The sequence below is a fragment of the Lynx rufus genome, unplaced genomic scaffold, assembly GCF_022079265.1.
Source record: "Lynx rufus isolate CCGP_SWC_20201006 ecotype Redwood Valley unplaced genomic scaffold, mLynRuf1.p SCAF_8, whole genome shotgun sequence".
Classification (NCBI taxonomy): domain Eukaryota; kingdom Metazoa; phylum Chordata; class Mammalia; order Carnivora; family Felidae; genus Lynx; species Lynx rufus.
The window spans coordinates 86,464,092-86,726,566 of NW_025814896.1; the positions used below are offsets into that span (position 1 = coordinate 86,464,092).

The following is a 262,475-nucleotide window of genomic DNA, read 5'->3' on the forward strand; positions in this document are numbered from 1 at the left end:
CCTTATAGCATTCAAACATTCAAACATTCAAACATTCACAAGTTACCACTTATCCCACTCTATACTTGAAAGAGAAGTTCCCCGTCCTAATAACCCAGAACAGTTCAACATCCAAAAGCACTACATCATTGGAATCTCCTTGGTGACACAATGACACGTTTCACATCATTGGGTTTTTCTTGGGGCTTATGCCCTTGACTTACACAACATGCGACACTCTTGACTGCTTCTTCCTCCAGGAAACTTTCCCTTGCCTTAGTTTCCAGGTTACCATTCAAATGCTTCCATGTACATGATTAGTTTGCCCTTGCACTTCTCCAACTCCATAACCTCAGCATCACAATCTATACCGTTCTTCCACTGACTTGACTTTGAGGGGCAGAGGAGTTACTTCTAAACCTTATCTACTACTTCAGATTCCATGTCTCCCCCTCTCTCTACCCCTCCCCTGCTCACGCTCTGTGTCTCTCTGCCTCTCAATAATAAATAAACGTTAAAAAAAATTTAAAAAGTGGGGGGGGCACCTAGGTGGCTCAGTTGGTTGAGCAACCAACTTCAGCTCAGGTCATGATCTCACAGTTTGTGAATTCGAGCCCCACGTCAGGGTCTGTGCTGACAGCTCAGAGCCTGGAGCCTAATTCAGATTCTGTGTCTCCCCCTCTCTCTGCCCCTCCCCTGCTCATGCTCTGTGTCTGTCTCTCAATAATAAATAAACGTTAAAAAAAAATTAAACCTTATCTATCTATCTCTGTGGACCTTGGGAAAGTCAGTCAATCTCCTCCAGAACACTGGGATCTTTGCAAGAGATTAGGAACTCAGACGCCCTCAGTCCAATCATAGCATTGAGAATCCCCTCAAGCAAATGATAACATTTGCATTAGGGCATTTGATACTTGGATGTCTCTTAGCTGTGACACTAATCTGGGAAATGCTAGCAGGAAGCCAAAGAAGATTCTCCTTCCTAGGTCCTCTTCCACCCCATTTCCCGACATGCTTTAATTATAAGGCTGCTATACCCCAACAACCAAAGGAAAATGTTGCCAGTTCAAAGAAGCTGATGTCTCCCCCTGCAGACTTGTTGAGCCATCATATTGCTAGTATACCAGGAGCTTCATTCACCCCTGTTATTGACTCTGGATATCTTTATTCTACTTTAAAGATATGGAGGAGCAAGAGTTGTGCAGTTTAGAGTATTTTAATCTTCTTCCAATTATTTTTTCCTGAGAGCAGTGATTCCCAAAGTGTAGGTGTCAATAGGTGTTATTTGAAAAGAACAGTTTCAGGATTGAGCAAGTCTAGGAAATACAGTTAAAGTTTAAAAAAATTTATCAAAGCTTTAATGTATAGGTATTTACTAGTTATCTATTATTGCATAACAAATTAACCCCCAAATTAGAGGCTTAAAACACTAATAAACCATAATTATCTCAAAATTTCTGTGGGTCAGGACTCTGAGATTGGCTTAGTTGGGTGGTTGTGACTTGGGGTCTGTCATAAGACTGCAGTCAAGATGCTGACCAGGGCTGCAGTCATCTCTCAGCCTGACTAGGGCCGGAGGGTCCACTTTCAAGATGAGTCACTCACATGGCTGGCAAATTGTTGCTGGCTATCAGCAGGGCATCTCAGCTCCTTGCCACAGGGATGCCTCCATACAGCTGCTTGAGGGACCTTTTGACATGGCAACGGGCTCCTCAGAGCAAGTTATCTAAGAGAGCTAGAAGGAAACCACAATATCTTCTGTGACGTAGCCTCAGAAGTCACACATCATTTCTGCAATACCTTATCAACTACACACAAGTCAGTCTTATTCAGTGCGAGGAGGGGAGGGTGTGTTTGAATACCAGGGAAGGAAGGACATTGAGGATCATTTCGGAGGCAGGGTAGTGCAATGCTTTATGAATCCCCGAAACTTACCTGACAACAAAATTATTGTTTAATGAAGCATTCCGAGACACTAGGATTCCATGGTACACTGGTGGGGGGAAACCACCATGGATGGTAAGTGTCTTAGAGGATCACAAATGGAGGGGAGAAATCATGCTGGAAAATGGAGTGTTAAGTGTGCACTGAGGACTCTCCAGGGGGCATCTATGAAGCTAAAACTGAGTTCCTGCCTTGATCGGCTCTTCCCTGCCAGTCCCAAACTATTCGGAAGGTCTATACTCTTGTGAGCTGTTTACTCTCTCTGCCCTAATAGGGTGAAAAAGTCAAAGTTCACAGGCTGAAAAGAAGAACTTCTCACAGAGTCTCCAAAATCTGGAGATGGAGACAATCTAGAATGCCCGGCTGTTCCACGCTGGGAGCAGCCTTTTCTTTGGGACTGTTTTTGCTATTCCCAGCCACGTCACTGGACCCCTACAGTCTCTTTTATGATCTGCACTAATAGTGCAGTAAGGTCACTGGAATGAATCAGATCACAAAGGCACCGTTCATCTCTACTTCATTTGCACAATGGCTCCTTTGCAAAGGTCCCAGCCCCAGGGTCGGAGCCAAGGTGCTTGGAGGAAGTAATTTCTCATCAAATGTTTACAGTGACCTTATCAACAGACGCAGCGTAAGAAAGCAGAGGACAGGGATAAAAAGGCTAGAGAGTGAGCAAGAAGTAGGAGTGGGGAAGAAATAACGGAGAATGAAAGGGAAGGTGCATGAGAAGAAGGAAAGAATGAGAAAACACGCACAACCACACTCACGCGAAAGCCAAAGGGCGCTTTCGCCATCTTCGGCCACAAGGTGGCACCCTTTGAACTTTCTTTCCGCCCCCCCAAAAAGGAGAAAGGGAGGAGAGAGGGGGGCAAGAGGAGGGAGAAAAGGCAAGGCAGTCTCCCAACCAAGAACAATCTGAAAACCCACCCCATAATATTTAAAAGCTGGGACAAAGAAGCGTCAGGACGAAGCTGCTTCCATTGCAAAACGTCAGCGCAGCCTCCCGAGCGGTCCGCCGCCAGAGTCTGGAGCAGCCCCTTTAAAAAAGCGGAGTGCAGTATTGGGATTTTTGAAAACTGAAACCTAGAAACAGAATCGAAGCGGAAACCAGAAGGAAAGCCTTGAACTCCTCCAGACAATTGCTTCCGGGGAGTTCCAGGAGCGCGAGGGGGAATAAAGGGCCCGCGAGCAGGGCCCCTCGGATGGCGCGTCCCTGAGGGTCCAGACGAATTCGAGGCGCGTGGGAAGCAGAGGTCCCTACCCTCTCCCTGGGCTGCAGGTCATGGCCACCGTGGAGCAGAAAGCCCTCGGCATTGGCTTCAAGTGTCTCTCCTTGGCCACTTTTGTGCTCATCTGCGCCGGGCAAGGGGGACGCAGGGAGGAAGGGGGTCCAGCCTGCTACGGGGGATTTGACCTGTACTTCATTTTGGACAAGTAAGTGCCATGAGTTGTTGCACCCTGGGCTCGGCTGATGATGCTCGCTGCCGGGCTGGGCTTGTTGGCAGCGAGGCTTTGAGACAGGCACGCGTCTCCAGGGACCCAGAGGGACCGCGGGGGTGGCCGAGGCCCCGCGCTGCGCCTCTGTCGGGGAGCGCGCCTCCCCATCCTTCTTCGCTGCAGCGGGAGCCCGCAGGGGCGTCGCTGCTGGTTCGAGGGGAAAACCTACTTTCCGCCTAGCTTTCTGTGAATGAGGAGCCTGCAAAGGAGTGTGAGGATGTGTTGACCTAATACGTTTCTGTGAATCTTTTCCATTTGCTTTAGAAACCTGGTGAGAAGGGCGTGCTTTGGAGAGGCAGAACTTCCAGGCAAGGCTGGAGTGGGCTTTTGAAAGTCAGTCCTGTCTTTGAAAACAAACAAACGACAACAAAAAAAAACCCCACATTCTGTCCTGCATAATGCATTGCCTTTGTTCCTAATAATACAGTGCACGCTGACTGGGCAATTAGTGAAAATATAAGGCGGATTTCTCAACTTAGACACTATTGGGTTTTAGGCTGGGGAATTCTTTGTTGGGCACCCTTGGCCTCTCCCAGTAACCCCATACTTCCCCGCTCCATGCTCCCTCTCTTCTGCCCCCTTTCCCCCCTGTCCCGCATTGGTAACAACCAAAATTGTTGCCAGACATTGCCAAAAGTCCCCTGTGTGTAAATTCCCACCTGCCCTACCTTGGCTTGGGACCTCGGATACAGACTGAGTCAAGTTCTTGGTAATTCCACTGGTGGGCTACCTGGGAGGTGCAGGAGCCCTGGTTTCCTTAACAAAAAGGATAAGAGTTAGACTTCAGGTCTGCTCAAAGGAGAGCTGAACTCTCACCAATTAAACATTTCCCAAATCCCCTTAGATTTGCCAAGCCCACAGTCATTCCAGGAAGCTTTATGCTATCTACTAAAATCCAGCTTCAACAATAAAAAGCCCCTCAGAGAAGATCCATGCTCATTAAAACTATGTGAGCTCTCCGGTGCCAGGAGAGGAGCTTGCTGTTAACAGTGGTGGGGAGATGAATTTCACAGACTGGAAAGTATTTGGGAGTTGGAAAAAGAGTCCCGCAAAATAAGCTGGCCAGCTAGACACCAAATGTGCTTTGCAGTTGCCCCTGGAGTTTGATTTTTCCGTAAGGGCTGTTTTGAACTCCAGATTCTTTGGATGAAAAATGAAATCTCTTTCTTAGAGATTTATGAGAAGGTGGATACTGAGAATATACTCTAATACTAAGAAATGGAATTTCTTTTGTTACTTCTAGTGGCTGGGGGCAGAAGCTCACAAATTCAGAGACTGTCTGAAAGCAGTCAGAGGTGCCCATCATGGTGCTTCCCCCCCCACCCCAAAAAGGCAGTTCAGAAGGACAAACAGGAAGACTTGAAAAAATGGACAGAACCACCATGCCCCTGAATGGATTGACTCCACACGGGAGAGATAATCAGTTCTCCCCCAAATTAATTTGAAGTGAATTAAACATTTAAATCAAAGTTCTGTAGGAATTTATTTTGGTGGTGAGAGGAATTTAATAAAATGACTCCGCGTTTATCTTAGAGAACAAAAAAACTGGTGAAAAAGAGGTAAAACATTTTTAGAGAAAGATAATGAAGAAGTACTTATACCTTCAAATATTAAAATGTATTACAAGGCAAATGATTACAAACAGGATGGTAAAGGCCAAAGAATAGGTAGACAGAATAGAAAATCTAGAAGGAAATCCAAGAACATGTGAGCATTTAGTGGAAGTTCAAGTCAGTGGAGAATTAATTTGTTACTTTAAAAAATGATTCTTGGACAAATGGTTGGTAACATGGGGGGGGGAAGGTGACATTTTTGTTTTACACCACAAACCAAAGTAAATTCCAGAAGGACTGAAAATTTAAATGTTTGCAATGAAAGGATGAAACAACCGGAAGAAAATTTAAACAAATATTACTGTAACCTTAGGTTTAGAGCTTTTAAAACAGGAGGACAGAAACAACAAAGAAAACGATGAAAATATTTAAATATGTTCAAATTTTCCATTTCTATAAGCGAAAATATGTCAGAAATAAAAGATAATAAGAAGCTACAAAAACTTTGACAGCATAAATTATTGCTTAAAGATTGACCTTAATATATAAAAAGCAGTTTTAAACAGATGATTCCAGGAGAAAATAGGCTTAGTACATAAATAATTCACAAAAAAACATATGAAAATCAGTAAATAAACAAAAAATTTCAACGTCACTAGTAATCAAAGAAGTGAAAAAAGCAACCAAGATGTAATTTTTATTAAGTTAGTGGAGATTTTTTTTAAATTATAATATTCAATATCGGCCAACTTGTGGGAGGAAAGCACTGTCATATCTTACTAAGGAAAATACAAATTTGCATGGTCTTTCTAGACTGGTGATGTCCAATAGAACTCTCTGTGATGATGGAAGTGTTCTATACCTGCTCTGGCCAGTATGGTGTCTACTAGCCATATGTAGCTATTGAGCCCTTGAAATGTGGCTAGTGTGAACAAGGAAGTGAACTTCTTATTTTACTTATTTTTAATCAATTTAAGTTTAAATAGCATGTGGCCACTGTATTGGATAGTGCAGGCAAAGAGGTAATTTGGCAACATGTATCAAATGCTTTTTTAAAAAATGGGGTTCTACTTTTCCATCTAACAATTCTATGTCCTAAAGGAAAAGTCAAATATACTCTCCAGCGAGTGACTAGATGTATGTTCATGGCAGTGCTGTTTATAATAATAAAGCTGAAAATTACCTAAATGTCTAACAACAGTGGATTTCTTAAGTTAGGCATGATATTAGCAAAGCATTGAATATGCAAACTGTGCATGCTTGTAAGATATTTTAGGAGAAGTATCTAATGCTCATGATGTACTCTTAGGTGAATATTATATTATTATGTACTCTTAGGTGTATTAATGTACCAATATTATGTACATTAAGATTCTATCTTTGTAAAAAAAAAAAAAGGTAAACACACACATGTGTATTTCTTGATTTACCTAATATGTAATAGTATTCCTGTCTGGAGGATAAGATTTTTAAATTCTTTTCTTGTGTTTTTCTGAACTCTCAAAATTTTCTACAATGGGCATATGTTACTTCTATATTCAACAAAAATAAGTTACTTTGACTTAAAAAAATTATTTCAGGTGTGAGGAGGTCTCTAACCAGCGTGCTGAGCCCCAAGCATATGATAATTATAGAGGCTGCTGCTTCTTTTGTATTTAAACCTGGAGAAAATTTCTAAATGCATCATGGGATGCTCTGCAGTGCATTGGGGACCCAAAAATGCTCTATGAAAGAAATAATGGGGGCCCCTTTGGAGGCACCTACCTTTATATTGAGGTGGACTCCTCTGACTTCTTTTAGTTGTCCAGTGGCTTGAAAAGAGAGGGTATTTTTGTGCTGAATGAAAAAATTGCTAGCACTTGATGGTGTGCACACTTCAGCTTGTGCTCTTGACCCAGGCCAATTTATATGATTGTTGAACATAGGTGGGGGATGAGCCCAAAGGCAGTGATTGCAAGAGGCCCCTGGTGGTCTCTAAGACATGGTCCTCTGTCCTAGAAAGAACAGTGCTGTCCAGCACCCAACCACAGCAGAGCGGAAGGGAAAAGAATGCTGACTCACTTTTTCCTTGGGCATCTAAGATACTTTGGCTGGCTACACACTGTCTACAGGCTGAAACTAAGGAATCCCAGGGCACCGAATTCACCTTTCTTCTCCCCACCCCTCAACTCCCTTTTCCCTGGTGAATGGTCCTCTTTTTTTCCATGACATTAAAACTCAGCCCATTCCACCTTTAAGCAGGATGCATCTCTGGCCTGGAGAGAACCCAGATTATACATTTAATGGAACGTCGTGTTTTCCCAACCAGGAGCAAGACTTCATAATGATAACCTAGACTACCACAGTAACACAATAGGGCATTATTAGCGGCTTTGGCGATGGGGCTGGTGGACTGGGCTTCACAAGGCTTTATACTGATGGAATTTCATCTTCATTTAAACATGCTTTTCTGGTTACAGTCAGGAAAAGTAGATTGCTGGGAATTCAATCAGGGATTTGAGGAGTCAGATTTGGAAGGCTTTATGCAGAGAAAAACAAGGAGAAGCTAGCTTCCTTTCACTTTTCCAGGGGTCCTCTAAGATTCATGCATCCTGTTGAGTGGTCCATGGACATAAATGTACCTTTCCTCTCTCCCAGGGCTCCCCTGCTATGATACTATACATTTATGTATCATACATTGGTCAGTTTTATAGGGAATGGTTAGTTACTTAAATGGAAAAAGTGGATTTTCCATCATGAGTCTTGGGGAAGTGCTGGCTATATTCATGAGTGCCCTAAAGACTTCAAATAGGGGCAACTGGGTGGCTCAATCTGTTAAACATCTGACCAGCTCAGGTCACGATCTCACAGTTCATGAGTTTGACCCCCATGTCGGGCTCTGTGCTGTCAGCTCAGAGCCTGGAGCCTGCTTCTGATTCTATGTCTCTCTCTCTGCCCCTCCCCCCACACATGCGCGCGCTCTCTCTCTCTCTCTCTCTCTCACTGTCTCTCAAAAAAAAAAAAAAAAAAACACCACATTTTTTAAAATAAAAAAAAAGGACTTCAAATATAGGATGATGTCGGTAGCAGGAGGCGTGGAGGAGACAGGGGGCTGGAGGGGACAGTAAGCACCAAATAACTTTATTGATAGGACTTTCCAAAACCACAGCCAATAATATATCCTTACATTTGTAAAGGCTCTCCACAGGCTCAGCATGTCTTCTTTTACCACTAGAGCCCTCTGCTATTTCCTTCCTGTTTGGTAGGAAGGAATTTTCTCTTTCTCTTCTCCCCATACAAGGAGACCCCATTGCCACTCGCCCAGAGTTCTACCCTCAGCACCACAATTGGATGATTCCATAGTGGTGATGATCTGTAGGACCATTACCATGTGTTATACTCCAGGGACATGGCCGTTAAATAGATTCTTGTAGCATTAGACTGGGAACTTCACCACTGGGTATGGTATTGTTTTCCTGAGAAAATACTTCTGGGTTCCCAACTACCAACTTACAAAAGAAGTCTTTAGAGTCAGAACTGAAGTCTCCTGATACTTACACATTCTCACAAGTGCCCCAAAGACAACTTTTCTTGGTAGCTAAGGCAAGCACTAGTGTCCTTAGTTTACTGATGAGCAAACCGTTAAACCTTTGTTCAACCCACTGGATTAAGTGACCTGCCCGAGGACCTAGGATTAGCTCATGACAGAGCTGGGCTGATGTCTGATCCTGACTCCGAGCCCCGCTTTCTCCACTCATCGCTGCCCTGTGTACTTGGGTTATAATGAGAAGCACATGGCAGTCCAACTAGAGGAACTGGGTGGGTTCCAGGAATGAAAAATCCCTGCATCAGAGTTTCAGTAAATGATGGTACATAAGGCAACCAACATTACTTAATTGAGGAACTACTGCTTTGCTAAATCAGCTATAGTTGATTGAAAGTTTCAAGGACTCCAGCCCCCTGCAGCCCACAGAGATGAGAGCTGATGGCTAGGACTCTAAGGTGCATTCAGGATATCTGATTAGGATGCAGTTAACGGTCCAATAAATTGTTAATTTGTTCAGATTGAATCTGATGGAAAAAGGAAATTCAACTCTTGTAGACGTGTTGAATGTTTTCAGATGTAGCTTGTTTTCAGGAATACCTTGAAAGAGGGCTTTGAGTAATAAAAATGCAAAATTAGCTCTGAATAAGGAAAACAAAAAGTCCATTATAAGATATCTTGAAAATGCTACAATAATAGTTATGAGAGGCCTCATTTAAAGAAAAAAAAAAATTTCCTCAGGGGCCAGGAATCAATCAATCTCTCCCTTTCTCTTCTCTTTCTTCCCTTCTTTTCTCTCCTTTTTTCCCTCCTTCCTCCTCCCTCCCTCCCTTCCTTCCCAACTCTTTCTTTCTTTCTTTCTTTCTTTCTTTCTTTCTTTCCTTTTTGTATTGAAATGGATTTTATGGTTGGTTTTAAATGTTTCTCCAGTTAGGCTCCAGGTTTGAAAAGGATGTATTAGACTAGTTAATAGTTGGTAGAACTGCCTACAATTTGGAGATTGGCATATGGGTCAAAAATAAAAATAAATAAGGCATAGGTGTTTTGTTTTGTATTTCTGTCTGGATTAGCCAAGTAATTGCTTCTAGTTTCCTTAGCTATGGAGACCTGGTAAAACCCAGTGTCAAGTTGAGAATAGAATCCAAGAGTGTTGGAGGAAGGCGCCTGTCCTAAGATAACCTGTAATTATCTTCAAGTGCTAAAGGACTCCCAGAGGTCCAGAAACAAACTCTGGCATCCCTTAGCAAGGTTTGGCTGTCACATAAATGCAAACGGGATTTTCTCTCTGCTAATTTGGAATGTATGTCTATTTTTGATTTGTGGCCAAGAGACTGGATTTTGCCTTTCCCAGCGATCACTCAGCAACAAAAGACAAAATAAGTATTTGGACATCTCCTGACATGTTTCCCAGACATGCCAGTTTCATACTGAAAAAAGTAATCAGGTTTCTTCATTTTGGCTGATTCTTTCATTCATTTGGCATAAATACTTTCTCAGTTCCAATCACAAGTGTGTACTCAATTAAAGATATAGGTAACACAGTGTCTATTGCAAGCATGTCCCGTTCTGGGAGCTGCAAGGAATGGAAAAGAAGCAGGAAGCAGTTCCAGACTATTTGCTTTTTAGGCTGAAGGATATTAGAAGGATTCTAGGCAGCCAAAGCTAAAGGCTCCTGAGGATTTGGGGCAGGGGGCAAGTAAAGTCAATTTTAGATCAACAATAAAAAAAATAGTAAGTAACATTTACTGAGCCCTTGCTACCTGCCAGACACTGTGGTAAGTGCTTTACTTGTATTACCCCATTTAGTTTTTACAACCACGTAAGGTTAGTACAGTCATGATCACCATTTGACACATGAGAAAATTGAGGTTTAGAAAGGTTAGCCAAGGTCACTCTAAGTGGTGAAACTCAGCCTCAAACCCAAGCCACTCTGACTCACGATCTACGCACAAAGCTGAAAAAGATCTAAACATGCAAATGAACGTTGAATCAATCAGGATAGGTTAAGTTATGCTGTAATAACAAACAATTCCCAAAATCTCAGTGACTGAAAGCAACAAAGGTATAAACTTTTGTTTATAATCTCTGCCTACTCCACATGTTGGATGGGAGTCAGCAAGGGCTCTCTGCTCAGGGTAGTTGTTCTGGGAGCCAAGCTGGTGGAGACGCCATCTTAACACCAGCTTCCACCATGACAGCTACAAGAGAAGAAAATGCTGGAGGGTCTCTCACTGGCAATGAAATGCTCCAGCAGAAACCGATACACATCCTTCCACTCACAACACATTGGTCAGAACTAGCTACTTGGCCTCAGCCTATGGAAAGAGGGTGAAAAAGGTCATCTTCCCATGTCTAAAAGGAGAGGAAAGCCAGATATGGGTGGGCATTAAAAGCCTCTACTGCAAACCTATAATTATACACAGGTTTGGCCTGAGTAAGCAAGAAAGGAGTAGTCACTGAGAGAGGGCAGAGATACGTAAGACAGATGGGAAAGGGTTGGTTTTGAGCTAGATCTTGTATTTATTCATCAACCTGGGATTCCTGTCAGACATGATAGTTCAATCTGCCCATGAGGCAGTGATGGCTCCTGCTCTTTTCCCCTCTTCCCCATTCTTCCCACATCTTAGTGGGTAAGGAGTTAAATTAGATTAAATGGAAAGCAGAAATGGAGATTAGACAAGCTTTCCTGCCACCTTTGTATTACATGAACGTCTGAAAACTAAGAATCTCTTTTTCCATAGTTTATAGGATATGAGGGAACTTGGGAGGCTGGCAAGGGAGAGCAGCCCCCGGACACTGCAGCAGCTGAGCCCAGAGGATGCCCATGTATTGAAGAAACTTATTCAAAGCTTAAATCAAACACCAAATGTGTTTCTCAGTGAGGGTGCTGTTGACAATGTTAGTAGGACATTTTTTCAATGTGGGGATCTGTAGGATGCTTAACATTACTGATCCTTGCTTTGTAAATGCCAGTAGCCATCTTGATCATTGTGATAACCAGTAAATAAATGCTCCTACATTTATTTCTGAATGCCTTCTTATGAGATAGTACTGCCCAGGTCGAGAACCCCTGACTGAAAGACGGTCAGGTAGAGCAAGGCATGGCAATGATGTTGATTCCTAGCATCCCTGGACTGCAGCTGAGCAGGACGAGCATTTTGTCTGGAAGAAATGGGAAGGTTTCATTGATAAGGACAAGTGGAAATTGTAGACCTTGGAAATGAATGTGTTCAACCAGTAGTTCTTTTTTTTTAATGTTTATTTATTTTTGAGAGAGACAGAGTGTGAGCGGGGAGGGGCAGAGAGAAAGGGAGACAGTCTGAAGCGGGCTCCAGGCTCTGAGCAAGGTGTCAGCACAGAACCTGACACGGGGCTCGAACTCACAAACTGTGAGATCATGACCTGAGCCAAAGTCAGACGCTTAACCGACTGAGCCACCCAGGGGCCCCTCAACCAGTAGTTCTTAACCAAGGGCCAGATCAGAACTTGAGAAGGCCAAGGCAAGCATGTATATTTTGGAAAAAATGCCCAGGTGATTCTGATGTGGGTCTCTCCCTCCCACAATAAGTGGTAAGAGTGAACAGGAAGACAAGGAAATCTGCCCCATAATGATGTCCTTTCTCCTCTATGGTGAGATGTCACTGAGGCAGCAGGCACCTCAGAACTGGAGACCAAGCAGAGTTCTTACTTTAGGCAGTGGTAGAAAAGTCCAACCTGATGAGGAGAAGGAAGAGCAGAGATCAGACAGACTATGCACTGCCCTTTAGTGTTACCAGGCCCTATCATGTGTGCATATATATCTAGGCCGTGTATTTGCCAGTACAGTCCTTTGTTCCCTTTCTATTGAGATGTCACACATGAAATGTGGCTCCAGTGCCTCAGGAGAATGAACCAAGGCTCAGACATAAGCGTTAAGAAAGCCAGCTTTGGAATCAGACATCTCTGGCTTTAAACACCAGCTCAGCCTTTTCACCAAGCTTTGTGACGTTGTTGAAAATTACTTAGCCTCTCTGAACCTCAGTCTTCTTACCAATCAAATAGGCCTTAAACTTCTGCCTCACAGAAGTGTTATAGAATAACATTAGATTAAAACCTGTAATGAAGCATTTGGTATGCGAGTACCCAAATGACAGATGGTAATGGTGATGGTGATGCTGCTGCTGGTGGTAATTACCCCTGGAGAAAGAGGATGTGGGTCTCTAACAAAAGACACCTCCCTAGATTCCAGGCAGGACTACCTGGCTAGGAGAAGGGATACACCAATTTAATGCAGAATTTTCAAACCATGCTAAACTTCTGGAGGTCTCTGGTTCTCAAGGATTTCACATTTTAGTAGAAGAGACAAAGGGCTAGGGAAACAGAGTTGGTAAAATAATTTTGGGTGAGATGTGAGAGGCCTAGGAGGCTTCATAGAGGAGGTAACTTTGGAGCTGGAACTTGAACACTGAGCGGGATCTTGCCAGGTAACCAAGTAAAGAAGAAGACATTGTTCGCAAAGGGGTAACATACAGGATAGCAAAGTGACCCACCTCCCTTGTGGTGTAAACATGACAGGGAGAGTGACAGGAAAGAATCTAGGAAGAGTGGATTTTTTAATGTCAGCAATAGGTTATGGGATTAAAGTTTTCTAGAGACAAAAGTGGCAAGCTTCTATCTATATCCCACCTATTCTTGTAGTAGGAATGAGGAAGAGAATAGATGAAATTGAGAGCTCTTTTGTAGTGAGGAGCAACAGGACCTGATGAACATGGGATGTGGAAGAGGAAAGAGTCTTGAGAGAGTAAGGAGGAGGTTTCAGAAGGAAAGAAGGCTTGGTGTGGATGTGTTGAGTCTGAACACGTAGGGCATTTGGGTGGAGATGCTGAGCAGGCAGTTGGATTTATACCCTGAGACTGAGAATAAAGATTTGAGTGTTGTTAGCCCAAGGGTAGTAGTCGAAAATGTGGATATGAATAATAAATAATACCGAGATGATACCAAGATAATCTCAGGATTTTTAAAATGTCAAGAAGAGGTGGAGTTTATTGACAGAGATGGCCAGGGTCCAACCTTAGAGGAATTGCCAACAGGAATATCTGTGCCAAAGAAGAAACTCCACTAACTGAGAAGAAGTTTCCAGAACAGTCAGAAGAGAACCAGAGAAGAATTGTACTACCGAGGCAAGGGGAGAGAGAATTCCAGTGGAAGAATAATCCACTGTTTACCCCTTTATGTCATCTTTTCCTCTATTTCTAGTCTTGGTGAATGACATCACCACAAACCCCAGCCACTTACACCAAAGATCTGGGAGTATCTTTCTCATACTGCAAGGCTGGACAACACCTGCCCTGACATCTGTCCTGTGATCATCCCACATGACCCATTCTCTGCCTCCTCGGTGCCTTAGCTCAGGCCTTTCCCTTTTCTCAACCAGTTCACTGAAATAGTCTCTAAATTGGTCTCCTTACCTACTTTCTTCGCCCTTCCCCCACCCCATGTATTCTTGACAGTGGCACCAAATTAATCTTTTTAGAACACACATCTAATCTTGATATCATCTGACCCATCCTTTGACCTTTAAACACTTACCCAGAACTCTTTTAGAGTAAAATATGAACTCTTTAGCAAGGCATTCAAGAGCCTTATTGCTCAGGCCACTATTTCCCTAGTTTCATCCCTTACCACAACCTACACCCTTTTAATTTCCAACAAAACTGTACCATGTGGTTCCCCGAACTAACTCATGCACTTTCTTGCCTTTAGCTAATGCCCTTTATCACCACTCCCATCTTTACATAGGTGATGCCCTCTCACCCTTATGAGATGATCATTAGTACTTGGCCCCCTCCTATCACTAGTTGTGGGCTCCCTGTAGTACAAAAAAAAAAAAAAAAGAACAATCACCTCTCTACATCACATCTTCATTCAAAATCCCTTCCCTATTCAGAATGTCTCAACTCCATAACAACTCACATTGCATGATAAGCAGCAGGATGGTTGATTATCAAGAGATGGAAAGGAATAACCCTTAGTGTTCGTCCTCTGGGATCTCATTCAGTGGCCTTATCTTCTTTGCCTCAAATCCTGATGCTCAACCATGTACAGCTCCAGTTAATAAAAACCTGTAGGAACCACCTGGAACAGAGCTTTCCCAAGATCTTAGTGGCAAAGGATTATGATCAGAATCATAGTCATTCTGACATCATTTCTCACATACAAGGTAATGCAAATACCAAATTTATGGAAATCACATAGAAAATTTAAAAAGTGAAGTATTAAAAATAATAAAAGGAAATTCAAGATGCCATTGGACAGCCATAATCTAACCACTAATCAATAAATCATGGCCCAGGACATTACTGGTTTATGCTTCTTGTCCCAGCACAATTATTAATGGTTTCTTATTTTACTTTTGAAAATGTCTGTTTGGATTTTAACGTATATGGCCATCCGGATTGTTAATTGTCATAAAAGACAATATCAAAGAAACAAAAGGGGAGATGATTAAAGGCCAAACTGGTGAAGCTCCTTGTATGCATTACTCCATTAAAATGGTCAACCAATACAGCACTCCTGGTTTTCCCCAAGTGCTCCAATTTTAAGCCTAAGTTAGTTAATTAAAAGAGATGAGTACTTAGGTATGTCCTTGTGATCATTTTTAATTTCAAAGACAAAAGAAAAATTTTATGAGCGGTAAAGTGGGTATACCCACTCCTACATTCCCATAAGAATTTGTGGAGATTTTCTAGTACTTCTCAGTATTAATAACTAGCATTATAAATTGTAATTGTGCATTTCCTGACCCCTCCATGGGGAGGCAGTGTTGCATAGGTGTTAAAAGCCCAGGTTTAAACACCAGAAAGGAGACTGAACAGTGTTTAGACTAAGAGTGTGGACTCTAGAGCCAGACCACCTGAGTTCAGATTCCAACTCTACCATTTAACTAGTTGTGTGTCCTTGAGCAAGCTACTTAACCTCTTTGTGAACTCCGTTTCCTCATTTGTAAAAAGGGAGATAATATTATCACATGGGGTGGTTGTGCCTAGAACAGAACCCTATGAGCATGTAGAAAGTTCTCATGAAGTGTTAGCTACTATTACTAAGTGGTAATGTGGGTAAAGTGCTCACCACAATACCTGCTGCTTAGTAAGTACTTAATAAATATCAAGGGTTGGAATTATTAACCTTTATAGGTTCGAAAGGACCTAGTCGCATTCAAAAATCCATTTGTTGAAACAATAAATAGAGTGTGTTGTATTTATGCATATTATAAATACGTCCAGCAAGATGAGAACTGAGAAAGGCCATATATTTTAGCAGAAATAAAGCATTGGCGACTTTTGGAAGTGCACTTTCAGGGTATCATAAATGCTGGAACTAAAATTTAATGAGCTGATGGTCTTAGTAGGAGATAAGAAAGTTTGTTTAGGATTTCTGAAAAGAAAGATGAACATACACAACTTCTCCTTCACCACCTCCCCCACTATCATCTACAACTGCCCCAATCCCCTAAAAGAGAAAGTCTTAAGGAGGCATGTGGGGGCAGCCTGCATCAGGTCCAAAGACTAAAGATAGTGACATTGACATGCAGCACGCTTGTAAGAAATTCCACTAGAAACAAAACAGATGGACTGAGTTTGAAGGATGTTAGCCAGGCTCTACTTTCAACTCTGTTGCCAAGTTGTAGAAAACACGGAGAGTAAGATTTGGGAGAAGCTACAAAAACAATCCCAAATCTAGAAGTGAGTTTGAAGTAAAGAGTGGGAAGTAAAGAGTGATGAGAACCATCTCCCTGGAGCCCTTCTGCATTGTACAGAAGCCGCTACACTGGATAAGGAAGGGGCAATTAAGCCACAAAAGAGAGATCCCATGAGCCCCAGTCATCTTCATGACCCTGGTTCTGTCCAGCTTCACTGAGTCCTCCCCATAGATCCTGGACCTTCATAGATCCTGGACCTCCAGGGAAATGGCAGAGTTCTGTCTTTGATTCTGTGGATACAGTAAGGGCCAGGAAAGATGTCTGGTACAACAAAATATGAACCTGAAGTGAATACCAGGCCAAAAACCCCTACCAATGACAAGCCGGAATGGATGTAACCATGTCCAAATAAAAACATGCAAACCTTGTGAGGATGAAATTCATCTGTGGCAAATGATAAGAGTCTATTCCATTCCCTATTCTTCTCTAAGTGATGGAACAATAACCTAAGCTTATTTTAGCCATCAAAAGCAACTCCCTTCTTCCGGATTAAGTTCTTAGAGAAGTTTATGAGTGCGAAATGAGGCAAAACAAAAACAAAAACAAAACACCACAAGAAACTATGTCGGAAGCAAATACCAGATCCAGCAACACCTTCCCACATTCAAGGATAACAATAGGGCCTATAAAATTTCAGCAACTTTAAAAGGGGATTAAACAAAATTCCCAAGGTGAAAGAAGAACATGTTTATACACAAAGAATTTTCAAAGCAAAAGAGGACAGTTTTGGCACCATATGTTTTGTAAATTAAATGATGTTAAATAAAATAAGAAATCTGTGAAATAGATAAAATATGAAACAAGGAGACAAGGAACCTAGAGCAGTTAACAGAATATGAAATAATAGGGAAAAATGTAAACTCACCTTAGAAGCAGTAAAGAGCCAAACCAACAATGGAGAAAATGAAATGAATTGATGAAGCCTTGTTTGAGAAATTCTCCAAATTTGAATAGGAAAATGGGTTAGATAAAGTGATAAGAGAGAAGGTAAGAAATACTGAATGATGAAAATAGATATCCAATTATCCAACATACCGGATAATTTCAGTTGCTAAAGAATAGTCTAGAATAAACACTCAAAGATTGAATAGAACTTTCCTGATTTAAGAAAAACTTGAAAATGAAGATTGAATAGGCTTATCAAGAGGCAATAAAAGTTAATTAGTTAATTAAAAGAGATGAGTACTTAGGTATGTCCTTGTGATCCTTTTTAATTTCAAAGACAAAAGAAGAATTTTATGAGTGGTAAATACACAGGTTACCTACAAAGGTTCTGACACATTAAATGGTGGAGAATTTTGATGGATAAATTTATGACCTACAATGTTATATTCAGCAAAGATGTCACATGTGAAGAAAATAGGAAAACATTTTCAAATACATATGGATTCTTCTAAAAAAAAGGGAGTAGGGATAATTTTCAGGAAATTACCAAAAAGTGAATCAAGATTAAAGAAAACTTTAAATATAATAGTTATTATATAAAAGAAGTGGCAATGACCATTGAAGCCATTTAAGCAAATATATGTCCAGTTAGTATTATCAGTAAATTTTAGATAATAATACACCAACAAACAAGAGCAGCCTGTCAGGAAGAAGGAACATGCTGAAAATAAGAAGATTTTGGAAAGTATATTTCTGACTATTCAAATCCATTGGAAACAATGACCACCATATTGCAGAAAGTAAATTCAGTTCATCAGAAGACAGTTTAAGAAGTTTTTCCCAGAACTCAAGCAGAAAGAATATAGAGTTGAAAATGATGAGACAGGAGATAGGTGCTAGGAACAGGATATATAAACACACACACACACACACACACACACACACACACACATATATACACAATAAAAAATATATCTATATAAACTATATACAATATATTTACTATAAAAATTCTAGGAAGAGAAAAGAGAACATTTAGAGGACCTACCAAATACTCAAACTAATTAATTCTTAAAAGGATCCACAACATACACAACCTTATAGATAAATTCTTAAAATATAAGATTAAATAGAAATGTCTACATTCCTCCAAAAAAGAAAAAAATTAGATTTCCCTTCCCCCCACAAAAAAAGCAAGACTCAGACTAATGTTAAATTTTTTTTTCTTTTTGGCCTACAACATTAAATGCTCAAAAAAAAAAAAAAAACCTCAGTAATTATAGAGTTCTGAGTGAAATGTGATATTTAAATTTCATAACTAGGCTTTCAAAATTCAAAATGTATGCCATCCACATACCCTTACTGAGAAAAATTGCTAGAAAATATTGACATCAAAATGTAGAGTATATTGGAAATAAAGAGCAAGAAAAAGATGTAGCATAAAAGAAACAGAGGTAATTGGCCCCAGAGAAATTAATATAAGGTTATACAGACACGTAAAACTTAACGGATAGATTCTCAAAAGAGGAAGTGAAAAATAGAAATTTTTTACTCAGGCTATAAAAAAATTACTTCCACTACATTCATATACAAACAAAACAAAACAACAACAACAACAACAAACCAAAATGTAGTCTACTTTTAGCTCCCCAAACCCCTTCTTCCTCCCAGGTCCACCTACTGAGTAGTAAGAGTTATGGAAATCCCTAAATTTTGAACCAAAGTGATAATAAGAGTCCAATGTTGCGATTTTAGAAAATTCAGTTAGGCAAAATGCTCGATCTTTCCAACTTTGCCTCCCCCAATCCCTCCCAGTAGAATGTGGACATTTGAGAGGGACTAGTTTGCCTTTGTGAGTAGGTCCTTTGGTTTTGGACCAGTGAGGTTTCATGGAAAGTTCTAGAAAAGTTCGTCTTCAAGGAACAGAAAATTTCAGTATCACACTTTTCCAGAAAACAGAAAAAGATGGAGTCTCCCAGTTTATTTTAGGAAGCTTGTATATATTTGATATCAATATCTACTAAAGATAACATGTTCATATGCAAAACTGCTGACCAAACTGAATAAAAACTTTAAATCCAAAATCAGATATCATCAAAAGAATACTAACAGTGTAGTAGAAGAAGAATATACCAAGACCAAGTAAAGTTTATCCTAGAAATGCAAGGGTGCTTCAATATTTAGGGAATGTATTAAGATAACTCTCATCTATTCTTGACCGCCAAAGATGAAAAACAAATCATTTTCTCAGTGGAATCTGAAAAGACATCTCTCTGAATACTTAAGTGTTCAAAGGACATAGAGGGTATGAATAATGAGGCTGTTTTAATACATATATTTTGAACCATATACCCCACAGAGAATAAACTTTCTTTTCAAATATCCATGAAATATTTATTAAGTTGCAAAGAATGCCTCCGTATATATCCCAAGGCACAATTTTTCTAGTCCACATTCTCAGCAATAAATAACAGGAAATAAGTAGCAAAAGTTTAGCTACCAGGAAAAATACACTAAAGTTTAGCTACACTCAAACTTTAGCTACCAGGAAAAATACATCGATTTTTGTGATGAGAAAAACTGAAAGTCACTGTCTAGGACAGAGGTTGGCAAACTATGGCCTGCAGACTGTTTTTGTAAATACAATTGTAGCATCACCACACTTTTTAAATTTATGTATTATCAGTGGCTGCTTTCAATGGTTGCTTTTGTGCTACAACAGCAGATTTGAGCAGTTGCCATGGGGACCATACTCTGCAAACCTGAAGTATTTACTGTCTGGCCCTCTACAGAGAGTTTGCTGACCCCTGGGCTAAGAAAGCATTTGCACCCCAGTAGAAAATGGGCAAAGGCTGGGGCGCCTGGGTGGCGCAGTCGGTTAAGCGTCCGACTTCAGCCAGGTCACGATCTCGCGGTCCGTGAGTTCGAGCCCCGCGTCAGGCTCTGGGCTGATGGCTCAGAGCCTGGAGCCTGTTTCCGATTCTGTGTCTCCCTCTCTCTCTGCCCCTCCCCCGTTCATGCTCTGTCTCTCTCTGTCCCAAAAATAAATAAAAACGTTGAAGAAAAAAAAAAAAAAAAGAAAATGGGCAAAGGATATTGATGGCAGGGTCAGCCTCACGGGCACATGGGACCTCTGCAGTCACCCAGGAGCCTGCACTTACAAAGGTCTGGCACTTGGTTTAATGCTCTGTTGTCACCATCTTGAAATTTTTAGTAATTTTTGAACAAGAGGCTTTCCTTTTCATTTTGCACTGATTTCTGCAAATTATGTCGTTGGTACTAATTGATATTCAAGGGATACCTGGGTGGCTCAGTCGGTTAAGTGTCGGACTTTGGCTGAGGTCATGCTGAGGTCATGATCTCACAGCTTGTTGGTTCAAGCCCCATGTCAGGCTCTGTGCTGACAGCTCAGAGCCTGGAGCCTGCTTTGGATTCTGTATCTCTCTGTCTCTGTGCCCCTCCCCCGCTCACACTCTGTTTCTCTCTCTCTCTCTCTCTCAAAAATAAACATTAAAAAAAGAAAAGAATGCTTATTGATACTCAGTGTTTTTAAAACAGAAAGTGCACAATAAATATGAAAAAAATCTGTGGCTTATAATTAAGTCCATCCAAATAAAAATTGCAGTGAAGATCCATTTTCATCTATAAAACTTAGAGATATTTCAGAAAGAGGTAATCCCAGGTGTCAGTGATGGATAAGAAACGAGCACTTCAGATCTTACCCCTGGGACTTTAATAATCATGATGGCAGGAAGGGAGGTAGAGCGGCCACTGTCCTGTGTGCTCACTGTGTTTCAGGCAGGATACTTGGCACCTTGGGATCATTAGATTTAATCCTTAAAACAATCCTTATGAGATAGATACTATTTTCCCCATTGTATAAAGGAGGAAGCTGAAGTGTAAGAAAGCAAAACATCTTGTTCAAATGCCATACTAGTAAGTGGAAGAACAGGAAGGAGTCTGAACTCAAATCAGGAGTTTAAACTCACATGGGCATTCACCAAGTCGGTGTTCATAACTGCTGGTCTGAACAGCCTCAAGAGTAAATTTCTGTATAAAGAAATGCAGTAATTACAAATATATGTATCCCAGGGTAGGAAAAAAAAACCCATTTTTACTGTACTTGGATATATAGAAAATAGTTTAGAGCTGCTTTCTTAATCCAAGAAAGACCCTCCTGCTGGGTGCAGGTGTGGTGAGCAGAAGATACCACTTTTTTCCAAACTGGAAATCTTAGCCCAGTGCAAGAATTTAAACAGTCAGTATATCAAATTTGAGGTTTTGTCCCTCCCCGGCCTCCACTTCTCTCACTCACATGGCTTATTGTGTCCTCCTGGCATATGCATGTGAAAGGGGCCTCTGACTTCCCTGGCAGCCATGTTACTGTCCTTGTCTGGTCATGGTCACCTAGTGGTCATCCACATATCATGTTGGTGGCTTTGGCTGGTAACCTGGGGGGGGGGGAGGGGTCTCACCTATCACATCTTAGTGTTCATTTTAATGAGGGGAAATACCTTTGGACAAGTAACCAATTTCTGTTTTCCAAACAACTATAGTTTTGTGTTAAATTTGCACCAAACGTACGAATAGTTGGTATCAGATAATATTTTAGGTTTTTCCTGGTGTGTGTGTGTGTGTGTGTGTGTGTGTGTGTGTGTGCTGGAAAAGTCAAATTAATAGAGATGAAAGGAGTACTTATTTTGCTATAATATCCTTTTGCTCTGATTTGCAAGAGAAAATACAGTTTACATCTATCTATCTATCTATCTATCTATCATATTACTTACATATAATTGACAAAAAGTTCCACACAGAATTACTTTCTGTTACAGCATGCAATAGATCCTAATATTTCTGTTCCATTCTGCTTCATTTTGTTTTTAATGTTGGCAATATCCTACCAAAATGATTTCCCAAATCACTAATAGGTTGCATTCTGCAGCTTGAAAGTCATTGTTTTTACAGCCATCAGTCAGATTGACTAAAGGAAAAATTCCTCATAAGTCAGTAGGGTGGGGCTGGGTGTCCTGGGCTGGGGTCTCCACAACATAGAGAGGAGCCCCCAAGCTCAAAGTGGAGTGCTCAATGGTTTGGTTTGGGTCTGGACTGGTATCTGAAGAAGTTGGAATAGAGGCAAGAGTCAAGGTCAAGCTTTTTAAGCATGAGGAAGGCTTGGCCATGAACCCTGTCAGTAATAGGAGGATAAGGCGTGGGCTGGGTTTCGGGCTCCAGCCAATTTGAGTGCAATGTGAGGTTAGGAGGAATGAGGGAGGCCATGGAAGAAGCTGGGGAGCAGAGGGAGGGGGCCAATGAATGCTGGGCCTTTGACGGACTAACTAATTGCTTGTCCCACTTAGTGGCGCCTGAGCCTGCGCACTCTTCCAGGATTAGCTGGGGACCTGAGTGGGTCACTTAGGACATCAGTGACTTCAGTTGGGTGGGGCTAAGGAAGAGTGGGACTGACAGTTTTATAATTTCCATCGTTAGAGCAACTCTCTCTTCCAGGATTAAAAGACTTGTGGGTGATGGTTTCAAAAATAAGCTCTGTTTTCCCTTTCGTCTTATTCTAACCCATGTGCAAAAGAAGGGGAGACAATTTAAACTCAGTTTGGCCCACTTGATTCTTTCTGACTCTGGTTGTGTGTGTGGCTAATGGAAAGAGCCTGTGTTTTCTAAGGAGCTTAACCACAGGGAGGTTTGGAAACTCACATAAGCACAAAAGAATGTATTTCAGAAAACAAATCAGAATGAGATTTAGAGTTCTTATTTTGCTCCTACTCTTTGCATATTAGACCTTTGGAAGTAATTGAGCAGAAATCTGAGGGTAATGCCAGGTTACATGTGAAATCCCTTGCTGGGAACTCATAATGAATGCAATGACACAAAAGTTTGTTGGTTTCTTACTATGTTCCAAACATTGGAGAGGGCATAGAAAAACAAAAATAAGTAAGAAACTTTGGAGCTGCCCCCAGCACTTACTTCTTGTGGAGCTAGTAGTAAGGACTGGTGGCTTTGCCATCCCATGATCTGGGAAACCCTTCTCAAAGTCAAGTCAAAAAAATGGTGTGAAAAGGCATTGACTCTGATTTTTAGTGGACCCATGTATATTGAATGGATCTTCAAGCACGGAACTCTGTAGGACTGTATTCAAGCAGAATTCCTGGAGGCCCCTTGAATTCCAAATTTTGCTGAGACTTATACTGAACCAAGGCACAAAATCCCAATAAGGAGCCTGAATCCTCCACATTGTCCTGATACCCAGCTGAATTATGGAAATCTTCAGGGACTAGAATTGTATTTGAATTAAGATTTAATTAAATCAAATATCAGGGACATTTCACATCTGCTGATTTTCTACAACATGGACATTTCAGCTCTCCATGACTATAGTTTGCCACCGACTTTGTCTTAAAAGCAGTTTTTTTAAACCCATAACAGAGTCCAGTGAAACATTTGCAAGCTCCTACATAATCTGGGCTAAGAAGCAGTTTTTATTTCTACCTTGGAGCTTTGGTAACAATGGCTGGGTGAGCCATTACTGCCTGAAGAGAACATCAGGACTCCATAGCTGGGATTTTAAGATCATTAACTATTAAATAGGTTGATATGATTAATGGTATGTTTTATATGTTGTAGGGTGGATAGAAGCTGGAATTTAATCCACTCTCTACCATTTCCCCATCTAACACCCTATTTCTGGCTATGACCAGGAGGAATCCACTTAAGTCCTCAGGGTTGAGAGGAAGCCAATGATCCAAATATGGACACACCACCCTGGGTTGTACCTACTAGGTACAACTAGGTACTGGGAGTACCTACTAGGGCATATTCCAAGCCAGAAAACCAATTTATAAGGCAAAGTACAAGTGACACATGCATCTTTTAACACAAAGTCCAAATTCAGTCAAAGACCTATATCTATCCTAACATATCTATCCATGTGGCAGAATGACAGAAGTCTGGATGAGGTCACAGTGGATGGTTTCCAGAGGCCCCATGAATGATGTATTTAGAGTTCAGGGTTAGGAAGTCTAGCTATGACCACTAGGTGGTGATGAGGCAGGGAGCAGGACTATGGCACCAGGCAGGTAAGCCTTTTGCTCCTGCAGATTTGGGTTAAAGAAATACGAGCAGTACCCCCAACAAGCTCACCTCCATGGCTAAAACCACAAGCAACTGACATGGGGTTCTTTCCCTTCCCAGGGGGTAATATAACCTTGGGGTGAGACAGAGTGTGATTTTGCCAGTTAAGAAGACTCAGTAATAAGGACTAGAAGGATTCCAAGGCAGCGATATAGATAACCCTATATTCCTCTGCTCCTTGAGTAGGTTAGACCCCTTGGGGTCCCATGGTAACCCAGAGAAGACAAAACCAGTTTGGTTCCCAGAATATGAGGTTATATTTACCCACACTTGAGGTAACAGACTAGGTACATTTCAAGTGTGTCCCCAAAACGGTATATTTTGGTCAAGGCTTATATAAATTGCATAAAGAATGATGATGTTTAAGTATGAAACAACAAACTTCAACAGTCTCCGGGCAATTATTAGCAGAGTTGGGATAGGAGAAGCAAGCCTATCAAATATCTCCTTGCCTCCAGTTTTGTCTTAGGGGTCTCATTTTATTTTCTTCTTGAGAAAATACAGTCCCTGCCCATTAGCAAGAAGGTTTTCAGATAGATACAGACTTTTCTTTAACACCCGAGGTGATTTCTCAGATCTTGCCCTATTTGTGGCATCAACAAATCACATGAATACCAAATTGTGTACATTTTACATGTCAGTCAGATAGAAGAATCATGAAAAAGGAATGTTTTAAGACAGTGTGAAAGTGTGAGTTATTATTGAATGACCTATTTAAGTAAAGGGATGCAAATAGATTTGTAGCTGTTAAACAAAGACCATCCTTGAGAACAAAGAAATGGTAACCTGAGAATTTACTCCAAACCTCTCCTCCTTAGGCAAACAACCAAGAATGGTGCCTCAATTCTGATTCAAGTCCCTATTTCACCAACACTTTGCCTCCTCCTCTCCCTCCTATAGAATTCCCATGCTGTAGGACTTCTCTACTAATGAGAAAATCAAACTTGGGATGAAGGAAGTAGGGGATTCCTCTCTAATCACTAGGCATCTTACACTACCCCTCAGATAGACCTTGTCCTGGTCACCTGGACCAACATACAACACTACATTTCAGAAGAGGTCACAGATGACCAGTGTTCAAGGAAATCTCTTGGTTCCAGTGAAAAGGATTTGTAAATTTCTAGATCGGACTATGGCTTATCATCAGTCATGTGTTGCCTCTTCTGAGGCACTTATATAGCATTAACCCCAGAACCAGACCATTTACCCCATGGCTGAAGGAAAGCAGCTAGGACCAGTCTTTGAGATTTGAAGTATACAATTGAATCTTGTCCAGGATGATGTCCTGGATTCTAATGAAAGAGGATTTCCAAAGTTTTAAAAGCCCAGGGCTAGGATATGCAGTTCTGGTGAGCTCTTGGGAGACTTCCAGCTGCCAGTAGGTTCTTCTGTTGATGATTAGGTAGGTCCATTGACCAAGGAGCTGTGCTCTAGAGTCACTGGCCCATATGGGAAGGCTTCTTGGGTTCACACAGGGTCACAGGAATTGGCTGGAGAGCTGGTGTCCAGCTGGCAAAAGATCAAGAGGCTTCCTTGAGCAATCAAGGCTTCTTCTTTTCATGCTCTTCTTTCTTCCGCTGTACAAACAGGTTGATGCTGGTGAGGCAAATATCCCTAAATCCCTCACAGAGAGAGCAGATAGTAATGACTGAGAGATGTACATGGTGCCCCGAGAGCATGGAGCAGGGGTGATGGGCCCCATCTATGTCAGTCAAAGGCAAGAGGCACAGACTGAGTTGACTCTTAAAGAATCAGTAGGAGCAGTGTGGACCTGGAGTGTCCCAAGCAGCTGGAATATGTATGAAGGCTAAGAGGCCAGAATGGAAAAGGTTTATTTTTGAGAGGAGGGGTCCCCACCCCTCTCCTTGCCAGATTCCTTTCGCCATCTGTCCATCTCCTCACCCCCAACTCTGCAGGGCTCTATGCTGCCACCAGAGGAAATTTCTTGTTTTTTCCCAAACAATTGTTTAAATATGTATTTCTGTATTACCTAGAAGAGTTAAATGTTGTTCAAATGCTGATTTACTATCCTTTAGGGGATTGTGTGTTCTGATCCTTTGTCTATTTTTCTATTGTTTGCTTTTTAATATTTACTTGTACCAATTATTTACATATCCTGGACACAAATTTTGTCTTTTTTATTTGCTGCAGACATCATTCTTTTCTTTTCTTTGAACCTGTTTATGGTACCAATTTGTCATTCAGAATTGTAGATGGTTCAGGTAGTCAAAATTATCCTTTTCATAAAAAATAATTCCTACTTTCTGTACCTGGCTGGAGAAACCCTTCACTAACCTGAGGACATAAAAGTCTCCTTCTATAATTCACTCAATGGTTTAAAGTTTTGTTTTTCCCATTAGGTTTTAATACATCTAGGGTTACATTTGGTATGAGACAGTGATCTAACTGGGTTTTTTTCCCAATTAGAAATCCACTGTCATAACATCATTATTAGGGGGTTAGTTCTCTGTCCTCAGTCTGAGTCACCTTTTTCACTATATATATAGCAAGACTTCATGTAGGTTGAGGTTTGGATTCTCTCTTCTACTCCATTGGCTCTACAGTTATTTCACGTGTCATGCATATGGAGTCATTATATCGGATAGGGCAAGCTTTCCAGCTTTATTATTATTTGTCACAATTGCTTTAATTATTTTTAGACATTTAATCTTCATTTCATTTTTAAAGTCAGTTTTTGAGTTTTACAAAACATCCTTTCAGAATACTTCCTAGAATTGAAGTTACAGATTAAGTTGGGAAAAATGAGATAGCCTTATGATACGGAGTCTTTCGCTGTATGACCATAACATATTGTGCCCCTTTCTTCAGGTCAGATAAACACATCATTTTTGGATGTGGGGCAGAGACAAATAAATTCTCCTTATAGAGATGGAATATACTCAATCAGAATGAGAATTCTTGGGTTGTTGTGCCATGAAAATGAAAGCACAAAATCTATTGCACAGATCCATCTTAAATTTCCATAGGCTAGGGATGCCTAGGTAGCTCAGTCAGCTGAACGTCTGACTCTTGATTTCAGCTCAGGTCATGATCTCAGTCGTGGAATGGAGCCCCACAGTGGGCTTTGCATTGAGCATGGAGTTGCATGAGTCTCTCTCTCTCTCTCTCTCTCTCTCACTCACTCTCTTTGCCTCTCTCTCTCTTTCTCTCTCTCTCCCTCCCTCCCTCTCCCTCTCCCTTTGCACCTCCCCTGTGTGCATCCTCTCTCTAAAAAAAAATAAAATAAAAACATTAAAAAATTTATAAAATAGCCCGAAACAAAGGAAAAATAGCAACGAATAACTCTTTAGAAGTTAAAATTAAGGTAAATGAGTGAATAAAGTAATCTGAAACAAATGGAAACTCTTTGTACAAAATGTCAGGGTAGAATGAATAAACTCTTAACCTCAACAATTATTAGAATGACAGGCAGAAATGCAGTGCTCAGCTGAAACATATCCTCAAGTGAAAGGAAGTGGCATCGTAGCTACACAAAGAATGAGTTAGAACAGAAAAACCTACTATAAAGTCACTGCAACAGATTGAGAATATTGGCATTGTGGAAAATACAAGCTGAACTGAAGCAGTTAATAAATGATATCAGTAAAACAGAAGTCAATCTTGGGAAGTAAAGAAGCCCCCTTCCAAATCTAAAATTCTATAATTCCATATGTCCTAGAGAAAGTTTCCCTCTGCTTTAGGAAGAAGATTCCTTTTGAATATAATGAAAGGCTGTATAGTTTTTCTTCGTTTTTTATTAGTATGAATAGTTACATTAAATGTTCTTAAACGTTGAACCATCCATGCATTCCTGAAATAAACTCCACTGGTTAATTAATTATTATTCTTTTGGATTCCTGCTGGATTTGTTTTGCTATCATCTTATTTAGAGATTTTGCATCTGTATTTGCAAATGAAACCTGACTCTTTGAGGAGGGAGATTTGTTTGTCTTTGTCTTTGGGCATCTAGTTTGTGCTAATTTCTTTAAATAAACTGGAATTGTTTTTCTTCCCTAATCAATGAATAAATTGCACAGAAACAATGGTTTCTTAAAGATTTGAAACCGACCTGTGAATCTGGGTATGTCCAGGTATTGTTTTAGTGCATTAGTGTGTGGAGTAGGGGTGGAAGGGATGGAAGGGGGAGGGAAGGGAGATTCTTTAACAAAATTTTCAAGAACGCTAACATTGAGTCTAAACACCTTTCCAAATGATTGCCAAAGTTGTAGAAGCTTCTGATAATGAGCCCAATTAATGTAAGATAATAGAACATAAAGAGAAATGATACAAGGTAAGGATGAATGAACACTTGATTAAGTGCCATCTGCTTTTGTTTTCCCAGATCAGGAAGTGTGCTGCACCACTGGAATGAAATCTATTACTTTGTGGAACAGTTGGCTCATAAATTCATCAGGTGAGAAACACAATGTATATATATAGTGCTCTGCCATGAGTAAAACTAGCCTACGTTTGCTATTCTGCTAACTACTAACCACTTTGGGCATGCTTTTTGACAAAGGTAGACTCTCAGATCTTTGACCAAAGACTTGACTTTGTTTTAATCTTTGCCGTGTTAGAATAACTTTTGGCTTTGTGTTTTCAGAAGGACCCTGATTTGGTTATAAGACCAAAATTTACCGCTGTCTCTCTTATTGAACAATATATTCTTTCAGAAGGATCATTAACATTTTCTTCCACAGTGCACCACACTGGGCCACTTGGCTTATTCTAGCTGGACTCAGGTGTAAAAGGTGTAGGGTGAAAGGTGACCAATTCATTCCAGTGTGCCCAGAACTTTCCCTATGATAGCGCTGAAAATCTCACATTTTGAGAGCTCTCTCAGTCCCAAGGAAACCACCATGTTGGTCAGCCTGGCTGTGTGTCCTAACAGGTAGAATTCTCCGAGCATTCTTTATAACACTTTCCAAGGGAGGACAATGCAGTTTTGAACTGCACTATAAACGTTGCAGAGCCTGGGAGGTCCTACTTTCCAGTAAGTATCAATGTCCACTGGTAAAGAAAAGGAGGTCATTTTACCCTCCTTGGGTACAGTCTCCAAGGGAAGACACAACTGTGATAGCTTTCATGGATGTGCTTGAAGCCAGTTGTCAAGGTCTTTGGTAAAATTGTTCTGATCATCGTGAACTCTAAAGCAGCCCCAATCCTGTGTCATGGCATCGGTAAAGTCTTCCAGCCCATGTGAGTAACCATAAACTTCTTCTTTGAATAAGATTCTTTATCTCAGAAGATGCCTGAGACCAATATAATGACAAACACATTCCCTCCAAATTCAGTTGACCTCTTACCTGCTTGCCTGATTGGAGGGGAAGGGTTAGGAGGTATCCTCTCTGTGATGTCAAAAATTAGAAGCTGCAGCAGGCAGCATCTAAACCCAGATTGTTGGAAAAAGCAGATGCCAAGAGGAGAGAGAGGGAGGGGAAAGAAACAAATACATGAGCGGTATTAAAATCAAAGTATTTGGGAGAATTGTGGAAGCCTACAATTGAAAACAATGACTTCCCAAACTATCCTAAGAGACATTTGCTACCCTTAACTTGAATAGCGTTGGTGAGAAACTGCTACCTTTGGAGGCAAACAGCTCAATAGTTGGACAATTCCAGTTTCCAGAAAAGTCTTTTTGTCGTTGAATCAACATGTCCTTCCTATACTCCCTTCCATTATATCCATTATATCCTTTGAAGTGATATAAAACAAATCTGCCTCGAGACACTTGACAGTATCTGCTCTGTTTCTATTTGCCCTTCTGGTCTTCTGTTCTTTCTGAAGCAGAGGAGTCTACTGGAAAAGGATTTGAAGTTAGGCAGATGTGGACTTGAATCCAAGCTCCATTGTGCAACCATAGCAATTGACTTACCTTGGTTGAACCCTGGTTTGCATGTGAAAATTAGAAGAGAAAACATGTGCAAACCAAGTAGCCCAGCACCTGGCTTAGAGTGGCCACTCAGCACTTCTCTCTCGCTGTTCCTTCAGCAATTCCAGATGCCTCACTGTCTTAGAATCAAAGACACTGAGAGGTAGGGGTGGAGGAACTAAGAAACCACTTAACCCAATCCTTTCATTTTATTGATAAAGAAACTGAGGAGGAGAAAAGTTGACATGGCTTAATCCAGACCACAAGACACTTTCCTCTGGTTGTCTCCTCTGGCCTTTCTTGTCCATGGACCCCCTCAGAGTGTAGCACCAAGATATCACTGTCACTGTCATGCAAATTCCAAGATTCAGGTACTGTATTTTGACTGCTGCAGCCCAAGTGCCTGTAATAGTATCTGACACATAGTACATGCTCAATCAATATTTTTGAATAAATGGATAGATTTTGAAAAGGAATGAATGATTTTTGTTTATTCACTCTTCTCTGTTTCCTTCAAGACCTCAACCCACACTTCTCACCCATCACTCTCAGCAAAGAACTTCACCTCCCGGTTTCACCAAGAGCCCTGTGAATAACAGAAAAGTGATTTCCTAAAGTTCCAGTCCTACTCTTAAAAGATGCATGCATGTCCTTCCCCTTATCTCTGAGATTCAAGTATTCCCCCTTTGAAGGTGACCCCTCCATTTTAGTCCATTTTGTCCCATTGTCTCCAATCTTTTCCAGATCTTTGTTTTCCTCTTGTATTTTTCTCTACCATTTCTACGTCAATAGATGTAAAGAAATCTCACCTGCCCCACATCTGAAAAAAAAAAAAAAAAAAACACAGAAAACAACAAATCTCCAGACTATGTTCCTCTATAGACACTATAGATACCTATTTCTTTGCTGGTTTCTCACTCAAATATCTTTAAAGACTCAGTATCACCATATCCTTACTTCCTATTCGTTCCTTAACCCACTGCCATCTGGCTTCCATCTCCCCCTCCACCTGCTTGCTCTCACCAAAGTCCCTAACTAATACCCTAAGAGGACAAAGACAGAGAGTGTCTTGCAGTGCTTATTCTGCTGGATGCAGGAGCTTCGTTTGATTGAGAGTTCCTCTCTTCGAAATTCTTTCCTCCACCTTCTGGTTCTCCTTTCATCTCACTGACTAGAGCTGGGCCTTTAAATGTTAGTGTTGGTTCTAGATTTGGGTCACTTCCCTTCTCACTGCTGACACTGTCTTCGAACAATTCCACTCACATTAGTATGCTGAAAACTCCCAAATTATGTCTCTAGCCAAGACTCATATATCAAATATACTAGTTGCCTCTTGGAGCTGTACATTACCCACATTTCAAATTCAATTTTTCTAGAGCTGAACTCTGTATAATTGTTTAGGAGCCCAAGTTCTAGAACCAGGAGCTTGGTTTTAAGTCCTGGGTCCACTACTTTCCCACTGTGTGACCTTGGGAACATTACTTTGTCCTTTAGAGTCTCAATTTCATTTTCTGGAAAACAGGAACAATAATAGTACTGATCTCATAAAGTTGTTACTGGTTTAATGAGCTAATATGTGCGCATCACTTAATGATAGTGCCTGATACATAGTGAGCACTTGATAAGGTTGACTGTTATTATAGTATTATGATAATTATGGTGTTTTGCTGATTAGCTGCAGTGAGGTGGTAATAGGAAGAATTGTCTCATGGACAGAGAACCGAGGTCTGTTTCAAGATACTGGCATTCAATTCATACTCCTTAGGCTCCTACCAAGTATTAAACACCATGATAAGGGTTTCCAAAGATGCATCAGATGTATGGTATTGAATGTAGACTTTATCCTAGAGGCAGTAGGAGCCATTGGAGATTTTTATAGCAGATGGATGACAGGTCTGACTTATATTTTAGGAAAATAGCTCGGGAAGCAGTGTGGAGAATGAATTGGAACAAAGACTGTTGACAGGCAAGGTCACCGGCCAGGAAATAACTGCAGTGGTCACATAGTTGAGGGCAAAGTCCTAAGCTAAGAAATGGAAAAGGAGGGAGGGTTTAGGAAATGTTGGAGGAGGTGGGAACTATAAGATATGGAGGCCAGATCAGGGGTGGGAGGGTACTGCATGGTGAAGAAACAGGTTGACATTGTGACAGATGAACCAGTTGGCCACCCAGAGACAGTGCCTGACAGACAGCACTCTATTGGTGAATCCACTACAGTCTGATAGTCCATCTTTTCTTTTTTTTTTAATGTTTATTTTTGATAGAGAGAGAAAGAGAAAGCATAAGCAGGGGAGGGGGACAGAGTACCTGAAGTGGGCTCTACACTGACAGCAGTGAGCCCAATGCGGGGCTCGAACTCATGAACCATGAGATCATGACCTGAACCAAAGTCGGACGCTTAAGCAACTGAGCTCCCCAAGTGCCCCATCTTTTCTTTTCTTTTTTTTAAAATGTCTGTTTTGCTTTTGTTATTTCTGGACAGTCCATCTTGCAGACAGAGAAACACATTTGGTCCTCAACTGAGAGTTGTTCTGCCTCTAAGAGTGTGGATTTTACCCAGGACAAAGCTCCTGAGCACTGCCATAAACAAGCCATGCCACCGTGTTCATTAATAATGAGAAGTATAAAACTACCAAGTGGAATAGATATTCTTATGGCCCATCAGCACCTTCTCTCCTTCTGGGATCACCTCCTTGGGAAACCGAGCAGAAATTAAAAGTTGATGGTGATCCTGCCTTCAGAGCAAAGGTGTTTATAGTACGATCTTAGCGGCTGATGGCACCAAGCTGCAACAGGTTTAGCCACTCCCCTCGTTAGAGGATACACTGGACTGCCGTGGAGACACTATCAAATTTCACCAATCAGGCTCCCCTTTTTATAAACACCATGCAGACCAGTCGTCTTCTAGAGTTACACTTCTTCAGACAGAGCATGGGGCAGTGATGAATGTTAGCTTTCCTATTTGTCACCCGCTGTCACTGAGCGGTGGTGTCAAATCAGAAGCAGCGCCCCCGCCCCCGGAAGACACCGCAGGTCTTCCCACTGGTCCACAGTTTCAAGTGGGCTACTGGCTAAATACTTGCGACACCAGCTGCGGGGTCTCTCTTAGGGTTGTAGGTCCTCAGCTCTGGCAGCCAGATAGGAGAGGAAAAACAGGGAAGATGACTGGAAGAAAATGGCATTCTATAGTCTTTCTATCTGCCCTAATAGAATTTCTTTTCCTTTCCAGCCCACAGCTAAGAATGTCTTTTATTGTCTTCTCTACTCGAGGAACAACCCTAATGAAGCTAACAGAAGACAGGTAAGGATGCTTCCCTTCCCTGTTGCTAAAAAGCCCACCTTTTCCTGAGTAGTTCTTGTATATGTGCCCTAGTGCCAGCCTTGACTGTCAGTCATTTTAAATTTAATTTTTTTTAAATGTTTATTTATTTTTGAGAGAGAGAGAGCACAAGCAGGGGAGGGGCAGAGAGAAAGAGGGAGACTCAGAATCCTAGCAGACTCCAGGCTCTGAGCTATCAGCACAGATAGCTCCAACTCAAGAACTGAGAGATCATGACCTTAACCGAAGTCAGATGCTTAACTGATTGAGCCACCCAGGCGCCCCATCAGTCATTTTAATCATATAGTTCTTTCTTTCCACTGAAGCCTTGAACTTTGTACATTGACCCATCTGCTAGTTTACTCTGTGATGACTGATAGAATTTCCTGATGTTGGTGAAATTCTGTAAATGACTAAATCGCATTAAGGTAAATCTTACATTTGATTGGCAACTCAGTCTCCTAACTTCAAGCAAAATGTTAGCAAGCCAAATCCTTGGAGGAAGTTTCTTATAGTTTATTTTATTTAAATTAGATTTATTTTGTGGGTTAAGGTTTCAGAGATATAATAAGCATACTGTGAGCGAAGTAAGAACGTGAAATATTATTAAACATAATTGCCAAGACAGGGAATAGAAAGGGAGGGTTTATGGTACCATGAAAAAAGGAAATTTGAATCAGGTGTGGCAAAATGTTGTTGACATACAAGGATTACTTAGATGTAGCTTAACAAAGATATTATTTGGGGTTTTACCACTTACCCATGAAAACTAGCAAAAATAGAGACATACCATTTGTTCATAATTAGGATGGTATGTTGGAAGTGGAGATAACAGTTTTCTTGAGTTAATAACACTTTTGTCCACTTTTTAAAAAATCCAATAGTGACATGAGAGAAACACCATGGGGTGGGGGAGACACATGTGGGACTACTGACAGACTGTGTATGGACATGTAGGGAAAAGGAAAGGAGGAAGGGCAAGCACAGAGGACAGGGAGACTTTATAACATTCTTCTTCCAGAAATCAGACTAGGACTAACAGGATGGAGTAAGGTTTTCTGGATTTTGCACTAACACAGCAAATCTGAGTTAGTCCTCATTTTTCTCCATGTCTTTGTTTCCCATGTGTAACAAAAAGAATTCTCTGTGCCATGTAAAAGTTTTCAAGTCCTATTTCTTTTTTTTAAATTTTTTTTAACATTCATTTATTATTGAGAGACAGAGAGATACAGAGCATAAGCAGGGGAGGGGTAGACACTCCCCTCACTCTCACTCACTCCAGGGGTAGAGAGGGGGAGACACAGAATCTGAAGTAGGCTCCAGGCTCTGAGCTGTCAGCACAGAGCCCAATGTGGGGCTCGAACTCATGAACTATGAGATCATGACCTGAGCCGAAGTCAGTCGCCTAACCAACTGAGCCACCCAGGCACCCCTCAAGTCCTATTTCTCCTTCAGCAGTATCTATTATTCATGCATGCCATTTGAAACCCCATTTTAAAAACAGGGGTTTCTTATTTCCTATTAACAGAAGAAGAAACTGAGGCCATATCGTATTCCTAAGGATACCAAGCAGAATGCACCCTAGATGCAGGCTCCACATTCCTTCCACTCTCCCTTGCTGCCTTCTGTTAAACAGAGAATCCTAAAGCTCAAGAAACTTGAGAGATTTTTCCATCACTATTGGCCAAGGATTTTAAGAAGCTCTGAGAAAGTGTCTCTAGCCTATGAAAGACTCCTGCTTTCTCTCAGTCTTTACATGATGACATCCTTTATGCAGAGATGGCTTTGTTCAGAGAAGACTCCCCTCTCACCCATTCTTCACATCCTCCTACAACCCAGGCCGCCCGGTGCTGCTTCGTGCTGACGCCACTCACTCCATGCTTGAGTTTGGCCCAGAGACCTAGATCTCACACTTCTTGGTATTTTGTGTGCTACTGCTCACAGCCTCTGGGAAGTGGGGAGGGCAGCCGAGGGGGTTACAGATTTATAAACGTTGTTAAAATGCTTGGGCTTTCAGACTCGTTTTGGTTATGCTAGCTCAAATTAGTCAACTGAATCCAATGTTTTTCACTTGAATCTAATGTTTTATGCCTTAACTTCACTACTCCTAGTTTCCTGTACCAAGGAGAAGACAGAGGTTATGATCTCCACTTTGCTAGAAACAGCATTTAATATTTAAGGGCTGAATATGCATCAAACAGCCAAAAAATGCCTTGCTAAAAAGGATGTTTTGGTTTCATGCGGTGACTGCTTGGCCTAACCTATGGGTCAGCTGGCAAAGCATGAATGGATTACTGACACATCCCCAACATTATCAGCCTAGGGAGAAATGTGGACAAGCCTTCTCTCTCCAAAATACTTTTTCATGAGATTGGCTAAAAGAACTAGGCTTTCAGAGCTTCCAAACTGGTACTGTTTCTGAAAGATATGACTTCCAGTGTTTTAGTTGGTCACAGGAATGTTTATGTTTTTCTCTATATCTCATCAGATTTTCACAATATCCCTATAAGACAGTAATAGATGCATTATTGTACCGATGTAATGACTGAGGAACCATGTAAGTTAAAAAAACTTGCTCAAAAACAGGACGTGAATTCAGAGACTCTCATTTCCACAAGAGCAAGAGATTGTGGGTAAACCACAAGAAATAATATCAAAGACATATTTGCATCCAGTTCTTGGGATCAAATCCATATAAAGGAAACCACAGGAAGGCTGAAGAAATATAATAGAAAATAAATATGGTGTGTTGAGAGGTAGTAAAGGAATTACAATTCGAATAACAATACTTACCATTTGTGTCTTTTATCTGCTGAACATTTTACATATCGTTTCTCACTTAACCTCATATAACCATTCAATCTCTAATGGGGTCTCCTTATTTTATATGGAATATACTATTTATCACTAACTGCTTTCAGCATTTTTTTCTTTAGCTCTCAGCAGGTTGATGTGATCTATCTAGGCATGGTTTTCTTGGAGTTTTTCCTATTTTGGATTTGCTGAGGTTCTTGAATGTATAATTTGTCTTTCACCAAATTTGAGAAATTTGCAACCCTATTTTTCAACTATTTTTTCTGCACCACTTTCTCCTCTCCTTCTGGGACACCAGCGACAGAGATGTTAGACCATTTGATATGATTCCACATGTGCCTGAAGGTCAGTTCAATTCTTTTCCAATCTTTCTTCTTGCTATTTTTCAGATTAGATCATTCCTACTGATGTATCTTCATGTTCACAGACTCCTTCCTCTGTCATCTCCATCCTGCTGCTGAGCTCATCGATTGAATTGTTTATCATAGACATTGTGATTTTTCAGTCCCAAAATATCTATTTTGTTCCTTTTAAAAATTTTATTCCTCTGCTGAGATCATCTATCTTTCCATTTATTTCAAACGTATTTACCTTTACCTCATGGGAGCATAATTATAAAATAAATATATAAATACATAAATATATAATATATAAAAACATATAAGATATAACATATAATGAAATATATCATATATAATTAGATATACAATGAGATTACGTATGAGGTAAATATTTATGAGATCAACTATATGTAATATAATTAAATGTAATATATAAAAACTATAAAGTAAACATATAAACCTTATATGCTTTAAATTCTTTGTCTGACAATTTCATAAGCTCAAGATTGGCATCTTAATTGTTTCTTTCCTGAGAATTGGTGCATTTTCTAGGTGCTTTGTATGTCGAGTAATTTTAGATCATATCCTAGAAACTTTTAATATTAGGTTGTTCAGACTCTTGAGTCATTTTCAAATCCTCTGGAGAATATTAATTTGTTTTCTCTGCACGAGGTTCAGACAACATGTTCTCTCTCTTCTTCTGTGGTTGGTGGTTTTTTTTTCAGTTCAGTTTTCAAAGCCTTTGCTAAGCAGCTTCAAGCCTGTCCTACGCATGTGCAGCTCAGAGATAAGCCCAGGACTTATACAGCTTCATACACAGAAGTATTGGGACCCCCTTCTCCAGCTCTCCCTTCTGCAGGATTCCCCACACACTGGTTCCCACTGAGGCCGCCCTTTCCAAGTCCTCTAGTAAGAAAAGTGGGGTTTATCTTGGAGTTTGGCCTCCACATTGTCTCGTGTAGTTCTCTACTGAAGTCACCCATGGGGCAAAGGCAGAAGTAATCAAAGAGAAATGAAAGTTGGGATTCTCTCCACATTCTTTGAGTCACAGGGGGTCCCTTCCCCAGGGGCCTGATATATGGTGACCTCCCAGGCCACTACCATGTGACTGAGACCCACCCTCAGGTTAAAGCCATGAAAGAAAAGAGCAGGGGGAATGTGGAATTCATTCTTGTCTGGGTTATTTGTCCAGGTTTTAACTACTCTTCCCAATCCATCTGCTTTGTTTACTTTTCATAGTCCTTATTTGTTTGCATTTTTATTTTGTCCAGAGGTTTTGGCAATAATTGCCAGGAGAGATGAGATAGCCAGTAGCAAGTTTACTCCATCTTGCCTGCTATTACTTCAATTTTGTAGATAAGGGGCACCGAGAATCTGATTTTAGATAACTTGCTATGGCCAAATAACAAAAATGGCAGAATTAGTAGTATGATTCTGGATTCTGGAATCAGTCCGACTCATATGTTTTGCATCATATCATGTTGCTCTTCCAAGATTTCATAGCTTCATCAGTTTGCAAAATGATTGATAAACTGTAACACATTTTTCAGGTTTCTTCAACAGCATAATAAAGGATCTAATGTTAATTTAAGTACTATTGGAATACATTATTTTAGTGTTAAATACTACATACGATTCCCTATGTACTCCCTGGACAGTCTTTTTCCTGATCTTGATTTAAATATTTTAGATGTCTCATCATTTGGAATGAGATCATGTCAAGGAAGTCCAACTCTTCCTTTAAAAGAAATCAGGAATAGATATTCAATTTAATCAAATGCATTTTTGGCATATATTAAGATGATCCTATTTTTTTCTTTGACCTACTAACACAGTGAAATGCATTTAAAATATTTTTTTTAATATTGGATCATTCTTGCATTTCTGGTTACACTTGGTTGTCATATATTATTATTTTAACGTAGAGTTGAACTCTGTTTTCTGCATTTTATTTAGAAATTTAACATCAGTGTTCATAATTGTGATTGGGTTGCTATTGTCCTTGTATGACTACTTTTACTTACAGTATTTTTTATACTGTTTTTTACATGTGGATCATTACTTCTAGAAATTCATCTGATGTAAGGTATAAGGCCAAGATCCATCCGTTTTCTCCGAGTGCTTAGCCAGTTTTTCCAACATCATTTGCTGAATAATCATTTACTACCAATTTGAAAAATTAAACTCTTTTGTAGACGTGGATCTACTGCTGTGTTTTCTATTCTGATACACTGCATTTCTGTTCCTAGCTAGGGCCACACCATTTTTATTAGTTTCAGCATCTGGAAGACCAGTCCTTCTTCATTTCTAATCATGAGTGAAAATCTCCCTGGTCTTTTGTAGTTTGTTTTTTTGTTTGCTTGTTTTACCATGGGAATTTACATAATTTGCTTAATGTACCAAAATATTCTTGGGGTTTTCACTTGAATTGTATAGAAAGTACAGAATCACCTTAGCAAAATGGCATTGCAATTTTATTGTATATATTTTCTTATTTAAAGATATATCCCTTCACTTATGTCTCTTACTAAGGTTTTATTGTTTTTTATTCAAATCCGTCTCATACAGTGTTAAGTGTTTTCCAAAGGCATTTTTAAGTTTTCCTTCCATTGTGAATGAGTTTCTTTTTTGTTTGTTTTATTTTCTAAAATACTGGTTTATGTAATTTCTACTTTTAAAATTTATTAATTTTTGTTGGTTGATTAGTAAGTGATTAAATTTTACTTATCATCCATGGATGTTAGACCATATGTATACCTAATGGATAAAAAATTTTATATAAGAAATGTATTGATTAAATTCATCAAATAGCTTATATTTTTGTTTACTTGATCTGTGAGGACAGAGAGGTATTTTTAAACTTTCCACCATAACTTTTATTTGAATCTCCAACACATTGCTTTATAATTTATGCCATATTGTTTAGTTCACATGGGTTTTCATTATGGACTATATGTCTAATCAACATAGAATACCTTTCTGTTACCTTTCATGCTTTTTAAGTCCTTTGTCAAAAAAATTTTTATAAACTTAAATTTTTAAAAACATTTTTCTGCTATATCTGTGTCCACTCATTTATCTTTTACCCTTCTTTGATTTTTTTTAATTTTGCACCAGAAATTTGAAAAGAATTTGTAGAAGTATAATTTCATTTTTATTCTAGCAACAGTTCCCAATGAATTTTGCTTGTCTTTACAGTGGCAAGAATTAAGTAATCTCATTTATTCTCCTCACTGAATTTCTTTTTTTTTAAGTTTATTTATTTATTTTGAGAGAGAGAGAGAGAGACAGAGAGACAGAGAGCACGTGCATGCAAGCAGGGAAAGGGCAGAGAGAGAGGAAGAGAGAGAATCCTAAGCAGGCTCAGTGCTGTCAGCATGGAACCCGACATGGGGCCCAATCCCAAGAACCATGAAATCAAGACCTGAGCCAAAACCAATAGTCAGAGGATTAACCAATTGAGCCACCCAGGCACCCCTCCTTGCTGAATTTCTTAAGAACTATTTGCATTATGTCTCATAAATACATACACATGCACACATACACATACATAGTTCCTTTCCAGTACTTGAAATTTTTACCTGATTTATTTTCTAATTTTTTAGTTGGCTGAGTCTTTTTTCAGGTAAAATCTTCCTGAAAGGTATGTCAATATTAAGCTTTCCAAGTCCCAACTTATTTGAGAATTATTGTTATTCACCTCCATATAAACATTTTAATTGAATATGAAGTTCTTATACTCTATCTTTTCCCCTAAATTTATTGACAATGAGACTATGCCAACTTGCGTATATCCTATTCTACATTGCATACAGAAAAATGCCAATTTAGTACATTTCTCCTTGTGAATAGTCTTTTTCTGCTTTTCCTTAACTAAATTAAAATTAATTTCCTTAATTAAAAAAAATCAAGACAAAATATCTAGGTGTATGTTCTTTCATTAATTTTGTATAATACTTTGTATAGGATTTGAACCTTTTCATCTGATAACAAATATCTTGAGCTTAAGAAATATTTTTCTGTAATTTTTTATTATTACTTTTCTTTTGTCCTTTGGATTTTTAAATGTATTCTAAACTTGTTTGTGTTCTAGGTATAATTTTTTAATCTTTATCATTTTTCTTTGAGTTCTTAGAGAATTTTTCACTCTTGTCCTGTAATTCACCAATTTTTAACTTTGTTTGTATTCAACTTATTGTTTGCAGCTTCCACTGAAATATTTCTATCATAGTAAAATATACATGTCATAAAACTTACTATTTTAACCATTTTAAGAATACAATTCAGTGGCTTTACGTTGTGCCACCATCACACTACTATCCATCTCCAAAACTTCTTCATTATCCCAAACTGAAACTGTTCCCAGCTCCTGGTAACCTCCATTCTACTTTCTGTCTCTATGGATTTGTTTACTCTAGTTACCTCTTATAAGTGGATTCATATAATATTTTTTCTTTTCAATCTGGCTTATTTCACTTAGCATGTTTTTAAGGTCCATCTATGTTGTAGCATATTTCAGAATCTCATTCCTTTTTGAGGCAGAATAATATTCCATTGTGTGTATGTTCCACATTTTGTTTATCCATTCATCTGTCAATGGACATTTGGCTTATTTCCATCTTTTGTCTGATGTGCATAATGCTGCTATGGACATTGGCATGTAAATGTCTGTTGAAGTCTCTGCTTTCAATTCTTTTGGGCATGTACCTAGAGGTAGAATTGCTAGATTATAGGGTAATTCTATATTTAAGTTTTTGAGGAACTACCAGACTGTTTTCCGCAGTGGCTGCACTGTTTTACATTGCTACCAGTAATGTACAAAGATTCCAATTTCTCCACATCCTTGCTGACACTTGTTACTATGCTTCTTGTTTTTGTTTTTTAAATAACAGTCATTCTAATGGATGTGAAATGGTATCTCGTTGTGGTTTCAATTTATATTTCCCTAATGTTTAGTGATATTGAGCATCTTTTCATGTGCTCATTGGCATATTTGTGTATCTTTAGAGAAATGTCTGTTGAAGTCCTCTGTCCATATTTTATTTGAGTTTTTTATTGTTGTTAACTTCTAAGAGTTCTTTATATATTCTGGATATTAATCCCTTAGTAGATATATGATATGCAAATATTTTTCTCCCATTCTGTGGGTTACTTTTTCACTCTGTTAATGGTGCCCTTTGACACACAAAAGTTTTAATTTTGATGAGTCTAGTTTCGCCAGTTCGTTACTTGTTGCCCATGCTTTTGGTGTCATCTCCCAAGAAACTGCCAAATCCAACATCATGAAGCTTTTTCCCAATGGTTTTTCTAAGGGTTTTCTAGTTTCAACTCTTACATCTAGGTCCCTGATCCACTTGGAATTAATTTTTGTATATGCTTTAAATAGTGTCCAACTTCATTTTATTGCAAATGGACATCCAGTTTTCCCAGACCATCTGTTGAAAAGATTGTCTTATCCCCATTGACTGGTTAGCACCCTTCTTGAAAGCTACTCGACTATATATGCAAAGTTTTCTTTTTGGGCCTTCTATACATCTGTTCTTATTCCAGTACCACACTATTTTGATTACTGTGGCTTTGTAGTAAGTTTGAAATCAGAAAGTGTGAGTCTTCCAACTTTTGTCCTTCTTAGACAATTTTTTGGCTATTTGGGGTCCCTTGAGATTCCATATAAATATTAGGATAAGTTTTTCTATTTCTGAAGAAAGATGTCATTAGAATTTTGATAGGGATTGAATTGAATCTGTATATCACTTCGGGTAGTATTATCACCTAAACAATTTTAAGTCTTCTGAACCATGAACACAGGCTGTCTACTTATTTATTTATGCTTGCTTTAATTTCTTTCATCTTTCATTTACTGTTTTCAGTGCCATTGCATTTTTTACCTGACAGATAATCTCTTTCAACCCTATGAATATTTTTCTGATCCTAAATTTTTCCTTTTGTGTATGTGTGTGGCACCCTGCTATTGTGTTGGAGATGGAATATCTTCATCAAGAATATGAATTAGAATTGCTTTATGTGCTCCCCTGTTTTTCAAATGAGTTTCTTTCAAAGGGGAAATTTTCTTAAATTCCTCAAATTGGTCCTCTTCTTCCCAACTCCTGAGACTTTCCTTAGCATAGTGACTCAAAAGAGGAGCAACTAGGTTTTTCAGCACTGGCATTTGGGGTGAGTTCTGTCAGGGGTCATGAAAAAATCTTTGTTGAAAATGTGAAGATCCCAGGCGAAAGACAATGGGCTAACTTAGATGTGGTATAATTTTTGCTTGGAAAGAGTAGAGACCCAGTAGTGTGTCCAAGGTAAGGGGGAAGCTGGAGCCAAAAGAAGAATGTCAGGTGTAGGTTTTGGATCACTGTGGTAAGAAATGAACCCATCACCAACCGCGGGCTTTTCATGTCCTAGAATTCCAGGCTGCTAGGCCCTTCCTCAACTTGATCTCAGCAACTCTCCTTCTTGCAGGAATTATCCCAGGTACCTGGCATGTGTGTGGCACTCTTACCTATTTTCCACCATGGAAAAAACATTTCCCTGTATTAAACTAGTTTAGCTGTTTCTATAGCCTTTTGGAGGGAAAAAGGGGGGAAGTTAAATGTGTAGACCCAGAGCCACAGTTTTTACCTGGAAATCTCACCTTCCTTCTAAACTTTGCAAGATTAAAAAACAAAGCATAAGCAAACAACCATGAGTCAAAGAGTTATTACATCTTATCCAACTCTCTCACTGGCCTCATTTCACTGCTCAGGAAAATTATTCTCAGAGAGATTGAATTATTTGCCCAAATTCATACAAGTCGTCAGTAGTGGTAGGATTTTTTTTTTAACCAACAAAATTAAAAATTTTTAATCTAGTGATTTTTTCTATTACATTATTATATAATCCACCCAATTTACTGTGCTGCTATCTTTGGTTTCTTGTTTGTGAAATAGTTAAACAGAACCAGCCACTATGTATATGTGCAAATGCATAAGTAAACTTACTTTTGTGTCTATATACAATCTTTTATTAATGAATTATAATGTACCAATAACCTAGAATACTTTTCTCAACTATAGTAAGAGAAAATTGATAATACCTACCCTGTTAGGTTGTTATGAGAATCATTTATTACATGTATTATGTAGATGGAGATAGTAAGTCAATGAATGCACAAGACCACTCTGCTGTAAAAGTGTAGGAACTTGGATTTGAATCCAGGCATGCTGTCCCCAATGTCCACATTCTTAATCACTATACTATAGAGTTTCCCACAATTTTACAATTACATACAGTTTTAAGTTAAAAACAATTCCTAGCATAGACAATTCACCACCCAAACCCTCAGACTCCTTCCAGAAAACACGTCTCTGAAAACACATGCCCTCTACACATTTTATCTTCAGGATTTTGTAACAACTTGAGCTTGGAAATACTCCTCACAAAGAGGTAAAGAGGTAGTATCAGCATTTCACAGATGGGGTTAAGAGGTTAAGCATTTTGCCTATTGCTTAAGGAGTTGGAGTGAAAGCCAAGAACTCTTGGCTCAAACTGCTGAGTGGAAACCAAGAGACCACACTTCTCCATCCCTCTCAGTCATCCTTTGGTTTGGTTGAGAGTGTGGTTTTGCCATTAGTGTCACAGGGGAAAATGACATATTCTGAACACATCGCTTAATTCCTGGAGCAGAATGATTACAGGCTGTCATTACCAAGAGACATAGTTCTAAAAGCCTTTTCTAAATTTAAAAATAACAAGAGAGAAAAAGAATCTCCAGATACTTTGCACTTGAAAGAACCTGGATTTGTTCCATTTTTAGGTACTCTTTATTTAGGTACAAGAAGTTTGGATGGCAAAATTAAGAGAAATAGAGGGAAGCATGTGTTTATTCTCTTGTCCTGTTGACTGAGAGAGAATATCCCAGGAGCTGGGTCCATGGGAAAGTTCCTTACCTCTCTGTGCCTGTTTCTTCGTCTGTAAAATGAATAGAATGATAGTCTCTACTGCATAGAACTGTTAGAAGGATTAACAGTGCCAGGCACACAATAAGTATTGTTACTGTTGTGGTTGGGGTTTTGACAAACAGCTAAGGAATCACCCCAAATCCTCCTGGACACACCCTACTCAAATCATCATAGTAAACCCAACAGCAATCCAGAGAGCAAGCTCCCAGTTCTCCGTGGCTCACATCCTTCTCCGAAGTTTCTAACATTTGGCCAGTCTATCCCAATATAGTGGGATATAGGTAGAAAATACTGCTTCAGCATGAGGCTAGAGAAAAGTTTTTTTTTTCCTTTGTATAATGGTTCTAGCGAGACTTCTTCCAGACAGGAACTCACAGGCAATATCTCTAGAGGAAGTTTGTCTAAGGCCTCCTTATACTGAATCTCAGTGACGGTAAAAAGAACCCACCTTGAAGCAATTCAGCTGTTCTGGGAGCAGACTGATTTGTGAGAGTAGTGAGGTCCTGTACTTCTCACACTCTTCCTCTGGGGGTACCCCTATTAGGAGAAGAAAGTAAAGTATACCCCTGGGGCCCTAGCATATAGTTTGAATTGGCTTATCAAAAGCAAACTTTTTCTTCAATACCCTTTCATCTTTAAAATGCATGTACATTTGTATCCTATTTAATAATATACCAATGTTTAGATTTTATATAAAAATCATGTTGAGGTCTTTCCCAAATTATAGAGTACAACTTACACTCTGAAAAAAATACATATACATTGTGTGTGTGTGTGTGTGTGTGTGTGTGTGTGTATCCTGTGTCTTTGTGTACAGTAAGCTGTCCTAGTCCAAGTATGGACACCCCAGATGCAGTAGAGACAATACAGACTTTGTACCCAGATCAGTTTGGGTTCCAGTCTGGGCTCCCGCAGCACAGCATGTTACTGCACTTCCCTGAATCTCTTTTCTCAAACGTACGATGAAGATAATGACGCCCACCTTGTGGTGTTGCTGTGAGGCTTTTGTAAATTACTGTATGGAAAGTGCCTGGCAGATACCCTGGCACAGCCCAGATGCTCAGGAAATATCACCTCCCTTCCTCACCTGCTGTCCCGCGTGTGGCAGGCACACAGAAATAATAAAATCTGACAGAGCAGCTTGCAGAAACATTCTTGTCAGGATGAAGCCAGCAGGACAGACGACCCAAGTGGGCAGTGGAACCAGAGAACGGTAGGGTGCTCAGATCTGAATGAAGCAAGACAGCCAAAACCAACTGGTTCTTGGTGGCCTGGCAACGGCAAACCGCTATTGGCCGACATAGGCTAGCGCCACAGCACCGCCTGCCCATCACCTCATAGCCCTTGGCCTCTAGGGCTAAGCCTAAGATGTCCTGCTGCCCTTGAGCAACTCTGACTGCCTCCTCATGAACTGCGGGCTCAGCCACTGCTACTCACCCTCCACAATTTTTTTAAATTATTAAATATTTCAAATGTAACAAAAGTATACCAAAAAAGCATAGTAGACCCATTATCCACCACCAAGCTTATGAAACAAAATATTACAGGGGTTGACACCTCTGTGTACATTCCCCTTTCTTTTTCCTCACTAGAGGTAATCACCATCCTGAATTTGGGGCTTATCATTCTAACGGATGCTGAATATTTTTGTATACCTGTGAGCAATACGTTATATTTTTCAGATGAAACTCTATAATAAATGGTCATATTGTATGCATTTTTCTTGAACATGCTTTTACACTTAACATCATGTTTTTAAGACTTTTTCTGTGAAGATACACATAGCTGTGCTTGGTTCATCTTAACTAATATATACTTTTCTCTTGCATCATACTGTATGGCTATGAGGTACCATCAGGTACTTATCTGTTTTCTTCATGGACAGTTAGTTTATTTCTAACTCTTTGTTGTCATAAACAAACTTGCAATCAACATTCTTATACCTGTCTCCTTGGGGGTCAAAAGCAAGAATTTCTCTCTGATATACAACTAGGGATTGAATTGCTAGGTCTTGTGGTATGTGAATGTATAGCTTCACTAGGCATGATTTCATTGTTCTCCAAAGGGGCTGCACCAATTTTCATTCCCATTAGTGATTTATAAGAGTTCTCATTGCCTCTCGACATTTGTTTTACCCTCCAACTATTCTTTTCAAACAGATTGTGCCCACCTATGACTTGTGGGTTGGATTATCTGGTGTGAACACAACTTCTACCTCCTCCTGCCACCAGCCCAACATTGCTCCAAAGTGTGACAGGGAAGTCTTATCTTTGGAAGAAACTGTAACTTCCACCAGCCTATACTTAAAGAAATGTGGTCTGACCAAAACAAGATGCTTGCCTATCATCTCCCCTGGGGCACTTTCAGCTTCCATCCAAGAAGGCGAATCTGGGCTCCACAGTCTCTGTTGCACAGGACTTGGCAGAGTGCCATTCCATCTTATGCCTCTGCAAACACTTGTTGTGGTCAGTGGTCCTGGGCTCAAGTACCTCAACCTGACCATTTTAGTTACTACCAGCACCCAAAGAGACCTAGTCCTTATTGAACTAAGAGGAACATGGAACAGAAGGTTCTCACAGGAGAAAGCTATGTATTTGTGAAACCCTGAATACAGAACCCACTTTCCACCACTCCCACCTGCAGAATTTGGCTCAATAGGGGAAAAGGGATTTAGTGATGGGAAAGTTACAGAGATTCATTTTGAAAGTGAAGTGGTACCATAGGGATCTGCATGGTGAAAACCACTGCATGAATGAATAACCAACCAAAACAGAGTTGTGTAAGGAGGAGTTTGTTTGGACAAATTCATCATGTTGCCCTGTGATTAAACCATCACTCCTATTCTTTATGCCGGCTTAGGCTTAAACCTTTGGAAATTCCCTGATGGGCTCCTCTTAGTGAACTTCAGTTACAGGTTTGCACTTGACCCTGTGCCACCCTGTGGACTACTCCTATCTGCCGAGTATAGCCTTTCCGGTTCCCAGCAGATGCCCAGGCTCTTTAGTCCCTGCATAAAATCAGATACAGTATTCTGAGCTGGAAGGGAGCCACTATATCTTACAGTTCCACACCTTCATTTTTACATTTGAGAAATCTAAAGTTGACATCCCTAGGAAGCGGCAGAAGTAAGATTGAATCTCAAGTCTATCTTCTTCCGCAGGGCATGCTCCCTTGATTAGTACCAAAGTCTTGGGAAGAATGAAATTAACTACCTTGTAAAACAGTGTAGGTGTTGGGAATGGGGGAAGTCTGAGGGGAGTTCTGGGTCACTCAATCTTCAGAGTTCTAGAGGAGAAGGAAACCCTACAAGTGAAATATGAGAAAGAACAACTGATGAGGGAGATAAAGAGTGCACACCATAATGGAAATCAAGAAAAGAAAGCATTTTAGCTTGAAGGAGAGGATAACTGTGTCTGATGTTATAAGAGGTTGAGTAAGAAGAAGCCAGGGAGGTGACTATTGGGTTGGCAACGTGGAGATGTTTGGGGACCAGCAGAGACGTGGAGATAAAAGTCAGAGAAGAATGGGTTAGAAGGGAAGATCTTCCATTTTCGAATGGGGATAAAGACATTTTTACCCTTTCTGTCATGAAAAGCACCCCAAAACCAGGAGAATGTGAAACAAAACCACAAAGCCCATCTTTGAGGACTCTAAGAAATAGTAAGCCATAAGAACACTATACATATGAGGGCAGAAAGAGGACAGAGGAGTGACAAAAGAAGCAAGCAGTGTGGAGAAAAGTCAAATATAATCCTGCAGAATGAGATGCTGAAGAGAAACAAGTCTGAAGCCTAGCAGAACCCTAGAAAGATCAAAACCTGGAACTGTCAGATACTGCAGAAAGCAAGGAAGGGCTAACAAGGTGAAAACTGGACTATTGTTTCAGAGTTTATATAAGGAGCTGTTCAACCTTCAGAACCACCACCTCCACTACCTGTGAAAATTACCTCTTCTCTAGCTGCACCAAAGAAGAGAGGTTTATTCTCTGGCAAAATTAGACAAGGATGGTTTCACCATCAGACACCAGGCCAGGGAAAGTTATGAAAACATCTGCATAACAAATGTGATTGCTTCCAGCCCTCCCCCTTGTCAATTCCAGACTAATAAGTAAGGAAAGAGTTTGAAAACTACTTTTATGTAGAAATAAATATCTCGGGGTGGGGGGGGTGGGGGGTGGAGGAATTTTTATACACTGATGTTTGAGGGTCCCCAACCAAGAAGCCTGTTGAGAAAAGCTGGCCATCCACCAGTTGGCATGCCCCACCATGCACGCAAAGCTTTCAGCAAGTTTTTCTGTCTTGCTCATGTGCTATGAACAGACAGAACAACAGTAATCTCTGGATCACTCTACATTTGAAGAAAGTCTGCACCAAGAAAGACAGGGAAGTGGGGAAGCAAGTACTACTTCAGGAAGTGCTGTGAAGAGAAATGCAAACAAATTGGTCAATAGCTAGAAGGAGATGTGGGGTCACAGATGATTTTTTTTTAAGATGAGAGATACTAGAGTATATTTATATGCTGGTAGTCAGCCTCTAGTTTTTTTTCTTCCTGACTTGAAACAAATGTGTAGTCACAAATATTTAGAAAAAGCCTTCACAATATTTCTGCTTCTGGTTAAGATGTAGAGGAATGTGGAGAACCTTCATTTCCATGGTCAACCAGAAAAGTCCCGATGAAATAAAATTCATATGTTTCTATGGGGCTAGCAGACACACAGGAAGCACTGATGAACAAGCCCTTTATAGCTGAGCAGAAATCTACAGAAGCTTCCATACTTGGTAATGGATGTGGTCTGGGTATGGGCAATTGGAAAAGTAGTTTAGCCATGGACAGAGACTTCTCAGAGATGAGGAAAAGTCAGCTGAACTGACATTGTTAATCAACAATGTGTGCCAGAGGGATGGATTATCTGAAGGAGCCCCAAATGAAAAAAAAAAATCTGTCTGATAATTCTCCAGCTCACCTGCACCTCTGCATTTTTTCCAAGAAAGTAGCAGTGGAACTGCTTTTTTACTTTTTTTGCTGAAAAAGAAAGAGAAATTGCATGATCCTATGGATCCTTGCAGTGCTTGAATTCTGGAGTTCTATCAGGGTTGAATCCAAAAGCCAAGCAAAAAAATAACTGAAGCTGCACCCAGCTCACTCCCAACTCAAATACTGAAAAGACCACAAAGGCAGGGCAGGGCAGAAGTCTGAGAATTAGGCTAATAACAGGGAACATACTCTAATTAAAGCTGTGACCCAACCCAAGCTCAACTTAACTCAAGGAGGAATCTAAATAATCAGCTCTCCCAGCCCCCACCACCCTAGCTCACAAAGATAAAAGAGTCTGCAGTGAGTGAACAAAACAAATCAATGTTGTACCTAAGTTTCCACTGTTTTGTTTTGGTTTTTTTTTTACTCACAATGTTTGAAACACAAATTAAAAGATTATGAGGCATGGGAAAAGAGCAGGAAAATGTGACCCATAATCAAGAAAAAACACAGTAATGGAAGCAAACCACAGATCATTCAATGGTTGGAATTATCAGACAGGGATTTAAAGCAACTATTATAAACATGTTAAAGAATTTACAGGGAAAGGTGAATATAATGGAGACACAGGATATCAGAAAGAAAAAAAAAAGAAAATTCTGAAGAACCAAGTGAAAACTATGGAATTGAAAAACACAACATCTGCAGAAAAGTGATTGATAAACTTAAAAACAGGTTAATAGAAATTATCGAAACTGAAAGAGACACGGAACACCTTGATGGCAGTCAGTTAAGTGTCTGACTCTTGATCTCAGCTCAGGTCATGATCTCACAGTGAGTTCAAGCCCCACATCAGGCTCTGTGCTGATGTTGTGAAGCCTATTTGGGATTCTGTCTCTCTTTCTCTCTGCCCCTCTCCCCCCCCCCCCCACCCTCGTGCTCTCTCTCTCTCTCTCAAAATAAATACACTTAAAAAAATTTTTTTAACTGAAAGAGACAGAAAAATGATCAGGAGGCAGAGTGTGGAGATGAACCAGCTCCTATGATTTGTGGGATAATATCAAGTGGTCTAATATATGTGTAATTGGAGTACTGAACATGGTATTCTGCACAAAGATTCAAAAATCTCAAAGAACCCCAAGCAGGACAAATACAAAAAATAAGAACAAATAAATAAATAAATACCATCACCTAAGTCAAAATAGTTGAATTTCTGAAAACCAGAATAAAGAGATAATCTTACAACATAGGGAGAAGGGAAAAGATATATTACAAAGAGAGAAGCAACAATGAAAATCACTTACTTTTCATCAGAAAAAAAAAAAAAAAGACATGCAACCCAGAAGACAACAAATTGATGTCTTTAAAAAGATGAAATGAGGGGCGCCTGGGTGGCGCAGTCGGTTAAGCGTCCGACTTCAGCCAGGTCACGATCTTGCGGTCCGTGAGTTCGAGCCCCGCGTCAGGCTCTGGGCTGATGGCTCAGAGCCTGGAGCCTGTTTCCGATTCTGTGTCTCCCTCTCTCTCTGCCCCTCCCCCGTTCATGCTCTGTCTCTCTCTGTCCCAAAAATAAATAAACGTTGAAAAAAAAAATTAAAAAAAAAAAGATGAAATGAAATAAAGACAACTTAGAATTCTATATCTAGTGAATAACCTTAAAATTACAGAAAAAATTAAGACATTAAAAGGAAAAAAAGCCTGAAAAAGTCATCACCAGCAAACCTGCACCAAAAAAAAAAAAAAAAAAAAGACTGCTAAAGGAATTCTTCAGGCTAAAGGAAAATGATACCAGATGTAAACTAGATCTACAAAAAAAGGAAGGAGGAATAACAGAAATGATAAACATTTTCTTAGTTTCATAAAATGATGATTGTTTAAGATAGATATAATGACTGTATTTTTGAGCTTATTTCATATACAAAAGTAGAATATATGACAATAGTAGCATAAGGGGTGAGAGGTGATATATGGAAGAATATTAGAGGGTTCTTTAATTATATGAGAAGTGGCATAATATTAACTTATGGTAGCCTGTTATATAAAGTAAGGATGGAAATTGTAATCCATAGAGCATGCTACAGAGAAGATGTTACTACAGATCCTACAGATGTTAAAAGGTATTGAAGGAATATTATGACAACTTTACAGAAAGAAGTCCAGCAATTATAAAGGAAATGAATAAATATCTGTATGGATTACTGTATATAAATTATAGCTCACTAAAAATATATATACAGAGACAGAAAAGGATCTTTGGTTCAGCACGCATCATGAAATTATTAATCATGTTGGCCTCTCCTTAGGTAAAAGTCCCAAAGAGGCTATGATTTATATACATTATAAACAAATGATTAGAGTTGACTGTAAAACATTATGACTCCAAAAGTAGCAAGAAAATGTCTTTAATTAATCTATGATCTCTTGTTCTGTTCACTCTGTTCTGCTCACTCAGCAACTGGAGGCACAAGTCCATCTGGAAATGTTGTAAAGGCAGCATTAGTGGTAATAAATAGTGATGTGTGCTTACAATATAAGTTGAGGCTCCGAAGCCAATAACTGCCGGACAGTTGAGAAAAGTCCAATTCCACAGAAGCTCTTTTACTAAGAGGCAAGAAGTCGACAATGCAGAACTGATGTTGGGTTATTTTGGGGTGGCAGTGGAGATTGTTTTATAGACTGAAAATGTGGTAGACATTGCATAAGCCCAAGGAGGATTTTGCAGTAGGAACATCACTAGGACACTTAGGAGAAAAGCTTGTTGAATGAAATGCTTCTTGACGTGCTTAAGTGTGTCGATCCTTTAATGTTTTCGTCGGAAAATAATATCTAAATGTCACATCACAACCAGAATCTCGGAAAGTAATCTTCATTAAGTATGGGAAAATTCACTGTTCCCAAGGCAACAGAAAGTACAGCAGATACTGTGACTGTTCCTCCCACCTCCTACCCCTACCAACCAGTGTGGTGACGGGTGCATGGTGCATGCTCAGCAAATAGTTGGGGAAATGAAAGAATGGATGCATGGATGCATCTAAGCTGGAACCATTCATTCGACAACAGATCATCTACTCTGTGCCCATCATTAAGTGTTGCAGGGATTGTACAAGAAACGCAAGACATGTGGCCTGAAAACCCTTCACTTATATGTAGGAACACTGGCAGACATGAAACCGCTAAGGAAAACAGGAGACTCTTTAATAGCAGCCTCTCTGTAGGATTCCCTGCCTCTCTCATTTCCCAGGAAGATAACATTTCATTTGGTAATAACCAAATCCTCAGAGAGGTTCTTATCAACCCCTTTCAAAGATCTTTCTCCCAGTTTGCTTCCGTTTCTAAGACAGCATTTAAAAAAATAGGCCCTTATTAATAGTTCTATTGTCCCACAATTAAAACCAACCCACCATTCCCATGAAACCGTCTGTTTTGTTTGCTTAGATGTTGTAGGTGCTTAGAGAAGACGAAGGGAGTAGGGAGGTGGGGGCCATAAGTCATTTGATCTTCTAACGAGGAAGGGTATTTTATGGAGAGACTGTGATCACTGCCTGGGCCTCGTGAGCTCCTATCTTGCCAGGCACCAAGTGTCAAGGAGAAGGACATTTTCCAAAACAGCTTTCGCTTGTTCTGGTACCAAAAAAATGGAAAGCTCAAGAAAATACTTGTAAAGTAAAGGAAATAGGCTTAGAGAAAACACCCCGGTTCCCAGACTTTATTTGGCAAAGAAAAAATACAATGAAGCCAAGGAACCTTTTCCACACCCCCAGGATGCCTTTTTTAACCCTCTTTTTTTAAGCTTCAGCCTTAACGTAATATTCCAATTTTAGTGTTGCCAAAATGTCCCAAACTTCACAAAGATAAGACCACATTTGCTTTTCTTTTTCACATTTACTTTTAATTCCCAATCTTTCTCACCTAATTATCATATTAGCCCCTCCTCCTTAGTGCTCCCAACTATTCTGAGGGGCTCCATGTGCCACCTCTGTGTGCTCGGGAACAAACCCCCATTTTCCTATCCCAACCTCACCTTCATATCCCAGTCTCACCCTCTTGCCACACTGCCATTGTCATTACCCTCACGAAACTGCTGACTGGCAGGGCAATACTGCCTCCTGCCGAGTGACTGATAATGCCACCCTCTTCCCACCCAATGGTGGCAGCAGTGAGGGGCACGGCTTTCATCTTTATCTCCCCTTCTAATGCACAGATATATGCCCTTTCCTATCACCAAATAACAGCGTTGAATTCGAGTCTAGAACTGGTAAGGGGAGGGTGGTAGCTAAACAAATTATGACATAATCAAATGTTATTGGTTATAAAATGCCCTAAATGCTATAAACGAAAATTGTCGGGTGCCATGAGAAAGCCTAATTGAGGGAGTAAATCTGAATGGGGGAAGTCAAATAAAGAAAGCTACTTTGAGCAACTGGCATTTAGGTTGGGACTGAAGTCTGGGTAACAATTAGCCCAGTGAAGAGCTAGACAAATGGTATCTTCGGTCCACAGGCAGCAGTGATTGCAGGCGTCAAGGGCCTGTTGAAGAAAGTTGCTAGGGAAGACTTGGGTGGGGGGCAGGGGCTCAAGTGAGGAGACTGGGGGCAAAGTCATACAGATAAGGCTGAACAGGGATGCAGAGAAGTCATCCCATATAGACCCTGGAAGCCATGGCAAGGATTTCAGATTTTATACCAAGTGTAATCAAGTGCTATTGAAGGATTTTGAGGAGGAGAGTGAATGGCATGTTTTGATCTGTATTTTAAGAATATTATGACAGCTATGTGGAGAATGAATGGAAGAAGGGCAAGAGGGCAGTCAAAAGATAGCAAGTGTCTTAATGGTCTAGGAAAGAGATGCTGATGGCTCAGACCATGGCATTGGCAGAAGAGATAGAGAAGTAGAGAAGTAGTCTAGAGTAGCACTGATGGACTTGATGGCAGATTATGTAAGGGAGAGGAAGGAGAGAGGAGAGTGAAGGTGGACGATCCAGGAAGGCTTCTGGTTTCTGACTTGGGCAACTGGGCATATGGTCTGATATCTGGGCACTGATAAGAAAAGTAGACAGGAGCACCTGGGTGGCTCAGCCAGTTAAGCATCCGACTCTTGATTTGAGCTCAGGTCATGATCTCATGGTGGTGAGATGGAGCCCCACCTTGGGCTCCCTGTTGACAACTTGGAGCCTGCCCCACTTGGGTTTTCTCTCTCCCTCTGCCCCTCTCCCCTGCTCATGCTCTCTCTCTCCACAAAAAAAAAAAAAAAAAAAAGGAAGGAGGGAGGGAGGGAAGAAGGAAGGAAGGAAGGAAGGAAGGAAGGAATAAATTACACTTTCTTGCCCTTTGAGCATGGTATGGAGCTATTTAAAAGACAGGAACATGGATATAGAATCTTAAATCCCAGAGAGAATGGTCCACAAAGATTCATTTTGGCCCCCAGACCATCCACATTTCCCACTACCAGTTGGATGTTTTCCCAGTGCCATAACCACTTCCCCTTTCTACCCTCCCCCACCACCTTGAGCAACCAGAGTAAGAAAACACAGGGACCAGCCCACAGAAAACACTCTTGGCTGTCCTGGAAAGCGTAGATTGCCTGGACTTTTATTTTCAAAGCTGACTACATGTTTTCCTTTGGCACATCCGTGCGGGTGGCAGAGTTTGCTCCGGACGCCTGCCACTCCCACCCGCAGTCCCTGTGGCAGCCTTGCCCTGAGCTCTTGGTGTTCCCCTCTTTCCAACTCACATGAGCCATTTGCATCTTGATATAAAGTTGCCTGAGTTGTCGTGTGTCCCCTCAGGAGCAGTTGCATTTTAGGATTCATCTCCAATGTAGAATGAAAACTTTGTCCTGTTAAGGACTGAAAACTCTTCTGAGCAGGTGGATATTCCTGCAAAAGGCTCCTTTCTCTCAATCCTTGAGATTTCACTTACCCCGCACTACGGCTGACCCTGAATGGATAACGTACTATAAAGACTTTTTCTCCGACATGCTTTTGGGGGACCGTTAGGATAATATGGCAGTACCCACAGAGATAAGATAAAGGTTAATGCATCTGTCTATCCACAGGAAAGCATAAGAGGCTCTAAGAAGACTAACAGGGTGTCTTTGGATTTCAGGGAACAGATCCGTCAGGGCCTAGAAGAACTCCAGAAGGTCCTGCCGGGAGGAGACACTTACATGCATGAAGGATTTGAAAGGGTAATTTTAAAACCGTTTTCCACTCTAAATATAAAGTGTGACAGGGAAACATTAACATAAGGTTGGCTGATGAGATAAGACACATGTACCAGAACAACACCCAATGGCAAGAAGGTAAACAAATTTTTCCCGCAAGCTTGTACACTGTTAACCCTATCCAAAAGAAGTGAGTTTCCTTGATTCTTCCCTGATCCTGGTAAAGGACTTGTTAGCTAATGCTTGGCTGACACTTACCAATCATGCCACACACAAGTCCCCGGCATTCCCGGGGTAAACTTTTCCATATGGTGCATCAGTGGTTGAGACAGAATGTCAATGACTTCAGTCTTAAGGAAGACAGGTCCAAGTGACAGGTGACAAGTAAGACATGGATCCACGTTCACAGGTATATGGGTTAAGTGTCAGGGTAACTTCAGATGAATGCCGTCGATTGGTATTTGAGCGAAGCCTGGGTGCATCGCATAAAGAATCAAGACCGAGCCAGCCTATATATCGAGCACCAGAGCCCGCTGCCCACTATGGCGCTCGGAATGGCAAACAGAGGCTGTGTGTCTAATGTCTCTTCTGTGTGTTTTTCAGGCCAGTGAGCAGATTTATTATGAAAACAGTCAAGGTGAGACAATAATATGAATTATCAAACTTTTTTTTCTGTGTTTGCTTCTGATAAAGTGTTTCAGTAATTTCATGTTACAACAGGTTTATATGACATTGCCCATAACCCTACACAGATCATCACATAGAAGGAAATGTATAGCAAGGTGACGCACACCAGGTCAAATTCTGTCTTGTTGATGCCAAAAAAAGTTATATAAAAATAATGAAAAAATTATGGGTCACAGTCTATAATGCCCATGAACAGCTTGCATGTTGAATTCATTAAACTAATAAATACTTGGAAAGGTTAGTAAAGTCTTGGATTCTTATGTCAAATTTAATTTTTTTTGTCCATTCCCAAGCTCCAAGCCTCTTCACTACTGTGATTGGATATGATATTAAGATGAAGATACCAGTGTGATTTACATGAAAAAAAAATGCATACGATGTACTTAACAGAGTATTTAACATACAGAAAAAATACTTGTTATAATTTTAGCTGTTATTACTATTACTGCAGTGTCCTTCATGGATAGTATTTCTTTATCTGAGGCAAATCTTTTGAAAGAGATCCAATATTACAGTGGGGACTTTTCTCCCAAGCCTGTAGAGGTATCTACTTCCTATTTCCCTCTCAACTACAACAAATAGAACAGACCCAGTATCGACACAAACACTTGTTAGTATAAACCAATCATCAGCAATGTTACTAGAAGTCTAAAAATCACTGAAAGAATTCTAGTAGGTTTTGCCAACTGCTATGATAACTTCCATTCATCTTGTAAGTCATGATGGCTATAACTCCTTGCCCACTTCTTCAAGGGGTGATGTATAAGGTCAACTACAGCATGTGAGAAAGACTCCTGAACAGCCCAGGTGGTAGAGTTTCCTCCCAGGCCTTGACCTCAGTCACATGGACTGTTAATAGAAAATAATAGAAATTTGATTCACCGAAGCTACTCCCAGATATCAGTCCAGGGACCATTTCAGCAGGTTTGGCCATTTTTTGAGATAAGACTGAGAGATCCACAAACAAAACCTACTCCCCCAAGAGTGGTCCCCACACGAAGATGCATGCTTCTCCATGCTGAACTTGCTTCTAGTCCTGAAAAAAAAGTTGCTGGTTCTCACGATATTGACCTCAGGTGACTGAGCTTATAAGAGATCAACCCCAGGGCTGAGGGGGTTTCCCTGCGTGCGGCGGGATGGACTGAGTGGGTCTGTGTTGTGTTGAGCAGGATACAGGACGGCCAGCGTCATCATTGCTTTGACCGATGGGGAACTCCATGAAGACCTCTTTTTCTATTCAGAGAGGGAGGTAAGCAATGGCCTGGGCTGTATCTAACACAGACATGGAAACAAGGCTTCTTCCTCCTCAAATGGACTGCAATCTTTCTACTCAGACAACATGATCGGTGTCTTTGTAAAATCCCTGGGTAAAATAGGTGTCATTTGTAAAAATAATAATAATAATAGTAGTAATAATTCATTTTTAAAAAGTGAACCCTTGTATCTTACACATGATAGATATTTTTCCCCTTTCAAAATATTCGCCTATTACTCTGTGTTTGGAGGGATAAAAGTTGTCTACTATGACTTTATTGAAAGCATTATATTTATCCGGCAGTTTTGAAATACTATATATCACTTTTAAACAAAAACATTGGTACCATTTTCTCTCCATTTCTCCTAAAAACAGGAGGAGGGAAAAGAAGTATTGACATATGTAAGAGCCAGTCTTGTTAGAACATATTAATCATGGAGATTCTCACTCTGAGAAGCAAAGTCGAACATTAATTGGTACAAAGGACATTGTGATTGCTCCTGCGGTGTTTCTTCTTCCTTTTCTTTATGTTCTCAAAAAGTACTCTTCAAAGCAAGTGAAAGAAAAAAGTACTGTTTAAAGCAAGTGAAAGATTCTACATGAAGCCTTCGGTTTGAATAAAGAGTTTCAGGAAACTCTTTTATATTTATGTATTTATTCAGGAATTGAAAAGTAATGCTTATATTTAGGAAATCCTTTCCTTTTTAGTCTTAGATTTGAACTACGTGTATAATTGGCCCAAGAAGCTAGTTCACCATTACCGACAAGGTGACAAAGGTTCATTCGGACCAAGTTAGAAAGAAATACAATAAGGAAAAAGGCAGTGAGGAAGGACATGCTGGCCTCTGGGGGAGCAGTTAATTAGAGCATTACACTTACCTCAAGTTCTTGACCATTGTTTGATTTAAATTCAGCTCTCTTGGCAAATAAGTATACATTCATTCATTCGTTTGTTTGTTCATTCATTCATTCATTCATTCATTCATTCATTTATTCAGTGTTAACTGAGAGCTCAGCATGTGTTGGGCACTTTGCCTGATACTAGGGAAATAGGTGAAGTTGCTGCCCATTACTTACCATGTAATGATGTTTGGTTTTTGGAAGCCTCTTCTAGGAAAGGGCATGAGGAAAGGGCAAAGGTAAACACGTTACTTCCCCCCCTACCCATAACTAGTACAAAAGATCTTTCACAATGGGGAAACACACAAGTAAATGTGACAGACCCTGCCTGAGCATTTGAAAAGTAATATATTTCTATATTCTGAAGTTGAAACTAACTATACAATGGGAATGCAGAATGCTTATTTTGGGTGCTAAACTATCATCAAAATAAAGTAAAAACCCTAATAAGGAAGTAACTGAATATAAAATAAATGATGGATGTCAGAGGCTTAAAATAGGGGTTAGTAGAAAAGAATTTTAGGTATGGCGCATACAAATTTGGAAAAATATTTGGAGTGCCAGTGCCAAGAGAAGGAGGCTTTCTGAAAAAGAAAGATAAAGCCCAAGATATATAAAGAAATAAATCATCCCATTTTTGATAATCCTATATAAAATCCAACTAGAGGGGAAAAGTCACAGAAGTTATTACAGATAAGTCTGAAGCTAGACTGTGTCTAAACGTTTGTTTTATCCTTAAAGCAACAAGGCATATTTGGAACATGAAGAAAAAAAAAAAAAATATATATATATATATATGAATACCAAGTAGGTCTGAATACTAAAGTGAGGGATGGGAGAGGAGCACAATTCAAATCAGTATGCATACATTGAGCACCTACTACATGTTTACTACCAATGATTTATTAAGCACCTACTATGTATTCCAATGATTTCCAATTTTTATTTTCTATTCTGAAACACAGAAGAACCTGGAAATAAGATATCAGAGCCTTTACTAAAGGAAATATTAAAATCAAGCCAAAATATGGATGTTAATTCATTATGTTGTCCTCGCAATACTTAATTGTAAATAAGGTCATGGGTTCACCTATTCAAATATAGACCGTAATTCCCATACCATTAAGCCAGTGTATTTTATGGTAACGAAAAAGGCCTTATTCACAAAGGGTGCTGACATTTATAAGTATCTGTGTTGTTCTAGGCCTTGTATAGGGAGTTCTACATATGTTATCTTGTTGAATCTTCAAACACTTTGCAGAGCAAAGCCAAACCTAGGTATATCGAGTTCCAAAGATCATATCCTTTCTATTAATACCATGCTGCTATTACAAAGGAAGAAAAATATGTCAATAAAAATTCTTCAGAGGAAAAGAATAATGATTTCCCCAGAATATTTTACAAGACTTACCTTAGCCTACAGTCCCTTTTCCTACCCTCCCCCTCCCCCCCCACCCCCCAGTCTTTCAAATCTTTTCATCAAGACTCTACTTCCATGGCTCTTTCCTAGTGCTTCCTGTTAGACTAATCACTCCCCTCATGTCCATCACACATTACATTAGGTTGTGATGTTTACTGGAGAATGAGCTCCTTGGGAACAGGGATTGCCCTCCCCACGATGGTATCTGGCACATAGGGAGTGCTTAATAAAAGCTGATCATTGGGGCACCTGGGTGGCTCAGTTGGCTGAGCGTCTGACTTCAGCTCAGGTCACAATCTCACAGTTCATGAGTTCAAGCCCCACATTGGGCTTTGTGCTGACAGCATGGAGCCTGGAGCCTGCTTCAGGTACTCTGTCCCTCCTCCACTCGTGCTCTGTCTCTCTGTCTCCAAAATAAGTAAACATTAAAAAAAGTTTTTTTAAATAAATAAATAAATACCTGATCATGGAAGTTAGTCTGGTTAACCCAAAAGGAGTATGTTTGCCACTTCTCTTTCTAATGGCTTTTCTTCATTGACCCAGGCTAACAGATCCCGAGATCTTGGTGCAATTGTTTACTGTGTCGGTGTGAAGGATTTCAATGAAACACAGGTATGTGCATGGATTTCCTCAGGTTGGGGAGTATACTAAGCTTGTGAAGATAGAGAACATGTATTCATGCAGAGGGTATATCAGCAGCATAAACACTCCTTAGATAGGTTATTTTTCCACAAATCTTGAGTAGGTGAGAATTATTGGATGTGTAAGGGACATGAAGCCACACCAATGCACTTGGGGCCTTTGCACACAGACTATCCAGGCAGCATCTTCCTTGGTTGACTTTCTTGGTAGATATTAAATTGCCAAGGTGTCAAAACAGAGCTGAATAAAATTAGAAAACTTGTTGGTTGGGTTTTTTTTTTTCATTTAATTTAATGAATCTAATTTTGTTTAAATGTCAAACATCTCTTTTCTCCCATTAGAAATTCAGTGCATTTTCAATACGAGAAAATAAACATATGGTTGGGTCTTGAACAATGCAGGGGTTGGGGTACCAACCTCATGGCAAGTCAAAAATCCATGGACAGCTTTTGACTCTCCCAAAACTGAACTACTAACAGCCTACTATTGACTGGAAATAATATATAAACAGTTGATTAGTGCATATTCTGTATGTTATATGCATTATATACTGTATTCTCATAACACAGAAGCTAGACAAAAGAAAATGTTGTTGAGAAAACCATAAGGAAAATGCATTTGTAGTATTGTGCTGTATCGATTTTTAAAAAATCACATGTTAAGTGGACCCACTCAGTTCAAACCCGTTGTTCAAGGGTCAGTTGTAATTGGCAAGTGGACAAAAAGTATGTACTAGTATATATATGCAAAATGTGAAATTTTGCTAACAACTTATATAAATGTTCCTTGTAGTTCATCATTTCTTTTTGCTTTAATGACATAGAAGAATGCTTATAATAAGTTATTAGGTCAATAAAATAGGGTTACAAAATACTGGGAACAGTATGAGTACACTTTTAAAATAAATGTGTACCTTTGGGTAGGGGAAGTATGAGAGACTACATAGTGTATCAAATTAACAGTAATAGAAAAATGATGGATGGATGTTAGATAGATGATAGGTAGGTAGGTAGGTAGGTAGATAGAAACTTTTTTCCTTTATAACACTCCTGGGTTTTCTGAAACTTCCCATTGATTATGTGTTACTTTTGCAATCACTGAAAGTCCTGGAACTGACTATGACTTAGCAGTGACAGAACTATAGAGATTTGGAGTAGAAAAGTCCACAGATCAGATTTTCCTTTCTCCTGTCCTCTGCTCCATAAAGCAGGAGAGCCAAACCAACTGCAAGGGTCCTTTCCTCAATGAGCAATTTGGGCAAAAGGTAAGGGTCTCCATTCATTGACCTCACCCAACACCAAAGCTTGAATTTATTTTTAAAGTTGCTCTGAAAGGAAATTTGAGTCTATTTGATTCAAGCACAGTTGCCAACAGAAATTTGAGTGAATGGGAGAAAAATGAGCCAATGGCCTGTCCCCAAATCCATAAATACATCAACCCAGGCCAAATGTTCATCTAGCTGAGCAATCTTACCTCTTGTCCCAAGGAGAAAAGTATTAAAACAAATGTAAAAGCTGGAGCCAATCCTCTTGTCCTGCTCCAGAGAGGCTGCTGGTAATCTCATTATTACTAAGGGCTTTTCAGTGAGGCCCAAGGCCTCAAGTTCCTCCGGGTTCTAAAAGTAGATGGAGCCCCCTAGACTAAATTCTCTGTGGCCAAGCCTGACATATCTCCATGTGTATTTGTACGTTTGCTGTGTTCTCAGCTGGCCCGGATTGCGGACAGTAAGGACCATGTGTTTCCTGTAAATGACGGCTTTCAGGCTCTGCAAGGCATCATCCACTCGGTGAGTAGAGCACTTCCTCTAAAACTGGACATTGGGCACATTCTGACCCTTGATCCACTGAAAATTCCCCAATCTCCTCCCTGGTGTTCTCTGCTTGAGACAGCACTCCTCTGAACATCTTTGTTATCTGTTATGTCTCACTTCTCCCTCCTGTCTTTCACGCATGTCTCTCTTCTCATTTTCCTGTGCCAATTCTACCCTACAAGGTAAATTAAAAATTGAAGGAAACTGTGCTGTGGCAAGCCAAACTTCAGGTGCCTCCAGTTCTCATACTAGAAACATTGGTTGATGGTGTGCACTTGACCTCAGCTTTCCCAACCATGACTGAATGCAAACTGCCTTCAGAGCATTTGCAGGCTCAATCTATATCTTTTGATCACCAGAGGTACTTTTGACCAGTGGTTCTTTACCTTGGCTGCCTACTGAGGTCATCTGGAGCAGGATTTTTAAGATCTTCTCAGGTGATGTTCCTGGAACCACAGCTTTAGACCTATCGTCCCCACACATGAGGGCTTCATTGTTCTCCAGGTTTCACAGTCACCATTCCTTCTTTCCACCCCAACCTAGGTTGGATGGAACAATCCCTCACACACAAAAGTGGTTTTTTAGCACCCCTTTCCTGTCAGTGAACTAGACACTGGCTTCCATGGTCTCTCTTTTCTACTGCCATATGTAAGCCAGGCCCTTGGTTCAGCTGGACTATTGGATGATGCTGGTCTTGAAAGCCACAGCCAGAAGGCTCGTTTGTGTGCTGGACCTGTAATGAAGTCTAGAAGCACTGTTTCCTCCACTTTTAGGTTTTGTGATTGGGCAGATGGCCAGCAGTTTCTCTAGTGGAAGCCCACCAGACTCTAGACTCAGGGTCCAGGATGCAAATTCAGAGCTCAGAGGATCACCATCTCCTTCAGATGTCAAGGGGGTCTTAATCCAGAGGTTACTAGACAGTACCAGGATCTGTCCAGCTCCCCCAGACTGACCTAGGAAACCTCCGACGTGGCTGTACCATCAGGCCCCCTCTCTCTCCCTCCAAGGTTTGCAAAGAACTCCTGCAGGGTGAGAAATAAAACCTTTGGAGCTGGTCATCTGAGTTTAAATACTAGCCCAATGGCTTAACCATTTGTAGATCCTTGGATGGGTTATCTCACTTGTTTCCTTATTTTAAAAAAAGGGATTGGTGGTAAGTCCTGTTTGAGGATCAAAAGGGATAACACTGGTAAAATTGCCTAATATTTTTCCAGGCACATAATAGGTACTCAAGACATATGAATCATTTCCTCTTCCACTTCCCTTCCCCATCATAAAATGGACGTTAATGTCAACTTCCCCCAAACCTCTAGATTTTCTTGAACATACATAAAAATCACCTGGGAACCTTGTTCACAATACCAATTTTCAGGCCCTACCCCAAAAGATTCTATTGCAGACAGTATGAGATGGTGCTCAGGAATCTGCATTTTTTGAATGTTTTTTTGTTAATAAATCCCCCAGGTGCACTTTCAGAACATTGATACATGTGACCTTAAATTTTCAGAATTGTGGAAAATAATCTCATCTCAGGTTGGGAACTCCTACCTTAAATATGTACAGATGACAGTCATCTTATTCAAGGTGTGTTTATTTATAAGGAACAGAAATCAACTCGAACTACTTTCACCAGAAAGTGGCAATTATTGAGAGATAGAGAATTATCAGTCCCAATAATGGATCCCCAGGTGAGGGAACCTTGCTCCGAATAATTTCTGGGATCAGTGTGGCATACTTGGTAATGTAAGCAACAAGAACTGCAATAAACATATAAAACAATACCCACATGGTGCAAAACATGATTAATAGCAGGTTTGGGGCTGATCATGAAGCTTAGAAGTGGATTATTGTGGGCTTGAGCCATCATGAGAAGGTGGGGCAGACCTGAATCCATAAAAGACCAAGGAGGAATGATGGGTAGCACCAGGGAAGAGATGACATGACCTCAGCCCAAAGTCTGGGAAAAGGAAAGGTATACTCTGAGAATAATAATAATAATAATAATAATACCTGTGTGTCTGGGGGTAGAGTTTGGGTAAAGGATCAGGAGTAATAAGAAATAAGCCTAGACATTGGTTTGGAACCAGACTGATAAAAGCTTTGAAGGAGTTTTGATTCCAACTTAGTAGGTGTGATCACTGAAACATTTGGAACATCTAACAAGTGATATTTAAGAAGAGAATCTGATGGCGGTGTCCATGTGTATAGGAAGAAGAATGGGAGGGGGTGGGGGGGGACATTTAGAGGTAAGAGCCCCCTGCAGCTACTGCACAGTCCTGCCTTCAGATGGCCGGATTCTGAACAGGGACAACTCTCACCTCTTCAAAGGTTCCTATGAACCATGTGCCCACATCATTCAAGAGTCAGTTCCTACCCAAAGGATTAGAATTGTTTCTATCTGCACAAATTGATGTTGTCCTTGAATATTTCAACCTTAGCAACTCACCCAAGCTCAATGTGAGCCCGGATGTTTGGAAAGCTCTTCCCACCCCCAAAAGGAAATAACTCCAAAGTTGTTTAAGGAATTTCCACAAAATGGTCTCCCAAAAACAGGGGGGAAAATAATAACTTGAGACTCCAGTCTCCAAACTTGAGCTGAATGATAACATTCTTATGAGCTTTTATCTGGGAGTTATGCTTGTGGTTTCCTTCCTTCCAACACTTGAAACCCATGTTTATGGCAGTTGTTAATTCATTTGCTTGGACAGAGAAAAGGGGACAAGTATGGCAGGGCTCATCTTTCTCAAGCCAGACAGAAATAATTAAGGCCTACAGTTGGCTATTTTTAAGACGTGGGTTCATTTCTCCTCTGGATACTAAAAAGAAAGCTCTTGTTTTCTCCCACCCCCCAATCGGAAGCATCTACTCCAGATTGTTCCCATGGATGTTGTTTTGTGGCTGGTTATTTTCTCATAATAAAATAGGGCTGGGCTTAATTATCCAAAACAGGAGTACAGAGCAGCTCTCAGCAAGCTCAGATGGTTCATACGGTTTCCAGCCCGTAATGACCTTACGTTTAAATCCCAAATCAAGATGCAGAAGCTAATATTTACTCTTTTATCCAGTACTCGCTGAAAACCTTCTAGAGTACACTCTTGCCATTCAGCTACAAGTAAAGTAGATGGAGCCCTTGGCCTGGTGGAGGGTACCAGCTAGTGGGAGGGATGCATAGGAACAAGTAACTAAACAAATATGTATAGTTAACATTGTGATAAAAGGCATAACAGCAGTAACAAACTACCAAGATGGAGAGTAAAGGGGTTGCCAAAGAGCCCAGGCCCCTTTGAAGAGATGACCTAAAAAAAGCAGTAGCACCATCCCCCGGAAGAGCATGGGCATGTTCATTCCTGGCCGAGCACAGCCCTATGATGGAGCACAGCAGAATCAAAGGAGAGCAGTGCTGAAGCAGAGAATGGCAGGACCGGAAGTGAGAAGGCAAAGGCTCCATCCCACACAGCCTAGAGGGCCATGCTATTTTACTCTAAGGACGGTGGGAACCTGTAGCCTGTAGCCAATACAAAGTCTGACAATAGAACAGCGATGCCTGAAATGAAGACTCTCAGGGAATCTAGAATCGTGGCAGTTTATCCATATCTCCTCTAAATAATGAATAAACACACACTCAGTATCAATAGTGACGTTAGCCTGTGAAGAAAGGAAAATCGCAATGCCTTATAGAGCATCTTCTGTCCACCGGCATTTCTGCTACACGCTTCCACAGCCACTCTCTGAAGAAGGTTTTATCCCAGTTGTACAGGCGAGGAATCTGAGGTGCAGGAAGGTCGGAGAAATTGCCCCAAGTCTGCCTGCCTATAATGGTTGAGAGGGGGAATTTGAACCCCGGCCTGGTTCCAGAGATCCTGCTCTTTCCATAATACTTAGCCGCGAATGTCAGGAAGTGGAAAATTACCACTGGATTACCAAGAGCTGATTATCCAGGGCCTGGATTCAGCAAATCCCAGGATTCTCTGCTTCCACAAACTGGTTCCTATGTTTTGGTCTCTCACCGTTCCCCAGTCCTTTCTACTCTAAGGGAGATGTACTTACCTACTAGATTTGTATAATGTGTTATTTTCACGTTCTCACTTGTTTCCCGTTTTAGTCTTTCTTCATTAGGACACAGGGAAAAGGCAGAGAGAAATCGACAGCTGCAGATAACGTATTTGGGACCAGACGTTGTTCATTTATCCCATTTCATATGGTCCCATTTTAGCATCATAACAACACTGTGAAGAAAATGTTCTTATTCCTATTCCACAGATGAAGAAACTGAACCTCAGATAACTTTCCCAAGAACACATAGCTGTTAGAGGTCTGGGTTTGTCCTGCCTCTATTGCCTTAGGAGAGTAAACATGACAGTGAGTTCTGAGGTTCTAGACACTGTGCAGATCATTTTACATAGGCATCTCATCAGATTCCCACGACCACCATTTAGCGTGGATTCCATTATCTCTTCTACAAAAGTAGATGCCATAAGGACAGAGATTAGCTAGCTTATCCAAGGCCACATGGCAGTGAGCAGTGATCCGGAATACACTCACCTCCATCTCTAATGCCCACAATGTGAATGGCCAAAGGGCTCTACTCAATAGTGTGGGTAGGCCAGGAAGTAGCTCCATTTCAGAGAAGGGGACACTGAGGACCAAAAGTGTGAAATGAATGATGTGATGCAGTGCACATAGGCACAGCAGAGGCAAGGCCAAACCCCACGTGGTCTGACCAGAGTGCACAGTGGGTGGGCAGGGGAGCTCCTCACCTTTTACTATTAGATGGGGGAGCACTTTGGAAAATATCGATTTCTGCTCAATAGATGAAGTTCTACCACCACGAGAAGCTGGCAGCTCAACACAGGCTGAAAAGAACGTCTTTCCTTCCACACATGCTCAGGACTCTACCTCTGAGGACAGAATTTCTACTTGCTTTTGCAGAATATGGTTGATAAATTTTAAGACAAACTTTGGGTGGTTGAAAGATTGTAGCCTTTAAAGCCAGTAAAACTGTAAAGGAAGAAACTATTCCTTTGCCTTCCCTTATTGTGGCTTCTTCGGGGAATTTCCACTGACCACAACTGGTAAGTGTAGCGCCAGCCCTCAAGCAAAAATATGAAGCAAAGGTCCAGCAAGTCTCCTGGGTCTTTGTTTGCCTTTGCAAAAGTGCTGCAGGCAGTGAAACGGGAACCTGCATGAAAGCTGGGTTCAGACACCACTGAAATAGGTCTTCAACTTTGAATCCCAACACTTGGCCTGGTTACCATGATGTCAGCTCTTCCCCCAAGCTGTGCCCACTTTGTGTGCAGTCTATGAGAAGGAGAACCCAATGGCCGGCAGCAAGCCATGCCCATCTAGGAGTATTTCCCTGGAATAAATATTTCAGCCTGTCTTGGGCTTCCTATTAAGCGAGGGTAAATCAGTGCATAGAACATTCTGCATGTTTGATCAACAATAAACAAGTATTGAGCAAACACAACTATATTTGCAAGGATTTCTCACAAGTTTTGGCACAAACATTCCAGTTATCAAGGAAGCTGTAACATCAGTGAAACTGAAGAATAAATCTATTCCGTGATGCATATGAAATAATTTTATTTATGAAAACCAGATTCTGTGCTGATTTCTCCCTTTCACTCATGGGAACTAGAAGACCTGTACCCCCTAGTCTGGCCCAGGTCCTAACAAAGCTATGACAAAAGGCAAAGCCCATCTTCCAAGACCTTTTCAGGAATTGCTAAGGGTTTTCCTCCAATCAAAATCTACATCAGATTCCCACAGTCCTGGAAAGTACCTTACTTTACTGAACAAACCCTTTTTCTAGAGCTAGCAGAGGGTGAGGCCCAATTCAACAACAGCAGCCGTCCTCTTAAGTCAGGCTTGTTTGTGATCGGAGGAAATCCCCTTCTTTTCCTTTGCCCCATCTGAATCCTGTCCCAAAGCCTGTCTGGACCTCAAGGCCCTACTGAGTCCTGTCTTCTCCAAGGAGCCTGCCCTGGGCTCTCCTCTACTTTGAACTCTCCCTGCCTTGAACCCCAGTGGCACTAACTGCTGGCATCATTGGCTTGGCACTTAGACCTTTTTCATGCTATCTGCCGTTCATCCTGGTCAGATGCTAAACAGTGCAATCACAGAGACTGACCCATTTGTTATGTTTTTCATGGTGTCCAAAGCTATGCTTTGCATATTTATTCATTAGAAAGCAGCCCAGAGGGCTGCACGGCATTTGTGACCTACACTTCATGACAAGTGGGCAGCTTTGTGGCTGTTTCTTGCAAAATCCTCTCGGTCCTCCCCCACCCTCTCTTCCAAGATTGCATCTATAAAACGATGGCATTTGGGGCTCCGTTCACATTAGCAGGCCTGGATACAAAACATAAATTAAGAATCAACTGTAGTTTCTGTAGTGAGCAGAAAATCTTTCTAAAAAACATTTGCCTCAGCAGTTACTAATTAGACTCAGGCATTGCAGACATTCAGGCCATTTCAACTAAGCTATTATTTCTATTTGGCTTATTGAAGAATCCAAATGTAATAAAAATTCCCATAGCTTGACGCAGCTCCCAAGGTTGCAGAGGGGATGTTCGGTTACTCCTCAGGTCACCCCCACTCCTCCAGCGGTTCCTCCTCATATCTAGGAATCTGTTAAGACCCATTGTAAAAGCAACACCAGAATTCAGAACAAAAACCAGTGAAATGCTGCAGGGCTCAGCTCTCAAGGAGGGCCACTGACTTCCCCAATATTCAGGAGGTCAGCAAGCTCATCTTCCTAAATAAACCACATTTTGGAGTTCACAGCTATCTGAGCTTTCCTCCTGCAAACAGGAGAGGAAAGTAGTTTAGTGGGGGTGGGGGGTGGGGGAGGGAATGAATTTCCTCGGTTTCATAATCTTGTTTGTGCTATGCTCCTTCACACCAGACCCTCACTGAATGTGAAGCTAATGGAGAGAAGAGTCGTATTTATTTAAGTGAGCTGGGTCCTCTCCCCTCAGACAAAAACTTGTGCATATTTTGAGGATAAGCCTTACTGTCTAAAATTCAGTAATCCATTTAAATTGTGTTTCTTGTGTCTTAGAGTATTTATTCGGCGTAATGTCTGAGTATACGTAAAATCATATGTGAATCCCAGAAGGATGAGGGTATAATAGTAGGTTTTTATTTTAAATGCAGATTCTATACAACGGACAAGGATGTAGGATAATATCCATAGTTAACAATAGCTCTGATTATTGGTTTAAAGTATGGAGTGGAATTTAATTAGGAAAGGTGACTATCTTTTTTAAAAGACACTTTGTTAGAGATCAAATAAAGTGCAAATTCATGGAGGCAACATTGCAAATCCTGAAGGCATGAATGACACAGTTGTATGTCCTAAGCGTTTTCTAAAAGCAGTGGTCCCCAGGCTTAGCCAATGTGCATTCTACCATCAGCTATATAGTGTATGTGGCCCTCTGTGAGAGCCTGAGTCTCATCTCCCAAGCCCAGAGCTCTCCATTTTTCTCAAGCAAAGGGGTCAAGGCCTTTTACAAAATGGGCCAGTTTAGATCTTAGACATGGGGACACGATAGACCTATAGCATTACTGTTTGAGAAGATAAGCCATTAAAAAAAATAGAGTTATTGAAATAGGTCATCTGGGAAAGCAGTGCCCAACAGTGGTGGTGCTTAATAAGAAAAGCGATGTGTGGGGGGCCTGGGTGGCTCAGTCAGTTAAGTAATCGACTCTTGATTTCAAGCTCAGGTCACGATCTCACGGTTTGTGAGATCAAGCCCTGCGTCAGGCTCTGTACTGACAGTGCAGAGCCTTCTTGGAATTTTCTCTCTCCTTCTCTCTTTGCCCCTCCCTAGCTCATTCTCTCTCTCTCTCTCTCTAAATAAGCATTTTTTAAAGATTAAAAATAAAAGAAGAGGGAGGTGTTACAAGTATAGAATATGGCCCTGTTATTTAAAAGACCCTAAAATTGCATTTATAGAGAAAAAGGAAAACCAATACCTAATATGCTAGAATGCCAGTTTATGAAGCCATGTAGATACAGCATTTATTCATTTATTCAATAAATATTTATTTAGTGCCTCCTATGTTCCAGGTAGGCATTGTGATTGTAGTGATGGCTAAAACAAATGCAGTCCTCACCTCTAGAGTTCATAGTCTAAGGAGAAAGATAGACAATGACCAAACAATCAAAAAAATATATATATAATTATAAACTACAATAAGTCCTCTGAAGGATGGCAATCTATACAAAAATGTGGATGGATGCAGAAATATTTTATTGGTAAAATCACTAGGGCATAGGTGGGGTGGCAAAATCTATATTCAGTTTGAAGGGTGATGGTGAGGTTAAGGACAGCTGCTAAGTTTTTTCTTGGAGAACTACATAGACATAATCAGTCAATAGGTGGTTTAACCACACTTGGACCAGCCTACTTCATGCTCCAGACACATTAAAACCAGAATGTGCCTTTCATGACAATTAAGGCACCAAGGAACGTGCTCTGAAAGACTTTCTGACAGATGCATGGAAGCAAAAGGCCCTATACTCTGAATGGGTGAAAGAGGCTGGTCTTTATTACAGGCACAAAAAAATCTTTTTTAAAAAATGTTTATTTTTGAGAGACAGAGAGAGAGAGATAATAAGCAGGGGACAGGCAGAGAGAGAAGGGAACAGAGGATCCAAAGCAGGCTCTGTGCTGACAGCTGAGAGCTCAACGCAGGGCTCAAACTGACAAACCTGAGCTGAAGTCAGACACCTAACTGACTGAGCCACCCAGGTGCCCCAACAAAAAAATATTTCAACAGGAAATGACCAAGTAGATAAAAATCGGTTGTTTATTGGGGAAGGAGGCAGAGCAATTGGGGGAAAAAAATTAGGTGTGTGTATGGTAAGGGAGGGATTCCTGATAACTCTATGTGAATATCCACAATTATTTAAGGATTCTTGAGAAATCTCTGCAGAAACTGCAAACTTTATAAAAAAAAGGACACTACAGTTTTAGGAACCAAAAAAAAAAAATAATAAACCTTTATATACAACCTGGACTGGTCCACAATAGATTTCACTTTAAATATATTAAGTAGCTCTTATTACTTGGCAAAGTTCTTTTATATCTGTTGTTCCTCTTACTCCCCCAACAATCTAATGAAGTGAGCAAAAGTAACCATATCACATTGCATTTATATAGTTGTTTGTGGATTTCAAACGTGCCTCCCCATATCTCTTCTTTTTGAAATCGGTCCAAAAGGTGGCAGGAAGATACCATTAGCCATCTTTTGCGTTTCTTTTTCAGCAGATATGATTAAGCAGGAGCCAGGGATGGGTGATGGGATAGAAGCATAGAATGAGCTACTGACTGTCTTTGCCCAAGAGAAGTAGAAATAATAGTAGTATTAACAAAAGTAATAATAACAGCTACCATTGTTTGATGGTATATATGTCAGACATTCTCCTAAGTGCTTTACTATTAAGATTGTTCTGATCACATTTCTTGGTACCTTATTTTCATGAAGGACACTTGTTGGCTGGTGGCCCAAGAGTCATTAAATGACTATCTACTGACCCTTTACATCTGTCTAGATCTGTCTGTAAGACCAAAACCCTTGCCAGTTTTCCTTGAACTCACTCCCTTCCTGACTCTCCAATCTGATATGAATTTGACCACCAAAGTCCAGTTGAATTTACAAACTAAATGTCTCTGCATTTATGTCAGTCATTCATTTTACCATCATACAGCCCTTTGAGGTCAGTGTATTTCTTAATCCCCCTTTTACGGAAAAGGAAACTGAGCTTTAATAACTTGCCCAAGTCCACACGGCCAGTAAGTGGTAGCTCAGATTTGAACATAAATCTTTTCAGAGCCCAAATCTATCTCATCTGTCTCCAGGGCCCAAGTTCTTCAGAGTAATAGTTACCATTAGTTGAGAACTTTTGGGATTCCAGGTACTGTGCTATGGGCACTGCTGGTATTCTCATTTAACCTTCCCAACTCAACAACCTTATGCAGTAGGTACTGTTTATAAATGAGGAAACAGAGACTCAGAGAGGTTATGGAACTTGCCCAAGGTCACACTGCTCATGAGGGAGTTAACCCAAGCCATTTGATTCCAGATTCCAAGCTATCCTCAGTATGTTAAACTGCTCTCCAAAATTGGAGATGATAGTTCAGGGCTTACAATCAGGCCCACTCCTCACGTTGAATTATACTTGAGACATATAGTGGTCTTAGCCCAGTCTCCATAAGAAGCCAGTTATACTGTCACCTCTAACACCACCCTGACCCTGTATGAGTCCATTCCACTCCCTCAAGCAATTTCCCAATGTTCTATGCAAATCCTCCATGGCTACCACTGTTCAAGGTGGGGACAGATCCCCTGCCCCTACCACTCCTATCCAGTCTCCAGACCCTAAACTAATCTATTGTCTACTGCAGCTCAGACAGACTGATTATAGTCTGGGCTGCTAATAACCAAGGGAACCCCCCAAATCCACCTACTGCCATTGTGACTTCCTACCTTTTGAAACCAGACATTTCAAACTAATATAAGCTGCAGTCCCAGACAAATCCTGCCCATCCCCCTCACTGATAAATTTTGCTCTATTGGCTGCAGTGTATCCCTTCCAGATGTTTTAAGTTAAGATTGGGAAAGCTGTGTTTTTACTGGATTGAATCATAGAGCTTGGCTGACATTTTTTGGCCCTTCATACACTCCTTAGATTTATCAACTAATTGCAGACGCTTTGAGAGAATAATACAGCATGTGTTTATTATGACAAAACCTGCTAGTGTGTCTTTGTGGTCAGAGATTCACGGGTGTTTCCTCTACCGACCCCTGATTCAGTATTAAAGTTGGTTCAAAAATGTTGGTTCCAAGTCAGGAACGTACATGGGTGAAAATTTCATTTGTGTGTTTTGATGGAGATTGGGAATGGGGACAGGATAGATCCAATAGCTCAATTTTTATTCTTGGGCTATTTTGAAATCTTTAGTTGTGGATGATAAAACGATTTATTAAGAGATGCCATGTGCCTGAGGAATTTTATTTAAAACATAAAAAAAAAATAGCTTTGTGTTGTTCTGATGCCACTGTTTACTAAGTTTCTCCATATGGATTAATTCTGTTTCTTCCAATGTGGCCTGTTTGGAGGTTTGTGCCTCAGGACATGTGGAAAGGGGTGGCTACCTCCCTCAGTCAAGGCATCCACCAGCTGAAAGCAGGAAGAGCCCACTGGCAGCAAATGTGGTTGGGAGTAGACAGTCATCATGATTCAAGTAGGACAATTGTCTTCTGGGATATGAGCCCCTGCACACCAGCATTCTAGCAAGCCCCAGCCCTAGAATGTTGCTACCTACATAAGAGACCTAAAGGTCTGGATAAACCATGGAATGGGAAAGGTGGAGAAGGCAGAAGGGAAATACAGATGCCACACATACATCCTCGGGGGCCCTGATCTCAAGTCAAAGTGACAATGAAGGGGACTCAGGAGCTCAGTGGTGATACCAGGTACCCAGAGCCAGGTGTGTGAGGACCACTCACCCTACCCAAGATGGACATAGACGTGGGAATTTCGTTCTGCTGTCGGAACAGTCCCCGGCACTGGTGGGGATCTGAGGCTCTACCTGTGTTTGAGGTGGGCAGGAATGGCTGGGTAAAGCAGAAGCCAGAGAAACAAGGCAAATGCTGACAAAAAGGAACAAATTGCTTCCTACTGTGGTATCCTGTAGAAGCTGAAAACAAATAGAGAAATCAATGTACGACAATGCCTTTAAATTGTACAAGAGCGGGAAGGAATAAAAGTAGCTGGAAATCTGAATTCTAGAATTGTCAAAAAAAAAAAGATATTACTTCTTAGGACTTTTGGGTCTATAGAATTACTTAAAACACATGATTGTGAGAAAGCCTGTTTCAATGACTAAATTTTAGTGTGTTGTCATCTGCACGTGAGATAAAGATTTTCTGAAGTATGGTCTTCATTTTATTCATTTCCTTTCACAATGCTTCTCTATGAGGATGCCCAGATTTCTCTCTGGAATGGGTAAATATTATCTCTTCTGAGAAACTGATTTGTTTTTTATTCCGGTGATTGAGAATCTCATAAAAATTGCCTGTCCTTCTCATTTGCTACTGGAAAGCTTAGAACTAAATCCATGAGCCATTCCTAGCAAGGACATAAGTTCTTCACAGCATATATTTTTTATGCTCTTCTCATTCCTTACTTCATCTTCCCCTTATTTTTTTTCTTTAACCCATTTTCTCCCCTTTTGTAATTTATTGTATCTTATGGTGTCTGTATCACTTAAGCTGGAACAAAGAAGCATATATAAATACATCAATGCAAACAAATGGGTGTTTCCTAAAGCCAAAAGAAGCTTTTTTCCTTTTACAGACTTTAAAAAGACTCTTTTTACAGAGTCCATTTTCATTTAAGGGAGGCTATCAGGGTCCAAAGAGTGAGGCACAACAAGCAGCCTTAAGTGTCGTCTCTGGAAACTTCTTTCCAGACTTTTCTAACAAAAAGGGAATTCTGAATGATCTGAAAATGATTCTCCGTCTTACCTCTCCAGCTTTATCTATTATCACTCTTTTATTTTTACTTTTCAAGCTCCTTGAAAGAGGTTCAGCTAAAGAGGTTTATATATTTCCACTTCCTTGCCTTTGCTTAGGCTATTCCATGCCTGGATCCCAACCTTCCCCTAAACTCACTCCTCTCCACCTGACAGAGTCCTACCCTCAGCACCCACCTCTTCCATAAAGTCCTTCCCAATTACTAGCCCTCCCTCAGTGATTTTTCCCCCATGAACTCCACAGCTCCTAGTATCTGCCCTTTGACCCTGCACCTACCACAATGACAAGGCATTGTTATTTATCTTTTCAAGTGTAAGTCCCATTTCCCCAACTAGATGTTAAACCTTTCATAACCAAGATTGGCATATCTTAGACTCCCTAAGTATCTGCTGAAAGAACAAATGAATGAATAATTCTCATGGCATTTGGGACACCCAGAGGCATCTATCATAATGTTGGCTCATTAAATGTTTGATGTTAATATTAGTAAAGATGTTACCACCTACCCACTACAACATAATATCCTTGAACCTTCCTATCATGGTAACTAAAAGCAAAACTCTGCTTCTAATAAAATAAGTTGTGCTTTGACTTTTTGATTTCCTCTCTTTCTAGATTTTAAAGAAGTCCTGCATTGAAATTTTAGCAGCTGAACCATCCACCATATGTGCTGGAGGTAAATTGAAATTAAGTGTTAATTGGTCTCATACAAATGATGGTATTTTGAGTTCAAATCACATGTTTATTTCATTGGTGGGGAGAAGAGGACGGTGGAAAGAGGAATAGAAATTGCTAAATAAATTTGCTCCTAGGGAAAAAAGAAAAGAAAGAAGCAATATGTCAGTTGTTTGACAAAGTCTGTCCAAATTCTCTTCTTTCACGGGAACTAATTACGAGAGTATCGCAGAAATACTGCATTCCCACACATCACCACCAACATCCTGCTCTGACTAGAAGTGGAACTGATCCAGAAGAACCTGTTAAGAAAAAGAATTGAAAAATCTTACCTTCTCAAATTTGACAAAAGCGTATGACCACATGTACCCAGTGCCAGGGCCTTCTAAGAGGTCTGTGCAGTGAGGAGCCTCAATTAGGGGTAATAGCTCAAGGTAAATCCACCTTCCCAATTTTTATACGTCCTTCATTTTAAAATAATTAGAAAATAGGGAGGTTCCTTAATTACGCAATTACCGCATTCATGAAGAAAACCCAGACTTGCAGTTTAGCAATGTGCAAACTAGGTGTGTTGCAACCTTTTAGTGAATCAGAAAGTCTAAAGACAATTAAAATAATTCCTGTTAATTCATAACATAATCAATTCCCCTTCTGTAGGATTCTTGCAGACAGAGAAAGAATCTTATCTGCCTAACAGAGTACCTGGCACTTAATAGATGGTCAGTCACTTAATGTGGGCTGAGTATCTTGATTCATTATTTCTCCAACAAACAATGCACTGATTTTTTGCCTATTTGACCCTTACTAACTCCTTTCACTTAACCACAAGAAATTAACCTAGTACCTTTGAACCAATTAAAAATGAAGCAAAATCAGAAACTAATAGTCAAAGAGAGAACAAGGCCAAAGCAAGCAAACAACAAAAATCCCAACTACTTGGGCAACAGATAATAATTCTTGAATCACAGAGTAGTCAACCAACCTCTCCTTTATATATCATTGAGATTTGAGACACTGAAAATACCACATATATAAACTTGATGAAGATGGCACAGAAATATCAGAGTCTGATCCCAGCAAATTCACATATTTCAATGTTTCTTATGAAATGGAAAAGAAAAATAAGGAATTAAGAATGAAGTAAAAGATTTTTTTTAAACTAAGGAACTACAAGAAAAAAAAATTAAAATGCATTAATAAATTTAAACAGATGAGACCAATTCAACTACAAATCATTGCAAGAGCTATTTCTTTGGTAGAACCCATAAAATAGACAAATCTCTGGTCAATCCAATCCAAGGGAGCTTTCTTTTGACATTTTTTAAATCTTTGGCATATCTGCAATACTGCATATTTTATAAACAAACAGTAATTTCCTGTATTAAACTACCCAATTCGGTTTTCTTTTATTTTTTATAAAGAAAAAAAGATAAGACACAATAATGGAAGCTAGCCCTTGCTGTTGAAAAAGGCAAGCTCCCATCTCTCTTAAATGAGAACCATAAGGATTGAAACATGCTAATTAGAGAATAACGTTACTAAGGAGAAGAGGAAACTTCTGAAAGAAAGATACCCTTACACCAAAAGTTCTTCCATGGATTTTCCTGAAGGGCTACTGCTGATCATTCTCTAGAGTAAGTTTGGCTTTCCTGAAGCACTGGCACCCTTTTTATTGTCCACGGCAGTGAGCACCTGTCAGGTAGACCTGAGCATACCCACTGTGTGATTTTCATTAGGCTACTGCAAAGACCCAGGGATTTACATCAAAGTGCTTTGAAAAACATAAACTGTTGTACAGAGCAAGGTGACATTATTATCATCAACATCATTGTAATGAGGATTGAAGGTCAATGCAAGAATCGTGATGTTGATAACATACTTAGATGAGAAAAACATGCCCATATGTTTTCTTTACTTTATTTCTTTTCTTTACTTTATTTCTTTCTTTACTGAAAGAAAATTGGGGAGAACATCAATAAAGCTCAGAGTACCTGCAAAAGGATGAACCCAATATGTGTGGGAGGTAAAAAGAAACAAGAAGTAACTGATTGTTCACATTTCTAAAGTAGAATGGTGGGACTGAGCCCTAGAAAAATTTGTGAAAAAAAGTAAAATTCACTTTCACCAGAAATCTTTCTTCTCAGCCCCCTCCCCTCTCTATGAATTGCGTCCCTTCCCTGGTCCCCAGAGCAGCCCCTGCTTCGGAGCTCCACCCAGGCCTGTCCTGGTCAAGGCACTCTATGCTGACAGTCTTGTTCCCCCAAGACAATGATCTCAGCTGGCTCTCACCGACAACTCAGCAACAGCCATAGTTCTGACAGCAAACTGAGCTCTGAGAGAGGCAGAGAGATAATGCACTGGGCAGACAACAAAACTGAGATCCAGCACAGATCTTTATATGTCAGGCTGCAAATAACAGGGTGAAATTTAATGGGGCAGATACAAAGTGTGGAATTTGGGTTCAAATGCCAATTTAGGGAAACCTGACTTAGTAGCAGTTCATGCAAGGAAAAAGAAAAAACAAGGACAGATAGCTATCTTTATAGCCAACAAGAATACCTCTGAGGGAAAAAAAAAAAAAGCTGACAAGATCTTTGGGTAAGTGTCCAGGGTAAGAGAGCTAATTTCATGTCTTCCAATTCCATGTTTTTTTTTAATATGAAATTTATCGTCAAATTGGTTTCCATACAATTTGTTTTCCAGTGCTCATCCCAAAAGGTGCCCTCCTGGATACCCATCACCCACCCTTGCCTCCCTCCCACCCCCCATCAACCCTCAGTTTGTTCTCAGTTTTTAAGACTCTCTTATGCTTTGGCTCTCTCTCCCACTCTAACCTCTTTTTTTTTCTTCCCCTCCCCCATAGACTTCTTCCCCTCCCCCATAGACTCCCCCATAGACTTAAGTTTCTCAGGATCCACATAAGAGTGAAAACATATGGTATCTGTCTTTCTCTGTATGACTTATTTCACTTAACATAACACTGTCCATATTTAGACCATGGCCCAAGTCACACATTTTAAAAATGGCATTGACAAAGGCATGCCCATAGAAAAGGTGGTGGTGGATCTGGAAACAATACTAAAAATTCATTCACAGATTCTTTCCTTCCTTCCTCCCTCCCTCCTTTCCTTTTTTCCTCATCCTTCTTTCCTCCCTCCCTCCCTCTTTCTTTTCCTTGCTTGCTTTTCTTTTCCTTTCTTTCTTTCCTTTCCTTCTTCTTTTCTTCCTAGCTTTCTTTCCTCTTTCTTTCCATCGATTCTTAGTGTCTACCATGTACCAACCAACATGAAAAGACATGAGTACACAAATGCATAGAGCTTGCTCCCAACCACCCACGAAATTCACAGTCTACTCTGGCAGATAGTCTTATGTTCAGATACAGTAGAAAACCACACATGAAGCTCTGCCGTGGAGATCTGCTCAAAGAGCAGTGGAACAATAATGAGATGCTGGTGGAATGAGGAAGGTCTGAAGTAACCATGGAGATTCACACACAGGATTGAGACCCTTGCAAGAGCATCTTCAGAAACTCACAGAATTCCCATGTGGAAAGGAATTATTATGCTTACTATGTGTAGCTTCTGGAGACCACCATGGAGAAGTTGGGGAGGATATCAGGGAGGCGAATTTGGGCTTAACATTTACAAGGGAACATTTACAACTAAAGCTTTCTAGCAATGGAATGGATGGTCTAAATTTTCCACCCTTAGAATTATGTGAGCAGTGGCCATCTGTAACTAGATACTATCCCCCTTTGGGTGTCCTTTATAATTTTAAGTTTCTAAAGTCTTAATTCAATTTCAGCTAAGGCATAATTTCAGCTAATGGCTGATTTTTTTTAATGGCAAAGAATCCAGTATACCTGGAACTATTTTGCATTTTAACACAAAGTCTTAATGGGGAAAGGGAGTGAGAAGAATATTAATCTGCTCTGATCAGAAAGAATTTCATTCAGGGGCACCTGGGTGGCTCAGTTGGTTAAAGGTCCGACTCTCAATTTTGGCTCAGGTCGTGATCTCATGTTCATGAGTTCAAGCCCTGAAGAGGGCTCTACACTGACAGCACGGAGCCTGCTTAAGATTCTTGTTTCCCTCTCTCTCTTCCCCTCCCCCACTCACTCTGTCTCTTTCTCAAAATAAATAAACTTAAAAAAAAAAAAAAAGAATTTCCTTCAATGTCATGGGTTTAACTACTTGGAGAGAGAACCTTCCCCGAGGTTACAAATGGGCAGCCTATAAGCCCTCTCTCGTCTCCACACAGGTTCTTTTTGATACACACTACATTTTAAAAAAAATCATAAATTTATTACCAACATTTAAGAATCTGATTTTGCCTAAAAATTCAGATTTCTATCATGTCTTAAAAAATCACATCTAGTAACACTGGGCTTGTATTTATTGCAAGATAAAGATTATTGGAGACTGAATAACTTCCCTTTAAAAGAAGCATGTATTCTTTCCAGTTCACCATACTCCCCACCATTCCCCACTGTCACCCCGAGACACGGGCCAAGCATATGGTTACTATTTAGCACATGCATATGTCACTGTATTTATAGTTCGTGTTCTAAAACATGTAGGAATTCATCTGCTCAAGCACCCTTGACATTACCTGCATTTAAATAATTCTGTTTCCCTTCCAACATAGACTCTTTTAAAAAGTTCCTAATTAATATTTTTACAGATTAGCCTCTGTAATTAGGAGAGTTGACCCCTTGTTAGAGTGGCCCTGCCTAATTTAGCTCCTCCTCAGGAAATGCATGCTTTTGCCTAAGTACAATTTTCCTCTGGTCCCACTCAGTTGGCCTCAAACTTGAATAGCTCACAGTGTTCGATATAAGCAAGTTCTCCAGGAAGGAACTAATTGGAATCAAGTGTGCAAACTGCCAACTGTTCTACATTTGATGTTGTTGTACTCCAGAAACAGAAGATCATATTTAACTCCTCACATTGTCCTCACCATTCCTACTGTGCTGTTTCCCACCGTTGGTAGTAAAACTGCGTGGGTTTGCACAGAAAGAAGGTAGTTTTAGGCTTCATGTTTATCATTTGGAATTGGATGCTTAAAAGAGACACATTTAAGCAACATCAAACAGTGGTTTCATTTCTTTGACGTTTCATTGTTTTTCAAAGAGCTCGTGCCTGGCCCTTAGGCACCTCTTGGGAATGGCTTACTTAATTCTCTGCTTGGCCCTTTCTTCTCATTTAAAGATGTTTCTGTTTGGAGGAGGGACTCTCACACACTATTAGTGGAAATGTAAAATGACACAATCACTTTGGAAAATAGTTCTGACCATTTTCTTTAAAAATGAAACATACACCTATCATACGACCTGGCTGTTCTACTCCCAGGTATTTATCCAAGAGAAAAGGAAGTCTGTGTCCAGACGGAGACTTGGACACAGATGTTAATAACTGCTTCATTTTTAATAGTCAAGAACTGTGAAGAACTCAAATGTTCATCAACAGGCAATGGACAAACAAATTGCGGTTTATCCATATAGTGAATGATAGTCAGCAATAAAAAGGAATAGACTATGCATAAATCTCAAAATAATTATGGGTGAATTTTTAAATAATTATGCTGGGTAAGAGAAGCCAGACAAAAAATGTATTTACTGTATGATGCCATCTACATAAAATTCTAGAAACTGCAAGCTAATCTACAACAACAGAGAGGGGATCAGTGGTTGCATGGTCATGGGGAGGGGCAGGAGGGAGATCTTACGAAGAAGCACTTGAAAACTTTTGAGAGTGATGGATGTGTTCAGTGTCTTGATTGTTGTATCGTCCCATGATTATATACATATGTCAAAATTTGCCAAGTAATATACTTTATATGCAAGTTACTTATGTCAATTATACCACACTAAAGCTTTTATAATTAAATAGCTATAAAATCAGAAAGTTCTAGAATAATTAAGACATCAGAAGGTACTTCATACACACCAGTCTCTATTATATTTATGTTTCATGTCACATTAAGCATCTAATAGGAAAGAAAGACTAACTCACAAGGTGAAATATCAGTAACAATAATTTTGCACAAGTCTTAGGCAACCAGAGCAAATGGAGAATGTAAAGATGTCTCATTTTCAATACAGTGAATAATAAGTGATCTTTACTGAGATCATCGCAAAACTATGTGTTCCACATTTCAAAAAGAAAGAAAAGAAAAGAAAGGGAAGGGAAGGGAAGGGAAGGGAAGGGAAGGGAAGGGAAGGGAAGGGAAGGGAAGGGAAGGAAAGGAAAGGAAAGGAAAGGAAAGGAAAGGAAAGGAAAGGAAAGGAAAAGAAACAAAGGGAGGGAACAGAATAAATTAAGTTTATCCAACTATTCATGGACTTTATTTTTTATTTTTTTAATTGAGCTATAATTCACATACTATAAAATTCACCCTTTCAAAAAGTGCAATCCAGTGGTTTTTGTTATATACACGAAGTTGTACAACCATAACCACCATCTAATTCCAGAATATTTTCATCACCCCAAAAAGAAACCCTATACCCATTAAGCAGTCACTCCCCATTTCCCTTCCCTCCAGCCCTGGCATCTGCCAGTTGAGTTTCTGTCTCTATGGATTTGCTGAACTTTTCATATGGAAATGAAATGGAATGGAATCATGCATTATGTGGACTTTCACGTCTGGCTTCTTTCATTTGGCATAATGTTTTCAAGATTCATCCATGTCATGGCATGTGTCAGAACTTCATTCCTTTTATGGGTGTATAATATTCCATTGTATGAATACCATCTGCATCAGTTGATGAACATTTGAATTGTTTCTGCTTTTTTGCTATTATGAATAATGCCATTATGCACATACACGTACAAGTTTTTGTGTAGACATGCACTTTCAGTTCTCTTGAGTACATACCTAGGAGTGAAATTTCTAGGTCATAAGATAATTCTATGTTTACCTTTTTGAGGAGCCACCACACTATTTCACAGAGCAGGTGCCCCATTTCGCATTCCCAACAGCAAGGTAGAAGCGTTCTAATTCACTCACCAATGCTTGTTTTTGTCCATCCTTCTTATCACAGCCACTGTAGTGAGTATGGAGTGATATCTCATTGTGACTTTGATCTGCATTTCCCTAATGACTAATAGTGTCAAGCATCTCTTCATTCATTGACCTTATTAAGCCTCAGAAAACAAACAGGATTAGATCTGACTGTACATGGATAAATGACCATCTTTTCCCTCCTATTTATTCCCTTCCTGTACCAAGATGTGTCATTTATTTATTCTTTCAATACTGAGACTGGCTCAGCCCTGGATTAGGCACAGTCAAAAATTTTAAAGAACTAGGAATGATGGCCTCTACTCTCAGGAAGTTTAAATTATAATTGAGAATGAAGTGAAGAAAGAATCATAATAAACATATATCTTAAGAATATATATCTTAAAAGATGAGATTAAAGATCATTTCCAAGTAGAAATTCCTCCCTAAAGCCCTACAATCCCTAGGCACTTCTTATAGGAGCAGTTACCCAACAGGCAAATTGCCTAAAAACACTTGGCTGTACATATTGTGAAAGGTGGGTTCGGGGCTCTCTGGATAAATGAACTTAAATCATCTGTCCCGGTTCTCACTTACTGGCAGATTCGCGAGACAGAGTTTTGTTACATAACTTGCATGTGTGAAGAGCTGACATTCCAGTCAGGCTGCAGGGGCAGATGTTTGGGCCCTTCTGGAAACCAAATGTGCGCACGAACACAGAAACCATACCCGGCAGGGTGGGAGCATGCCTCTGCTCTGGTGTGGTTCCCAGAGCATCATTTCCTCCATCTTCTCCCCGGGCCGAGGGGGTTAAGTTGTTCGCTTTCCACCATCGCCACGTCATGGATCGTGGCTGTCTTTCTTTCTAAACACCCTGAGGTCAGGCCAAGCAGACATGTGGGCAGCCTTTTTTATAGAGGACTCAGCAGCTGAACTGGTAATGCTAGAACATGGTGTTAGAGAAGAGAGCTTGGCATGTGGCCTGCATTTCCAGAGTCTTGTCTCCCACTGATGTTTGAGGAAACAAGAGAAGTAGCACAGCAGTGAGGCCGAAAACATTTTGCATCAGCAAAAGTGTCCAACTGAGGATTCCTGGATGTCTAACGTTCAAAATAAAAAATAGGAATAGGTTTCTATAGGCTTAAATGAGTAAAGGAGATACAATAAGATTCTTCCACAATGTTTGACACTTAATAGAATGCTCGTTGAAGTAACTGCGTCATCAGTCACATGCCCGGCAGACATCTAGAGAAAATCAAGTCCATCCTTCTAAACTTAGCAATTGCATAAAGATGCATATGTAAATTCTTAGTATTCATAGGACTTGTGGTCCTGAAAAACCATTTGACCTGAAAAAGCCCATGACCTTAATTACCATAGTTCAATACTAAAGCAGTGAACACTTGGATAGAGTTCCAGTTTTGCTGCTTACAAATCACATGACCTTGGGCAAGTCATTTAAAATGTCAGAATCTCAATTTTCTTATCATTAAGGTCCTTTTTACTTCTACAAAGCATTCTGTTCTAACTTGTACTCTGTGGCCATGTGGTGCCTCTCTGGGTTCTCTTGCTTGGGTTTTAATTTCTTGCCTCCCTATCCAGGCCAGCCCCACTTTTCTGCAAAACAGCAAACCCGTCTAAAACGAAAATAAAACAAACTTTTTAAAAATCACAACTTCAGTCTCGAAGCTGATCATAGGTCACAAGACAATGAAGATCCTTTTCAGCCTAATGGCTGAGTCCTAGGGGGATGGCATTTGATGCCTGCCTGACACACTGGGATTCCGGCTCACCTCTGACAGCTGCTAGCCTGTGATGTGGGACCAACTACTTAACCTCACTAAGATCAGTTTTCTCATTTGTACCTCTCTGGACTGTGGTGAGGATGAAATGACATTGGACATATACAAGTCTTATCACAGGGCTTGGCACACAGTGAGGGTGCGATGAGCATCCAGTATTATTATCTTGGCAAACACGATCTTTAAATTCGCTTCCTGGGAATGAAGGGGACTTTCACTCATGACATTTATTAAGTCTGGGAGTGATCCCTATGCTAGTTCTCTAACCCCCTTCTTCCTCCAACAAAAATGTCCATTTTGTATAGCAATTTACCATTCAAGATCCACTTTCACAAATATTGCGTTTTCCTCTGACTTTTAGTCTATTTCTTTTTCATATATCACATATTTTTAAAGTTTATTTATTTTGAGAGACAGACAGAAAGCGAGCAGGGGAGGGACAGAGAGAGAATCACAAGGAGGCTCTGTGCTGTCAGCTCAGAGCCCAATGCGGGGCTTGAACCCACAAACCTGTGAGATCGTGACCTGAGCCGAAACCAAGAATCGTATGCTTAACTGACTGAGCCACCCAGGCACCCCCTAAGCCCCAATTTTTATACACAAAAGAATGAGAAAGAAAGAAAGAAAGAAAGAAAGAAAGAAAGAAAGGAAGAAAGAGAAAAAAAGAAAGAAAGAAAGAAGAGCATGGACTATTAGTTACTAACAAACTTACGCAAATATTTCTAAATATTTAGTTAACAAATTAGCTGTTTTTTTCTTTTTGTAAGACTATCATAAAGGATCATGATTTTTACTTCATAAGAATTTTCTCAACCTACATGAGTTCTACATGCATTATGCCAATGTGGAATTGATAGGCAGGGCCAGAGACCTGCAAAATATATTCTTTCTATATAGAGAAAAGCAAGCACTACATTGAAGGGCCAAAGTCAGTTCAAGCAGATAAGGCTGGACAATGACCACTAGATAAGCAAGATTCTAATTTGTCGCTAAGTATAACTATTCCTACATAATCCTAGGTGTGCCCAGTAGAGACAGGAGGACCTGAAGCAGCATCAAGTAATTCCTGACCTAATGTACCATTTTGCTAGTTGTGGAAGAAAAGACACCACCTGACAGTTACATAATCACCTGCCACATCGTTCAGGACAGACCGTGAATGCCATAAGGCAGTGATTTTCAAAAAATTTGAGGCACCTTGGGCTCTAAAGAAAGGCTTTCAAGGGAACCCAGTATGTAAAACAGACACAAGAAATGCTGAGTTGATTGGAGGAGAGGTGGAGAGCCCCCTCCTCTGTGCCCCCACCCCAGCTGCAGAGATCACGGTTTCTTAAGCTGCCAGGACTTGAGAGATAGGTAAGATTTGAAGGGACAGAGAAGCGGGGAGGAGGGCATTCCAGTAGGAGGAAGAAGGCAAAGGCAAGAAGGCAGGAATTTAAAGCAAGAAATCATACACCTTCCCCATGTGCACCTGGTGAGACAGATGTGGTAAGCAAGTGGTAAAAAGGCACCCTCGTGGCTGCTTTAGGTTTCCAACCTGAACCAACTTCCTAATATTTTAAGCCTGGTGAAACAGTTAACAAATGCCCTGCATCAGGGCAGACGGCAAACTTAAGGTTAGCGGTCTGCAGTCAGATGACATGGCTTGTCCTTCCTCCTTTCAGAATCATTCCAAGTGGTCGTGAGAGGAAACGGCTTCCGGCATGCCCGAAACGTGGACAGGGTCCTCTGCAGCTTCAAGATCAACGAGTCAGTCACGCTCAGTAAGTTCTTGCAGACTTGTGGGTTTCTTCAGCCGGCTTCGGGGAAGGGTTTCCCAGCTCTCCATCTGCCACCATGGCCTCCCACAGGGGACCGCACAGAGAAGGGCCTTCCCCTCCAGAGAGGCGTCCCGCAAAGGCATAGGTAGCCCCTAAGGTGTCCCATCAGGAAAGGCAGCAGGGCTCTTGTTTCTCAGTCCACTGACGTCTATGCTAAGCTACTCCCTCTTTGGTGGCCATGCCGGTGCTGCTTGGTTAGAGCTTGGGAAGCTTGATGTTCCTGAACAAAGTACTAGGTGCCGTCAAGAGTGAAAAATAGATGGTCTGAATTCATTAATTCTGAATAAACCAAAAAGCCCAACTGTTAGGCTTGCATGTGTAGATTCTGGAAGTCTTTCCAATCTGGATGATTCTTGCCTGGAGTAGCCAGGAAACTCTCATCATGGTGAATACCTGACATGAAATACAGGAATACGGAAGTAAAACTAAGGGCATTTCATGCGAACAATGAATTATTATAACACTGGCACTGTTACAAGACATTTGTAGCAGGCAAGTTCTTAATTTAAAGACATGTGTGATTCATGTAGCTGTCCAGGAGAAGTGGGGAAGTCTGGTTATGGAGGGGACAGATGGCCAGGAGCCCTGGTTATTATTCACATCTGGCATCCATCACACAGATAATTATTGATTCAGTATCTACAGTGATAAATGGTAATAATACACTGCATTTTGTGTAATGCTATGTCCTTTTAAATGCTTCACATCTTTTTGCCACAATAGCACTAAGAGGTAGAAAGATCAAGGAGTATGGACAGACACATGTTTACTGACTCAGCAGTGGCTCTAGTGTCGACCTGATAGCCTTATAGCACAGGTGCTATTCTGCTTTTAAAAAGGAAGAATTGGGGGTGCCTGGATGGCTCAGTCCACCTCTTGATTTTGGCTTGACCTTGAGCATCCACCTCTTGATTTTGGCTCAGGTCATGATCCCAGGGTGGTGAGATCAAGCCCCACGTCAGGTTCCACAGTGAGCCTGGAGCCTGCTTAAGATTCTCTCTCTCTCTCTCTCTCTCTCTCTCTCTCTCTCTCTCTCTCGGGGCGCCTGGGTGGCTCAGTCCATTAAGCGGTCGACTTCGGCTCAGGTCATGATCTCACGGTCCGTGAGTTCGAGCCCTGTGTCGGGGTCTGTGCTGACAGCTCAGAGCCTGGAGCCTGTTTCAGATTCTGTGTTTCCCTCTCTCTGACCCTCCCCCATTCATGCTCTGTCTCTCTCTGTCTCAAAAATAAATAAACGTTAAAAAAAAAAAGATTCTCTCTCTCTCTCTCTCTCTCTCTCTCTCTCCTCCCCCCCTTTGCCCTTCTCCTCTGGTCATGCTCTCTCTATAAAATAAAAAATAATAATAATCAAAATAAAAGGGAAGAATTGAGGGATATGTTTTTTTTTTTCCTCCTTAACATCTTAAAACCCACTTAAATATTTAAACAGAGATAGGCAATGGCTTCCTTACAAACATCTGGAATTCCTGGCCTTGGAATAGTTCCAAACATTTGAAACATTCAGTTAGTTTTCTTGATACTTGCCTTGAAATGCTCTCACATATCTAAAAAGTACATGCTATTTGAAAACATTTTGAAAAGTCCTTGAATAGCCATAGTGTGAAAGTTAAATGTGTGCTCTCTACTGAGTTCTTCCTTTTTCTCCCCTTTCAACTGTGATGTTGCTCAAGTACACATTCCCTCTCTTCTTAGCCAAAATCTCAAATCTAAGATCAGAAACTCTTGAGGGTTTAAGCTCCAAGACATCAAGCCTTCAAAGAAGGTTTCACACACAAGTGAGCCTTCAGACCCAGCCCTTCTCTAAAGATGGGTGGAAATGGGGTGTAGTGTTGCTGTTGCCTGAAAGGTTAGACAGAGATGCTATGTTAGCATAACATGAAATGCAAATTTACTTTGGATTTGTAGAGTGACATTCTGAAGGCCTGTTTTTCCAGCTTGTCCAGGAAATTTTCTTTCTTGGGAAACCCAGCTCATTCTCTTTCCCCTTCTTCCCTTCCTTTTCTAATATATCCTTGTAAACACCTGCACAGGCTTTCCATCTCATTCATATTCAAAACAAATAAAGGCCATAGCAGTAGGGATTTGGCTGAGGCCACAAGCCTAATTGTGCTTGCTGCACAGTGCTACCAGTTTGGAGCAGAGGAGGGCAGTGACTCAACCATATTTCATCCCACAAGCAACATTCCCAAACTCAAACATATGATTATTAGAAACATTCCAAGGGGGAGGGGGCGCCTGGATGGTTCAGTCAGTTGAGCGTCTGACTTTGGCTCAGGTCATGATCTCACAGCTTGTGGGTTGAAGCCCCGCATCAGGCTCTATGCTGACAGCTCAGAGCCTGGAGCCTGTTTCAGATTCTGTGTCTCCCTCTCTCTCTCTGCCCCTCCCCCACTCATGTTCTATCTCTGTCTCTCTTTCTCTCTCTCAAAAATAAATAAACATAAAAAAATTTTTAAAAAGCATTCCAAGGGGAAAATGTTAGAATTTGAAAAAAAAAAAAATGTCCTTCATATATTAGTTCACCTGCTCATGTCCATTCAGTAAAGAATATGAACAAGAAACTACGGTGGACAGAAAAGATAAATAAATTTTAAAATACAACATAGTCAAATCTACATTCTTCTCTCAACCTTATGAATGTAACAGTCTCTATTGAGTCACCTCTGTGAAATAAAACAAATTTAGACCCCTTCACTTTTCCCATTCTCCTTTCCTATCTCTATATCCCAAGTTTTAAAATGTTACCCATTTTCATTTTTACAGTATGCATTTCCTCTTTCAAGATTTTTTCCTAAATGCTGCATTACCTTTTGTAACAGAAAGAGGACACAATGCCATTATTGATCAGAAAAAGATTAATTGATGGCTCAGTAATGAAGCTAGGGATGTTGTGACTCCAGCCAATTCAAACATGATTCAGGCCCTGGAGTCCTCCACAAATAACACAAGAGCAGATTATATGAAGCCAAACTGTTAAACAGAAAAGAACAAACTGAAAAATTATATTTATAGTGGGAGATGCTAACATGACTTTCCAAGTCTTTGAATGAATAATAAAAAATTAAAGATAGAGAGAAGATATATAGATATGTTTTTAAATGGCTATGAATATCCTTAAACATTTATGGCACTGACACAAATAAAATGCCAACATAGTAATGCCAAAAAGTAGAAGTTATTTAAATATGGTCTTTGATGATAAACATAACCAGAAAATAAAAATCATAGGTTAATAGCTACTTCTCTCCCACTTTCCTTGCTTTCGCTTAAAAATAAAATCAACAAATCAACCACTTAGAAATCGAAAACAATTTCTGGACTTGCATTCAATATAATAGATCCAGGGGCGCCTGGGTGGCTCAGTCGGTTAAGCTTCCAACTTCAGCTCAGGTCATGATCTCGCGGTTCATGGGTTTGAGACCCATGTCAGGTTCTGTGCTGACAGCTCAGAGCCTGGAGCCTGCTTCGGATTCTGTGTCTCCCTCTCTCTCTGCCCCTCCCTACTCACGCTCTGTTTCTCTCTGTCTCAAAAATAAACATTAAATTTTTTTAATATAATAGATCCAGAAATTCTGGATGAAATATGATTTTAAAAATCGTAATGTATGGCCCTGCTCAAAAGAAGGAAACCCTCAGGTATAGGAAACAAAAAGAAGGGAATGCAAAATCTAAGCAGGAAGCAAAGCCATGGAAGGTCCAGTCCTAGTGGTCTGAAGGCTGTGATCCCAATGCTGATGCAGACATAGAACATCAGCCTGTGCAAGGCAGTGGGCAAGAGCAGAGCCCTTGCCCTGCAGAAATCCAGCTCTAAGGGGCTGTACTGTACGTTAACTAAGACTGGAAAAGTTTCTCAGTGACTCAAATAACCAGAGGAATAAAGGTAAGATATTATACTACTCACATGATACGGAAACACCAAGTCAGGGCACAAACCCCAAAATGTGTCCATGATCATTCTGATCCCTGTGTCCCTGGCCGTGGCAATGCACAGCTAGTCCAACCTCCAGCACTCCTACAGACAACAACCCCCTCTGAGGTAGGGCTCACAGCACCAAATGCAAACATATGAAGTTGGATGGAAGAAACAAGAGAACAGGCAAGAAAAAGGGACTGGAGAACAATTTGAAAGAGAATATAAATAAACACATTTGAAGTATGTAAAGCGATTGCTTAGACCAAAGGGGAAGAATGTTCAACAAAGGCAGAACTGCAAAGAACCTAGTATAAATTTTAGAGCTGAAAAAATGTATTCACTGTAATACAACTTAATGTATGAATTTAGCAGTGTGATTAGACACAGGTGAAGATGAAATGCATGAACTGGAAGAGAGAGACAAGAAAATCCAGCCAAAGCACTGAAGCCAGATTTGTTTTACCCAAGTTCTACAAGACTTTAAGGGACAGACGACCCATATCTAAAACATACAAAAAATAGAGAAAAAGCATCTTAACTCATTTTATAATAATTATATAATCTTCATTTTTTAAAAATTGGACAAAGACACTAGAGGTAGAGAATATTTGAGGATCAAGCTCGTTAATGACAAACATCTAATAAAATACTGACAAAATCCAATGATGTATCTAAAAAGAACCAGAATCGGTAAGACAATTTTGAAGGATGAGTGGGAATTTGTCTCTCACAGAGAAAAACTTTTTCATGCCAAGAAGATATGAAAATTCATTATCCATTCCAAAATTTAAAAATATGTGGTTTTACAAAACTAGGAATAGGGTCAAACTTCTTCAGCATAATAAAAAAATATATCTAGATATTTGAATTCAAAACTCAACATCATTTCATAGTAAATCACTATGTAGAGGTATTTATAGTTGGGAAGAAAAAAGCAGGACAACCCGTTTCACCATTATTATTTAATGTGGATGTGAAAGTTCTAGCAGCTGTCCAGTAGAACTTTCTGTGATGATGTAAATGTTCTAAAATGGTAGCTAAATGGTCGCCACAGGCCACATGTGGCCACTGGGGACTTGAAATGTGGCTAATACGATGGAGGAACTCAAGTTTTAATTTCATTTAACTTCAATGAAATTTAAACTTGTGTCAGTAGTCACGTGGCTAGTGACTGTTATCACTAACCAGTAGTCACTGGGCAATGCCATAGGTATCACGAGAACACAAGAAAACTAGCAACAGGTGTCAGTACAGGAAAGAGGTCCAAACATCCTTACTTTAAAATGATGGTTGTATTCTTCTGAAAAACTAAAGAAAATCAATAAACCACTAGACTAGTTTAATAACTGGATGATTTCAAAATAAATACCTTCCTTATAGTAATCAATAGCTTTTCCAGAGTTCAGTAATAATCAGTTAGAATGCATCCCAGGAGAAATAGAGCCACAACATAAAAAATTTAGTAGCAACTAATATAACCAAACTTGTGAAGATATAGAGGAAGAAAATCACAAAAGTTGGTGAGGGGTAGGAAGAAAGTGTAAATAAATGGAGAAACAGTACAGATTCATGCACAGGCACTGGAACCAAACCACCCAGGAAAAGAATCCTGGCCTAAGCCAATGTGACCATGGCGAGGTATTTAACATCTCCATGCCTCAGTCTCTCTCTCTGTAAAATGAGGATAGCAGTAACCGCACCTCTCATGGATTGCTTTGAGGTTTAAATGTGGGAAATAGGGCTTAGAACAGGGCCTTGCACACAGAAAGCAGTCGGTCAATGTTGGCTGCTGGTATTAATTAATAATTATGATTATCACTTTTATTATTAAATTCTTATTTAATCATTAAATAGGGCAGCAAATGAGTATTGTGAAGACATCGATTGTCTTCAAATTAATATTTACTTTTAAAACAATCTCAATGAAAATTCCAATGGGACTTTTTAAGTTAACAAAATAATTCTAAAGTTTATATGGAAGAATAAACATTTAAGAAGGGCCAAGAAAAATGTGGAAACCTGCCCTTGTTGATTTTAAGATGTATAAAAGAACTGCGGTAATTGAAATGATGTATAAACTGGTGCCACAAAAGGCAAACTGAGCATTGGAGCAGGAAACAAAGTCCATAAACAGAGCCAAACACTTATGTGAATTTAGTATAAAATAAAGTGACCTTTACAATCAGCAGGAAAGAAATGGATTATTCCCCCAAAATGGTGTTGAGGCAACTGGCTAACCACTTGGAAAAACAATTCAGTTAGATTTTTATCTCACACCTTACATCTAAACAAATTCCAGATGAAAAATTTTAATGTGAACATGAAACTATAAAAGTTTTAGAAGGAAAAGAAAATAAATATTTACATAATTTTCTAGTAGGGAGAGGCTTTTTAAGCCTTGGAGGGGAGATAGAATAAAGGGAAATTTTAATAGTTTGAGTACATATCTTTTGTTTTTTATGCTTCTGTTCCCTCCCCCTCAAAATCTAAAGGAAAAAAGAAAACTACCAAAGTCTCTGTAGGGCATATAACACACAAAGAGTCAATAACCTTAATATATAGACTGCTTTTAAAATTAATAAAAAAACAAAAAACAAAAAAGTAAGCACACCTCTGGGTAAAAGATATGAAAAGGAAATTTACAAGAACCATAGTGGTCAGGAAGCATATGGAAAACGCTTATCATAACCAAAAGAAATAACCAAATTGAAATAATCTATCAACCTGGCAAAGATTAACAAAAATACAATGCCTGGGTATTAGCAAAAATATAGAGGAACAGGTGTTTTCACTCATCATTGGTGAGACACCACTAAATCTTTTAGAAGGCAACTCTTAAAATGAAGCAACTCCTTTTATACATTTTTGACCCAGAATTTCCCTTTCAACTTCATCAAGAAGAAATGATTGGGAATGTTTACAAGGACTTGGGTACAAGATGTTCGTCCTGATACTACTTATGATAGCAAAAGGAAAAAGAGAAAAAGAGAGAGAGAGAGAAGAAGGCGGAGGCAGCAGAGAAGGATAAGAAGAAGAAAGAGGAAGAGGAGGAGGGAGAGAAGAAAAAAGGGAGGGAGGGAGGGAAGGAAGGGAGGGAGGGAGAAAGGAAGAACTGGAAGGAAGGCTGACCTGGGAAAATGTTAATAATATAGTTACAAAAGTTACAGAACAATACCTCCATGTTATTTCTGTTTTACGCACATACATTTATATACAGAAAGAGACTTGAAAACACATCAAAATGTTAACAGTAATTACCTCTGAATGACAACACTGTTAATTTTTTCTGTTTTCTAAGTTTTCTACAATGTGTCTCTTATGTAACAAGAAAAAAATCCACAACAGTTGTTTAAAATTTAATTTTCAAATTCTTCTTAATTATTTAGGCCTAGCACACATCTTTAGCTCTCCAATCACCAGGCTGAACTCACTCCTGTCCAAGAAACTATCTTGGAAATCTTCACACAAACTTTATTTATTCTGGCTGCACTTTTTCCTACTCCAAGATTCAGCATATTGTGCCAAGAAAAGATCCACTTTCAACTGGAAATCCATTTGCAGAGAGATCAGAATGCTAAAAAGGAGACACTGGGATATGAGCTGAGAAATGATCCACTTTAATAAACAGTAAATTAAAAATGGGGTTTTTATTGATGCAATAATGAAAAACAACCTAGACCATCCCGGTGCTGTGTGGTAAGGTAGGAAGTAGGACTATAAACAAAGAGACTGATTTTTAACAAACTCACTAAAATTCAACTTCTAGGCCATGTGAGAAATCAGTTTCCTGGTTTTGTAGGCACACTTACTTTTTGATACAAAATATTATTTCCCAGCTTGATCTCCAATCTTATTCACTACGCATGGCTCTGATTTACCTTTTGTTCACACTCAAAGGATAAAACTTTTCCTCCTTTGAAGATATTTTTTTCAAACTGAACATTGGTCATGGAGACAGTTCTAAGAGTTCCAAAGAGGGGCTCAGCTTCCCAAAGGGACGAGAGACAACACTCACTCAAATGCAGAAGTTCCAGTGTGTTTGTTTTTTAAAATCTGTCTGATTATCCAGAAGCTATACTTCATCTTAGAAAACATCTGGGCCGTAGGGCTGCAGTGGGCACCCTAAGGAGATCATTGATGTGCACCTATGGTGGCAGATGGGGAGGGAAGACAGAGGGAAAGAGAATATTAACTTCCCAAAGTTTCCCTTCTCACTGGTTAGAGTATTGCATCTGTTGGTCAAAGGTACTTAGTGCAAGGTGGATGCGTCCCTGGGGGGTTGATGTCATATGAGGATGGTGGAATGTCACTTTGTGTAACATAAAGGAGGATCGCCTCTCGTGATGCCAAATCAGGCTGCACATCAGACTCTCCAGAGACCTTCATCTAAGTGACAGCAGCAATTGATTGCTGGGCCCTGTGCATTCACTGTACTATCTCATTCCATCCTCACAGCCCCCCAGTGAGGGATGAGTTATGTGTATTGCTTTTTGCTAAGTAGGACATGAAAACTCAGAAGTGCCCAAGGTCAACCAGATGGCCAGAGGTAGAAGCAGTTTGGACCCTTGGGTGATCCAGAGGCTTTTGGCTACTTCTTTACTTTGCTTCCAAAACGAGGATCCCCACAGATCCTTGGGTCCCCTGATCCCAAATGCCCACATAACTCTGATGTATACCTGATTGGGAGGTGCTGATTCCCATGACTCCCCCACATTTTGTAGACAGGAAACCTCAGCTCAGAGAGATTTAGCTACTTGGCCAAGGTCACAGAGCACATTAGTAGGGAGCCAAGATTCGAACCCAGGTTCAAGAAAAAAAGCCCTGGACCAGGGAAGGAAGAACCCAGGCTTCAGCATGTCAGTGTGTGCAGCTGACTGTATGTTCACAGGTAAAGCACATCTTCCGATTCCCTGACTGGCCTCTCTTTCTTGAACGTCAGGAGTTTTGTGTTATCTGGCAGTGTTTCCCTCTTGCTCCCACTTTCAGAATGACTGGCTTTGCCAGTCATTTTGAAGTGGCTCCTGCCAAGACTGTATTAGTGGGTGTTCCCATCTTTAAGGTCCAAATAAAAATGTAGATAAGTGGAAATTTACTGGAGTTTTGCTTGGTCAGACAAAAGCCCCGGTAATCTGGGATGGAGTAGAAATAAAGGAGGAATTGCTACCGGAGGGTAACTAGGTGGTAAAGATTTTCATTCTGGGGCAAAAGACCTTCTTGCAGGGGTGAGTTGACACAGCCCAAAGTTAGCTACAGCAGCGCCTGATAGACTCACCCTTGACAGTGCCCCTGCTCTACCACGTGGGCAGTTGCCTCCGAGCGAAAATTGTAAGCTACACATGGACTTAGCGTGCAGTGCACTTCTTTTGAGGCATGCCTAGAGGAGAGAATTGCTTGTGAACTTCCTGAGACAGTCATTGCCCCAGCCCTGCCTATCCTGCTGGGGAAAGTTGGCGCCCTCGACTTCTGCACCAGATGGCTGGACTTTCATGAACGCTGCTTGTTCTCACAGAACACTGCTCCTCTGACACTTCAACACAACGGGGGAAGAGAAGGTGGCAAACACAGAGCTGGGCCAGACTTGTGAGAACCCCAGGCAGGCTAACAATCCATGCCACCTTCCAAATGACATTCTTTAAATATTTGCCCAACGCCCATCTAGAGGAAAAGTTGGGGGCAGCTAAGGGAAAGGAAGAAAAGGAATGTTCTCTGTGGACCTCTTCCCCATGCCATTCAGCTCTTGCCTCCAGCATGCACACTGCAGCAGCTTGCTGGCACCCACTATTATTCATATGTGTGCCTGGGGTCTCCTTCCCACCTCTTCTTTGAGTTTCTATATAGGTTTGTGTTCTTTAAAAGCAGTCCACATTTGCCATAATTAATAGTCATGACTGCATGGAGGGCTCTAGCCATTTTGGTAGACTTGCCCCTCAATACCAATTCCAAAGGTAAAACCCTCCCGAACCTAATTGGGCACAGCTGCAAGAGTTTGTGTGTCTGGAGACACATACCTTGTGCATGAAGCCTGAACTGTCTCCAACCAAGCGAAAACAAAGCTTTCAAAAATACATTTACTCTTAGTAAATTATAGCTGTCCTGAGTGCACCACTTGCTCTGACCTCAATTTTTAAAGGTTGGTGCTTCGCTTAGAAGATAATTTGTAAATTTTATAAACGCCAACCAGTCAAGAACTTTTTTGGTGTAGATTTATTGAGAGGACAAAATATTTTGCAAGAGTCCTGGGCCCCGTTACTTTCATTTAGTTTTCTTGCAATAACCCAGACCGCCCCTTTTAACTTCAGATGAAGATGAGTGCCAGATACCACATTATGGGTACTATGATCCCAATTACGCAAGAAATGATACGCATAGAAAGCAATTCTGGAATAGTATATCCCAAAGCATTAACAGTGTTTGTCACTGGAAGTTAGGATTACCAAAGGTTTTCATTTCTTTTTTGTAAACTTCTCTGTATATCTCAGACTTCTCACTTCTCACTTCTCTCACTCTTCTTCTGAGTCTTCTATCACTAAACATGTATTACTTTTATAATTAATACAAATAACAGAAAAATATGAGCAGGAAATAATTTACATCCCGAGAAATCAAACTAATTGTGCCAACAACCAGTTCCAAAAGCTGATGAGCCTAGGACCACAGAGGTCATAAGCATGTGTGGGACTGGGGAATGTATAAGCCCAAAAAAGGCAATCTGGAGGCCAGCAAGGCTGCTGGATCCCATCCCCGCACTCCTCTGGGAATGGACTCATGGTCCCTTGCTATTTACTTTCTCTCTTTCTGGGGCCATGATGTAATCTTGATCCTCATGTACACAGTGACCAGGATGACACTTCATTTTCTTCTAAGACTGCACTCAGCTCTGAGTCCTATATTGCTATTTATAGATAAGGTGTTCTGACTCTACAGCCTTCCCACTCACAGCAGCTTAGAACCTTGGGCAGCAATCTAAGCCCCGCTTCTGAAGTGCCCCCATTTCAATTATAAAGCCCCACCAAGCAGAGTGGCTCAGGTGCTATCCCACCTACCTACCACCAGGAAAATCTGGACCTATGAAAGCCTGCATGGAGGCACTGGTCCTTACCCCAACCAAGTGTCTTGCTACTCCCTCCTCTGTCCATCACTTTATGACACCTCTGAACTTGTCTGGACATTCTAACAGTACCCTGGGGGCTGTGAACCATCCAGTAATACATAAAGGACCCTCTACAATGGGCAAAATAGGTATATAAAGCCATGATAGACATTATACCAGGATTTCTGACCTTGGTACTATGGGGCCAGATAATTCTCTGTGGAGGGAAAGAAGGATGCCCTGTGAAGTATAGGATATTTAGCACCATCTCTGGTCTCTACTCACTAAATGCCAATATCACTTCTCCCCCAGTTTGGCAACCAGAACTGTCTCAGACATTGCCAGTTGTCTCCTGAGGTACAAAATCACCCCATCAGAGAACCACTGCATTATATACATGTCCACACATCCTATTTGGATAGATGACTTTCCTCTCGTCACGCCTTTACCATATAGCCCTGACACAAGCTGGTAGATAAGTTATAAGACATAGTTTGCGCACGCATTCACATCTTGTGTTGTACAGGTGCCTCAGAGAAGGAGCCTAGTGGTACCTCACTTTAGTAATAATAGTTGACATGCAAGTGCTTATTAAGTGTTGAGCATTTAATCATATCATTTCATTCAAATTTACAACAACTTATGAAATGAGTATGATTCCCATCTGATAGGCGAGAACTCTGGGTTGCAGATAGGGTGACCTAGGCAGTGGGTGGCAAAGCGGTGATGGAACTGAGCCTTGGCTCTTCATGTGCTCATTATTTCTCCATCCTAGTGCAACCTGCCCCAGAGAACAGGGAGGGAAACTAAAAGACATATCCTGGATACCCATAACCTACAGGAACTGGTAAAATAGTTACATGTAGGTGCACGGGACTTATCTGGGACCTGTGGGCCAAGCTCTTTGCCTGAGCCCATAGTAGTAGCCACTGAGGGCTTCCAAGGAAACCTTGCAACAATTCCAGGCTAGGGAAGGGGTGGGTAGATGTGGGTCATGCCTGAGGCAAAAGATGGTGGCCAACTCAGTTCTGCAACATTCAAGGTACTCCTCTGGCTTCAGCCGGGCATGAGAGGACATGCCAGTGGATGTGCTATGTTCTGAGGATTATTCCCAACTTAGTCCCACCCACCTGCGCTTCACTACCATCTCTTCCCATTCTGTTTTGACTCTTGTTTCTCATTGCTCTGACCTCAGAACCCCTGGTCAGCCTCTCCAAGTAGAAGCCACTCTTCCACTTTCAAAATCTCTGCTCTGGCCCCTAATGTAGTTTACTGTTTAATGTCTTTCACAAAAAAATCCATAGGCTTGGGGCGCCTGGGTGGCGCAGTCGGTTAAGCGTCCGACTTCAGCCAGGTCACGATCTCGCGGTCCGTGAGTTCGAGCCCCGCGTCAGGCTCTGGGCTGATGGCTCAGAGCCTGGAGCCTGTTTCCGATTCTGTGTCTCCCTCTCTCTCTGCCCCTCCCCCGTTCATGCTCTGTCTCTCTCTGTCCCAAAAATAAATAAACGTTGAAAAAAAAATTAAAAAAAAATCCATAGGCTTGTTATCTCACCCGTTTATGAAAACCTCCCCACCCAGGGCCTGACACGTAGTACATGCCCCAAAAATATTAATCTCCTTCCACTCTAAGCAGTGGGTTCCATTAAGCTTGGCAGTAAGATCCCCGTGTTTGTGAATTATCATCGCAGGAGCCCCAAGAGGGCAATCAACCACCTCCTTTCTGGCTGGGGCTCCAGAAAGCTCAACCCAGATGCTTTGAATTGCACCAACTTGGAGTCCTGCTGAATATCAGTTTATTTCAGGTTTTTGCACAGTATTTTAAAAACTTAACTTTTTAAAAAGCTGGTTACTTGAGAATTCAGTGAGAAGGTAGAAACATCCAGCCTAACTCCAGCCTGTCTATTCTCCATTCGGACACATTCCCAAACCAGCTGATAATTTGGTGCTGAACAGTTATGCTTGGCTCGAGGATGCCATGAAATGCTCTCTAGACCCAGTGGAGATTGGGAGAAAGAGCAGAGTGAGCTCATTTAGTCCCCTAACTTTCATTATTTTGTAACAGTAGGAATGTAAACTCTACTTTGGAACTTACATCAGCTTTTGGAGGGTTTCAACAAGCTCTCCCTGATAAGGCTAAAGGTTTTTCTTGTGCTGTTGGCCAGAAATAAATATTTATATCAAGAAAAGATTGCCAAGGCTTGAAAAGCATTTGAATTATTTAATCAGCCTGTAAAAGGATTCACTGTGATTGGTGTTTGAATTAACTAATGAATTTTAATCCTGGTTTTATCTCAAATCCATTAGATAGTCACCAATGGCAGGGAAGAATTCTGGGAATTCCTTCAATCGTCTGAAAAGAATTACATTGATCCAAGGTCAAAACCTGGGAGTGTACATATTTGAGTGTATGATTCTGGAACATGGGTTCATTACAGTAGATCACTGTCTCTCAAAAGGTACCTGAACCTTACCACAGAGCTTTTCAATTCCTGTTCCCCTCTCATAGAAGACATGCCTCCTACTATTATCCAGCCTCACCCATGGAGCATCTTGACCATTTGCCTCCAAAGTGGTCAGGTATAAAAAGACTTAGCTCCTAGTATACTTCGGGCTAGCTGTATCACAAAATTAGCTGTGACATTATGACAATGTAAGATGGCTAACTAGTTTAAATTACATCTGTAAAAAAACTAGCTGGGTTGACCTTGGGTAAATCATTTCAACAAAACCTGGGTTTGAATTTCAGCCCTGACATGTACTACATGTACTAGTGGTGCAACACTGATTCAATTAACTAACCTCTCTGAGCCAGTTTCCCAAATTGTAAATAATGAATAATAATAATGTCAAATGAGGCCATGAGTATCGTGTCAGACAGAATCAGAATAAATATATAGATATGGATTTAGATGTAGTGGATATACACATTTGTGAGAATATAGACTGCGTGTGTGTGTGTGTGTGTGTGTGTACTCTGCCCCCCTCTGTGCCCTCTGTACTCATCTTCAGGGATGCCCAGCTCTCAAGCCTTGGGTGTTTGGCAATTTGGTATAATGATACTCATTGATACCCCAAACCTGGGTTTAAATCAATCTTCTGTTCTATTATTAGACTCTTATAAGCAAGTGTTTTAGATTAACCTATGTCGAGTGTATGCACTGAATTCTGAAATATCTTTGGTAAAAGGCAAGGAAATTTATATTTACAGATCATCTAAAAATTCCCTTAACTTCTGGTTTCAAACTCCCACCCCTCCCTAATTCTCTCCCCCTGTTGCCAACAAGCCAAGCGCTGGTCTCCTAGGTCCTGGTCTCCACTCCCCTGCCCACTCAATGCTAACGAACAGTGAAATGGCTGCCCACTGGACAGAGGAGCTGGGACTCAGTCGTCCTTGGGGTGGATTATGGCCCCATAAACACCACTGGCTTTGGAAGAGGTGGCGGCAAGGTTGGCAGGGTCCCTGAGCCAAACGTGGCTCAGCCGAGGGGGAAGGCTTTGTGCCCTGCTTCCCAAGAGGATGTTCCAGGAAGAAGTCAGATGATCTGCGTTATGGAAACCAAATGGCCCTTCTTTGTTTAGAAAGAGAGAGAGAAAGAGAGAAAAAAAAGTCACTCATTTTTGTGGTAAAGTGAAAACAGGCTCCAAATCAAACAATCCCTCTCAGAGCAGAAGATGCCAGCTCCCCAGAGCAGGCCCACAGGCACAGAGGCTGATAAACTGACAGAAGGCAGTGTTAAGGCTGCACCACAGCCTCAGCAAAGTGTCCTCAGTCCTCCCAGTGAGGTTTTCCTCTGCTTCGCTCCAGAAATATTTGGTCTCCTAAGCAGGAAAGGAAAATGAAGGGGGGGGGAAAGAATCAACTGATTGACCTAGGCCAGTCTTGTCCTCTCACCCCCTTCCAGTGGGATGGAGGGCAGGGAAGGAGCTGTTCAGAGAAAGCTCTAGAAGTGGCTTGGGCACTAATAGCCACATGGGCATACTGGGCCCGGAGCCTCCCTTGTGTCTCTGACTTGGATGCCCATTCTGGGTGACCAGCTCTTCCCACAGAATGCAGCCAAGAGTCACGAGGCCTCCTGTGGCCACTCTGTGGCTACCCCGTGGCTCCATGGGCAGGGATCTGCACTCCCAGGTATTACTAGTGCATGTGAAGCAGGATAAGCCATGGCCAAGAGAAAATAAATACAGTTTCTAGTCAGCCATGCCTGTCCTGAGTTTGGTTTATTGTCTAATACAAGCCTTTCCTGGAATGGAGAGGCTCTTGGCAAGGGAAGAATAATGGAGAATTCACATCTAGTCCCGGCTTTGCCTCCGACTTGCTGTGCAACCATGGGTCACTGTTGCCTCTCTGAGCCTCCATTTTGCATCTGGGAAATGCGCCCAATGCCCTTGCCTTGTCTCAGTTCACAAGGTCTTGTAGAAGGTGATAACGCATGGCTCTTATCAAGAGGTGGTAGCCAGACTGCCTAGGTGTGGATCCAAGCTCCCCTGGGTAATGTTGGGCAAGTTTCTTCACCTCTCTACGTCTGTTCCTCACCTTTAAAATGAAGGGAAGTGTGGCGCCTGAGTGGCTTAGTCGGTTGAGTGTCCGACTTCGGCTGAGGTCATGACCTCACAGGTTGTGGGTTCGAGCCCTGCGTGGGGCTCTGTGCAGACAGCTCAGAGCCTGTGTCTCCCTCTCTCTCTCTGTCCTACCCCACTTACTCTCTCTCTCTCTCTGTCTCTCTGCCTCAAAAATAAACATTTTTTAATTAAAAAAATCAATAAAATAAATAAAATAAAATAAAATAAAGGGAAGAATATTCTTTCCTGGGAGCACAGCTAGCAGGTTATAAATTCGATTATGTAGCATGCTCAAAGTGCACGGAGAGCACCGACACACAGGATGCCCTGGGAGAGTCTCACTGCCATTATTGTCACCAGATACTGGGAAACACCTTGAAAATAAAAATGCTCAGTTCAGGATTGTGTGATCCACCACTGTCACCATAAAGCTTCATTAATTCCATTCAACATGCCTCCATTGCCCCAGCAACATTCCGTAATCTGCGAATGCTAGTTCTAAATATGAGGAGGGACCTCCACTACCTTCCCGTCGCCACACCATGGCCCACAAGGCCTTGATCATCTGGCCCTGCTGCCTTTTCTAGCCTCATTTTGAATCACTGTCTCACTCAACTTCAGCAGCCTTGTTGACCTCCTTTTAGCATTCAAAGCTAAAAGGCTCCTTCCTGCCCCAGGACCTTTGCAGGGCTTCCTGCCTCACTCCATGTCCTCTTCACCTGACAATGGGTGTTAGCTTATATGGCTTCTCCTCTGGGAAGCATTTCCTGACCTTCTTTCTCTTTCTTTGCGCTCACCACAATTATAATGAAATAGTAACTTGTGTAGTTACTAGCATGTCAGCTCCTTAAGCGAGGTGCTTTCATCTGTTTTGTTCATTGCAAGGCCCTGACATGTGGAAGACATTCAAAAGAATATATTTTTCAATAAAAATGAAAGTACTCAATAACTGTCCCCCCCTGCAGCTCCTATAAAATCCATTAAATCAGAGACCATGTTTCTCTTCTCGAAGCCTATGTCTCTAGCTCAAAGTAGGTCTTTAATAAATATTTGTTGAACGAATGAATGAACAAAAGAATGAATGAATGAATGCATGCATGAATAAATTAATGAATGGTTTGGAATAACCGAACTTTTCACCACTTGAAAATTTGCTTAGACATCAGAGGAGACTGTAACGGACCATCCTCTTCTTCCTGCTTCCATGGAGACACAGTGCTTAGCACTCAGACGTGTCCTCTAACTCCCACCCCCGGTGGCTCTGCTCCTTCAACTCAGGCATGGAGGGCATGAGGCTTCCTAATCCCCACTCAGGCAAGCATTTCGTGTCTGCCACAGTCCAATGTCATTAGACACATCAGTTTCATAACATGCCAATAGCAGAATACTGTTCTTCAATTATACATGTATTCCTTTCTGTCTTCTAGTGCAGGCATTCATATTCACAGCTGATTAAAGGGACTCATTTTATTCATCTCCATCTCACCCACAGGTCCTACCACAATTCTTGGCACAGAGCATGCACTCTTAAATGTTGCATCATGAAGGAACAAGTGCTATATACTGACTATAGTCAGTAACTTCTCAGCCCTGCTTCTGGCCCCAGAACCTGGGACACAATGACAGTTTTAAGGAGCTCAAGATGAAACCTGCTTAAGATTTCCCCAGTCAACCCATAGAATAAGAGCAAGAACTTCCCACCTCTAGTGTCCCCCCACTTTCATCCATCTTTCACAGCTGCATCTGCTGAAACTTCCAAAATCATCACTTCAAGTTTTTCTCCCAAAGTCTCCAAAGATCTCTTCATGGCTAATAGACTTATGTCCAAATTCCTCAGTCTCACTCAAACTTCTTCCTATACTGATCTTTTCAAATCCTACTTCCCTCCTACCTTGGCATATGTCTTCTTTGTGCTCTGCCTTTACTCATGCAATTCCTCTTGCCATTCTCTTCACCAAAGTACATCTCAGATTTTGTGTTTCCTGTCGCCTCACCACATCACCCACCTAAAGGGAGCTTTCTGTCTTCTGAAGTCAAATGATATTTTGGCTTAGCCACTTCTAAATATGTCAGCAAACTTTTTCTTTTTTAAAAAATTGAGATACAATTGATAAATAGGTTTATGTTAGTTTCAGATATACAACATAGTGATTCAATATTTGTGTAGAAGGCGAAATGATCACCACAATAAATCTAGTTAACATCCATCACCATACATAGCTACAAGTTTTTTCTTGTGATGAGAACTTTTAAGATTTGCTATCTTAGCAACGTTCAAATACGCAGTACAGTATTGTTAACTATAGTCACCATGCTGTATATTACATCCTCATGATTTATTTGATAACTGGAAGTTTGTACCTGCTGACCACCTTCTCCCATTTCGCCCATCCCCCACCCCCACCCCCACCCTGGCAACAACCAATCTGTTCTCTGAATCTATGAGTTCATTTTTTTTCTTTTTTAGATTCAACAAAAAAAAGTGAGATCATATGATATTTGTCTTTCTTCATCTGACATATTTCACTTAGCATAATGCCCTCCAGGTCCATCCATGTTGTTACAAATGGCAAGATTTACTTTATTTATGAATGAATGATATATGTTTTGTGTGTGTGCACACACACACAAGATATATCATTGTGTGTGTATATATATATATATATATATATATACTATATATACTATATATATATGCCACATTTTCTTTAGCCATTCATCCATGGATGGACAGTTAAGTTGTTTGCTTCCATGTCTTGGCTATTGTAAACAATGCTGCATCAGCAAACCTTCTCCATGAATATGACTTCTCTCTCAAACTAGACTCAGACCTGAAGCTCCCCTAGGGACCAGTCTTGTATCTTCTGGTTTCCCCTTGGTTATGCTTGGTCTATGGTAAGATCTCAGTTTCTATTTGTTCCCTGATTGACTCATCTGGATGTATGAAGTCAGAGACTAGTGTTCTGGCAGGAGACTGTAAATGCGTTCACTTGTGTGGATTTTATGGCTCAAGGATAGTTTCTATTTCAAATAGTTACTGCTTTTCTAGTGTCTCCCAGGAGTCGGTCTGTAGGAGTCACTGAATATGAAATTATAAAGTCACTTCACTCCTCTTAATCCAGTGACTTCCTTTTTACAGATGAGAAGCCCTTCACTGTGGAAGATACTTATTTGCTGTGTCCAGCACCTATCTTAAAAGAAGTTGGCATGTAAGTTTCCACCAGCAACTGAACCTCACAGCCAGGGAGGAGAGAGAAGGTAGAGGGGACAGAGGGAGAAGAAAACGTCTCTCTTCATTGTCATAATGCAGTCTTTGTCTAGACCTTTCCAGGTAATGATGATGGTGCCCATGTTTACAGTGAGCAGGGCACCAGGACAAACGTTTCACAAAGGGGATCTCACTTTATCCTCCCAAGTTCCCAAAGTACCAGGTACTCATGTCATCCCAGTTTTACAGATGTGCAATATATGGCTGAGAGAATTTAAGTAGAATTTAAGTAGAATTTAAGTAGTTTGCCCAAGGTCACACTGCAGTAGTGGGACTGTCTAGATTTGAATAAAGGTGTGTCTCACACAACTACATTTCTAGAAAGCTCTCACACTTCCCTCTCACAAACTTTACCTTGCCCCGTCATCGTAATTTCCCTGCTAGATGATTATCTCCTCCTTAGAGATATGGAAGCTCGGAAAGGAAGCTCAAAGGGGCTAAGTGGGTCCAGAGCTGGTTGAAGACCCCAGGTTCAGACCTTCTGAGGCCAAGCTCAGTGCTCCTTCCTCTGAGCCTCTGCAGGACATTGGGTGTTCACCCAGACTGCACAAGGTTCTGTGAACTAATTTATGGGGGGAGATTCCATGGCGGTGCTATTATAATAGGTGGTGGTGAAGTGTGATGAAAATATTCAACAGAAGGAAGACAATTAGTACCCTAAGCAAGAAAAGAACTATGTGGGGAAGCAGAGAATCTGTGTTTGTCAGAGAACACAAACTCATTTCTCTGTAAACATGTCTACAACAGGCTGAAGGTAGAATGGTGGTCTTGAGGAAACAATACTAAACATTTTCATCTAAATTCTGCTTTTGATCATTTGTTCTAATGGTAAAGCCTCCAACTCTGGTTGCCTAACACTGGTCTCCAAGTCCACTGATTCCACCAACTAACCCTGTGTCCATACGGCCAAGTACAAGCAAAATGCAAGCTCAGGTTTCAGTGAGTCTCACAGAGATGGAAGGTGGGTGGAAGGTAACTCATCCACTGCTGTACCTCCGTGAGTTTGCCAGGATGGTCACAAACACCCTCGTCAGAATCAGTTACTGATAGCCCCAATAATAACAACAGAACATTAAGTTTACAGCGTGACAAGTTTATCCCCATAGACTCGAGCCATGTTTGGGGAACACTTCTTCCTATGACAATGTGACAGGTAAATTAAATGGCAGCAAGCTTTTCCCATTCAATGCAATTTGCTGCAATGTAAGAAGGGCTGAATGCAATGCCTTGATACACTAGCCAAGGGTATCCTGACATCTCTAAAAGTTTACAGTGGATGGGCCCTAGAGACCTCCTCTACATTTTACAGGCCCCAGGGGAAGAGACCACAGTCTTTCCCCTGGGTAGTGAGGAGCAGGGCTTACAGGGGACCTCGGTGTCAGCTCATGGGCCCCTGCTCTTTGCACACCTTGCTGAGCATCTCTGGCTCCTTTGTCATTGCAGGAAAGCAGCGCTTCAGGTCAGCATGAACGATGGTCTCTCTTTCATCTCCAGTTCTGTCATCATCACCACCACACGCTGCGTAAGTCACTTTTCCTTTCCTGAAGGCTTTATTGTCATTCTCATTTCCCTGGGAAGTTTCCAGTTCTGCATTCTTTTCACTGAGCTTTGATCCCAACTCCGCAGGGCCAGCTGTAGGCTGGACCCCAGAGGGTATCGGGAATGCCTGTGCTGGGCTTCTCCAGGTTCCTCATCTCTGAGCAAGGGTGAGAGCTGAACACACCTGCATGTCTGGATGGTAAGATAGGGCCATTGTCTGTGCAGTAGTGACGGGAGATATCTGGGTAGACTGTGTCTAGGAGGAATTGTGCAGAAAGAAATTGGATGGCACACACAGAAAGCACATCTTAGGGAGTTTTTCTCTAAAAGGAAGCAGGGCAATAGGGCAGTAACTAAAGGGCAATGTGGAGTATAAGGAGAGTCTTGTTTAGAATGGGAGAAATTGCAGCTTGTTATTATGATGGTGGAAATAATCCTGGAGAAAATGGAAAATTGATGAAGCAGGGTGGGGCTATGCCAAGGGGATTGTGAGGCACGAGTGGGATTGTATTCTACCAACTCTTCAGACACTCCTTCTCTGGATCCTTAATGGCAGGTGTTTTGTTTTGTTTTTTTTTTTTTTTTTCTGGTTACATATAAAATCACCTGGAAGACTTAAAAAAAAAATTATGATGCCCCCAGACTCATGCCAGAACAATTGAAGCCAAGTCTGGAGTGGGCCCTAGCTTTGGTGGTTGCAAGGCCTCCTGGGAAGGTTCTTGTGTGTGACCATGGGTGGGAACCCTTGCGTCAGTGCAGCTGCTCCCTCCCGCTGTCAGTATGTCAGAGCTCAGCCCATCAGAGGACTGTCAGGGCTAAGGGAGCTTTTATACAGTCCTCAACCCCTAGCATGAGTAGTTCCAAAATAACCTTTGTCTGAATATTCAGTTGTTGTCACCAAGTGCATTTCTTCCACTGAATCATTCTGAAGGGTAATGTGTTTGACCTGATGGTCAGCGTGGGCAGATACTATGGTCACATTCTGCCTGGGCACTGGAGGACATGTCATTAGAGCCCCCCACTAACTGGGGCTTGTATCCCTCATACTGTCACAGGTGGACAAGAACTAGCAGGCATGCACTGAAGCCAGACAAAATAAAAATGAGTCATCTCATAAATGAGCAGGAGATCTGGCCTCAGGATGGACAGTCTTCCCTCCCAACTTGCCCCTCTGCCCGCCTCCCACAACACACATTTCCATCCTGTGTTAGGAGCAAACCAGTTTTCTTAAAAGCAGGCTAAGCCAGTGCAATGGGTATGGAAAATGGAAAGATTTTACTTTTCTTTTTTAATGTTTTATTTACTTTTGAGAGAACACAAGTGAGGGAGGGACAGAGAGAGAGGGGCAGAGGATCTGAAGTGGGTTCTGTGCTGACAGCCCCAAGCCTGATGTGGGGCTTAAACTCATGAACTATGAGACCATGACCTGAGCTGAAGTCAAACACTCAACCAGCTGAGCCACCCAGGTGCCCCAATGGAAAAGTTTTATTGGACCAAAGTAAGAAATTAGGGTTGTCACAGAAAAGTGTCACCACTGAGAAATGTCTGAGTCTCAGACACCCCTCAGTGGAACATCAAATCTGGAAACCAAATATGAAAACTTTCTGGAGAAGCAGTGAAATTTCAAGTGTACCCGCCTGCTTCTTTTAAAAATTGACCCTTCTGGAACTTGCCAACCTGCAGGAAATGATTAAAATACCCCAAACCTAACAACTCCATTCCAGATTCCTCCCTGCTTTGGAGTGATCCAGCAGTTTGGGCCTGCATTTCTCATTATGTCTGACCATACCACAGAGAAACAGCCATGCCCTTAAGGCCACAAGGGCATGAGGAGGCGGAAGGGAAACATCTCAGGACCAAACTTGTGGTATGGCAGATATAGGACTATGACTGATGGCTTAAGTCCTGGTCCTGTAAGCCAAGAAGAAAGGGTGTCCTCTAATGTACTGAAAAATGAAAAGAGCTCAGAGCCAAGTCCCCTCTACCTTCCCATCCCACTCCAGCCTTCATTTACATCTTATATCTCCCTTACCTGAGTGCTCATCGCTCAGTTTTCTGCTCAGTTGACCCTTGATAAACACCACCCCATCACATCTTATGTGCTATTGCCCTTCTCACCTGAAAATGTTATATGTCTACAACAAAATTATGAACACCCTAAGATTTGAGATCCAGGACTATTCATTCATTTATTTAACAAATATTCATTGATCATGTATAACATGCCAGGCACTGTCCTGGGTATCTAAGTTGACTTACACTGTCAATTAGTTGTGTGGCCTTGACCAAGTGATTTAGCCCCTTTGTGCATCAATTCCCTAATCTGTAAAACTGGAATACTACTACTTTATCACTCTTAGCAGCATCATGAATATTAAATGAAATGAAAAAGTTCTTGGCAGAAGGCCTGGCTCGTAGTAAGTGCTTAATAAATGTTAGCTGCTGTTCTAGTGGAAGCTGAGTTAAAATTATTGAACTCTTTTGGAAATTCTCTCCAGAGAGTTGGCTCCCACTTCAGAGTCCCATAATAATAAAGGAACTCTTCTTCGATAAGATGGACCCCTAGGGGTATATGTTTGTTACTCAGCCAAGTCCAGGTGATTGAAAGGAGGTAGGCGAGATGGTCAAAATCATCCAGAGAAAGAAATGGACCTATATTCAAACATAAAACCCCCATCCCCAGCAGGACCCTACACAGAAGCTCCAATTAAAAAGACTGAAGCCACCTCTGGGCAAAACAGAGATGCAGGTGGAACGTGTGGTCATCCAGAATATGAAGTAAGGTCCTGGACTTGACGTTTGTTTCTTCAGCAGCTGGTTTGGAGGACAAGGTTTTTAGATCAGAAGTGATCCCCTGAGTCTGAGTAAAGGGTTAGTCCTGTCTGTGCCAGTCACAGCCTGCCCAGCCCATCACCTGGAACCAAAAATAATTCTAAAATATGTAGTTGAGTCTTTTCTTTTCTCGCTTTATTTGGTGCCCATTTGGATAACCATGCCACAGTTTTCAAGATCCACAATGAATAACTGTCGCCCCTGCCAGGAGCAGAAATTCCATGAAGTTTTACAGGAAAGAGTTTTTTCCATCCAAGAGCTAAAAGATTCCTATACAAATGGTAAACTTTACTGAGCTCCAGGACTCTAGAAAACGGTTTAACATCCAAAGTCCTCTTTCACCAGCATATGTGAATACATCCCCTTTCTTCCCCAACCTCTAGCATTTGGGAGGGGGAAGATCACTACTATGGTGCTGCTTTAGGGGAAATAGTTAAAAGAAGTTTGTCCTTTTTAGAGCAGAGCAAGCAAATGTTAGCCCCTTAAAGAAGTGTTGATGAAAGATTGTCCTCATTTAGATAAATGCCTTCAAATTTGATGATTTCCCAACCAAAGTGTATAAAAATCAGAATCATTCAACAAGTATTTCTTGACTTCCTACTGTGTCATCAGTGTTCCATTTACTTTTACAACATTGCTACCCTTAAGGAGCTTAAAATCCAGTTGGAGAAAGGAGCCCAACAAACACGTAAAAGAATATGTGAATAAAGAACACAATTGTGTGAGCCAGGTGTAAATGCAATAGAATTTCAGAGCGGGGAACAAGGAGTGGATTCAGGAAGAGACACAAGGGCTTCACGGAGGAGACAACCCAAGTGGGGACTTGAAAATGCTAATTTCAGTCGTGAAGGTGGGAAGAGGCCATCCACTAAACAGAATCCAATCTGAGCAAGGCCTAGATATGTCTATGAGCACAGTTTGTTTGTGGTCCCTCTAGGGACCATTAACTCTTTTTCTCTTTTTCTCTCATTTTGTATCAGTTTCTGGTGCCTTCTGATTTGGGGCAGTTTCTCAGGTTGGCAACCATTTTCCTGGGATGCCCTAGTTCACACAGTATGTACAATGAGACCCAGCTGATGCTCCTCCCTCTTAACTATGATCAGGCTTTGATTTGTGTTGGATTCCAGTGTATTAGAGCATCACCATCTTTGAAGAAAGGAAAGAGACAGAACATAAAGTTCTAAAATCAACACTAAATCAGCCGAGAATCCTGCCTTTTCCCCACCAACTTATATGGAAAACAGCCTGGCTTCAAGGGGCAGCAAGGTTGAGCAAATTTGAGAGGACCCATGTCAAGTCACAGTTCAGAGAAATTCTTTTCGAATGAAAATTAAAATGCCACCTACTCAGCCTTGAGAGATCACAACCAGAACAACTGCTTTGTAATTGTAGCACAATGGAGGAATAAAGAATACAGGATATTGAGTCAAAGTCCTAATTTCGAATCCCAGCCCCTCCACCTTGTAGGGTGATCTTGGGCACATTTGCCTGAGCTTGTCTCTGAGCCTGTCTGGCATGGTTGTTGCAAAGATTAAAGGCAAAGTGTATAAGGGGCTTAAGGTACCTGGTAATAAGTCAAAGAATGACAGTTGTTTACTAGTTTCTTGAGATTGTCTTTCTTTGCCAAGTAAAAGTCTAATGGCCTGTCTCATTAAAACATTTGCTGCTCATGCCCTGCAGAATATAAACAGGCAATGTTTCCCTGATGAAAAGTTATGATTCCTTTTGGGTCTGTGATAAGCCTGTAATCTAGGAAGAGGCTAGGGAAAACTTTGAAGATGTTGCCTGCAGGCTAACTAGGGGAAACACCAGTAAATTAGATCTGGTGGTAAGTCAAATAGGATTAGGTTGCAGTCTCTTCACCATTTTTGAAAAAAGATTTTCTCAGTAAATGAATCATGTAAATAGTAACATAAGGGGAATGTTTAGACCATTTCAAAGAATGAATTGAAACAACTATTTACTAAGGTTTATGCATTACTACCAAGTAAAAACTATTATCATTTAAAATGTTCTATCACGCCGAGCATGTTGGGGGGCATTTTATCAGAGGAGGTAACATTTCATGCAGAAGAGAAACACAGCTTCAGAAGGCATTTCACAACAGACTGAATCTTCCAGTGTTCCCCAAAATAGCCCCAACTCACCATGGTTTGGGAGTATGGTTTGGTTTCTATGAGGATGAACAGGATATTAACTTATTTCCCAAGGATTTTTTGAACCATTTTATCCTTCATATTTTCATGAATTCACACTGTTCTTTCTGAAGCTAGTAGTATTTTTCTACTTATATTTGTTTGAAAGAGAGAGACATCAACAATGCACAGGAGGGCCCCCACCCATGACAAAAAATTATCTTGTCCAAAATGTCAATCTAAAGAATCAGAATTTCTTGGAGGGAGCCCAGGATTCTGCATTCTTTTTTTTTTTTTTAAGTTTATTTATTTATTTTGTGAGAGAGGGAGCAAGAGAGAGCATGAGCAGGGGAGGGACAGAGGGAGAGGGAGAGAGGATTCCAAGCAGGCCCTGCACTGCTAACGCAGAGCCCAACGCAGGGCTTGATCTCACAAACTGTGAGATCATGACTTAAGCCAAAATCAAGAGTCAAACACTTAAGCAACTGAGCCACCCAGGCGCCCCCAGGATTCTGCATTCTAATAAGCTTGCCAGGTAAATCTTGAACACACAGGACTCTTACATTATACTTACCTGACACGAATTGTCCTCCAAAGTTTAAAAAAATCATTAAAATCTATTTAAGAAAAATGATTTATTCTCTTGATTCATTCCCAATCCCATTCATTTAAGAATCCCAAGATTTTAAAATCAGACCCTCTGTTTTATGTTGCTTCTTTTGGACAATATTTTCTGGTATAAAAATAGGATATTTTTATAACAAATAGGTATTTGCTGAATAGGATAATTTTAGCTCAATGTGACCAGTCTAGGATCTTCTCCCTTTTGGGTTGCCAGGCACAGACTGTAAAACTGTCTCCAAATGCCCCTTTCCCATGTTCCAAGTCTTCTCTTTGTTTCCACCTCTCACACTAAGGCTTAGGGAGCCACAGACTTGGCTTCTTGTTTCAGGAAGAGAGAACCCAGTTAGCCTCAGTATTGTTTTTAACACTGAATGGCTCCCAATGTCTCACGAGAAAGTGGGCCTCCAACTGCCAAACAGAGATAGATTATAAGTTTGGAAACAAGTGAAGACTTGAAGTAAAACAAACAAAACAAACAAGCAAAAAACTCACAGACATTGGAAAGAATAATTGTCTCCCATGCACAGCATAGCACATGTGCTTCTTGAGGAAAAAAAGCAAAGATTGTGTCTTGTTCGCCATTGCAACCCAGCACCTGGCACAATGCCTGCACATAGTATTCAGCAGATAGTTGATGGTTGAATGAATGAATGGACTCAATCAAGGGTCATACTGAGATCATGATGGTACCTGATGGTAGGAGAGAAAGGGAGCCAGAACACAGCAGGATTAGAACAGGGAGCACTGAGTTGGTTGAAAGATAGTTCAACAAAGAGGATGGCCAGCCAAAGAGCATGGTGCAAGATGCACATCCAAGGAGCATGGGGAGCTTGAGCATGATTTAAGAGGGACAAATCTATCAGCTGAGAAACTACAACCAGTGATTCTAGACAGGCCAATAGTCAAAGACCTCCTCAGAACAGCACCAGCTCCACTAGGAGCAGACTCTTGTCAGGGGGTACAGACCTGGAGAAGGGGTCTAGAAATAGCCTTTTTAACTGGATCAAGATTCAGGCAGGCACCCAATGCATGAAGGTGTATAGCACCAGGCTGGAAGCAAGGCAGAAACATAGAGACTGATACAGAACCTAGGTAGCTACATTTTTTTAATTATTATTTTATTTTTTATTTTTTAAAATTTACATCCAAATTAGTTAGCATATAGTGAAACAATGATTTCAGAACTACATTCCTTAATGCCCCTTACCCATTTAGCCCATCCCCCCACCCACAACCCCTCCAATAACCAACTGTTTGTTCTCCATATTTATGAGACTCTTCTGTTTTGTCCACCTCCCTGTTTTTCTATTATTTTTGTTTCCCTTCTCTTATGTTCATCTGTTTTGTCTCTTAAAGTCCTCATATGAGTGAAGTCATATGATTTTTGTCTTTCTCTGACTGACTGATTTCACTTAGCATAATACCCTCCAGTTCCATCCATGTAGTTGCAAATGGCAAGATTTCATTCTTTTTGATTGCCCAGTAATACTCCATTGTATATATATACCACATCTTCTTTATCCATTCATCCATCGATGGACATTTGGGCTCTTTCCATACTTTGGCTATTGTTGATAGTGCTGCTATAGACATGGGGGTGCATGTGTCCCTTCGAAACAGCACACCTATATCCTGTGGATAAATACCTAGTAGTGAAATTGCTGGGTCATAGGGTAGTTCTATTTTTAGTTTTTTGAGGAACATCCATACTGTCTTCCAGAGTGGCTGCACCAGCTTGCATTCCCACCAACAATGCAAAAGAGATCCTCTTTCTCTTCATCCTCGCCAACATCTGTTGTTGCCTGAGTTGTTAATGTTAGCCATTCTGACAGGTGTAAGGTGGTATCTCATTGTGGTTTTGATTTGTATTTCCCTGATGATGAGTGAAGTTGAGCATTTTTTCATGTGTCGGTTGGCCATCTGGATGTCTTCCTTGGAGAAGTGTCTATTCATGTCTTTTGCCCATTTCTTCACTGGATTTGTTTTTTTGGGTGTTGAGTTTGATAAGTTCTTTATAGATTTTGGATACTAATCCTTTATCTGATATGTCATTTGCAAATATCTTCTCCCATTCTGTCGATTGCCTTTTAGTTTTGCTGATTGTTTCCTTCACTGTGCAGAAGCTTTTTATTTTGATGAGGTCCCAGTATAGGTAACTACATTTGTTAAGTCCAAGGAACACAAAGATATGAAACATGGGAAATAGACAAGTCTGGAAGAAATCGCAATTTAATGTGATAAGTTCTCTAATAGACAATTTAGCAATGAAGTAGAGTGTCTAGGAAATCCACAAACAGAAGAGATAATAAGTGAACTCAGTCAGGAGAGAGTAGGCATGGGCAAAGGCATGCTTTGCGCCACCATGGCTGTGATTGGTTGGGATGGGGTATTAGAAGAACAGGTCAGAGATGAAACAACTGGGCCCAGTTGGAAAGGCCTTCCTTATCTGCCATAGTTTGGAGTTTCTTTAATATTTAATTTAAACATTATATGTGATGCAGTTTTCATGTTAACTTCCAGTCTTTCCTAATTCAAGAAATAAAAACCTCTTATCTTCAGAAAAAAAAAAAAATCTAAGTAACTGCAGAAAAGCTGTGACTTGGAGAGCATTGGCATGGCCCAAGCTCACAATGGAATACCAGAAACTTAGGCTGTGGCAGTTTACCCAGTCTGGATGCTGCCGGCAACAGCTGAGGGGTGCACAGATTGCCCTGGTTGGGGCTGGCCCTGAAGGGGGTGTGCTGGAGCTCACAGGTAGAGGCTGCAGTGGCTTACCTAAGACAGGCTGCAGAGAGGGGGTAAGGACCATTCCCCAGAACTGTCTTAAGAGTTCTGTCCTAGGCACCTTCCCAGGTTCACTTTGTAAATCAGTTCAATTCTGTTACCAATTGCTTTGAAATAATTTGGGAAAATACAAATCCAGCCTGGTTTTGTAGTCATATGGCTATCTAGGTAAACAGACAGTTGGCATGGCTGTCCTTGCCAAAATTTCTTGAATTTCACCAGCCTGTTAGGGAATGAGTCCAGCAGCCTGTGCTGAGTGGCAATCTAGCCTTCCAACATAATAAAATATTATTGCATACTCCTCAGAAAAAAGTAGAAATCATAGAAGACTTTTTTCTTCTATTTCTTTTCCAAGGTCAGCAAAACAGTCCATCAATCAAAATAGGTAGCTATCTTTGGGATAGATACTTCATACCAATAGCTATGTAGGTCTCTTTAGTAAGGAAGGATGGGAAGGAAGGAGGTTGCTGGTGGCAAATGGAGCCAATGATCAGGATCAATGGGTATTAAAACAGTACTATAGGCAAAATGTTAAGGACTCAAAGAAGAATAGCCAGTCAATACCCTCCAGAACCCTACAACATAGGTGCCAAGGCAAGATATACACTCCAAGAGGTAAATATTTTACACTTTGGGGTACAAAAGGCAAATATCACACAGGAATCAGAAATTCCTCCATCTGTTCCAAAGACTCAGGAGGCTCCTCACAGGCCTTTGGAAAACTCACTTGATACACGCACTACACACTTTGAGGAGTGTCTACTTACTGGACCTAGTGCATTACATCACAGTTACCCAAGAATGTGTTCCCCCCATTCTTGCAAGAGAGAGCTGGACAAATGATTCCAGAAATTCAGGGAGAACAAGTAAGAAGCTCATGATTTTCTCAGCCCAAAACCTTTACCCCATGAGTGTCCTTTCCCCAGTAAGACCCTCCCCAAACTGTTCCCAATTCTAGGAAATGGCCCCTGGAGAAGACAAGTCCTTTCCAAACACCCAATCAAGGAGGACAGGACTAGGGCCCACACTCTGACTTTCCCCTATAGGTTTCTTCATCCTAACATTATTCTGGTTCCTGTGCAACTCACTCCCACACCCACCTCTCCTTGTTCATTGAGCTGCTGCCTATTCACACGGCCTGGAAGGGTAAGGGGAGACTGGATTGGAGGGGAAATAAGAGACTGACCTTGAAGAGGGTTTGACTGACAAACAGAAGGTGGAGTTTGGACAATGGGAAGTCATTCAAAAGAAGCAAAAAGCAATATTTTAGGAAGATCAGTCCCTCATTTGTATGTTCCAAGTATATTAACAAAATAGCATTAATTTGGATTAATTGATTTATAAATGTGTTCATTTGGAAAGGGAATAGGCTCTAGTTTACTTTTACATTATCTGAAGGGAACTTTGTAACAAAAATGGCCAACCCACAGCCCCAGGGCTACAGGTGACTCATTAACGTTTCATACTCAGCCCTGAAAAAGGATGGCCTTTACTTCATTGTTGTTGTAATTATAGGTAATATGTCCTTTGAAAGATGTGGCTTAACAAAATGTAGGGAACAGACTAGTTGGAGAAGTAAAGTGGGAACAAACTTGGGATCAGATCAATGTGGTGGCTGAAATCCTGGCCCTTAAACAGCTGGCCTGGTACACAGTAGATACCCAGAGTTAGCTTCCTTACCCTGATGTTGTAAGCTCTGTGAGAATCAACACAGTGATGTGGTTTCCAAAGAGGCTCTGGCTTCTGAATTAACAGAAGTATCATATCCATGACTAAAAAAGTGACAGAACCTCTCAACTTGGTAGAGGTAAAATCTCATTTGCGTATTGTATGAAATACCAAGACGCTTCAAGGGAGATCCTAGAGAAACTGAATATGTGAAAAGTATTACCAAGTATGGTAGGTTATGTAGAATATTCTATGGAAATAGAATTCTATTCCATAGAATTCTATGGAATATTCTATGGAAAAAAAAAATAATAATAATAATAAAGAATATTCTATGGAATTGGGACTCTTTGATCTCAAGACAAGGAAAGACTTTGGCTATTTTTAGCATTTGCAGGGCTGTCCTGAGACAGGAGTGTCTGCTTTTATTGTATAGATCCAAGGACTAGAATAGGCTGATAGACAGTTTGTGGCTCAGTTTTTAAAACGGTCTTTATAACTGGCTGCTTCAGGGGGAGTGAGCTCCCTGTTATAGCTGTAGTCAAGCACAGGTGAGTTGACAAGCTGGCAGAATTATGTAAACACCATTCATGTATCAGACAGGCAATTGGATAGGAAAAGCTCTCAGACTCCTTCCAACACTGAGAGTCTATAATTCTAAACCTAAAAATCAGCTGGTGAAGGAGTAAGGTGAACATTATCAGTCCTATATAGTATAACAACTGAGTTTGGCTTTTGTATTCTGAAAATAAATATGAGATCCTTTTGTTGGCAATGCTAGAGACAGTGGGTCTTAGTGCAATTCAAATTGGCCAACCTCCACCTAATACAAAAAGAGATTATACTTCAGACCAAAGTGTGGTCCTTCTGAGCTCCTTCTGAGAACATCTTGTTTTCAAATAACCTCAAAACACACTTTCTAATTAACAAACATTGATATCCTAGTCATAAATCATTCTCATCTCTTTATTAGTCTCAGTAAAGCCATACGTAATGCAAGGTCTTTTTCACAATATCTAGTATTTTTTATTATTTTTTTTTAACAAAATGACCTGTGGTTTCTTGTACTGTCATTAGAAAGGGCAAAAGACCACAGGAGTATCAGAAGGCAGAACTCAGATATCGAATGTTGTTTATGAACTGAAATAAAAATAGTTTGCCAACATCTTTATTTTGATAACCCTTGTATGCGTAAAAAATATCTTTTCAAATATGTTTTGGAGGATCCGAGCCAATTTCTTTTTCTTGGATGTTTGAGCAATTGACTTTCAATATTTTTATCTCAAAGTATTTTAAAGAATATGTTTTCCCTAAGTTTGAAATTTCCTTGTGTTGAGAATAAATGAGGGGAAAAAATTTTCTGAATCTATGCTCTTAAGAAACTCTGAGATAAGCACATATAAGATAGTAAAATTTATTTTTAGAAATAAGAGTTAAATCCAAATAATCCATAACCAACATAAATATAAAGGACCAAACTCAACAGTTAAAACACAGATTGAAAAGTTGTGTTTAAAAAATACGCCACTGTACACTGTTTACAATAAAAAAATACATTCAATAAAATATAAGGGCACAGAAAGGTTGAAAATAAAAATATTAGAAAATTTATATCAGGAAAATACCAATGGAAAGCTAGTGTGGCTATATTAATATGAGATAAAACAGACAAACTTTATAGTAAAAAAAAAGTTATTGGTATAAAGAGAACCATTACGTAATGTTAAAAGGAACACTTAACTTAGAGGGTATAATTCTGATCTGAGCTTAATGCTATATCCTCAGCATATATAAAACAAATATTGACAGAACTACAAAGAGAAATTGATAAATCTGCCACCACAAGAGATTTAAACACAACTCAGTAATTTATAAATTAAGCAATCCAAAGAAATGTAATAAAATATAAATGTTTGAATAATGCAGTTAAACATGATCTAGTAGGCACACAATGAGGCTACAGTAAAATGTTCTAAGAAGGGTCCAAAATTTTTTGGTTGCATAAAATAGGGCCTATGCAATTACAAGATTAATGGGAAAAAACACTTATACATTCTGAGACCCACTTTTTGCACATTTTAACATCTCTAAAATTAGGATGTTTCAGATAATCAATAACGTATCATGATTTAATTGGCCGTGTTTTTCCCTAATGGCTAATAATCGGTTATCCCACAAGGATGCATTTTAAATTCAGTGAAATATTTCCCGTCGGTCTATACTGTGCCAAAAGTAAAACAAAACTTGAACAAACGCTGAACAAAACTGATCAGTCACGTCCTCTCCACCATCCACCCCATCCTCCATGGAAAGAGAGAACTCTAGCCACTCTATTTTGGAGAGTGAGAGATAGACAGAGGGCAGGAGCTGATCACCTACCACATTACAGCCAACTTCATGAGATAGCCGGTTAGCACTATTGCAGGGCTTACCATACTTAGGAAAAGCTCACGTTTTTTGAAATACCAAACAGACATCTAACTTTGTTATAAGTCAAAGCAAAGTCATAATGGAAATTAGGAAATACTTAAAATTAGTCAATTATGAAGATGCCACATCACAAACCTTGTGCATGCAAGGTGGTTCTTAGAGGGAAATCTATAGTCTTAAATGTTTATATTAGAAAAGAAGGAAGTTGTAAGTCAATTAGCCAAGCACTGAACTCAAGACATTAGATAACAACAGAGTAAACCCCTCTAAAAAATAGATAAAAGTATGAAAGTAAGAACAGATTAGAAAACAAGATAACTGGAGAAGGGGGCACCTGGCTGGACACAGTCAGTGGAGCGTGTGACTCTTGATTTCAGGGTTGTGAGTTCGAGCCCCACACTGGGTGTAGAGATTGCTTAAAAATAAAATCTTTTTTTTAAAAAAAGATACATAGAGAAGTACATAGAGTAGTACATAGAGAAGTAATAGGAAATATTATTTATTATATGTATGTAATAGGAAACTATTAGTTGGGGGCAAGGTAGATAAAAAAGAAAAATAGACAGTGTGTCTGATAACACACTGGTCAGTTCTGGACGGGGGACAGGTCACACTCACTGCTGTTACAGGTTGGATCAGTGCTGGAGGGAGATCATTAACCAAGGGAACCAAGAAAACACATGCTGATTGAGTTTATCTTTCACCTATGTCTGGGTCTATGGAAGCCTTTGTACACAAAATGGATGTTATAAAATACTGTACGATGTTTACATGTTACTCTCCACCATTCTTATCATGAGCTATAATTTGCCAGGTTACTACAAAACCCCCGATTTCTGAGGCCGCTTGCCCTTCCAATCACTATGGTTTTTGAAGTTTATGGTTCTGTTTTTTCCAGCCTCTCATCTCTCAGTATTATACATGTGTCTTCTATTCTAGATGTCCTCTTTCTAATTTGACAGTTTAAGATATCAGATATAAGACAAGCTTCTATAATTTGTACATAAAGTGAGAAGTCCTAGTCTCTAACTAAGAAAGAACTTGAGACAAAGTGTATGCCCTAAGTATACAACCTTTAGTGTATGATCGGTGTGTCCATTCGTGCCTGCTCCTGGGTTATTGAGGCTATTACGAATGCTTGAGTCTTTTGGGTTGAGTGTTCTAGATTAATGAATCCAGTTGTGACAGACACAATTGTAGGAAGAAGTGCACAATTTAAAGAGGATCCAAAAAGTGTGTATGAGTGGAAAGGAGGAGAAGGAGAGGGGGAATGACAGGGAGTGGGAGAGAGAAAGAGAGAGAGAAGAAGGAGGTGGTGGAGGAGGAGGAAGAGAATAGAGGTGTTGTAAGGAGAAGGAAGGAAGTGGAGGAAGAGGAGGAGGAAAAAGGAGGCGGAGAGGAAGGAGGAGGCAGGAAGAGGTGGAGGAGGAAGGAAGAGGTGGAGGAGGAGGAGTGGAAAGGAGGAGCAAAGGAAGGACTGATTACCAGTTTGGGAAATGGGCCAAAAAGAAGAGAGAGCCTGAAAGGATCTCCTTTCTGCCAACACTGAAGTAATTGCCAGCTCCTTAAATGGTCCAAAATTGGCAAAATCCATGGACTAGGCTATCACAGAACAGGAGGAGACAGCAGCCAAACCCAGACCATATCATCCTGGTTGGCAATTTATGGTCACATTGCACCAAATCACAAGCTGCGCCACGTTCCTCACATGTCTTCGGATCTGGACATTGTTTGGGACTGATATGACTTACATCGTTTGCAAGCTCTTCCTTCTGCTTCCTACAGAATGATAAAGTCTCACAAGAGTATATAAACACCTTTCCTTTTGCAAAGCAACCAGCTCTCACCTATTCAGTAGGAAATTCAAAGGTCAGTGATTTAATTTATATTTCCCCAAAACAAGAGTCAGTCTGTGCCACAGGCAATACATAACTAGCATTCCTTTGCCATTACTGTGGTTGCTAGAACAGATGTTAGTGTAGTGCCCAAAGCAGTGGGCTTAATGTTTTGTTTCTTTAAAAAAAAATTAAAAAGTATTTGAATAAGTGACAACTAAAATATTCCTGGGTTTCTTTTACACACAACCCAGTGTCAGGAGAACTACTTCATTTGCAGGCCAAGGAAATATGAAAGGTAACTTATTCTGAATTTATTAAATTGCTAAGGCAATTTATTTTACCTTCATTGCCCAAATTCATAGAATTGGAAAAAGATATCTAAAAGCTCAAGGTTTTGAGCTTGTGTATAAAAGGTACAAACTCAACCTAAATGAATATATAACAAATGTGGCTGATAGAGTCCAATCTGGCAACCTCAGGTGGCCTTTACCTGCTAGGCTTAAAATTTGTGAATGCACTGACTCCTAATAGATAAAGATGTTTGAGGATGATCAAAAACTTATATTCCATACTTCCTCACTCTAAGTGATGTCTGTCCCTCCTTCGGTGCCTTTGATCACATTTCACTTTCCTTCTGGAATGCCCTCTCCTTTTCTCCACCTACCCACATTTCACTGTGGCTTCAAGGCCTGCCAAGTACTGCCTGGACCTGCCCCAGGATGCCTCACTGACCTTGGCAAGCCTCCTGAACGCTCTCTGCTCTGAGCTCAAGCATTGTGGTTTGTAGCATCATTTCAAGTTTAAGCACACATACCCCATACTGCTCCTTGAGCGAGCCCTGTGAATCAGTCCTGAATAACTAACTGGACACTGATGACATCTTCCAAGAGCGGAGACTGACTGTGTTCATCTTTCTGTGTCTCCTGCTGCTGACCATGTGTTAGAAACTCAACAGAAAATGATTAGTTGGTTTCCAGATACTCTGTAATTCAGTTTAGAGACATAGTTTTGAGGAATCAATCATCATGGTCACCAATGGTAAAGCATCTATCTCCGTGAGGCACCATCCAAATCATAGGCCTGGCTTCTACCTTTCCAAGTTTATAATCTAAGGCTAACAGTATATAGTAGGTATGCTTACTTGCTGATAATAGGTAATAATGATACTAATATGGGAGGGATGGCCAAGAAGGCCAGTTGAGCACATACATTAAATAAAGAGCTACATTAAAGGCAAGTAGACCAGTCCCTGTAATGGAACAAAAAAAGAAAACGAGAAATTAGCCTTTCTTTTCCAGTGTCATCATATTTGAATATTACCAAGTAACTTTCTCTCTAATCCTATTTCAACAGCCCACTCACAGGAACTAAGGCATTTTGAGTACTAACGAGCCACATCTTGTCTGCATTATTCTCTAAAAACTGGTTTTGATTAACGAGCTATATGCATTTTAGGGAGAGAAAAGAAAGTGCTGAATGAATCCAAGATATACTTATTATCACCCTTCCCATCATAAGTGAGATGAAGTGTCTCTACTAGGTCAGGGTGACAAGAAGACCAAGATGATACTGGAAAACCTTGATATGGAGGGTCCTTCCATGACAAAGGACCTCAGAGCTTGAGTTTGAAGGAATACAGCATCAATCTTTCCCTTAATTGCATACTGACGATGGCTTATCTAGTGCTTCTGGTATTATTCATATAAGGCATAAAGCCATAAGATTTATAGCAAACTACAATTTGCATGTCCAAATGATTGCTGCTCCTTCAAAATATTTACCTTGGAAAGCCATATACTTTGTCCAACAACGCTGTCACAATGCCAACTATGTTCTGCACTCCTGCTCTGAAATGACCATAACTTCAAAGTCACATAACTTTGAATATCCTCAATAGGGGAATAGGGAAACATCATCATCTGATATGAAAACCACCTCTAATAGTTGTGGGAACTGGGTCTAGTGAATGGTAGTTTATCAAGCTGGGAACCTCCTTGGTGAAAAGAAAAGCATGACTAAGAAGGTATAAGATTTTCTTTTCGTGGCCTACAAATTGGTTTCAGAAACAGTTCCAAGGGAGGTGTTTCAGAATGGCTTTGAGCAATGGCTATGTCACTGGAGAGTCTCCAGCATCCAAAGCCACTAGTTTAGAGGGAATTAGATTCACTTGGATGTGGGGGGTTTGCTATGGCACTATAACAACAACCTCATTACTTTACAGCCACACTTTTTAAGAAGAGTTCCACTAGGGTTTAGGTAATTCTCACCTCATATTTTCTCTATACTGCTTACTCTGTGGGTTAAGGAATCCAATGTCTTCAATACCTATCAATTTGATTGCCATTTCTAGCCCAGGTAGATTACCTCTCAGGTGGCAGGAATGAAGCATAATGTTTGCTTATGTTTTACCAACATTAATTTTGATCACCTTTAATGAGAGCTATTAAATTTACCATCGGGAAACCGACTTGGCTTCCCTTTCCTTGACACTGGTATGGATATCTGAGGGCATGTGGTTTCCCAAATACCTAACCTGCAACCACCTAGTGACACCATAGCTCCAGCCACAGTTAGCAAGAGATTGTTTACAGGAATCAAATTCATTTGCCTAGGCCAAGCCTGGGCACATCACCAGGAACATGACGTGGTGTTGTGTGAAGCAAGGGGTGAAGCAAGGGGTGAACAGAAAGGGAAATCAGATCTATTGAAGGATGGCCATGTGCCAGGAGCTTCACATCTCTTACCTCATTAAGGATCAAATCAATCCTGGGAAGTAGGAATTATCTCAATTTCATATATATAGGGAAAAGGAAGTTTAAGAGAAGTTAAGTAACTTATCTAAAGTCTGCATATTAATAAGTGGAAGAATGAGGATTTAAATGATCTTTTACTGGGGTACCTGGGCAGCTCAGTCAGTTGAGCATGTAACTTCTGATTTCAGCTCAGGTCATGATCCCAGGGTCATGGGATCAAGCCCTGCGTCAAGCTCCACACTCAGCGTGGAGCCTGCTTGGGATTCTCTCTCTCTCTCTCTCTCTCTCTCTCTCTGTCTCCCTCCTTCCCTCCTTCCCTCTGCCCCTCTTTCCCACTTACGCTCTCTCTCTCTTTAAAAAATAAATCAAATAAATAAATAAATAAATAATCTTTTCCTGATTCCAAAACCCAAGCTCTTTGCACTGAAGTTAGTGAAGTTAGTTTCCAGGGACGGGGCCATGGTGGGAGAGGTGAGCAGCCTCAGGCGACATCGGCTCCAGTGCCACTTCTGCCACCCACTAGCTATGGAAGGTGTCAGCCTGCTAAATTCTAATTTTCCTCCGTCGAATAAATACTTGAGTGACTAGCCCTTTAATGTTTGAAACACTATGCTATGTCTCAAAATTACAAAGATGAGTAAAGTCAGACTTGAGTCATCTAGGGGCTCAGTGAGAGAGACAAATACGTAATGATATCATTTCTATAATACACAGTAGATGCTAAAGTAGACATATAAAATGAGAGCACAGACTCAGAGTTCATTGGTAGTATTTACTTGTCTGTGTTCCCCACTCAACTACAAGGTCTGCGATTGCAAAGACCATGTCCATCTTTTATGCCAGTGCCTGTAGAGGGCCTCACACAGTAGATGTTTAGTAAGTAGGCAAGGGAGGAATTAAAGGAGTGTTGCCTGAGCTAAGACTCGAAAGATGAGAAACAGCTACCCAAACAATACAAGGAATAAAGGGTGTTTCAGGGAGAAGAACGTGAGAGAACAGTACAGTAAGGTGTGCCTAGGTTTACTTTTGTCAAAGCACAAAGTATAAGGAGGGAAGTGAAGAGGAGAGGAGGTTGGAGGAATAAGAGAGGCCAGGTGGTGTAGGGCCTTCAGGTAAGGACCCATAATGAATTCTGGGGATTTGATGGACACCCTGAAACTGTCATCAAAATTTGTGAGCTTGTGCGTAAACGTGAATGTGTACTTTTCTGGGCAAAGGGGTGTATCACTTTCATCAAATTCTCAAATGATACAAACCTGTGCAGACAATGAGGAGCTGTTAGGGCTATCAGAACAACATTCTAGACAGATGACTCTAGATGCAGCTGTAGAGGATGGAATTTGGGATAGCAAGATGGTGGTAGAGAAACCAGTGGAGAGCTGCCACTGTCCAGGAAAGAAATAGTAAGGTTCTAACCCTGATCCGGAGTGTTGAGGGGGAGTAGACAGGGGCAGATCCAAGAAGAGGTTAGGTTGGTAAGTAGTGCCATTGAATGAGGAGAGGAGAACAAGCAGGCTTGAAGGGGAGAACAATGAGCTCAGTTTGTTGACTCTGAGGCATCAGTAAGACCTGCCAGATACTTGAATGACCCCGATCGTAACACTGAAGCATAAAGAGAGATCTGGGCTAGAGATACAGATGCGAGTCCTCAGTATTGAGATGAGAGTTTAAACTCTGAAGGGAAATGAGACAGCCCGCGGAAAGTGTCACACAGAAAAAAACCAGCACAGATCAAGAGTGCATCCATGGGTTGCACAACACTGTAGATGTACTGAACGCTCCTGAATTGTACACTTGGAAACGGTTAAAATGGCAAATTTTACGTGTATATTTTTCACCATAATTTTTCAAAGCGAATTTAAAAAGCAGACTCACTTCAAGCAAAATAAAAAGTATATACCTTTCTAAAAACAAAAAATGGATCCATAGTGCATGCAAATATTTAAGGGACTGCGTACAAGGAGGAGCCCGTGAGGAAGGTGGGTAAGGGATAATCAGATAGGAGGAATGAAGTTCAGGACAGTCCAGTAACTGTCACAGATGCCAGAGGAATAGGACTCCAATAAAAGTGCAGGGCGGTTTGGGTGGAGATGTTAGATAATCGCTAAGGTTGCTTCCAGAAATAACAGTCAGAATATATAAGCTATGAGAGAGAGAATCTTGGTCTCTGGGGCTTGCCTATCCGGAACGTCTCAGCAGCAATAAAATGACTTAAATTTCATCTTACAAAATAAAACCTGCCCGTGCTCCGCCAGTTTTGTCTGGGCAGGAAACAGAGCTCAGAGCAGCTGCTGAGAATGGTTCTATATTCCACTTCAGAGCACTGGAATGTGACACCTCCCAAGCGCCAGCCTGTGCCCTGGGAGGGAGGAAAGGAGCCTGGAGCCAAGGGGGCTGCAACAGGGAATGTAGGACCCCACCCCCCCCCACAGCCTCCGTGGGGTCTCTCATCTGGAGAGGACAAGTCTCTTTGACTCTGCACATTTCCCTCTCGCCACGATGGCCTCTTCGGTATTTAGAACAAGCAGATTGCCATGAGATCACAAGGTCATAGACCAGAACTGCCCCTGAAGAAAGGGTCATTTTCCCCTGAGGGCTTTCCAACAGTGCTTCAAACTCACCCTCACTCAGTACCAGAGAAAGAGGGTCAGGGGCTGGGGCGGGGGCGGGGGGAGAAGATGAAGAGGGGCCACTGGGTAGCCTCATGCAGTAGCAAACCCACCTCCCGCGTCCTGGACTGCCCTGTGGCATCATCGGTTACCAACTGAATCCAGGGGAATAGCATTGCCAGCTTTTAAGAAGCTTGAATGGATCATCAGCTATTTTCTTGTCATATTTTTGGCAGGGTTTGGCTGAGAGCCCTTCAATGTGGCAGAATAAACCTGCTAATTCATTCTTTCGTGTTAAATGTTTAAAAGATAGCCTAGTCTAACCACGTGGAAGGATCTGATATCTTCAGTAATTCAGTGTTAATACTCAGGATCTGTTAGACCTGGCATAGATCATTTAGAGCGACCGCAAACCCACCACCGTCACTGAGGCTCTCATAACCACTTGGTTAATAATCCATGTGAGCTGTTGTCAAACATAATAGTTACCATTGCCAGGGCCCATCCTGGGAGAAGTTAAAATAAGATATTAGAGGGGACATTGTAGTGGGGGCAATAAAGCATGTGAACAAACAGAAATGAGACACCCCCCCTCCAAAATGATATGTGAACTTCAGTATTGCCTTTATTATGGTAGGCTAAAGACTGGCTGAGTGTGGCAGCAAATGGGCTGGAAACTGAAGCCCAGGATTAAATAGGTTTACCAGCCTCATCATGGGCAGGGGGCCTGTCCAGGGAAGACTTCAAGCCAGCAGCAGAGTTACTGGACAGCCGAGGTTTGAGCTGCAAGGTTGCTTATTTGAACGGGTCCCTCCTAGTTCTCCTACAGCTCTGGGAGGGGCCCTCATAATTGTGCAATTATACTTTTATGTTCTTTCTCTTAAAGAGGCACCCCCCTCAAAAAAATTGTATAAGCATCAGACCTCCTGGCAAAACCAGCTTGATATTGCAGAAGAGGAGAGAAGGCCCTGTCTCAGATAGCTAGCTCACAAGTTCAGTGGGAGCCAGCCTCCCTGGGGGCTGCTCCCTGGGGGCAGCATGTTCTAGGAGTGACAGGGGGAACAGATCACATCGTGCTTGGTTCACTCTGGCCTTCTTTACCTAATGAGTAAAGTGGAAGAGAAGGTCTGCACACACAGGGAGCCCTCAACATGGAAAGACGCACAGCAGTGGGGAAGAACGTTCCCTCCTTACCTAAGACACCTCACTGGCCACATAATAACCCATGCCGGGCAGCGGGCAGGATCCCAGTCCAAACCCAACTGTGAGATGGGGAATAGCACAAAGTTTCTTTAATTTGAGTCTCCCCCAGTCTCCCAATGATTCTTCTCAATGTTATCCTCCTCTCTTTACCATGGCAACCCACAAGACAGAACCAAAAGGAGCAGCAATGCTTGGTGCTCTGTTGTCCAGAGGCCTGCTTCTCTCTCATCACAGCACAAACAGGCCCAGGCCAAATCCCTCACGCTCATGCCCTGCATCAGAAATCCAAAATTACCTACAACCTACCAAGTAAGAGATGCTTCCATTATTCAGGTTTCCAAATCTATATCCTTGAAGACAGTGCTTCCTTGTCTTAAAAGAGATGCCCTTATTTGGTGAGCTGGCAACAGAAGGAACTAAAGAAATCTATGATGCAGGGATTTGGACTGTCAAGCCAGGCAGCCCTCCGGGATGGTTACCCTAGCAATGAGGACCTGGCTGGAGGGAAGGAGCAGGGCTGAGCACCGCGCCTTCATATTTAAGAAGGCATGAAATTATTCACCGAAGGAAATGGATGATTACCCTCCCCCCGAACTGGAAGAAGCACCACCGTAGGCTGCCTGCGTTCCCACCTGCCTTTCAGCTCTATTCACATACCCCAGAACCCCCCCACCTGTAATTATTGTTTAATTAAAGGGCCCTGTTGGTGTTTTACAACTTTTCATTTTTTAAATAAAACAAGAATTTAACTTGTGTTGAGATTTAGGCTGTCAGAAAAATCACAGTGGTAGGAATCAATCTTTGCTATTTATCTGCTTCTTTTTTTTTCTCTGAAATCTTTTGAAGGTTTCTGGAAAATTACACACAAGAGCTGCCCAGCAAGGGCAGGCATCATAGTCTAAGAGTTTGCTAAGCAAGTCAGCTCCTGCTCTCTTGGTGTCATAAAATCAGGTCCCTTCCCCTCCCCAGTGAGGGCTCTCAGAGAGCTTGGAGTATGTGTCTATGTCACCCTGGAGGCTGGTACCTGTTGAAATTACGAGGTCTCAGAAGCCACTTTGCTCTCTGTCAGCTGGCCATCCACAACAGGGCCTGTACAGACAAAATTCCGTAACAGGGCCACTGACCTAAATGGCCCCACTCAGTCCTGTGGTGCGACCGTGTGGGCCTGGGGGCGAGAGGGTCTCTTCAGTCTTGACCATCTTTGCCCTGGTGAAGGGGGAGAGCAGAGGCTAAGCCCACACACCTGTCCTAAGTCAGGATGAGAGAACAGACAGCCCGCGACCCTCCTGGAATTATCCAGCAATAAGCTTTGGGGAGCAGGCCCACGGGGCATGCCAGCAGACCGTGAGCTGGGACACAGGAGGGCAGGCCAGTGGCTAGAGCCCAAGGAGTCAAGGCAATTGGTACCAGAGCAAAAGAATGGAGCCGGGCTCCATTGTGGGGGCTCTGAAACATTCCACATGCCTTCCAGCCAATGGCAGAGCCTGCTCCTTAGCACCCAAGAGGGTTCTTCATTTTGGGACTTGGTAAAGATGCAAAAGAACTGGTTTAGAATAAGCGACTGATTTTGTGAATGAAGCAAATACCATTTACTAAACAGTGCAGATGTGTACGTGTTTGTATACTATATACTGATACATATTCAACAGGTTCTGTAGGGCCATCCTCACGTATGTTGTCAGTCCCTCCTCAACAAGGTTACGGAGTGAAACTGCAAGCCAAGACTATAAGGGGAAGGCGGGCCCTGCTGTGGTCCATTCCAGTTTTGCAACATTAAAATTGTGGGCATATAAATGTCTGTAAGTGGTTTGTATGTGGGAGGTCCCAGCTAAGGTCTTCGCTGAGTTTCCATTTTCCTTACCTGCAAAAAGGGAGTAACAATTCCTACAAGACTGCTTTCACAAGGCGCATTTAATTAAATGAGATAATACATACATACGCTTTACATAGCACCAGCAACACAGGCAGCACACAATAACGGTCAGCCATTGTTAGTAAAATCAGGGCCAAACTTGTCCATGAAAATGTAAACGTTTCCGAAGGGTGACCCTGTAAAGTGTCATCCTGAAAGAACCGGACAGCATTGCGGCAGGCCTCCACCTGGGCCTTTGACCCCCAATCTCTCCCTCCTTGAGGCCATACTCTAGAATGTCAAAAGCACTTGCTTCCCAAGAAACAAATCCAATAACGGTGCACCGGAGTCCCCTTGGCTCCGAATAGAAGCCATGCTCCTCTGCTCAGCTTGCACAGCCTCTCACAGTGACGTCCCCACTTCCCTTCCACTCCTACCCAATGCCTTTCTCTGCAGGAATGCCAGCTTCTCCTCCACCCTTGCAGGCCCAGAGCTCAGTGCCACCTCCCAAGCACTCGGTTCTTAGCACTTGCTGAAAGCAATAGACTGCTGGTTACACCTGTGAAGTGTGGAACCAAACATCCCAGATTCAATTCCGCTCTCTTCCTGTGACGTAGCGAAGTTTCTTTACCTGTCCTTGCCTTAGTATTTCTATCTATAAGATGTGAGAAATAATATTATTAAATTCATTTGGTTGTTAATGAGAATTAAGTGAGGTAACATACAGAAAGCATGTTAGTATATACAGTTAGTCCCTGACACATGGTAAGTACTCGGTAAATATTACCTGCGCTTATAGTAATTATCATCATCATCATCATTCGACAAGAATGTAAATTCTTTTTTTTTAATGGTTATTTATTTATTTTGAGGGAGAGAGAGAGAGCAGGGGAGGGTCATAGAAAGGGAGAGAGAGAATCCCAAGCAGGCTCCACACTATGGGCACAGAGCAGATGAACCGTAAGATCATGACCTGAGCCAAAATCAAGAGTTGGATGCTTAATCAACTGAACCACCCAGGTGTCCCCAAAATGTAAATTCTATAAGAATAGAGACTGTCTATATCATTCACTGCCTGACACATGAAAGGTGCTCAGTGTACAGCTGTTGAATAACACCCATGAATAACACCCAGCCCCCGGCATGTGGTTCACTGTTTCTACAACTCCCTCAGCAGACTATGAGCGCCTTGGTTCTGTCTAATCAATCCTGCATCTCTGAGGTCTGTTCAGTGGGCACAGAACAGATCCTCAATAAACGTTTGCTGAATGAGTATGCGAAGGAACTCTGAGGTTACATGTGCATGCTATATCCCAGGAAAACATTGCCTCCAGGTCGAGGTTTATCAAAAATTCATACCCTAAGTTTGATGGTGACCCTTTTGCACTCGGTATATATGTAATGGTTGGGGGAAGATCTTGAAAAGCAGGCAGTGCATTTGGGGGCTGCTTCTGGGCCTGTCTCCAGAGCAGGACAAAGTGCCTCCAGGAGCTCCTGGCCCTGTGCATGCTCACTCCCCCTCCCCCTGCACCTTGCCCCCTCCTGAGCGCCACAGCTGTGCTCCTCCACAGCCGGGGAGAGCTGTGCCTGGTAAGGGGCAGACCAAGCCTGGCTGGAGGGAAGCCAAACATAGGTGGCTTCCTGGTCTCAATCCAGGAAGTCTTCCCCCAGTATGGAAGCCTCCTCTCTTTCCTGGTGGGCCGGGTCTTTCTCCCTCCCTGCTTCACAGGAAACCTTCTCCTTCTTCCAGAAGGAAGTAAAAACATTTCCCCACAGTATCTGAGCTTTTCTGCTTCGGTTCTTCTATGTAAAATGAAAAGAAAATCAGGAGGGTGGAGAGATTGAGTATAATGTGAATAAATGCAGTCTTTGCTAAATTATAACTCAATACCAAAAGACTGCTGTTTTCTGAGCCTTTCAGTAACCAAAACTATTTATTATTCTAAGTGCAAGCAGATTTATGATCTGAAACGCCCACCATGTTTGCTGTTCTGAGGAACTGGAGGGAGGGCGAGGTACAGTGCAGTGTTTGACATGATAGCCTTCATGCCAGCTGTGCGGCTGTGTCTACCGGCCCCTGAGGTAGCTCATCTGTCTTCCCGTCAGTGCAGTGGGGCAGCTGAGGGTTAGTATCTCCATTTATGGGTGTGGAACATAGAGACTGAGAGGTTACGAGAGTTGTTCTTGACTAACAGTAAGTTTGGGAAACACACATGCGTCTCGCCAAGAGCATCCCTCTTTACCACAGCTCATGCATAAGTGTTGTGGGTCCAGCAGCATCCTCCCTACCATGGCCATGTCCCTCCTCCGGCCCCTGTGCTCTCTCCCCACCCACTGCCCAGCCCTACACCTGCACCTGCGAGGGTGCACCTCCCTCAGGGGCCATCTGGCATTCCCAAGCCTTGGCTGGGCGGGGCCAGGGTGTTTAGTTCCCTGGCTTTTTGGTCAAAGACATTCCAGGGAGTAAGAGCTACCTTTAAAGGGCTTCCAGTAGCCCCCGCCAAGCGCTCAGAGTGGGAGTGAGTCAAGTCCCAACTCTGCCATTAACCTGCTGTGCTGCCCTGAATAGGCCACCCAACCTCGCTCCTCATAAACGGACTAGGGGGTGGGGGGCAGCTTGGAGAATCTGGTCATGCTGTGAGCAGTCTCCCCCTGAAAACACAGGCCCTGAAGATCATGAGTGTAATTTCGAGAGGGTCACAAGCTTCCATCCCCTTGAGCCCCTCTGTGTACCCCATAGGTCCACTGACCCTGGGTAAGAACCTCTGGGCCAGTGAGCTTGGGCACCAAAACATCCACCTGGAGCCCCAAGTACAGATTTTTAAAGAACAACTTCAGTAGTTTATCTTCTTACTACAAGTTGTTTAAAAAAAAGAAAACGAGGGGCGCCTGGGTGGCTCAGTCGGTTAAGCGTCCGACTTCAGCTCAGGTCATGATCTCGCAGTCCGTGAGTTCAAGCCCCATGTTGGGCTCTGTGCTGACAGCTCAGCGCCTGGAGCCTGTTTCGAATTCTGTGTCTCCCTCTCTCTCTGACCCTCCCCTGTTCATGCTCTGTCTCTCTCTGTCTCAAAAATAAATAAACGTTAAAAAAATTTTTAAAAAAAAAAGAAAAAGAAAACGATTGGGACACCTGGAAGGCTCAGTCGGTTAAGCATCCGACTTCAGCTCAGGTCATGATCTCACAGTTCGGGAGTTCGAGCTCCAAGTCAGGCTCTGCTGATGGCTCAGAGCCTGGAACTGGCTTCAGATTCTGTGTTTCCCTCTCTCTCTCTGCCCTTCCATCCCCCTCAAAAATAATGAACATAAAAAAAAATATTTTTTTTAAAAAGAAAACGATTTTTTAAAAAAGAAAATTATCATAAACCCACTGCCTGCAAAACTACTATTAATAATATCCCTCAGTCTTTCTCTCTCACTAATTTATACATAAATCCACTTATGTCAGAAATGGTTTCACATGTCATTTAACTATTATTTGAAAACAGAAAACAATGTCTATACAGTAATTGGTTGCATGGGAGTTCTGTAATGTATTGTTAGCCATTCCCTAATTCAAAACAACATTTAGGTTGTTTTCCATGGTGATGCTTATGATCAGTTGTCATCATCTGTGCAAACATACCTGATTATTTTGGGGAACTAAACGTGGAATTTCCAGCTTTACTCAGAAAGGGTACCATGACAACTAATACCTATGACAATTTGCTCCTCAGCTTGCCCTCCCCCACCCTCACCCTCAAAAGTTGTGCCATTTTCACTCCCGCCAGCTGGAGGTGAGGGCGGGTGGAGGGGGCTTAAATCTGCTTCCCTGAACCAGCAGCCCTAGAATACTGACACCGAGTGGGATCTCTGCTAAAAGGTAACAACCATCTCAGACACAACTGTGTCTATTTGCAGTAACAACCGTGTCAGTAACAACCGTGTCTATTTGCAGGACCGGCCTAGGCACGTTTTGAAGTGGGTGAAATTTGTCTTTGGTGCCTGCCTTGCCCCCTGGCCGGAACTTGACAGCCACTTGATCTGACAGCAGCCTTGACTCAGCCACCACTCCCCTTGCCTCCCGGGTTCTCTTTCAGCCGCTCCACCCCCCGTGCCTGGAACCCATCTGGCCTTTATTTCGTCCTATCAGCTGGCTCTAGACTTCGCCTCCCGGATCAGTTCTGGGCATCCCTGGGAACGGGATGGGGGGAGCAGGCTGAATCCTGAACAGAACTGTCCACAGTGTAAGGCAGGTGGTAGCAGGAACAGCAGACCCAGGGAGTAGGAGGATGTCACCAGGCAGAGGGTGATGGGCCAGAGGCAAAGGCAGTTGTCGGTCACCTCCATGCCTGGTTATGTGGGCAACCGCCCGCCCTGGCTTTTGCAGGGTTGGTCCTTCAGAATGCTGTTCCTAGAGGGGGCGCCTGAGTGGCTCAGTCAGTTGAGCGTCAGAGCCTCCGACTCTTGATTTCGGCTCGGGTCGTGATCTCACCATTGGTGGGATCGAGCCCCGTGTCGGGCTCTGTGCTGACAGTGCGTACCCTGCTTGGGATCTTCTCTCTCCCTCTCTCTGCCCCTCCCCTCTCACTCTCTCTGTCTCTCTCAAAATAAACAAACTTTATATTATAGATGTAGACATAGATATAGATATATAGATATATAGATATATAGATATATAGATACAGATATAGATATATAGATATATTTTGATATATATATATCAAAATAAACAAACATATATATAATATATATATATGTGTGTGTTCAGAGACGAGCAGGGCCTTCTGAAAAGACAAATGAAGGGCCATTTCTCGAGAGAATTGGCTATGTGGAGTGTGTTGTCCAGAATGTTCGGCAGAGTTTCAACCTTCTGTGGGTTTTTGGGGTTTTTTTGGGGTTTTTTTTGGCAAACTGTGCTCTTCTCTGGGCCTTAAGTCTGCATATCAGTGATGGGAATGCGGGGAGGGAGAGGCTACAGGTGTCTCTGGCTGCCCACATGGCCGACCCGCTGCTGACCACCCTCTTTCTTGGTCCCACAGTCAGATGGCTCCATCCTGGCAATTGCCCTGCTGATCCTGTTCCTGCTCCTGGCCCTGGCTCTCCTCTGGTGGTTCTGGCCCCTCTGCTGCACCGTGGTAAGTGCCCCAAGCTCCTCTTCCTCACCTCAGGCCTCAAGCAAAAGGTGACACAAGGTTAACAGGACCATCAGTAGGAGACGGTGACAAAAAACTACGTAAAGATTAAGGACAAATTTTGCATTGTTTATGTAATTTGTACAAAGTTGGCACAAACTAACATAGCTTGATGGAACCGCAAGTCATTGGGAATCAGTACGGGTAGGGAGTGAGACTGCTAGCCTTTAGGTAGGGCCGCCCAGGTGCCCGCTCTGGTTCTAGTGCTCAGGAAGGACCCCCAGAATGTTGTAAATGGCGAGTGTTATTTGACATGAATCTCACACACGCGCGCATGCACGCGCGCACACACACGTTGAGTTGCACCCGCTAATACTCTTTCAAGACGACGCTGGCCTTGGCAGCCAGTCTGCCCATCTGAGGGAGTGCCGTTGACCTCTTTATTTTTAATAATAATGAGTGGCACCTGCCTTCATTTCATTACTTGTAGCTAACATTTATAGGACACATCTACCCCGTGCCCAGACTAGTCTAACCACTTAGGCTACGAGATGGATAAAAATCTGTCCCCTCCCCATCATGCTCGTCAGGAGCCACCACATGGCCCTGGCTAGTGTCTCCCCAAATAGCTTCAGGCCTGGCATAACCTGCCATCACCTGCTACACCCAAAGGAGGAAATGTGCCAGTTTATCAATTTTTATTCCCTGGCCCCTAGACTAGGAGAAGCCCAAACAAAATCATATCCAAATGAAGGAAAACACCGTTTGCTTTCACATGCCTACTCCCAGCCCACACTCAGCCTTTATGTAGACTCAGAGGGTGCACTGTAAGCCCAGGCGGGTTTGAAGTGAGCGCTGCTGGACTGCCCGCCATCTGCCATTCCCTGTCTCTTAGTTCTTCCCCAGAGGGTCCCTCAGGGGAGGCACTGAGCCTCTCCAGGCAAGAACTTGTCCTCATTTTCTCTCTGAGCATTCAGTCCACAGCGCGAGGAAACTCACATCTGCGTGTGGAACTGAGCTCAGCAAGGGCCCCAAACTCACAGAGCGCTGCGCTCAAAAAGGCAGGGAGAGGGCTTCGAATGACATTTGAAAGAGGTGGTGAAAGAAGGAGATGAGAAGCTTGACCGGGATGTGGATACATGTGGCAGGGACTTCTGGAAAGAAAGAGGCTCTTGCACCAGCAGAGGCCCTGGGTGTTGAGGGAAAGAGATGACTTTCAGTAGATCGGAACGCGTGTGCAGGCGGGACCCAGGACAGACTCAAGTCTCTGGTCAGCTGGTGCAAGCCAGACCGGACTGACTGGACTGACTCACCGCGACTGTGCACACATTCTTCCAGCAGCAGCCCCAAAAGTAAAATGGTGTTTTCAATACTTAAGGCTACACAACTGTTTTATTTTGAGGATAAAAACAAAACAAAACAAAACAAAACAAAACAAAACAAAACAAAACGCCATGAGTCAGCCAGAGTGCTTTCTATGGTGATTCAAAAACAATTTTCAAGTCTGAAGTTCTAAGGAGGGAAAACCCCCCTCAGTGGGGTTCTTAAAGAAGAGGGTGGCCAGGGCCAGTGGCAGTGATGGTGGCCGGCAGTGAGCACCAGACCTTCTCCTGGAGGCATCACCCTGTTCACCCAGTCCCTTGCATTCTTAAAAAGTTAGTCCTGGGTGGGGACAGCTGGGAACAATAGAACAGCTAGCAGTGCTCCATCACATATTAGCTGTGTGATCTGGGGCAAGTTACCCAACCTCTCTGAACTTGTTTCCTCATTGTATAATGAAGAGGATAAGAGCATCTCCTCCTCATAAGGAGATGGTAAAGATTAAAGGAGTCATATATACAATGCTTAGAACAGTACCTTTGCACATAGTAAATGCTGTGTATTATTATCACTATTAAAAAATATTTACTATAATAGGAATATACTACTGTACGTCATGGCATTCCATTCATATTGGTGCAAAATGTCTCTTTCTGACATAGAACATTGCATAAGTTTGGGGCGCCTGGGTGGCTTGGTCGGTTGAGCGTCCGACTTCGGCTCAGGTCATGATCTCACGGTCCGTGAGTTCGAGCCCCACATCGGGCTGTGTGCTGACAGCTCAGAGCCTGGAGCCTGTTTCGGATTCTGAGTCTCCCTCTCTCTCTGACCCTCCCCTGTTCATGTTCTGTCTCTCTCTGTCTCAAAAATAAATAAACGTTAAAAAAAAATAACATTGCATAAGTTTAAGGTATCCAACATAATGATTTGATACATGCATATATTGCAAAATGTTTACTATAATAAGTCTGATCAACATCCATCACCTCACAGTGTCACAAAGTTTTTTCCTTGTGATGAGAACTTTAAGATTTACTCCCTTAGCAGTTCTTAGCAGCTGTCAAATATACCATACAGTATTGTTAACTACGGTCACCATACTGTACCTTACATCCCCAGATTTTATTTATCTTAAACATGGAGGTTTGTACCTTTTGACCCCCTTCTCCCAATTCCCCCACCACCCACCCCTCCAACCCCACCTCTGGCAACCACAAATCTGATCTGTTTCTATGAGTTGGGGTTTTTTTTTTAGATTCCACATATAAGTGACATCACACAGTATTTGTCTTTCTTCATTTGACTTACTTCACTTAGCATAATGCTCTCAAGTTATGTCCAGGTTATGGCAAATAGCAGGAGTTCCTTCCTTTTTATGGCTGAATAATATTCCATTATATGTGTGTACTACATTTTCTTTACCCATTCATCTATCGATGGACACTTGGGTTGTTTCCATGTCTTGGCTATTGCAAATAATGCTGCAGTGAACATGGGGGTTCAAGAAGAAGATACTTCTTCAGGATAATGATTTTATTTCCTTTGGAGATATACCCAGAAGCGGGATGGCTAGATCATATGGTAGTTCTATTTTTTATTTTTTAAGGAACCTCCATATCCAATTTACATTCTCACCAGCAGTGCACAAGGGTTCCCTTTTCTCCACATCCTCACCAGTGTTTGTTATCTTTTGTCTTGTTGATGACAGCTGGCCATTCTAATTGTCGTGAGGTGATATCTCATTGTGGTTTTAATTTCCAGGGAAAGGTCTCTGAAATAATGTCTTTTATTACTGGAAGCAGTGTCACCCAAGGCCAGATTGTTTTGCAATATTCAAAATATTTTTCAATGAATTTATCTGGTTAAGTGCATGTTGCTTTGGAAAGCAGCCAAAATGTCTTAATGTGATCTGCTTTTGTAAGTCCCAAAGGATCTCTTTACAAGGGAAGATCTTGGAGATTCATTTTCCTGTTTATGATGTGTATAAAAACTGCCCTCACCCCTATTTCTGAAAGCTGGCCAGGGCTCTGATGCTTGGTGTGCCCCCAGAAACTACTTGTTGACCAGTGGCTTTCTTGAAGAGTGATGAGATCCGAGGCGACAAGATAAAGTCATGTGTTTTCTAAAGGGAGTACACAGGAAGAGGGCAAACATCACCTCCCACCCCATTCCAGGATCCTGGTTCAGAAGATGCAGGAAGTTTCTCTCCCTTGAAGGATAGCACCTCTAGCCACAGCTCTGGGACTAGCAGAGAGCATCCTTGTAAATGACAGTCCTGAAAGCTTCCTCTGTCATTCTCCCTGCCTTGTCCCAAGGAAATGCAGGAAATGCCCCCTGACCAGGTACTAAAGCAGCATTGTGATGATGGGAAACAGCCAGGGAGCAGAAGGGTCTTGCGAAATGTGGGGTACAAGAGGTTTGTCTCTGTTGCAAAGTTTTCTCCAGGAGTGATATGCAAAACATTTAACAACCTGCAAGGCTCTCCACCCCAACTGAGCCAAATATCAACCCTTTAGTGGCTGGATATGGGGCAGGGGTGGGGGGCAGTCCCCAAAATCCTGGAGGGTTGCTGGGGGTAGAAGGGCAGGCATTCAGATTGCTATTTACTGATCATAAGGAGCATTTTAAAATGTAATGACCAGTATGAGCAGACCAGACACAATGGTTACTATCAGTCCTGCCCTCTGCCTCAGCATCCTTGCTTCTTGCTGGCCTTGTCTGGCAGAAGAAATTTGAAGGGTGACCTGTGCTGCCTACTGCATTTTGTCTTTCTTAAAGGACACCATTCCCTCTGGGCTCTTACCCTCCAGCTGAATGGAACCTGTGGTGACTTACTGCCCACATAGCATAGTATTGTCTATCCATCACGACTGATGGGAAGAGACAGGTAATTGGCCAGATAGATCCTGAATCAAAACTTTTTATGTGTTTCCCGAATCGGCCCTCAGGATCCCCAGGTAAACCTTTGGCTTCTAAGATTTCTACGTTGATTCACTGGCACAAAAACACCCACACTGAAAGGGAAAGAGGTATTGGACTATATCACCCTGGACTTATTTGCATTTTCAAAAAGGGAATTCAAGGGTCAATATTTTACCAGAAAGAAATAAAGCTCTGCCTCAGTTCCACAAGGGGCATTGCAGAATGCCCCTTTAAATCATGTGGTGGCCACTCCATCTACTCATAAGTTTGGTCCAATATTACTGAAATCTCTAAGTTGAAGAAGATTAAGAAACCTAAATGAGAAGAGAATCATGGAAAAAAAGAGCTGAAATATATTAGAAAAGTAAATGTTTTGAATGACTTGAATGTGTAGAGAAAAAAGGTCAACAATGAATCAGTGATATGAGAGCGCTACTATTCTAGAAAATGCAGGCAGTCCTGCATTTCATAAATTACATGGATGTTGCAAAGTAATGTTTTATATGTATCAAATTACATAACAAAAGACATTTATGGCAGTTTCTTAAATAAAATCGTAGAAATGTGCCCACTTTCTTGGGAGGTTAATGGTATATCAGGAATCCCAAGTAAAAAGATCTTACTGTATTTTGCCCGATAAAAAATTCTGGTGAGGCAGCTGGCTGATTCAGTCGGTAGAAGATGTGACTCTTGATCTCAGGGTTGTTAGTCTGAGCCTCCTGTTGGGTGTAGACATTACTTAAAAATAAAAATCTTAAAGGGGCACCTAGGTGGCTCAGTCGGTTGAGCATCTGACTTTTGATTTCAGCTCAGGTCATGATCTCACAGTTCATGGAATCGGGCCCCTTGTCAGGCTCTGTGCTGACAGCGTGGAGCCTGCTTGGGATTCTCTCTCTCCCTCTCTCTCTCTCTCTCTCTGCCCTCCCCCACTCGTGCTCACTCTCACACTCTCTCAAAATAAATAATAGACATTTTTTAAAAAATAAAATAAAAAAATAAAATCTTAGGGGTGCCTGAGTGGCTAGTCGGTTGAGCATCCAACTCTTGATTTTGACTCCGGTCATGATCTTGCCGTTCGTGAGATCAAGCCTCACTTCAGGCTCCGCACTGACAGTGCAGGGCCTGCTTGGGATTCTCTCCCTCTCTCTCTCTGCCCTCCCCCCATTTATGCACGCTCTCTCTCTTTCTCAAAATAAATAAACTTTAAAAAAATAATAAAATCTTTTTTAAAAATTCTGGAGATTGGTTGCATAATGTGAATATACTTAACACTACTGAACTGTACTCTTAAAAATGGTTAAGAGGGGCGCCTGGGTGGCTCAGTCAGTTAAGCGGCCGACTTCGGCTCAGGTCATGATCTCGCAGTCCGTGAGTTCAAGCCCCGCGTCGGTCTCTGTGCTGACAGCTCAGAGCCTGGAGCCTGTTTCAGATTCTGTGTCTCCCTCTCTCTGACCCTCCCCAGTTCATGCTCTGTCTCTCTCTGTCTCAAAAATAAATAAACATTAAAAAAATTTAAAAAAAAGAAAAAAATGGTTAAGATGATAAGTTTTAGGTTATGTGTTTTTTATCATAATTAGAAAGAAAAAAAAAGAGACCCTGCTATAAAGTTACAGTTCTTCTGATCTTCTGAAATCCAACTATTTAAATGATGCTCTTTAGGTGAAATCAAATCATTATATTTCTGTTCATATAAAGGCAAATATTTTTTTTCAGTTTGTTGAGATAGGAAAGTGTGCATGCATCCAGAGTTTTTCCCTATATAAGCAAAATTCTGCTCTGTTTTGTTTTGTTTGTAATGGCTTTGTAGGTATCTTATGAACAGTTTTTAAGGCACCGTAAAAAAGATCATGTCTCATTCACTTTATTAAATTTCAAGAACAGTTTAACAAATTAAGTCCCTTCGACATCCCCAATGACAACTTGCAAGGGACAAAAATTAATCAAGAACTTGATATGCCTTATTGAAATAAAGTCTTCAAATAATGCTTTCCACACCTTAAAGCATAATATTTAATTTGTAGGGCCAGGCAGCCAAGCTTAACATCAGCAAAGGGATTTACTGATAGTCTGTTTAATAGAAACCTGACTGGTGCAAACAGCTCCTTAGCCAAGCATCTTGAGCCTAGACTCATCCTGCTCTTTAGGTCCCTTTCCAGCCTCCACCCATTTCCATCTGGACCCTCCTCACTCTGCAGCTTACAAGATTATTTCTCACTAGCATACAGAACTCTGCCATGGCCTGTCCTCACCCCTGCAGCTCTACACCACACACCGCATACACCCAGTCTGTTCTCAACTCTACCTTGCTTTGTGGCTTCCCTCATCCCTGCCAGGCTGGCCTTGTGACTTGCCTTATAACCCAGCCACTGCCATCCTCATGCTTGCTGGGTGAATGAAAAGAGGTGAGCTGTCATTAAAGACAACTGGGTTCCAGTAGATATCTTCCTCTTTACTCACAGGATTGGGCAAATCCTTCCACCTTAACTTCCCCACTTGGAAAATTTAAAAACTGGAACCATATCGTCTCCAAAGTTGGTTCTTTATATTCTTACCTCCTATAAGTAAATCTATTCCTCCCTTTCGAGATTCCCTGGCCTGTGGTTCTCAAAACTGGGTACACATCAAAATGACCAGAGGATCATATGATGTAAGTAATCAGGGACAGCATGTCCAAACTATGTCCATGGAACAATAGTACCTACAAGATGTGAACAGGTATGCTTCAGAACAGGAGTATTTAGACAATGAGTTTGAAAGACACTATTAAACTAAATTGAATAACTGACTTCACTGCAGGACTTCTCAGAATGTTTCATAAGATAATTTGAGCTGTGAATCCCCAAACTTATTTTGACGCTGGAACCCTTCCTTAGCCTATCCCTATCCCCCCACCCTTCCAAATACCTATTAACATACAGACACCTGGAAGGGCACTAGTATTCTACCAAACACTGTTTGGGTAACATAGTCCTAGAGAATGCTCAAACAGTGGAAAGAGCAGATTCCTGAGTTCTGAGGGGCTGCCTCCTTCCTGGCCTGCTCAGAGGCTGCATCGAAGCCAACAAGCTTGACATGCTACGAACATCATTATGCCTTCCTGTTCCCTGTGTGCCCTGCTCAGATCCTATAGGCACTACTCATGGCTGGAATCACCTTGCACGTAACCCAGGCAGACCAGACACTCCTTCTCCAAGCCTCAGGGAATCTGAATTCATGGATTTCTTTGAACTGTTTCACTTAATAGAGTTTTGTGGTGATGGGGACATATTATCTAATGGGGAATATACACAGTTATTCTTTTAAGTTACCATGTAAGCCACATAGGCCTGATTGACTAATGTAAAATGCCTGCCACTCACTACTCTCATTTTAATTATCAAGACATTTGCCCTTTTAAGGCAAATTAGGCAAATAAGACCAGATGAGTCTTAAGAGAGATGAGTTGGGGGTGCCTGGGTGGCTCAGTTGGTTAAGCATCTGACTTCATCTCAGGTCATGATCTCATGGCTGGTGAGTTCAAGCCCCGCATGGGACTCTGTGCTGACAGCTCAGAGCCCAGAGCCTGCTTCGGATTCTGTATCTCCCTTTCTCTCTGTCTCTGCCCCTCCCCTGCTTGCTCTCTCTCTCTCTCTCTCTCTCAAAAATAAATAAACATTAAGAAAAAAAAATTTTTTTAAGGCAGATGAGTTGGGAGGCCAAAAACATTTGAAGTTTGGGTTCCAAATGCAAAAAAAGAAAAAAGTTGACCTCATTTCTTTGAAAATTTCTTGTACTACATTCTAGATCAACACCCTTGGCATTAGCCTTTGCTAAACAACAGGGTAAAATTACTGGGTCCAGGTAGTACTTGGACAGCACTAACCCACTCCAGTCAGCTGTGAGGTTTCTATTACATTTAGGTTGTTCGTATAGTAGAAAGATTGACTTCTCTGCCATTAGCTGGAATATCCTACTTCCTCGATGTTTTCCACATCAAGTTGCCCATTTTCCCTTGTTTTTTTTAGTTTTAATTAGAAGAATAGTTATTATAAAGTTTGGGTATCAGAATGGAAGTCTAGAATTTAAAGCATGAGAGCAAGCATCCCCTTCCAACTGTGAAATTGAAGCCCTTGTTAGATGGCTTTCAGAGCTCGACTGGCATTTCTTGTTTACACAGCTCTGTTCTGATAGCTTCTCCTCACACAGAACCTATGAGGCCATGAGCCAGCAGAAGAGTTAGTGCTAAGAGATCAAGCCAGAAGTCTCAAGATAAGCAGTGTTTTAGATCTAAGGACCCAAAAATCTTTAGCCATCTCCATACAGTATTTATTTGAGCTAACCCCTCTAAGCATGCAAGAAGTAATCATTTGTGAAAAATAAATTACTCTCAATGGTGATATAGTGAGGACTACATAGCAAAACAAAGAAAAAAATTCCTAGAAAAAAATATAATAAAAGTTGTTTCAAATATATATCCAGGCTCATCAGAAAACAGAAGACATTTCCAGGGCCAAAATAAAGAAGGATCTGGAAATCAGATGGTTGCTGACCCTATAGCAGTGGCAGTCCTAGAGGGGGAAGATTTTCTGATCTCAATAACCTAGACATTTGGTTTAATAGTATACATAAAAGTTTGGGAGTTGGAATGGAGTCTTCTGCCTAAAGCTGGGAACTTGCATATAAGGCTAGGCCATGGGCTTGGTGCATGTGTACATGTATGTCCCTAAGAACTAAAAACCATAATCTCTCAGTTTTAGAGTTCAAATGTGTCTTACCTGTGGTTCTGTAAATTGCAAACCGAGAAAAGTTGTCAGTTTGGAAGTACTTAGGAATCTGCAGAAGGAAATTCGAATCCTCTGTGGCATGTTGGTCCCTCAATGCAATCCTCATAGGATTCCCATAGGTAAATGCAAATTACCCACGAGCTCACAATCCCAAATTACCAAATACCCAAGGAATATTATTACTCAGATTCCTTGAGGTTTTATAATACACATGGAAAGCACAAAGACCAGAATTTAGATAAGGAAGTCAGGCCCAGTGAGTGGTTCCTTTGTCCTCTCCAGAGTTAACAATGGTTAAGTAGCAGGTACATCAAAAGTTCTCTAAACACCATCATCTCTCCTATAACATGTGTCCCTAAAAATACCACTGCATTATGGAATTTGGGCTGCATGAAAATAACAGGACTAATGGGGGAAATGAGTTCAGAGGAGAGCATTCAAACCTGTGTAGTCTAATAAAACAATACACTTCAAAAAAATGAATAATAAACCCAATAAAATAAAACTCTGCCATTTTAAGCATCTTAGATTCTTAATTTAAATTATGCTACAGTAAATACATCACTTTGCCTCGATTTGTAAAAATAAACTCCTGAAGTTTCCCGGGGCATGTGAGTATGATGTAGCACTGTGGCTTTGAGTTACAGAGGCAGAACGGAAGGAAGGACATTCTTAGGACGAAGTGTCACGACACCAGAGGTGGACGGCTGTGACTCACTGTCTTGTTATTCCTTCTGCGCCAGCTTAAAATAGGAGTCCAGCTTTTGTTGTTTTGCCAGGTTCTTCTTTTCATAACAAAAAAAAAGACAATTTCTGTGGTTTCCAGTCAGACCTCATGCCACGAAAGTGCTGTTCTGCTGCTCACAGTGCGATAACCTTTTCTCCAATCCATGGCACGTGCCTCAATCCTCTTTAAGGCCAATGATGGCTCCCATTGAGCTCCAGTCTCCTTTCTTTTGGTTCTTCAGTGTGGCCTCTGACAAAGCTCAGTGTGGGCACTTTTACTCGTGTTGGTCATAGGATACCCCATCTTCTCTCGTGTTACAAGCTTCTCCTCCACACGCTTAAGCCTCTCCTCCTTCATTCAATCCCTGGATTCTTATGAGCAGGACACACACTGGTTTTGAGGATGTATATTCAATGCTTTCATGAGGAAAAGCACATAAGCTCAGGAGCAAATATGACTTGCATTGAACAAGGGTAAACGGAAGTGACAAAGCAGCCACGGTGTGTGGGGGTTTGTGTGTGCCTCCCAGGCCACTGCTGGTAGCTGGACAGCACCTTCACATTCACCCGATGCTATTCAGTGGCACCAAATATAATTCCCTCACACTTTAATATGTTTAATGTTATGTTATGTGATTTTTACCACACAAAAAAACTAATATAGGGGGGCCTGGGTGGCTCAGTCAGTTGGGCGTCCAACTTTGACTCAGGTCATTATCTCATGGTTTGTGGGTTCAAGCCCCATGTCAGGCTCTGTGCTGACAGCTCAGAGCCTGGAGCCTGCTTCGGATTCTGTATCTCCCTCTCTCTCCCCTCCCCTGCTTGTGTTCTATCTCTCAAAAATAAATAAACATTTAAAAAGCTAATATATATATTATATATAATAAAACTATAAAACTAATAAAACTATAAAAACTAATATATATCATATATATAATATATATATCATATATATCATATATATAATATATATCATATATATAATATATATATCATATATATCATATATATCATATATATCATATATATAATATTATATATATATCATAATATCTTATATATCATAATATATATTACATAATACATACAATATTACATATATATCATATATTATCATATATATGTAATATATATATAGTATATATACAATGTATATATATTATATATAATATATATGATACATATATGTATATATATAATATATATGTATATATATTATATATAATATATAAAGTATTATATAATATTATATATAATATATATTAATTATTAATAATTATTATATATTTATATATTTTATATATTATATAAAATTATATATATAAATATAAATTTATATAATATATAATATAATAATTATTATTAATAATAATAAATATTATATATATTAATATATTATATATGTATATACATATAATATATATGTAATATATATTATATATATATATAAAATCTTCTCTTTTGCCTCATGAAAAATCAAATTTTGAGGTACACTGATCTCACAGTTTACTGATTTTATGCCAAGTTTACCTACCACATATGAACAGATTCACATATTACATACCTGTATTGTAATAAAAGAGACTGCAATTGTCACCTTCAAATTTTCAGGAAGCCTTAATAGAAATTTAGTTTGGGACACTATGCTTGGAAAGTGGACTCTTGAACTACAGGCAAGTGAGTTTACTTGGAGGCTGGGGCTAGGGAATAGAATGGGGTATAGATGTATCCAATGAAGTACTATAATTAATATAAATCCAACCTATGACCCTAATGAGATCCTCGTGATGCATCTAAGTGTCACAACCGACTCTCAGCAGTTGGCACTGTTAGCATATTAACTGCTAAAGAAGCATTTATATGGACAGTTGAGAGACCAGTCCTGAATCTTGAATCATTCAAGTGCTTATCTGAGAGGCAAGGAAGTTTAGAATAATAAGGAATGCTTTCTTTATTTACCTTTACCTCCGTGGGAATGCAAACCCATTCTTCCCAGAAATAGTGACTGAGTAACAAGCATTGAGTCACATGCCAGAGATAAAAGATGGCCAAGAACACACATGTCTTCTAGGGGCTGAGAGTCCAGTGCAGAAGAAAGATGCAAAGATGCAGACATGAACAGTTCACTGAGTTCACTGCTGACAGTGCAGACCGTGAAAGCTAAGATCCGTGTCCTAAGTCCCAGGGAACTATCTGGCTAGGATTGCTCCAGAGCCAGGTCCAAGAATCCAGGCCCTGCCAGCTCTGCAGGCAGATGAGCACAAATGCTCACTAGAGAAAGCAAGAGAGTGCCTGCAGGCAGAGCTGAGAGATTCCTCCAGAAACAGTTCTATGTCTTCCCCAGTGCGCTGACAAACGGGCAATCGAGATCCCATAGTTCCTGACAATAGAACAGGGACACCATAATTTTTAGACTGAAACATTTTCGAAACCAGTGTTTTTAATCAGCCATAAGCAACTCTCAACAGGAATGTCTGACCTGAAGCAACAACATACCCCTGAATACCTAACTGAAGCTAGCATTGTTAGAAATAAGCTAATTCATAATTCTCAAAGTGTGGTCCATGGACCAGGAACATAAGCGTCATTTGAGAATTCGTTAGAAATACAAGGACCTCGCTCCAGACCAACTAATGAGAAACTACAGAATGCAGCCCAGAAATCTGTGTTTTAAGAAGCCCTCCAGGTACCTCTGACACTCAGTGAAGTTTAAAATTGAGTTCAAATTAGAGGACATGTTCCTAATTTTGTTAACAGAGTAGTATTTTTTAAGCGGTTCTCTTGAACTTGGTCTGGACAACACAACTGGTTGTGCATCAAGGAAGTGTCTCCTTTGCAACAAGAGAACCACACCTTCAGTGTAGAGGGGGTTGCGGGAGATGCTTCTCATCCAGGTTGTGTAAGGATACTGAACCCCTAAATACAGTTTATGGAGAAAGGGAACCCAAAAAGAAGTCCTCTGTTTTGTCCCACTTCTCAAGCCATAAGATGAACATCTGTCTAAAATGAGCTCATACAGCTTAGCCTACAGCCAACTGCTGCCACAGAGAGGAGTCAGAAAAGATAAAGAGGAGAGATGTGAAATGGTGGTGTGGACATAGCAGGGGACCACGTGGGAATAGCCCGGCCTGGCATCCTCCTGCTTCTCATGAGCATGTTGACCTGACTCACGGCTTTAAATGGAATGTCTGGTGAGCCAGTGTGGTTCTCATCTGGTAGAAGAGAGGTGCCTGTGTGAAAAACTGCGTAGATTACATTCTGCATTCCACTACACAGGACGGTAGCAGTAAAGTTAGCAAGAGCAAACCAAGTGGCAATGATCAAAATATACAAATTAGGAGCAAAACTTGAATACTTCTAGAGGAAAAAAAAATAAGCAAAATAAACTCACCAGGTGCTATATTTCGCCTTAACATTTTATAAAATTAATTTTCAAAGAGAGCATTACAGAGACCTAAACGGTTGAACTTGACTCATAAGACCAGAGTAAGGTTCCTAGGTATCAAACAGGACCTAGGTATATATGATCTTCCTACTGTGTTCATACCATGCCGGCTCTACCTCCACACCTTCATCATTACCATTTCCAGTAGCCAGACTCAGGGGTGTACGCAAAACTTTCATTTGTTTTGACTCAATGAGAAGCTGTCAGTAAGATTTCAGTTTAATAAGTTTCTACCTGGTCTTTTCTTTCCTTTATCCATACAACAGCCTCTGTCAAATCCTATCTCATGTCTACCTACGCAAACACGGCTAAAACTGATAAGAGGGGAGAGGGGGAATTTCTCCCAAGTCACAGCAGAGATAGTTTCAAGAAATTCTCAGATAGCAAAGAAACACTAATAGAATTCAGAAGTCCATATTCCATCTCATTTTTCTTATCCCCTTTACCTCAAGACAGAATTTACATCAACGCAGAAGGATTTCCAGGGCAGTTCTCCCAAGGAAGCAAATGGTCACCTTCTGCCCATTCAAAATACCCAAGCTAAAGACGGTAGTAGGTGGAGAAGTGCTGCCGGCCTCTGGAGGAAAAGCATGTCCCCAGATTTACCCCCCATTCAGTTCTACCATGTTATTCCATAAATATGTTTATTGAATGTTCTCCTTTGAAACATTAATTAAGGAGCTCTTCAACCTACCATCTTCTATGTGTCCCCCTAATGGGGAAGGATCTGATGAGCCCACTCACAACCAAGAGGAATCTCCCGGAACCTTCTAAGAAGGGCAGTGGGCCAAATCAAGCCTTCTCTTGGCAGTGCTTAGCCCTGGTTCTAACTTGCGTTCTAGTTAGAAATAAACACTTTCTAGTCACACTAGTTGGAAGCAAAGAAGTGTTGAATTAATCTGTTAATTAAAAGTGCTACAAAAGACACTGGGCTATGTGAGATCCCATAGAGGAGAGCTTGAGGGATAGCAAGCATTTAGGCTACAAGTGAGAAGCAATGGGGTGCATGGAAGAAGCAGAAAGGTGACCAAGACGCTGAAGCTCAAAAAGTGAAGGGAAGAGCGAAGAGGGATGAAGTGGAGAGGTGGGGCCACATCACACAGGCCTTGTGGAGATGCAGTTTGAGTTTAATCCGGTGGGCCCTGGGCCACTGCGCAGCAAGGCTGTGGTGGTACCGCAGGCTCAAGAGCGACACGGTATGTTGCCCAGCTTCTCTTCTAGGCATGAGCTCTGGTCTTCCGCAGGGGTGAGGTGGAGAGGGCCGACGTGCAGAGCACTCCTTTGGGGGCCCATGTGCTGGTCTTGGCACGGGGCTTTGGCTCATTCACAGACAGCCCGTCCAGCTTCGCAGCTTGGAATAATCATGTCATGACTTCAACTTTGCCTGTCTGGATCAAGCTTTGAAACGCTCTCCTGTTGTCCTATGGCAAGCTGCTCCCTGTCCCAGGGGAGGAGGCTGGGTGGTGGTGGAGCTTGAAGCACCAGGAAGACTTCTTCCTCATTCCTGCTCAATGCAGCCAGACACCCAACCAGTAAGGCCAGATTGGAGGTGCCTAATCCTGTTTACCTGAACATGGTGGCATTTTTCCAGAAGCTCAGGTGCCCATTTACAGTGCGTAAGCATGGAATCTGGATTACAGATTAATACTTAATAAATTTTGTATCTTGGCATTGTCTTGTAGGTCCCCCTTCGGACATTCAATAGTGGATGTAGATGTAGAATTCAATAAATTCTCAGTAAGTGACACTGAACGGCAACCGCAGTTGGGTTGGTCTGAGTGATAGGCCACGTGGTGCTGCACTTCCTGGCTGATGTCATGTGCCTACACATATGTGCTGAAACATACTGATGCTCACCACCCTGAAGTCCCTGGTCACTCTCAAGCCCCCTGACCACTTTCTGAACACCAGCCTCCTGTCTTACTCATTTTATGAAGCTCTGGCTTGGAAACCACCATACATAGTCATTTAGTATACGCAGGGAGTCAAGTGAAACCTTCCTTAAAGGGGTAATAAAGGAGAGACAGAGAAAGGAGAAAGGAAAGAAAGGAAAAGGAGAATAATAATGCACACACCATTTACTGAACACCCACTCTATACCAGATGTTTGACAAACATTATTGTTCATCATGACGCTACAAGGTCACATTATTCCCATTTAACAGATTAGGAGAGTAGAGCTCAGGGAGGTTCAAGGATTTGTCAAATCTTCACAATCAGAAAAAGGCCGGTCTGGGGTTCGCATTGGACAACGATGCTACACTTCCATGTGGTGAGGGAGGAAGCTGGTAGCACTGTGAAGACAGAAGCCCAGCTGTTCTGCATGGAACCTCTCTGTATGCCCAGCATACTTGCCATGCACACTGCCCACAGCACTCTTGTCAACATCTGTCTGGGTTTCCCAAATATCCTGCTCTCCCTCTCACTCCCCTCCCAACCCTGCCCTAAGAAAAGAGATGCATTCCAGATTGCCATCCCCAGCTCCTCACTCCTCCCTCCAATTTCTGGACATTTCCTGTTTTCAAATCATCACATTTCCTGTTTTAAAATCAGTAATGGCCCTCCTCAGAGATTTCCCTTAAGGAATTCAGAGCCAGTGTTGAGTGGGTGAGCAAAATCATGGCTTTGTGCTTTCCAAAGACCTTCAGAAGGCTTCCCACAGTGGCCAGGAAGTGGAGGCAGATGAAATGGCAGCTTGAAACCCCTGGAGCCCTTAATCTCTGCCTCTTAATTAATTGAGTACCATCCTTTTAGATGGCTGGAGTCTTCGTTCCCTGACTGGTGTTAATACAACGTCAAGTCAGTAGCCTGTCTCAATATACAGAGATGACATTACAGATAATGGTAGTGTGGGTGAGAGCAATGGGGATCAGAGCCCAAATGAGGCCCCAAATAATCATCAAATCAAAGGAGACATGTGCTCGTGAGGGAAAGGTGAGGAAGACCTTGATGCCCAATAGGCAGCCAGGTCAGCAACCGGGAGAGCTCTCCAACTAAAAGATTAAGGATCTGGTTCGTCCTGTGGGCAGTGCCTGAGTATCCGGGCACAAACAGCCCTGACACTAGGACATCAAGAGATATATAATAAGTCTGTATTTACCAGAATTGTCTAAGGAAAAGACTACACGTAGGGGACTCAAAATTCTAATAAGCATGGGGGGAGAGGAGGGAGCCCCCAGGGGACATGGCCAAGCCGCTTTGTAAAAGACTCTAATATAATTAACTACAGGGGCTTTCCTTTTATGCATGGGGTGAGCAAACTGGGGACAAGCAAGAGGAGAAGCTGCTCACTGTCACCAAACCATCCTCCTCCCATGTGTCGATCATCCTCTTATTGATTAGAAGGGGTTCCAGATCGCTTTCCCTGCCTAGACTGTCCACATATCTCTCTTCAGCCCTGATGATGGGGAAGTTGCAGCATACAATCTTATAGCATTGTAATGTAAATCTCTGTACCCCTTAAATGTCAGGGTCCTGAAAGAAATCCCTGGTTATCCCTCCTTTGCTGCCCTCTGTCGGGAATTGGTCTGACCATCACACTCTCCCTCCTGGGGCAGGTACCATTTGGGGCCGGCGACAGTTAACAAGACTGCCAGTAGTTTGAGTGTGGTCCATACCTGACCCATTTCTGCAGCATCATCTTAACTTATATTGGGTGTAGCTCTTTGTTAAATGTGTAGCAGTTTGGATTGGTAGATAGAGGATTTGATGCATGAATGACTGGATGCATAAGTGAGTGAATACATTTGCAAGATAGCAACCCGGGATAAGAGATGAAACTTACTTGTGGAATATTTTTTCTCTGTATAAAACAGACACAATTGAAAATGGAACCCTCAGTCTGGATCATGCTCTAACTAACTGAGCTATTCTGCCCAGAAAGACACATCATGGCATTGATTAAGCCTTTCTTGCTTGGGCCCATTGTGGTGGTAATTATGGCCATACTACCAAGGCATTTCTTGAGGACAGGCCTGTTGGAGGGCAGGTGGCCAAATATTTCCACTGACTTGTTCTCTTTTTTTTTCCCCCTTTTCAGATTATCAAGGAGGTCCCTCCACCCCCTGCAGAGGAGAGTGAGGTAAGTGACAAGAGCAGGGTGCAGCGGGATGGACAGAGTGGTAAAGTGGAGCAGAGAGTGGGCTGGGCTGGCCCAGGACTCAGGCCCCTGCAACACAGAGCTGAGTCAGGCCCAGGCTCCCATTGTATCTGAGGTAGCAGGGAGGGAAGTTTTTGGTCCTTTCCGAACCAAGGTTGAACAAACTGGACTGACCAAGGTTAACAGAAACTGAACTGAACTGCAGCCACGGACAGAATAGTTTGGGAGCATTTTCCACCTGCAGAGATAAAATCTGAGATGCAAATATAAATATTTTTATCAATACAATTTTTCCCTTTAAAACGGACATTTTAGATTTCTCTTTTCCCTGCAGAGACTATGCTTCATGTATGTAGATCAGGGCAAATTTGATACATTCTCCAAACAATTAGTGATTCTAGGAACAGCCTGATGCTGAAGTATTCCATTTTTCTTTAATTTAACACAATGCCTAAAGATTAGCCAGGCAGTAATAATAATGTATGGGAGGGCGGGGGAGGTGGTGGTGGGAGAAGATATGCTAATATCCTGGCCTTGCTCCCAAATCTTCATCATTTGAAGGGAGGAAAAACATCTTAGACTCCACCATAAATGGGCCAGTAAGCAGTTCTGGTGCAAGCGTGGCCTAGAGTAGAATATGGTGGAGGCATTAAAGGCTAATGGTGAGAAGGAGAATCCCTGGGCCGGAGTACCCGGCTGGTGGCTTTTCTGATCCTCTGATCACTCTCAGAGCAACAGGCCTCCTTTGGATGCATCACTCACCAATTTAGAAGCCAGGGTACAGGTCTGAAAACAGTGGGATCAAAAGACACAGGGGTGAGGATTCAAGTTCACAGTCCTCAATCCCTAAGGTCTATTGTATGCAAACTGAGCACTGCCTCCTGGCCATTCCTCTAACCAATGCCTTCATCAAGTTTCCTGCATACAGAAAGAATAATGATTGAATTTAACATTCCACCAGTCTGTTATATCCTGAACCATATGCATGTAAGCCAAGGGATTTAATAGCTGCACTCAATTAAAGCACATATTGTTGGAATGCTAACTTTTTGCCCAGAAATCAAGGGAGGAAATTACATTGCTGTGCAAAGAGGGAGGATAAAACCCTCTTTACATCCACAAAAGCCTTTCTTAATCCTTCAAGAGAAAGCACCGTGGCTAGTTCCACGGGTTCCAATTTGGCTGTGTTTCTGTTATGTGCAGCTGTCTCTTATATTCCCAAAGGAAAATAGGGCAAGAGGCTTTTGCTTGATGAAGTTGCTCTGTTTGCCCCGAGGTGAAGAATGTTCCCTCCCCTTATTATGTTCAGTTAAAGGAGCTGTTGCCCTTTTTTCTGGTGCTGACTCTGCATTTGCCTTTGGAAGCAGCCACTGTGGTCGAAACACACCAGGGGACTTAGGTACAAGACCGTGGGGTGTGGTTTACCCAAAACCACCTAGTTTCATCTAATATTTCTATAGAAGTCCTACTTTTACCTGAAGAAGGCAGACCTGGCTTCTGAAACAGAAGGACAACCCTAGGATGCTTGAGATCTAAAGGGTTGTGTTAGACCTCAAGGAGCTTCTGGGCTGGCTGGGGCAGACTGCAGGCTGTGCTGATCACTCAACATGTTTGTTGGCCTTGAAAGTTCCTTGGCCTTGTGAGTTAAGCAGCCCTAATCTCCTTCCTAATATGTTTCAGCAGAAAAAAAGAAAGAAAGAAAGAAAGAAATCCCACAGGAACAGATAACATAATCTATACCTACATAGTATCTTACACAGTGCCCTGAAAATCATAGTCTGAATCTAGACTTCTAGAACCCTCTCCATTCCAGCTCCCTGCATTTAAATCCTGTCAATCCTTCAGGTACAGCTCATGTGCTATTATCTCCACAAAACGCTCTATAATTCCTTCCATCAGGACTAATTTCTCATTTCCCCCTTCTCTGCATTCCCAGGGTATTTTATTGATCTTTTCTTCTGCATCAAAGGTTAAGTTCATTAGCTACTTGAAGGTCAGGATCTATATCTCATTAATCACGGATTTATCCCCGAAGAGCTTAACACAGTGTCTAACACTCAATAGCTCTCTGAAGTCAAACGCTCTGCCATATATGTGAACAAGTTCGGTATTATTTATCCAAGCTTTTATCAGTTCTATAAGCTTCATATCCTAAGGGAGACACATGTACTATTTAAATAGCTAAACTTAGAATGAACACAACTTTATAACAAGCTCTCAGTGGTCCTCTTTAATAAGGAATTATCAAAATGCATAATATAAAAAAGCATGACTTTTCAAGATTCCATGCAACCAACAGTGATACCTCTATATAAAGAGAGGACAAAGAAAAATTTTGAGACCTCAACAAAAGCAAGAAGGCTCAATTTTAACAACTAAGATGGGTATTTCTTGGGTTGAGAATCCTCTCTAATTGGCAGCAGAGTGAGGATTCCTCATGAAGCCTCTAGCTACTCCAAAATACTGGCAGCTTAAGGGGGAACCCAATAATGGAGTACTTCATCTGATGATTCAGTTCTAAATCACCTTCAATGGTTTTTCTGTTGGGGAGGGAGAGGGATGCATATTGAAGGCATTGACGGTGGGCATGCAATTAACCATAAGCACCTGGCCTTGAATAATGAACTTATTTTTAGGTTCATTATCATGCTCACTCGTCCTAACAATTTCTCTGTGGCAAGAATTTTTAGATGCGAAAACCGAGCTATGGAAAAATTATACAACTTGTCTAGGAACAGACAAGTTGAACCCCTTCACAGCTATGTCTACACAGACAGCCAGAGTAGATCCCCACTCTGAAAGGCAGAAGGCCAAGCTACTGCCAGGCATCTTCTTTCCAGTGGTCATCAAGTACACACTCTCATGCGCACACACACACAGACACACACACACACACGTACGCCCCAAACAGAAGTCCTAGAACAGTTTCAGAATTCAATATTCTGTATGTCAATAGTTTGAAAAAGGAACATCATTATTAAAAAAGTAAATACACTATCCTTCACTGAAGAATACAGGACAATCACAGTGCTGTCCTTAATCATTGCGTGTATTTGAAGAGATAGGATATGGGGTCATGACATGTTAAATGCAACTCAGAAGGGGGAAATCTCAAGTCAGTTGGGATTTTTTGTATTTACATAGAGAAGTGTTGTTGGACTTTTCTGACTTGCCAATTCACTCCTAGGAATTCATCTCCAAGACTGCCATTGAGGGTGACTTCTCTGGCTTCTCCCCAAAGACTTCAGATGAGACAGGATAGCTAGTTCTACCTCGGGTTCTGCCCCCCAGAGCCTCGTGGGCCTGGGAGTTTCAGTGGCCTTGGTCCTTTACTCATGTCATCACCCTCACCAAACATGTTCCTCTATAAACGTGGACAATCTTGTTGACAGTTGTATTCCTTCCGTTGTCTTTATTTTTCTCAAAATATAGCCCTGTGCTGGCAAGTAGTGGGGGGCTCAACTCCAGTTGCTTGAGTGAGTAAATGAAGGAATAGACAAATAAGGGGCTGTTGTCGGTGGCCATATAGGGCTTATCATAAGGGTTTAAAATGTGTTACAGGTCAATGAAATGTTAAATGAAACCATTTCCTTGGGCTCAATTCTCTTTCAGGTCCATTCTCTTTTCCATAGATCATTCCCACTGGTACATGCAGTGCAGTGAATTGAGGGTTGAGAGTTTGTTTGGCCCATGATAGAGCACTGAATCAAAGACTTCTTCACAGAATAGGTTACATGCCAGCGATATTCTAAATGATAAGTAGACGTAGAGGAAGGATGTTCCGAGCATATGGAGCCATGAATGCTGAAGCATGTGCTTGTACCTAAGCCTGGTATGACTGGAAAGATGGCAAAATTCAGTGTCCAAGGGCAGCACAGGACAAATCCAATTATGGGCTAACCAAATGCGTGTGTCAGATTCCATGTTCTAGAGCTATTTCTTCCGGGAGCAGGGCTGCCTGAGGACAAGCAGTTCAGAAGGGGCCTCTACCATCTGAGTAATGGTGCAGCCACTTTTACCCAAACAGCAGCCAACATGTCTGGGGCCACCACATCCGTTAAGATTTATAGATAACTTCCCCTGATGGGAAACCAGCATCCCTCCCTAATCTCTGCGGTTTCTTCCGGCACCACTGACTCCTACCTCTTGCTTAGGCCTTATCTCATCTTCTTCATTTGCCAAACACCATCTTGCAAACCTGATTCCCACACTCCCCCCAAGGCATCCCTGGCACAAGACCGTCTGCAGAAGGGCCTTAAAAAAAGTACAAGGGTGAGTTGCAACACAGTTCACCAGGAGGCTCTTGGGGCCCTCTTCTCAGGTGGACCCTGGCAGTTTCCTGGCATCTCAGCTCCACTCTCTTGTGCCCATTTCTGCTGGCTGCCCGCAAACCCTCCACCCCTACTACTTTGCTCACCCAAAGCAATGTGGCTTAGCCTGTCTGTCCTCCAGTGATCACAGAGGATTTGTGTACCAGAAGTTCTTTCTCACCCTGCTAATGTTCTTGAAGGGCAGTGTGAGAGGGCCTCTGCAAGAGAGACTTTATACTTCATTCAAGGTAGAGATTCACTTCAGGTGCTGCCAATTTTCTTTGTGGCATTGCTGGGGACTGTGATTTTACTCCATCAGTTTTTGGCCAAATGAAAAGACACATCAAAGATTCCCTTCTCTTCTGAAGATTGCAAAACCCTCCCGTCTCTAGAATGTGTAAACAGAGCCATGGTAACTGCAGGGAAATTCTGACTCTCCCGTTGGTCAAACCCTGGGCCTTTGTGTTGTCTTTGCTGTTGTTGTTTGAGTTTGGCAGGCGAGCTCGGGTCAGGGGATTACACGGCAGGCTTGGTGGAGCAGATTGAAGTCCCGGCATTTCCTGTTGTGGAAAGGCCAGCCCCTGCTGCACATGCTCAGGAGAGCGCAGACCAGAGGCTGCAGCAAGTCCGTGGTGGGAGGGAGGATGTAAGGAAGAGCAGCTCTGGGTGCAAATAGGGGGGAGATCCAGGCATCAGGGAACAGGACCAGAACTTCAACTCCACTGGTCCCTTCATTTCTCTGGATCTGACTGTCCTCTCCTGTGCAATGAAAAGGCCCTAATAAATGGTCTCCAATGTTTGTACTCCTGTTCTTTAAAAAAATTAGGAGACTCATGAGACCATTTCAGTTCCCTGCTGAATAAGTCAGCTTTATTCTTGGAGTTTCTTACATGCTTGGTGCTGTTATGTTCAGTTTTGGGTGATATCATTTCATTTATCTCCTTTGGGAAAGAAACTGCACTAGACCAGGAGTGAAGCCACATTTCCTATATGACACACAGACACATACACCCGCCTCCAGGGATACTTGAACCGTGTGTGTAAGATACGTAAGGGTCTTGGTTTAACATCCTAAACTTTCTGAGGTTCTATCATAAAGTAAAATAGTGTGAATGTGTTATTTGGGGCTCTTTGGTGTTATTTTACTATTTTATCATGTGCTATAGTCATAAATCTTCAAGATTAGCAGATACAAGGGGGAAGAAGTAGAAAAGTAGCATTTATTTGGTACCACCAAATGACTGGAAAAGCAAAACCAAAGGACAAAACCCAGAACTTTGCCAACACTGAAAAACAAATGGGAGTGAGGCTACCTGGACTCGAAAGCAGTTCTGTCACCTATAAACTGGGTGACCTGAGACCCTTAACCTCTATATTCCTCCTCCCTAAAATGAACATAATAGCACCACCTACCATGCCGCCTGCTGTGAGATTAAAAGGTTAATGTCAAGCACTTGGAAGAGTGACTGGCACATACATGGTAAAGACTTCCTAAATTCAACTAGTTATCATGAATTCGGTATCTGGTTATTGATCACCTCCTGTGAACCAGCTCCATACAAGACCTAGAATACAAGGGTCAACAAAATACACTCTGTGTTCAGGACCCACAGTCCCTGGGGAAGAAAGATCTGTTTTAAAGAGACAGAAAGACCAGCCCAGTGTCAGCTGCCAAGATGTTGCAAATCCTCTGGTCTGCTGTGATCGTGTCTTTTAAGATATAGAAATTTTTGGGGGGCGCCTGGGTGGCGCAGTCAGTTAAGCGTCCGACTTCAGCCAGGTCACGATCTCGCGGTCCGTGAGTTCGAGCCCCGCGTCGGGCTCTGGGCTGATGGCTCAGAGCCTGGAGCCTGTTTCCGATTCTGTGTCTCCTTCTCTCGCTGCCCCTCCCCCGTTCATGCTCTGTCTCTCTCTGTCCCAAAAATAAATAAACGTTGAAAAAAAAATAAAGAAAGAAAGAAATAATTAAAAAAATAAATAAATAAAAATAAAAAGATATAGACATTTTTTTGATTTTCTAAAAAGAAGCCTGCCCGTCCCAAGCACAGTAAGTCACCCAGAGAGTCTCCATGTGTTACTGTGGTGCTTTGTCATCTCTGGGTCTCTGTATTGCTGACCACTTGTCCTTGCTTTGTTCCTTGCCTCCTGCATGGGATCCCCTTTCCACCCACTGATAGAATTGGCCCTACCTAGGACTCCAGTCTGAGTCCTTGACTCTCCAGTACCACCAACACAGGCTGTGGGAAGCAGGCCTGTTCTGAGGATTTTCAGCCTCTTTGGCTTGTTCTTCTGTTTTGCAGACTCCTTTTTTGCAGCTTCCTTTCTTTACCCAGGAGGGAAATCATGCTACTCCTCTGTCACCCACCTGTGACTGTAGATGGTGGAGATTTTTCTCCCCTCAACAGGAATAATTACGGTGCCAAGATAAGGAGCAGTTTTGCTAATTAGCCTTCTCTTTTCCATCCATAAAGTTACAAGTTCCTCTTGTTTTCTCCCTTCATCTTAAAAAATACAGTAAGCGCTAGCTTCTTGTCACTGAACTAAGTGGCAGACACTGAGTTAACTGCTTTATTTGAATCACTTCATTTAATTTGTTTGTAAATTCAACAGATAACTCTTGGGCACCTCCCACATTCTAGGTGCCATTCTAAAAGCTGAAAATGCAATGGTAAACATGACGAGTAAACAGAGGCTTCCATGGAACTTACACTCCAGCCAATAGTAAATAAATATCAAGGCATGAAAGGGTCCATAACTGAAACTGAAACAGACTGATGGGATGAGGAGACTGGGGCTGCTTTAGACGGATGTCCAGGGAAGTCCTCTCAAAGAGTGATAGGAAGGATCCGGCCATGAGAAGAGCAAGGCAAGAGCATTCTTGGGTCAGGGGACAGCTTGTGCACAGGCCTCGAGACAGGAATGTGCTCTTTGAGGGACAGAGGGAGGGCAAGCAGGTTGGAGTACAGGGAGGTGGAGTGTGGTAAGGAAGAAGGCTGGAGAGGTGAGCCAAGGCCAGAGCTCACAGGGCAGAGCTGGGTTTGGATTTTCCTCTGCTGCTTTGTGGAAAACGGATTGTAGGCGAGGAACACAGCAGGGAAGCCAGTCAGTGGCTACTGCAGTATCCTACAGAAAGCGGAGGGGGCTTGGGACCAGTGTGGTGGGGTGGGGATGGAGGTGGAGGTGGAGAAGTCATAGCTGTGGGGTCTTTTAGAAGTAAGGTCAACAGAATCTGCTGGCAAGTTGAGATGAGGTGGGGGGAGGGGGGATTCAAGGGTGACTCCAGGCAGTGGGGAATACTGCAGGACGAGCAAGTTTAAGATGAGGAGACGATGGGGAGACTCCTCTTTGACGTGGTACTACTGAGATGGCTATTAGTCCCCTGAAGGGAGATGTCAATGTCGAGTCAGCAGTTGGGTTCAGAGGAATCGGGGATAAAGATAGAAACACAAGTCATCAGCATGTAGATGGGATTAGGTGAACCGCCCTACGAAAGAGTAGAGATGCAGCAGAGAATGGGTTCCTGGATTGTGCTACAACCTAAGGAGGCAGGAGCGCTTTTACCCCCGCTTTACTGATAAGGAAGATAAACTCAGATAGCTTAAGTGACTTGCCCCACGGACGGCCTAGGAAGCTCTGAGGTTTAACCCAGGCAGTCGATTCCCATTCACTTTGCCAAAGTGGACACGTACATACAGCAGTGGTGCTTTGCTTCCTTCACATATGACAATCTCTCTGCAGGAAGAAGATGACGATGGTCTGCCCAAAAAAAAGTGGCCTACTGTAGATGCCTCTTACTATGGTGGGCGAGGCGTTGGAGGCATTAAAAGGATGGAGGTAAGATACAGCTTCAAGTACTCACATCTCTGTGCCGACGACTCCGTGATGGAAAACCAGATAAAAGTGGTGAAAGCTCATACTTGAGGTCTGGTGGGAATTTGGATTATAAGGCGTCAGATGGAGAGATGGCAGGTACACCCCTTTAACTGTGCACCCCCATATCTTGCCCACCACTTACAGTAATTTGTTTATCTGCTCAAACACCTCAGTGGTTTCCTCTCCCACTGGAATACAGTCCAAAGTTCTTTCCTGGGCCTGCAGGGCCGTTGTACATGCTGTCCCCAGACTGGACAATTCCTCCCCTAAACATCCATCTGTGTGATTTGCTCTCCCTGCCCCTTCAAACCTCTCTCTTTCCCTTTTTCCACACCCTCCTTCCTCTTCCCTGGCCCTAAAAACCCAAAGGAATTGGGGAGTGGGTAGCACTCACATTGCACATCACACATGTATGTATGATGCCCATCTCCAGAGGCATTTTACTGTATTTTGTCATTTTGTTTTATTCTATGTTATTTATTGTAGGTTCGCTGGGGAGAAAAGGGTTCCACAGAAGAAGGTGCTAAGTTGGAAAAAGCAAAGAATGCGAGAGTCAAGATGCCAGAGCAGGAGTACGAATTCCCCGAACCTCGAAATCTCAACAACAACATGCGTCGGCCCTCTTCCCCCCGGAAGTGGTACTCGCCAATCAAGGTGTGTCCCTTTCTACTCAGAAACCCATCATCTCTCCTGATAAAATGCTCACATAGCAAGACTCAGATTCTTTTGACATGATAAAATATCAAACCAAATCCCAGGTATCACAAAGGAACAAATTTCTAAAATCATGGACTTAAAAGTACACGTACTTATTTTCTCTATTTCCACATTATCAAAGTTGAAACTAGGCTTTTTAAAATCACCACAGCTGGGGTGCCTCATGGTTCAGTTAAGCGTCTGACTCTGAGTTTGGGCTCAGGTCACGATCTCACGGTTGGTGGGATCGAGTCCGGTATCAGGCTTTGCACCGACAGCATGGAGCCTGCTTGGGATTCTCTATCTCTCTTTCTCTCTCTCTCTCTCTCTCTCTGCTGCTCCCCCACTCATGCTCACTCTCTCTCTCTCAAAATAAATAAACATTTTTTAAAAATCACCATGGCAAACTAGCAGAATCCAAGTGGACTATATGAGTCAAGAGACTGGAGTAGTAACCCCAGAAGATCACATAAATTCCTGTAACATCTCTCAGCTTCATTGGTAGACAGTTCCACTATCTAACAAAAATGGCAGCATTCCCCTTGATGCCTTATCTCTCTTCCTCTTGCCATAACACAAGCCAATTCCCCTTTCTCCAAGCTTCCCGCCAGTGCGTCATGTGTTGGCCATGGATTTAGGACTCACTTGTCCTGTCTGTGAGCAAAACCACCCCCCCCCTTTTCTTTTCTCCACTATCTCTCTTCCCCTGTATATCTCCAGAGCTTAAATCTCTTCGGCTTATTAGGGAATTTCAGCTATAGAAGGTAGCTAGTGCTTCCTGAAGACTTCTTTTCTCTTCCTCTTGTTCTTCCTCTATTTCTATACTGCAAACAGAAACTGGGCCAATTCCAAGGCCTCAAGTCAGAAGGACCCAGTTTAAGAGCCAGCTCGCATCATGCACATATACACATGCACCCACACAGTCTCACCCTTCTTCCAGTAAGAGCAAAAATACTACTCATCATCATTCACTGAGTTATTTGCTAATTTAAAAAAAATTTTTTTAATGTTTTATTTATTCTTGAGAGAAAGAGAGACAGAGCATGAGTGAGGGAGGGGCAGAGAGAGAGAGGGACACAGAATCCGAAGCAGACTCCAGGCTCCGAGCTGTCAACACAGAGCCCGACATGGGGCTCGAACTCACGAGCCGAGCAGTGAGATCATGACCTGAGGCGAAGTCAGATGCTCAACAGACTGAGCCACCCAGGCACCCCAGTTATTTGCTAATTTTAGAGCAGCACTTCTCCTATGAAATCAAAAGAAATACATTTTTTAAAAATTTTCTTTATTGCTTATTTATTTTTGAGAGAGAGAGAGAAAGAGACAGTATGAACAGGGGAGAGGCAGAGAGAGAGGGAGACACAGAATCTGAAGCAGGCTCCAGGCTCTGAGCTGTCAGCACAGAGCCCGACGCAGGGTCGAACTGACAAACCGCAAGATCATGACCTGAGCCAAAGTTGGACGCTTAACTGCCTGAGCCACGCAGGCGCCGCAAAAGAAATAACCATTTTAAACAATGGAGTGACATTTCATTGGTAATTGTCTCTTCTCAGCCAAGCTGGCTCATGCTCACACTAATTGGCAGTGTATTTTCGTTTTGGTTTGCTGTGTTTAAAGCAAGGAGATTCTTTTTTAAGATAAGTGCGCTCACCCCCTCCCACCCCACCCCACCTCACCCCACCCCAGCCAATGGCTTGAACTCTGGAAAGATGTGGGCGAGATGTAGCTTGCTTGACTAACAGCTGGTTGCTTCTAATTATTTTCTAATGCAGAACATGCAATGGCGTGCATGCATGTGCAGACAGGAAGGAGCCAAATAGAACCTCAGAGATGAAGAAGAAAGGGAATTTTCTATTAGGTCGTTTTTAGGCATCTATACCTTGTGACTAACATGACATATTTGGTTATCGCCAGGTTTTCATTTCTGTAATCCTGGACTTTGAAAGAACATTAATTCTGCTTGAAGAATCCAATTTCTGCTTGAGAGAATGTTATTCCTCCATCACCAGTGGTTTAGGACTGAGTTTTATGAAGTAAATAGGGATACAAACAACTGGATGCATACGTCTAAAAACATTCCCAACACCCACTTGGAGTTAGCATCAACGAGCGTTTGTTGTGTACCTAGTATGTGCTGGGTACTGCCAATACTAAGTATACAGAGGTTCTCAACCCTGGCTGAGTATCAGAATCACCCTGAGAGCTTTAAAAATACAGATTCCCAGGCCTAATGACTTACTCTCACAAAAGGCTTTCATAGGCACACAGGCTGTCTGTCACAACTTGCTTTGCTTTTTCTCGGTGAAACTCCTTTTCCCCCCAGTGCCTCCCTTTCTAACATCAAAACTCCCTAAGCCACACCCCTCTGTGGCCCCCAATTATCGTTACCTCCACAGCCTCTGCTCATGAGCCTCCTCCTTAGTCATTGTGTCCCACTGCTGGTTCTCACAGTGTGGTCCCTGGACCACCAACATCAACATCCCCCAGGAACTTGTTGGAAATGCACATTCTCAGGCCCAACCCAGATGTACTGAATCAACAACTTCAGGGGTGGGGCCCAGCCATCTGGGATTGAACAAGCCCACTTAAGAAATTGTCACTGAAGGGGCGCCTGGGTGGCTCAGTCAGTTGAGCGTCCGACTTCGGCTCAGGGCATGATCTCACGGTCTGTGGGTTCGAGCCCCGCATCGGGCTCTGTGCTAACAGCTCAGAGCCTGCAGCCTGCTTCCGATCCTGTGTCTCCCTCTCTCGCTGCCCTCTCCCCCACTCTCACTTTGTCTCATTCTGTCTCTCAAAAATAAATAAATGTAAAAAAAATTTAAAAAAAAATTGTCACCTAAGGTTCCAGCCACACTGCCGTATAGAAGGTTCCCTGAGGGCAGGAACCTTGGCACCTGGCCAAAAGATCATGACCACACCTCAGCAATTTGTCAGAAGTCTCTGCAAGGAGGCCCACGTTAGATTTCATAGCCTATTTCTACCACAGACGCAACGGCGGGATTAATGTTAAATGGTTGAGAATCTGAGTGTCAAGGAAGCCCCGGACAGCCAGATGGGAAAGATGTGTGATGTCGGTGGACGGGCACAGCCCCTCAGCAGTACTGTCATACTCTGACATGGGAACGGTCACTTTGCCTTCCTGCTGGTGGAGCAGCTCAAGCCAAGGCCTGCTCAGCTCCCTCTATACAATAGTCCGCTAGTGTGATTGCTCATATGTGAGTCTTCTCTCCACCAGATTTGACCCCCTGGGGGCACCACTTCTGCTTAACTCATCTTTGAACCTGCAGGAAACAGCACTGTACCTGGCATAGCACAGGGACTCCGCCATCTCTTTTTAAAGAGCTGACACATAAGTTTAATTACAAAACCACTCCCAGAGTGTCCTGCTGGTGAGACTATCTCCTGTGATGTGCACAGATCGCTTTGGTACCATCAGTTCAAAGAAGGTGACATTCTTCTTGCCATCACTTTGAGGGGAGGAGAGAAAAAGAGGTCACCTTATGTGTTGAGGGAAGGGTGAGAACAAGGAGGTTTCAGAATAGAAGCACAGAAAGGAATTCAAAAGTAAAATTGTATACTGTCTCTCAAGAAGAAGGGCAGACTTGCTCCCAGAACGTCAGCATTCATATTGTTTAACAAGTTTCATGCTCCGTGATGAGCCCCATCTTAGCCATGGTGCCTGCGGATGTCACTGGGCCTTAGAAAAACATTTAGCCTCACATAGTGCTGTAAACTCTGCTTCCCTTTCATGAACCCTCTCGCTGGATTTGTCACAGTCTGGGCAGGAAATAGAAGCACACTCAAGAGGGTTGAACTTTTGGTGAGGGCAGGGTTAAGAGAACCCACAGAGATGGCCAGGGATTCAGGGACTGGCAACCAGTGAGAGCTGTTACCCCCCTAGGCCTGAAGGATAAGGACGGGAGATGGTATCATTTGAGCCAGTGACCAGAAGAGGCCACCCAGTGGGAGCTGTGGCCATAGCAAGGGAATCAGCAATCTAAATCTGCCCTACCGCCTGTTTTTTATATGACCCACAAACTAAGAGTGGTTTTTATTATTTTTAAATGGTTTTGTAAGTTCCTATATAATACCCTAGAGTTTGCCTCAAGCTACAAAGCTTAAAATATTTACTCTATGCCCTTTACAGAAAATGTTTACAGATCCCTCTCCTAAAAGAATGCAGCCACCGAGGAAGGCAGGGGGTCAGGGAGGGAACAGAAGGAATAAATGCCCCGACCTCTCCCTCATCTTGCCCTCATCTTGCCCTCATCTCCTTCTGGTACACCTATCGGCCAAACCAAAGGGCAACCAGGTGGTGTTTTCTGTAGAGGTCAGGCCTCTGGGGCATAGAGCTAGGAGGACAGAGAAAGGCAGAGAGTGGATGGGGGCATGCAGCTCATGCAGAATGACCAGTCCATTCTCTGCCCCCGCTATAAATAGGGAGAACACTCCCACCCAATGTAAAACTTTCAAGAGACACTGGAAAGACTTAGCTCCCCAGGGAAAGTGGTCAGAATCATACACATCTTTAAATGGATTGCATTCGACTCACTTTTTTCATGCATGTTATAAAATCGATATGAGAAGCAGAGAGGCAGGTGAGCGCATCTGCTAAGCAAACCCAGGAGGAACTCATCAAGAGACGAAGTCCACATCGGGCTTCTCTCCCCCATTCCCCAGTCTGATTTAGGGCACTGACCACAGCAACCACACTTCACCCTTTCCTCATTCCAGGCTCATGACCAGGAAATTTTCCGATATTCGGCCTTAATTTTCCTTTGCTCCGTTTTCACCCCCTGGATTTACAGTACCCCATGCTTCTCATTAAATTGGGACTGACCATTTCAGACAAGTGAAGTAATGCCCAGATATATGGCCTCCAGATAGATTAAAACCAGGACTGTTTTCAGGTTTGCTGGAAAGCTTGCAGCCTTTAGAGAAACCATTTTCTCCCTTTCCAGTAGCTCCTCCACAGGACCGAAAATGGCAGAAGTGACAGCTGAAGGACAAAAGCCAGACCCTGGATGGCCAGGAAGACTGGCTGTTCTTTGCACGAGAGCCAGACCATGAAGGGGCAGGGTTAGGTCATACTCATTGTGAGGCCTGGGGAGGAGCGGCGGTGGGGGGGGGGGGGGGTCTTCTGTTCTCTTCATTTTCTGTCAGGCCAACCTTCATCCCTGGCCTACAGCACCTTGACCTTATAATCAAGCAGCATTCAGTCATGAAACCATGCTGGATGGAGCCCTATGTAGCCCAGTAAGACATACCAAAGCCTTAAGTATTGTCAGATGGGCTGTTGATGTTAAACAGACGTTTTTTATCCCTTTCTGGCTACTTTTTATAATGGCTCCAAACTTTTTTTAAACAAAGACCAAAACTAAAAAAGAACAAAACAAAAATCACCCTGTGTGAGTGTGTGCTAGTGTGTGTGTGTGTGTGTGTGTGTGTGTGTGTGTGTGTGTCTCTAACGTTATGCATTAATTCATTTCATCTGAGGAGAAGCATGGGCTGCAATATTTACCATAGATTTTAAGGTGTAAAAATTCAGATGTTAGTCTCTAATAGCTCTATCGTTGACCTACCCTCAAAATTCTCCATCTCTGACTAACTTACAAGCAGCTCAGGCAGACAACCTAGAAGAGAAGACACAGCTGCTGCTTGGCCAAATTTTTTAAAAAGGAGAGAAAAAGAAGCTCAGCCCCAAACCCCAGGCACCACGATGCTTTGAATGACGGCTGCGTAAACATTCCCCACCCTGCCTTATTGTTTAGGAAGAAACAAAATGGAGAGTTGACCTAGAACTCCCAGTTTGCCTGCCTTTGTGGATTGGAAGGTAGTCTGAGCATGAGGTACAGTGTGGAAGCCTGAAATTGGTAAATTTCTCATTTTATAGTGAAAATGTATCAATTTCCTATGAAAGAAAGCTATATTTAAATTCCAGCTAATATATTCTGACAGAGAGTCCCAGGGTTAATAGGGAAATCTTTATTTCCAGCTTCACAGAAGCAGTTGGGCATTTCTCCTGGGGAGGGACCATGTCTTGAATTGGGTCCTATGGAGAGGCCTGTGCATCATGGTCACTCAAATCTGAGATAAATAGGGAGTCAACTCAAAGTCTCCTTCCCCCCACCCCCAGACTTCGGGTAAATCCCAGGAACCGGTTGGAAAAATCCCCTGAGGCTCTTCACACCCCGAAGGGATATTATTAAAAACCTCATTAGCTGCTGTCTTGAAATGACAGCTTTCTGCCTCCATTCAGAAAAATAAAGGCACCAGCAGCTTTTGTTATGCACTTCTCTTTGACCTTAGGGGGTAATTTTGTATCCTCTTCTTGGTTAGAAACCCACTTTTCTAAAACTTCCTTCAGCTCTTGCATTAAAAGCTATAAAAAGCTGACGAGGGAGCAGGAGAGGTTGGGTGTGTGGATTACCCAGGTGGTGTCCTATGCCACAGAGGTGGGACTTTGGGCTCATTGGTGGCACCGCCAGAACTCAGAACACTGAGAATAAAACTGGAACTAACTAACTGGTCTCACCTTGGCCAGAGGAACCCAAGGACAGCAGCTCACCTGGGTGAAATGCATACTGCAGGCCGGGCACAATTCCAGGGGCTTCCCACACACCACACTCTTGCTCCTTTATTTTACAACCCTCAAAAGTAGAAACTACTACTACTCCCATTTACAAATGGAAAAACAAAGGCACAGAGAGTTTAGGTGACTTGACTAAATTCATACTGCTAGTAAGATGTTTCCTGGTTTATTTTATTAACTGCAAAGCATCCATTAGAGCTAGCAATGAAATCCATCATTAATCAAACAGGAGAGAGGACTGGGGGGGTGGGGGTGGGGGGGGTGCCTGGAGGTAAAGGACCAATCAGGAAACTGTTGGCAGGATGAGTGACAGATGATGAGGGTCTGGGCCAGGCAGTAGCCATGGAGACAGTGGGGCAGGATGGACAGGAAGCAGTGACAGGAGAGCTGTGACAGAGAGAAAGTCCACAAGACATGGTTGGAGTTGAATATGAGGAGGTGGCAGAGGGCAAGGAGGTGACAGTGAGTCTCTGGTGTCCAGCTTGCCCGTGTGGATGTCGGCAGTGCCAGGAACCAAGCAGGGTATGCAAAAGGAGGAACTGGTTGGGGGAAGATAGCTAGTTCCGTTTTTAATACCTGTGATAACTTCTGCATGACAACTAAGATTTGGTAGGTGACTGGATTGGGAGCTCAGGAGAGGACTAAGCTGAAGGTAGAATTTGTGAGCCATCAGCAGAGAGATGGAAGTTGACCCCAGAGACTAGGTGAGAGCCTCCCAGGTGGATCACTCAGCCTGAGGGAGAGGCTTGAAGAGGGCTGAAGGGAGGACCAGGTAGAAGCTGAAAAGGCCTATCTGGGGAGGAAGGAAGGAGCAGGCAGAGGCTGATGGCACTGAGGCCAAGGGAAAGTGTAAAGAAAGGAGAAGCCCAGTGCATCAGATCTAAGAATCAAGTAAAATGCTGGGGCACCTGGGTGGCTCAGTCGGTTGAGCCTCCGACTTCGGCTTAGGTGATGGTCTCATAGTTTGTGGGTTCGAGCCCCGCATCAGGCTCTGTGCTGCCGCTTGCTCAGAGCCTGGACCCTGTTTTAGATTCTGTGTCTCCTTCTCTCTCTGCCCCTCCCCCGCTCACATTTCGTCTCACTCTGTTTCTCAAAAATAAATAAATGTAAAAAAAAAAATTAAAAAAGAAAAATGAGACCCAACGGTGGCCAAGGCACTTGGCAGTTGGGATCCATTGGTGGCCTTAGCAAGTGCAGCTTGGTGAAGCACTGTGGCCAAACGCTGCAAGAGAGGCCAGCCCACAGCATGCTGGAGGGGAGTGAGAAGTGTGGCCTGAAGGAAGTGGGCAGGGGTTGGCCGAGCACAGAATGGAGGATGGATGGATACACGCTTGTCAAGTTCACATTATTGATTTCTTACACTCTATATTGCATTCTTTTCCATCTTTCTTCAGAGCCTCCCAAGTGATCATTTTCATGACTTTTCCATGATCATAGGTAACATTTAACGAATACTTTCTTTGAGCTAAGTATCTAACTTCAATATCTAATTGGGTAGTTACCTGATAGGGTAGATAGTACCATTGTGTCCATTTTAAAGATGAGAAAAGTGAGGCTTAGGGAGATGAAACAGCTCATCCACAGCTGCAGAACGGGGAGGGCCAGACCCCAAATACCAACTCAGGCAGTGTGAATTGTCACTTTTGGCTTAAACGTCACACAATGACCTGTTGCCACAAGAAAACCTAACTTACTACCGATTCTCATGGTGTTATGCATCCAGGTGGTCTCTGCTCTTTTGCTCTGCCCATAGCTTCAGATTTAAGTTTCTGCAAATACTCTTCCCATCCCCATCTTACTGCTCCTCATTTGTCAAGCAGTTGAGTGATTAGCACACAGAACGCTGTGGGTGGGCTGATTTACAAGGATGAATACTGGGAGTCCCCCCAAAATAGGGAAAGAAAAAGAGGCATTCATCCAGGAAATCCACCTGGTTCCATCCTGAAATATAAATGCTTACCCCAAGGAACCTTCAAGGAAAACACTTAACTGATGATTGAAATGGTTTAATGCAGAAAACCATGCTGAACCCAGCAGCAGTCCCCTCCAGCTTTCTAAAGTCATTTCAAAATATTTTTAGAGGCTTTTGTAAATACTTTGCCAAAAGAGATGAAAAACATAACACTTAGCAAGACAAAGTTTAACCCACAGAACTTGAGCAACAGTTGATAGAAGTTCAAGAGCACATTTTATTTGAATCTAACCCACCAGAAGAGAATGCCAGAACATGAAGTCTTCGAGATGACATTCTTAAATTGATGCTTCCTCTACAAAAGCTTTGTATCAAGGAACTTGAAGTCTTTGGACTTCCCCAGCCTCTCAGCACCATCCTTCAGAGTCCTCTTCCAGATCAGTATCTTCAAACATGCCTCACTGAGACCCAGTAGGAAATACAGTCTGGCTCAGTACATAAGTATGTGTGCGTTGAATGTGCGCTAAAACACTCACCAATATACACACACCCATGCACATTTAACTGATACAAATTTGTCACAAAATAACAGTTATCTTCGTCGTGTGCAAGTGACTCAAATATTCTCTTTCCTATTCTATTTTATTTCTTAAGAATTCTGGTCCTAATACCCAAAACTGTCTCATGAGGGATTGAAGAGTTGCAACCTACCATTTAGAAACCCTATTCTAAAGGATCTAAGTCCAAGTACTCGAGCCAGAAGATCTGCACAAGGAATATAATAGAAAGTATATGAGCTCTGGAATTACACGGCCATAGGGTCCAATCACACCTCCCAATTTACCAGCTCTGTGCTTTAGGCAAGTTAGTTGTTAGTCTGACCTTCCATTTCCTCTCCATAATCCTTTGGGAGTTTGGGAGAGGACGCATGTGGAAGCACCTAGCCCAGCACTTATTTAGTAGCACTGAATGCATGCATTCATCCAACCAAAATTTACTGAGCACTAGGGCTGGGGGTCCAGCAACTAACAACCCAGTGACACCTCTGCTTGCATGGAATTGACATTCCAGGTGGCAGAGACAGACAATAGGCAAATAAACATAGAGTACGTCAGGGATTAATAAAGCCTGTATTTGTTTCCTATTGCTGCTGTAACAAACTACCACTAACTCAGTGACTTCAAACAACACAATTTTGTTATTTTACAGTTCGGGAGGTCAGAAGCTCAAAATAGGTCTCACTGGGCTCAAATCAAGGCGAGGCCAGGGTTGCGTCTCTTTTGGAGGCTTTAGGAGAGAATCTGAATCTTTGTCTTTTCCAGAGACTAGAAGCTGCCCACACTCACTGGTTTATGGCCCCCTCCCTTCCCCAAAGCCAACAACCGTGGGTTGAATCTCGCTCACGTGGAATCCCTCTGACTCTGTGTCTGTCGGCACAACTTCTCTGACTCTGACCCCCCCCCCCGCCTCCCTCTATCAAGGACCCACATGCTTAGGGTCCACCTGCATAACCCAGGATAATCTTCCCATCTCAAGATCCTGTACTTAATCACATCTGCAAAGTCTTTTGCTATGGCAGGTAACATATTAAGGGTTAATACTAAGAGCAAAATTCAATAAATGTCATTGTTGCATTTTAGTATTTGAGACAGGGGAAATGGGCCTCCATTCAGCACGTCTAGGGGACAAGAATGGCCAGAGGCATTAGGCTCCCTTCATCATATGTTGTGAAAACTTCACTCACAGACTCACCCTTCTCACATTCAGCCAATTACCTACAACTCCAAAGGGGTTGTGATTTTGGGTATTCTGAGATTTTTGGTAATCTGTCCCTTGAGCCTGGGATTCCTGAGCAAGTCATAGGTGCTGAGTGAGCCCAGGGATCTGCATCCCAGGGGCCTTCAATTGGTCTGGCCCCATCAATAGTTCTGTTTAGTAGTTTTCCTGAATTTGTCATCATTGTTTCATTCGTGAACTCTGGGCATTAAGTGGGAAGAAAAAACTTCAGTGGAAGTTGAAAAGATTGACTTTGGCGTGAGGATATGCCCAGAAACGCAATGAGAGCAAAAGCTGAGAGCCTGAATGCACTTCTCTGCGTTAGCAAATTTGGGACAGCACCGAAGTCTCATGCATGTATCCTGCATGCACATCAGGGTCTTGTTACATGTCTCTCCTGCAGCCCCCATTTTGAACTTAGGGCCTGGAGAGTCACTTATCCCGTTACGACCACATTGCCAGCGGTACGTTGTTCCCATGACTGAAGAAGCATGGAAAGTTCTACATGTCTATGTTGGCCACTGCTCTGGTTTCATTTGTAATCTTGATGCATTTGGTGTTTTGTTTTGTTTTGTGTTTTCAGGGAAAACTGGATGCCTTGTGGGTCCTACTAAGGAAAGGATATGATCGTGTGTCTGTGATGCGTCCACAGCCAGGAGACACGGTAGGATTCATTAATGGTGTCATACATACTTTGTTTTTCTCTCTCACTCTGAATTTGGTGAGCTAGAATAACTCCAGATATATCAATCTAGCTGTTATTTCCTGTTGTGACAAATCAGATACTAATTTTCAAAATTCTGGGTCCTTTACAAGACCTTACGTGTTGACTTGCTTTTCTGGAAAGGATCTTGACAGAAATAGGTTGAGTTAAACTTCCTAGGACTTGAGCTTCTTATGTTATAGGTACAGCGAGTGAAAGAGGCAGGAGTGGCCCTTCCCTAGGCTGTGCCAGCAGAGAGGCCTGCTGCTCCCCAGCAGCGGTGGCCAGTGGTGACCAACAAGATGCACAAGATGCCAGAGCCACAAGGTGGGGCAAGGGAATGGAGGCCACAGAAAACATCCACCCTCTTCCGGCAGGTGTCAGACCCAACTGGTCTAAGACCTCAGGAGGTCCTTTTACCCTGGTAAGGATTTGCCCCAAAACTGTCAGGGCCAAGCTTAGAGTGTCTCCAACTACAAGGAGGCAGAAAAGGAGGAGTCAGCAGAGACCGCTAGGAACCATCTAGTCCATCTCCATTTTGTGAATGAGAAAATGAAGGACAGGAGAAGCTGAATAACTTGTTCTGTTCCCAGAGTAACAGTGCTGGAAACAAATCCTGTTCTGCTGAAATCACACTGTTGCTCTGTCTTCTCCCTAAATTTTACAAAACAAACTTGGGATGAAATCCTCCCTCAACTACCAGCAAACCACATCTTCCATCCACTTCTCTGGATGTCAGGCACATAGCCCAAAAGCAAAATAAAGGTGTCCGATTTGAAATTCCTTTCAAATCAGGTAGAGAACTTCCTTCTTGGTGGGAAAATTCCAGGCAAGTTACTTAACCTCTCTGAGCTCCATCTTTATAAGGTAAATGATGCTGTGGCTGTTTGGAGAAGGTACTTATAACGAATCTGGCCCAATGCTGAACACCTAGGAATGCTCAATCAATGGTGATTATGATGATTATTTACGTCACGCTTTTCTACTGCCTGTGAAGGGCTGATACAAAAACTCAAAGCATATTGCAACTGACGTGTATCAGGTAAGCCCACAGCTTTCCTTACCCTGCCCACTGTTCAACGAGGCACAGCTCGTAAAACTCAAGAGCACAGCCTGCTAGGCAGGCCCCTCTTCCTTTGCACTGATGACAACGAGTGGTTTGTGGCTGAGGGGATTTGCTCTAAAGTTTCATAGCTTGTGCAATTAGCTTTCCTGCCCCCAGGTTGTGGCAAAAAGAAACCAGGTCATATAAATGCAGGGCTGACTTGGCCCTCATGGCATACGGAATTTGTATTTTGTGTGTCAAAGTCAACAAGAACACACTGCAATGGCAAATGTTAAAGTACAAACTCTCCAGTTAACAAAAATGAGCCCAGGCCATAAACTTTGTACTCGGGGTGGTACTTGGCCTTATAAGTTATACATCTGGTTTCTGTGGGAAATTAAGGAATTGTTTTAGCATGCACGAGACTCATCTAACAGAGCAAGAAAAAAACAATAAGATACCCTAAACTCAGGTTCAGCCATACTATTTTACCGTGGCAGACTATGCTGGTCAAGCGTACAAGAACATTTTTTTCAGAGCACCTGAAAAACATCTCCACTAAAATTTGTTAACGTTCCATTCTCCACTGACCAGATTGGCAGAAACAAATTCATAAGCTGAGTCAACCTGAGAAGGAGTAGGGGATGTTATCATGGATAAGATACAGAACCAACACTGTTTGGCATGAAAAGGCTAAATGGATAAATCCAACAATGGAATGCAAACCGATGGAATGTCCTCCAGTGAATCACGCCTAAACTGAATCTCTTGCTTACTAATTTTGACCAAACGTTTGTATTAACACTTGAAGATGTTCTGTACACTTTTGAGAAACACAATACCACCTTGAATTTTCATTCTCCGATCACACAAAATAATAGACTTGAAGTACAGAAGGTCTATGAATTAGGATACCTTTAACCATATGCTCAGCGTTGTCACAGGTTATGATTGTCCAGCCTACTTTTAAATGGGCTTGCTTTATAGAAATCCTGATAAAATGTTAAGACACGTGGGAGGAACAGATGCAGAGAACTGTGTCTTTGTAGGTCACGACACAACGATGGCCACAGACATCTTGATGTACATGGAGTTATACAACAAAGGTCACAGATTAGGAAGGAATGGGCATTCAAAGCTGCCTTGTGGCAACTCAGGAAAGAGTTCCAGGTGAGGGAGGACTATGTCATAGCTGTGTCTACATGTGTATTCTTTTTGTCCTGCATAACTGTAGGAGACTCCCTACAGATCTCCATTACTTGCATGGCAATGACTCTGTAAGAATTCCTCAGCACTGATTTATGGGGCTGACCACATTTTCCATAAACTCAAAATGACTACATCTAGGCATGTGCTCGTGAACAAGAGTCACAGGTTCTGAATTTTTCCTTTAAAACAAAAACAAAAACAAAAATCACCTAATTACATTCTCAGTTACATTCTGAATGGTTTCAAACACATGTTGACCTCACAGAAACCTGGCAATGCTTCCTTCTCTGTTCCTGTGTGCCCCATCCTCCCCAGTTAACCCACCCCAGCCCTACAGATGCAGACAGGGGCCCACCAACAGAGCCTTTGAGGCTGCCTGCCGAAAGGGCTGAGTGCCTCCAGCCTCTACCACAGAGTTGAGGGCTGGGGGTGCCTAAGCCCAGAGCCACACCCTTCCCTGGGACTGGTGCCCACCTCCTCAGAGCTGTCCAAGCCCCAAGTCAGGGAAAACACAAATGGGGCCACAGCAGGAGACATGAGCCTTCAGTCTGCCATCACCCTGTCTTCCTTCTTTCCGGGGTGGGCTCACAGTCCTATTGTTCCTTGGTACCCACCAGGAAATCCCTGAGCCAACATCCAACATCAAGTGCCAGAAGAAACCACTTAAATAGCAGGCCAGCAACACATCTGATCCTACAATGTAAAGAGTTCGCTAAGCATTTGCTGAAACCATCCCTCTGCTTCCACTATATAGCTATGCCATGCTCTTTCTAAAACACATATGTGAACATGACATTCCAAGGCTTCAGACTTGCAAAGACCAGGAAAAAGCCCCCCGAAATTGCTTGATTTAGAAAGGCTCTCCTAATTTTAAACAGAGATGTAAGGGAGCTTCAGAAATCAGGGTTCGTGGAATCTAGTGGTTTTCAACCTGGTTGCACATTGTGATAACCTGAAGAGCATTCAAACGCCGATACTGGGATCCCACCTCAAAGGTTCTATTTCACTTGTCAGGGATGAGGTCTGGACATTTGGGATTTTAGAAGCTCCCCAGGTGGTTCTAATGGCAACTGGGATGGAGAATCAGTGATCTGGTCCAATTCCCTATTTTTCATCCAAGACTGCATCTTCTCTTTCCTTCTCCACCAATTTGAAGGCAACTGTCCACACTGCTCCAGAGACAGGCATAAGGGAAATGGATGATTACCATCTTCATGGGCTTCCACCAGTCCCTTTCCTTCTAGGAAGATGATTAACACGGATTCAGGCTACTATCTTATTGTTACTGCTTAGGGGGAAAGGATGGAGAAAAGGAAATATAACTCTGCCTCACATGTTTGGGGTTTTTTTCCTGGATGGAATTCAATCAATATATGGACCAGTCTAAACCCTCTCCAGTTGTTTTTACCTCAGTTTGAGCCATCCCACTTCACGTGCTCTGGGAGGGACCCACTGGAGTTGGATGTCTTCTTTGTTTTCAGCTCCTCGGTTTCTCCCAGATCTGACATCAGGAGGCCGGTACATTCCATGACTATCAGCAAGAACAAAAAACTCAGGCACATTCTGAGCTTGTTTTGCAAGGCTGGGCCTCCTTGCAATCAGAAGAGACCCAGGAAAAGTACACACATAAATGTACATAAACAACGTTTGAAACTTATTTGAAGCTCAGCCCCAGAGGTTGTGAAATCCTCTCCTGGAGCTCCAGCCTCAGGCTGCTGTCTGTGCAGCTGCTTCCAGTAAGGGAGCTAGGCCAGTCACATGGGCACCATGTCTCCCTGCTGTCGCTGAGGCCGGAGTGAGCTGGGCAGGTTATCTCCGAGGGCAGAGAGCGTGCTCAGCCCAGTCCTTCGAAAGCAGATGAGCCTCCCGTAACATAAGCAAGTCAGAGAAAAGTGTCTGCATTCCGTTTCTCTCTGTCTCTTTTCTCCATTTTTCACATTCCCTGTGTTGCCTCTTTCTTCTTCCCTCTTTAACTTGGCTGCCTTCCCTCAAACATTCTTTGATCAAACAGCTATTATGTTCCCACTAGGAACCCATCATAGGGCCGGTACTAGGGATACCAATTAGAACGGGACTGAATTCTGGCTTCCTGGAGTTGAATGTAGGACTTGGAAGAGAAGAAAGGGTCAAGCATTGTCTCAACTGCAGATGCTTATAGAAGCACAAACCCATTCAGAGCAACTTGGGGAAGGATGTCGATCTCTGTTTACAGAGCAGAAACTGGGGCTTAGGGTACGTTATTAACTTTCTGGAGGGCACACTGCTAGTAAGGGGCAGATGAGGGGCTTGAATTCGGGACTGTCAGAGACTAGGGATTCCTGAAGTCCTTTATGCGTTCGACAGATCCTTGTTGAGCACTTTCTATGCGACTAGCACTGTGGTTGTGCTGGCTGCTCACTTGCAGTGTCCTCGCTCTTGAAGGTCAGGGACAACAGTCAAGTCTCCAAACATCGCCCATGTGAAAGGCTGTGTGATGGAGATGAGCATGTGAGCTATGAAGGATACACCTCACGTGGGTGTGAGGGATACACCTAGGAAGGGCATTTCACCAGACTGGAATCAAAACCGATTTCTAGAAGTGACATTTAAGCTGAGAGTGGGAGAGTTAAAAAGGGACAGTTATCCTAGTGAGAAGGAAGCTTAAACAAGGACCCTAAGGGGTCCTTCTGGGAGACACTAAGAGCGGGGTATGTTGGAAGACAGAGTGTGAGGCAGTGACAGCAGGCCACGTGGGGTGCTGGTCGTGGGGTCGTCCCACTCTGAGGACAGTGGAGAATTACACAAGTGTTTTAAGCAGTGAAGTGATCAGATTTGTGTTTTAGAAAAGTCCCACTGGCTGCAGCATGGAGATGGTGGCAGTGAGGGATGGTGAACAGAAACCGTGGCGAACAACGAGGAGAGTCTGGATTCCATCCAGAATGACTGGATTTGGTAACCGGCTGGCTGTGGAGGATGAGAGAGGAGGAAGTGTCAAGAAGGACCCCCAGAGTGTGTCTGAGCCAACAGTGATGCCACCAGGATGAGGGCGGGAAGACAAGAGCTTTGGGGCTGAAGACGAAGAATTAGCCTCATAACTTAGCAAGTTTGAGGCACTGTGGGAGCATCTCCAGGCAGAGATGGCCAGGCATGGGGCCAGGAGGCACTCATTCTCAGGGCCGGCACCTGCTGAGACCCGGGAAGGAGCACCTCCTTCGGGTCTGTGCCCTAGACGCCCCACCACCCTCACGCTAGTCCCCGCCTGTGTTGGAGGCAGTTCTGCTCAGTAAGAGTTCGGAGCTGGAGGCAAAAATTTGGGAGTCGTCAGCATGGCAGTTGTGACCAGTGTGAGTAGATGGGGAACTAGGGAGTGTGCGTAGACAGAGAAGAGAAATCGGTTAAGCAGTGAACCCCAGGGCCATGTCCTTTAAGTCAGCGTGGGGAAAGAAAAAGGGAACAAGAAGAAAACTAAGAGACCAGCCAGAGAATGAAAAGGTGCAACAGGAGAGTCTGGGGTCATGGAAACGGAGAGAAGAAGATACATCACTGAGGAGGTCAGTGTCAAGTGCTATAAAATTTACACACAAGCTGGCACCGGTTCTTTAATTACACAAGGTTATGGTGACCTTGGTGACCTAGGTGACTTAGGTTCGGTGGAATGAAAGGGGCAGGAAGGAAGCTTTGTGGAAAATGGGAGGGGAGAGCCAAAGCAGTAGCGGGGATAGCGCTGGAGTTGAAATGTGTTCTTCGTTTTATTAAGACGGGGCACTAGAGCTTGATTAAGTGCTCATGACAGGCCCAGAGATGAAGAGGTTGAGGAGAAGAGCTCACTGATGGGCTGGAGCCCTTAAAAGCAGGGTTTAGAGGACCTGGAGCCCAGGAAGGGCCACTCTTCCATGTGAATTAGGTAGCGGAGCCCAGGTGGGCTCTCAGGTGTGGGTGAGAGGGCAGGAAGCCTCAGCACCCATTTGATGACTTCTGTCTCTCCCACGATGATGCTAGTGGAGAGGGGTGAGTGAGGGCAGAGTTCCTGAGGTCAGATGAGGAGAACCAGCCATACCTTTGGAATCCCATCGCTCTTGTGGGTCAGCGCCTTCTTTAGTTCCAGGGTGGACGTCTCCACCGCATGCAAGAAACATGAGTAATTCCGGATGCAGTGTTACAAGCAATTCACTTCAAAACTCCACCCCCAAGCGAACCCCCTTTCTGGTCCCTTGAACATATTGCTGTAGGTTTTATTTCTCACACGCAGAATGGAAATAATGACCTAGTTTACCCACAACACTTAAAGAGCAGCGCTAACTGCTTCGGGGCTTTTTGTCTCGTTTTGGCACCGGAGGTCTCCCGCTGCTCTAAGAAGTTAAAACCGTAGGGGCGGCTGGGTGGCTCAGTCGGTTAAGAGGCCGACTTCGGCTCAGGTCATGATCTCGAGGTCTGTGAGTTCAAGCCCCGCGTCGGGCTCTGTGCTGACAGCTCAGAGCCTGGAGCCTGTTTCAGATTCTGTGTCTCCCTCTCTCTGACTTTCCCCCGTTCATGCTCTGTCTCTCTCTGTCTCAAAAATAAATAAACGTTAAAAAAATAAAAAATAGAAGTTAAAACCATAATACGTAACAACTACTAACAAACTAGTTTCATACTGGTTTATAATCAGCTACAGTATAAATTACTAAAGAATGGGATCCTTGTCGTATATAAATACTGTGACATAGCACCGTGTCCCACAGAAGAGGCATCAAGAACTATTCTTGATCAGGATCAGCTAAAAGCAGCGATTCTGGAATTACTCCATTGCTTTGCCACGTACCAGCTGGGTGACCTTTTCAGCTCACTCTGCTTTTTAAGATCACTTCCATTTTTCTGAGGAGTTGTTTGCAGGGCACACGGGTGCCTAGTAATGCAGGCTGTGCCCATGTCAGAGGGCCAGCCTGTGCACGGCTACACATACAAGCTCCCCGGTACGGGCACACATTCCACCTCAGACAGGAAGGCCTTTTCCTGATTCATTCAAAGGTACTGTGTGGGTTAGCGGTGGCCCCCACCATCTGAACACAGAAAGCAATTAATTTCCTCCCAAGCATTGCTTTAGATAAACATTGGAAGATATTGCTCAGTCCAGTGGTTTCTCCCAATATGATCATCCCTGGCAACATTTTTTTTCACTATTTCTTGTACTCACCAAAAAAGTGCTTGCTTAGTTAATAGAGTTTTTGCCCTATCTTATCTTTTTTCTTTCTTCAGTTGTGATCATACTGCAGATGAGTTAGTATTGCATTCTTTCATTTTATCCTATAGGCATAAGGGGGAAATAATTTTTTAAATCACTTTGTTTCCTAAGCAATTAAAATAATTTAAAACTTTTATGTGTGCTGATAAGACATCCCTTCCTGAATATTGGCAATTTTAAAGCAGATGCATGTCTGGGTCAGGAAATAAACATTCCCATTTGAGTCGCTTATTGGTGAAACCACAGATCCGATTGGCTTATGTGCGGGCACATCAAATTTCTAACACACACCCAAACAAGCTGGTGAAAATTGATAATGTGGGCATCCAGAATAAAAAGGCTGGTTGACATACTCTAAGAAGTTCACCTAGATCCTGCAGTTCTTTTTTTTTTTTTAAGATTTTATTTTTAAGGGGCACCTGGGTGGCTCAGTTGGGTAAGGCTCAGGTCATGATCTCACGGTTTGTGAGTTCGAGCCCTGCATCAGGCTCTGTGCTGACAGCTCAGAGCCTGGAGCCTGCTTCGGATTCTGTGTCTCCCTCTCTCTCTCTGCACCCCCCCCAAAAATAAATAAACATTAAACAAATCTTAAAAAAGAAAAAAAAGATTTTATTTTTAAATAATCTCTGACTGAGCCAACCAGGCACCCCAAACCTGCAATTCTTGTCTCATTTCCCTTTCACAGAGAAACCTTTTGCATCTAAAACTCCTACCTTTAGTTTTCCTCTGAATTTGCTTCATTGCGTCTCTAATAAACTCTATTCTGACAACACCGATTGTTGAAAATAAAATGGAGAGTGGCTCAGTCTGTTGAGCATCCAGCTCTTGGTTTCAGCTCAGGTCATGATCTCACTGTTTATGAGTTTGAGCCCCAATTGGGCTCTGTGCTGATGGTGCAGAGCCTGCTTAGAATTCGCTCTCTCTGCCTCTCCCCCACTCATGCTTGCTCACTCTCTCTCACTCTCTTTCTCTCTCTTAAGATAAATAAATAAAAACTTAAAAAAAAATGAACAGGACAAATCCAAAAGCTGGAAATATTTACTCAGTTGGCTAAGTATGATCATTATCAGCAAATGGCTGCTGAGGTGCCAGGAAGGGCTCTGTGGAAAACGCAGACAAGCATGAGATGTGGTTGTGACACCAAAGACTGGTTCAGGATATAGAACAGTTGGCGGTCAAGGTCACTCCCTGGGCAGACCAAGAGAGAGCTGAAGGAAAGGAGAGCAACAGAGAAAGGGCAATCACTGGCAGCCTAAGGGGACAGGAGGCCTCCCTGGGGACTGGAAGGACTTGCCCTGGTGTTGGAGGCAAGTTGGGACTTAGTCAAGCAGACAGGATATAGAAGGGCTGAGGTCACAGGTCTCCAGAACCAGGATGCAGCCCATAAGTGCACATGGCCGACAGTGAGGACACATCTCAGGCTGGAGTGGAGGGAGTACATGGTCCGCCTAAGGCTACAGGGTGCACATGAATGAGATTTCACCACCTTGAAGGTCAGACTAAAAAGTGTGGACCTAATTCTGTTACCATTGCGAGCTAATCTTCATCTGGGATAAATATTACAGTGCCAAAGTATATTGTATTTTAAGACATTTTATCTAATACAAGTTTAACTAGGTATTAATAGCGTTTGTAACTTATATATAAAATTTGGCCACAGATGTCTTGTCTTATAGAACAGCCAGATGAAAATTGTTCTACAACTCAGGAACAGTGGGTCTAATAATGTTGGGAACCAGTTAATAGGCTATTGTGATGAGCCAAGCATGGATCATGAGGCTTGAATTTAAATGGTGACACAGGGAATGAAAAGACATAGATGGCATTGTCTGAAACCGGCTGCAACATTGCATGGAGAAAGAGATAAAAAAATTTTAGTATCGGGGGTCACCTGGGTGGCTCAGTCAGTTGAGCGTCTGACTTCGGCTCAGGTCCTGATCTCACAGTCTGTGAGTTTGAGCCCCACATCGGGCTCTGTGCTGACAGCTCAGAGCCTGGAGCCTGCTTCGGATTCTGTGTCTCCCTCTCTCTCTGCCCTTTCCCTGCTCGCATGCTCTCTCTCTCTCTCTCTCTCTCATAAATAAACGTTAAAAAAAAATTTTTTTTAACTTTTGTAAGAGTAGATCATTTAAGAAAAAGAAAAGAAAAGCAAATTATAGGAAATGTTCCTAGAGGGTGTGATTTATTTTGGCAGAGCACCTTCCCTGAATATTTGAATTCTCAGTAGTATTTATCCAGTTCTCACCCTTGGAAATCTTTCCTTCACTGTCTCATTGGAGAGGGACATGAGTACTTGGAATTCTTGGCTCACTCTCCTGAATTTAAAAGAGAAAAAGTTCAAGACACCCTATGTCCACAGCAAAAACCAAACTGCACCCAAAAGCTGCAGTTAGCTTTTTTCAGAAAAGTCAAACCCAAAGTTGATGCTGCAAAATACACCATCAAATATACATCTTGAGGGTTTTTTTTTTTTTGCACCAACTTCCTTCCCTACAGTAGGAGGTCTTTCCAAATAAATAGATGGGGAGGCAGCTGATGTGGTTGAAGACTCTCCCGCCTCCCTCTGCTCCCTCTACCTCTCTGTTCCAGTCCCCCACAACTTAACCTCCCTTTTCCCATGTGCGTGCGCACACACACAGACACACACACACCCATCATCATCATCATCATCATCATCATCATCATCATATTATAGCTCCTCTTAGGACTTTCATGTTTGAATTGCCTCATCTCCCAAACAGCCGCAGCAACAGAAGCTCATGTCTTGGTTTCAAGTTGCAAATAGCAAACAGAGGAGAAGTAAATACTAGAAGCTGAACAAGACAGGGCTGGGTGATAAAGACATCCCTGTTCAAATTATCTGACCTCACTGTTTCCTTCCAAACAGAATCAGGATTGAGTAGGGCTTGGTTCTAGAGTCAGAATTGCACCCAAGTACGTAACATTTCAGGAAGTTTGCTACTTTCCTCAAACACGATGTTTATGTCTAGCCACTCGGCTGCCACGAGCCTGTCCCTCCAGCTGAGGGCATTGGGAAAGATCATCTCTAGGGACAGCCTGCAACTCTGCAATAGGCTTCGGTTGAGAATCATCCTAACTCCAGCTGATGAGGAGTTCTGTTCTGGCTAGAAGTGTGGGTTGAATCATAGATGACAAAAGCTGACCCAAGAGATAGCCTTCCAGAATTCACAGTGTGGAGAGGAGCCAGCCTCCTGTGGAACATCCAGCACTCCCAAGTACATTTGCTTAGTTTCTCCCTACCACCACTTTACCTTATCTCCTTTTTGCATATTGGGAAGATGAGGCTTGGATAATAAGGTCCTTGCTCTGTTCAGGGTCACAAAGGGAATTAGTGGAAGTGGCAAGACTAGACCCCACCAGCCCTATGCTGCCTGGCTGTCCTGTGTCCTCACCCCAGGCCAGGAGAGGAGGGTAGGGATCGTGAGTGGTCTTGATCTCTTGAAGAGCAGGTAGGACAAGATCCAATTTTGGAAAGCAGGGTGAATCCATGCCAGCTAACCAACTACCTCCTTTTCTGTCCTCCTCCCTCTCCCACCTCCCAACACCTTTACATCTGCATCCTGCCTAAGATGACATAACCACTGGTGTTCCTTCCACACTGGTCTGCTTTCCTGCACAGTGTGCTGTGCTCGCAAATTACCTCATGTTCTTTGCACTTCCTGATTCCACCTCTCCCTGTCTCCCCTTAACCACCAACACCATGACTAGGACAGAGTGCACCCACTCGTTCAACAATTAGACCTTGAACTCCTACTACATAGCAAGCACCAAGCTCCACAGCAGGGATTTCGCATGAATGAGGTGGAGTCCCGACTACTACAGGGTAGTCAGGAAAGGACTAAGTTATACTCAGTGTGATAAGTGGTGTGGAAGGGGAGAGTTGGGGATTCCATGGGAGCATAGAGCAAGGAGAGGTAACCCAGACTAGGGGATCAGGGAAGACTTACAAAAGCAGAGATCATTTGACTGTGACCTGAAGAATGAGCTTTCCCAGTGAAGAAAGGAAAAGGACTTTCTGGTTGGGAGGAATAGCATGTGTGAAGCCCCAGGTAGGAAAGGAACAGAAAGAGGAGGCCCAGGCTGACCTTGGAGAGAGGAAGGGGAAAGCAGTTCCACCCACCTCCTGGCTCTGGCTTCTCCACCCTTTTGTCTCCTCACATGTTTCGGGTGCTCAGCACTCAGCTGCAGCCCCACTTCCTCAAAGACTCTCCCCTCATCCCCATCTGGCCCCTCCTTTCTCGGCATTCACAGCTACTGCTGCAAAGTTCAGCGCCATTTTAGTTTAAAGTCAATACTGACTTTCTTTCCTGGACACGCTGTGATTGGAGGAAAGAGACCAGGGCTTGTTTTCCCCACTTTCTCTCATGGCAGTGAGGATGTCTCACTTTGCCTTCTTGTCCCAGGGATTGTGACTCTCTGCAACCCCCAGGTGGTCACAGCTGATTGTCAACTTTTATGATGTTCCCTTTGTTGGCAACCGCATTTGTATTTTCATAGTGGGCAAAGATGTTTGGCAATAAGCCAAATCCTCTGCCTTTTAAAGAAAAAGAAGGTTCACACTGTCTTCTAGGGTTAAGCTTTCTAGGGGGCATCTTCCAGTAAAACGAAGCTTAATAAGGGTTATTAAAACATTAAGCTTTCATTACAATTGCTAGTCATATTTTTGTCACTGCCATTTGTTAATAACGTTGACTTCTTAAAAAGTTTAGTAGAAAAACAACTCTCTGACTTTACTAGTCTCACTTTACAGATTCATTCTTATGATATTTGCTTAATGTTTCAGTGTTTTTCCATTTTTTCTTTTTGGCTAATACCACTGAAAGCAGTCATGTTCAGAGTCCATGATGTTGGCAGAGTTAGCTCCGGGGATGCTTACTCCTCTAGCGTTCGGCACCTCTGTGCCTTCTTGTGTTTCCTCCCAACATCTGGACTGGGATGCCTCATTGAAGAGCGTGGCCTTAGAGGCTGACACCTAGGCACTGGCATATCCACTTTTCAAGGACTCTGACTTGAATACAAGCCCTAAATGGGAGTGAATCTTGAGTAAGCTTTTCCATATTCTCTGCTGCTCCCTAAAGGTGATTTGTAATGGCAAACTCTTAAATGTCACAGAGTCTGGAAAATTGGACATCATAACAGACATCCATTCGCCTTAGTGGTACAACTAACAAAAGTGAGACCACTGGAAATTCCACTGTGGGATCATCCCTGTTGCTACACAAGATAGTGTACCCCTTCTCTTTCTAGCAAGGAAAGCAGTTCTGATTAAGAAAGGTGGAGTTTCTTAAACACGGAAGTAGACAGAAATAGACAGGAGACTGAGTGTCTTGCCCTTTGGTAGGGTTACCAGAATCTATCTAGCTTACCAGAATCTATGAAGCCATTGCCTCAATGCCCCCACCACGCCTATAGACTGAGGGGTGCTATGTGGTTCTCCAGAGATGGCCAAGGCACCTGCAGAACTGAGGCCACCTTCCGTGCTTGTAAACAGTAAGCATCCCTCTAAATGAGGACTAATTCCATGAGAACTCCCCAGAGGCCATGGTCCCCACTGCAGCCCATCAGCAGCACTACACTAGATCCTCTGTTGGTGGCCTAGTGTTGCAGGTGTGTTTGCTAATGGATCAAAGCAGAATCTCTTGACAAAACTGGGCCTTCCGGGTAATTAGCATCAAGCAAACAACCCACATGTCTTCCATCCACACCAGGCCACTCATAAGCAAGGTGAATAGAGGCTTCCGAAAAGGTTAACGTGCCCATGTGAAAATTCCAGTCTCGTCCAGCAGGGCAGCTGTGCTTTCAGCTTGCTGTAGACTCTAATGCTGGAATGAGTCTTCGGTCCCTCAGAGGATCATCCATGGCCAGGCTGTGATGCCTGTCCTTTATAAAACTCACCCAATCTGGGGCGCCTGGGTGGCTCAGTCAGTTAAGCGACCGACTTCGGCTCAGGTCACGATCTCGAGGTCTGTGAGTTCGAGCCCCGAGTCAGGCTCTGTGCTAACAGCTCAGAACCTGGAGCCTGCTTCTGATTCTGTGTCTCCCTCTCTCTGACCCTCCCTAGTTCATGCTCTGTCTCTCCCTATCTCAAAAATAAATAAACGTTAAAAAAAAAAAAACTCACCCAATCCATATCTAAACGGTCCAAGACAATTAATAAGAGACTTTTGTGTCAGAGGTGAACAATAATCTCTGGATAATTTTATTCTATAATAATTTTCTTGCTCTCTCCAGCCCATTCTGTTGATGACATGTTTAGTTCTAATCCATTTCCAAGTTGACTCTTTTTTAATAGCAACAATTTGATTAGTGAAATTCTCTAACTTTGTAAACCATGTAAACCATGGAACAAACTGTCCCTCCCTGAAGAAACACGGCTTCTCATAAATCTTCCCCAGAAACACCAGAGTTAGAGGAGAGAAACACAATTTGATTTTAAATGAGTAATCTTCCCAACTGTCACTTCCAGAAGATAGATAGATACATAGATGATAGACAGACAGATGCAATTTCAAATATAGTTTCACATGCCTTTAAAAGTCCCTGGAGATCAAGAGTACAAAATATCTTTTCAGTAATTTTTATATCGATCACATGTTGAAATGATAGCCTTCTAGACATATTGAGTTAAATAAGCTATATTATTAAAATTAACTTCACCTGTTTCTTTTCACTTTTCACAAATGTGGCTATGAGAACCCTGAAAATTACCCATGTGGTTCACACTGTTTTCTGGACTAGAGGACTGACCTGGAAAACACTTATAAAGGGGGGAGGGGGTGACATGATTTCATACAGGCCTTAAGTCCTCCAACCACTTGTATTTTGTGGACACAATGAAATTTTCAGAAATTATGGGCATCTGCCTGCCTTTCCTGGTTTTCTACTAGGTCAGCTGTGACTTTGCCTTTTTGGGCCAGTTCCTATCCCAAACTTCATTTTCTTAGCCAGAAGTCTTATATGCTCCAAACCAGCATGTTAGGGTTTTGTTTGATGCAAACTAGCATTTAAGGAGGTCTCTCTACTGCCTCTTTTCTCCACTATCATCACAGGGAAGAAAGGGCTTGCAACATTTAAAACTCTCTTCTAAGTATGTGTATGTCTATGGGACTATCTTTTCTATCTTTGAAAAATTCCTAGAAAGCAAATATTATCCCCATCTTACCAAAAATGAAACTGACTCGACTTGAGCAATAATGTTAACTAGTACTTGCCAAGAGCCTTATAATTTGCAATTATTCTTTAATATATTTTCTCTGATAACCTTTTGATGTAGGTGTTCTCATTCCCATTTTACAGATGAGGAAATTCTCCTTACAGAGGACTCAAGAGCTTAGGCTTTACAACTAGCATTTATTCATTCCACATGGATTTATTTGTCATTCTAAGCCCTGGTGAACCAGGGGAGCTATGGTCCTTTCACGGCATCTGTACTCTGAGATTCCCAGCACCCCAGTCTTCTATTAAGAACTAAATTACAGTTGTCTCCCCACCTTAACCCCAGGGGATATGTCCCAAGACCCCCAATAGATGCCTTAAAACCATGAAACGTACTCTCTATTGCTTTTTCCCATACTTACATACCTATGATAAAGTTTCATTTATAAATTAAGCACAGTGAAAGATAAATAACAATAAAATAAAACAATTATAATCTATATTGTAATAAAGTTATGTGACTGGTCTCTTTCTCTCTCTCAAAATACTCTATCATACTGTACTTACCCTTCTTATGATGACATAAGAGGATAAAATGCCTACGTGATGAGCTGAAGGGAAGTGAATGACACAGGCACTGTGACATAGTGTTAAGCTACTACCAACCTTCTGACAATAATACATCAGAAGATCTGCTCTTGGAGCAGTGATTGGTGGAGGGGGAGCAGGGGGGAGGGGACCAAAACTGTGGAAAGTGAAATCACAGAAAAGGGGGCACTACTGGAGGATGGCAGGAGAGAAGGAGAATGGGTATCTTGCCTGCATGATCAGAAAAGCCATGTCTTTGGAGAGTTTGACGTTGAAGGTGAGATCTGAATGACCAGAAGGAACTGGCCACGTCAAGATCACAGGACAAACAACTAGTGCAAAACCTGCAAGGTTAGAGAGAGCGTGGCACGTTGGAGAAAATCAGAGGGTAGTACTAGTCAAGTGTAGTGGGAGACGAATGGGCAGGAAGGCCAAAGAGGAAGGCAGGGGCCATGGCAGGCAGGGCTTGTAAACCCAGGAAAGACATTTGGATTTTACTCTGGGTGTATCATGAAGGCTTCATGGTGTGGAGGATTGGCAGAGGAGGGTCATGATCTAATTCATATTCTACAAAGACTGCCCTTGATGCTGTGGGAAGAATCAGTTGTAGGGAGACCAGAATGGAAGCCAGGAGAGGAGGTCTTACAACTGTCCTGGGTGAGAGGCAGTGATGGTGCCCTAGCAGAGATGGAGTGGAAGTGACCAGGAGTGGATGGATTCTGGAAGTTTTGTGGAGATACAGCTGATAAGACTGGTTGATGGATACTTTATCTTTCTTTTGACCTGATGGTCCATCCGGTGCTCCTGCACTGCCCAACCTCCTGTGGCTCTCTTCCTGACAGGCTCTGCTCTGGGAAATCTAATCCCGTTCCCCCAGTAGTGGCCTCGCAATAATGCCTGAAAGCAGAATGAAACTCCAGCAGATCGTGTTGTCTATCACCCCGTTTTTTTTTTTTGCTGTGTTAATTCATTGTCCTGCCTAGCTGTTAGCCTCTTCATGGTTCATACTGACCTTCAGAAACATATCCATGATGAACGAGGACTTGCTATATTCCAGAATCACTACAACGGAAATAAAGTGAATAAATGGAAGTGATTCCATTCTTTCTGTCTCATTTGGGGCTAGCAGGAGAGTGGATCCCTCGCACATTCACTTGCCCTCAGCAGTAAAGGTACTAGACCCTTGGGGGCACAGCACAGGGTAGGCACTGCTGAACTGGGAACAGAGAGGAAGGGGAAGGGAAATTGTATTTAAGAACCAGGTGGTATATCATAAAGTGATTTTTTGTGGGCTGCTGATAGAAAGATGAAGAAGAGCGAGACTGTGGGTGGAAAGGGCAAGCCAGAGGCCAGGATCAGTCCGCAAAGACTGCAGAGAAGAGAGATGACTTCAGCTTTTCCTTAAAGGATGCTCAGGCTTTGGCTAAACAAGGAAAAGCAGGAAGGATATGAGATCCAAAAGAGTTGTCAGTCAGCAAGTTTACATGTGCATGCGTATGTATACGCAACTCCTCGGGCCAGTGAAAACATTTTCTTGGCTTGTGCATTGAGTTTTCATTAATACCCCAGGGCAATAGATGCTCTCAGTGGTAAAGAAGGAAAATTCGCCCTTCTTCACCTACACAACGCAGTCTCTTCCCAGGAAAACAGAGGGCGATCGACCGCTGTGGTAGCAGGTGTCTGACTCATCTGCATACACTCCACACCCACCTCTCATATGAGAGGGAGTTTTTATTCCTTCACAGCAATGAACTTCGCTCCCTCTGAAACCTTCACTGGCTCCCACCGCCTGCCCACACAAGGTGTGTTTTTGCTGAATGCTTATTCCACAACTGGTCATAGGATCAAATCAATTTGGAAAATGCCACACTTAACAATGTTAAACAGGGTTTTTCCTTTCCTCTGTCGGACATTTAATAAGCCAGTGTACGGTATTATCATGCAGGATTTCCCAAGCTTATGAATGACTGATCTGTTTTTATAGTACATCACTCGGGACTAATGCCCTTCAGAAGGCACTCTGGGAAATACTGGGCTAATCGGCATTTCATCCATCACCCTCCACGGTCAGTCAGACCCTGCCTGCTTCTCCACAAGTCCTGACAAAGAAAACTGCCCTCCGAGGCACTGTTTCAGCTGACATGCCTTACGTATCCCCACCTCAAGAGCTTCACCAATGCCGTGCGCTGGCCCAAATTATCCTGGCCCTTCCTCCCCTCTCCTTGTAACTCAACTCAAGTCCTATCTTCTCTAGAAAGCTTCACTGGCCCCTTCCAGGACTTGGAGATGCCTCCTGCCTGTGAACCCCATCAATTGCTTCATGTCCCGCAGATTTAGCATTTCATAGCTGGTTTCTACCCCTTTCTGTCTCTAGTACCTTGCACATGGTAGGTATTAAAGAAGAGTAGAAGCCGGAAGGAGCTAGAGGAAGTGGAGAAGCACAGGGAAAGAGGTCAGGGAGGAAGAGGACAAGGAAGAGGTAGAGGAAGAGCAGAGAAGAGCACAGAGGTGACGAAGTGAAAGAGAATTCCGTAGGATCTTGGACATGGCACTTCCAGGGAGTGCAGGTGGAAGGGACTATTTCTGGAAAAGAAGATCCATAAAGTTCTCTTCTGTGACCCAGGGACATGGATCTGGCCCCAGGCCCCACTTGTAGGGCATCAGCTCTAACCAGAGGTGCTGTATCTGAGAATGGCACCCACTATGGTCCCTTAACCTGTGTTTAATAATAATAATAGTAGTAGTAGTAGTAATAGCACCGTATATAAATGCACTATTAAGAAAAGTCTATGTATCTCTTTTTGTTCTTGAAAACAACATAATACAGTATACGATACACGTTCAGTACTAGTCAACCAAATAAATAACCTTCAAAGTTACATAATCCTGAAGCTATTGTTTCTGCTAAAGCCAGTGCCTGCCTTTCACACAGGAGAGCCTAAAACTCACAGAGCAGCTTGAATTGGGGCTTAATCCTTGAATTTGTAGACCAGCACACTCACTTCCTAGACTGTTTGAAACTCTGCTTCCCATGGCTGAAGAGTCTGTGATCTCTCTCTTGGTCAAATGGCCACCTGCCAGAGACAGAGACACAAGAAACATACCCATGTCTGCTTCACGCTTCTAATTCACACAAAAGTGGCCACTAGTTTAACAAACCTGCTTTCCTAAACCAGACATTCTCTTCTTTACCCCTGTACATTTAGAAAATGCCAAACACAATGGCGTATGTTGTAAATAAGGTTAAAAGGGCATCTTCCAAAAGAGCCCATCCTTTGTAAGTTGTCCGTCCACTTCCATTGACTTAGTTACCTTCTGCAAAGGCCAGGGGCCTTGCCAGGGTTCCACCCTGGAAAAGCTCATCCTATGGAAGCATAGCTTGGCGGGTTTACCAGACCCCGTCTCCAACACTCTGTTAAATGCCCAGATGTATTTCTTTTATGCTTGTGCAAAAATTCCATTTCAGAGTGTCAAGGCAACACCTAAATCAGTCTCCCAAATGTGGTTTGTGGAAAGAGCCTGAATGCCAAAAGGCCTGGGTTCCAGTCAACATTTCCTCTGACTTTTACAAGTTGTGAGCAGATGACCATGGCCCAAGTGCCAGCAGCCATGGGACGTGGGTGGGGGCACTGAACCCCAAACATAGTGGGCCAGTGCGGGGCGTGGGAGAGCGGTCGGCCCAGCTCCTCTGGTCCCTCCACCGGTCCCCAGAGGACTCGCAGTCAGGCAGGGCTCCACTAGGGCAGGATTGAGGCCACAGTGAGAGCAGTCTCCACACTAAGTCACAGCCAGCCATGGAGGAGAAAAAGAGTTGAATGTGTGTGAGGAACTGAGTGTCTGTGAGAGCCTAGTCCCAGAGAGCATTTCTGTGCTGTGAGGAGGAAGAAGGAAAAAGGACACTGGAGTCTTCAGGTTCAAGGAAAGCAAGCCATCCCCCACCCTGTGGGTTAGATTAGTTCCTTGTTGCCAGTACCACACAACTGTGATTCTCTCCTTCTGAGCCCTGCTACCCTGGTATATGGAACAAGAAGACTTGTAACATGATCAAAATAAAACCTTCCTTTGTATTTGCTTGTATACTTTATTCACTGAGAGATTTTTTTCCAGCCATCATACACAAACTTGGCAGGCACCATAACTGTTCAGCCCACTTAGGTTTCAGGCAGGTCCGCAATCAAAACCACACTCTAAATTCAGTAGTTAGAAAGTCCGATCTGAGATCAATCAAGACCTCAAACCTGACTTAGCATTAAATCTTCCCTCCTCCCCCAGCTGGGCTGGACTCCCATTGTAAAGGAGGCCGATGGGTGTCTCTCTGTTTCTCCACTTTGCTTTTCTCCTCCCAGCCCCCGTCCCGGCTTCTTGGCCACTTTCTTACATCTCCTTGGCTGGGACAGGTGAGCAGAGGTAGGGAGGAAGTAAGCTCCTCCTTGAACTGGGACCATCAAGCTGGCTTTGTGCTCTGTGGGCCCAGCACGGGTTTCATGTTGACTTGTTTCTCCTGTGGGGTGTTCTTTGGAGCTTCCTTCTGGATCCTCTCTCCTGCAGTGGACAGATGTCTCTTTTTGACATGGACAGATGTCTCTTTATTCCCAATGTTTGCTTGTGGCTGCTTCCCCAATCTCTGGATCTGGTGGTCACCTCTATCTTCTTGCTGCTAAAGTCCTTCTATCCTAGTCAATGGCTTTGGACAGGACCCGAGAAGACCCCACATTGACCTCCTTCCACACGGCCACCTCTGCTCCACAGGAGACACACACACCACACGTGGCCAGGCTAACCCTGTCACAGCTGTCTCTATCCAGTCCCCACAGGCTGCTCCTGCTTTCTCAGACATGAGACCTCTGTGTTCACTCTGGGATCAGTCTCATTCACCTCCCTGGGCTTGAGGGGAAGCCCATGGAGGCCTGCCCTCCCTAAGCCCCTCTACCTGGTGGCAGGGCCACTGGGGACTCACAGCACAGGGGCAGCTCTCTCCAAGAAGTACCTCTGCCAATCCTCCCCACCCTGACCCCTTTTAATATCTTTCATCTGGCTGAGGGGTCCAAGCATCATGGGGCCAGTTTACAGACGTTGCCTTGGAATCTGCTTTGGGTGATTAGGTTCCTCATCAGAATTGTTTGCACCTTGGAGCCTAGTCAAAACTTCCATTTTAACATTCATTAGACACTTATGTCAGATTTTTAATTATGTGCTCATTTAAATATAAGCCCCATGGGGGCATGAACTTCATCTGGTTGATTCACTGCTATATAATAGGCACTCGATGAATAATTGTTGAATTAATAAATTAATTTTTAAGCAAAGTTGGCCACCTCCCCCCAGACTATAAGCTTTATGAGCATAGCGACTGCAATTATTTTTACTCAATTTTTATCCCCAGAGTTTAGTAGAGTGCTGGCCAATAGTAGATAATTTAAAAAATAATCTTGAATGAACTAACAAACCTGGTGAAAGCCCGTATTTCTCTAAGCAAGATTCATGCAGGCTCCACTGGCTGGCCGGAAGCATCCCTCCCTCCCTTCCTCAAATTCTTCACATGGCCACGTGGCTTAAAACTCTATCAGTCAGAGATCCTCTCTGCCATCCGAGTCTTCTTTAACAACATAGCGGCTAAAGGGAAGCCATCAGTCGCTGACACTTAAGAAGGCCATTTGCTACAAGGAGCTTCCAGGAACCTAGTTGTTGGGGACCTGCTAGGAGGGAGCACTACCAAGAGAGGAGATGCCGGCCTAGAGGTGGGGACACCTTTAGAGATTAGCCAGAGAGACCGAGGACCAGGAAGTGAAAGGCAAATGAGAAATACAGCCAATATTTCTTTGGAGACTGCCTTTAGCATTCTCTCCTCCTCCAGTACAATTTTTAAAAAGCACTTAATTTGGGGGGTGCCTGGGTGGCTCAGTCGGTTAAGCGGCCAACTTCAGGTCATGATCTCGCGGTTCGTGGGTTCGAGCTCTGCGACAGGCTCTGTGCTGATAGCTCAGAGCCTGGAGCCTGCTTCAGATTCTGTGTCTCCTTCTCTCTCTATCCCTCCCCTACTCATGCTCTGTCCCTGTTTCTCTCTCAAAAAACATAAACGGTTAAAAAAAATTTTTTTAATAAAACCACTTAATTTTTAGAGCTAACAGGAATCTTAGATATCCTCAGAGTCTGCAGTTTTCAGGCATTTTTAGCCGAAAAAAGAACTCCTTCTTTAAATGAAATCTTACCAGAACCCCAGTGTGAAAAACCGATAAGACAGATGATCTGGTTCTAGATGGGCAATGGACAGGAAACCAAAACACACACATGCAATTTTCCCACAGTAGGTCTTGGTACCTCCCCCTTAGAATGCCTAAGTGCTCATGAAACACAGTGTGTCCTCACATGGTACGAGACCTGTGCTCGTCCTGCCTGGATCATCACCATGACTGCAAGGCTGGGCACCAGAGGCCAAAAAAAAAAAAAAAAAAAAAAAGACAGTACTAGACCCAACTTCTCTTTCCCTTTGTCAAGAATCAGACCTGCTATTCCCTCCACTTCCCAAACTCATCTATTCTGTAATGTTTGCTAAATCAAAGAAAGAGCCCTTTCACAGGGCCACTAAAGACCTCCCCGGGAGTTTAATATGACCAACAAATATTTACTAAATGCTTGCTACACCCTTGACCCTGTGTTTGGCCCTCAGAACAAATGCCCGCTGCTACATTAATCAGCACTCTGAACCTTCTCGGAACCATCTCAACTGCAACTGCAACATCCAACCCACATCTATCCATCTTTTCTCTAAATGTGCTGTGAGACATTGTGTGAAATGATTTGCTGAAACACAGATAAACTCCATCTGTCAGCCCCCATCTACAAATCTAGTAGGACTTGCAAAAATAAATGAGGTTTGGCACGATTCTCTCTCTGCAAACCTTTGCTCACAGGGATGACCACCGTTTCCTGTCTTTGGAACTTAGAAGCCATCTGTGTAATAATCCGCTCTAGTTTCCTGCCAAGTTCTGACGTCCCTCTCACCAGTCAGCAGTTCCCACCAGAAATGCTCAGGGCCTCAGGGCCTCCCATCCCTCCACTGGCCCATGTCCAGGTCACAGAAATGGCTCCCTTGTCCCTCTTCATGTAACAAGACTGCAGTGTGAAGCGTGGAGAGTTCAGTTTAGTGTGATTATTTCTGTATCCGCTCAGGATCGCTCAGCATAAGAACAGACTTCACCAGGAAGCACACTAGCTTTGAAATCCAGCTCTGTCACGCATTGTGCGGTTTTAGCTAATTACCCTCCCTCTCTGACTCCACAAAATGAGCGCACGAGAAGGTTGAAGGATTGAACACAATATCGTACATGAAGCGCTTAGCACAGCAGTTGGCACATGTCATTGTCACTATAAGAAAATTACCTATTACAGGTCAGGGATGGAGACCAGGCAAGGCACAGGCCCAGAAGGAGGGTGTATGTAGGAGGGGCATAGTCACAGGCATGCAATTTACGTATTTTTCTACACGTTAGTAAATCTATAGAAAAGACCCTCTTCCCTATGAAGCCTGGAGTCTCATAGAGAACAAATAATGAACGATGTCTGCCCCCTTTTAGTCACATGGTTGTGAATTTACTGTCTTCAGGTCAGACTGAAGTCCTCAAAGACTGCCCCAGGCTGGTTCCTGGAACTGCTGTTCAGAAGGGCACATGGGTTATTTCAAGGGCAAGTTCTTCAGGTGGCTCCTAAACACCCAGAGAGCTCAGTACAAGGGGTTCAGTGCCTTTGAGCACTCCTAAGGAGACACAGAGGAACAGGGTAGAGGCCTCTCAAAAGAATGTCAACCCAAGAGGCAAAAGCTATCACAGGCCATGCTCCCAGTCTTCATGGGAAAACTGCAGAGGAGACGTGCTCTGTGCCTTTGTTGGTGACAGTTAAGTTGGCAGGACTCAGCTACAGTGGATTTTAGAAGGTCTGGGTCTGTTTCTAAAGGTCATTTATCTTAAAAGTACTTGAACTAAAGGCTATAGTAATAGATGACAGCTGGGAATTTTAAATTTCATTTTCAGTTCCGAAAAAAAATAAGAGGGTTGGGTTTCCATTTATATTTTCATACTGAGGATAAGTCATAAGGGAAATTTCATTGTGTTTGTCAGTCTAAAAAACCATCAATTCAGTGTGCATAGTCATGGATTCAAACTGCTTAGAAAACCCAGGAGAAGCAGCACTCCTCACCAGTCGCCATGAAATTGACATGCGGAGGGTAAGAGCAGCAGCTGCGGGGAAGATCCTCTGAAGGGCAAGAGTCCCTGCCAGGTCCCTTTTTCATAAAGCTCCTCCTATTCCAGAACACCTGGAGGAGCCTGGAGCTCTGCTAGGAGGGGTGGTACTTCCAGACTTGACTTCGACCAACTTTATCAGGAGCCAGAAATCACAACAGGAACAAAACCACAACAGCCAGGAACCCAGCACCAACAGGGAGCCAGGAGCAGCCAGGTCCAGCCAGGAGCAGCTGGCTGCAGTGACTTACAGCTGTAGTGAAAGGCTAGCAGAAAAGCAGGGCCCTGCCCCACCTAGACTCACCACCTAACTGAGAAGGGGGCTCTCAGGGCAGAAAGGGATATAAATGGTCCCAGAAGCTAGAGAGCTTGGTCTAAAAGGCCCAGGTCCAATGAAAACAAGCCTGGAGACTTAACAGCTGCCCTATTTTGTCATCAGAAACCCATTCTTAGTTTTGCTAATGGCTGAAAATGTACAAAGTTTATGTTTTTATTTCATGGACTTAATTAATGCTTAAAAGAGTTAAACCAGTAAGGCCCAAGACCACAGCTTCCTTGTCCACCATGGATGGGCTACTTTTCCCAGAGCCTGCCTCTTACTGAGAAGTCCTCCTGTTCCTTCTCAGGGTTGTGGTAGCCCTACTTTAAGATTTGAGGTGTGGTCAGAGCGTGCGTGAGCCCAACAGGCTGTGGGCCCCTGCTGTGATCAGAAAACTTCTCTGTACATATGTATCTCCTCAAACTAATTGCCAGAAATTCTCCAAAAGAAGGGTTCATCTTTTTGACTTAAGGACTTGAGCCTAGCTAACATCCCAGTGTCCACCAGCAGGAGAAATACACACACACACACACACACACACACACACACACACACACGCACACACCACTGAGAAAAATTAGGGTATCAGTTAGTCTCCCTTAACCAACTAGCAGAGTAAATCTTGTTCTTTTATTCATTCACCATTTTTTTATATAGCTAATAATTGGATCCTTTACAATGAGCCAGGCACTATGCTATCTGCTTAAAAAATTTCATGATCTTCATGTACCACAAAACTTTCTGATTATAAGTACTTTCAGAGTATACCGAAGTGACAGATCCCCTTGGTGATCCTGATGCTGTAGGTCCAGACTTGGGTTTGGGCATTTGCGTTTTTAACAAGGAAGCCAGGTGATGCTTATGATCACGTAGCTCTCCTGGGAGGCTTCTCAGTTTGTCCACCTTGCCTTCTTGACTGAGGTGCCCCCAGTTTCCCAGCAGGTGTGATCTCATCACTGCAGAGCAAAATAAAGAAGGCTGGTCAGCTGAAGGAGGAGCGCCCACCTCCCAGTGTGGTCTGAAAATCCTTTGGCTTCCCTTGGGCAGTCACACAACAGCCTCATGTTGAACAGACAGCCTGAAACCCCCAGATCTTCTTCTCCTAGCCTGGGATTGGGCTGGGAGTCCCCATTAACAGTATCGATTTTCTTTACCTAAGTGGTAGACCTGGCTAGTAATCCTAAATAAAGAGTGGTCTCACAACCTCTGGCTCCAGCTTGTCCAGTTCTCTGCAGCATCCTTACTCCATTCTCCCCTGCATGAGGCTCCTCTCACCGCCAGGAGTCGTCAGTACATGTGGTGGAAAATGCCCATGTACCCTGTTGTCCATCTGAGGCAGGAGCTGAACTTGGCCACAGCCGCCTCCACCATCAGGAACCTGTCCAAAAGCTATCCTTCCGGTGTATTTTTTGAACAGGCTTTTAGCTATTAAAAACCAAAGTAGTACTCTGTAGGGAAATTTTTAATGGAGACAAACTATCCCAAACTGTACATACTGCCTTTTTTGATCTTATTAAATTCTCAGCATTAGTGCCATGATATAAGGAAACGAGAGGCCAACTCACTTGAAGTCTGTTTTGGTTAACGTTTATGTTGTTGATGGTCCCACCTATTGAAAAGGCAAAGAAATGTCTACGGAGGGAGCCAAGACAGTCTCATGGCTGCGAAGAAACCTTGGACCCGTGCCCTACCTTCCTCTTTGTGGCTCAGTTTTTCCAGCCACGTAAGGGAGCGATGATTCCTGTCACCTTCTCCTCATGAGGAGCTCCTGAGGTAGCCATACGCAAGGCCGTGCTGGACTTTGAATTTCTGGGGCAAAAATTCAACAGTTGCTGTTGTAGTGTGGTTCCCTGAAACTGGGTTTCTTCATCCACCAAGTGTTACCACTGGTGTCTGGAATGATGAGAAATGCCTCAAAGTAGGTAATCAGGCAATTGAAGGAGACTTTTCCCACATGTTGTTGATGGAGCAACAAGTCATTGGGTCTGAAATCTCTAGGTCTGAGACACTAGGAAAATTACAGCTTGTGTCTATAACAGAAAAGGCCTCTTTGAATTATATATACCATTTATAAATTATAATAATTGCTCTCAAGGCAAGTCTGTGTATATTGTTCTTTATTTTTTTAAAACAACTTTTCAACATTCCTTAGCTTCCATTGAATGTACTGCTTAGAATGAATTTGTGTAGCAAGCATGTGACTCTCCTCTGATGCAAGGTGAGGCCAGTGTCCGCTGTGTTCTCTCTGAGCAGAGACTGTAAGGGGCCGATCCTAGCTAACTATAAAACTGAAAGATGGAGCAGGGGACCCCTGGAGGTCCCTACGCTCCAATGATTCCTCTCCTCTGTATCAAATCTCTTGAAGAGATCATCATTACCTCAAATACAAAGGGTGATTTCATTTGATATGTTCTGGGAATACAGCTTATAATGAACCATGATAACAAAATGATGACTGATTAACTCTATTAAATAAAACATCATTCAAGCAATATAGGAGATGGATGGAATGCCACAGGAGACTTAAACAATATTTATTCACTTATACACTGAGAAGTGGAAACACCTGGGAAAACACGGTGTGGGGCTTTTAAATAACACCACACATTTATAACAGCTGCTTGTTGACCAAGAGCTATAAAGAAACCCACCCTCAATTACAGAGGACCAAAAGCCAGTGGACACTCTCCCACAAAACAGTCATCACCCACTGAGACCTACTTAAGGTAACCTTCCAAAAGTTTCCATACAATTTCATGCATCTAAAGTACACTAAAATCTCACATTAGGAGATATCAGAGTCTGGAGGTTTTATTAGTCCCTGTACCCAAATGAAAGATTATTTCTTTTAAATTCTCTAGATAAAGCCCCATCTTGTTCCCATATCATAATTCAACTTTTAAATTTTTTAAATTTTATTTATTTATTTTGAGAGAGACAGAGCAAGCAGGAGAGGGGCAGAGAGAAAGGGAGAGAGAGCATCCCGAGCAGACTCCACACTGCCAGCACAGAGCCTGATGCAGGGCTTGAACCCACAAACCATGAGATCATGACCTGAGCCAAAACCAAGAGTCAGACATGTAACCGACTGAGCCACCCAAGCACCCCTCATAATTCAACTTTTAATGTGAGTGAGAGTAAAAAGGGGACCTATAAATAAAGTAGAAAGCATTCAGTGGGGTCTCAGTCCTAATCCCAGGACAGCTTATCCAAGAGACACTGTCAGTTAGTCAATTAAATTTTGCCTGGACTCAGTTTCCCATCTAGAAAAAAAAAAAAAAAAAAAAGGAGAAGAGGAGGTGGATCCTTGTTTCCCTTGCATCACCCAAAATCAGTGGATCCACTGAAATGTGAAAATGGTGAGATGTGGAAATAAACAAGCAAACAGATAGTCCCCAAATATTAATAGTTGTCATGTTAGAATAGTGAGCCTGGGGTTTTCTTTTCTTTTTCTCCAAAAAATGTTAATGCCCTTAATTGCTTTTATCTAATGAGAGTGATGGTAATTGAAGAAAAGAGGGAGAAAGAAGCAGATGTGAGCTTTAAGGCATGATTGTAGAACTGGACCTATGATGTCTGAGCTAGGCTCCCCAGTGGGTAGAAAAATGTTCTGGCTGATTACATCAGAAGGAGGAGGTGTGAGTGGTCGGTCATGCCAGGACACAGTGGTTCTCAGCCATGGTCCCCTCTGCTTACAGCACATCCAGCCTCCAGCACCACCTTTGCTCCCATGGCCAGGTCTCCTAGGACTCTCATTTGCAAGGTCACTGTCATTAAAACTTATCCTCTGGTCTTCTTGTCACTCTCTTTGTCTAGTGGTCTCCACGAGAGCCCCACTCAGAGCTGTGGGATGAAATTCAATCTTCATTCAGTTCATAATTTTTTTTTCTTTACCCAGGGACAGAGTATGATGAGGTAATATTTTCTGGTGTGCTGGCCCAAGATCTGAACCGTTAAAAGTGAAAAATATTGAGAGCTTAAAAAGCCAGTGTCCAGTATTCTTTCAATGGTCTTGAGTGGACAGTGATGTTTTCCCAGATGTGAATTCCAGAGTCACAGAACCATCATTGTCCCCATCTGCCCCCATTGCAAAATGATAGTTAGTCATTGTCTATAACAGTAGCAATGGACTCTAGTAATGAACAAACAACCCAAGAAAATTCTCCTTTCCCCCAGAGTCTATTTAGTGGGCTATTCTAATATCAGTCAGAATAATAGCAGACTGGAAGGGAGTAGGGAATGACCCTGAAATCACTTAATGGTGAGGAAGAGGATGAAGAGTGAAAAGGTGCCTACGTAGACCAGTAAATGCCCTACTTCAAAGTTTCAGAAAATGGGCTTGCATTCCATTCTTCTAGAAAGTGCCTACAACCCCCCACCATTAACTTGGGCACTCTCTCCACAAGAACATAAGGCTTGTCAGATGTCCTGCCACAACCCTGCATAGCAATCCTCAGATGCATACATCTCTTCGTTCATGTCCTGTTCTTCCCTTCTGGAAACATGTAGATGTGACAGCTTTGAAAACGTCATTTTCCTCTGAAAAATGACACAAGGGGTGGAGGAGTTCAACCCCAATCCCTTTGATGAAAATATTCCTAAAATATTAACAACTTTGTGACTAGTCCACATTATACCGTGTGACTAACATAGGAACAGAAATCTCCTTGGAGATTAAACCGGTCTCTCTTGGGTCTTTGAACAAATTTGGGAAGGTAAGCACTAGATCGAAAGATGCATGGAATCTCTTTGTCCCCCTTTGTCTAGGACTCTCCCAGCCGAGGTGGATGAGCTCACGTGCTAACTTCCTTCAAATGCTCACCTCCCGCATGTGCTCACTCCTCTTTAAGTGCTCTGTGGCACACGTTCATCCTTTGCCTCCCCTCCATTCCCATCCACTGGGTCACTTTCACTACCACCCCCAGATTTAACGATCCTGAGTGACCTTTCCTTGGCCTCAAAAGGATGGCTCGTTGTGCTGGGTGTCAGCATTGAAGGGGTTTTCCCCCCAGGTAACATTTTGGCATTTTAAGAGGGATCTCCATGAGATGCCCACAGAGGACCCCTAATATTGAAAACAGCAGACCCAGTGACAGGCTGGACTTGTCTGGGGTGGAGGGTAGGAAGAGGATGTCTCAAGGCAAACAAGTTGGAGTTCTATTCAGCCGACTCCCAGAGGCATCCACATCCTACATGGGGAAGGCAAAGGGGAGAGGCTGGGGGAGAGTGCTGAGCTGAGAAAGAACAATGAGTTGGGAGAAGCCAACAACACAGGCCTCTACTCCATCACCAAATTTGCAATGTGGTCTGTAACCCCTGTCAGACAGCTTATTTCTTGAGCCCCTAGCAAGTGTCTGATGCTATTCCAGAAGCTTGTTTTAGACCAAATAATATGACAAAGTCTCTGTACTCAAAGAAAGAAAGCTGGAAAACATGGAGGGACCAGGTAGAAATCACGATGGCCAAAAAGGGGATAAGGATTATTGCAATTGCTACTGGGCTTTGTGCTGATTCCTTATTTTACCACTTCACAGCTGAAGCTCCCAGAAAAGCAGATAAGCTGTGGAGAACTGTGGTGTGTCTCCAAACTGCCTCACCACTGCATTCTTCTGCCTCAGTCCCAGCCACATCTCTCAGCCTCAAGAATCCTCTTTCTCTCTGAACTGGGAGGAGGTGGTGAGCATGGCAGCAGAAGGGGGAGTGGGCCAAACCACTATACCCCCTGCACATTGCAGGGTCTTTGGAGACGGAACAAAGATGGCTCTTACTCAGCATGAGGTCACCTTTCTTTTCTCTGGACTGTCTGGATTCACAGGGTTTATTTAGGTTCCTGCCTGAATTCACTCTGGAGCTGATCACTGTGAGCAGGCCCGGGACCCAGCTAGGAGGCTCCCCTCCAGGTAGACACACATACACAAACACACACGTGTGCGCGCGCGCGCACACACACACACACACACACAGAGTCTGTAACCAGGAGGCTGGGAAAGTACGAAGGGACACAGTTCAGAAGCAGCAGCATTAAGGGGAAAGCACAGAAGCCCCAGAGTCAGACCGACCTAGGTTGAAACCTGTCCCTGTCATTTACTATTTGTGTGGCCCTGGTCTTAGCCTTTGAGAGCCTCCATTTCTTTGTCTTTGAAATGGGGATAGTAATTCCTACCTTACAGGGTTGTGGTGAGGTTTTAGGATAACATAGATAGGGATTAGATAAATCATGGCTATTATAGTTATAACAGTGACCACCCTGTGCCCATTAGATAGGCTTTTAAGAGGCACCTGGGTGGCTCAGTGGGTTGAGTGTCCAACTCTTGGTTTTGGCTCAGGTCATGATCTCATGGTTCGTGAGACTGAGCCCCACATCAGGCTCCACACTGACCACGCGGAGCCTGCTTGACATTCTCTCTCCCTGTCTCTCTGCCCCTTCCCCACTTGTGTTCTGTTTTTCTCTCTCTCAAAATAAATAAATAAACACTTAAAAAAAAGATAAGCTTTTTTTTAAACATTTTTATTTATTTTTGAGGGGGGGGGGACACAGAGCATAAGTGGGGGAGGGGCAGAGAGAGAGGGAGACACAGAATCCCAAGCAGGCTCCAGGCTCTGAGCTGACAGCACAGAGCCCAATGAGGGACTCGAACTCACCAACTGTGAGATCATGACCTGAGCTGAAGTCAGACGCCTAACTGACTGACTGAGCCACTCAGGCGCCCCAAAAAAGATAAGCTTTTAAGCTTGTTCACAGGATACAAATAGGATCATAACATTCACAGGGCTTAACGCAGTATTTGACAAATGTTGCCCCATGTTCCTGGAAGCAAGAGCTGCTCCTTCATTGCTATATTTTCCAAATGCTTTGGCAGCCCTCGGTGTGCCAGGTCCTCGGTGGTGAGGGGAATTCAATGGTCCAAAAAGGGCTCGCAGTATCGTGGCAAAGAGAAAGACAAATAGACAAATTATGACAAAGGTTGAAGAGGAAAGGGGCAGGAAACCATGAGAGATTACCAGGTGGGCCTGAATGAGATAGGATGTGAGCAGGCAAAACCTCTGTGAGGAAGTGACTAACCTGAGACATGAGTTATGAGTAGAATTTAGCCAAGCAAAGTTTGGAGGTAGCATGTTCCAGGAAGTGTATACGCAAAGGTCATGAAGCACACATGTCCATGAATTTGAAAGGAAGCCACAAGGCTGGCAGGTGAGGAGAAGGAGGGAGCATGGCAGGGGGTAAGGCTGATCATTCAGCACCTTGTCAGCCATGTTGGCATTTGGGATCTCAGCAGTAGGATGGACTGGGACAGGAGACCAGCAAGGCCTCAGACAGGCTAGCCAGGAGGCAGGAGATGATGGCAGATGGACCAGCTGGAGGAACAGGATCTTTACCTTATGCTCACATCCAGTGTGGACTAGAGCCCCTTGGAAAACATGCCTTTCTCATGCTCCTCAGAGGTGAAGAACTTGGTCTTCACCTCTTCAGAGGTAAAGACAGCGTCTTGGAGACCTTCGCGTTCACACCTCTTACTGAGTCAGGAGGTGAAGGCTCTGTCTCCTGTGGTCCATGCAGCCTCCCCATCCCCAGCTCTCAATCCTTCCAAATCAGGTGAGCAGGAAGATGGCTTCTTTCCGCGTGGCAACTTCCATTCCCAAACTGCCCTCGCCACACCAGCAGATGGATGTGTTTATACAGTCTAGCCTTCCTGAGTTAGATTTAGATTGAAGTAAGAGCCGAGGAGGCACAAGGCACATTAACCAAAAGTCTGCTTTGTCTGTGTGTCTCCGAAGCAGCCTCATTCCCGGCAGGTGAATAAGCACCTGCTCTAGCCCAGTCCGCAGCCACCCTCCCATAGAGCAGGGCCTGGTGAAAGGCTGGTTGACTGGGGAAGACACAGAGCAGGTCATGAAGCAAGGGGAGGCAAAGCTCAAGCTGGTTCCCAGGGTCTCACCGACACGCAGGAAGGGCAGAACCTGGGAGCCAGAGCAGTGTTCAAGAAGTGTGAAATGTTACCAGTCAGAAGCAGCAACATAACTAGTTGGGAGGAGACTGGGAAGAATTCTGAAGTCAGGCCCATGCAGGCCCCTGGGGTGACTTTTGCTATCCTGATTAAGGCTTTGCAACCAGGAGGGAGCATTTAAATAGACGGAAGTGAAGCGGGGGATGCAACTCATGGTCTCTCCAAGTGGAGGCCTCTGTCGAGTCCACTTTTTCTGAACAAATAAGATTAACTGGTTATTGACAACATCTTTGATTTACAGTTAAGGTGCTGAGATCCCCAAAAGCTTTGCTATATTTGATAGTCTGCCTCTTTCCAAAGGATTCAAGGTGTACTATTTCTTCCTCTTAAAGATTCTTCCTACATTGTCACTAAATTATTAGTGTAACAGGCCATTTCTTCCAGACCCTACAGAACATAAGCTCAGGCCAGCCTGGGGAGAATTATCACAAATATTTCATTAGCGCAGCCTGAATTCGTGAGATGTTTCCAAAATGGAAAGGAGGCATTTTGATACTGGGTCATGGTCTCACTTCAGATCCAACTCTACATGATCTCGTAATTAGGGAGAATATTGGGTCCCAGTGGAGGCCTGAAACCAATTTTGAGGTTGGATAACTTAAATTAATACTTTTTACTCCTAAATGAAACCCAGATTTTGAGTGCTATAAATTTTCCATTTGTGTGTCTGGCAAGTCTCAAACAGCAGCCATGATATTTCAGGGTTCTGACTACTGTCTTCCTTTAGTTTAGATTTGAGAGGCACTCTGGCAGGATCATACTAGCCCTTACCTGAAGAGAAGATGAGTCCAGGAAAACTGAGAAGGCTTCTCCAGGCCAGCTGGGTAGAGATCAGCCTATGTAAATTTGGACTAGGTACCCAACTACACAGTCAAAACTGAAGGGGCATGCAAAGGCCCAGCTAGCTCCCAGAAGATCAACAGGCTAGCCTGCCACAGCACTCCAAATGCCCAATACTGGGGAAACTCCTTTAGAATAACACACTGTGTTCAGGAGGTTCCTTTTAGGAACAGTATTATTTAGGTTAGAGGTTCAGCTGACCTAGCAAAATCTCAAAATAATATAAGGTTTGAACAGGATAAAACTTTTTTTCTCACACACATAACCCTCTGGGGAGAAGCTGTCCAGGGTCAGTATGATGGCTCCATGCTATTGGGCACCTAGGCTTCTTCTCATGTTTCTTCATCCCTACAGTGTGACTCTCATCTACACAGCCAAAAAAGAAAAAGGAAAAGAAAAAGAAAAGGGGAAGGTATACCCCTTCGATTTAAGGCACAACCTGGAATTTGTACACATCACTTCTGCTCATATCCAACTGATGAGAACATAGGTTACATAGCCACACCTCAGTGCAGAGGAGGCCACCCCCATCTGCAAATTCATGCAACCACAGTAGGTCAGACCTTTGAGCATCATTCATTGCCTCTTGAACTGATCTGTGAAAGGGAGGCTGGGAAATGTAATCAATGCTAGATGGTCATGTGCCCAATGAAATTCGAGGGTTCTACTACTGAAGGAAGAATGTGAAAATGGATATGGAAGATAACTGGCCATCTCTCTTACATGGAAAGAAAGCACCTTTGAGGAATAAACCTTCATAGTGGATCCAGCTCACGGATCAGATTAGAGATATGTCACATAGAAAGTACAGAGAAGGAGTGAAAGGGACAGGCACACAGGACAAGCAAGCTTTGATTGAAAGGAAGAGTAAGACTCTGGGGCCCTTTTCCAGGAAATACAGCTGAAGGGCACTGAAATTCTGAAGAAGGAACAACCAGAGACGTGGAAAAAGCTGGAAGAGAACGATGGCAGCGGGGAGGTACTGGGACCCAAAACAAACTCTCCAATGTATATTATTACTGGTGGCCAACTCTTTTAAGTAGCCATACTTCTTGATGCATTTTGCCCTACATGCATTCCAATCTAAAAGCACATGTTGCTCAAAAGAAAGAGAGTCAAACAGACCTGGATTCAAATCTCTACTCTATCATTTACTTGCAGAGACACCCTGGGCAAATTCCTTTGTGTTCCAAGCCTGTTTCTACATTTTTAAAACATTTTTTTAATGTTTATTTATTTTTGAGACAGAGCATGAATGGGGGAGGGTCAGAGAGAGAGGGAGACACAGAATCCAAAACAGGCTCCAGGCTCTGAGCTGTCAGCACAGAGCCCGACGCGGGGCTCGAACTCACGGACCGCGAGATCATGACCTGAGCCGAAGTCGGCCGCTTAACCGACTGAGCCACCCAGGTGCCCCTGTTTCTACATTTTTAAATTGGGGTAATAGTACTAACCACTCTTTCTATTAAGAGGGTAAAATGAGATGATGTATATAAAACAACTAGTGCCCAGCATGGCACAGTAGAAGCACTCAGCGAAAGGTAGATGTGGTTAGCATGAAACTTTTTGCTTCATAACCAGCACCAGTCTCTCAGATAGGGGGCTTAGCCTTGCAGACAGGGCTGTGGATAGGAAAATGGTACGTGTGTGAGGTACCGAAAATCTAAAGAACACATACCCGTTTAGGATACCACTCACTGGCACAATATAGTCATCATAGAAGTAAAATTGTTATCTTTTTAAATTAATATTCCCTCCACTCTGGGGAAAGCACTTTGGCAGCAACAGGCATAAGGGAAGAATTCATTCCTCACATTATACAAAAGAAGAAAACAGCCTTCATCCATGAGCTTATATAAATGGAGCAGGATGAGGTTGGGGCTATACAGCAGATGAATAAGTAATTTCATAATTTTACATTTTGACAGCCAAGCTAAATAATGCTGTTGGCCAAGCCATCTCTGTCACCAGTTTTCTGGCACCAATTTTTTTTAATTTAATTTTTTAAATATTTATTTATTTTTTGAGAGAGAGAGAGACAGACAGACAGTGCACGAGTCAGGGGGAGGCAGAGAGAGAGAGAGGGAGGTACAGAATCCAAAGCAGGCTCCAGGCTCCAGTCTCTGAGCTGTCAGCACAGATCCTGACCTGGGGCTTGAACTCACAAACTGTGAGATCATGACCTGAGTCAAAGTCGGAGGCTTAACCAGCTGAGCCACCCAGGTGCCCCTCACACCAATTTTTTAAGGCAAATACCTCAACACAAATGAAATAATGATTGTATTAATGACAGTTCTAAGTAGTCCGAGCCGTTTAACTGGGGGACAGGGCAGTAAAACAAATTCTCAGGATTATTAGCTGGGAGAGAAGACTCTGAATAAAATTAGTTAGTCCTGGGTCAGACTTCCACTCACTCAGCATGACCATGCCACCGTGTTTTTTTTTAATCTTAGAAAAGTACATTAAAACAACATTATTTCTCAGACTCATCCAAAATGTCAATTAAAACCAGGCTCTTTGGAGAAGTCCTACTGCTTAGCAGGACCCATGGGGCATATGGTGGACTCCATGCGACCGAGGAAGAGAGGATGGTCAAGAGCAATGGCTGGTTTTTAAAAAGCAAAATGAAGAAACAGTATTTAGAGTATACTACACTGGCTCAGACCTTTCAGACCTACTTCCTCTTGAGCCAACAAACGTTCTCAACGAATTCTACCTCTCAAGCATACTCTCCATGGTATCTCCGCACACATCTCTGTCTTGCTCTCCTGAAAGGGCTGAATTTTAGAGCCAGTCCCACTAACGACACTTTGGCCACCTGGTCACTTTTCCTGGATCTCCTGTCTCCAATTCTATTTTGTCTTCTTTTTTTAATTTGTCAGAACTAGACAGATGCAGACGAATGTGCCACGGTTTTATAGGATGATGCGACTTGAAAGAGTATTTAAGCATCAGAGTGTGAAGATTCATTTATAAAAAAAAAAAAAAAACAATTCCTTATGGTACCATGTGTGTTTCTGTCTTTGTCAGCTGCAGTGGTTCACTGACCTTTAAAGACTGTCGGGCCTGAAGGGCAATTTGAACATACGTGTTTCACTTGACTGCAGAATCAGGGCAGACTTTCCAACCTGGAGCTACCCACTGGCAGATAGGGTGTCTCCGGCCCAGCTCACATGAATGCATTTGCAAGTGTGGACACAGGCAAAGTCTTCTCATTATTGCAACACCTTTCCCAGTCTTCCCCCAGTTCAGCCTTTACTCATCATCATAACAGCCTATGTTTCATAATTAATAGCATGGGGTAATATCAAGAAACAGAAGGGGAAATGTGTGATAGTTGCCTTTGAGGTACTATCTTTCTCTCATCCAGTGATCTTACCTCTCTCCAGGCGGCCCTTGGATTCTAGCGATGTGATTTTCTAGCTAAGGAGGCAATAAGGAGAGCGCACAGATCTGGCTCCTTCCCAGCAACTTTGGAAAAGGTGCCAAGTTAAGGTCCAAATAAAGGGGGGAAACCTACAACACCTCCTATTTTCAGCTCCACAAACCAGGAATGACCCTCCTAGACAAAGGCAGGAGTTGCTGCTTGTTTCTGTATTACTCTGTAACAAACCACTGCAAAACACACTGGCTTAAAACAACAATTTGCTGTTTTCTCTTACAGTTCTGTGGGTTGACCAGAATCAGCTGTATAATCTCATTGGGCATCTCTGATGAAGTTGTAGTCAGAGAGTGGCTAGGGCTGGAGTCATCAGAAGGTTGATTGGGCTGGACGTTCAAGAAGTTGCTTCCCTCACTTCTCTGTCGTCAGTGCTCCTCCACACGGAGAAGAGGAGAATAGAGTAGCCTCAGGGCACCAAATCCAGGAAGCAGAAAATTCCAGGCCTCTTTTAATTTTTTTAATGTTTATTTATTTTTGAGGGTGTGGGGGGAAGGGCAGAGAGAGAGGGAGACCGAGGACCCGAAGCAGAGTCTGCGCTGACAGCAAAGAGCCTGATGCAGGGCTTGAATTCATGAACCATGAGATCATGACCTGAGCCAAAGTCGGACACTTAACTGACTGAGCCACCCAGTCATCCCATTTGTTGAAAATTCCGGGCCTCTTAATGTCAGGCACAAAGGTAGCATATCACTTCCACCACATTCCATTATTCAAAACTCTTACAAATCAACCCAGAGTCAAGGGAGTGGAGAAATAGACTCCTTCTCACGCAGGAGAGAAAGAATTAATGGCAGCCATCTTTTCAGACAAGCTACCACCAAACAGGAAGAGAGAAATTTTTAGAACATAAGAAATTCTCTGCCTCAACTGCTCTGAGGGAGGCCCATTCCCTGCTGCTCTTGAGTGGGCCGGTGACTAAACAGCAAAGTAAAATTTGAGCAAATATAATTGTTTAAAATATCAACAGGGAGTATTTAATAAACCCTTAGACTTTACTAGATCAAGCAGATTAAGTAAACAAACAAACAATATAAAGGCTTTACTCTAATAAAAAATGATTAATGAATATTTATTTAATAGTGCAGCCATCAAATTAAGAACTCACATTATCTCTTAAATTTATAAAAATTACTAAGTCTAAGAGGAAATCAAAACTATAGTTACTGGGATTCTAGAAAATAATGACAGTTGGAACACCACAATTAAAAACTTCTGGAATTTGAAAAAATCATAGTCTTGAATTATTTCATTATTAAACAAGAAAAATGAAAATAAATGAGCTAAGTATTCAGCTAAAACTTAGAAAATAATATGGAACAAATCTACAGAAAGCAGAAATAAGGAATCTGTGAATATAAGAACAATTAATGAAAATAAAGCAAAATCTGTAGAACTGAGAAATAAGTCTTAAATTTTTTTTGGAAATGCCAATATCATTGGCAAATTCTTGAAAGCCAAAAAAAAAAGAACATGCAAATATGTATATTAGTGATTACAAAAGAGGTAACACCACAAATAGATTTAACTGTGAGAAGTTTCCTTTGTGCAAAGCACAAACCTATGCAAATGCTTCAAAAGTCTTGATAAAATGGGGCAACTGGGTGGCTCAGTCAGTTGAGGGCCCAACTCTTGATTTCAACTCAGGTATAAATCCCAGGGTTGTGGTCTCAAGTGCTACTTCAGGCTCCAAGATGAGTGTGGAGCCTGCTTAAGATATTCTCTCTGTCTCTCTGTCTCTGTCTCTCTCTCTCTCTTTCTCTCTGCCCCTCTCCCCCATTTGCATGCTCTCTGTCTCTATCTAAAAAAAACAAAAACAAAAACAAAAAAAAACAACCTTGATAAAATGAATGGTTTTCTAAGAAAGGATAAATTATGGAAATGGGCTCAGAAAGGGTACAAAACCTGAGTAGGTCAATACCCGTGGCAAAAACTTTTAAAGTCATCAAAGAACTGCACTCTAGAAAAACAGCATGTCCAGGAGCACCTGGATGGTTCAGTCGGGTGAGCATCCAATCTCTGGTCCGGTCATGATCTCACAGTTCGTGGGTTCAAGCCCAGCGTCAGGCTCTGTGCTGACAGCTCAGAGCCTGGAGCCTGCTTCTGATTCTGTATCTCCCTCTCTCTCTACTCCCTCCCCTGCTCACACTTTCTCTCTCTCTCTCTCTCAAAAATAAATAATAAACATTAAAAAAAGAAAAAGAAAAACAGGACATCCAGAATGATTTTGAGAGAATTTTCTCATGCTTTTAATGAACAAAGAATTCTTACACTATTTCAGAAATATAGAATATATTAGAAAATGAAAATCCTCCCCATTTCTTTTGTAAAGTTAACATAATCTTGATGACAAAAATAGCACACAACAAAAGAATAATGGCCAATCTCATATATGAAATTGGATACAAAAATGCCACGTCAAAGGTTAACTGTTGATTCTAGAGTTTACCAGAATTTATTATAGATGTGTTAGGGGAAAATTAGAAATTAGGTGGACTCTTAATGCCCACTAAAGAATTTGATAACTGCATTTTGTGCTTTCATATGATAGAAGATTATGCAACCATTGCAAATCATATTGAAAACGGCAGGGGAGAAATGGTCACAGCATAGTATTTTAAAACTGGTTCAGAATGATCCCATTTTTGTAAATACATGCACCTGTGTGTGTGTGTGGCCTGAAAGGAAGAGCACAAATGGTAACTCTCTGAGTGTTAAAATTTAAAATTCTTCTCTCCTCCTCTTCCTTCTTCCTTCTTTTGTACATTTTCCAGATTTTCCACAAAGAAAATGTGTTACTTTGTAATCAGATGAAAAACAGGGAATTTTATTCTTAAATAAGTCTTATCTCAGTAGTAATCCTTAACAAGTCCTATGTTTGCACGTCCCACTAAAGATGAGCCATTTTATTTCTGCCCCTTCGTTTTTCTAGTTTCCTCTTGTTACCAAATATTTCCTTTCTGCTTTCATCTTCCCCTCAGTTTTGGCATCCAAAGAGGTTACTGTGGAAAGCGTGCCAGTATGTGTGTCAGCAAAATGAATCAAACAACTGAAAGAATTGACCTTGGATCCTTTTGCATGAACAGCACATAAAAGGCAGGCTGCTGTATGAGATTTATAGACAGGGCAAGTTTGAGGTGGAGGAAAGGCAGTCAAAAAGGACTCTGGCATCACCACTCACAACACACCCTTCCCTTTGGCCCCGGCTCCAGCTTTGGGGAAGGGGAAAGAAGCAAGACAGGTGTCTCTGTGGCATTTTGTCCCTGTCATGGGCCTGGGAATGAATGCTGTCAAACAAAAAGCCAGAGTATGGTGGCTTCATTTCAAATGATGGACGAAAGCTGAAGTGTAGGGTTCAAAGAAAGAGGAAGAAATAGGATGGCTGAAAAAAATGCAAAGGGAGCAGGGACCTGTGCGTGCTGAGGACCTTGGTGATTTTCCTACAGAAAGTGGGGAGGCATTGAAGAGTTTATGCAGGAAGGCAACTTTGAATGTGCATCTATGTATGTATAAATGTTTACATATATAGGCATATGTACATCTTACATACATGTGCAAACATGTATATATGTATGTACATACACATTTTTATTTATGTGTGTATGTGGATACATTTTATATGGAAACCAAAATATAACTGGAAAAGAGAAAGGCTAAAAACAGGAAGGCCAGTTTATGTAGTAGCCCAAGTTATAGAAGACTGGCCCAGATTGGGAGAAGTGAATGGATATAAAGGATCTTTTTTTTTTTCCTTCTATTTAAAATTTTGATTTAAATTCTGGTTAGTTAACATATAGTATAATATTGGTTTCAGGAATAGATGAAGGATCTTTTCAATATAGAATCAGAACTCTGCTTCTCCCTGACTTTGCAGAAGACAGCCACCCCAGTTCCTACTTTCATCCCCTCTATTCAACGGATCAACCCTAACTGACTGCCTCAGCTGGTAACTCAGTTGTAATTCCAAACTCATAAGAGAGAATCTGATTGGCCTAACTCAGATTAGGTGCCCACCTCTTGTCCAATCGACTACAGCCAAGGCCAGTGTCACAGAATGCAAACATGGTTGCTAGGGTCCATTTGTTTGTGGGATTAACAGACTGATATCTCTCTCCACCCGTGGACTACATTCTTCAATAGGGCAGGGACTATTTTTGGTTCCTTATCACTGAATTCAGCACCTTATTAGGTACCCGGGATGTAACCGGCGCTCAGAAACCATTTGTATTTGTCAAAAGGATGAATGTACAAATAACAAATGGAGAGAAACATAGATGGGATAGAAGGCACTATTAAGTCATCCAATCCAGCCCTCCATCCATTCATTACTCATGTGTCTCATTTATCACTGGAGCACCAACTTCAGCAGGATTACGTCAATTGCCTTCAATACACCAGTGAGCTTTTGTGGTCTAGTCTAAGGACCAGCCCCCATTTGCAAGAGTGACTTAAGTGAGAAACTATGCTCCTAATTCTAAACAACTGACTTAAAACAAACTGTGGAAACCCAATCCATTTGTAACTTAAAAAATACCTCCATACAAGACAATCAATGGAAGAACTAAGCTGGAGAGAAAAGGTATCTGTCAGAAGAAACTTGGCATACATGTTACACTTTTTCCATCTGATTCTTTCAGTATTCTTCCTGTGGAATCCAATTTCCTTAAGTGACCTCTGTTCATAGGAAACTATTTGGTTTAATCTCTGGGAGCCATGGCATATTTTAAACCATCTCCAAAGGCCAGCTCCGTCTCCAATGAGCATGCCTGATACCCAAACAGATGTTTTATAACACTCAGCACACATGAGCTCACCACTGGCAAGTCTTGTGCACACAATCAGCCCACAGCTCTTCTCAATCTCCCCTTTCATACCACAAACTAAATTCAGGGCTCACAGGCAAGCTTGAGTCCTTACCACAGTAACCAAAGAGCAGAAGATGGAGATCCCAATTTTGAATTTTCAACATAAATATTTTAGAAATCTAATGATGAACCAAAAACTATGCAATACAAAGAGTTAGCCAAATTCAGGAGTATAAAAAGACTCACAAACTGGCTGCCCCAAAAGAATTCAGATTCAAGTATCTGTGTAAAAGGTTCAAAAGCAACTCAAATTTTGATGGAGTTATAAAGCATGTTAACATTTCTAGTGTGGAAATCAAGGAGACCACATAGGACTCTTGCCACCCCTTCCCCAAAAGCCTAAAAGATCCCCAAAGAGACCACAAGGGGGTGACTAAGGAGGCCTAAATAAACAATTGCAAGCTCATGGGGCTTTGATTCCTTGAGAACCTAAACCTGCAGGGAAAAATCTGAGCTTTTTAAGAAGGCTTGCTCCACCTCAGAAACCCTCAGGGATATAAGCAGCAGTTGTTGAGCACCAACTTAAACTTGAACCTATAAATATTTCAAGAGGAGAAGACCCAGAGGCTGCCTCAGAGACACTCATCCACACGTTGGGAGCTATATATAAACTGGCACCTTAAAATGACAGCTATGTCAAGAGCTGATGGCTTCTGGCCAAGAGCTGTACGTTGTGTGATACCGTCTACAAGTGATCAAGAAAATATTTGCAAAAAAAAAAAAAAAAGGAAAGAAAGAAAATATTTGCGTTTTTAGTCTATATTCAGGCTAACAGAGTGAAGAGAAGATAAGTGCCTAAGGCAAGCAGAGCTGGTTTTAATCCCACTTTAACCATTTACCCCCATATCGTCTTGGGTGCAATATTTAAATAAGCCTGAGCCCTCAGTCTCATGTCTGTACAGCGAAAATAATGAATAAAAATGACGTGCCTGGACAATTCTAATAATGCTTTCAACACCATTACATTCAGTCGTATCAAAATGGAACTTTCCAGCCTAGGAGAAAAGCCACCTAGCATCCTGCTAAACCACCACTGAGCAGGAGATATTGCTGCATTTTCTCCTTTGAATTTAACCAGAGTATTTTGTTGCTAACGTGTGACAATAATTGGCACTCATAACTTTGTAAATGAGCAAGCTGAGGTAAACTGAGGTCAAAGCCAAATGTTGGATCTGAATCAAACCACCCAAAAGCAATACTGCAGAGAATTTAACAGGGTTACAAAGACCAGTGTGCAGACTGAGAGCTTCGGTCGTCCTAGCAACCTTTTGAAGCAAACACTGGTGCAGATTTGCTGGCATATATGACACTGAGAACATCTGGTCTTTCTATTATCTTCTCACAAGCAAAAAATGATGTCGTGTAAACTGATCTTTAGGCCAATTATATGGTCTAAGTGTTACAGTGTTTGTGTTGGCTCTTCTGGCTCCAGGTTTTAAGAACTTAATTTGTAGCCACACCCCTCTCTGAAGTCCTAATTGCATCTTACTGTAACTGACCCCAAGGATTTGTTTATGCCAAGTCTGCACCTTCCTTCAGGACGATAAGTATGTGTAAATGCATCATCAGTCAACTGTGCGTGCAAAGCGTGGTGGGAGGTCCTATAAGAATCAGTTACAGGAGTTTTGTGCAATGGGAAAGTAGAGACAGTGCCTAAGAGAGGAGGCTCTGGGGACTGCTCTGGTCATATATCCAATGCTACATTTTTTCCCCTGTATACCAGTTTTGTTATGGAAGCCAGGTGTGGAGTATTGAGGCTCTAGTCTGCAGCTCACTTCGAAGGCACTAAACTAGGAGTCAGAAAACTGATACTACCTCCCACCTGGCCTTCCTTCCTACCCTAGACAAGGTCATTGTTGTGTCTGAGCATCTGTTTCTCCATCTAGACTCAACTTCATTTACAAACTCAATGTGGCAGGCACTGTTCCAAGGCCTTCATCAACATTGATTAAGTTAATCCTCATAATGACTCTAACTGGCAAGCAGTATTATTATTCCCACCCAATGTCACACGGCGGGGGCATGGCAGAGATTGTGAGCTTGCCCCCCACCCTGCTCCAGCTGCTCGCTAAGAGCTCTGGGCTTCTGTGCTCAGCCCTAATGGACTGGGGTCTCTAATGAACCACAGCCTAGTGCTCTGGAGCAGGAGACCCATGGGTGCACCCCTGGACTGGTACTGACCACAGGAAAGGGGCTTCTTGCCTCTCTCCCTCCTCATCCCACCCCATCCTTCTGTTGCTATGGCCAAGAGGCCATGGCGGCAGCTGATGGGGCTGACCTAGGGAGGTCTTTCTCCCATTTCACTCCAACCCTCACCCCTACAGCCCACAGATGGATGTGAGGGGCCATCTTTTACTCTGTGGATCCTTTCCCACCTTTTTGAAGACATCTGGGGATCCTAATCTGGGTTATGAACAGAAGTATTGGTAGAAGAAGGCAGGGAGCTCCTGATTTTGTCTTTGGACAAAATAGCCTCTGGTAAATGTATTAGCATTACAGTGTGTGAAATAAGTAAATAGGCCTCTGAATTAACATGCTTCCTTGATCTACCACAGCCCCTCCCCCATCACTGACCCCTAAATGGAGGAAGGGAGTTGTGGGATGGCCAGCCCTTAGGGAAAACTGAAGCCTTATGGGGACTTGACCCCAGGCACCAGCAGCACCATCTTCAGGACCAGAAGTTTCCTTCATCTTTAGAGGAAATGAATCTCTAGAGTCTCTTTGTCTGACTTAGCATGTCTAGGAACAAAGGGCAGAATATGTAGTACAGTAAATCCCAACTCTGAGTTGTCCATTACAGGAATTTATCACAGATGGTAATCATTAGGACTTTAACATTCTTGAAGGAAAGAGCTTTATCCAGAATTATAAATAAACTATTCCCAAGGCTTAGATTTATAAAGCTGTGCTAAAAAAATAAAATTCAAGTGAATAAAATTTAAATATCTCATTGGCTTTATTTACCAATTCGTGAATCAGGCTGCATCACATCTAGCAAACAGAAAGGAGCTCCGAGAAGCTGTACAAAATGGGAGACTTTTATAGGCAGAAGCGGACAGGGACAGGGACAGGGACAGGGAAAGAGTGGGTTACTTCATATTTCTTTGGGGGACAAAGGGGTCTATCAGGCATATTACCTCATTAATGCTAACCAGGAAATCCCAGATTGATTGGTTTAAGATTACATTTCTGGGAAAGTTTGAAACTGCAATTAGCCTAAATATTGAGTCTTGGTTTGTGGACATGGGGCTTAGCACAAGTGACTCCATTTGGAGCATGTTGTTTCTCTTTTTTTTTTTTTTTTTTTAACAGCTGTTAGAGAGGGTTGCTTGGACAACTAGGACTTTACAGCCTGGGTTACAAAGTCAACCTAACTTGTGAAAGCTTGGCATTGATCTGGGAGTTCTGGGTAATGCCAAGAGAAGATGGGAACTTATTTTCTGCAGTTAGTGGGCTCCCAATCAGAACCTAACAAGGTTAGGTCCTGGTTTAAGCTCATGAAATGGAAGCTCAGAGAAAATGGGGTGCCAGCATCTAAATATGGCATTACAATTCCTAAACCAATAGTGGAGCAACAGTGTGCAGAACAAGGATGCTGCCTTCCAGAAGTTTCTCATCTAGTCAGGAAGGTAAGGCATTTACCAACCAAACAACTAGAGTTTGTAGGCTTCTGCATGTGGCATAGACTGTAACTAGAGAATGCAGGGAGGGAAGCAAAGGACACATGGAGGCTGGAGTCATCAAGAAAAGATGGGGCGGTGGGGGAAGGGACTGACTTAGGACTTGGATGAGTGGGGTGTGCACATGTAAGGCAAGGTTTGCTCAGCCCCACACCTCCGACAAACATGCATCACGTCCCTGCTGTGACTCTCAGTCCGAGCCAAGTCTCAAATCACACACTTGTGTCTCCTACAGGTGACTGAGCCTTAAATTCCAGACTCACCCTCTTCATTCCCCCTCGAGCCTTCTTCTAAAGGCCTGAAAAGGGAAACTCCAGCCTCTGGACATATCCCATCCGGGGCAGATGCCACAGGATGGGCATCCATCCTGGAGGGTGAAGCCAGGGGAAAAACCCACATGCCAGCCACAACCCCAGTGTAGAGCTGTATGGGGTTAGGATGAGCAGGAGAGGGAGAAAGGGACAGGGCAGTCTCAAAGGCATGTGCCCCCCTGCCTCAGCTTCCGTGTGGCAAGATTCTGTAGGCATCTGGGAGACACAGTTGAGGGGACAATAAAATGCCCTGTAGGCACAGGAAGTTTGAAGGGAGGCTAGGACCCCAAAGGGTGGTCCACAGCCTGTCCAGGCAGTCCAGGAGGTTCTGATGGGAAAAGTGAAGGGAGCACAGGCACCAGAAGGAGAACGTCATCTGTTGGGGGTGCAGGGAGTGCAGGACTAACTTTGAAGCGCCAAGAGGTGACATCACAGAGGAGAATTACATAGGACTGGCTGCAGATTCTGGACTCTCTAAAGGCTGCTGTAGGGGCTCTAGGTATCTTCTCTGCATTGTCCAGTCAGGTGCCCAGGAAGGATGGGGAGAAAAGTAGAATTCAAGGTAGATGTGTAATTTGCAATAAAATGTCCCCAGAACCTAAGGGTGCCTGAGCAGGTGCAGCAGCATCTGGAAGAAGAGGGACTGCCTCAACCAGAGCAAGGGGAGGATAAATTGTTCATTACAGAGCTTTGGAGAAGGCAGGGGCATGGAGGGAGAAGCTGTATCGACTGGGGTCCTATTCACATCAGTAGGGAGAGCTGCCTCCTTAATTTACTACCCAGCACGAATGGTTGAAGGGAGCAAATGTTGATGAGGAGAGACAAATGCATGAGTGCCCCTGAGAATCACCCCAGTTTGCCATATTGGTGACAATGCAGATCACAGATTGATTCAGCACCCTTGAAGTATAGTATAGGAGAAGCTTGTGTTGTTAACCTTCTACTGCCTCCAGAAGTGTAACTGAAATCAGTTGAAACAAGTTCCTTTCATTTAAAAAAAAAATTAGGGAACCCTCCTTAGAAGACATTAAAGTGTGGCCAGAAGAAGAGAGGTTCTGGAACCTATCAGGGATTCCAGTCACCAACCCCACCTCTTCCTGGTTGTGTGGCCTCAGGAAAATGATTTCATCTTTTTGAGCTTCAGTTTCCCCATCTATGAAATTGAACATATGATAAAGGTACCTGGCTGGCAAGGCTATTGAAGAGATTAAATTTGATAACCTCTGTACATAGCTTGACCCCATGCATCCAACCTAGTTAAGGTCAGTCCCCTTCTCTTCTTCCTCTTTGAGAGAGAGACTCCAAGAAAATGAATTTTGACAAACAATTTTACACAGAAAGAAGAAATTTGTTGTCAAGCTCTATAGTATGCCAGAAGAGCACTGCCGTAAACATCGCGTCTGCTTTCTACATATTTCTTTCAAGCTGCCCACCGTGCTTCCCAGCTGCCCTGCTCCAAACAGCAAGCATCAGCTCACATCCTTCTCTCTGATTCTCTTACAGGGGCGCTGTATCAACTTCACCAGAGTCAAGAACAATCAGCCCGCCAAGTACCCCCTCAACAATGCCTACCACACCACCTCGCCGCCTCCTGCCCCCATTTACACGCCCCCACCCCCTGCTCCCCACTGCCCTCCCCCACCCCCCAGTGCTCCCACCCCTCCAATTCCATCCCCACCTTCTACCCTTCCCCCTCCTCCTCAAGCTCCACCTCCCAACAGGGCGCCACCCCCCTCCCGACCTCCTCCCAGGCCTTCTGTCTAGAACCCAAAGTTCATGCTCTGGGCTCTTAGAAACTTTGGGGAGGAGGCTCCTCTGTGGTGTTAGAATAAGTCTTTCCAGTTAGGGGAGGCTTCTGCTTTGGAAATGAGTGGTGATAAAGCCCACTGATCTTCACACACCTTAAAAATTGGTTTGTAATGCCAATACATCGACAATTGTGATCAGCAGAAAGAAAGAGAAATTTTGAAATGCCTCTGAACAAATGATGAGGCAACTACAGTCACAATTATAGCCAGCCAGCCATCACCTCTAGAAGGTTCCAGAGACAGTGAAACTGCTGAGATGCTCTAAATGGGATTGTGTCTCATGGAGACCAATAAGAAAATCATTTCTCTGAGGGTGAAATGCAGAGTCGGATGGATGAGAAATAACATTGCTGGGTTTCTAAATGCTGCCTTCCCTCCTCCACTCCACCTCCATCACTTGACCCTGGACCCTTGGCCTAGGAACCAAGGAACCCTCACCCAAGAAAGTGAAAACCCTTTGCCTACAACTTTGGGAAAAGCTTGGGTTCTCCATTGTGGCAAGAAACTCAACATCAGACAGGTATCTGACAGGTATCTGAACAAAAGCATGTTCGCCTGGGATTTGCAGAGGAATAAAAACATATGCCTTATTTTACTTTCAAATTCTCCCAGTTTCCAAGTGAGGGAGAGAGCAGGTGTTTACAGATGGAAAAAGGTATGTTGCCACGTTGCTGTGTAAGTGAAATCAGGTGTGTGCATTGACAGGAGAGTACTGATGAGAGCATCAGACAGTTTCTAAAACCCACAGGCCATCAGCAGCTAGAGGTGGCTGGCTTTGGCCCGACATGGTCCCCTAAATCAACAGACATGGCATTGTTGAAGAGCAACCTGTTAATTATTCATCTTAAAAACCAAGATTTGGCTTCAGTTTAAATCACTTAAGATACGAAGAAGTGACTGATCCCATTTTTTAGAGACAAACATGAGTTGATCTTCCCAAAATGGTGTCACTAGCGCCTACCATACAATTTTGCTGGGTTTTTTTTTTCTTTCTTTTTTGGTAAAGTTGTGTACCAGAGACTTCTATTCCAGCTGAGAGACAAGGGTCCTAACATAATATGGAAACCATCCCCACATGCTTTAATTAACCACAAAAAAAGTCATGTATGTGTAGATGTAAATATATTTCTCCTTGGCTTTTCAACATTCTCATAAATATCAGCTATCAACCCAGGAGGAATACACTAGATGTTCTGCCTGAAATTCCCACCAGGCCTGGGATCCACCCCATTCCTCCAAGTCTTTCTGAATCTGTTGTCATCAGTAAACCCTATAATCACTTTCTAAACATTGGGCTTCATCAACCAGGGTAAAAACAGAGGGCCATTGTTGAGCACCTCCTATACCATCCTATTCAAAATTATCTTCCCCTCCAGCTTCCCACAGGTCTTAAAATTCCTCTCCCAAAGTGCTCAAAGACTTAAATCTTTTCTGGAACAAAGCAGCATATAAAATAAATATAAACCTAGCACTTTGGGTTATGGTCTCCAAAGATCCTTTAAGACCCCATTAAGCCAGCCTGATTCTTGGACCGTACTTAGAGACATAAGGACCTGGTAGGCATTCCATAAACACCAGTTCTTGTAGACATTGTAGATATGGCAGACATTACTTATCAATCACAGCACTATCCATGAAGCCCAACAATTTCTTCAACAGTCCTCAGATCACAACTACAAAGAGCCTCCATTCATCAGTCAGAATTGAGAGAGAGATGAGCCCTATTTTCCATCCCTGCTTTAGAAATCAGAAACGAACAGGAATTGCATGGAGAAATGGGGAACTCTTGGGCAGCAAAGGTACAGTCGGGGGAAAATAGATCTAAGCAGAGTGCCTTATTGGGGGGCCATACGCACTAAATCTGCAGTGCCAATGCCAAACTGACACTTCTCCAAGTGTACTTCAGACCAGCCCTTCTCCTGACCTGCCACTTTCAAAGAATCTCCCAGCCATTGTCTAGAGCGAAAATCAGATATGGTTTCCAGGACTTATGAAAGCAACCTCCCTTTGCCACCCCCTCAACCTGGCCTATATTATCTATTTTTAGAACACTAGGCTTCTTCTTTAGTATAGTCCCTCATGAAGCAGGGGCCAGAATGTCTCAGCCACTTGCAGTGACATTGCTGGACTCCAGAAAACCATTCCATAGGAGAATGGGTTCCCCAGGCTCACAGCGTAGAGACGTTGAGCCCATGGCAACTGTTTTGACTGCTGGCAGTACAAAACGGTCCACCCCCCACCACTAGCCCCAGGACTCACTGCGGCCATAAGAAAGTTCAAGCCAAGATGCTGACGTCATACAACAAGATGGCGGGCATCATTCAGGATCTCAACAGCACATCAGTCAGAAGCCCTGTGCGGTTTCCACAATGTTTTGGTGAACTTTTTGATGAATAGGGAACTGCAAATATATGATGATTTTGAAGAGGATTAGCAGGGTTTGTCCTTCAAACTGACTCATCATGTCATCCCTACTCATTTAGAATTACAGTTAAGAAGGTGAAACTTCTAGACTGTATGAACAAGGCAATAGTAGGCTAGTACAGACAAGAAAATTCTTTAACTGGTTTATAAAATCTATCAGTACTTGTATCATTCCCTGTCAAAGGCAGCAGACATATGATTGTGATCAGACAAGAAAATTCTTTAACTGGTTTATAAAATCTATCAGTACTTGTATCATTCCCTGTCAAAGGCAGCAGACATATGATTGTGATCAGGAAACTGCACAAAACTATTGTTTCAACCCCCATGTTATTGTCCTTGTGAAGTTTTTTTTTAATAAAAGCCAACTTTTTGTTGTATATATTCGTATTCCATGTGTTAGATGGAAGCATTTCCTATCCAGTGTGAATAAAAAAGAACAGTTGTAGTAAATTATTATAAAGCCAATGATATTTCATGGCAGGTTATTCTACCAAGCTGTGCTTGTTGGTTTTTCCCATGACTGTATTGCTTTTTGAAATGTACAAATAGTTACCGAAATGACGAGACCCTTGTTTGCACAGCATTAATAAGGACCTTGAGTTTCGTGGTCCCCTCTTTTGAAGACCAGCTCACAAGCAGTTTCTGGCCTGGAGCTTTGCACGTATTCCAGTGAGACTGGAAAAGTTCTCTGTTTTACCAAGATCAAGAACAGAGCTGGTGGACAAATTAATTAATAGTCTTGGATATCTGGCCATGGGTAACTTCATTGTAAATATCACTAAAATGGGCAGAGATGATTTTAATGTCTCATAAACACTAGAGTCCAAACACTGTCAGATGAGAAAAAAACCTATCAAAGAACTAGGAAAAAAATAATAATTATTATGAGATAGTGAGCAAGTTTCAGCCCAATGCCAACTCAATAAAAACAATTAATGCTGTGTAAAATGGGTTGAATTAGCTTGCAAACTATATAAAGATATATGCAGTGAAACACCTGTTAATGCACACAAGATGGGAATGAGGTGTTCTAGTCAATTGCCTTTTCTAGTTATCTGAGCTCTACTATATTATCATACTTGGATAACCAATTTAAAACAATTAGAATATGATTTTTTTAAATACACTTAACATTAAACTCTTCCTCTAATTCTTTCTCCTTTCTGTGATAATTCAGAACACAGTTATGGATCTCCAGTGAGTCATTGTTATAAAAAATGAGTTATCACTGTACTATGCTATAAGAGACTGGGCTAACCCTGCACAATGACAAACTCTGGAAGTTGCTTTTAAAAAAAAATAATAACAATAAAATACTAAAATCATCTCTTTTACTGGTTATTTGTCTCTTTGTTATAAAAATAAAGTGTAGACTGTTCAACTACTTAACATCTTGATGATAATAAAACAACTGTTGTTATGCAAATTATATTTCTGAAATCATTATTAGATTTCCAGTAAGTTCTTTACTGTCTTGATTATTGTCATTTTTTTCCTTAGCTGTCCAACATTCAAAATATTCTTTATTTCTTTTTTTTTTAATGTTTACTTATTTTTGAGAGAGAGGGAGAGAGGCCGAGAGGGGAGGGGCAGAGAGAGAGGAGAACAGAGGATCCAAAGAGGGCTCTGTCCTGACAGCAGAGAGCCCAGCATGGGGCTCGAACTCACAAACTGTGAGATCGTGACCTGAAGTTGGACATTTAACTGACTGAGCCACCCAGGCACCCCTAAAATATTCTTTATTTCTAGTAACAGTTTTAAAATTTTAAATGGAATCCAAGCTAAATGAAAATATAAAGTAAAAAGTCGAGACGGAGAAGCACACAGAAAAAAAAATGTAGTGGACCAGTCAGGATTGTTTCTGGCTGCCTGGAACAAGATTTGGGGCCATGACTGATTTGATTCTCACAGCAAGGACTCCAGAGGTTTGCAGCTGCTCAAGAAACCAGGGAGCATTACACCCAGTGCTGCAGTAAGTACCTTTCCTTCCGTATACATCTCAAAATATTTTTATTATATCTGCAGTTCTGATACAAACCACTTGATTCCTAGCATCTTCAATCCAGCTCCTTCACTGAAATTTTTGTGTAGGTAAGAGTGTCTCTTACTAGTTCCTGAATTTGTTTCTTTTACAAGTCTTCCTTCAACCCTGAATTCATCTTAATGGGAATAAAACCATCTGCAAACAGAAACCCATGCCACATTTTTTTCCAAGATTGCAATAGTATTTACTTTTTAATAGCTTTTCGGGCACATGCACATTTTTAAATTACATTCTTAATCATTAAATGGTTTTGAGATAACCGGCTAGCAATTTGGAAGGAAAAAGAAAACTTGGAGCTCTACTTCACTCCTTACACCAAAATTAACTTCAGCTGTATTTAATTTAAGTGTAACAAATAAAATGAAGAAAGTACTAGAAGTGGAAAAAATATTTACTGTATCATATGAAGAATTTTTAAATCCTGCATATTACTGATCAACTTTCTCATGAAATCGCTTCAACTACCCTGAGTAATGCTCCAATGCATTAAGTCGAATAAACAACAGAAATAAGGTCATCGATCAGGTACTGTGAACTTGAGCAGATCTACAATTTTCCATCACTAAATCCAATGTTCTGCCCTCAGATAAATGTATGCTTCTCTGGAGTCTCATTCAGGTATAGAACAACCAATACAACACTTTGTCCCTCTAAATACATTACAAACAAGGTCTAAGTGCTTACAATTACCAAGCACTGGGTAAAGCTATAGAGTTGGTATCCACAAAACAGATGAGTTTACTCTGATTACAATTGTTTTGTTATTTTATTCTGATTACAACTGTATTATGTTGGCTTGAACCACCACATCCTCATCAAATTTATACCTAAACAAATTAGAAGTAATCTCTGATTCCTCCCCTTTTTATGTAACATTCAAATAATCAGTTACATAGATTCTCCCATCGCTACTAAAAATGGGACCATTTTAATTGTTGGGGTTCGAAACTGTGCAACATCTCCTTTATTTAGTTTTAAATATCATCTCACAATGTACTTACAAGGCAACAGCTAACAAAGCTCTGCCTAAGTCACTTGAGAGCTCAAAACAAAGTTCTGTGTACCTTAGCTGGCATCTTTAGTTGCTAGTTGCTTATAAACATTAAAATAAATACAACTCGTAAAAGACATTTTCCTTTGTGTAGTGAAGTGGTTTGCATTCTTGCAAAACATTTTAAAGTTTATTTATTATTTTTGAGAGAGAGAGAGAGAGAGAGAGAAAGAGAACCAGTGGGGGAGGGGCTGGGGGTCCAAAGGATCTGAAGGGGGCTCTGTGCTGACAGCAGAGAGCAGGATGCGGGGCTCGAACCCATGAACTGTGAGATCATGACCTGAGCCGAAATCAAGAGTCAGATGCTTAACTGACTGAGCCACCTAGGTGCCCTACAAAACTTTTTTTTTTTTTTTATTAAAAATTTTTTTTTCAACGTTTTTATTTATTTTTGGGACAGAGAGAGACAGAGCATGAATTGGGGAGGGGCAGAGAGAGAGGGAGACACAGAATCGGAAACAGTCTCCAGGCTCTGAGCCATCAGCCCAGAGCCCGACGCGGGGCTCGAACTCACGGACCGCGAGATCGTGACCTGGCTGAAGTCGGACGCTTAACCGACTGCGCCACCCAGGCGCCCCTACAAAACTTTTTTAAAGTACAAGAAATGTGGGGTATGAGTGCTAAGAGTACAGAAAACATTAATTAACATTAATTTTCTTCTGAAAGAGAAGTCATAAGACAGGCCATCTCTCAGCCACCCATCACTAGTCCCTTTCAAAAATGCACCCTCAAGAGCCATGGAAGAATTACAGCCCTCTATCACATTTTTTAAAAAATACAAACATTTTAACTTCCCCCTCCCTCTGAGGCACACCCTAACTTTGCAGGATACAGACCACCTGTCTTTTTGCTTAGTTTTACTCTTGAAAGTATTACAGGACACCTATAGATTCTCTAAGAGACTGGCTCAAAATTAATGATAATCTTCATTTTCAACCAAGATCTTATAGAAACAGATAAATATTCCACATGAATGGAAAGAGTGTTTCATAGATACGGTGATGCAGAAGCACTGACATTCATCTGAACTTGGAGGAAAGGGCTTCTCCCCAGCTGGGGTGGATTCCAAAAGGGAAGTAACCTGTCTCTGCCGCGGGTGGCCCACAGCGGTATTCAAAGGTCAGGCTCCAAAGGGTGGAAGGAAAGACAGCAGGAGCTAGGAAGGTGAGAGGAGCCAATCCAGGCAAGAGAGGCAAGAAGGAGGAAGTAGTGAATGAGGCTGCATAATTTCTGGCAATCCAACAACTGGAATTAAGTAGGGTGCAGATAAACTAGGGCTTGGGAGGTTAGCTCAGCTACATGTCCTGCTGGCTGAAAACATCAGGCATGGTAATATAGTCACTAGCATATAACAAAAAACCAGGGCACCTTGGTGGCTCAGTCAGTTAAGTGTCCTGACTCTTGGTTTTTGGCTCAGGTCATGATCTCACATTTCTTTAGTTCAAGCCCCTCCACAGGCTCTGTGCGGACAACATGGAGCCTACTTGCGATTCTCTCTCTCCCTCTCTCTCTCTCTCTGCTCCTGCCCCACTCATGCAGCCTCTGTCTCTCTCAAGTAAAACTTAAAACAAACCAACAAATAAACAAAGAACCAAGGGACTATTTTTCTGGCAGCAATAACCGTACTGTTGAGCACGCCCCGGCTGAGAACAATACTGACATCTCATGACCTTGAGCAAAGTGAAAGTGCAGACAGACCCTGTTCAATTCCTTTCCTTTCAAATGGTCCTATAAAACCTCAGGTGAATAAATTCATCCTTAAGGGGAGTAGTGTGAGTTTAAGTCATCTCTTTAGGAAGATAATTTTCTTTCCTGCTTCAAACAAGCATGTAGTTTTTTGCTACAAATACTCCCTTCTAATGCCTCTGTTGACTGCCTTCTCCCCTCTCTGTGCAGACCTGGGTGTGGTGATCACCTCTAGGTGCTCACACAGACACATGGTCAGTGTCTGTGTAACATATGTTCCATTTCTGTGCTTTTGCTTCCTGTGTTTCATTAAGGCTGAACAGACTTTCAGACCCATTTACGTTTGTATCTCCTCCAATGATGTAATCACTGCTATGAGGAATATGACCTGCAGAGCTCCAGGAGAATTTGATTCCAACCTGACCCTTGTCAGACATTTCCAAGAGCCCCCAAAGCTACCAAAGTGAATGCTCACTCTGAATAGGCCCCTCCCTCTCCCTATGTTACTTGCTGAGACTGTTGTTTCTTATAGCATTTTGATGTTTAACTATTTTTTTTTAATTTTTTTTATTTTTTTAAATTTACATCCAAATTAGCATATAGTGAAACAATGATTTCAGGAGTAGATTCCTTAATGCCCCTTACCCACTTACCCCACCCCCCCCCACAACCCCTCCAGTAACCCTCAGTTTGTTCTCCATATTTATGAGTCTCTTATGTTTTGTCACCTCCATGTTTTTATATTATTTTTGTTTCCCTTCCCTTATGTTCACCTGTTTTTTGTCTCTTAAAGCCCTCATATGAGTGAAGTCATATGATTTTTGTCTTTCCCTGACTAATTTCACTTGGCATAATTCCCTCCAGTTCCATCCACGTAGTTGCAAATGGCAAGATTTCATTCTTTTTGATTGCCGAGTAATACTCCATTGTGTGTGTGTGTGTGTGTGTGTGTGTGTGTGTGTGTGTGTGTGTGTATACCACATTTTCTTTAGCCATTCATCCATCGATGGACATTTGGGCTCTTTCCATACTTTGGCTATTGTTGATATTGCTGCTATAAACATTGGGGTGCATGTGCCCCTTCGAAACAGCACACCTGTATCCCTTGGATAAATACCTAGTAGTGCAATTGCTGGGTTGTAGGGTAGTTCTATTTGTAATTTTGTGAGGAACCTCCACTCTGTTTTCCAGAGTGGCTGCACCAGCTTGCATTGCCATTAACTCTGTTTTTATAGGCTTTTCAATATTTGTTTTTAGGAGGTTCCTAAAAGATAATTATCTTTATTTAATTTTGAACCATTAGTAAAAACAAGAAGAGATCCTGTCCAGCACTATGTGCAGGATATATTTTCTTGCTTTTAATTAATAGGAAATGGTAATTGATTTTTAAAAATGACTTTAATTTCCTTAGCAAGTTAGGAATAGGGGAAGAAAAAAAAAAAGCTTCCTTAACCTGATAAAAAGGTATCCTCCAAACATACTTACTGTTGAATGCTAGGAGTATTCCCTCCACAATAAAAAACAAGAAAATATTCTAACCATCACCATTATTGTTCACCTTTGGTTCTAGCCAATGCAGTAACAAAAACAAAATTAAAAAGCAATTATAAATATCAGGAAGTAAAAAACTGTCATTATTTTCGGACAACATAACTGACTACCTGAAAATTCCATGAGAATCAACTTAAAACTTATTACAACTAATAAAAGAGGCCGGTAAGCTGGCCAGGTAAATGATCAGCACCATCACTGACTGTGACCAGTTAGAAAACTATCCATTCAGAATAGAAAAAATACATCAATCTTACATGTTTATATTATTAAATTATATATAAATTCCATATAATTATATTATATAGTTATATGCTATATGTAAATTATATAAATATATAAATTAATTAGAAACAAACCTACCAAAAAATGTACAAAACCTATAGGAAGACAAGTATAAAATTTTATGAACTCTCCTTACTAGATGGAGAGTGGTACTGCATTCCTGAATGGGAAAACTTAACACTGAAACGACATTAAGTTCTCCCACAAATAATCTACAAATCTAAATGAAGGCCAATAAATCACCTAGCAAGATTTTGAAGTAATTTCAAATGCAGATTCTAAGTTTTAATTAGAGGGGTGCCTGGGTGGCTCAGTTGGTTAAATATCTGACTTCGGCTCAGGTCATGATCTCACAGTCTGTGAGTTTGAGGCCTACATGAGGCACTGTGCTGACAGCTCAGAGCCTTGGAGCCTGCTTTGTCTCTCCCTCTCTCTCTGCTCCTCCCCTGGCTTGTGCGCTCTCTCTCTCTCTGTCTCTCTCTCTCTCTCTCTGTCTCTCTCTCTCAAAAATAAATAAACATTAAAAAAATTTTAAGTTTTAATTAGAAAAGTAAATGGACAATATAGCCAGTATATGGTAATACAACAGAACAATTTTCAGAAACAGACCTGTAAATATATGGAAGTTTGTTTATGATAATGGTAGAATATCCAAGGACTAATTCTTTAATAAAGAGCTATCTAACTGGGGAGAGAAGATGAAATTTCTATCTCTACTGCATAGGAAAATAGATTTAAAAGAGAATACAAGAGAAGTACTTCTAATTAATAGTGACTGTGCCCTTAGAAGCACTATCCTGTGACTTGAAGCTTCATTTAATCTTACCAATTAGACAGTTCTCAACTCCTAGGAAAAAGCAAAAAAAAAAAAAAAGGGTAGAGAGAAAAATGGAAGGGCAGGAGTTGTCAAGGTGAGGGTAAGGAGGAAAAGAAAAAGGGATCTCTCACCTCCACACTCGGGCACTATACTAGAACATATATTGGTGTAGCCTCTCCAGTAACAATTCTACACGATTGGTGCCTGTCACATGGTAGTTAACCAATGTTAGTTAAATGAACAAACATATAAATGAAGAATCTCAACATGTCCAAATGTTTATGAAAATCAACAATAGGAATGGAAGCTGTATCTGAGACAACGTTTTCTTTCAAGAACCAGAGGTAATAAGCAAGTTCTCATTTCCCCATTGCCTTTGAGCAAATATTCAAAGCATGGACTCTCACTGGGTGGTATTGAATGAATTCCTATAAAAATTCATTAACTTCGTCAGCTTACTGGATTGCTTTTCAATGCATACACATTCTTCCACATGCTATGTCAGTTGAGGTCAAGTCCTTTTTTGCAGTTGGTCTGGGAGGAAAAATAAGAATAGATGCCAGGAAGTTAGGGTAGGTGCCAGAAGGAAAAAAAAAAAAAAAGGCGCCAGCCCTGGCAGTCACCAAAACAATCCACTCCAATTTGCCTCGTTTGTTTATCAGATGTCCTGTCTCAGGACCAGATTCCCTTGCCATTCTACAAATGCATAGAGCAAGACCCAACAGTTGTGTAATGGCTCATTGAGGAAACAGCAAGGATCCAGAATCAGCAGTCAAGATGTTGTGATCTTCATTAATGCATCTGTCAATAAAGCAGCTGTTTATTTGTAGATTTATCTTCTGATACTTCACAACTACCTGAAAGGGGCTTTGGTGAGCCCATGGTAAGGAGATCTCCTCACCTTGGCTTGCTGAGCACACCATCTATTAAATTCAGTCCCAACTACTGCTAATGTTGTTGCCTCTAGAACAGAAACTGATCCTCACTTTCTTTTTTCTTTTTTTTTTTTAATCAAAAGATTTTGGTTTTTTAGAAGAGTTTTAGGTTTACAGGAAAACCGACCAGATAATGTGGAGAATTCCCACATATCCCCTCTTCCCTATACATAGTTCTCCCTATTATTAACATCTTGCATTAGTGTGGTACATTTGTTATAATTGATAAGTCAATATTAAGAGTCCATAGTTTACATCTGAGTTACTCTTTGTGTTACAAATGCACATGTATCCACCATGCATCACACAGTATCATGCCGAATAGTTCCATCACCTGTTCATCCTGCCTCCTCTCTCCCCTTGAATCCCTGGAAACCTCTGATAGTTATACTGTCTCCATAGTTATGCCTTTTCCAGAATACCATATAGCTGGAATCATACAGTGTGTAGACTTTTCAGATTGGTTTCTTTCCCTTAGCAATATGCATTTAAGCTTCTTCTAAGTCTTTTCAATGTTTGATAGCTCATCTTTTCACTGCTGAGTAATATTCCACTGTCTGGATGTTTATCCATTCACCTACTGAAGGACACTGACATTCACTTTCTGACTGACTTGAACAGCTCATAGAGAGGAATCAGTGGTGTGGCTTTATGTAGTCCATAAACTACCTAAGATGTGTGTGTGTGTGTGTGTGTGTGTGTGTGTGTGTGTGTGTGTTTAAAAGATACAGGTTGGGAGAAAATGAAAGTTATCCGTTATTTCAACACCAACGCAAAGCCTCTTAAACATCTTACTTTAACCCCTCTCAGTCCTTTTTTTTAATACATATGCCCATTTTAAAATATTGAAATCAGGGGCAACTGGCTGGCTCAGTCGGTAGAGCATGGCGACTCTCAATCTCAGTGTCATGAGTTTGAGTCCTACACTGGGTATGGAGCCTACTTTAAAAAATAATAAAAAGTAAAATATCGAAATAATACTATAAATACATTTTTAACCTTGTGTTTCTTAACATTATGAAAATGTGTAGTGGACAGTAGGATACTCTGCCCAGATCCCCTCTTCAAGGCTGACAAATAACATACCCACCCCCGGTTGCTGGGAATATCAGCTGCTGTCCATAGTATTTTGTATTCCCCAGTTTCACTGCTATTTGTCTAAGGACAATTTTTGTTCCTATTGCTATAAATTTATTGGGCTTCCTGAATCTAAAAGTATGAGTCTGTGTATTCATCAATATGAATCGTTTTCAGCCATTATGCCTTCAAAAATTGCCTTTCTTCCTTTCTCTCTCCTTTCCTTCTGGACTTAGACCTATGTTACACCTTCCCAGCCCATCCTCCATATCTCTTAACCTGTATTTCATATTTTCTACCTCTTTGTCTCTCTGTTAGGCATTCTAGATCATTTCTTCAGATCTCTGTTCCTGTTCATCAGCATTTCACCTACATCTAATTTTCTCTTTAAATCCTCATTTGAGGTTTTTTAATTTCAGTTTTTACATTCGTCTTTTATTAAAAGTTATTTTTTGTTGGTTTTCAAGTATGCCTGTTTATCTTTCATAAGCGCTGTACCTTACCAGTTTTCTTTCTTTAAATATATTAAACATGTTTAATTTGCATTTTATATCCAATAATTCCCATATCTAAAAGCTTTGCTGGCCTGATTCTGTGGTTTGTTGTTCCTGCTGACTTTTGCGTATAGTGCCTTGTCTCCTTAAATGCTTTTTGACTTTGACTCTGAGCCTACATTCCTCAGAACTTTATTCATGGAAAACTCTGAGGTTTGTGTTGTGACTGCATTTCACCAAAGAAAATTTATGTTTGCTTCTTCCAAATATCTGGAATCATCACCAATCTAGAACTGTTTAAAAACAAATTCTAACCTAAAGGTATTTAGAATCATGCAGGTAGTGTAAATTTGGGTTACAAATTTGAGTTAATGCCAGCCTGTGGTTAAGAATTCTCAAGAGAAAATTTTCTCCCTCAACCCAATGCTGGCAAGCAAGCTATTCCTTGCTATTACTAGGAGGAATAGTAGAGTAAAGCAGAGTATATTTCTAGTTCATTCATACATTAAGTTGCCTTATAGGGCCCCAGCTTGTTACATTGGCTCTTGTCTCCTATGCACTCAACCAACATCAATCATCAAAATGAAAGCTGGTCCTTGAAGAAATGACTTATTCCAGAGCTGGTACACAAAAAAAGTACAAGATGAGCCTGGAACATAGATGTGCAATACAGATAAGTAAATGATGAAGATAGATAGATGGATAGATGGATAGATAGATAAAAGATCTTCCCCCCCATAAAAGAAAAAAAGTATTCCTTAAAATAGAATGTCTAGGGGCGCCTGGGTGGCACAGTCGGTTAAGCGTCCGACTTCAGCCAGGTCACGATCTCGCGGTCCGTGAGTTCGAGCCCCGCGTCGGGCTCTGGGCTGATGGCTCGGAGCCTGGAGCCTGTTTCCGATTCTGTGTCTCCCTCTCTCTCTGCCCCTCCCCCGTTCATGCTCTGTCTCTCTCTGTCCCAAAAATAAAAAAAAAATTAAAAAAAATAAAAAAAAAATAGAATGTCCACAAATAAATGCCAACTACATAAAGAATGATGTAATTACACAGTTGGCATTTTGGCAACCACAATAGTAACAACTGTTTCAAACAAGAATGATAAATAGATATTTAAACTAATGAGCAAAAGTATGATTGGGAAACAGGGTATTTGGTGTCAAAATATATCACCAAATATTCTTAGTAATTACAAATTTATAGTAACTTTATCATGGAGAAACTTGACAGATACCACCTTCAGCAAGTAATCACAGATGAAAAGTTGGTATCATGTGCTTCTGTATATGACGCGCTGAGGACACAACATCGCTTCCGTGATACTCTTGCCAAAAATGTATAAGCTAAATCCAATCATGAGGAAATATCAGACAGACACGAATTGAGGGAAATTCTAGAAAACAGCTGACTGGTGCTCTTCAGAAATGTCCAAGACCAAGGAAATGCAAAGAAAGACTGTAGAACTGTTGTAGATTAAAGGAGAGTAATGAGATAAGAAAAGAGATGCAGCCTGTGATCCTGGGTTGGATACTAGATCAGAGGCTTTTCGTTGTTATTATTATAAAGGACATTATTGAAACAACTAGAAAAAAATTGAATGAGGTCTCTATATTGGATAATAGTATTTTATTCATGTTAATTTTATGAATTTGATAACTATACTATAGTTACATAAAAGAATGTCCCTGTTTTTAGGGAAGGTATACATACATACATATGTATGTATATGTGTATATGTATGTATACACACACCAATATATATGTATATGTGTGTATATATATACACATACAGAGAGTGTATACACCCACACACACATATACACACACAGAGATGGATAATAGATATAAATACAGATATAGATGTAGATATTGGTATACAGAAAGGGAGGAGAGACTAAAGCAAAGGTGGTAAAATATTAACCACGTGAACACATGGGAATCTGGTGAAGAACATACTCCAGGATTCTTTGTACCATTATGCTATTTGGAACATTTTTGTGAATCTAAAATTATTTCAGAATAAAAGTTAAAGACATGAAAGCTGATTTGGACAGTCCAAAACCAGGATTGGAATCAGGTCTGGCCTTGGTCTCCAGTCTTGCTCATCTCCCAGGGCAAGGCTGTGCCAAAGTGGAAGAAGACTAAGGACAACCTGAATTTTACAAAGTCAGAATCAGTGAAGCTGGAGAATGATGAGACTGAGTGAGCTATGAGGCGAGGGACAATGAGGGGTGCAGGAGGACATGCCACCAATACCTGGTACTTATTAACAGCAAGAGAATCACAAGGATATGCTGACTACAAACAGCAGATTAACAGAAGCTCTCGGAGAAACAATAGTCTGTACAATCGTTTCCAAACTATTCAGTTTCTTATATTACCTTCAGATTTCAGGGGGGAAAAAAGCAAATAAATCAGTTGCAATTTAATATGAACTCATTTGATTTATTAAGACTTGTTGAAACTCTCCCAACACATATTGGTCTAAATACAGTAATCATTAGTCCCATGGGGATATTCTAACTTAAATTATTTTTAAGAATTAAAGAAAATTTAAAATTCAGTTCATTAGTCACACCAGCCACTTTTCAAGTACTCAATGGTCACATGTGACTACTGACTAAGAGCTACTGTACTGGGCAGCATAGCTATAGAACATTTCCATCATTGCAGAAAATTCTGGACATCCTGGAATTCTGCAGAAAACATGGTACCTCACTGTTCTAGAAGCTGAAGAACTCATCACTGATGAAGATGGCTGTGATTTTTTTTTATTTCATTGTCTTTGACTCATGGAAAATACCAGGCAAAACATGAGAAAAAATCTTCAATAAAAAAACCCCTCAAAAACCTTTAAACATTCCACTTCCTGTAGGATTTAATATTAGGAGAGTTCTTTCTGCCAGATGGGAGAAACTCATCGAGAAGAAGTGGGAAGAACCTTGAGACTGTTGCAAGCATTGTCCAGAAGATTCTGGTGCTCCTATGTCCTCTGACTTCTTGGTTGATCCACATTTCCACCCACCTTCCACACCCACCTCTGCTCTGTGGAAAATATTGTTCACGGTCCATTCACTACACAGAATGGTTTGGCAAGAAAGGCTTGAGCAAGACAAACTACCCATAATAAGCCTGTAATATTATCGAAGGAAGTAAGGAAATTGACTTAAACATCCAAATTAGGGAGCTAAGGAGTTAGAATCTGGATTGAACAGGACTGGAAGGGAATTGTGAAACATGACCCAACAATGGCTGATTGCTCAATGCACAAAAATATAAACACTTGCATAGTAATAATAAACATCAACTTCAAATAGTAGTTATTTCTAAAGAGAAGGAGGAGAAAAAAACATCAGAAAGGGACATACGGAGAGCTTTAACTGGATTTGTTAATATTTTCTTTTAAAAATCTGATGCAGGGGTAGCTTAAGGTTAAAGTCTTATAGAGCTATCATATGGTATTCTTGGAATGCTCCTCTATGTTTGAAATATTTCATAACAAAAGAAAAGTTTAATAAAATAAATTCTACTTCTCCTGCTTAGTATTTGTGTGATCCTGAGTTTCCTTTTTTTCTAGCTGCAAATGAGACCAATATAGTATCTACTAGATGGGCTGTTGGGACGGGTTCAGGAGACACTCAGAAACCAATCAAGACACCTGTGTGGAGTCTGGCAGGAGGCCTCGGGAGTAGCCGGGCACCAGGCTGTGTGGTGGTCCAGACCAACCAATCGGGCATGTGGCATGGAGTCGTCATGCTCTGCTCCAAAATGTGAGACCAGAGATGGCCCATTTTCCTTTGGACTGGAACAGATTGGAGGAATGAAGCTGGGTCTTGCCGTTCCAGTTTAAACAGAAAGGAGGTTTGGATTTGTAAGCCTCTCTGCTTATTTTGGCTGCCTGCGCTTACTGTTTCCACATCTGTCCTGGGGTCCGGGGAAGCCAAATATGTGGATGTAAACGTACACATCAGCACTTCAGGGACCCAGATTCAACGCCACGGATCTATAAATGCAGCGACAGGCAGCCACCTGAGTAACTAGAGGCTGGAAATAGCTGAGAGAAGAGGGGCCAGTTTGGAATGGTTCCCAACCCTCCCTCAGCCACCCTCCATGGTGCCCTCGGTCACTGAACTCTCAGTCAACTGACCTCTTTCCACCCCAACACTTCTGAACGCTATCCTCCCTTTCTTCTTTTCCCCCTGGAGTCCTCATTTCTGGGAAAACCTCTCTCCATCCGTGCTTCACCCCTGCCCCTTCCCCCTGTCCTTCAGAGACCTGGCTCTCCCCTGAGGCTGCCTCCCTGACAGCCTGGCCCCACACACCAAAGCTGCCCAGAGGCAGTTCTGGAATCTTCCTAACTTCTCCCACTACCCAAACCCCTACACCTCTTCTTAAGTATGTCATCAACCAGCTTTTTGGGCACGGTCTTCATAAATTCTGATGCTTCACAGGACTCTGACCTTGGTTTTCTTCGTACCACATACTCTCTTCATATCCATTCCCATGATTTCAATTTTCCTTATGGGTTAGTGAATCCTAAATCTGTAGCGCCAACGCAGATGTCTCCCCAACATTCCAGATCCATCCTTCCAAACACGTCTGGACATGACTACCTGGATACGATCCAGTCACCTCAATGGCACATCCTCTTCCTCTCCCATCTCCAAAGACTGCTTATCTTAAACACCATTGTCTCAGTCACCTAATCTTGACCCCATCTCCTCCTAACTCTCACATCTAGTTAGTGACCAAGTTCTGTTGATTTTGCTTCAGGAATAAATAATAACCTCTTCCACTGCAGCCCCATGTCCCTTCTAAATTCAGGATTCATCATCCATTCCCTGATACATGAAGCGACCATCCCCTAATTTGCTCTCTGGTTCTCTCACTTCGACCTTCCAAATAGGGACTCCAGAGTTATGTCTCTAAAACACAACGTTGATCTTGTCTCACCCTGACCCTAGGGCCTGTTTGTAAAAATAAGCCCAAACTCCTTAACAAAACCCTTGATCATCTAACCCCTAAACAAAAAGAATGAGCTCTAGAACCAGACTGTCAGGGATCTAACCCCAGCTACCCCACTTACAAATTGAGGGACCTTAAGGTCAGTTTCCTCATCTGTAAATGTGTGTGATAATTGTACATATAAGACATGTTAGCTGCCATTGTTAACTTTCTAGTCTCACTTCTCATCCCTCCTGCACTAGCACCTATGCTCCATCCAGTTACATGGAATTATTACATGTTCCCTGATAGCACCAAGCTCTGTCATGATTCCTGGTACCTCTTATCCCTCTTCCTGGAATGCCTTCCCTCTCCCTTGTCAATCTAGAGAACTCTTATTTAAGCTTACATATTACCTCCTCTGTGAAACCTTCCATGATTTCATCTTCCTCTATTATCTGTTACATATCTCTATCATAGCACTCACCATAAAATCTAATTATTTTGTCTCTGCTCAACTCTTACCCCAACTAGCTGATAGGAAAGGACTGTGACTAATTCATCTTTGTTTCTCCAGCACTTAACGCAAAACCACATATGTACCAGAGGTTCATTAATTGCACGAATGACTTAAAAGTGAGGAACCTGGGCCCCAGAAAAATGAATCGTTTAGCTCACTCTTCTCAGTGCTTCTCCAGTCTTCCACATAATAGCAATGTTGCAGCGAGAAGGGATGAAGTAGCATAAAAATGCACTGAGCTATGTAACTGCAACCCAGATCTGTCAATAAACCCAAGATCTATCAAAACTAACAGGGTTTCCAATCAAGATAGCATACTACTACCTTTCATTCCCTTGAAAGACCTCATTAAAATGACAGTAAAAATATTTAAAAGTTCATCACAATAAAGAGAGTGGGAGTATCCATCAGTGGACAATGGATTGCAATACATTTCTGAAGGACAGAAAACAAATACATGAGGAGCTGGCAAAGGATGAAACAAGATGGAGGATGCTATGGTCTACAGGACCCATGGAGGGGATGGAGCTGAAGATTGAGACCCCTGCCCTGAATAGCCCCAGAGAGGGTCTCAACTCACAAATGCCAGGTGTTAGAGAATGGGAGTAAGATGAAGGGCTGAAAACAAGGAGATTAATGGAAAGTCTGTATACAAAAGAGTTGTCCCCAACTTGTGCAGAACTAGCAGACTTGTATTCTCTAATCATACCCTCTTTACTCCAAACAAACATAACAGAGGGTTCTTCCCTTTAAAGAGTAGACAAGCTGGGAAAAGCTAGGGTGCTAATCATACCCTCTTTACTCCAAACAAACATAACAGAGGGTTCTTCCCTTTAAAGAGTAGACAAGCTGGGAAAAGCTAGGGTGGCCAGAGTAGGGCATTTGGAGTCTCCTTGGTAAGATCCAACTTCCTGCCCACTCTCCTTCTTTAAACAAAGCCTACCAGTTGAAAAGCTCCTCCCTCACATGCAGACTTCCCAATCGCCTTTTTCTATTGCTTCATCCTTGAATATAACTAAAACCTCACTAGACTTTTGAGAGAAGCCTAGACTGTGAGAAAGACCAACATAAACATTAAGATATGGGTAACTCAGAGACAAGAAGGTCTCTAACTAGTATCCTCAGTAAGATTTGTGACATCACATAAAATAATAACAAGATACTATGAATAAAGGAAACAATTCAAAAAGAAATCTAAAAATCATCAGAATGATTGGAAAATAAAGTTAAGAAAACCCCCTAGCAAAGAAAATAAAAGTAAAGGGAAATATTATATAAAAGAAAAAAGGGGCACCTGGGTAGCTCTGTCGATTAGGCGTTTGACTCTTGGTTTTGGCTCAGGTCTGATCTCACGGTTTGAATTCGAGCCCCACATTGGGCTCCATGCTGACAGTGTGGAGCCTGCATGGGATTCTCTCTCTCTTCCTCTCTCTCTGCCCCTAACCTGCTTGCTCTCTCTTTCAAAATACATAAGTAAACTTAAAAAAAAAACAAAATTCATAGAAGATCAATCCATCTGACCCATAGAAGTCCCAGTGAAAAAGAGAGGGAGTATAGGAAACAGAAAGGGAGTAGAATTATTTTTAAAATAGTACCCCACTCACCCAGATTTGAAGGATATAAGTCTTTAGATTGAAAGGTCAACCAAATGCAGTGCCAAAAATGAAAAAGAGAGCAAAATAGACAGAGGTGAAATTTCAAGACCCCCAAGGATAAAAAGAATAATCCTAAAAGCCTCTAGAAAGGAAAAATAAAATTGTCTACAGGGGAACAGGAACCAGACTGGTATCAGAGATTACATCAGAGATAAGGGTTTCTAGAAAACAATGGAACAAAGCCTTAAAATTTCTGAGAAAAATTTAGTTTCAACATAGAATTATATACCCTGTCAAACTATCATTGAAAATATAAAATTAAGACAAAGATATTTTGAGACCTTCAAGGAAAGAAAATTTTACTACCTTTCTATTAATATACTTGAAGATGAGCTCCAGCAAAAAAAAAGAGAAAAATGAGAAAGAAGATGACACAGGATCCTAGAAACAAGAGATTCAACCCAGGAGGTTAAGGATCCAAGATTAAAACTATTTAGCACAGTGAGAAAGACATAATTCCAGATTCAAGCAAGATAGCAGAGGACCCAGAGAATGAAAATCAAGGAAAAGGGTGGATTCTATACATATGATACTATTCTTGATTACTTAAAAGAACTTAAGCTTGTAATTCAGAAAGACAATGCAAGAAAAAAAGAAAGTTCATTGAAAATTCCAGAAAAAATTAAAACTGAACAAAAAATATATATAAAATATAATTAGAATGCTCTAGTTGAATATGCAATGAAAATATGTACATATTTATATATAAACAATTTTTATTATTGTTTTTAACTTTTGGATCAACATATAGGCAAAGCATAAAAATTAATGATGGTTATAGTTATGAATATATTACAAATATATGAATATATTAAAAATACAAAAGGAGGGGCGCCTGGGTGGCTCAGTAGGTTGAGCATCCGACTTTGGCTCAGGTCATGATCTCATGGTTCTTGAGTTCGAGCCCCACGTGGGGCTCTGTGCTGACAGCTCGCAGCACGGATCCTGCTTCAATTCTGTGTCTCCCTCTCTCTCTGCCCTCCCCCCATCATGCTCTGTCTCTCAAAAATAAATAAACATTATGGGGTGTTTGAGTGGCTCAGTCAGTTAAGTGTCCAACTTCAGCTCAGGTCATGATCTCATGGTTTGTGAGTCTAAGCCCTGCGTCAGGCTCTGGGCTGACAGCTCAGAGCCTGGAGCCCACTTCAGATTCTGTGTCTCCCACTGTCTGCCCCTCCACTGCTTGCATTCTGTCACTCGCATTGCCTCAAAAATAAATAAACATTTAAAAAAATTTTTTTTAATAAATAAACGTTTAAAAAAAATTTCTTTTTTTTAAATACAAAGGGAAAGGGGCACCTGGGTGGCTCAGTTGGTTAACCATTCGACTTCTGCTCAGGTCATGATCTCACAGTTTGTGAGTCCGAGCCCCACGTCAGGCTCTATGCTGACAGCTCAGAGCCTGGAGCCTGCTTCAGATTCTATGTCTCCCCTTCTCTCTGACCCTCCCCCACTCATGCCCTATCTCTTTCTCTCTCAAAAATAAACATAAAAAAACTAAAAAAAATACAAAGGGAAAAAATGCAAAGGGAAAATTATAGATGACAAGCTGAAAGACGTAAGTGAAAGAGAGGTAAATGAAAAAGAAAAGAAGCAAATCATATATACATATATATATATATATATACACACACACACACTGTTAAGAGATGCCATCTATAATTGATAGAAAAAGAAATAAAAAGGTGACCAAAACCTTTAAAGTTACAAAGATAATTAACGAAGGAACTAAAAATAGTACTATAACTATGTAACTGCGTTCAATTTTCATCTATTATTGCAAGAAGACATTAAATAATGTCTAATTTACTAAATCAAAAAGTGATATATAGATATGAAGTAGATGCTCTGATGATATATGACAGATAGAATACATGTGTTAGCCTTCACTAGCTTCCAAAATCCCACTACAGATGCAGTAAAAGACATTTTAAGGCATAAACACACCAAGGAAAATAAATCATAACATTCTAAAATTGATTGAGGTGATGGGTGCACAACTCTGTGAATATATTAAATCCACTGAATTGTACACTTTTTTTGAGAGAGTGTGTGTGTACCAAGCAGGGGAGGGGCACAGGAAGAGGGAAGGATATGATATTAAGCAGGCTCCATGCACAACGGAGCCCACCTTGGGGCTCGATCTCATGACCACCTGTGACATCATGACTTGAGCCAAAATCAAGAGTCAGTTGCTTAACCAGCTGAGCCACCCAGGCGCCCCCCACTGAATTGTACACTTTAAGTGGGTGAATTGTATGGAATATTAATTATATTTTAATAAATTTTATTTTAAAACAAAAGAATGGATGATGAGAAAATAGTGACAAATTTTCAGAAATTAGCAGATGGATGAGTGAGAAATAACCCAAAGGTCACCTTAAAAAAAAAAAAAAAACAACTGTATTCCAAGACCACAGTGGAGACAGCCTCAAAACACTTCACACCACTATTGATGCCTCAAAGATCTAGAAATCAGCCATGCCTGATACTGGAAGTGTGGGTGAGGGAGGGAAAAAAATAGGAGGCTGACCAACTAACAAACCTTCCTTCATGCCACAAAACTGAGCTGCTGCCCATGGAATTTTTGTCCTAATACTAATGTAAACACAGAAAACTGAGCTAACCAAAATATTAATAACACTGTATTAGAAAGATGGAGGATGAGAAGTGTGCGAGTAGAATGGTAGGGGCCAGGGTAAGTAATATGAAAGAAGGTTAAAACCTCATCTTTTTTTAAGTCAATAGTAAATGACTAGGGGTGCCTGGGTGGCTCAGCCAGTGAAGCCTCTAGCTTTGACTCAGGTCATGATCTCACGGCTCATGAGTTTGAGACCCACATCGGGCTCTGTGCTGACAGCTCAGAGCCTGGAGCCTGCTTGGGATTCTGTGTCTCCCTCTCTCTGCCCCTCCCCTGCTCACACTCCATCTCTCTCTCTCTCTCAAAAATAAACATGAAAAAAAATTTGTTTAAATAGTAAATGACTAAAACCGAATAATCAAGAAATAGCATTGCAAGCAAATCAGTTTAGAAACGTGGAGGAAAATATCACACTAATTGAAAGCGGTTGCTTCCGTGAAGTGGGAAAGTGGTTGGTGTGGGGGAGGTGGTCAGGAGACTGCTTTTCTTGGAAGTATTTATTGTCCTCCCTTTTCTTAATAGCTTTATTGAGATATAATTAACATGCCGTAAAGTCCTTCCATTTAAAGTGCACAATTCAATGGGTTTTAGGGTATTTACAGAGTTATGCAACCATCGCCACATTCTAATTTTAGATTATTCTCATCATCTCAAAAAGAAACTTGTACCGCTATTTTAATAACAAGCCTTGTAGAACTAGTTCACCCGTTAAACCTTGATAAAATAAAATAAAATAAAAACTAAATTTAAAAAAGAAACAAAGCAACAATTAAGAGCAGTTTCCTCTGGGAAGCAGGGCTCAGGGTGGGTGGCCATGGCCTGAGAGACAAGAGCTTTCCATTGTTGGCTTTTGTAACATTGTCTGCTTTTTTATTTTAAGAGCATACATGTACTGTTTTTATTTTATCATTTTCTTCCAAAGTTATAGCAATTCCCTAAGCACAATGGAAAGCGAGAGATTACATTTGAGGCAGCATGTGAGGCCTTTCAGAAGCCCTGTGAGGTGAGAATTGTCCCTCTGGCTGACTTGAGCAGAAGTCACCACAACAAAGGTGTTTCTCAGAGTTCCCTGGGGCCGGAGTCTGGGTGAGCCTGTCTTTGGAGAGGATGAGGCAGAGGACCGAGCCCCAGAGCACTCAAATGTGCAGCCTCCACCATCAGACACCCAGGCCAGGGACTGTGATGTGGGAACTGAAGATCCTCCTCCCAGGAGGAAAGAGAAATGTAGCATCTGACATCCCAGCCAGTCTTCTCTCCCCAGAGGCAGTTTTCACTCCTCTGGAGATTACGCCCTTTTTAAATTTTGCATTTTCCTACACTTTAAAAAAAAAAAAAAAAAGACCAAAGAATGTCACTGGCCACATGGGCATTGTTCTCGCCTCTGCCTTAAGTTCTGTTTCTCATCTGGCTGCAGAGAGAGGTAGCCATTACTTGCCAGCAAACTGTCTCTGGGAAGAAAGGAATGGAAAATGTGAGGATATTTTCTTCCAAAATCCCAAAGAATCCTCACCTCAGCATAACCAATGAGAATTAGCTACCCAACGAACCACACTGGAAAAAAAAAAAAAAAGAAAAAACAGTCATAATTTCTCAGTGCCTGATGGCATCTGAATTTACAGCAAGATCTCTCTTCCTGGACCCCAAGATGCTGCCATGTAAGGGGAAGGCTTCCCAAATAGGACTAAAGGAGTGAATCTCTCGGGTGAGGACCCCTCTGCAGGCAGAGCCTGGATGGAGAGATAGGATGAGCCGCATCAGAAATGACAAGGAATTTGAGACTTGAAGTTAGAGGTGGTAAACTGCTCATAACCTCCAAATCGTGACCAAGCCTGCCCAGTCACGACCGCTTCTCACTTGTTCCTAAGTGTAAACCCCACCACTCCTGTTCCCAGGCTGTCAGCAGTGCAGCCTTTGGGAACCCACTAGGGCTATAACACTATATGCCCCAGGAAAGTTCCTCTCATAATTTTTTTTTTTTTTTTAACCAGGATACCTGGGTGAAAACCCTGTTATAAGAATGGGACATAGAACAGATAAGTTTTTACTGGGGAAAAAAGAAAAACAGTGGGTAGGAGACCTTATTAGGTGGCCAGCCCTGATGAGATATGGGTTCCAGCTTTGGGCAATACTCAGTGCAGCAAATAGCAAGGAGGAAAATGGAGCATGAGTGATACAATACAATAAACATGTGATGGGGAAAATAAGAGAAAAGTAAAATGATGTACTAATTTATACATTATTTTTCCTTTATTTCATTTTAATTACTGACAGCCATTTTATCTTAAATATGGTTCTTGAAAATAAGAAATTTATATGCAATGTGAATGTGCAACAAAAGGATTAAACACCATGAAGAAGTGGGATTTATCCCTGGGATGCAAGGATGTTTCAACATCAATAAATGTGATACATCATATTAAAAGAATGAAGGATACGGGGCACCTGGGTAGCTCAGTCTGTTAAGCATCTGACTTCGGCTCAGGTCTGATCTCATGGTTTGTGAGTTGGAGCCCTGCACTGGGCTCTCTGCTGTCAGCACAGAGCCTGCTTCAGATCTTCTGTCCCCCTCTCCCTCAGCCCCTCCCCCACTCATTCTCTCTCATTCTCTCTCTCTCTCAATAAATAAATAAACTTTAATAAAAATAAAAATAAAAGAATGAAGGATAAAAAACATATGATCATCTCAATACATGCAAAAAAAACATTGGTCAAAATAAAGCATACTTTCATGATAAAAACTCCCAACAAATTGGGTACTGAAGGAAGATATCTCAACATAATAAAGGCCATACATGACAAGCACACAGCCTACATCATACTCAACAATGAGAGGTTGAAAGCTTTTCCTCTAAGATCAGAAACAACACAAGGGTGCCCACTCACACCACTCATATTCAACATAGTACTGCAAGTCCTAGCCAGAATAATTAAGCAAGAGTGAGAAATAAAAGTCATCCACATTAGAATGGAAGTGAAATTGTCTCTGCAAATGATATGATCTTATATTTAGAAAATCCTAACGAATCCACAAAAAAACTGTTAGAATGAATCAACAAATTCAGTCAGTAAAGTTGAGGGATACAAAACCAACATACAGAAGTCAATTGCATTTCTATACACTAACAATGAAATATCTGAAAAAGAAAGAAAACAATCCCATTCACAATAGCACCAACGAAAATGAAACGCTGAGGAGTAAATATAACCAAGGAGGTGAGAGATCTATAGAATGAAAACTATAAAACTTTAATAAAAGAAATCAAAGAAGACACCAATGCATAAAAAGGTATTCTATGTTCATGGATCAGAAGAATTAATATTGTTAAAATGTCTATACTACCCAAAGCCATCTGTAGATTCAATGCAATCCCTATCAAAATTCCAATGGCATCTTTCACAGAAAGAGAAAAAACAATCCTAAAATTCAAATGGAGCCACAAAAGACCATGAATAGCAAAAGCAACCTTGAGAAAGAATAACAAAGCTGGAGGCATCACACGGCCTGATTTCAAAACTATATTGCAAAGCTATAGGAATCGAAAGAGTAACGTTTTGGCCTAAAAATAGACACACAGACCAATGGAACAGAATTGCAACCCCAGAAATAAACCCTAACATATACAGTCAGCTAATATTTGACAGGGGAGTCAAGAATACTCAATGGGGAAAGAATAGTCTCTTCAATGAATGGTGCTGGAAAAACTGAATAATCATATGCAGAAAAATGAGATTAGACTCTTATCTTGTACCGCTCACAAAAAATTAACTCAAATGGATTAAAGACTTCAACATAATACCTGAAATCATAAAACTTCTAGAAGAAAACATAGGGAAAAGCTCCTGGACATTGGTCTTAGCAACACTCTTTTGGCTATGACATCAAAAGCACAAGCAACAAAAGCAAAAATAAATAAATGGACCTACATTATAAAACACACATGCACAGCAAAAGACACAATCAACAAAATGAAAAAGCAACATACAGAATGGAAGAAAACTATACTGCAAATTGAAAATTATATATCTGATAAGGAGCTAACATCCAAAATACATAAGGAATTCATACAACTCCTAGCAGACTAACAATTCAATTCAAAAATGGACAGAGGAAATGAATAGACACTGTTTTCAAAGAAGACATCCAAATGACCAAGAGGTACATGAAAAGATACTCAACATCACTAATCATCAGGGAAATGCAAATCAAAACCACAATGAGATAGCACCTCACACCTGTTAGAATGGCTATCATCAAAAAGGCAGAGGCAACATATGTTGTCCAGGATGTGGAGTAAAGGGAACTCTTGTGCACTATTGGTGGCACTATAAATTTGTAGAGCCACAATGGAAAACAATATGGAGGTTCCTCAAAGAATTAAAAATAGGACTACCATATGATCCAGCAATCCTAATGCTGGGTATATATCTAAAAAAAAATGAAATCATAATATCAAAGAAATATCTCCACTCCATGTTCACTGCAGCATTATTCACAATAGCCAAAACATGGAAACAACCTAAGTGCCCATCTACAAACAAATGGATAAAAAAAAGATGTGGTACATTTATCCATGGAATATTATTCAGTAAAGAATAAGAAAGAAGGAAATCTTGCCATTTGCAACAACACAGATGGAGCAAAATCTTCACACCCAGACCCCATGGCTTCTTCTTCCCTCTCACTCCAGTGATAACCACTATCCCAACACTGGTATTTATCACTCCCATGAATATTGTGGAATCTGTATACTTATAATATTGTTTCACACTTTTTTTTTGAGAGAGAGAATGCATGTATGAGAGGGGGATGGAGAGAGAGAGAGAGAGAGAGAGAGAGAGAGAGAATCCCAACCAGGCTCTGCAATGTCAGCACAGAGCCCAACATGGGGCTCAATCTCATGAACCATGAGATTATGACCTGAGCCAAAATCAAGAGTGGGATGCTTAATGGACTGAGCCACTCAGGTGCCTTCTCACATTTTTAATGTATAAAAAACGGTGACTTTTGGACTTCTCTACCATATTCATTATAAAAAATGTTTTGCATTTTGGTAAACACACACATGTACACACATGTATATGTATCCATATATACCTGTATGTGTGCATGTGGATGTAATATAAAACAACACTGTCATGGAAATACTTACTGTTTAACTACTTCTAACACATTCAGATATTTTCTTTCTATTCTAACTTTATTTTGTAATGCTGGCAGTGACCCACTAAACTGATTTCACAACTTATAGGTGAGTCATAATCAACAGTTTGAAAAAATAATAGGATGTAACTATAATATCATCTTACAGGTTATTTTCTCACTTCTAATATTCTTTGAGAGTTAAAACTATATTGACATAGGAGATCTAGTTCATTCATTTTTACCTAAGTAAGCTCTATGCCCAACACTGGGGCTTGAACTCACAACCCCAAGAGTGAGAGTCCTGTGCCCTACCAACCGAGCCAAAAAGGCACTTCTCAAAACTTTATTCTATTTATGGATGATTAGATTGATTTTCTATTTTCTCTATTCCAAAATGTCCTGTGGTGAACTCTCTTACACATAAACACCAACGTTTGTCTAGAATACATAAGTGGGAATGAAAATGCTTAAGTCAAAGGCTTGCATCTCTTTAACTATAATAGATACTGTAAAATTTTCCTAGAAATTGATGTATGAATTTATATTGCCACTATTAAAGAGTTTCTATTTCTCCCCATCCTAACCACCACTTAGTGTTACCAGACTTTGCATTTTTGTCAATCTGATGATATTGTGAAATTATTTTATTTTGCAATCACCTCATTAACTGACAAAGTAAGATTCTTTTCTTATCATCAGCATCCATTCAATTTTCCTTTCTATAAATTTCCAATTTTGGGGCGCCTGGGTGGCGCAGTCGGTTAAGCGTCCGACTTCAGCCAGGTCACGATCTCGCGGTCCGTGAGTTCGAGCCCCGCGTCGGGCTCTGGGCTGATGGCTCGGAGCCTGGAGCCTGTTTCCGATTCTGTGTCTCCCTCTCTCTCTGCCCCTCCCCCGTTCATGCTCTGTCTCTCTCTGTCCCAAAAATAAATAAACGTTGAAAAAAAAAAATTAAAAAAAAAAAATTTCCAATTTTGTTGCCTGTTTCCTTATTACTAATTTTCAAGACTTTTTGTATCTCTGCACACTAATTATTTATTAGCTGTAGATATTGCAAACTTCTCTCATTTTCATGAAAGTTTATCAAAATTTTTGCTTTAACTTTTTTGCCTATTTTGTCTTGTTTAATTTTGCATTTTGCATACCCTGAAGTTATAAAGATATTTTTCTATATTTTCTTATTAAAATCTTAAGTTTTACATTCTACATTTATATTTTAATCCAGCTAGAAGTGTGTATGTGTCCGAAAAGATGCTCAACGTCACTCATCATCAGGGAAATACAAATCTAAACCACACTGAGATACCACCTCACACCAGTCAGAGTGGCTAAAATGAACAACTCAGGAAACCAGGTGCTGGTAAAGATGTGGAGAAACGGGAACCCTCTTGCACTGTTGGTGGGAATGCAAACTCTGGAAAACAGAGTGCAGCACCTCTGGAAAACAATGTGGAGGTTCCTCAAAAAATTAAAAATAGAACTACCCTATAACCCAGCAGTAGCACTACTAGGAATTTGCCCAAGGGATACAGGAGTGCTGATGCATAGAGGCACATGGACCCCAATGTTTATAGCAGCGTTTTCAACAATAGCCAAATTATGGAAAAAGCCTAAATGTCCATCAACTGATGAATGGATAAAGAAGATGTGGTTTATATATAAAATAGAATACTACTTGGTAATGAGAAAAAATGAAATCATGCCATTTGCAGCAACATGGATGGAACTGGAAGGTATTATGCTGAGTGAAATAGTCAGAGAAGGACAAATATCAAATGTTTTCGCTCATATGTGGATCTTGAGAAGCTTAACAGAAGACCATGGGAGAAGGGAAGGGGGAAAAGTAGTTACAAACAGAGAGGGAGGGAGGCAAACCAAAAGAGACTCTTAAATACAGAGAACAAACAGGGTTGATGGGGGGGAGGGGAAAATGGGTGATGGGCATTGAGGAGGGCACTTGTTGGGAGGAACACTGGGTGCTGTAAGCGATGAACCATGGGAATCTACCCCAAAAACCAAGAGCACACTTTATACCCTGTTATTTTAGCCAGTGCAACAATAAATTACATTTAAAAAAGAAGAAGAAGAAGAAGAAGAAGAAGAAGAAGAAGAAGAAGAAGAAGAGTGTATGTATGGTGAGGTAGGAATCCTATTTCATCTTTTTTCATAGTTTATTGTCCAAGACAATTTATTAAATAGTCCATTCTTTACCTGCTGCTTTGTAATGTTACCTCACATAAGCCAAATCCCTGATATACATGAGTCTGTTCCTACACTCTCCATTCTGTTCCATTGGTAGATTTATCTATCCTTATGCCAATATCCCACTGTTTAAATCACCATATAGCTTCGTATAATTTTTTTTTAATTCGGTAGAATAAGTCTCTTATCATCATCATGACTTAAGATTTTTTGGATATTTTTGGCCTTCCTTCTTTTGTTTGAATTTTTGGGTCTATTTTGTCAAGCTCTGTGACAAACTCTCCTGGGAATTTGTTTGGAACTAAATTAACTTATTTAATTTGGACAAAAAAATTGACATCTTTTATGCTACCAAGTCTTTCTGTCCATGAATATGGAATTTTGTCTCTAACTCCTTAGGTCTTATTTTATAATCTTTCAATAAGTAGTTTTGATTTTTCCATAACAGTTTTACACTTTTATTATATTTATTTCTAAGAGCTCATAGTTTTTTTTTTGTTGCTGCTGTTATTATAAATAGTATTTTTAATTAAATTTTCTAAATTTTGTTACCAATGATTTTGTGTATCAATCTTGTTCCCAGTGATCTTTTTCAGCTCTCATTATTTCTAACATTTTGCCTATAAGTTCTCATGGATGTTCCATGTTGGCCATCATATAATCTCAAATAATAACAGTTTTTTTCTCCTTTCCCACTTTCTTCTTTGTTCTACAACCAAAATAATCCCAACCAAGCTCAGGGTACTAACAAGAGAGTGGACTCTACTGTCTCTAACAATACTATAGTGGAACATGAGCTGGTAGGGGAGGTAAAGCTAACACTGATTCATTACACTGATGGTGGCTGATTATCAGGCATGTACCCACATTCTCTACCATATAAGCTTGAATTGAACAATTATACAATTTTTAAAAACAACACACTAAAAATATATATAAATGAAAATAAATAAATAAACAAATAACTTTTTTTCCATCTCATGACTCCATTCAGATTCCCCATTCATTCTCTCCTACTCTATGCTCTTTTGGGGCTGCTCATAGGAAACCTGTTGGCCCAGCATTTCCAGTATCATGTCTTTATAATAGAAAGATTATTTTGGTGTCCTAGGCAACCAAGCTTAGTGTCTACATTCTTATCCTCATGATAATCCTAACGCTAGCTAGCATATTTTCCAAGAGTATACAGACCATGCTAAGCCCCAGTGGGTTGAAATATGCCAGGACAAGAATGTATGCCTCCCATTTTCTCTTTCCAAGTTCTGGCTTTTGGACTTTTTTGGTACTTTTTGGCTTTGTTTTTTTGTGGGGGGGAGAGGGACACAGTTCAAAGGATGCTGAACCTTTTGTGTTTTATTGTTTTGTTAATTAGTGGCAACCTGTTTTCCTCAGCTTAAGTCTACTTATTTTCAAATCTGAACATGAACGTTAATATGTTTTATTATCAGTGTTACTTCCAATCTTTCCCATTAGTGTTAATACTTCCACTGTGGCTTCTATTTTTCCCTTTTATCTGTATAACTATTGAAACAACCCTGTATCCATGGTCCCTTTCAGATTCTATGATTTCAAGTTCGGGGTTGCTGGTCCTCCGGCTCGTTGTGCCTGCAAGTTCTTGTAGTGGATCTTCCGACAGCTCTTTTGTAATTTTTTACTGAAAGCTCATCTTCAACTGAGCTTGATTTTTCAATGGAAATTTCCTATGACAGCATGATTTTCTATCTGCTTCTGCATGTGACCTAGCAGCAACATAACCGGGACCAATTTTTATGTGCATCTCTTAATTTAGGATGCTACAACTCATGAACAGTATACACTCAGTCTCCAGAACCTCTCAAAGCACAATCACGGGATTTCATTTTCTTTCTCAAAAGGCTTTTATTTTTTTCTACTCAGAACCCAACCAGAGGCAAACTTTCCTGGCTTCTTCCTGATTCAATGGCTAAAATTTTTTTTTCTAGTCCTCCTTTCATGGAGAGTTCGGCCCTGCAACTGCCCCACCTTTTTGCTTTCTTGTTCAGGCCTCCAAATGGCACTGGCCCAAGGCCTTAACTCTCATCTCTGCATGGGCCCTACCCCAGCCTAATAAGAGCAGAGGCAGACACACTCACATCCCTGGCTCGCTGTAGCACCACTCACCACTTCCGGCTATGTTTTTCTATTCCTTCTTCACTTCCAGCAGCTGAACTAATTTGGTTTTTGTTTTATCCCATTTTTCTACATAGTAGGAAGGAGTCCACATTAGCCCTCTCCTGAGTCCCCCTTTCCTTCACAGAGGCCCAGAAACCAACCAGACCTCAAAACCTCTTAGACCAGAAGCAGATGCCTCTGGGGTCTAGGGTAAATCCTACCTGTAAGAGTATCTCCGGAATTTGACCAGAATCTTTTGGGGAAGAAGGGTCAGGGCTTGTCTGACTCCTGACTGGACAATTTCTGCTTAACAACCACCTTTCTGTTCTTGTGCTGGAACGAAATCGGAATGCTTCTTCTCTGCCAATTTCAGAGGGTGAGATCATCCTTACAAAGTCCTTGGAGAGATATAAAGTCAGGAATCCTTTACAAAAGAAATGCATGTAGCATCTGAGACTTGATGAAGGACTGTCATCTTGAGAAACAGACCCAATGGGTCTCTTTGTTGTTGTCATTATTGTTGCTTTAGGAAGGAGGCTCCCCAAGTTGTTTCTTTTTTTTTTTTAAGTTTATTTATTTTTGAGAGAGAGTGTGTGCATGCATGCGAGTAGGGGAGGGGCAGAGAGAGAGGGAGACAGAGAATCCCAAGCAGGCTCTACACTGAAAGCACAGAGCCCAATGCAGGGCTTCAACACACAAACCGTGAAATCATGACCTGAGTCAAAACCAAGAGTGGAATGCTTAACTGACTAAGCCACCCAGGTGCCCTTTTGTTTTTATTTTGTAAACAAAAATAGCAATAAACCAGGGAGCTTGGCTCTTCATGGAGGGAACACATATGTTCATGGGTCAACAGGCTAACGGGTCACAGCAAAGTACTCTGACAGTGTTCAAAATGATCTCTTTCAAACAGGATTGTTGTGGAAGTCAAGATGAAAGTCAGCAAGTATCTCAGGAAAGGAGAGTCATGAAAAACAGAGCCCAGCTTTTAAAGTCCATTACGGAGACAACCCCCTTACCAACATTCCCAGTGATGGCTTGCTTCCAAGGGACATGAATGTTTAAAGCCCAGTGAGCACCACACCTATGCACTCAGGCTTGAGAGTAATCAGCTGGAGACTAAATGTGAAGAAATCTCCTTAACAGAACTTCTGGCCTTTAGCCTTACTGACGTCTTCCTCTCATGGTATTTCCTCCAGTCCTGTTCTTCAAAGCTCAATACCCTCCTTAGAGTCAGAGCTGGCTCCAAGGGAAAGTTTGAGTAATCAGTCATCCACACCTTAGTGGGAATTTAACCCAATGTATTATCCTTCTAGAGATGCTGTCTCTTGAAAATTATCATCTCAGTGAGATAAAAATTCTCCTGAAATTATATGGTGCAGTATGATGAATCAGATCAGACACTCCAACTCCAAATCCCAACCTCTTTCCAAACCTCACCGCTATGCCAGAAAAAGTAGGTTGGAATCTCTTCCCTGAACTATGAGGCTCAGACAGGCCTGTAATCATGAGCTTTCTCCGCCTCAGGGAACTGCAGCTCTGGGCAGACATTGGTGGTGAACAGTCACAGGCTTAATTTCTACCAAATTTTCCACCAGTCAGATCTATCTGCTGGAGTCACAGAGAAAATAGGAATGATGAGAAAACTCACTTACTTTTTCTTAGTGAGTTCCACCTCATGGTGAAGTATCTTCAGGGAGCCATCAGCTAATTGCTGAGGGAGATTTCGGCATCCTAGAGAAATAACCAAAGGAATTTTCCTGAAACAATTATATTCACATCAATCCAAAGCCTCATGCACTGAACTCTTTTGAGGGTGTTAATCTCCTTAGGAGCCTCTTATATAAACTTGCTCATACACCATCCACAATTTCTGCTGAAGGGTGAGTCTGTGGGCCCATGTTCGTAACACTTGACAGGTGGGCCAGAGCTGACTGAAACAGGAGTGGACATCTGGCTCAGGAGAAACCAACCCACTGGCTCGGCTGAGCCAACCAGATTCTTCCTTTTATTTATTTATTTTTTTAATTTTTTTTAACATGTATTTATTTTTGAGACAGAGAGAGACAGAGCATGAACGGGGGAGGGGCAGAGAGAGAGGGAGACACAGAATCTGAAGCAGGCTCCAGGCTCTGAGCTGTCAGCACAGAGCCTGATGCGGGGCTCGAACTCACGGACCGTGAGATCGTGACCTGAGCGAAGTCAGACGCTCAACCGACTGAGCCACCCAGGCGCCCCAAGATTCTTCCTTTTAAAAGAGAGGCGCACACAATCAAAAAAATGAAGTCTTGCCATTTGCAACTACGTAGATGGAACTGGAGGGTATTACGCTAAGCAAAATTAGTCACTCAGAGAAAGACAAGTATCACGACTTCACTCATATGAGGACTTTAAGAGACAAAATAGATGAACATAAGGGAAGGGAAACAAAAATAATATAAAAACAGGGAGGGGGACAAAACATAAGAGACTCTTAAATATGGAGAACAAACAGAGGGTTACTGGAGGGGTTGTGGGAGGGGGGATGGGCTAAATGGGTAAGGGCCACTAAGGAATCTACTCCTGAAATCATTGCTTCACTATATGCTAATTTGGATGTAAATTTTAAAAAATAAAATTAAAAAAAAATAATAATAAAAGAGAAGCCCACAACTAAGATGAAGGCAGCCACTGGATCTGGAATTCCAGACCCGCCAGAGTTCTGCCATGGTGAGCTAAGCCAAATGCAAGATGCAGACAGATGCCGACAGATCTGAGAAGGGGAGCTGCAGCCTAAGGTCAGCCAGCAAGCAAACTGCTGGGGGACTCGTGTGCTCCACCATGTTGGAACTGAGGGGGAAAGGAGGAGAAATCTGAAAGACAAGTCATTACCAAACAAAGGCAAGAGCCCTCACAAGGACAGTGCATCCACTGTGGAACGCTGTGGCAGAAGTGTTCTCTCCATGAGAGGAGAGAGAATGGGCAAATGCATAAAGGGTGCCTACATGGTGAAGAGATCAGGGAGGGATCACAGAACACAGAAAAGTCCCCCTGGCTGCTACTTCTCGGTTCATTTTCCTTCAAACATTTCTTGTTTTGCCCCCTAACAGCTTTTACTAAACTTCTTCCCCACCCCTATCGCATCACTTTAAGGTGGAGATCTGCTTCCTTGTCATTAAAAACTCAAAGCACCCAAGAAGAGGTGCATCCATGCTCCTTGCCCCTGCACAAAGTCCCTGTTTCCTCACTCATCCATCCTTTCCTCCTTATCTGAAGAAACATGCCTTCTCCTTTACAAGTCTGAATCTTCCACATTGTGCATTGATCCTGAGGTCTTGGACCCCTGGGACCCTCCATCCATCTTCCATCTCTCCCTCTCTGACAGCACCTTCCTGTCTGCCTGTAAGCGTGCTCCGGGGTCTCCAACTCTACACTCCCCTTCCTCAACTCCAGGATTCCTTCTGCTGACTGCACAGTTTCCCTCAGTCTCCTCAGAGCTGAACTTTCTGAAGGAGTAGTTAGTCTATGTTTCCCCAAGTCTCATTCAACCCTCAACTCACTATGCCCGTCGTATTTGGGAAATGGCTCTGGGGAAACCAGGAGAGCTCTCCACTTCCTCTTGCAACATCTGACCCTGCGGACCCTCCCCTCTATATTGGTTATGGTCCAAAAGGGACATGGAGGATATACAAGCTTGGTTGCTTTTCTCAAACCAGCGCACTCCTCCACCAGTAATCCCTTCAGTCACAAGGAATGGTGCAGTATACTGGGACCAGTTACAGAGACCTACCAGAGTGAGCAACTGTGGAGGGGGTTACTGGCAGGAGCAGAGGCCTGTGATGGAGGGCGAGAGCCTAGCAAATACATTCTCCAAAGTCTCCTTCCCACCAGCCTCCTGCCTGCCTTCCCCAAGGTTCCCTTGCTGCCCTTCGGCAGGCACTCCTCCCGACTTCTCGACTTCTCACTTGGTTTCCATCCTCCGACCTGGTTGTTCTCCTAATATTCTAACCACTCCTGGCCAGTCTTCACTCATCACTTTTCTTCCACCATCTTCAATGTCCTGTCTCAGATCCTGTGGCTGTTCTTTCTTCTCTTCATAAACTCCCTCTCCCGCTCCCGCTCCGCTCCCTCTGCCGCGCGCTCTCTCTCGCTCTCTCGCTCTCTCTCTCTCTCTCTCTCTCTCCCGCCACCTCTAAGCAATTTCATTTCCCACAAGACACCCACCATAACCTCCAAGGTGGTGCTGACCCAGAACTGCATCTTCACTGTTGACTTCTTGCTGACCTCTCGCTGACCTCTCACTGACCTCTCATTGACTGCTAACCCCACTAGTCATCATATAATTTCGCACAGGAAAAATGTGAGTGCCCTTAGCACTACACATCCCAAACAAAATTCATTCTCTTCTCCCTCAGACTCTTGTCCATGTTCCCCCTTCATTAACCACAGGCACCTTGACTTCTTTACCTTTACAAACTTTTGCTACTCCACGAGTGGTCCAAACCCTGTGGAACAGATGTCCTCTGGGAACTCGTTAGAAACGCAAAATCTCAGGCCCCAGCCAGCTGACTGACTCAGAACATGCACTTCAAGAGACCAAGGTGGCCGATATTCACGGTATGATTTAGATGTGCTAGCTTACAGCATGTGCTGCAGCCATTCCTCCTTCCACGTAACACTGGGATGAATATTCCAACTCAGAGGCATGGCATTCAGACAATTCTGCAACTCGCAGGAACCCCTCTACCCATCACCGCCCTGGGCTCTGTCTTAGAGGGAGGGCCTTCAGGAGGATGGTGTGCTGACAGACTTCCTATTGTTTTTAAAAATCTTCCCTGTCCCCTCAGTCCTTCCTGCCTATATCCTTGGAGCACTCTGAAAGGCACCCAGATTACCCTTTTGTGAAAGAAAGAAAGGAAAGAAAGAAAGAAAGAAAGAAAGAAAGAAAGAAAGAAAGAAAGAAAGAAAAGAAAGAAAAGAAAGAAAGAAGAAAGAAAATGAAAAGAGAGAGAAAGAGAGAAAGAGACGATTTGGGATTTCCAAAATGAGAAGCCCATCTGTCTGAAAAAGCCCCAGCTGACATTTGTCACGGGACACCCTGTAGAATACAGGACACTCTACTCAATTTTATCAGGATTTTTATCTCTGAGCTTCAGTTTCCTCATCTATGAGGAGATTATAGTAGCTCCTTTATAATGTTTCCACTTATAAAAGTGGCTAAACGTGTAAAATATGCCCTCCACATGGAAGGTGATCAAATATTCACTGAATGAAGAAAGGAAGTTATTTAACATATCAAAGTCTCTGGGGCGCCTGGGTGGCTCAGCCGTTAAGGCTCAGGTCATGATCTCATGGTTTTGTGAATTCGAGCCCCACATCAGGCTCAAAGCAGGCTCAAAGCTGATGGTGCATAGCCTGCTTAGGATTCTCTGTCTCCCTCTCTCTCTGCCCCTCCACTTGCACTGTCTCTGTCTCTCTCAAAATAAATACATAAACTTAAAAAAATTATTAAACATATCTTTAAAAAAAAAGATATCAAAGCCTCAGTTTACTCAAATGTAAAAGGAAGAATACGAGGGTGACTAAATGTAGGCTCCCCAGCCCCGCTATCATACCCTCCCACAGTTCCCACACACGCTCACATACGTGCACAAGCATGCACTTCAGGCATGCACAACCCACATGCATGTGCATGCGTGTGTGCAGGCACATGCACTCACACACGTGTACTCGCGCTCATACATGCACGTGTACATGTGTGTACACACAAAACAGCCACAGGAACTCTGGTCCCTTTCCCCTGATGTCTCCCCCATAGCCTCCTGCTCTCCAGATTCACTCACAGGGTCCATTACAGAGCATCTACTGGCCTACCCACTGCTATCCCAACCCTCCAGCCCTCCTTCCACAGCGGACACAGTGATCATTCCAGAATACAAGACTGAATTTTCATTCCTGCTTGAAGTCCTTACACTAGAGCCAGGCCAAACCCACTCTACATCCCCAAATGTGCTGTGCGGTGCCAGGCCTCTGGGCTTTACACATTACGTTTTCTCTATTGAAAATCTTTGGCTCCAGGGAGCTAACTCCTACTTGTCAAGACTCAACTTAAGCATGGCCTCCTCTGGCTTTCCCTGTTGCCTTCCACCAGAGTGGCCCCTCGAGGCCCTGAGCACCCTTAGCAAGAGATGCGACACTCTTGATGTCACACTGTCCTTCTATCCTTAGACTGTGAGGCTTCCGCTGAAAGCGCGGGCCTACACCAGCCCGACTCCATCTTGTTCTGTGTTCTTCACCTTGACCACGCCTCCTCCCCTTGAGTAACCTCCTGCTCACCTGCCTAGCAGGACTCGGACCCTTCCCCAGCCAATCGGCTGAGGCCACAGCCATTACCTCACCAACTGCCCCTAGGCCCCAATAAAACCTTTGTCCTTTTGAGACTCGCTGCCCCCCCCCCCCCCCCCCCCGTATCTCACTGCTGCGTCGGTGCAGGTAAGGGATTGAGCTGGAGCTAGCTCAAATAAAGGCTCTTTTGCTTTTACATCGGACTCAGCTCCCTGGCGGTTTTGGGGGATCACGAATTCTGGGCATAACACCGCCAGAGCAAGGACCCAGCATCTCTGACTGCGTGTTTCCAGTCCACCATCCCAAAGCAGGGAGCACAGTGGGTGCCCAGTAAATGCTGGTTATTAAGTGCTGGTCCCGGGAGAACTTGAGGAACACTGCTCCCCAGCTCAGCCCACCCCCCACAACCAATCACAGTCCCAGGAGACCAGGGTTCCACCAGAAGGAGCACACAGCCTCCTGTCCCCGGTGACTAGGGAACAGGACTAGACACTAGGACACATTAGGTCTTATCCCTTGAGTTGGAAGTGCAGAGCTGGGGACAGAATCCACGGAATGAAACTTGCAAGAGGCCAACTCTTATGTCTGCACCACTGCACCCAGACTGCTTTGGCCCAACCCCAAGGCCCCACCTCCCTGCAGCTCTTACACACATTTCCCTCTGCTTCCTTCAAAGCAGAAAAACAACCACCCTTTCCAAAAGGCAGGAATGTTGGGGGAGGCGGGATTTGCTTGCCCAGAAATAAAGATCCAGATTTCCTTTCCCAGTCGGAGAGATTTCTCCAGACTGGGCATCGCCACGAGGGCAGCGCACCCCCAGGCCCTCAGGACAGCAAGTCTGACCGAGATGCCCCACAAGTGCCCGCATCACAGGGACCCTGTGGTCAAGGATGTGTGAAAGGAGCAGTGTGGAATGGAAACGAGTTCTGCCCACAGCACTGCTGCCTGAGGGAGAAAACAGTCCTGTCCCTCACCCTCCTCAGTAACAGGTGCCATCCCTGCAGATGTCACAGACACATCAAATTTACATTAGTTCAGGGAAAGCCTGCGGCGGACAGGTGCAGTGCAAGGAGCTTGGGGAGGCTCAACATATGAGACCTGACAGGACCTCTGCCCTCAAATGTCCCTGAGCTCCACCCTGGGTGGGGTACCAGTGCGGGTCTGAAGGAATCGGACAGCAGTTCTTGCCGTGGGGAAGCTGACATCTCATTGGAGGCAGGGCACGAGGCCCACTCAGAAAATAAAGAACATCACAAGGCAGGATGTAACCAGGAGCTAAACTGGGGGCATGGACGTGAGCTGCTCTAGAACTTTGGGAAGAGATGGGAGAAGCTATGTGGACAGGGAATATCAGGAAGGTTCATGAAGGAACACCTAGAAGGATGGATGGACAAGGTGGAAAGGACATTTCAGATGGGGAAGAGCTCGTGCAAAGGCACAGAGAACGGTCTGTCGTGGTGCATCTGTAGCAAAGACATGGGTTTCTGCTCATTACATTGGCTATGGCTTATTTTGACTGATGATTCATTTTAAATCAGCCCTGCCAGGGCTCTATGCTGCCTAGAAGCCTAGGCGGGTTGAGCCATCTTCCTGCCCAGCCATGCAAACAAACCACAGAGCATAGCCAAACCACGGGGAGCGAGTCAGACAAGGAGAGGAAAGTCAGCTTGGGAACAAGCGTGCTCTACTTCTTAAAAGTCCAAGGAGGAAACCTTGTCCTTCCAACCTGTATGCAACGACACCATCTGTGCTTAAAAACACTGAACTTGACGCTAGTGGGAGAAATAGCTGCAGAGAACCGGGGAGAGCTATTCAAAGATTTGTCAGCTTATTTATCCGCCTAGTCTTTCATTGGCTTCACTGATCCATCGAAGTTCCCTGCAAGATGAAATACCCTGAGCTCTGTGGTGGGCAGCTTCTAAAATGGCTCCCCATGACCCCCACCGCCTGGAATTGGTGCTCTGCTGTAGCCCCTCCCCTCAAACGTAGGCTGGACCACATTTTCATACTTCTTTTTTGTTGTTTGCTTTGTTTTGTTTTAAAGTTTGTGTTTAGTTATTTTGAGAGAGAAAGCACGAGTGGGGGAGGGGCAGAGAGAGAGAATCCCAAGCAGGCTCAGCACTGTCAATGTCACGCCCGATGCGGGGCTCGAACCCATGAACCACGAGATCATGACCTGAGTTGAAGTCAGACGTTTAACTGACTGAGCCACCCAGGCACCCCTCATACTTCTAATTAGGAGAAAATAGTGGGAAAGTGATGAGATGTCACTTCTGAGATTGTATTTTGTCTTGCTCACACTTTCTCTGGCTCCTCTAGCTTGCTCGCCCTGACGAAGCCAGCTGCTACACTATGCACTGCCCCTCAGAGAGACCCACATGGCAAGGACCTTCTGGTGGCCTCTGGCTGATCAATAAGCTAAATCCTGCCAACCACCACGGAGTGCACTTGGAAGAAGATCCTGCCCAACTGAGCCCAGAAGTGCCTCTGGCCCCAGCTGAGACCTTGACTGAAGCTTGTGGGGCCCTGAGCCTGAGGACCCATTCGAGCCATTCTTGACCCACAAAAACTGTGGGTCTTGTTTTTCGCCACTAAATTTGGGGGTCAGTTGTTACACAGCAACAGATAACAAATCCACTCTCCAATCAGGTCTTCGGTGGTTATTAACGAGATCATATGTGTCCCTGAGCTGATACAATCACATACAACTAGAAATGTCCCCTGAAGCTAAATCTTTTCCCCCAAACTCACTGTTAATTAGCGTGTCTCCCAGTAAAGTTAGTGCACAGTTTTCAGATTGTCCAACTTGAGAATTAACTTACGTGTGTAGAAGAGGATGGGGGAAGCTGGGAGCTTTACATTATGCTGACGTATGCTGACTCTTTCACATCTAGGCAGACGCTGCACATCCCTTTGGAGAAAATCTTCCTTCTCACAGGAGTCAGAGAACCACCTGTTTCCAGAGAACAGGTACCTGCAGACTCAGGTGGGGTATATTCAATACGTCTAACAGCAGGTGTGGGCATGAGAGCTGACCAAGACAGGTGCCAGCTGACCCATCACATCCCAGGTAAGCCCCTGGTCCTGAGGACAGGGTGTGCCAGAACTCTTGGAGGCTTGGCAAGGCTTTCCCCCTCTCTGACATTCTGTGACAGGCAGCATTCTGGAAAAAGGGAGTGCCGAGTGCCAGAGGAGAGCCCAGCTGGCTTGTCCCAAACCTGGCGACATGGACAGGATGGTTGTCTCAAGATCAAATTGGGGAAAGACACCAAGGGCTCCAAGGAGGAACTCACCAGAAAGTAAAGAGGAAGATGCTGTTTGAGTGTTTGTTTGAATGTCTGTCTGTTGGAAGGGAAGTCATCTGGGCTGGCCTGAAGGAGCCAAGGGTCATAGAGGAGGCAGGGAGCTCCAGTCCCTTCTGTCCTGGCTTTGCAGGTTAGTGACTAAACTTATGAGTGTGTTCCCACAGGGCTAAAACTTAGAGCCCAGCATGGGACCTCAGGAGTTCAGTTCTGAGCAGATTTTGGAGGTGAGATCTCCAAATTAAAAAACACCCAGCACCTGAAGAAACGGGTCTTGAAGTCATGGGAGCTCAAAACTGGAGAAAAGGACTTTTTTTTATTGTGGTAATATATACACAACATGAAATTTACCATTTTAACCATTTTTAAGAGGACAATTCAATAGCATTAAGCATATCCACACTGTTTTGCAATCATCACCACATCCATCTGCAGAACTCTTTTCAGCTTGCAAAACTGAAGCTCTGTGCCCATGAAATAATAACTCACCACCCCTCCCTCTCCCTTGCCCTTAATAACTACTCAGTCCTATTCTACCTTCTGTCTGTACAAATTTGCCTATTCTAGGATCTTCACATAAGTGGACTCATGTAATATTTATCCTTTGTGTCTTAATCTCACTTAACATAACGTCTTAAGGTTCATTCATGTTGTAGCATGATCAGAATTTCATTCCTTTTCAAGATTTATTCTGGGGCGCCTGGGTGACTCAGTTGGTTGAGCATCTGACTCTTGATTTTGGCTCTGGTCATGATCTTGTGGTTCGTGGGATCAAGCCCCACTTGAGATTCTCTTTCTCCCTCCCTCTCTGCCCCTCCCCTGCTTGTGAACACACTCTCTCTCTCAAAATAAATATTTTTTAAAAAGATGTATTACTATTATATTGTACATATATAGCTGACCCTTGAACAACACTGGGGAGTGGGGTGCCGACCCCCTGCACACACAAAAAATCTACATATAATGTTTACTCCCTTAAAACTTAACTACTAATAGCCTACTGATGTCCAGAAGCCTTACTGATAATGTAAACAATCAAGTAACACATATTTTGTGTATGTATTATATACTGTATTCTTATAATAAAGCTGGAGAAAAATGTTAAGAAAATCATGAGAAACTTCATTTACAGTACTGTATTATATTTATTTTTAAAAAACTGGGGTGCCTGGTGGCTTAGTCGGTTAATTTTTTAAGTGAATGAATTGTATGTAAATAACACTGTGATAAAAAAAATAATTAAAATGAAAAAGTGCTCCTTTTTTAATAAAAAATATTAAGAAAAGTAAAACTTTGTTGTTATTTTTCAAGACATATTTTGTTTGTTTGTTTGTTTGTTTTCAATGTTTATTTATTTTTGGGACAAAGAGAGACAGAGCATGAACGGGGGAGGGGCAGAGAGAGAGGGAAACACAGAATCAGAAGCAGGCTCCAGGCTCTGAGCCATTAGCCCAGAGCCTGACGCGGGGCTCGAACTCGCGGAGCGCGAGATCGTGACCTGGCTGAAGTCGGACGCTTAACCAACTGCGCCACCCAGGCGCCCCTCAAGACATATTTTGAAAAATAAAAAGTGGCAACCTTATGTGCATCCCAAATTTTTTTCAAAATGTTCAGGGCTGAAAATCTGACAAGCCTGTGCATTATCTATAGTTATATATAAATTACTCCAAAATTTAGCAGTTTATAGTAATAGACACTTATTATTTGATAATTCCTGTGAGCTAGGAATCTGGATGGGCTTCACTGGGCCCTCTGGCTCAGAATATTTCAATCAAGGTATCTGCTGGGACTGTAATCTCATCCGAAGGCTTGACTGAGGGAGGGTTCACTTCCAGGCTGACTCACATGGCTCGTGGCAGGACTCAGTTCCTCTCAGGCTGTTGGACTGAGGAAATCTGTTCTTGCTTTGTGAGCCTCTCCATTGGGCAGCTCACAACATGGCAGCCAGCTTCTAGGATAGCAAGCAAGTGAAGGACCAAGAGAGGGCAAGACAGAACCAGAGACTTTTTAAAGGCTGCCTTCCACAGCCATCAGTCTGAATATGGGGGAGCCAGGTTTGTTGGGGCAGCAGACCTCCTCCAGGATGACAGGAGAAAGGGGGCAGAGGCTGGGAGCCACTACTCCTACCTGTGTAGTTACACGGATGGAAGCTGAGGGGGGTGGTTCTATTTTCTCCCAAAATTAGGGCAGCAGCCAAGAACAGAGAGCAGGTGATACAGTAGGAGGTTGAAGGGAATGGAGAGCTTTCAAAGAGCTGGTGTGGGGAAGCGGGGACAGACACGAGCACAGCACCACACGGGGTGCTCCAGCCAGGACCTGAGCCTGGAAGCTTTAAGCTCCAGATAAGCTACACCCCAAGGCTCCAGGCAGTTTGTGTCCAAAGGAGGAGTCAGTACTGAAATCCACCCCTGAGGCCGTTTTGCCTTCTTCTGAAAAAAACCACCTTGTGTGCGGCCAAGGCCCATACGTGATCCCAAGGGGAAGTGGGCAGCCACCAGGAACCTGAATGTGGATGTTCTGGGCAAACGTGAGCTTCACCTGATGCTGAGGGGCTGTGCTCTTGACGTCCTCCATACACAGATACGGCCACTCGGCTCGGTGAGCTATGGCCCTTCGGTGCCCATCCTGCAGTGCCACTCTGCCCAGGGGCTGCCGGCCCTCTCCAGAACTGGATGAGCAACCTCTCTGTCAGATGTCCTGGGAAAGCAGATCCACGCACAGGAAATGAGAGGATCTGAGTCCCAAGCTGCAGTAAAACGGCATTTCCTTTCCTCACTGAGCCTGGGGACAGAGTAAGGTCTGTCCCAAAGGTGAGTTCAAGTCTCCACTCTCTCTCCTGCTTCAAGGCCTGGGTGCAGCAAAGGCAGAGAGGGCCCTCTCTTTGGAAGAAAGAGGACGACCGTCACAACTCTGCACGGAGGCCCATGCTCCC

The 262,475-nt window shown here is 42.3% G+C and overlaps 1 protein-coding gene across 1 annotated transcript; it reads left to right on the forward strand.

The window, feature by feature from the left end:
- The first annotated feature begins 3,205 nt into the window (after nt 1-3,205).
- On the forward strand, nt 3,206-218,274 carry ANTXR1 (ANTXR cell adhesion molecule 1). The gene is made up of 18 exons (XM_047069742.1): nt 3,206-3,357; nt 28,605-28,676; nt 33,364-33,435; nt 55,630-55,711; nt 56,291-56,324; nt 57,544-57,623; nt 60,493-60,561; nt 62,297-62,377; nt 75,566-75,626; nt 86,094-86,192; nt 104,952-105,021; nt 106,524-106,602; nt 134,366-134,461; nt 151,674-151,715; nt 159,782-159,877; nt 160,403-160,570; nt 171,476-171,556; nt 218,014-218,274. The coding sequence occupies exons 1-18, from the start codon at nt 3,206-3,208 to the stop codon at nt 218,272-218,274; spliced, it is 1,695 nt and encodes a 564-aa protein (XP_046925698.1).
- Nucleotides 218,275-262,475: the final 44,201 nt, after the last annotated feature.

What these genes read in the sequence shown, in the direction of transcription:
- ANTXR1 (XM_047069742.1), top strand. Translation starts at nt 3,206, where the DNA reads ATGGCCACCGTGGAGCAGAAAGCCCTCGGCATTGGCTTCAAGTGTCTC. An exon ending in TGCATGAAGGATTTGAAAGG is followed by an intron (nt 55,712 to 56,290) that starts GTAATTTTAAAA and finishes TGTGTTTTTCAG; the next exon opens with GCCAGTGAGCAGATTTATTA. An exon ending in AGGATTTCAATGAAACACAG is followed by an intron (nt 60,562 to 62,296) that starts GTATGTGCATGG and finishes CTGTGTTCTCAG; the next exon opens with CTGGCCCGGATTGCGGACAG.